Raw genomic sequence first — 237,155 nt, forward strand, 5'->3', positions numbered from 1 at the left:
TCTTACTCCTCCACCATCTTAACTCCTCCTCAAGTCAAGTCTCAGAGTATCTTATGAAAGAAATAATTAACCATGTTCACCAAAGCACCTGTTATGGGTTAGGTGCTACTCTTCAATGAGCCAGAAGTATATTGTGGGTCCCAATCCTCAGAAAACTGTTTAAAAATGTGGCATTGTGCAAAAAGCAATCCTAAGACTGGACGTCCACCAGTTCTAAGAGGTATACAACTTAGAGAAACCAAACCTCGAGAATACTGGCAGATAGACTTTACCATGATGCCAAAAGCAACAGGTAATTTTTTTTTAATTTGCTAGTAAATGTAGACACCTTTACAAGTTGGATTGAAGCTTTACCAGGCCATTCAAAGAAGGCCTCAGAAGTTGCCAAAACTCTTTTTTTAATTTTTTTTATTTTTTAACTTTTTAAATTTTATTATGTTAGGTGAGTCACCATACAATACATCATTAGTTTCTCATGTGGTGACCCAGAATCCATGGTTTTCCTATAAACATTCAGTGCTCCATGCAGTACGTGCCCTCCTTAATACCCATCACCAGGCTAGCCCCTCTCCCCTTCCCTCTCCCCTCTAAAACCCTGTTTGTCTCTCAGAGTCCATATTCTCTCATGGTTCATCTCTCCCTCTGATTCCCCCCTTCATTTTACCCTTCATTCTCCTAATGTCCTCCATGCTATTCCTTATGTTCCACAAATAAGTGAAACCATGTGATAATTGACTTTCTCTGCTTGACTTATTTCACTTAGCATATTCTCCTCCAGTCCCATCCATGTTGATGTAAAAGTTGGGTATTCATCCTTTCTGATGGCTGAGTAATATTCCATTGTATATATGGACCACATCTTCTTTATCCATTCATCTGTTGAAGGGCATCTTGGCTCTTTCCAGTTTGGCTATTGCAGACGTTGCTGCTATGAACATTGGGGTGCATATGGCCCTTCTTTTCACTACATCTTTGTCTTTGAGGTAAATAGCCAGGAGTGCAATTGCTGGGTCATAGGGTAGCTCTATTTTTAACTTTTTGAGGAAACTCCACAATGTTTTCCGAAGTGGCTGTACCAATGTGCATTCCTACCAACAGTGTAAGAGGGTTCCCCTTTCACCACAACCTCTCCAACATTTGTTGTTTCTTTCCCTGTCCAGTTTTGCTATTCTAACTGGCGTAAGGTGGTATCTCAATGTGGTTTTGATTTGAATTTCCCTGATGGTTAATGATGATGCACATTTTTGCATGTGTCTGTTAGCCATTTGTATGTCTTCTTCAGAGGAGTGTCTTTTCATATCTTCTGTCCATTTTGTGACTTGATTATTTGTTTTTTGGGTGTTGAGTTTGAGAAGGTCTTTATAGATCTTGGATACCAGCCCTTTATCTGCAGTGTCATTTGCAAATATCTTCTCCCATTCTGTGGGTTGCCTCTTTGTTTTGTTGACTGTTTCCTTTGCTGTGCAGAAGCTTTTGATCTTGATGAAGTCCCAAAAGTTCATTTTTACTTTTGTTTCACTAGCTTTTGGAGATGTATCTTGAAAGAAGTTGCTGTGGCCCATGTCAGAGAGGTTACTGCCTATGTTCTCCTCTAGGATTTTGATGGATTCATGTCTCACATTGAGGTCTTTCATCCATTTTGAGTTTATCTTTGTGTAGGGTGTTAGAGAATGGTCAAGTTTCATTCTTCTGCATGTGGCTGTCCAATTTTCCCAGCACCATTTATTGAAGAGATTGACTTTTTTCCATTGCATATTTTTCCTGCTTTGTCGAAGATTATTTGACCATAGAGTTGAGGGACAATATCTGCGTTCTCTATTCTGTTCCATTGGTCTATATGTCTGTTTTTGTGCCAGTACCATGCTGTTTTGGTGATCACAGCTTTGTAATACTGCTTTATCCCGGGGATAAATCCCACTTGGTTGTGGTGGGTGATCCTTTTAATGTATTGCTGGATCCTATTAGCTAGGATTTTGCTGAGGATTTTGGAACCCTATTCATCAGGGATATCGGTCTGAAATTCTCCTTTTTGTTGGGGTCTTTGCCTGGTTTGGGGATTAAGGTAATGCTGGCCTCACAGAATGAATTTGGAAGTTTTCCTTCTGTTTCTATTTTTTTGAAACAGCTTCAGTAGAATAGGTATTATTTCTTCTTTGAATGTTTGGTAGAATTCTCCAGGGAATCCATCTGGCCCTGGACTCTTTGTTTTTTGGGAGGTTTTTGATCACTGCTTCAACCTCGTTATTGGTTATTGGCCTATTCAGCTTGTCAATTTCTTCCTGTTTCAGGAAGATGATCTCCATCCCTTCACTTTCAGTCTGGATGTATCTTTAGGTTTAAAATGAGTCTCTGGTAGACAGCATATGGATGGGTCCTTTTTATCTAATCTGCAACCCTGTGCCATTTTATGGGAGCATTTAGGCCATTCACATTGAGAGTGATTATTGAAAGATACGAATTAATTGTCATCATGTTGCTTGTGAAGACCTTGTTTTTATAGATTGTCCCTGTAAATTTCTGTTGTATATCAATCACTCTCGGAGTCTTTCTCCTTTTATAGAACTGCCCTTAATATTTCTTGAAGGGCTGGCTTAGTGGTCACATATTCTTTCAGTTTCTGCCGGTCGTGGAAGCTCTGCATCTCTCCATCCATTCTAAATGACAGCCTTGCCAGATAAAGTATTCTTGGCTACACGTTCTTCTCATTTAGTACTCTGAATATGTCTTGCCAGCCCTTTCTGGCTTGCCAGGTCTCTGTGGATAGGTCTGACATTATTCTGATGTTCCTTCCTCTGTACGTAAGGAATCTCTTCCCCCTAACTGCCCTTAAGATGGTTTCCTTGGTTCTAAGATTTGCGAGTTTTACTATTACATGCTGGGGTGTTGGCCTGTTTTCCTTGATCTTGGGAGGGGTCCTCTCTGCCTCTAGGACACAAGTGTTTGTTTCATGCCCCAGATTAGGGAAGTTCTCAGCTACGATTTGCTCAGATACATCTTCTAGTCCTCTCTCTCTCTCCACTCCCTCCAGGATTCCAACAATTCTGACATTGGAATGCTTCATGGTGTCACTTATTTCTCTGTTTCTATTTTCATGGATTCTGAGTTGTCTTTCCCTGGCCTCCTCTTTTCCTTTTTTATGTATTAAATTGTCTTCCAGGTCACTAATTTGTTCTTCTGCCTCACTTACCCTAGCTGTTAGGTTATCTAGATTGGATTGGATCTCATTGATAGCATTTTAAGTTCTGCCAATTCAGCTTTCATTTCTGCCTTTAGAGACTCTATGTTGCCATTAATTGATTTCTCCATTCTAGCTATTGTCTTCACAATTGCTAGCCTGAATTCCATCTCCAACATCTTGGTTATATCTGCATTCATTTGTAAATCTGTAGCATAAGTCATAATCTCTGAGTCTTTCCTATTTTGGGGGTTTCTCCTCCTAGTCTTTCTGTTGAGGGGTGCTTGAGGGAATGTATAGAGTCCAAATTATTGACCATACCCCAAGCAAGATGCACCTGTTTTCTAGGGACCTTATGGTTGCTTTCCTCTTGTTCTCCCAGCCTGTCATCTGGCCGAGGGGCCTGCCACACTGTTACTCAGGCAATCCTGTTTGGGCAGAGTTGCCCTACCCCCACAGCTCAGTGGGAACCAGTTTTTTGGGGGCTTTTGTTCTGTGGCGGCTTTCCCTGGCAGCCCTCCATGTATCTTCCAAAAGAGCAGAAAAGTCCGTTTCCAACTCTTTGCCTCAGAGCAGAGAGATTGCAGTCTGTTCTTCAGTGAGCTCTCCAGGCCACACTGTCTCCGTTTCTGTCTGTGCTGCTATAAACTGCAGAGTCCTGGGTTGTGCGCCCCTCCACAGCCCTCCCAGTCCTGCCTCCAGGTCAGGGCACATCTCTGCGCTTTGTGTGTCTAAAACTGCCAGCTGCTCCCAGGTCGCACAGGTTTCCATCTGCTGCTCTGGGTTTCTGTCCCAAGGGCTGCCCTAAAGTCCTTTCCCAGCCACTACCAGTCTGCAAGTCTGTGCCCCATCCCCAGCGTGTGAGGGTGTCGCTCACTGGCAGTGTAGGATCCCCATGGCCAGGCTTCTTTCTGCTGCTCTTTATCCTCTGATATCTGCCCACAGAATCATGGCTCCCTGCTTTGTACCTCGAAACCAATGCCAGCAATATTCTGTTTGTAGAGATCCAGATCTATCTTCTTACATCTCAGGCTGATTTCGTGGGTGCTCAGAGTTGTCTGGTAGATATCCAGCTCAATTCCAGGGACCAGTTGGAATAGGGTCCCCTACTCCTCTGTCATTTTTTCCCCTCTCGCCAAAACTCTTTTAAGTGAACTTATTCCTAGATTTGGATTGCCACTAACAATTCAGAGGAACAATGAAACAGCATTTGCGGCAAAAGTTGCACAAGCAGTGGCAAATACCTTGCACTACAATGGAAATTGCACAATTCCTGGAGATTCCAACCACCTGGAAAAACAGACAAAGATATGCCAAGAAACCAACTTAACTTGGGAAAAAGCCTTGCTGGCTGCCCTGCTCTGAGTCAGAGTGGCCTCTAGAAGTAGGCTTGGTTTAAACTCCTATGAAATGTTATATGGAAGACCCTTTCTACACTTTTCTCATGACTTAGGAGTTCCTGGTGGGACTCATATTAGGGAATTGAATACTCTCAGGTATGCTTAATACATAAATTTGCTTCCAACAGGTTCATGTACCCCACAGATGTACCCATACACTGCCTGAATTCTGGAGACTTGGTGTTATTAAGACCTGGAAGAGCAAGCACTTGGAGGACCAACTCCAACCTCATTGGACAGGACCTTATGAGGTGCTATCAACCACCCATTCTTCAGTCAAACTAAAGGGAATTAAACTGCAGATTCATCACAGTTGAATTATAAAATTCCATAGGTTCTCTACACCCTATCAGCAAGGAGAACATGAAAAAGAACCTGCTTGGACTAGCAAGCTTCTGATGGACCTGAAACTACTATTTAGGAGAGCTGATCTAAATAAACCAATTGATAAGTACAACAAAATACTGGTTTACAACAATCTCCCCTCAGACTTTAGATGAAATGTGGTACAAGAACTAGTAAGAAAAGTATAAAAATCTTGCAAACTGGTACAGCCACTCAGGAAAACAGTATGGAGGTTCCTCAAAGAGTTAAAAAATACAACTAACCTATGACCCAGCAATTGCACTACTAGTATTTATCCAAAAGATACAAACATAGTAATTCTAAGGGGCATGTGCACCCCAATGTTTATAGCCACAAGTCCACAATAGCTAAAATATGGAAAGAGTCCAGATGTCCATTGACAGATGAATGGATAAAAAATATGTATACATACACACAATAGAATATTACTCAGCCATCAAAAGATGAAATCTTACCATTTGCAACGATGTGAATAGAAAATAGAGTATTAAAAAATAATTAAAAATTAAAAAAAGAAAATAGTATTATGCTAAGCACAATAAGTCAGAGAAAGACAAATACCATATGATTTCACTCATATATGGAATCTAAGAAATAAAACAGATGAACATAGGCAAAGGGAAGGAAAAATAAGGTAAAAATAGACAGGGAAGCAAAACATGAGACTCTTAACTTTAGGAAACAAACTGAGGATTGTTGGAGGGGAGGTGGATGGGGGGATGGGGTCATTGGGTGTTGGGCATTAAGGAGGGCATGATGTAATGAGTACTGGGTGTTATATGCAACTGATAAATCACTAAATTCTACCCCCGGAACTAATAATACACTATATGTTAACCAACTTGAATTTAAATTAAAAAAATTTAAAAAATAATCTTGGTAATGCAGAATGTTGTGTTTCAACCTGGAACTAAAGAATATGAGTACAGAAAGTCACCATTACTTTAACCCCAATCTTTGCCCCATTTCAACAGGAAGTAACTGGAGTAATCATTGTCCAAATTCCCTCAAGAATAAGAAATGATCGTAAGATACTAGGGGTTGAGCCTTGTAACCAAAATTTTAATAGGACTAATAAGCACCACTCCAGACTAATAAGCACAGCTGCAACTTTTTACCCAGACCTTTATCATTTGCCTTTAAGTTTCCCTAACTCTCCTCCTTTGGGGAGATGGATTTAAGGCTTACCTTCCTGTCTCCTTGTTAGGCTGCCTTTCGAATAAACCTTTTCTTTGCTGCATACTCAATGTCTCAGTGATTGTCTTTGTTGTGCATCAGGCTGAAGAACTTCAGTTATAAGTTGAATTCTGTTTTCTAACAGTTCTTTATGTCTTTTGACAAATTGGTCAGTTCTATCTACATGATCTGTATTGTTGACATTCAGTCTTCCTAACATTTCTTTTTATTTGTATTCTATAAGATTGGTAGGGATGTCCACTTGTAAAGCTTATTTTAATAACTTGTGTCATCTCTTTTTCTTAGCAAGACTAGATGTTTGTCAATTTTGTTGACCTTTTCAAAGAATCAACTTTAATTTTGTTGATTTTTTCTATATTGCTTTCTGTTACATATTTCATTTCTTTCCACCCCACTGTTATTTCCTTCCTTCAACTTACTTTATGATTAGTTTGCTCATCTATATTTCTAATTACCTAAGGTGGAAGGTTGGATTATTAACTTGAGACCTTTATATTTTAATATAAGTTCTCACAGCTATACATTTACCTACAGTATTTTAGATACATTTCATAAGTTTTCATATGATGTTTACAAACTATAAATATTCTAATAAATTACATTTTAGCTGCATCACAGTAATTTTGGTGCATTGAATTTTAATTTTAATTCATTTAAAATATTTTCTAATTTCCATTGTGCTTTATTCTTTGACTCATTCCTTATTTATGTGGGTCATTTAATTTTCACATATTTGTGAATATCCAAAATTTCTTTTACTTACTGATTTCTAACTTCATGCCAGTGTGATCAAGTAACATACTTTATATAATAAAATCATTTTAAATCTATTCAGGCTTGCTTTTTGTCTTACTATATGGTCCCTCTTGGAGATTGTTCCACATGCACTTGAAAAGATTGTGTATATTTTTTGTTGTTGCATGGAGTTTTCTGTAAATGCTTGTTAGGTCTAGTTGGTATAGTGTGTTGTCAAGTTTTTTAATTCCCTGTTTATCATCTGCCTAATCCATTATTAAAAGTGGAGTGGTATAGTATACCTCTATTATTGTTGAATTGTCTGTTTCTTCAATTCTGTTTTAGCTTCATGTATTTTGGAACTATGTTTTTAAGTGCCTATGTTTATATTTTTTTTAAATTCAATTTATTTAACATACAGTGTATTATTAGTTCCAGGGACAGAATTTAGTGATTCATCAGTTGCAATATAACACCCAAAGCTCATTACATCAAGTGCCCTCCTTAAAGCCTGTCATCCAATCACCGCTTCCCCCATCCACCTCCCCTCCAGCAACCCTCAGTTTGTTTCCTAGTGTTAAAAGTCTCTTGAGTTTTGCATCCATCTCTGCTTTCATCTTATTTTTCCTCCCTTCTCTTATGTTCATCTCTTTTGTTTCTTAATTCCACATGAGTGAAATATGGTATTGTCTTTCTCTGACTGACTTATTTTGCTGAGCATAATGTCCTCTGGTTGCATTCACACCATTGCAAATGGCAAGATTTCACTCTTTGATGGCTTGAGTAATATTCCATCGTATATATATATATGCCACCTCTTTTTTATCCATTCATCTGTCGATGGACATCTGAGCTCTTTCCATAGTTTAGCTATTGTGGACATTACTGCTATAAACATTGGGGTGCAAATGCCCCTTTGAGTCATTATTTTGTATCCTTTGGAAAAATGCCTAGTAGTGTAATTGCTAGATCATAAGGTTCTATTTTTAACTCTTTGAGGCACCTCCATACTGTTTTCCAGAATATCTGCACCAGTTTGCATTCCCACCAACAGTGTAAGAGGGTTCTCCTTTATCCACATCCTCACCAACATCTGTTGTTTCCTGAGTTGTTCATTTTACCCATTCTGACTAGTGTGAGGTGATACCTCACTGTGGTTTTGATTTGTATTTCCCTGATACCAGGTGATTCTGAGCATATTTTCATGTGTTTGTTAACCATTTTTACGTCTTCTTTGGAGAAATGTCTGTTCATTTCTTCTGCCTATTTCTTGGCTGGATTTTTCTGGTTTTTGGATGTTGAGTCTCACAAGTTCTTCATAGATTTTGGATACTACCCCTTTCTTTGATGTCATTTGCAAATATCTTCTCCCATTCCCTAGGTTGTCTTTTAGTTTTGTTGTTTCCTTTGCAGTGAAAAAGCTATTTATCCTGATAAGGACCCAGTCAGTAGTTCATTTTTGCTTTTCTTTCCCTTGCCTCTGGAAATGTGTCTAGGGAGTTGCTGCTGCAAGGTCAGAGAGGTTGCTGCCTGTGTACTCCTCTGGGATTTTGATGGATTCTTGTGTCACATTTAGGTCCTTCATCCATTTTGAAATTTTTGTGTGCATGGTGTAAGAAAGTGAGTGGTCCAGTTTAATTCTTCTGCCTGTGGCTGTCCAATTTTCCCAGCATCATTTTTTGAAGTGACTTTTTTCCTTTGGATATTTTTTCCTGATTTGTTGAGGATTAGTTGACCATAGAGTTGAGGGTCCATTTCTGGGTTCTCTATTCTGTTCCATTGATCCATGTGTCTGTTTTTGTGCCAGTACCATACTGTCTTGAAGATTACAGTTTTGTAATACAGCTTGAAGTCTGGAACTATGAGGCCTTTAGCTTTGGTTTTCTTTTTCAACATTGCATTGGTTATTCGGGGTCTTTTCTGGATCCATACAAATTTTAGAATTATTTGGTCCAGCTCTGTGAAAAGTACTGGTGGTATTTTGAAAGAGATTGCATCAAATGTGCAGATTGCTTTGGGTAGCGTAGATATTTTAACACTATTTGTTCTTCCAATCCATAAGCATGGAACGTTTTTCCATTTCTTTGTGTCTTCCTCAATTTCTTTCATAAGTGTTCTGTAGTTTCTAGAATATAGATCCTTTACCTCTGTTAGGTTTATTCCTAGGTATCTTATGGTTTTTGGTGCAATTGTAAACGGGACCAATTCCTTAATTTCTTTCTTCAGTCACATTATTAGTGTATAGAAATGCAACTGATTTCTGTGCATTGATTTTATATCCTGTCACATTGCTGAATTGCTGTATGAATTCTAGCAACTTTGGGGTGGATCTTTGGGGTTTTCTACATAGAGTATTATGTTGTCTGCAAAGAGTGAAAGTTTGACTTCTTCTTTGATAATTTGCATGCCTTTTATTGTTGTTGTTGTTGTTGTTGTCTGATTGCTGAGGCTAGGACTTCCAGTACTATGTTGAACAACAGTGGTGAGAGTGGACATGTTTCTCATATTCTTGTCTTTAGGAGAAAAGCTCTCAGTTTTCCCCATTGAGGATGATATTTGCTTTGGGTCTTTTGTATATGGCTTTATGATGTTAAGGTATGTTCCCACTATCCCTGTATGATGAAGGGTTTTTATCAAGAAAGGATGTTGTATTTTGTCAAATGCATTTTCCTCATCTATTGAGAGGTTCATATGGTTCACATCCTTTCTTTTAATAATGTGATATATTACATTGATTGATTTGCAGATGTTGACAAAAACCTGTAGCACAGGAATAAATCCCACTCAGTCATGGTGACTAATCCTCTTAATGTACTGTTGGATCCTATTAGCTAGTATCTTGGTATTTTGGCATGCATGTTCATCAGGGATATTGTTCTGTAATTCTCCTTTTTGGTTGGGTCTTTGTCTGGTTTTGGGATCAAGTAATGCTGGCCTCATACAATGACTTTGGAAGTTTTCCTTCCATTTCCATTTTTTTGGAAAAGTTTCAGATGAATAGTGTTAATTCTTCTTAAATGTGTGGTAGAATTCCACTTGGAACGCATCCAGCCCTGGACTCTTGTTTGTTGGGAGATTTTTTATTACTGATTCAATTTCCTTCCTGGTAATGGGTCTGTTCAAGTTTTCTATTTCTTCCTGGATCAGTTTTGGTAGTTTATATGATTCTAGGAATTTATACATTTTTTCTAGGTTGCATAATTTGTTGGCATATAATTGCTCATAACATTATCTTATAATTGTTTATATTTCATCAGTGTTGATTGTAGTCTCTCTCTTTCATTCATGATTTATTTATTTGGGTCATTTCTATTTTCTTCTTGATAAGTCTCTCTAGGGGTTTATCAATCTTATTAATTCTTTCAAAGAACCAACTCCTAGTTTCATTGATCTGTTCTACTGTTTTTTTTTATTTCTATATCATTGACTTCTTCTCCAATCTTTATTATTTCTCTTCTCTTCTTGGATTTAGGCTTTACTTGCAATTCTTTTACCAGGTCCTTTTGGTATAAGTTTGGTATAAGTTTAGGTTGTGTATTTGAGACTTTGCTTATTTCTTGAGGAAGGTCTGTTTGCTATATAGTTCCCTCTTAGGCCTGCCTTTGCTGCATCTGAAAAGTTTTGAACTGTCGTGTTTTCATTTTCATTTGCTTCCATGTATTTCTTCAAATGCTTTTTTAATTTCCTGGTTGACCCATTCATTCTTAAATAGGATGTTATTTAACCATGTATTTTTATTCCTTCCAAATTTTTTCTTCAGGTTGACTTCAAGTTTTATAGCATTGTGGTCTGAAAATATGCATGATATGATCTCATTCTTTTTGTACTGGTTGAGACCTGATTTGTGACCCAGTATGTGATCTATTCTAGAGAATGTGCCATATGCACTTGAAAAGAGTGTATATTCTGCTGTTTTAGGATGAAATGCTCTGACTATATCTGTGAAGTCCATCTGGTCCAGTGTGTCATTCAAAGCCCTTTTATCTTTGTTGATCTCCTGCTTAGATGATCCGTCCCTTGCTGTGAGTGGGGTCTTGAAGTTCCCTACTATTATTGTATGATTATCAGTGTGTTCCATTAACTCATTATTAATTGGTTTATATATTTGGGTGCTCCCAAGTTGGGGGAATAAATATTTACAATCGTTAGACCTTTGTGTTGGATAGATCATTTTATTATGACAGAATGTCCTTCTTCATCTTTTATTACAGTCTTTCATTTAAAATCTAGTTTGTCTCCTAGAGGACAACACAGGCAGCAACCTCTTCAACCTCAGCTGCAGCAACTTCTTCTTAGAAACATCGCCAAAGGCAAGGGAAGCAAGGGCAAAAATGAACTATTGGGACTTGATCAAGATAAAAAGCTTTTGCACAGCAAAGGAAACAGTCAACAAAATCAAAAGGCAACTGAGAGAATGGGAGAAGATATTTGCAAATGACATATCAGATAAAGGGCTAGTATCCAAAATCTATAAAGAACTTATCAAACTCAACACCCAAAGAAAAAATAATCCAAGCAAGAAATGGGCAGAAGACATGAACAGACATTTCTGCAAAGAAGACATCCAAATGGTCAACAGACACATGAAAAAGTGTTCAACATCACCTGGCATCAGAGAAATCCAAATCAAAACCTCAACGAGATACCACCTCACACCAGTTAGAATGGCTAAAATTAACAAGTCAGGAAATGACAGATGTTGACGAGGATGCAGAGAAAGGGGAACCCTCCTACACTGTTGGTGGGAATGAAAGCTGGTGCAGCCACTCTGGAAAACAGTATGGAGGTTCTTCAAAAAGTTGAAAATAGAGCTACCCTACAACCCAGCAATTGCACTACTGGGTATTTACCCCAAAGATATAAATGTAGTGATCCGAAGGGGTACATGCACCCCAATGTTTATAGCAATAATGTCCACAATAGTCCAACTGTGGAAAGAGCCAAGATGTCCATCAACAGATGAATGGATAAAGAAGATGTGGTATATATACAATGGAACATTATGCATCCATAAAAAAATGAAATCTTGCCATTTGCAATGACGTGGATGGAACCAGAGGGTATTATGCTAAGCAAAATAAGTTAATCCGAGAAAGACAAGTATCATATGATCTCACTGATATGAGGAATTCTTAATCTCAGGAAACAAACTGAGAGTTGCTGGAGTGGTGGGGGGTGGGAGGGATGGGGTGGCTGGGTGATAGACATTGGGGAGCGTATGTGTTATGGTAAGCACTGTGAATTGTGTAAGACTGATGAATCACAGACCTTTACCTCTGAAATAAATAATACATTATATGTTAAAAAAAAAAGAAGAAGAAGAAGAAGAAGATAGTAAGGAGCGAAAAATGAAGGGGGGGAAATCGGTGGGGGAGATGAGCCATGAGAGACTATGGACTTGGAGAAACAAACTGAGGGTTTTAGAGGGGAGTGGGGTGGGGGGATGGATTAACCCGGTGATGGGTATTAAGGAGGGCACATATTGAATGGAGCACTGGGTGTTGTATGCAAACAATGAATCATGGAACACTACATCAAAAACTAATGATGTAATGTATGGTGACTAACATAATAAAATAAAATTTAAAAATAAATAAAAATAAAAAATAAAATCATGTTTCTTTTTGACAGCATATTGGAGGTCATGTTTCTTTTATTCTGCAATTTTCTGCCTTTTAAATGTTTAATGCATTTAATGTAATTATTGATAAGGTAAGATTTACATCTGCCATTTTGTTTTTTGTATGGCATGTCTTTTTTTTTGTTTAATTAAAGACAATCTACATTTCTAAGTTTGTGTTAAATAGATATTATTTCCTAGTGTACTATTTTTAATTCCTTGTTCTCTTTACTATATTACTGTTTTGTTTGTTTTTTTACTCTACTTTAAAATTTTCTGGATGTGAGGGCAATCTGGCTGTGACATCTGTCACCCCAGTGATCGCCAGGGTTGATTCAACTGATCTGGTTGGCTAGGCAGGTGACCCTCTCCTCCCTCATTTGCTTCATGTGGATCCCTCCCAAAGATGCACACTCAGTCAAAGAGAACGACCTTCCCCAATAGAGAAGGACTATTTTTTGGTCAAGGTTATATAAGTAGATGCACTCCCCTGCTAGAACCTCCAAACAAGCTCTCAAGGTCCATTTATAGGAGAACATAGGGTAGTCAAGCTTCCAAGACACCAGACACATCCAAATGAGGTGCTGCATATAGCAGTCTGCCTTTCTTTCTTTTCTTTTTTTTCTTATTTGTTGCCCTGGTGATATTTAAAATCAACATCTTAATGTATAGCAATCTTTTTCCAACTAATGCCAATTTAATTTTAATTATATACAAAAACAATTGCCCCTATCTCTCATCACAGCTGCCTGTGCCATTTTGCTAATATTATTCTGCCTGTGCCATTTTGCTAATATTATTCTATAAATCTTAAACCTTTTATGCTATCAACATAGATATATATATTTTTTGCTTTATGCATTTTTCTTTTTAATCAAATAATAGGAAAAAAGAATTCTAAAACTACATTATAAATTTTTTTAATATTTGCAAAGTAGTTACCTTTACCAGAATTCTTTATTTCTTCATCTGGATTTGAGTTACTGTCTAGTGTACTCTTATTTCAACCTGAAGGACTCCCCCTAGTATTTCTTGTAGGGAAGTTCTGCTGCTGATAAAATGTCTCATTATTTATTTTGGAACCTATGAATTTCCTCTTTACTTTGAAGAATAAATTCACTGGATATTGAATTCTTGTCTAATAGTATCTTCATTTCAGCACTTTGAACATATCATCCCACTGCCTTTTAGCCTCCAAATTTTGTTTGTTTGTGTTTGTTTTGTACTTTTTAAAAATTTTGATTCCAGATCAGTTTTTTTTTTTTTTAATTCCAGGTCAGTTAACATACAGTCTTATATTACTTTCAGGTGTTTAAGATACTGATTCAACAATTCCATATATTACTCAGTACTCATCAAGATAAGTGTACTTTTAAACTTCTTCACTTATTTCACCCATGTCCCTACTTACCTCCCCTCTGGTAACCATCAGTTTGTTCCCTACAGTTAAGAGTCTGTTTCTTGGTTTGTCTTTTTTTTCCTTCATTCGTTTGTTTTGTTTCTTAAATTCCACATGTGAGTGAACTCATATGTTATTTATCTTGCTCTGACTGGCTTACTTCACTTAGCATTATACTCTCTAGATCCATCCATGTTGTTGCAAATGGTAAGATTTCATTCCTTTTTATGAGTGAATTTTATATTTATTTATTTATTTATTTATTTATATCACATAGATCACATCTTTATCCATTTACCCATTGATGGACACTTAGGATGCTTCCATAATTTGGCTATTGTAAATAATGCTGCAATAAACATAGGGGCACATATATCCCTTCAAATTAGTGTTTTTGTATTCTTAGGGTAAATACCCAGTAATGCAATTACTGGGTCATAAAGTAGTTCTATTTTTTACTTTTTGAGGAATGACCCTGTTTTCCAGAGTGACTACACCAGTTTTCATTCCCACCAACAGTGCAGGAGAGATCCTATTTCTCCACATCCTCTCCAACACTTGTTGTTTCTTGAGGTTTTGATTTTAGCCATTCTGACAGGTATGAGGTGATATCTCATTGTGGTTTTGATTTGCATTTCCCTGATAATGAGAGATGTTGAGCATCTTTTCATGTGTCTGTTGGCCATCTGTATGTCTTCTTTGGAAAAATGTCTGTTCATGATTTCTGCCCATTCTTAATTGGATTATTTTTGTGTTTTTTATTGTTCTTGAGTTTCATAAGTTGTTTATGTATTTTGGATATAACAGCAAAGTGCACACAACACACATAGGAGATACCACTGAAGCACCAGTTTCTGGTGAACATGGGACACTGCACTGCAGGGCACTATAGGACTTCTTCTTCATAAGACCATCACTTTCAAAAGCAGAGACATAGCTGACTTTTCTAACAGAGAGAAACAGACACAGAGAGTTAGGAAAAATGAGGAGACAGAGGAATATATCCCAAATGAAAGAATAGGACAAAATCACAGAAAGAGATTTAAGCAAAGTCAATATAAGTAATATGCCTGATACAGAATTTAAAGTAATGATCATAAAGATACTCACTGGACTTGAGTAAAGAGTGGAGGATATCAGTGAGACCCTTAACAAAAAGATTAAAAAATAACCAATCAGAGATGAAGAACACAATAAATGAAATTAAAAATAGATGGAATTCCACTAGATGGAATAAATACCAGGCTAGAAGAAGCAGAATAATGAAATAGTGACATGGGGTACAGAGTAATAGAAAGTAATCAAGCTGAGCAGGTGAGAGAAAAAATTATGGAAAATTAGGATAGTCTTAGGGAACTCAGAGACTCCATCAAGTGTAGTAACATTTGCATTACAGTGATCTCTTGTCTCCATACTTTTGATGAAATAGCTCTTAATCTTTTGAGGATACTCTGTACAAAATGAGTAATTTCTCCCTATTTTGAAGATTTTTCTTTGGCTTTGGCTTTTGACAATTTGATTGTGATGTATCAATCTCCAGTTTATTCTACCTGGAATTTGTTGATGTTTGTTTTAAAAGATTTATTCATTTATTTTAGAGAGAAAAAGAGAGAGAGCACAAGTGGGAGGCACAGAGGGAAAAAGAGAGATAATCTCAAGCAGACTCTGTGCTGATCATGGACCTTGACACACTAGTCTATTTCATAACCCTGAGATCACAACTTGAGCTGAAACCAAGAGTCAGGCACTTAACTGACTGTGCCACCCATGCACCCCAATTTGTTGACTTTTTTGAATGACTAGATTGTCATAAAATGTGGGAAGTTTTTTTTCCAATATTTATTCAAATATCCTTTCTGAATTTTCTTTCCTCTCCTTCTTTTATTACCATTAATCATATTTGGTACACCTTTATAAGCAGAGAATTATCTCCAGTTGGTGGCACTAGGGGAAGTCAGATTTGAAGCATGAGAAGAACTTGATGAACTATCACTGACTTGAGGATGGAAGAGGCCATCTAATGAGGAACATGGGCAATTTCTAAAAGGTGAGAAAAGTCCCCACATGACAACCACAAAAAAAATTGGTTATTTTCACCCTCTAACTACAAGAAACTGAACTTTCCTAATACCAGGCATGAACTTAGAAGATTTCAAGTGGAGACAAAGATGGCAGTAGAGTAGGAGAACCCTAGGTTTGCCTCATCCAACAAACACAACTATATAACTATCAAATCATCCTAAATACCCCAGAAATTGAACCGAAGAATGACAGAACAAAGTCCACAACTAAAGGGAGAGAAGAGGCCACTCCAAGAAGGAAGAAAGGCAGAGATGTGGTTCAGAGGAGAAACAGACTGTGTGTCCTGCAGAGGGGAGAGAGGTGTGGTCATGGATAAAGGTGAGAGAGAGAGAGAGCACACATGGGAGTGAACAAGGAGAGCATTTTCCCAAAGCCATTGGCTTGGAAGAAAAAAGGGGATGAATTTTGTGAGTTCTTGCAAGCAGGGGGACTTAAAATCTGGATTTTAAAGATCATCAGGCTTGAATGGAATGGAGCCATGAGGGCACTGCACTGCTCCTGGAGAGAAGGCAGGCAAACAACCTGGGGGAAGATAGTTTGAAAATAGTGATCTGAAGAGCACCTGGGGCATACAGTAGGGACAATATTCACTCTACTCAGTGCATTCCTGAGAGGCAGCTTGCACAGAGACACCACTCTGGGAACAAAGGAGCTGGCCAGAGCCAATTCCCTCCCATCACCATAAACACAGTCATCTGTGGGAAAAGCTCAGCACTGACCCTGGCTTCCTAACTTGCATACACCGAGCCCCACTTTCCAGCACTCTCATGGAACTGCCCTTCTCAGTAATACCTGCCTCAGTCCCAGCACATTAGTTCCTTCCCCCAAAAGACCAGCACAAATCCCTGCCCACACCACATCTCCCAACCAGAGTTCTACAGGGCCTCAGTTCCAGTGGAGGTGGTGACAGGTCTCATTTCACAAGTAGACCAGAGCATACCTACTTAAAACTAACATGTTCAGGGCAGGGACCAAACATTGCCCACAGCTGCTAAGGAGAGCCTGTGCAGATGACCGACCTGAAGGATACAGCAGCCAAAACACAACAGCAGAGCACACACAGCACACATTAGAAACACTCCCTGAAGTGCGAGGCCCTGGGCACTACATGACCTCCTCTTCATAAGGCTATTACTTTCAGGACCAGGAGACATAACTGGCCTTTCTAACACAGAGAAGAAGGCAGAGATTTAGACAAAATGCCAAGATGGAAGAATTTATCCCAAGTGAAAGAATAAGATAAGGACATGGCCAGAGATCTAAGCAAAACAGATATAAATAATGTGCCTGATGGAGAATTTAAAGCAACAATCAGAAGGATACTCACTGGATTTCAGAAAATAATGGAAGACATCAGTGAGACCCTTACCAGAAATAAAAGAGTTAAAAAAGAATCAATCAGAGATGAAGTGTGCAAAAAATGGAATTAGAAATGCATTTGATGCAATGAACAGCAGGCTAGAAGAAGCAGAGGAAAGAATTAGTGACCTAGAAGACAAAGTAATGGAAAGTAATGAAGCTGAACAAAAGAGAGAAAGAAGAATTATGTAACACAAGAATCTACATAGGGAACTCAGTGACTCCGGCAAACATAATAATATTAAGATTATAGGAGTCCCAGAAGAAACACAGAGAGATAGGGTGGCAGAACATTTATTTGAAGTTATAATAGCTGAAAACTTTCCTAATCTGGGGAAGGAAACAGACATCCAGATCCAGGAGGCAGAGAGAACTCCCATCAAAATCAACAAAAGCATGCCAATACCAAGACCTTTTGTAATTAAATTTGCAAAATAAAGTGATTAAAAAACCTCAAAAGCAGCAAGACAAAAAAAAGTTCTTAATTTACAAGGGAAAATTTATAATATGGCTAGCTGAAAATTTATCCACAGAAACTTGGCAATCCAGAAGATAGTGGCATGATATATTCAAAGTGCTGAATGGGAAAAATCTGTAGCCAAAAATACTCTATACAGCAAGGCTATCATTCAGAATAGAAGGAGAGATGAATAGTTTCCCAGACAAGCAAACACTAAAGGGGTTCATGACCACTAAACCAGCCCTGCAAGAAATATTAAAGGATACACTGTGAGTGCAAAGAAGAGACCAAAAGTGACAAAGATAAGAAAGGGTCAGAGAAAATCTCCAGAAAAAAATGACAAAACAAGTAATAAAATGAAAATAAATACATATATATCAACAATTATTTTGAATGTAAATGGAATAAATGCTCCAATCAAAAGATATAGGGTGGGGGTGCCTGGGTGACTCAGTCAGTTAAACATCTGAATCTTGGTTTCGGCTCAGGTCATGATCTCAGGGTTGTAAGATAGAGCCCTGCATCAGGGTCCATGATCAGTGGGGAGTTTGCTTGAGATTCTTTCCCTCTCCCTCCCCATCTCTCTCTCTCCCTCTGCCCCTCCCCCTGCTCACTCTCTCACTCTCTCTCTCTCAGATAAATAAATAAAATCTTTAAAAAAAGACAAAAGGTGTCAAAATGGATTTAAAAACAAGACCCATCTATATGCTATCTATAAGAGACTCATTTTAACCTAAAGACATCTGCAGATTGAAAGTAAGAAGATAGAAATTTACCATGCAATTGGGTGTCAAAACAAAGCTGAAGTAGCAATACTTATATCAGACAAACTAGACTTCAAAACAAACACTGTAACAAGAGATGATGAAGGACAATATATAATAAAAAAAGGGGGGGACAATCCAACAAGAAGATCTAACAATTGTAATTATTTTTGCACCCAACATGGAAACACCCACATATATAAAACAATAACAAACATAAAGGAACTAATTAATAATAATATAATAGTAGTAGATATTAACACCCCACTTACATCAATAGACAGATCATCTAAACAGAAAATCAACAAGGAAACAATGGATTTGACTAACACAGTGGGGCAGAAGGACTTAACAGATGGATTCAGAACATCCCATTCTAAAACAGCAGAATACACATTCTTTTCAAGTGTGCATGGAATATTCTCCAGATTAGATACATATTAGGTCATAAAATAGGCCTCAACAAATACAAAAAGACTAGAGTCATACCACGCTCCTTTTCTAACCACAACACTATGAAACTAGAAGTGAAACACCAGAAAAAAGCCTGGAATGACCACAAATACATGGAGGTTAAACAGCATTCTACTAAACAATGAATGGGTCAACCAGGAACTCAAAGAAGAATTTTTAAAAATACATGAAAACACAATGGTCCAAAACCTTTGGGATGCAGCAAAAGTGGTCCTAAGATGGAAGTATATAGCAATATAGGCCTACCTCAAGAAGCAAGAAATATCTCAACTAAACCAACCTTACACCTAAAGGAGCTAGAAAAAGAACAAATGAAGCCTAAAGCCAGCAGAAGGAAGGAAATAATAAAAATTAGAGCAGAAATATATGATATAGACAGTAGAAAACAATAGAACAAATCAATGGAACCAGGAGGTGGTTCTTTGAAAAAATTAATAAAATTGGTAAATCCCCATCTAGACTTATAAAAAAGAAATGAGAAAGGACACAAATAAATAAAATCACAAATGAGAGAGGAGAAATAACCAATGCCACAGAAATACTAATAAGAGATTATGAAAAACTATATGCCATGAAAGCGGACACCCTGGAAGAAATGGATAAATTCCTAGAAACATATAAACTGCCAAAAGTGAAACAGGAAGGAATAGAAAACTTGAACAGACCAAAAAACAAAAAACAAAACAAAAAACCACACACACACACACACACACACACACACACACACACACACACACAACACCAAACAAAAGTCCAGGGCTAGATGGCTTCACAGGTGAATTCTACCAAACACTGAAAGAGTTAATACCTAAATACCTACTACTCTCAAAAATAAAAATGGAAGGAAAACTTCCAAATTAATCCTAAGAGGCCAGCATTAACTTGACACCAAAACCAGATAAAGACTCCACTAAAAAAGAGAACTACAGGCCAATATCCCTGATGAAAACAGATGAAAAGATTAGAAATAAAATACTAGCAAATTGAATCCAATAATACATTTTTAAAAAGCATTCCCTGGGACCTAGAGGCAAGATGGTGGAGGAGTTGGGGACTCTGTTTCTTTTTTTTTTTTTTTTAAGATTTTATTTATTTATTTGACAGAGAGAGAGATAGTAAGAGCAGGAACACAAGCAGGGGGAGTGGGAGAGGGAGAAGCAGGCTTCCTGCCAAGCAGGGAGCCCAATGTGGGACTCGATCTCAGGACCCTGGGATCATAACCTGAGCCAAAGGCAGAAGGCAGATGCTTAACGACTGAGCCACCCAGGCGCCCAAGAGGGGACTCCGTTTCAACTGGTCCCCTGATTTTAGCTAAATATCTGCAAAGCCACTGAACACCCACAAAATCAGCCTGAGATAGAAGATTATACATCTGAATCTCCATGGGGGTAGAGGATCATCAGTCGCGAGGTACGAAAGACAGTTGGGATTGCTTGAACATATGTCAGAGGATAAATGAAGGGGGAGGGGACTGCCAGAAGCTAGCCTTTGGAAAGTAATACCCCAGTGCAAAAGCATCCTGCGCCTGGGGACCAGCGATAGCTTGGAGAGCGGTGGTCTGGGTGGGAAGGGACTGACAACAGCCTTCCAACAGAATACAGGGGCTTAAGGGGCAAACGCAGTGACCCAGCGGCCACAGCGTCACCACTGCAGCCACTCCCCACGCCCACAGCCACACCCACACCTGAGCAGGAAAGGACTCGGGGTGAACCAGGCAAGCCACTGCTGCCGCCCATGCCCAGGAAGACACGGCACAGACCTGGGCATGTGGACATGGGGCTGGAGGCGGCTGCTGCCAATGCCACTCCTGCTGCTGCCACCACGACTACCGACACCAGAGAGGCCTGGCTTGGAACTGTGCCCACAGACCCAGGGGTCAGCCACAGCTGCCACCAGGGCCTGGGCGGCCCAGACCAGAGAACCCTCTTACACTGATGGTGGGAACACAAGTTGGTAGAGCCACTTTGGAAAACAGTGTGGAGGTTTTTCAAAAAATTAAAAATAGAACTACCCTATGACCCAGCAATTGCACTCCTGGGTATTTACCCCAAAGACACAGATGTAGTGATCCGAAGGGACACCTGCACCCCAATGTTTATAGCAGCAATGTCCACAATAATCAAACAATGGAAAGAGCCCAGATGTCCATCGGCAGATGAATGGAAAAAGAAGATGTGAGATATATATATATATATATATATATATATATATATACATATATATATATATATATATATATAATGGAATATTACTCAGATATCAAAAAAATGAAATCTTGCTATTTGCAATGACATGGATTGAACTAGAGGGTATTATGCTAAGCAAAATAAGTCAATCAGAGAAAGATAATTATCATATGATGTCACTGATATGTGGAATTTACGAAACAAAACAGAGGATCATAGGGGAAGAGAGGAAAAAATAAAACAAAATGAAACCAGAGAGGGAGACAAACCATAAGAGACTCTTAATCAGAGGGTACAAACTGAGGGTCGCTGGAGGGGAGGGTGGTGGGGGGATGAGGTAACTGGGTGATAGACATTATGGAGGGCACATGATCCAATGAGCACTGATGAATCACTGACCTCTACTTCTGAAATCAATAATACATTGTATGTTAATTAATTGAATTTAAATTAGAAAAATAAATGAAAAAATTAAAAAAATAAAAGGGAGTCTAGGGAATGGGAGAAAATATTTACAAATGACATATCAGGTAAAGAGCTAATATCCAAAACCTATAAAGAAATTATTAAACTCAACACCCAAACAAACCAAAAAGTCCAGTCAAGAAATGAGCAGAAAACATGAACAGACATTTCCCTAAAGAAGACCTACAAATGGCTAACAGACACATTGAAAAATGATCAACATTACTCAGCATCAGGGAAATACAAATCAAAACCACAATGAGATACTACCTCACACTGGTCAGAAGGGCTAACATGAACAACTCAGGAAACTGCAGATGATGGCAAGGATGCAGAGAAAGAAGAACCCTCTTACCCTGTTGGTTTGGAATGCAAATTTATGCAGACATTCTGGAAAACAGTATAGAAGTGACTCAAAGTGTTAAAAATAGAACTACCGTATGAACCAGCAACTGCACTACTAAGTATTTATCCAAAGGATACAAACATAGTGATTTGAAGGGGAACAGGCACCCCAATGTTTATAGCAGCAATGTCCACAATTGCCAAAATAGGGAAAGAGCCCAGATGTCCACTGACAGATGAATGGATAAAGAAGAGGTGGTATATATATATATATATATATATATATATATATATATATATATATAGAGAGAGAGAGAGAGAGAGAGAGAGAGAGAGAGAGAGAGACAGACAGACAGACAGACAGACAGACAGACAGACAGAGAGAGAGAGTAATATTCCATTATATATAATAAAAGCCTGAAATCTTACCATTTGCAACAATGTAGATGGAACTAGAGTGTATTATGCTAGGCAAAATAGGTCAGTCAGAGAAAAATAAATACCATATGATCTCACTGATATGTGGAATTTAGGAAACAAAACAGATGAATGTAGGAGAAAGGAAGGAAAAATAAAATAAAAACAGAGAGGGCGACAAACCATAAGAGACTCTTAACTCTAGGAAACAAACTGAGGGCTGCTGGAGGGGAGGTGGGTGGGGGAATACGGTATTTGGGTGATGAGCATTATGGAGGGCACTTGTAATGAGTGCTGTGTGTTATAGACAACCGATGAACCACTAAATTCTACCCCTGAAACTAATAATACCCTCTATGTTAATTAAATTGAATTTAAATAAAACAATTTTTAAAGAAATAAAAGGTATTCAAATTGGCAAAGAAGAAGTCAAACTCTCTTCACAGATGACATGATACTTTATGTGGAAAATCCAAAAGATTCCACCCCCAGATTACTAGAACTCATACAGCAATTCAGTAATGTGGCAGGATACAAAATCAATGCACAGAAATCAGTTGCTTTCTTATACACTAACAATGCAACTGTAGAAAGAGAAATTAGAGAAACGATTCCATTTACAATAGCACCAAAAACCATAAGATACCTAGGAATAAACCTAACCAAAGAGGTAAAGGATCTATACTCTAGGAACTACAGAACACTCATGAAAGAAATTGAAGAAGACACAAAAAGATGGAAAAATATTCCATGCTCATGGATCGGAAGAATAAACATTGTTAAGATGTCTATGCTATCCAGAGCAATCTGTACCTTCAACGCCATCCTGATCAATATTCCAATGACATTTTTCAAAGTGCTGGAACAAACAATCCTAAAATTTGTATGGAATCAGAAAAGACCCCAAATCGCTAAGGAAATGTTGAAAAAGAAAAACAAAGCTGGGGGCATCAGGTTGCCTGATTTCAAGCTATATTACAAAGCAGTGATCACCAAGACAGCATGGTACTGGCACACAAAAAGACATATAGACCAAAGGAACAGAATAGGGAGCCCAGATATGGACCCTCAACTCTATGGTCAAACAATCTTTGACAAAGCAGGAAAAAATATGCAATGGAAAAAAGACAGTCTCTTCAATAAATGGTGCTGGGAAAATTGGACAGCTATCTACAAAAGAATGAAACTCGACTATTCTCTAACACCATACACAAAGATAAACTCAAAATGGATGAAAGACCTCAACATGAGACAGGAAACCTTCAAAAGCAGTAACCTCTTTGACATCAGCCACAGCAATTTCTTTCAAGATACATCTCCAAAGGCTAGTGAAACAAAAGCAAAAATGAACTTTTGGGACTTCATCAAGATAAAAAGCTTCTGCACAGCAAAGGAAACAGTCAACAAAACAAAGAAGCAACCCAAAGAATGGGAGAAGATATTTGCAAATGACACTATAGACAAAGGTCTGACTTCCAAGATCTATAAAGAACTTCTCAAACTCAACACCCAAAAAACAAATAATCAAGTCAAAAAAATGGGCAGAAGACATGAACAGACACTTCTCCGAAGAAGACATACAAATGGCTAACAGACACATGAAAAAATGTTTATCATCATTAGCCATCAGGGAAATTCAAATCAAAACCACATTGAGATACCCCCTTACACCAGTTAGAATGACAAAAATTGACAAGGCAAGAAACAATATATGTTGGAGAGGTTGTGGAGCAAGGGGAACCCTCTTACACTGTTGGTGGGAATTCACGTTGGTACAGCCACTTTGGAAAACAGTGTGGTGGTTCCTCAAAAAGTTAAAAACAGAGCTACCCTATGACCCAGCAATTGCACTCCTGGGTATTTACCTCACAGACACAGATGTAGTGAAATAAGGGCCATATGCACCCCAATGTTCATAGCAGCAATGTCCGCAATAGCCAAACCATGGAAAGAGCCGAGATGCCCTTCAACAGATGAGTGGATAAAGAAAATGTGGTCCATATATACAATGAAATATTACTCGGCCATCAGAAAAGATGAATACCCAACTTTTGCATCAACATGAATGGGACTGGAGGAAATTGTGCTAAGTGAAATAAATTAAGCAGAGAAAGTCAATTATCATCTGGTTTCACTTATTTATGGAACTTAAGGAATAGCATGGAGGACATTAGGAGAAGGAAGGGGAAAATGAAGGGGGGTAAATCGGAGGGGGAGAGGAACCATGAGAGACTATGGACTCTGAGAAACAAACTGAGGGTTTTAGAGGGAAGGGGTGAGGGGATGGGTTAGCCTGGTGATGGGTATTAAGGAGGGCACGTACTGCATGGAGCACTGGGTGTTATATGCAAAGAATGAGTCATGGATCACTATATCAAAAACTAATGATGTATTGTATGGTGACTAACATAATAAAATTAAATTTAAAAATTTTTTTAAAAAGAGTGTGAGATCTGAAGGGTGTTAAGTTCTTGAACCAGACTGCTTGAGTTCAGTGGGGCTCTGTTCTTACTAGCTAGGTAATTATCAGTTACTTCACCTCCCTGAGCCTCAGTTTCTTCATCTGTAACATGGGGATAATAGCACCTGTCTCATAAGGTCCTTATTGGGATGGGCTAAATTAATCTCTGTAAAGAACTCAATGAAAGGTCTGGTGCATAGTAATCACTCAGTCAACATTGATTGTTATTTCTTTGAACCAGGCACTGTGCAAATGTTTTTTCTGTAGATGATGTTTTTAAATTGTTACAATGACCTCAATGTTGTCTAAGGAAGCTGCCTGTTTGAGGCCATTCCCACTTGTGCTACAGTTGCTTCTGAGTTTTATTGGCCCCCTTTTATATTGAGGAAGCCAAGAGTCAGAGAGGTGGTTTTGCTCAAGGTGCCTTAGCTATATATGGATTATCTGATTCCAAAACCTGGCAAGTTCATTTTACTACTCCAGAGGAAGAAGAGAAAGAAAATAGGGGAAAGGCAGTGCTAAATGAAGGGGTTGGGTGACAGGGGACTACATTGGGTTTTATCTCTAGCAAAAGCCTGAGATACCTTTGGGGCCAATGGAGAGCCTGGCCAGCAGAAGGAGAAAAGGGTGGAGCTGAGCCATGAGGGAAGGGATAAATGCCAGGCCCTGACCCACAGCACCCACCCGTCGTTCGTTCGTCCTCAGTGCAGGGCAACAGGTAAGAGTTGCTTTCAGTGTGGGTGTGCCTTTCTGGTCTGAGGCCCACCTCAAGGCTGCACATTCTGACTCTCTGGCCTGACTAGATCTGACTTTGTTCCTTAGAATCTGTCTCTGTCATTTTCTCTCTTTCCCCCCCTTATATCTTTTCTGGCTTTTCCTGTTTTTGACTTTCCTTTGTCTTGCCCCCCCCCCCTTGTTTCCTCTCCCTTGTTAGTTTTTAGGATCTTTCACTTCACTTCATCTCTCTCTGACCTCTAGCTTTCTCCTATTTTTCCTTTGCCTGAGTTCTGTCTGCATATTCTTCTCTCAATCTTTTTTTTTCTCTTTCTTCTACCCTGCATCTCTCAGTCTGTCTTTCTGTCTCTCTATTCCTTTCCTTCTCTGTCTCCCAGAAAGCTGTCTTGGTATTTCTTCCAGTAATTCTCCATTCCTCCCTCACTTTGACTCTTTCTCTGCTCAGCTGATGGCAGAGCTCAGTAGGTCAGTGCCTAAGGGGCCAGAGGTAGGCAGAGAAAATTGAGGGAATGTGGGGATGATGGGAATGACGAATTAGGTAGAGAGATCTGAAGGACTTGAGAGTTGTTTAGTATAAATAAGGAGAGAAGGTGGAAGAGGAATTATGCATCATTAAAAGGGCCCTATGCTGAAAGTCAATAAGTTTATATTCTCACCCTAATTCACTGTAAGACCCCAGGCAAGTCATTCACTCTCTGAAAAAGAAAAGGGTAGGGTGCTTGTCCTATAATCTCTACAATCTCTTCTAATTTTGATTTTGTGGTCTTCTAAAATATTGTTTCTAAAAATTTCTGGTTCTATGATTCCAAGTATATAAAATTCTCTGAGTCTTTCATGATGGTGAGAGCATGCTAGGAGGGGAAGTAAGGCTTGATACATCCAATTCCTGAAGAAAAGTGATCACATCCCCTCCAGACCTAACTGATTCTTGCAAAGCAGGCCACAAAGGGGAGAGAGGGAACAAGGAACATGGCAATGAGTGGTTTCTAGCTCTCTGCTGGGGTAGTGTTGTGGTTGACCCTTCTGATCTCTGGGACTACAGATTGGCTGGTGACATGAAAGAGGATTTTAAGGTGCAGGGAACACCTTTGAGTAATGATCTGTCACTCGGCCTGAAATTTCACCATTATATCCAAAAGCATTGTTTTATGAAGATCCCTGGCAAAGATTACCACACAATGGGTGCATAAGTTGTTAAATGGAATGAATGAATGAATGAATGAATGAATGTTCACCAGTGCCTGAAATCCCATTTCAGTTAGAAATCTGTTTCTTTGGTAAAGGCATTTGTCACAGTCCAAAATCAAATGTCCCAGAAAGGGGACTGTTAGTGCAGCAGAAGGGATTAATGTCTGGAGTCAGGCTCTCAGTCAAGAAAATATGTAGTAATATTTGAATCATTGATCCATAGTGGTTAAGTTAGCAGGCTCTGAAGCCAGATTGCCTAGGTTTGAATCCTGCTTCTCTTACTTACTAGCTCTGTGGCCTGGATAGGTTACTTAATCTTGCGGGGGCGGGGGGAGCTCAGTTTCTTCAGGTTTGAAATAAAGTTGATAGTAATGTCTACCTCACAGGGTTGTTGAGAGAATCAAATAAGTCAATGCATGTGAAGCATTTACAAGTGTTTGACACAGTGAGTTCTCTGTGAGTGTTTGACTATTAGAACCAAATGAAATCTATTAAGTTATCTAGTCCAATGCCTGTGGAGAAACTGAGGCCCAGAGAAGGAAAGTACAGAGCCCAAGTTCACATAGTAAGTTGTAATAGGATAAGGACAAAAATCAGGATTGAGACAAGAATCAATTTTTAAGAACTAGTCTGGTGTACAGACAAGTGAAGGTACATTCCTTGTATGCACCTTCACTTTCTCTACATAGAAAATGTAGAAAATAAAAATAATAGCTAACATTGTTTTCAGTATTTACTCTAAGATAGGCACTCTTTTATATACTTGTATAGATTATTTTATTGAATCTTCACAACATGAAGTAGCTTGTCTTTACTATTATCTACATTTTACAGATACAAGATATAGAGAAGAGATACGACTTTTCTAAGGTCCCAGAGAGGTGGAGTCAGGATGCAAAAAGTCTGGCTCCAGAGACTGTGCTCTTAATACCCTAAATTGCTTAAAATACTTTCTTGATTCAATTTTACTCACTCCAATCCCACTACTATGGGTAGTGAGATGGAACGGAAACACTTGAAGGTAACTGGACTGCAAAATTATGGATCATAAAGGTGGGCAGGCAGAGTGGGGCTGGGAAAATTCAAGGAAAGGAGTATCAGAACAGAGAAATTGGAACTGAAGTTTGAAAGAACTTGATAATTTAACAAATTCCAAGAAGTAGTCTATATTTTTCCAGGTCCCTGGGAATATCATGGCCAAAAATCCCTTAGAGATGATGAGTATATTGAACTATACATGGGGTGGGAATAGGCCTTAATCTACCACGATCCCAAGGCAGGACTGGACTCTGCTTCCATTCTTGGGGGCTTTCCTTCCCATTACATATCCCAATGTTGTTGTCATTATTGTTGTCAGTGTTGATGTTGGGGAAGGGAGTTTGCAGGAGCCTGGAACCTGGCCATCTTCTTTGCCTGCCTTTCCCTGGATCATCCACCCATCCTTACCACATATTGCCAGAGTCAGCCCCGGCCAGATGCTCAGACATGATTTAAGAAAGGAGCTCTCCTTCTCTCCCACACCCTGGTCTCAGCTTAGGGAGTGGTCAGACCCCAATGGTGATAAATACTGGGAGCTTTATCTGTGGTCTGCAGACTCAGCCCTAAGTGCTTTGGCCTTTGCAGGCAGTCAGGGGAAGGGAAACTGATATCTCCACATATGATGTAGGCATTGGATCCAATTCATTACTTACCATATGAAGTAGGCATAAATACCTTACATCTGACAGCTGATGAAAGCTAAGACCCAGAGGGGGAAGTGGCTTTCCAAGAATATCCAACAGGTAGTTGGGAAGCCAAAATTGAAGTAAGGAAAGATAACATTTATTGAAAACTTACTATGTGCCAGGCATTGTCCTAAAGGCTTAACATGAGTTTCATTTAGTTTTTTAATACCCCTTGGCCTTTCCCAATTTCAGGGACCACACACCCTGCCCCACATACTGACCTATGCTCCTATGACAGCCTGTGAATGTTGGAGGGAGAATGCTCTTGGATGAACAAGGGGAAGAGATTGCTTTGTGAATTAGGGGGAGAGGTGTTGCTCTGTAAGAAATGAAGGAGATTGCCATATGAGGACAGTGCCATGAGCTCCTCCTGTTTACTTTTCCCTTAGAATATAAAGTCCTGTATACTAGAGGTGCTGCTAGATTCTACTCAGTAGCTCTCCTGGTGGTGCCAGGACCTTAGTCTTCCCACATTCCCCCATATCTCTTCTGTTGTCCTGTTCCATATTTTGTCTCACCCTCTGATGTTGGATCTCCAGTTTGCCCTTTTCCTTTTAATCTATTTCTCCTTCTTGTTCTTTGTCTTTCTCTTTGTATCTCTTAGCCCTCCCTCATCCCAAACCTCAACACACCTTAACCACCTCTCCATCTTAATCCTTTGATCCTGTCTCTATTCCCTTCTCTCTGTTGCTCAGTCTCTCTCTCAGCTCCCTCAGTAGGGTCGATCTCCTCCTACCCTAACTCTTCTGTATTGCTCTCCTCCACCCCCACTCTCTCTGGCAGCATTTATTCTTTATCTTTGTGCCTGACTGACTCTCTGCTCCTGCTGGATTCCCTCCTCTCCTGTGCTCAGTTTTCTGAGTCTTTGTATATTCCCGTATGCTCCTTGATCTCTCCTCATGTCCATTTTGTGTCCCTCTGTATGTCTCTGCCTCTACCTCTGCTCTGTCACTCAATCTCTCTCTCTCATCTAAGTCTCTTTCCTTGTCCTTTTGTATTCCCCATCATCCTTTTTTCCTGTTTTTCTGGATCAGTCTTCCTCTCCCTATTCATATCATGAACCTATCCCCTTTCCCTATGTTATTGATCTCTTTCTCTTCCACAATTTCTGTTCTTCTAACTTCACCACTACCACTGTACCTTTGTTCTCTCTCTTTCCTCCTTTTATTTTTCCCAGTTTCTCTTTTCTTCTGACTCTTTCCCTACCCTTCCTTTCTTTACTTTACTACAGTCCCTATTCATTCATTAATTTACTCCCAAATTCAACACATATTTATTGAATGCCTACTATGGATATCTGTTATCTCTTTTCTGATCTTCACTCTGTCCCTTCTCTGTCTTATCCTCTGCCTCTTTCATTAGTACATAGACTTGTTTCCCAGACCCCTTTGGTCTTGTTTTCATCCCCTCTAACTGTCTTTTTAAAAAATCCAGGAACAAGTTCAAAGGCAGCAAAATACCAGTCTGGTGGCACATAGCCGATATGACCTAGGGCCTGCCCTTTTGTCCTATTCCCTGAATCTACTTAAGCTGGATACCTGTGGCCTCAAGCTCCTTTTCCCTCTCTGGTTGGGCCTGCTCAGTAAACACTCTAAGCCAAGCCTCAGGAGCCCTGGCCAATGGCATCTGTCTGCATTAGCAGGCTGAATATTAACTTGACTGAGGTTGATATTCTTAGAAAGACTTTTTAGCCTTATCAAAGAGTTAGTGGGTTGTCAGCTCTCATCCTGCCACATACAATCACACTTCAGTAATCCTCACCATCACAGAAGGGATCAGTGGCAGAGTCTGAATCAGAATTTAGGCTTTCTGACCTTCAGTTAGAACTCTTTCCTTTACCCCATTGTCTAATGGTCATGGTCTCATTTCTTCCTCCCTGATGTGCTATTGGTACCTTTTGACATTGGGAAAATTTCATACCATGGAAGGACAATAAGGGCATCTCTGGAGAGGGCAGTGTGCATTGGGTGGGAAGCTAAAGCCAAAGGTTCAAACACAGGAATGACCCTTCGCTTTTGGCCAGGCCTTCATGATGGACTCTTATCTCTTCCACATCTTGTTCAGGACTTCGGGCTTAAAGATGGTAGCAGCAGCCATGTTGCTACAGTGCTGTCCAGTGCTTGCCCGGGGCCACATAGGCCTCCTGGGCAAGATGATTAAAACTCACCAGTTCCTGTTTGGTCCTGGACGCTGTCCTATACTGGCCACCTATGGACCAACCTGTTCTCAAATCCACCTTAAGGCAACCAAGGCTGGAGGAGGTAAGAAGTTTCTGGCAAATGGGGGAGAATGTCTGGGTCCTGGAGACAAAGTTTCAAGTCATACTGGCCATCATTGCCTAATAAATGAGAAGGTTCATGTGAAAGTGTCAAGGCTAAATGAGCTGGCCCCAAAACACACCTGGGTTCTGACTTCTGCCAATATCTCTCAAGAGTCTCACTCTCATGCCCCTCACACTCTATATACTCCAGTCATGCTGATACTACTTAAAATTGCCTGGATCAACTCTATTGTCTCAAGCTTCTGTGTCTTCGCTCCTGTCAAATGATCCTCACCCATACCCTTTACCAGAGTATCTCATACTTCTCATGTGACACTTAACTTGGGCATCATCTCCTCTGTGAAGCTTGTCTAAACCTCCAGCCTGTCCAATTCCAATTCTGGGTCATGTCCCCTCCCTCTTTTAGACTTCTATAGCCCATGTCCTCCCTCTCATCTCAGCACTGTTCATAATGTGTCTTCAGTGTATGCCATTTCTGCCAGCCTAGAAGCTCCCCTAGCACAGGGACCAGACTCATCCATTTCTGTATCTCTATCATAGCCTGAGATAGAGCTTTGGGATACAGTAGGTCTTAGTAATCATTGTTAAACTAAATTTATGGCTAAAAATGCACTGCCACTTATTCTCTTACTTTTGCATAGACTCTCCATCTTGGGCCAAGAGCCACTGTCCCTTTATGCTGTCAGAACTCCAGGATGGGAAGAGCAAGATTGTGCAGAAGGCAGCTCCAGAAGTCCAGGAGGATGTGAAGACTTTCAAGACAGGTTGGAGTCAAGTGCCACCTCATCCAGGCTCCACTCCTAATACTTGAATTCACTTCATTACAGTCCTGAGCTAGGCTAATTCTAGGTCAGCTAGTATACATCCCATAATGGGAAGTCCAGTCTTTCCCAAGGGGACCATGGTAGGCCAATAGCTTAGACAGTGCACTGAAATGTACCCTCCCCAACACACATACATGTATAGGCTCTTGAAACTTTAAGCCATTAGTCTAAGATGAGCCCTCTAGAGTTCTGCCTCCTCTCTCCCAAGTGGCTAAATGGATCCCAACAGTCTGGGCTCCCACATTTAAGCAATACCACATTAAAACAATCTGGATTTGCATGAAAAAGTAAGTGTTGAAAGCAAGTACATCTTTTAGAAGTGTATGAGCCCAAGGTCAACTCAACTGGTGCAAACTATTCAAGATAATCACACTTGAAATATGGCCACACTGTTGACATTTTTGATAAGCCTTTTAGGATATCATTAAAGGTAAAAATTTCAAAATTGAATTTTAATGATATTCGGAAAAGAAGAATAAAGTACACTGCCCTGCATATACCTCCCAAGTACAAGATTCAGGGTGGCTGCCCCAGTTACTTTACCCAAGGGAAAATCCTAATGGGAAAATGTAACATCTTATGGAAGGTGTCCTAACACATTAGTTTCCACTTGGGGAGAGGAGTAGGGGCTCACTTTGCAGAATACCTCTTCTCTCTTCAGGCTTCTCTACTTCATAAACTTCAGTTTTCATATTGTACTGAGTTTAAAGAAGACAGAACATGCTTTCTTTTTTTCTCCCCTCTCTTCATGGCCGATGAATCTCACGCTCTCTGTCAGACCTGCCCAGATCCCTGGCCTCAACCAGCCTGAGAAAGCCATTCTCCAATTCCCAGGAGCCAGAGCTAATTTCAGAGAAGGTCACACACCTGGTTCAGAACAACATGATTGGTGAGTTTGTTGAAGTGGAAATAAAGGGGGGTTAGAATGTGGAAAGAGTGCCGAAGGGGCTTCTGAAACAGTAAAGGAAATGGCAAAGAAGTACTTTGGAACCAAAGGGAGTCTAGGTTTAAATTTTATTGCTGGCACTTGCTGGATCAATGTGCTTTGGCAAGTATGTCACTTCCCTTTAATGAGATTTTAATTCTTGCCTCAACAGGTTATCATGAGGAAGAAATAAAATTAGATTTATGGAAGTGTTTCTAGCTGTTTTGAGGCCTCATTAAATACCAGGTTTATTCCTATTATTTCTTCTCCATGCTTCCCTCAAAAACTCAACCTTTACAGACAGCCTTTTCCCCTTTCTTTTATATGTTTATGTTCATTTTTCATAATGGAATTTGGCTTTTTTCTAATATAAAAGAAAGATGATTCATTGCAAAGTATTTTTCAACAGATATAGGAAAATATAAAGAAGGAAATTTAAATCACTCAGAGTTCCACCATCCACCATTAGCTTTTTATATTTTTTCCAGATATTTTTCTGTAACTAACCACACACACACACACACACACACACACACACACACACACACACACACACACCCTATGCTTCCCTCCACACACATGTTTTTATTAGAAATGTGATTTTATTCTACTGGTTTTGTTATCTTGCTTTATTTACCTAACAATATATCATGGGCATCATTTCATGTCCCTAAACCTAGAGATGCATAATAATTATTAATGGCTGAAGTTTGTTCTGTAGCATGGATGCAACATCATTCAGTTAATCAAGCATCTATAATTCAGGTTATTATTTTTCTTGCACTTTATTCTGGTTTATAGTGTATGTTGGCTTTATGTACAAATAAATGTACTCAAAGATAACATATAGTATTATCTTAGACCCAGTATGGATATACTAGAGATTATTTAGCTATCCCCCTATTGAGTTGCTTCCAACTTTTCCTATTACAAACAGTGGTGTAACAACTTTGAATGTACCTCTTCATGCACATAGGTCAGGTTTTGTTTTTTTTTTCTCTAGGATAGCATTAACAGGTGAAAATTCTTAGGGTGTAAGGTTGTGTACATTTTCAATATTAATAAATATTGTCAATTAGCATTCCAAAGTGGTGTACCAATTATCAAAGAGAGTATCCATATTCTCACACCCTCTCTAGCACTTGATATTAGCAAACTTTTAAATCTTTATCAATTATCGGTGAAAATTTCATTTTGCAGTTTGGTTTTTCCTTGATTAAGCATCTTCTTCTACATTTATTGAATTTTATGTTTACATTCTTTGCCCATTTTTCTACTGGGTTGAAAAGTTTTCATAGTAAGTTTTCAGAGGTGTTTTTTTTTTTTTTTTTTTGAGAGGGAGAACTGAGGGGCAGAAGGAGAGGGAGAATCTTAAGCAGGAGCCTGATTTGGTGCTCAATCTCACAACCCTGAGATCATGACCTGAGCCAAAATCAAGAGTCAGACACTTAACCGACTGAGCCACCCAGGCACCCCAATTCTTCAGAGTTTTTTTTTTTAAATAAGTTCTGGATATCAATCATTTTTTCTGTTAAACAATGCTGTAAATATTTCTCTAGGTATGCCAGTATTTGCATTTAAAAACTCTTGAAACATATTTCCAAACATCCCTGCAGCAAAGATGTTACCAGCTTACATCCCTACCACATAAGTTGTCATCTGCAACAATCATGATTTCCATCTCTTGTAAAGAGTTCTAGAGTTTAACAAGTCCTTTGGCATACATTATTTCAATTTATCCTGAAAACAGTATTGCTCCATTTTGCAGTAAATAGCAGTTTTAAAAGTAAACTCTAGGTCACTTACTTGTAGGTCACTTACTTGCTGCATAACCTTGGTCAAGTTACCTAACCTGTCTATGCCTCCATTTCCTCATCTGTAAAATGGAGATACTAATAATACTTTCCATAGGGCTATTGTGAGGAATACAAGAAATAACATTTATAAAGTTCCTAAGAGAAGGCATTACATGTAATAGGCACTTATTAAATATTGATTATAGTAATATAATTAAATATTAGCTGCTACTACTACTATAATTATAATACTATGTACCAAACATTAGTTAGGCTGTACAACATTCTGTTTGTCATCAAATGGTCACAAGTCTCCAAGAAGGTATTATTAGCCCCATTCTACAGATGAGGAAATTAAAACTAAGAGAATGGATTCATGACTTGCTCAATGTCACATAACTAGGAAGTGGCAGAGCAATAACTAGGAACCAAATGTGTTGATACTCTTTCCACTGAAACTACAAGTATTGATTTCAGCAAGAAGGCTACCACAATAACCTTAGAAAAAGAGAGGAGGCCTTGCCAGGGGTAGGAAGCCCGAGTGAATGTATGAATAATTTGCTGAGTGAATGAGCAAGTGAGAAAGCGAGGGGATGATTGAAAGAAATAGTGGAGAGTTATTGTGGCTCAGTAAGTTAATAACCGTTCAAATAAATGAATAAATGGAAAGAGAACTGGAGAACTCAAAATCAACAGCACGGATAAAATATGGACTACTCAGGAAGTGATTTAAAAATGAATTCTTTTCATCTCCATCTCTACTTCTGCAGGAAACCATGTTTTTGGTTATGACCAGTTTTTCAGGCATAAGATCATGGAGAAGAAACAGGACCACACCTACCGTGTGTTCAAGACCGTAAACCGCTGGGCTGATGCATACCCCTTTGCCCAACACTTCTCTGAGGCATCTATGGCCTCAAAGGATGTGTCTGTCTGGTGCAGTAATGACTACCTAGGCATGAGCCGGCACCCTCGGGTTTTGCAAGCTACACAGTGAGTAGTAAGATCTGGGGCATGAGCTGTGGGGACACATACAGAGAAGAATCAAAGCCACACATGGAAGGGAAAGGCAGAGCTGGGAGTGGAAACCTGAGTTCCACCTACCACAACTTTTGTCCATGGTCTTCCAGCATACCTAATCCTCAGATATGAACCATGTCAGTCAACAAACCATGATTTCCAAACTCTTGATTGTCCAGTTCTATGGAAAAGAGAGAAGACCAAGCAAGGTCCACTTTCCATGAGCTCTTACTCTGGTTACAGAATGAGTATTGCCAGAGATACTGTGTGACTTCCTCTAGAAGGTCTTCCAAGCTATTCAAATTCAACCTAGCTTCTCCCTCTATCCCTGAGTGCCATCAGCCTGAGGAGGACCCATGTATCCTCATTGTGTCCATCCTGCCCTCTGCTTGATTATATAGGACACAGCCCATATAGGATCACTAAGTCAACACTGATCTCCATCAGTGAAGAGAAACCTGTGTAGTTCCTCAGTGCCTGACAAGGGTTTTTCCCTCTCTGTGTTTTCCCTGTTTTCTCCTGGCCAGGGAGACCCTGCAGCGTCATGGAGCTGGAGCTGGTGGTACCCGCAACATTTCAGGTACCAGTAAGTTTCATGTGGAGCTGGAGCAGGAGCTGGCTGAACTGCACCAAAAAGATGCAGCCCTGCTCTTCTCTTCCTGTTTTGTGGCCAATGACTCTACTCTCTTCACCCTGGCAAAGATCCTGCCAGGTAAGCCTGGGGAGGAGTTCTGCTCAGGTTTGGTATCTTGAACTACAGAATGCAGTCTCACTGCCTTCAACACCTTTTCCCTCTATTCTGAGTTCACTTGCTCCCAACTGCCCTTCCTTCTTACCCACTTTATGTATCCTCAACACTGGATGACTATATCCCTCTCATTTATCCCCTTCTTCAGTTAGTCTGAAGAATACTAATGAGGAACATTGCCCAACTTCACAGAAGGGTAACACCATAAATTTATCATCCCCTCCCCCCAATTCACCTGGGCTCCTAACACCCATAAATAGTTCTTTTATGTCCCTATACTAGCTTTTTTCAATATTCTTCTTTTAAAACCTGTGACTGCCTCCTCTTTCACTCTTAGCAAATAACCTCACATCTCATATCACAAAGAAAACAGAAGCCACCAGACAGAAACTCTTTTAACTTAAAGCCATCAAACCTACAAACTTACCTGACTTTTCATCTAGGCTTCTTTCATTCTTTCCTTTTACAATTTGAAGACATAACTCTTCTGCCTAAAGCCAATCCCTTTATTGTATCCCATCTGGACCTGATCTTCCCAATCTCCCACTCTCTAGCTAATAATATCCTCAATTCATATGCCTGTTGTCATTCCATCACATCCCCAACCACAGATGAATATAACTCTCCACCTTCTTCATGTCAATCCTAGGTGCATATAATTATTCAGGTGGGAGCCATTAAAAATTCATGGTCCCCAAACTTTACCAGGTCCTCTATGCTGTCTAGCAATCCTGTTGCCAAGGTCAGCCTTCCAAATCTCCAGAGCAGTTTTGCAAACCTCCCAGTCTTCTCAGCCTTCCCACACTTCCACCTTACCCTCAACCACAGCAGATAATTTCACATCCTTCCTCACTGAAAACAGAAATCCTCAAGTAGCAATGTCCTCAACTCCTTGATACGAACTACCTATAAACTCACAAACATCCCCACATGTCCTCTCCTCACTTTTTCTCTCCTGTCACAATGAAAGAAGTGCCCTTTTTCTTGTTGACTAATCCTTTTGCTGGTGCTCTGTGTCTCATTCCCCTCTGCCTCCAAAGGAACCTTGATCTATCACTTCCTTCTCTCCTTCTTAGATCTTTAGCCTCTCCTCTTTAGACATGCTAGTCTCTTTCATGTAAAAAAAAAATGTCCTCTCATCACTCTCTAGCTACTGCCCTATCTCTCTCCTTCCTATAACAGACAAATTGAGAGAAGTCTCCACACTTGCTATCTACTTCCTTACTTCCTGTTGATTCTTCAGCACACTGTAAACATCCCCACTGTTTCTTGGAAACTTTTTCTGAGAGCACACATAACCCCAACCAAATCCAACCTCTTCAGGATTTTTTCAGTGAACATCCTCCTCAACCATTAGAATTAAACTTCTTTCCATTTCTACTGCCATCATCCTAGCCTAGACCAACATCATTTTTTAAGATTTTATTTATTTATTTGAGAGAGAGAGTGAGCAAGAGAGAGAACACAAGTGGGGAGGGGCAGAGGGAGAGGGAGAAGCAGACTCCCCAATGAGCAGGCAGCCTGATATGGGGCTCAATCCTGGGACTCCAGGATCATGAACTGCGCCGAAGGCAGACACTTAACCAACTGAGCCACAGAGGCACCTCCAACATCATTTTCTTGATTTCACTTTTGCCCTCCTATATTCTATTCTTCACAGCAGGGAGAATAATATTTTTTTAAATGCAAACCTATCTTTGTTACCCCCTGCCCAAAACCCTTTAATATATCCCCATTGCCCTTAGGGCCAAACCCAAACTTTTTATCATGGCTTCTAAAGCCCTCACTAATCTAGTTTCTATCTACTTCTTCAGCCTCATCTTTGATACCCCTCCTCTCACTCTTTCATTCAGTAATATATTCATTTGCTCACTTATAAATCAGTAATTTATCCATCCATTCATTCAGTAAATGTTTACTTAGCATCTACTATGTACTTAGACCTATACTGGGTACCAGAGACAGAAAGATAAAATATGTGATTCCTTTCAATTTTGTTGATTATTCCCTTCACGGTGCAAAAGATTTTATTTTGATGAAGTCCTAATAGTTTATTTTTGCTTTTGTTTCCCTTGCCTCAGGAGACATATCTAGTAAGAAGTTGCTATACCCAATGTCAAAGAGGTTACTATGTTCTCCTCTAGGATTTTTATGGCTTCAGGTCTCACATTTAGGTCTTTAATCCGTTTTGAATTTATTTTTGTGTATGGTGTAAGAAAATGTTTCAGTTCATTCTTTTGCATGTTGCTGTCCAGTTTTCCTAACACCATTTGTTGAAGAGTCTGTTTTTCACCCCCACTGGATATTATTTCCTGCTTTCTTAAAGATTAATTGACCATACAGTTGTGGGATCATTTCTGGGTGATTTCTGTTTTTCATCCCCATTGGATATTATTTCCTGCTTTCTTGAAGATTAATTGACCATACAGTTGTGGGATCTATTCTGTTCTATTGATCTATGTGTCTATTTTTGTGCCTGTACCATACTGTTTTGATCACTACAGCTTTGTAATCTAACTTGAGATCCAGAATTGTGATGCTTCCAGCTTTGCTTTTCTTTTTTCAAGGTTGCTTTGGCTATTCAAGGTCTTTGTGGTTCCATACACATTTGAGGATTGCTTGTTCTAGCTCTGTGAAAAATGCTGTTTATATTTTGATAGGGATTGCATTGAATGTGTAGGTTGCTTTGGGTAGTATAAACATCTTAACAATATTTGTTCTTCCAGTGCTTGGGCATAGAATGTCTTTCCATTTCTTTGTGTCATCTTCAATTTCTTTCATCAGTGTTTTATGGTTTTCAGAGTACAGGTCTTTCACCTTTTTGGTTAGGTTTATTCCTGGGTATCTTATTGTTTCTGGAACAATTATAAAATAGATTGATTCCTTAATTTCTCTTTCTGCTGCTTCTTATTAGTGTATAGAAATGCAACAGATTTCTGTACATTTATTTGTGTCCTGAGACTTTACTGAATTCCTTTATCAGTTCTAGCAATCTTTGAGTGGAGTTTTTGGGTTTTCTGTATAGAACATCATGTCATGGGCAAGTCATGGAAATTTCACTTCTTCCTTACTGATTTGGATTCCTTTTATTTCTTCTTCTTGTTTAGTTCCTGTGGCTAGGACTTCCAGTACTATGTTAATAACAGTGGTGAGAGTGGACATCCTTGTCTTGTTCCTGACCATACAGGAAAAGCTCTCAGTTTTTCCCCATTGAGGATGATATTGCCTGTGGGTTATTCATATATGGCCTTTATTACATTGAGATAGGTTCCCTCTAAACCTACTTTGTTGGTGGTTTTTATCATGAATGGATGTTGTACTTTCCCAAATGCTTTTTCTGCATCTATTGAAATGATCACTTGGTTCTTATCCTTTCTTTTATTAATGTGGTGTATCACATTGATTGATTTGCGAATACTGAACCACCCTTCCAAACCAGGAATAAATTCGACTTGATCATGGTGAATTATTTTTTTAAAATATATTGTCGGATTTGGTTTGCTGATATTTTATTGAGAATTTCCCCATCTATGTTCATCAGGGATATTGGCCTATAGTTCTCTTTTTTAGTGGAGTCTTTATCTGGTTTTGGTATCAGGGTAATGCTGCTCTCATTGAATGAATTTGAAAGTTTTCCTTCCTTTTCAATTTTTTGGAATAATTTGAGAAGAGTAAGTATTAACTCATCTTTAAATGTTTGGTAGAATTTGCCTATAAAGCCATCTGGCACTGGGCTTTTGTTTGTTGGGAGTTCTTTTATTACTGATTCAATTTCTTTGCTGGTTATTGGTCTGTTCAAGTTTTCTATTTCTTCCTGTTTCAGTGTTGGTAGTTTATGGTCAACAAAAGTAAAAGGCAATCTATGAAATGGAGAAGATATTTGCAAATGACATATCTGATAAAGGGTTAGTATCCAAAATATATAAAGAACTTATAAAACTCAACACCCAAAAACCTAATAATCCAATTTAAAAATGGGCAGAATACATAGACATTTTCCCAAAGAAGACATACAGATGGCCAACAGACACATAAAAAAGGTGCTCAACATCACTGATCATCAAGGAAATACAAATCAAAGCTACAAATAACATCTTTCATTAACATGTGTTTATAAACTTATGTGTAGAAGCAGATGGGACTAGCCATGTGTTTAACCCATTGAAACTACACTGTGTATAATGCATCTTTCAAGGAACATCTTTCACTAAGATCTAAGTGTTTGTAAAGGTATTTGTAGAAGCATATGGAAATAGCCATGTGTTTAACTCATTGGAACTACACTGTGTATAATGCATCCTTCAAAATAACATCTTGCATTAACAACAACAAAAATGTGTAATTCCTGTTCTCAAGAAACTCCCAGTCTACTTTCGTTCATGACAGGTCCTCTAGGAAGTCATGCCTGATTTCCTCAGTTAGAAGTGATAAGTGATAACTTACTCTAATGAAAGTCCACAATTCTTTGATGTCAGTGCAATTTTGGGGGAGCCAAGAATTGATTTCCTCCACCAACTTCCCACCTCCACCTGCTCTCTCATATTTGTTCAGTGAAAAGCCCTGCATTCCTCAGGCCCTAGAGAAAGGTCTTCCCCTCTGTAGATCTTACCTTCCTCACTTATAATAGTTAAGGAGCTGGACTCCATGTTCACTAAGGTTCTGTTCTGCTCTGACATGCCATGAGCATATGATTCAAATGGAAAATCTGTTAAGTATCCATCCTATAACTATAAGCAGAGGGATGCTACCTGGAAGAGGTGGGATTTCATCCAGACCAGGAAGAATCTATTATCAGGAACATTCCCTGGGATAAATTCCTTTCCAAGGCTTGATCTTATGTATTTTGGAGTAGGAACCTAGACCCTGTCCTCAAGAAACTCTAGAGCTTCTTGGGAATTTAAATTCCCTCCACCCCAAGATGGTGCCAGATCAGGCTTAGAAATGACTGAAGGGAAGGGTGTAGGGGTCAGAATTTCAGGGCAGGGGAGTTCTTTCAAGGGAGGAAGAGGTGTCACAAAGGCTTCCAGAGGAGAGGGAAGCAGACAGGGTCTTCAAAGGGAGGGACAGCTGGCTCTCTGCCCCTGTCAGTTCAGCCCTGAGGTTGAAGTGGAAATACTGGAACAGAAGCTTAAAGAATATGCATCTGGTTCTTCAGGGTGTGAGATTTACTCAGATGCAGGCAATCATGCTTCAATGATCCAAGGTATTCGCAACAGTGGAGCAGTCAAGTTTGTCTTCAGGCACAATGACCCTGACCACCTGAAGAAACTTCTAAAGGAGTCCAACCCTAGGACACCCAAAATTGTGGCCTTTGAGACTGTTCACTCCATGGATGGTATGTATATCATAAAAATCATGATAACAATGATAATAGCTGACATGTATAAAATTTGTTTATATGCCAAGCAAAATTATTAGTATATTACACATATTAATTCACTTAATCTTCACAATAATTCTATGAGGTCTTTGCTATTATTATTTATATACTATTATATATATATATATACTATATATATATACTATATATACTTTATATACTATATACTATATACTATATTATTATATAATATACTATTTCTATTTATTTTCATGAAGAAACAAACACAAACAAGTAACTTGCCCAAGGTCATACAGCCAGTAAATGCCAAAGGCAGCTATTATACTGATCTTACAGGTTAAGAAACTGAAGTTCAGAGGCAGCACCCAACTTGTTTTGGTTGGCTCAGTAAATTGGTGCCAAAGTATTTGTACCCTAGAACATATGATTCCAATTCCTTCACACAACACTCCCTCCATTACAAATGATGTGCAAATCATTCATTCTAGTGTCTGGTTTCTGCCATGAAAAATTTTACAAACCATTGCCTGGGAGATTCTTCCAGTATGAAGCATTGGAATCAAAACATGTTTTCAAATGAGAGAGACCTGGGTTTGAATCCTACCTCTGGCACTTACTTGCTCCTCTGATCTTGGGTAACTCTTCAACTCCCTGAGCTTCAATTTTCCCCAACATAAAGTAACTGGTTGTAAGAATTAGAGCCAATGGAAGACATTCCATTTATTATGATCTAAGTAAATATCATAATAGTGGAAACCATGTTGTGATTATTTTACTTCCTTACATTTACAAATGAATGTCTCCTTATTTTGTTGGTAGACACTACTTAAACTATCAATTCTAGGGCTAAATTTCTTCCATTGAAATGATGCTTGAGCCATCTCTCTCTTTGTCTTGAGCTCCACCTCCAGTGATTTTCTCCCCTCATGTTGTCCTGAGTTGCTCACATTCTTTAATCCTGGTTTGGAGCCCCTGTTTCACCTGAAGAACTTTATTCTGTATTCCAACTCTCTGCACCTCAGCATTTTTCAGATGGGGAATGACAGAAGGTATGAGTTCTTATATATGCAAAGTGGCTATAAAGTCTATATATGAGATTCACAGCCATATGAAGACCTTATAAACAATTATCAGCATAGAAGACATCTAGAATAACATAGGAGAATGGTAAATCTGTATGAAAAATGGTGAGGAGAAAACAGATTACTTCTAATTCTCTTTCATTTAATAGATTGAGACAGCCTGTGGGAGGCTTCCCTCAGGTAACAATATTGACAGAGATGAGAGAGAAATGCACTCCCAAAGAGACACAGAAAAGACAAAAAGAGGAATAAAGAAACTCAGAAAGAGAAACAAAGGTACAGGGAAAGAAAGTCCGAAGCAGAGAGTCACAGAGGTAGACAGAAAGGGACACAAACAGCGAGAAAGAGAAGTAATGGAGGGAGGGGAGGAAGGGAGGGAAGGGAAGAGAGAAAAAAGAGAGAGGGGAAGGAAAGAGGAGAGAGAAAAACAAAAGCAGAGACAGAAAAATGGAGACAGAAAGAACAATGGAAATGGCTATTAAAAAAAAAGAGAGATAGTGACAGAAATCCAGAAAGAAACAGGGAGGACCAGTGCAGTATAAAGATACTGACAAGGCTTCCAAACCTGCCTGAAGGGATGTTGGATCTGAAATCAGGACTGCATTAACCTGGAGCAAAAAGTTGCTCTTTTGAATTTATTAAAACAAAAGCATCATATGGGCTAGTGCCAACCCTAAGTGGAAATACACAAACTTGGGGTGGGGGAGCAAAGAGAGGCTGGAAAATGGCTTGAACAAGAAGACAGATATTGTCAGAAGTAAAAATAGGAAAACAGAGAGGCAAGCCTTGGTTACAAACTAGGGAAAACACACACACACACACACACACACACACACACACACACCTTTAGTGGGCACGAGGTGGAAGCAGTCAACACATTTAAGGTTTGAAATAGTCCCGAGTGTGCACACCCTCACCCTTCTCCAACTCTTAAGTAGTTATGGGTCACAAATTCCACACTGGAGATGGGGCTAGGGAGGGGTTGTAATCTCCTACCTCTATTTCTTGGCTTTTCTCAGGTGCCATCTGTCCTCTTGAGGAGTTGTGTGATGTGGCCCACCAGTATGGGGCTCTGACCTTCGTGGATGAGGTTCATGCTGTAGGACTATATGGGTCCCGGGGTGCTGGAATTGGGGAGCGTGATGGAATTATGTACAAGATTGACATTGTCTCTGGAACTCTTGGTGAGTGAGTGCCTTATATATAATCCAGAAAGGAGGCCCCTGCAAGACCCTTTCCTTCCCCCTCTCCAAAGCTGTAGAAGTTATTTGGGTAAAATTCATAGCCTCAGGCTATGGAACTCCTGGAGTCCCTCCTTCCACCCTTACCCCACTGCAGAGTTGCTGAGAAAGTCTGGGAGGGTTTTTTGAGAAGAACCCTAAAGCAGAGCCAAATAACCAGGTTCAAGTCAGTACATGGAGAGTTGTGGTTTTAAATTCCTCCCCCACTCCATCCCCAAGCTTCATCTTAGTTCAACTTTTGGGCCTAACCAGCTAAAGGTCCCCACCCAGCTACTGCCTATCTAGTCACTGCATGTGGCAGGCCTTGAAAGTCCTATCTCAAAGCAGCAGAATTATCAGCTGTCTGTCTTGTCATGGACAAGAGAGATAAGCAGAGGCCTGGAAAAAGGAGTCTGGAGCTCCAGCTTCTGGTGCACATCCTTGTGTTATTTGGACATGATCTGGTTCCTCTAAAGACTAATTATGGGCTCTGTGCATATCCTCCTCTTCCTCCTTGTTTCTAGGCAAGGCCTTTGGCTGTGTGGGTGGCTACATCGCCAGCACCCGTGACTTGGTGGACATGGTGCGCTCCTATGCTGCCGGCTTCATCTTTACCACTTCACTGCCTCCCATGGTGCTCTCTGGGGCTTTGGAATCTGTGCGGCTGCTCAAGGGAGAGGAGGGCCAAGCCCTGAGGCGAGCCCACCAGCGCAATGTCAAGCACATGCGCCAGCTACTAATGGACAGGAGCCTTCCTGTCATCCCCTGCCCCAGCCACATCATCCCCATCCGGGTAAGTGCCCCACCCTGACCAGTGCCCTACCCACTTATCTCTTCTGGGAGCCTTCCCACACCCAGCAAACCAACACGTGCTCCTCTTATCAATCCTTTACTATCCTGTTAACTACCCTCATTTCAAGCTATGTTACCCTTTTTGAAAAATTATCAGTCATTCTGGATTAGTCACCTCTTTTTGCATTAGCTATTATCTCATGATTATTAGACTGTCCTGACCCTTACAATATTGGGTACCCATGACCTATAATTTAGTATTTTTGTGAACTGTGGTTCACAAAATCAGTTTAGTATGTTATGACTAGTATTAAAAATTCTTAAAAAATGTTGGAGTACATCACACATGGAGAAGGTATCATTTTGTGAGAAATGTTTCAGTTCTATATATGTGTATATGCACACATATGTGTATGTAAAATATGATCATGATGTGAAACATATTTCTTAGTAAGAATTGAAGTTAAAAAAAAGTAAAGTCATAAAATAAAGTCAAAAACCATGGGAAAAAAGTGCTATTTTGGATTTCCAACCATGTTTGTTTACTGCCTTTAAAAATGAACTGCTACTTATTTTTTAAATAACATCTATTTGTGTGTGTCAGTATGTCATGGTGTTGTAAGGACATTTTTTTTGTGACTGTTTTATGGATGAGAAAGAAATAGTCACTGCTTGGGCTAAGCCAATATTCCTTTTTGGGGATAAGTGGGAAATATTGGGGAAATTGGGAAAGACTATTTTTGAAATATACTTTTTAAAAAAAATTAAGCCAATTACAGCACCCCAAAGGTAGCTTAGGGGGTTCATCTTCTTACCCAAAACCACCCCAAATTAACATACTATCTAGGTAAAACCAGTGTGCTTGCTCTGCAAACAGCTTCAAGACAAGGTACCTAGTACCACCTCAATCCCAATCCCTTCAAATTTAATTGCTGCCTCTGAGCAACTCCTTGATAGAAATTCTGGAGCTGCCACAAAGCCCCTTATGAAAAAAAAATCTGTCCCAAAATTCAATGATGTTCATTTGTCTGGTTCCCTCCACCTGCTTAATGGAACTAGTGATAGTGGGGCCAGGGTAGCAGATAATAACAGGCTTTTCTCCTGCGCCCAGGTGGGTGATGCAGCACTGAACAGCAAGATCTGTGATCTCCTGCTCTCCAAGCATGGTATCTATGTGCAGGCCATCAACTACCCAACTGTCCCCCGGGGTGAAGAGCTACTGCGCCTGGCACCCTCTCCCCACCACAGCCCTCAGATGATGGAAGACTTTGTGCGTAAGTCCTCAATACGGGTGTCTATATACTCTCTTTCCCTTCAGCCCCAGGACCTGAAGAAGTTGAGGGAATGAATGCCATTCAGTTTAAAAGTGTATCTCTAGAACATCTATTGTGTGCTAGACCCTATACTAGGGTAATAAATGGATGAGTCACAGTCCCTAGACTCATAGAGCTCCAGTTCAGGTGAGCCATAGAATGACTTTAAGAGGTGATCAAATTTCAACGAAGACAGTGCATCAGAGTTGTGGGAGCAGAGAGGAGAGGCCTGACCCAACATGCAGGATTCAAGACAGGCTTCCTAGTGGAGGTGACACCTGAGTTTTATAAGGTGAGTGGTATTGGACCAAGATAAGAAACAGAGTGTGGAAGTGGTATTCCTTGCAGAAGGAAGAGCATAAAGAAAGGCAAAGAGAATGGTGCAAAGCTGCTTGAGATACATCAAGAACAATAAGCAGGTGTTACTAAAATGTAGGGTAGTAGGAATGGAGTAGAAGAAGGGAGTGCCAATCTATGAGTCTACAAAGACAACATAAGACAGGGACTGGATTGAGAGGTTTATAGAGCTACTGAATAGCCTGAGTTTTATCCTGAATGATGCCAGTTCAGTCAATTCACCTAAAGTTTACTGGATTCCAATTGAATGCAGTTTTTAGCACAGGGCCTAGGATAGAGCAGATGTTCCTTCCAAGTCTGTTAGACAAAAGACATATAGGCAATTGACAGTCTGAAAAAGGAGACACACATAGACATAGACAGTTCTGGTCCAGTATGATGAGCTCCAGTGCTCTGGGAGCTGGAGGAAGAGTGATCACTTATGGCTAGAGAAAGTAGGAAGTGTGAAGTTAGGAAAGCTTTGTGGGTGAGGAAGTCCTTGTGCTGCACCTTCAAGTACATGTGGTATAGTACAAAGACATTCCAAAATAAGGAAATTCCATGAGCAAGGACCCAGAAATAGGAAAACAGAAGACATGCATTGGCAACAGTCATTCTGTTTGTCTGGAGCATAGGTAGTATGAGAGTTCAAGGAAGACAAGATAGGTAGGTGCCACTCATTCAAAAACATCAAATAATGCTAGCCAACATCTATTAAGTACTTAACATGCACCAAGCACTGTTCTAAACTCTTTGCATGTATTAACTCATCTAATACTCATGAGGCTGAGATGCTATTAGCATTTCCCTTTTATATATGTGGAAATTGAGGCACAAAAATATATAGTAACTGGTCCAAGGTCACACAGCTACTGGATTTGAACTGGGGAGTCTGTCTCTACCTCCACAGTCATAACCACAACTGCCTGAGCTGATGATCCACTCCTGAGCCCTTTGCTCAGTCCTCTAAGTTGCTTTGGGCTTTAATTATAGAGCCCTCAGTATTCTTGGTTCTTTGAGTGTCCATTTATGCTGAGCTTTTGCAGGAAAGAGATATGAGAGGCATTTACCATGACTCCACCAGTCCTTTAACCCAAGTCAGCCCAATCCTGCAGATGGTTTCCACTGTCTCTCAAATCTGTACTTTTTTCTATTGACAGTTTTTTGAATACATGTCAAAGTAATTTCTTCCTAATTTTCCTGCTTCTCTCTTGATCCCTTCTAATCTCTTGTCCAAACATCTGACAATATACTTCCCTTGCTTAAACATCTTCATGTTTCCTATTTGTCTGGACTAGAGCAGTGGCCTCCAATGTGAGGTATGCGAATGACCCATAGGGTGAGGGGAGTTATTAGAATTTTGTTTCCTTTTTTTATCTTAAAAGTAGGAAATTAGGCATTACTGATATTGATCTTTAACATTTAGACTAACGATGATACATGTATCTGTATATAAAAAACATACATAGATTGGAGGCATGTGCTAAAATGTTTATACCGATAGAATGTACATTTGGAGATCACTGGCCTGTAGAACAGTTGAAGCTCCCTGGCATGGCATTCAATGCCTTAAACATGGTGATCTCTATGCCCTCACCTCTTTTCCACATTCATTTTATTTTTCCAGCTACACTGAGTAACTTGTAATTCCCTCTTTTGCTCTACTTTCTTACCTTTGGTACTTTGCTAAAAATGCTCCCTTTTTATTGGAATGCCCTCCCTCACTCCTTCCACTGGCTTAGTTCCTTTATCTTCTATACTTAGTCATCCTTTCATTCATTCTTTCAACAAATATTTATTGAGTATCTACTGTTTGCTAGACACTGTTCTAGGTGCTGGGGATCCAGTAGTAAACAAAACAGACACAAAATCACTATCCTTCTGGAGCTTACATTCTAGTGGAAGGAGATAGTAAAAAAAATTTATAAAATAAGCAATGAATATAGCATGGTAGTTTTAAGTGTTATGGAAAAAATAGAGCAGGATAAGGGAATAGGAAGTGCTGGGATGGAGGGGCTGGTTTGGAGGAGGGTTGTAGCATTAAGTAGAGTATTAAGGGTAGAGATCATTGCAGTGACACTTGAGCAAAGCTATGAAGGAGGTGAAGGAGTTAGCTGGGCATATATCAAAGGGAAGGTCATCCTAGACAGAAGGAATAGACTAAGGCAGGTAAGTACCTATTACAGGAGTATTCTATATTTGAGGAACAATAAGGAGATGAATGTGGATGGAGTGGTGTAAGCAAGAGGCAAAGAGAAAACTGAATAGTGAGGGGAAATGTGAGGTCAGACTGAAGGATTTTGGCTTTAACTCTGAAATAGACAGTCTTTTGAGGGATTTGAGCAGAGGAGTGACATAGTTGACTCAGGTTTTAACAGAATTGGCCCAACTTCTATGTTGAGTATAGACTGAAGGGAGAATGAGTGGAAGTAGAGATCCATTTGGGGGCTACTATAATAATCCAAGTAAGAGGACAGTGACTCTGACCTGATGATGGCATTCGAGGTGATGAGAAGTGGTCTAAATTTTGAAGGTAAAGTCAATGATTACTTGCTGATAGATGGGATGTGTGGTAAGAGAGAAAGAGAAAAATAAAGGATGGCTCTAAAATTTTTGGACTGAACAACTAGAATTGCCATCAACTGAGAGATGGGTTAAGGCTGAAAGTAGAGTAGACTTGGTGGAAGGTAAGGAGATCAGTAGCTCAGCTGTGCTCATGTGAAATTAGAGATGCTGATTAGACATCCAGGTGGAGATACAGAAAGGCAGTTGGATATACAAGTCTAGAATTCAGAAGAGGGGTCTGGGCTGAGATGAAAAGCTCAGAATCAGCATATAAATGGTGTTTAAAGCCATGAGACTAAACAAGATCTCCCAGGGAGTAAGCATAAAAACAAAGTCAAGAACAGAGCCCGGGCACACAATTGAGGCATTTCCAACAATGGGGTCAGGTTCTCTCCTCTGGGTTCCCACCCACTCCAGGAACACCTCCCGCTCCAGACTCCCAGGTCACAAATGACACTGTATGGTTGCTGTCACTGTTATCTTCATTAGGCTCTTGATGACAGATTCACTTCTTGGGTCACAGCATGTCCTGTACTTAGGGAGTGGTCCAGGCCAGGCTAGTACCACTTTAAATTATGTTAAATGAGTGCTTCCCAATCATTTATACATTACAGCACCCATACACAAATGGTAATATTCATAGCACACAATGGAGCAAACAGGATTTACTTCTGGTTCCAAGATATCCTAGAGGTTTGAGGGGATCATTATCTTGGCACATCTGTATTGTGACACAGGGATTAAGAAGACCTAGTCTAACCAATTCTTTCCTTCCCCACCCCCTACCACCTTTTAGAGAAGCTGTTGGTAGCCTGGACTGAGGTGGAGCTGCCCCTCCAGGATGTGTCTATGGCTGCCTGCAATTTCTGTCATCGGCCTGTGCACTTTGAGCTCATGAGTGAGTGGGAACGTTCCTACTTTGGGAACATGGGGCCCCAGTATGTCACCACCTATGCCTGAGAAGCCAGCTGCCTCAAAGCCCCACCCCATCTGCACTTCACATGGGACTTAGCCTCTTCCTGACCTCTGCTTTGCTGTGTGCCTCTCACTGACTTCAGTCTGAAAATAAAGAACAAACTGCAGCATTTGTAGCCCTTCATTAGACAGGAAACTGCATTATATCTGACTCCTTCAGACAAGTGGCAGAGCCATGAGGAAACCATAGATCACTTGTTGGTCTGACCAACCCATTTTACTGATAGGGACACTGATCCAGAAAGAGGAAGATGGCAGCCAAAAACTACACAGTGAGTTGCATACAAAGAGCTGGGACACTTGGCAGGTTTATATGAAAATGGCTCCTTCCCAATGGTTTCAACAAAAATCCAGGGATTGACTCTTCACTGGTAGACCTGGAAACCCTATGCTCATGTAGCCCCTGAAGCCAGGAGATGGAATCAACCCTAACTGAACTGCCTGGAAGAGAAATAGTTCCCCACAATTCTGGAGGTGTTTTCCAGCACACAGAATTGATGTCCCCAATCAGTTATCCTCTCCTCTCCACAGTACCTTATAGAACAGGACCTACCAGCTCTATTTTCCAAGGTGGGAAAGAGACTTGGCTATATAGCAAGCAACTTTTTCAAGGAAATGCTCCCAGTCTTTCCAGGTCATAGCACACAGAAAACATTTGCACACCCAGGTGAACTAATAACATTACTTGCCTAAGAGGCACTCTCTCCTGACATTTGTGCTCTACCTGTCAACTCTAGGGCCTTTTCTTCCCACCCTATAACCTGGTCTGTGGCAGCTGTGGGACACCAGTTGGGAAGCACTGGTTTAAGGCTATGCAACCCACCTGAGCTTTCTACCACCACACCCACCTCCCTTGCTGAACTAACCTCAGCAGTGCAGGGAACCTTTACAACTCAACAGAGCACCTTTATGGTAGTACCACTCCTCCTGCCTCCCCCCTTCCTAGGAGTTCTATCATCAGGCTACAGGCAGCTGGCAAACCTAGTGTTGAGATAATGTCTCTGATTCAACTTCATGAAGCACATCCAAAATGTCTACATGACATCGTGTGCTCAAACAAAAACACAGACTTTATTTAGGCACAGATATATTTCTCAGCAAGAAAGAAAAGGGTTTAAAATCAACTTCCTGGGGCAACTGGTTCCTGTGCACTTCTGACAGGAAGATGGAAAGTGGAGTGGGGGAACTGGGTCACAGCATTAAGAAATAAGAAGCTCACCAATGAGGAGGTGCTAGGCAGGAAAAAGAGAGTCAGAGAGGCCTTAAAGGAGGAAGAGGAAAAGGAAACGTTCTTCAGGAAAGTGGAAGAGGAGGAAGGGTCCTTGGGGAAGAAAGAGGCAGCTTAGGAGGGAGCTGGCTTCAGATTATGTACAGGGTTGACCATGCCAGACATCTGTAGTTGGTTCAGCTGGGCCTGCTCCAGAGGAAGAAGTTGCAGCGGGAGGAAGGGTCAGTGGGAGGACCCTGGGGCCTAGCACACATATAGAAGTGGCGGCCCAGATTGGGTCCTGGCTTCTTCACAGTTCGCATTACACATGGCTCCCTGTGACCCCCACAGAGTGGCATGGGCAAGGGGCCCCCCAGCACAGACTTCCAAAAAGAAGTCCGTACCTCCTTCTCATCCTTGGCCTCTGAAGCACTGGCCTGCCCCTCCACCACTTTGGCCATCACCTCCTCTTCTAGAGTCTTTGGGGTCATGAGGGCACCCACACTAGGAAGCTCCAAGATAGGAGAAGCTTGGGGACGATTGGAGGATGGCTGGAAGTAGCTTGTCAGGTTTTTCTGGCCTCTGCTGGAGCCAGCCTGACTTGGCCGAGGCCTGGTTGAGCGCACACGGGCTTTGTTTTGGTGCATCTGTACCTGGGTTTGTTTGCTGAGTCGCAGCGCTGATTGCTTGCACACAGGATCTTGTTTGAGACAAACTAGGAAGCGACGGATCTTGAGCTGGGTGCCTGCAAACTCGGGGAGGAAGCGGGTGCACAGAGGTGGGCACTGTTTTGCTGGCACAGAGGACACACTCAAGACTGCACCCACGGGACAATGGTCAGAGCCCATCACCTCAGGCAGCCGGAAGGAGTCCTGGAAGGTATCTATTACCAGGGTCCGGTCCCCCAACACATAGTCAAGCCGGGAGCCATAATTCAGATGGCGGGCACCACTGACTGCTGACCAGCAGGTGAATGCCCCCTCCTGGTTTGGCTGGAAGCAGCGGTAGCTATCAATGAAGGGCCGTACATGGGACCCAGCCTGGCATCCCAGGTTACTGAGCAAGCCGTCCATCCACTTGCGCCCTGGGTCCTCTTCAAAGCATTCCTGGAGAAGGGGGACAGGGGTGAAGACAGAGGCAAAACTAGATGCCTAGACCTGGAAGAGACTTAAGACTAACTGCTTCATTTTTTCAGACAAGAAAATGTGATTGTTCCAAAAGAAACTACTACTCAGGGTCACACAGCCCAGAACTGGCAGAGCTGGGATTAAATGTCAAATCTGAAAGTGTGTCGTTTACTTAATCAAAGCAATTCTCAGAACTGCTCACCAAAATGATGGAAAGCAGGAAGTTAAAAGTGGTTACCTCTAGGAAGTAGGGCTGGGATTAGGAGTTAAGGAAACTGTTACCTTTTCATTTAAACCCTCTGGAACTATTTGACTTATTTTGTGTGTGTCAAAGGCCTCACAGACCATCTCCTCTCTCCCCCACAAACTCCTCAGCTGAGGAGCTCCAGAAATCCATACCTAAATACTTCCTTCGGCTCTGATCTCCAATTCATCTTCATCCATCCATCCAATCCACCTGGCCTACCCACTCATTCAATGAAAAAAATGTTCAAAGAACATTGATTATGTGCCAGGCATGATACTAGGGACAAAGTGGGAACCTGAGCTTGTCCAGGGGACCAATGAGGCTTCCTTTCAGGAAGTGATCTGGATCTGGAAAGTGAAGGCTGAGCAGGAGCAACGCAGGCAGAAGGTGTTATAAATTGACAGCGCAGCCTCTGTAATGGGCCCATGGAGAGGGGAAGCATGAACCCAAAAGACAAGGGGAGACCAGACTGGGGACCAGCAGACTGACAGGAGATAATTATCATAGTCCACGTAAACAAGAGATGATAATCACTAAGACTAGGGTAGAGCCAGAGGAGACAAATAAAAATTAAATTAAGAGATGATTTAGAACTAAAATCAACTAACCCACTGATTAGCTGAATGTGGGAAGTGGGGGTAGAGAGGAAGGACAATACTAACATAATTCCCAGGCTTCTGGATGGAGTAGCCAAGGGGATGATGGTGCCATTTAGGGAGATGAAGACTAGAAGAGCCAGTCTTTTGGGAAGTGGACATATTCTGCTATTTTGGAAAGACTGTGTTTGTCATGTGACCTGATACTATTAGTCTTTTCCTGGAAGGAAGACTGTAAGAAGTGCACTTGAGAGATCTAGGATAGTTCTGAACTAAGAAGAAAAGGCATAAAGTTATATGACACTATAGCAGGAAGCAGAAAGAACAGACTGAGTAAATGCCTTATGAGAAATAAGGTTGGAAGGACTGAAGGCTCGTATTTTGTAATGTCCATTCTCTTCCCTGTCACACCGCCACCACCATTCTTTCATTATCTCATTTCTGTTCATTTTCCCAACTGGGAGCCACATCTGTTTATGTGGCTCTTCTGCATACTAGTCCAAAGACTCTTCCTATAGCCCCTACTTTGAGCCAAGCCCAATGCTGAGCTGGACTATGCCAGCATAAGTTACTGATCACTCCCCTCATGAGGCAAGCTAAGGTGAAAACTGGCTTGTAGATTCTAAGGCAATGGTTCTCAAGCCTGACTGTACAAGAAAATCAGCCCGGGACCTTGTAAAACATACTGCTACCCTGGCCCCACACCCAACAGATTCTGATTTAATTGGTCTGGGGTGGCACCAAGGTATTAATTTCTTGTAAAAGTTCCTTGTTCTAATGTGCTGTCAGGGAATGATAACCACTGACCTAGAGGGACTCAAAGATGAAAGGTTCGTACAACAAAAAAAGACAGAGGGTACAGTGAGAAAAGTCAAAATGAAAATAACTTTTTGCAATGGACTGAGAGAAGACAACCTGGCTGCAGTGGACGGAGTGTGTAGGGGTACATGGAAATGGAGATTAAAAAGCCTTCCACACCAGGCCTAGATGTTTTCTTTGCATTGCAGATGTAACAGGAAGGTATTGAAAGTTCATGAGCAGGAAACAGTGTATTAGGGAAATGATCAAGGCAATGTGGAATTCAAGGACCTTGAAATCTGGCCCCCAAAGGACTTTCCCGCCCCATCTCCTGCCACTCACTTCCCTTCCCCTGTCAACCCCTACTAAGAATGGGACTTGCAGTTCACCATGCATACCAAGCAAATTCTCACCTTGCAGCCTTTGCTCAAGCTAGAATGCTTTGCTTCCCCCAGCCCCAAAGCTGTTTTACTCTTTTAAAATTCAACCATTTTCAGATGCCTCCCTAATGTCTACACTGGCTCAGGAATCCCATATCTCCAGGCTCCCCTAGACTCCTGGCCTGCCATCTCTTGCTTCAGCCCTGAAGATACCTTTCTGTAATTGGCTGGTTACAGGTCCATAGCCCCCTACCATGCTGAAACCTTTGAGGGGCCAAGAGCCAGAACTGACTAGTAACTGAGTCAGCACATGGCTCAGGACCAAGTCCAGGGCAAGAGAGTTATGTCTCCTGAATGAATGAACAATCCTCAGTGCTTTGAGAATAGTTATTTCAAACTAAGCTCTGCTTTTCCATGAAGGAAGCTACCCTTGGACCCAAAATCCAGCAGTGGCTGGCTGGCTAAAGAGAACCACAGTCAGAAGTGAGGAAAGGGGCCTAGAAGAGCCTTACCAGGTTGACTGCATCCCAGTGGTCAATGGGGCGGTGGGCTGTATTCAGGTCACCCAGAATGATCACATGGCTAAAAAACATGACATGGAATTATCAACTAGACATTCAAGAAAGGGAAGCAGTACTCCTGGCCCATTTACTTTCTTCTTGGCCCAAGAACTCAGATCAGCCCCTTCTCACACATTGAGGCCAAGGTGGGAGCCCACAGCAATGCATAGCAGCCTACCTCTCCAATCTTACCATAACCTTGCTACATTTTATGCCTGACCCACCCAATTCTGATCTCCAAAGATGACATCATTCCCTCTCTGACATGATTGTCTCACTGATCTTTACTTAATGGCATCTTTCCGGTCCTTCAAAGCTGAGCCCAGGTACTTCTTTTAGGAAGCATCCCTTGATTACTCTAACCCACCCTCACTTTCCTGTCCTTCCCTGGGGCAAGACTTTTCATTTGCTCCCAGGCACTTTACCTTCTTCTTCACCTCATTTCATCCTTAAGACTATTCTGTAAGGTAGGGATTCATACACTCACATAACAAGAGAAAATAAAAGCAGAGCTAGCCTCGGGACTCATAGTGAGTAAAAGGAGCCAGGATAGGTGCTTAGAGGTATCTGAGTACAAAACCCATATTTGTATCACTTTACCTGGTCCTCACAGCTCATACAGTGCAGAGCCCATTCAGGTAGGCATGCTAGTGACTCCAACTAGGCTATAAAGGAACTCAAAAGACAAAGATCCCACATCCCTTCCAATGGAGCTTGACACCTAAATGGGTTGGGCACCTAGAACAAGCTCAAGTACCACCCAGGCTTACAATACCTGCCAGCTGGGCGCCTGGGTGGCTCAGTTGGTTAAGCGACTGCCTTCAGCTCAGGTCATGATCCTGGAGTCCCGGGATCGAGTCCCACATCGGGCTCCCTGCTCAGCGGGGAGTCTGCTTCTCCCTCTGACCCTCTTCCCTCTCGTGCTCTCTATCTCTCAGTTTCTCTCAAATAAATAAATAAAATCTTTAAAAAAAAAAAAAAAAAACAATACCTGCCAGCTGCCAGAAGGGCTTCTGCTCGGATCTGCAGCAAGCGATAGAAGCGCATTTTAAAGGACAGCCGCTCAGGTTTCCCAGCATCCGCATGGGGGCAGTACACGTTGATTAGGGTCAAGGTCTTCTCTTTCCCTTCCCATGTGCTGAGGAGAAGAGACGCCCCCACACACCAAGAAAAAGTCATTTCCAAGCCTCCCTTCCCCCACACCATGTGGCTTCCACTTAATGGACTGCCTGTGGGACAGATGTGAAGAAGGCGGCAGAAAGACATGAACGTACTGGCATGCACAGGACTTGGGGACTGACTATAGGTAAGGCAGGGAGAGGGGCATCTAGGGTAACACCCAGGTAAACCAGGTGATGGTGCTGCCATTCATGACAGGACACCCAGAAAGAAAGCAACTTGGGGCAATGAGTTGCCAAGTTGCCTTTGAGGTGCCTGTGGTAATAAAAGAGCTGGACCTGCCAGCCAGTTCCCACTGTAGAGATGAGGAACTCAAAGCTCAGAGGGGAATATGATTTGCGCAAGGTCATACAGTGAGTAACGCAGCCATAACTAGAGTCCAAGAAAGGCAAACATGGGACATATTCCACAATGAATATGTTTGTAAGGTGAGCCTCAGAATCACCACACTAAGAGTAGAAGCAAAAATGCTCAGCGACAAGGGGATGTGGGCTATTACCGGATCTTGTGTTGTGTGAGGAGGGCCCGGCCCTCACTATCCAGAGCCCGAAGCTCCTCTTGGGTGAATTCATCCATGTTTCCATAGCAACCCACGTCCCCATTGTGAGTGGCAAGTAGGCCACTCAGGCCTTCTTCAGCAGCCATGGGGGTAGCGCTGTCCTTACAGAAGGTGGCTACACCTGGAGATAGACAGGATACTCTGAAAGGGCCTAGAAGCCAAAAGCCTATTGCACAGCTTCTTGCCCCCACATAGGTCATCTAAGTCATCTTCATCTAGTGTGGCTGCACTGACAACTCTCCCAACTCAAGGGCTATGGATGGGACCCGAGAGACTGAGGCAATTCTATTCACACCCTGGAGTCTCAGTTCCTTCATCTAAAAAAGCCAGAGGGGGCACCTGGACAGCTCAGTCAGTTAAACATCTGCCTTCAACTCAGGTCATGATCCCAGAGTCCTGGGATGGAGCCCCGCACTGGGCTCCCTGCTCAGTAGAAAGCCTGCTTCTCTCTCTCCCTCTGCTGCTCCCCCTGCTTGTGTTTTTTTTTTTCTCTCTCTCTTTCTGTCAAATAAATAACATCTTTAAAAAATTTAAAAAAATTCAAAAGCCACAGAACAGCAATAGCTAATAGTCTAAATGTTTTACATGGACACATGGTTAAGTGCTCAAAAAGTGTTAGCTATTATTATCACATGGACTAATTTGTTTAATCCTTATACAGGCATACCCCAATATATTGTGAGTTCTGTTCCAGAACACCACAAAAAAAAATATTGTAATAAAGCAAGCCAAATGAATATTTTGTTTTCCTAGTGCAGATAAGTTATATTGTTACTATACTGTAGCCTATAAAATGTGCAATAACTTTATGTCTAAAAAAACAATGTATATGCCTTAATTAAAAAATACTTTATTGCTGGAGGGGCGAAAAGATGGCAGAGGAGTATGGGACCCTATTCCAGCCAGTCCCCGGAACTGAGCTGGATATCTACCAGACCACTCTGAACACCCACAAAATCAGCCTGAGATGTAAGAAGATAGATCTGGATTTCTACAGATTATCCCAGGCGGTTGGTTTTGAGATACAAAGCAGGGAGCCATTATTCTGTGGGCAGATATCGGAGAATAAACAGAAGGGGGAGGGAGCCGTCAGGATCCTGCCTGCCAGTGAGCAATAGCCTCCCGCGCTGTGGACCAGGCACAGACTCGCAGACCAATAGCAGCAGGGAAAGGACTTTAGGGAAGCCCCCCAGACGGAAACCCGGAGCAGCAGGGCCAGAATCCATGAAATTAGAATCAGAGAAATAAGTGACACCATGAAACGTTCCAATGTCAGAATTATTGGAATCCCTGAGGGGGTGGAGAGAGAAAGGACTAGAAGATATATTTGAGCAAATCATAGCTGAGAACTTCCCTAATCTGGGGAATGAAACAAACATTCGTGTCCTAGAGGCAGAGAACACCCCTCCCAAGATCAAGGAAAACAGGCCAATGCCCCAGCATGTAATACTCAAACTCGTAAATCTTAGAACCAAGGAAACCATCTTAAGGGCAGTTAGGGCAAGAGATTCCTTAGGTACAGAGGGAGGAACATCAGAATAACGTCAGACCTATCCACAGAGACCTGGCAAGCCAGAAAGGGTAGCCAAGACATATTCAGGGTACTAAACGAGAAGAACATGCAGCCAAGAATACTTTATCTGGCAAGGCTGTCATTCATGGATGGAGAGATGCAGAGCTTCCAAGACTGACAGAAACTGAAAGAGTATGTGACCACTAAGCCAGCCCTGCAAGAAAGATTAAGGGGGGGTTCTATAAAAGGAGAAAGACTCCAAGAGTGATATACAACAGAAATTTACAGGGACAATCTATAAAAACAATGTCTTCATAGGTAACATGATGACAATTAATTCATATCTTTCAATAATCACTCTCAATATGAACAGCCTAAATGCTCCCATAAAACGACACAGGGTTGCAGCTTGGACAAAAAGACAGGACCCATCCATATGCTGTCTACCAGAGACTCATTTTGAACCTAAAGATACATCCAGACTGAAAGTGAAGGGATGGAGATCCATCTTCAATGCCAACGGACCTCAAAAGAAAGCTAGGGTAGAAATTCTTATAACAGACAAATTAGATCTTAAACTAAAGACTGTAGTTACAGACACAGAAGGACACTATATCATTCTTAAAGGGTCTATCCAACAAGAAGATCTAACAATTGTAAATATCTATGCACCCAACATGGGAGCAGCCATCTATATGAGCCAACTGTTCCCCAAAATAAAGAGTCATATTGGTAAGAATACGTTAATTCTAGGGGACCTCAATACTCCACTCTCAGCAATGGACAGATCATCTAAGCAGAAAATCAACAAAGAAACAAGAGCTTTGAATGATACACTGGACCAGATGGACCTCATAGATATATACAGAACATTCCACCCTAAAACAACAGAATACTCATTCTTCTCTAGCGCACACGGAACTTTCTCCAGAATAGACCACATACTGGGTCACAAATCAGGTCCCAACCGATACCAAAACATTGGGATTATTCCCTGCATATTCTCAGACCATAATGCTTTAAAACTGGAACTTAATCACAAGAAAAAATTTGAAAGAAATTCAAACACTTGGAAGCTAAAGACTACTCTGCTCAGGAATGTTTGGGTCAACCAGGAAATCAAAGAACTTAAACAATTCATGGAAACAGAGGAAAACAAAAACACATCAGTTCAAAACCTATGGGATACTGCAAAGGCGGTCCTAAGGGGGAAATAAATAGCCATTGAAGCCTCACTCAAAAAAACAAAAAAATCCCGAATTTACCAACTAACTCTACACCTTAAAGAACTAGAGAAAAAGCAACAAACAATGCCTAAGCCACCCATTAGAAGAGAAATAATAAGATTACAGCAGAGAGCATGAATTAGAAATCAGAAACACAGATCAGATCAAGGAAACTAGCAGCTGGTTCTTTGAAAGAATTAATAAGATCGATAAACCACTGGCCAGACTTATCCAAAAGAAAAAACAAAGGACCCAAATTAATAAAATGATGAATGAAAGGGGAGAGATCATGACTAACACCAAAGAAATAGAAACAATTATTAGAAATTATTATCAACAACTATATGCCAATAAACTGAGCAATCTGGATGAAATGGAGGCCTTCCTGGAAACCTATAAGCTGCCAAGACTGAAACAGGAAGAAACTGACAACCTGAATAGGCCAATAACCAGTAATGAGATAAACCTCCCAAAAAACAAAGAGTCCAGGGCCGGATGGATTCCCTGGGGAATTCTCCCAAACATTCAAAGAAGAAATAATTCCTATTCTCTTGAAGCTCTTTCAAAAAACAGAAACATAAGGAAAGCTTCCAGACTCATTCTATAAGGCCAGCATTACCTTAATCCCCAAACCAGGCAAAAAGACCCCATCAAAAAGAATTTCAGACTGATATCCCTAATAAATATGGATTCCAAAATATTCAACAAAATCCTAGCTAATAGGATCCAACAATACATCAAAAGGATCATCCACTGTGACCAAATGGGATTTATCCCCGAGATGCAAGGGTGGTTCAACATTCGCAAATCAATCAGTGTGATAGAACACATTAAGAAGAGGAGAGAGAAGAGCCATATGGTCCTCTCAATTGATGCAGAAAAAGCATTTGACAAAACACAGCATCCTTTCCTGATTAAAACTCCTCAGAGTATAGGGATAGAGGGAACATTCCTCAAGTTCATAAAATCCATCTATGAAAAACCCCAGCGAATATTATCCTCAATGCGGAAAAGCTGAGAGCCTTTCCCTTAAGATCAGGAACACGTCAAGGATGCCTACTCTCACCACTATTGTTCAACATATTACTAGTAGTCCTAGCAAGAGCAATCAGACAACAAAAAGAAATAAAAAGTATTCAAATGGGCAAAGAAGAAGTCAAACTCTCTCTTTTCACAGATGACATGATACTTTATGTGGAAAACCCAAAAGACACCACTCCCAAATTACTAGAACTCATACAGCAATTCAGTAATGTGGTAGGATACAAAATCAATGCACAGAAATCAGTTGCTTTCTTACACAATAACAATGCAACTGTAGAAAGCGGAATTAGAGAAACGATTCCATTTACAATAGCACAAAAAACCATAAGATAACTCGGAGTAAATCTAACCAAAGAGGTAAAGGATCTATACTCTAGGAACTACAGAACACTGATGAAAGAAATTGAAGAAGACACAAAAAGATCGAAAAACATTCCATGCTCATGGATCGGAAGAATAAACATTGTTAAAATGTCTATGCTACCCAGAGCAATCTATACCTTCAATGGCATCCCGATCAAAATTCCAAAGACATTTTTCAAAGTGCTGGAACAAACAATCCTAAAATTTGTATGGAATCAGAAAAGACCCCGAATCACCAAGGAAATGTTGAAAAAGAATAACAAAGCTGGGGGCATCAGGTTGCCTGATTTCAAGCTATATTACAAAGCAGTGAACACCAAGACAGCATGGTACTGGCACAAAAACAGACACATAGATCAATGGAACAGAATAGAGAGCCCAGATATGGACCCTCAACTCTATGGTCAAATAATCTTCGACAAAGCAGGAAAAAACATGTAATGGAAAAAAGACAGTCTCTTCAATAAATGGTGCTGGGAAAATTGGACAGCCACATGCAGAAGAATGAAACTCGACCATTCTCTAACACCATACACAAAGATAAGCTCAAAATGGATGAAAGACCTCAATGTGAGACAGGAATCCATCAAAATCCTAGAGGAGAACATAAGAAGTAACCTCTTTGATGTCAGCCACAGCAACTTCTTTCATGATATATCTCCAAAGCTAGTGAAACAAAAGCAAAAAATGAACTTTTGGGACTTCATCAAGGTAAAAAGTTTCTGCACAGCAAAGGAAACAGTCAACAAAACAAAGAAGCAACCCAAAGAATGGGAGAAGATATGTGCAAGTGACACTACAGATAAAGGGCTGGTATCCAAGGTCTACAAAGAACTTCCCAAATTCAACACCCAAAAAACAAATAATCAAGGCAAAATATGGGTAGAAGACATGAACAGACACTTCTCCGAAGAAGACGTACAAAGGCTAACAGACAGATGAAAAAGGTTCATCATCATTAGCCATGAGGGAAATTCAAATCAAAACCACACTGAGTTACCACCTTACACCAGTCAGAATGGCAAAAATGGACAAGGCAAGAAACCACAAATGTTGGAGAGGTTGTGGAGAAAAGAAAACCCTCTTACACTGTTGGTGGGAACGCACATTGGTACAGCCACCTTGGAAAACAGTGTGGAGATGCCTCAGAAAATTAAAAATAGAGCTACCCTATGACCCAGCAATTGCACTCCTGGGTATTTACCTCAAAGACACAGATATAATGAAAAGAAGGGCCATATGCACCCCAATGTTCATAGCAGCAATGTCTGCAATAGCCAAACTGTGGAAAGAGCCAAGATGCCCTTTAACAGATGAATGGATAAAGAAGATGTGGTCCATATATACAATAGAATATTAGTCAGCCATTAGAAAGGATGAATACCCAACTTTTACATCAACAGGGATGAGACTGGAAGAGATTATGCTAAGTGAAATAAGTCAAGCAGAGAAAGGCAATTATCATATGGTTTCTCTTATTTGTGGAACATAAGGAATAGCATGGAGGACATTAGAAGGAAGGGAAAAATGAAGGGGGAGAATCGGAGGGAGAGATGAACCATGAGAGACTATGGACTCTGAGAAAGAAACTGAGGGTTTTAGAGGGTAGGGGGGTGGGGGGATGGGTTAGCCCAGTAAGGGTATTAAGGATGGCATGTACTGCATGGAGCACCGGATGTTATACGAAAACAATGTATCATGGATCACTACATCAAAAACTAATGATGCATTGTATGGTGACTAACATAACATAATAAAATAAAATTTAAAAAAATACTTTATTGCTAAAAAAATGCTGTCATCTGAGCTTTTAGCGAGTTGCAAGCACTGATCACAGATCACCATAACAAATATAATGAAAAAGTTTGAAATATTGTAAAATTACCAAAAAGTGACAGAGACATGAAGTGAGCAAATATTGCTGGAAAAATGGTGCCAAGAGTTTTGCAACACAGGGTTGCCATAAAACCTTTTATTTATAAAATATGCAATATCTGCAAAACATAATAAAGTGAAGTGCTTTACATATATGTATATATAAAAATATATTTATATAGATATGTAAATTCATATATTTGTTATATATTTACATATAATATTTATATATAAACTTATATATATATTATATATATATACACATACAAACAAGGTATACCTGTACTAACCCTAGGAGTTAGGCATTATCTACATTTCTCAGCTGAGAAAGCTGAAGTATAAAGAGATTGACTAAATTGCCAGAGGGTACACAGCTAGGAAGTGAGGTAGGATTCAAACTCTGGCAGTCTGACTCCAGAGCTCATACAATTAACTACCACATGACTGACTGTGCTTCCAAAGTCAAACAGGATAATTTTACACATAAAAACTATCCTTCACGTAGCTTTATGTGACTTTAGCTCTGTGGACGAAAAGCCTGGGGCATCACAACATCAGACAGAGAAGATGCAATGGAAGTAAGCCAGAGCTGCTGCCCTCCTCATGACCCATGGTAACTTGCATTAGCTCAACCGCCAGAAGAATATGAAAAAGCAGAGCTACTAGGTTAAGGAAAAGTGCCAAGGTGACAGGCTTTCTGCTGACACCTGCAAGCAGAGGGACTCAGAGGTCATGCAGCAGAAGCAGAAAAAGGCAAAGGAGAAGGAGGAACCCAAGTAGCTTTGTGGCTTCGTGTCCAACCCTCTTGGCCTCCCCGTGTACCTGGAGCCAGCCCCACCATGCTCGCATTTTCTCCTGTAGTGCCCACAGATCCCAACACCAATGGCATTCCTTTTGCCCTGAGTCTGCAGATCCCTTTTGTGTTTCTTTCCCCTCAGGTAGCCTCTCTTCCTCTGGGCCATCCTGGGAGTGGGGTATTACTCCTTCCCAGTGTTTTTTATTCCTGTGGGGCTCAACCCAAAGTATTAAAAGCAGCTTTGTAATTTCAAAAAAAAATTAAAAATAAAAGCCTGAATTTCTTACTACCTTCTCATCAAATATTGGAAACTCTTTCACTCCTGACCTGCTTCCATCACTAATTTAAAGTCCCCAGAAAGCCCCATTTACCAGAATAGCCACTGCGGTTACGGCTGAAGCTGAAATAGGAGTTATAGCCCTCAATGATAGCCAGGGGCTCTGTCAGCACATCCCCTGCAAAAAAAAAAAAAAAAAAGATGTAAGATTGCGTCAGAGATAAAAGTAGGGCCCAGGACACACAAGAGTCTGGAATTAAAGTTGTAGGCTAATTCCTTGCACACATCAGAGCCAGAGTTGGGAGAAAAAATGAAGTATCTATGATTAGAGAAGGAGCTAGAATGGTGGGGACTAGAGAGGGAATTGATATCAGAATAAGAAGGGGGTAGGCTATGGAATGGGGGGAGGGAAATTAGGTGGGGGGAAGCTAGTGATTAAGTGAGCGGAGGGAGCTGGAGGTGGGAAATGGAATATGGGAGGGAGAAATGGGAATATGAGGTAGGAGAGGAAGGCAATTACAGGATCTGAACTGGGGATGGAGGAAAAAGTTGTTACAGGGTCTTAGAGGGGGGTGCAAGGGAGAGGGAAGGCATGGAGGGTGTTGAGCTAGGGTGGGAGAGAGAGGGAACTAGGGGATCTAACCTTGGCGTGGGACATGAGATAGAAATGGTAAGAGGTTCTGAGGCTGGGAAGGAGAAATGGGGGTAGAGCTCTAGGGGATCTGACAGGAGAACTGAGGATCTGAGATAGGTAAAAAGGAAGAAATCAGGGAGTCTGAGCTGGGGGCAAAGATGGGGTGGGAATTAAAGGATGTGATCTGGGGACAGGTAAGGGGACTTGGGGGGATCTAACTTGGGAGTTGGAGCTGGACAGTGTGTGAGGAGGAAATTTGGGGTACTGAGCTGGGGCAGGAGAATGAGTGGGAATTAGAGGATCTGTGCGAGGATGAAGGTTGCACAGGTGAGGGAATTAAAGTTCTGCTGAGGACAGGAGATGAAGTAGGAATTAAGATATCAAGCTGGAGTGAGAAATAGGGGTTGAGGGGTAGGGGATCAGGATTTTGAACTGGGTCTAAGAGGAAGACTCTACGGATAGAGATATGGTAAAATAAATGAAAATTAAGTAGGGGACAAAAGTTAGTGGGAAAGATAAAGTATGGTAGGGATCCTGGATTTTTGAGCGCTGACTGGTCACTTTGGTCTCCTGAAGGCAGACAATGTCGGCATCCAGCTTGTCCAAAATGCGCTCCACGGCCATGGCTGCACAGTTGCTGGGCTCCTCGTATATCATGCCTTGCAGGGGGCTCCGGATCCCATTGATGTTCCAGCTCAGCACGCGCAACATTTCGACCGCGAACTGCAACACCACACAATCCGCGCCCAACCTAGGAGACACAGGACGGCTGGACACCCCCAAACTGGCCAGATCCCGCCTTCCGCGCGCATTGGCGCATGCGTTCTCTTGCGCGCCACCAAGGTGTGGCGAAGGTGGGGCGGGGCTTCGATCCCCTCAGTTCTCATTGGCGGGAGGAGCGGAAGTTGATGGGGTGGTGCAGATGCCTAGGAGGAATGAACGACAAAGGAAGTCGTCCAATTAGGCTCCTCCTCCTTCCTCCTCCCGCCGCACACCAGCCCAAGCACCAGAGTCTGTCTGCCTTTCCGTGCTGGTCACAAGCTCCTGTGGTGCTTCCAATAACTTACAGATGGGACTTCGCCACTTTTTAAGCAGCGGAACCTTGAACGAAACCGCGCGGCAACCGAAGCCCCGCCCCCAGCGCGACTGACCTTAACCTCCAAGTGCGCCGCTGGCATCCTGGGAGTAATTGCTGTAACTGTGCTGGTGTGGGAGAGGGGAGGCTCGAAGGGAACCGCGCAGCTAGAGGGAGCAGTAAGAAGTGCTCTAGTGGAATTAGACTTAGAAGGCCCCTGGCCTTATAGGGCAAAGGGAGGGGAAGAGAGGAAGCTGTCTCAAGCCCACCCTATAACCATTATTTGTCCTGGGCCTTATAACATTCCTAAGGACATGGCCCAACACACACTTTTTCGTGGCTCCATTTCTCAAATGAGTAAAATCGAGGCCCAGGGAATTTAAGTGGGCTACCCTAGCTCCAGAACAACACTGTCTCCCAGTGTACCCCATGGCTCTTCCATACGCATTATTTGTTTCATTCTCTGGACAGCCCTGTAAGGGGTATTAAGGCTAAGTATGACAGAATGAGTGAATTCACCCCAGCCTCACGGGAAGTGGTAGAGCCAGGATTCAAAGCCTATCTTAATCAGCTCAAGGAATACTTTCCTGAATAAGTTTTTCCTAACACCCACACACTTCCCCAGTTAGGTCTTTTCCTCTGGGCCCCCACAGCACCCTCTGGTCCTTTCTGTCACATCACTTATCTCAGTGCACAGCTACCATTGATACCTGTTTTTGTCACACAACTACCAGTTGCTCTACCTACTTGAGGGCAATGACCATGTCTGATTTATCTTCTTAGCGCCATCCTCTAATCTAGGGCACAGTATATATTAGGAGTCAATATTTCCTAACTGAATAAACAAACACAGGGCAAATGCAAGAGCAACAGATTAGTGACTTGTCTTTGAGAACACAAAAATAGGAATAATAGACATTCCCAATGTCCACGGAAAAGCATGACTTTGCATTCTTAGGTTCCTCACCCCAAACTGCAGCATAATTTTCCCCCAGAATTCCATAGCCTTAGAGCCATCATCCTCAATGTCTGCAGAAAAGACCCAAAGAGCTGCTTTTCCTCCTAGAGGACTTAAAGATTACCTTCCAGTTGTTGCCATCAGGATAAATAGCTCTGCAATTAAAGTAAAAATGTTGGTGCTTTGAGCTTTTTCATGCTTTGGTGGTTATTGCCTCAGGATTGAGTCCCAGGAGTGGGATAACTAGGACAAAGGAAATTAACATTTTTATTGCTCTTGCTTCATATTGCCAAATCACTGTCCAGTAAGAGATCATGCCCATTCACACTGAAGACCAACCTGCAACTCAGACCCGAGGAAATCCAGATCTAGCCGTCTACATTGCTGGTTTTAATTTCCGCATTCTGCAGTTGCTTGTTAATATTAGTTCTGACCTTTGCGGCAAGGTGAACACATGGTTGACCTAATGCGAAAAGGCTCCGGATGGCTCAGGAACTTCCTTGACAACTAGCACAGCTGATATTTCAAGAGTGCCCACATGCCCCTCTTACCAAGGGTATTTCCACAGCCTTTTCAAGGAACCAACCAACGCCTCCAGACTCCCTCTTTGACGCCATCCCTGTACCTGCTTTGAAGGTCTAAATGCAAGAAAGCTGTGTGGTCGGATAATTAGTGATGGAAGAAAAAACCTCTAGGAGAACAGGTAGGTGAGACAGAAGGAAAAATAGATAGGGGTACACAAATCCAAATCCATTCTTTAGGCTCTCTGGAAAATTTTCTTTATATAGGGGTTACTTGAAGTGTGCCTTAAAGGGTATGGGAGAGTTGGGGGAAAGATGATATCTATATCTAATTATCTATCTACCTATCTGTCAACCATCCCCACCTGTCTTTGTGGGACACTGACCAAAAGGGCAGTTCCCTAGCACCTTTAGAAGTCTATCTTGATCTATTCCAGTTTTGAGTGAACTGGATGGTAGGGATTATATCTCGCACTTCTCCAATGGTGTATAAAGTGGGTCTGGTTTGCTGTGGCACTTTGAACAAGCTTTTCACCTTCTCTGGGCTTCAATAACCTCCTTACTAAAATGGAAATTGAAGTCTCTGGCCTATTTCCTATTTCCAGAGGGCTGTCTCAAGATGAAGAGGAGTAGGAGAACAGGAACCAAATTTCTGGAAATGTTTCAGGACTTCCATGCTCTGTCTGAGATTAGTGATCCTGTTTTTTTTTTCTGTAGCCTCCATGGGTAATACCACCCACAGGCCTCCAGCTGCTCTTCTCCCGGAGTGACTATGGGCTGTAGAGAGCCACTCCTAGGTAGGATGCAGTGAGCCTTGGGCCCCAGGCATGGGGCTGAATATAGTGGGGGGATAGTGAGCCAGTGGCTTTGAGCAGTGGCTACAAAGGAAGTGGTACCTAGGCTGCTGCCACAGAAAGCCTAATACTCACGTATCAGCACATAAACTATAAGCATGTGGCCAATCTCCCCTGTACATCCTTGTCCCCCACAAATGCATTTATACCCACACACTCCCAAGAATTACTAATAGAGATACCCCATTTGTGATTTTGTAACCCATGAGTATAGTCTTAATAATGCTTTTAATAGGATTCTTCTATGCACCCCATACTTTGGGAAGATGGTCAGGATCTGTGGGCCTCAGGAAGTCACACTGTGTGCTTTCTCTCCCTAGAGTTAACCCCATTTTAGAATTTGTGGTTCAGATCTTGGTCTTGAGTGAGTCTCTGATACTGAGTGAACTCTTTTTCTGCAACCTGTTAATTGGACTTTTTCGGGGTAGGGGACTTCATTCTTTTGTTTATTCTATTCTACCCCATTCAAGGTTGAGAAACTTCCTTGATACCACCTTGTATTTTCAGACCCAGTTAGTTTGCCCACCCAGTTCCCTGCATAGATCTCAGTTATAATATTTAACTTTCTGAATGGGGAATTATTTGTCTATATGTTCATCTCATCTAGGGCAGAGAGATAGATTGTACAAATACTCATTGAGCGAGTGTCTCCTCTTTGCCAGCACCTGAGCTGGACACTGGAAACATTCATCTCAGATAATTGAGGTCTAGTCCCCATCCTCAAGGAACTCACAGTCTAGTAGGGAAGTACACCAGTAAAAACTGGTGGATACTTGCTCAGATAAATGGAATCATATAGACAATATGAAAACTAAAGATAATGCCTATCCCAGGTTACAGGGAAAGTTTCCCAGAGGAGGCAACATTGAACCAGTTCTTGAAGAGTGAGTCAGATTTCATTGAGAATGGAAGGAAAGAGAAGGTATTTCAGGTAGAGCAAAGGTCCAGAGGTAAAAAAGTATATGTTATGTTTGGGGACTCATTGAGTCAGCCAGTGCAGTTTAAGCATGGGGGTCTAAAGAGAGACATGGCTAGAGAATTAGGTTGGGGCTTGATTTAGAACAGCCATTCTGAGACCTTTCCATAAAGCTTGTTTAGTTCTCCTGCTTCTAGGATCGAAGTTGGTAACAGAGGTAAACAAACAAAAAAACCCAGATAAACAACACACACATAACCACAAAAGCAAAATAAAACAAAACAACACAACAATAACAACAACAAACAACCAGCCAGCTAGTTCCAGTTCCAGGCAATTTTAACTTGGGTTTTCAAGCCTGGACCCCAGGTTTACCCTTTCAGACCTTGCCAATAGCCTGCTAGCCTCCTATCTCAGATTTCCTGCTGCTAAAATTATCTTTCTGCCTCTTGGCAGGGTCATGAGGACAAAACTATAAACATAGAAGTGGGTTCATGTGACTGGCTCAATTACCTTGGACAAGCTACTTCCCCTCCCTAGACCTTAGTTACCCTAAGAAACTAGTGAGAATGTTTGTAAGGAGCAACTAGGATATGGAGTATGTTGTTACTTTGTGGGCAATGGAAAACTTACATGTAAAGGGTTATTAAGATTATTAGCATTGCAAATCAAAGTGAGATATTACCTTAGATCTATCAGAATGGGTAAAATCAAAAACACAAGAAATAACAAGTGGCAAGGATGTGGGAGAAAAAAAGGAATCTTCATACACTGTTAGTGAGAATGCAAATTGATGGAACCTCTGTGAAAAACAGTATGGAGGTTCCTCAAAAAATTAAAAATAGAAATAGAAATACCATATGATCCAGCAATTCCACTACTGGGTATTTACCCAAAGAAAATTAAAATACTAACTCAAATAGATATATGCAGCCCTATGTTTATTGCAGCCTTATTTACAAAGCTAAGGTGCAGCCCAGGTGTCCATCAATAGTTGAATGGATCTGATACACACACACACACACACACACAATGGAATACTACTCAGGCATAAGAGGCATAAAAAGAAGGAGATCTTGCCATTTGCAATGACATGGATGGACCTAGAGAGTATTACGATAAGTGAAGTCAGAGAAAGACAAATATATGATTTCACTCATTTGTGGAATTTAAGAAGCAAACAAGAATAAAGACAACACACTCTTGAACAGGAGAACAAACTGGTGGTTGCAGGGTGGGGTTGATGAGGGGAGGGGTAGAATAGTTAGAGGGGATTAAGAGCACTTAAATCTAGATGAGTACTGAGAAACGCATAGAATTATTGAATTATACTGTACACCTGAAACTAATATAACACTGTGTTAATTATACTTCAATTAAAAAAGTAACAAAAATATACAAAATATGCAATATTGCAATGTCAGAAAAAGAAAAAAAAAACAACTCAGTAGCTAGCAAAGCCAATGCTGAGGAAAAAAAAAATATTAGCATTGGCAGAGTAATACTTATTAGGAGACTTATTAGGATTAAGAGAGTTGTATCTCTTCCAAAGTCTAGTTCTGAAACTCTAAAGGTTCTGAGATAATTTGGAATACCACATTCTTAAGTCAAGCTAAATTGATCAATTAACAGAAAAAAGCCTTGGACTGGGAAAAATCAGGTCCTCATTGTTCTGACTTGGGCACTTGTTTGCTACAGGACCTTAGGAAAATACTTCCCCTCTCTAGGCCTCCATTTTATTACCAGAGAAGATCAGATGAAATGATTTCTAGGGCCTTTGTATCACAAAACCAAAAAAGTAAAAGTAAATTTACCTTTCTAATTGATTGGCAGGAGCTCTTTATTATAAATGTTAACTCTTTGTTATATGTTATAAATTCCCCTTATTGTTTCTTGTATACCCATTACATTAGAAGTTTCAGATTAGCCAAAGAGGTGATTGATCATTTACTTCACAAAGGGAATAGGTGTTAACTAATGTATTTTGAACATTTCCCAGGTTGCTTTATGTGTATAAACATGTTGAGTTTTCAACAACTTTAAGTGGGTAGATACTCTTATCAGATGAAAAAACTGAGGCACTGTAAATTTAAGTTTTCTGCCCAGGATCTCATAATGGGGGAAGAGGTGGGATTCCACTCAGGTAGTATGGCTCCCCAAGCCCATTGCTGTTAACCACTGTGATTCACTGCCTCAGTAAATTCATTTAGATGGGCAGGCTCCAAAATGTATTGAAGGTTTGGATTGATTTATACACAACTAGAGGGAATCTAACCTTTGTATAGACTAGGATACTGAGAATAAACTTTTAGGGAACTTCTTAAAAGGCAAAGTGCAGCCAAGAACATTGGAGGAAAGGGATTAGAGATTTCTATACCCAAAAGCTTGTTCCTGTGTAGCCCAGTTCAATGGAAGAAAGTTGAGATTCCTTGTAGCCAATCATTGGAGGTTCATCAGGGGGTGGGAAGGTTGCAAAAGAATGAAGTAAGAGTACACTTGGACATATTCCAGGTATGCTGTGTCATTACATGAGCTCTTCCCCTCCAGGGGAAGGGGGGAAGGTAAAGTAGACACATCTGGGTGGGATGGCTCTGGCCTATGGACTTGTCCTACTTTGAGGTCATTGCTCCCTGCTCCCCACACTCAGCCTGCTGCAGCCTTCACCCTAAGCCTCCATCTCCTCAGCTTGGCATGAAGAACTGTAGTCAAGTTCTGGATCAGATCACGAGGCCCTTCTCCCTAGGACACCTAATGGCAGCTGGCAGCCATGTATGCAGTGCTTACTATCTCTCCCCACAGAAATGGCTACATTCACTTCTCTTCCCAAGGTGTCAGGTTTACTCTAATTTATTTAGCCTTGGCTGGGAAGAACATAAAGATGATCAGATGGTGCCCATCTCTCCCAAGAGTGACCCCAAGCAGCACATTTTAGGAGGGAGAGGCCCTGTGGTAGGAAAGGCAGCGGAATTCAGGGGAAGACAATGGTCGCAATAACATTTTGGGTGGGAGGAAACAGTGAGACAATGAGCCTTTCCACTTCCAGTTCTGGTTTTTGATTGCTAGCTCAAAACTGCATTTTTCAATAGGGATTTTGTTTGTGCTTGAGAACCTTGAATTCTGATGTGGATCTCTGTTTCTGGGTTAGAACTTGACATTCTACTTGGGCCCTTTTTTTTTTTTTATTATTTCAAAGCTGTGAAAGCGGCTGAGACCTGCCTCCATCACCTTTACCTTTTCCACCCCATACAGGATATAAGCACATGATCTTTGGTCTTTTATTTGCATGTTCTACTAGTCCTGTCTTCATTGGAGGGAAGTAACTGGCCAGACCTGGGCTGTCTTGCTGGCTGCCTTCCTTGCTGGGCTCCAACTTATCTCCTATGTACACAGCCCTTGGAGTTCAGAGGCCTCTGCTGACCTCTGCCCAACCTCTCCCTCTGCACCCAAGCCCCCACTGGTATATACAGGCAGAGGCAGGCAAGTCAGGCAAGGACTAGGAAAGAGGAGAGGGGGCTGGAGCCCAGTGCACCTCCCTGTCCCAACTCTGTCCACCTGCTGCTGTGGCCACATTAACAGAAGAGACAGCTAGTAAGACAGGAAGTGAGGCCCAGTACCTTGTGGACAGTGGTGTCATTAGCTGCAACACCTAAGATGTCTCGAGAGATGGGAGAGCTCACCCAAACCAGGTTGCAGAAGATCTGGATTCCACACAGCAGTGGCAGCAGCCGGCTACAGCGGAGGAGGGGCTGTAAGTGTGGTTTGCTTTCATGGGCTTCAAGGTGGTGGTGGTAGAGTGGGTGTAGAAGAAGAGCAAAGGACATGCCCCCCCCACATCTACCCCCAACCCAACCTGAAAGTTGGACTAGATAAGCAGCTGAATGAAGTAACTGTAGAACAACAAAAGGATAATGTCAGAAAAGATAGAGAAAGAGTAAGAGAAGGAGAGAGATGAAGGACAGAGAAAGAATGAGGATTAGGTAAAGACCATCTTAGAGGGATTTTTGACTAGGCACTTTTTTTCCTTTCTCATCCAGAACTTGTTTGAAATGCTTCTTGTTTGAAATTTGACATTGCTAGTTTGGAACTGTTCAGTGCTAGCCTAGAATGTTTCATTTTGGTGACCTCAATGAAGTGTCTGGAAATTGGTCCTGTCTGATAGTGCTTGGGTGAAATAAGGTAATGGTTCCTGGCATAATTTCTCAGGGAACAGGTGCTGGATACACAACAGTACCATGCCATTGGTCAGTTTTGCTCCTCCCTTTTCTCAAGCCTATTCTAATAAGTCTATACCTGTCTGAGTTGGGAAAGTCTGGGTGTCCTGTCTCCTGCATTGCCTTCTTGGCACACATGGACACTTTTGCTGCTCTGGGAATTTGAGAGAGAAAACAGCCTCTCAGGAACAGCCTGCTGTGTAATATTCACTTTGACAATTTAAGAAAACAGAGACAAAGGAGAAGCAAACAAAACTTGTAAATATTTTTTTTAAAACACTGAAGTATACCATTTCCCACAGATAACAGGGGACGGTTGTAGACCAAGGTGCTTCCAGCCCAAGGATTATGGCCTGAGGAGCCATGAGGTGGGCAGAGATAAGACAGCTGTGGACTGTGGGACCCAGACATTTTGAGGTCCAGCTGACCAAGCTCCCACTATGCTAATGCTAGAGGAGGTCCAGGCTCAGTGCTATTGTGAGGAGAGGTAGTTGCTTAGAGTATACAGGAAGATGTAGGATATTAAATATGTTATATAGTATGCAAGATGTAGGTGGAGGAAGAAGAGGGAGAGGCAGAAAAAAAACAGCCTCCTGTTCTCTTTCCTTCTCTCCACCAGCAGTTTCACTCACTCATCTAGAGATCTAGGAGCCTGGATGAGACTGAGAATTACATCCCACCGCCATCCAGTCAACCACTTTATTTCTTTCCAAGGGGCTGTTGGATTTAGTTGACAAGAGGCAAGCCAGTCTCTGCATATCTGGGTCCTCCAGAGTTAGGACCTTTATATTCCCGTGAACTCTGTCTTTCAGGTTGCAGAAATAATATACATAAATCACCTAATATAGTCTCTGTCACATAGAGAGTGCAAAACAAATATGTGCTCACTTTAGTTCTGAGCCTCTCTTTCCTTAGCTGCAAAACAGAACTAATAACTATTTCTCACACTGTGTTGTTGGGATGATTCAGTGATTCAGAGGTCTGGATCCAGACTGCCTAGGTTTCAATCCCAGCTCTGCCACCTCCTGCCCCTGTGACTTTGGGCACGTCTCTTTACCTCCCTGTGCTTCCGTTTCTTCATCTGTAAAAAGAAGTGAATAATAGTGTTGTCGTGAAGATTAGAAAATAAAATATATAAAATGCTTAGAATGTCTAGCTCATAGTAAGTGCTCCGTAAATGTTAGTTATTATTTAAACAAGAAGGTGGGTGTGTGGTCTTTCTGCCCATCATATCCTCAGCATCAAGCTCAGAACCTGGCACATAGCAGATGTTTAATGCTCTACTTCCACTCACTCTACCACTCACCATAGGCAAGCATGGGCTCTGTGTGTACAAGACAGTTGCTCATTAGTGATTGATTGAATTATGTCAGACCGCAGACACAGTAAACTTAATGTTTGCCAAATCCTGCCCTGGAAAATGTCTGCCTCACCTCCCTTGCTGGGGAGTCTATTTACCACTGAAAGATCTTAATCATCCTTTGCTTGGAGCATCCTCTCTAGACCTGCCTGATTCCAAAAGGGGCAGTGGGTGAGGAGATGAACACAATCAATGATGTTGTTCTGAGAATTAAATGCATTAACATGTGTAAAGTGCCTGAAAAGCTGTGTATGTCCATCTGGACTTGTTTTCTCATTCAATGTTATGTTTTGTGTGCCATCTATATTATTGTTGCATATAGTTATATTGTTTATTCTCCTTGCTGTGTAGTACTACATTTTGTGAATACCTCATGGTTTATCCATCTGTTTTTTTTTTTTAAGATTTTGTTTATTTATTTGAGAGAGAGCAAGTGCATGAGAGAGGGAGAGATCATGGGTAGGAGGGAGGGGCAGAGGGAGAAGCAGACACCCCACTGAGCAGGGAGTGTGATGCGGGACTCCATCCTAGATCCCTGGGGTTATGACCTGAGCTGAAGGCAGCCGCTTAGCTGACTGAGCCACCCAGGTGCCCCTTTCCATCTAACTGTTGATGCACATTTAGGTAGTTTCTAGTTTTTGGTTATGAACAGTACTGCAGTAAAATGTTTTGTCTGCATAAATTTTGGAATCAGCTTTTCAAGTTATACACACAGAATTCTGGGATTTTGATTGGAATTACATTCAATCTGTAGATCAATTTAAGGTCAAATTAAGATCAGTCTCTGTGACATTGAGTCTTCTGTAAACACAGTATGTCTCTCCATCTATTTAAAACATTTTCATGTTATTCAAGTGAAGTTTTATAATTTGAAGGGGCTTGCACATCATTATAAGAAATTCCTTTATTTCTTGTTGCTATTGTAAACAATACCTTTTTAGAAAATTACATTTTATACAGTTTATTGCTAATGTATATGAATATAATTGTAGTTTTTGTATATTGCATTTGTAACTAGAAAACCTGATAAACTTTCTTATTAATTTTGATAATTTATATGTAAATGACAATTTTCTTTTTTCACCTCCCATCTTTATATTTTTGTATCTCTTTTTCTTATATTACTGCACTCCTGGGACTTCTCATCTCCAACACAAACACACCGTTTTAACTACAGTGCTGAATAGAAATGTTAATAGTTTGCATTGTTATGTTGATCCTAATTTTAAAGGGAATGTTTTTAAAGTTTCACCATTGAGTAAATTTGCAGTAGTTTTTTGTAGATTTCATTTAATAGGTTAAAGAAGTTCCAGGTGCCTGGGTGGCTCAGTTGGTTAAGCTTCTGCCTTTGGCTCTGGTCAGGATCTCAGGGTCCTGGGATTGAGTCCCACATCAGGGCTCCGGGCTCGGTGGGGAGTCTGCTTCTCCCTTTCCCTCTGCCTGCCTCTTCCCTTGCTCTTTCTCAATCTGTCTCTCTCTCTGTCAAATAAGTAAATAAAATCTCAATCTAAAAAAAAATGAAAGTTCCAGTTTACTCTTAGTTTGCCAGTAGGATTTTTTTTAAGTGAGTAAACTTTGAAATTTATTAAATGTATTTTCTCTGTTTCTTGAGATGACATGTTAATTTTCTATTTTAATTTGTTAATGTGAATTATATTGATGTTGTTTCTTGTGTTGAACTAATCTCACAGTCCTAGGATAAATAAAAACTGCTGGATTTATTTCATTAATATTTTATTTAGGAATTTGGTATTTTGTTCATGAATGAGCTTGGTTTCTAATTTTACCATGGTTCTCATGTTTCTCTATTTGATTTTAGTGGCATAAAATGAAGTGGGAATGATTTCCTTTCATTCTGTTTTCTGACAGAGGTTATACAAGGTGGCACAACTTCCAAATAAAAACATCTGAGCCTACTATCTTCTTTGTAAGAAAATTTTTAACTGATACAATCTTTTAAATAGTTATGGAATCATTCCAGTTTGCTATTTCTACTTGTTAATATTGTTAAGTTATGGTTTTCTAGGAATTTTTCTATCTCAGATCACTTTTCAAATTTATTTCCTTGAAGTTCTTATATTTAGATTTTTAAATGTTGAATTTGCAGTTATGTCCTCTCTTTTGTTCTAATATTGTTTATTGGTATCTTCTCGTTTTCTTCTTGATCAGTCTTGCCAGAAGTTTGTCACTTTTATAAGTTTTTAAAAATAATCAACTTCTGGCTTTTTACATCTCTGTTATATCTTTGTTTCCTATTTAACTGTTTTTTCTTATTCTATTTCTTTCACTTTCTTTTGATTTTTCTTTTTAACTTCTGCTCATTACTTTTCAGACTTTCCTGTTTTTGAGTATAAGCATCCGATGCTATAATTTACCTACTAAATAGAGGTGATAAAAAAAAATAGGACTGATATTCCTCAGATGCATAATTGTATGGACATAAGGATTTTTTTAAATATTTCCAGATTATTTGGTAAATAATCACTGTTCCCAGCTTTCTTAGTTTCCCCACCACTTACTCCTTGCCCTGGGCACCTCAGCCCTTTACTCAGGACTGCCGGGACCTACTAATCTCCATTTAGCAACTAAAGGGTTAATGCCTGACACAGCAGGAGGTCTCCAGGAATTTGGTGCCTGTCAGTTGGCCAGCTTCTGTCTTGACAGATCAGTGCCCTTGCCATTTCCATTTTGATTACATTCTTGTCAGGGAATAAACTTCTTATGATTTCAGTTCTTTGAAACCTGTTTAAATTTGCTTTATGGACCAACAAAAGGTCACTTTTAGTAAACATTCCATAAGCACTTCAAAAAATACACATTTTATAGTTGGGTTTAGTGTAGTATATACTTCAATTAAGTCATGTTTGTTAATCTAGCTCAAATGTTCTACATTCTTCTGGGGTGTTGTCTACTTGTTGATATGAAAAATTTGTTACTGTCTCCTTGTAACTATGTCAATTTTGAAGCTTTGTAAATAACTATAAAAAATTTACAACTGTTATATCTTCCTGGTGAATTTAATACTTTATCAATGTGTAAGGAAATTATTTCTGGTAATTTAGTATCTTTGGCATTTTGCCCTAAAATAAAAAATTTTTTCTGATATTACATTACTTTTATTTAGCTTAATATTTGCTTGGTATAACTTTTCCTATGCTTTCTAAAAAATTGTTTTTGATAGAGATATAATTCACATACCGTGAAATAAACCATTTTAAAATATACAATTTAGTGGTTTTTATTATATTCACATGGTTGTATAGTATCACCAGTAATTCCAGAACATTTTCATCACCCTCAAGAGAGACCCTATACCCTTTAGAGTCATTCCAGATCCCCCTTCCCCTCAGCCCCTGGCAAACACTAATCTGTTTATTGTCTCTATAGATTTGCCTGTCCTGGACATTTCATACAAATGGAATCGTACAATATGTAGCCTTTTGTACCTGCCTGTTTTCATTGGGCAAAATGTTTGCAAGGCTAATCCATGTTGTAGCATGTGTAGGTACTTCTTTTTATAACTGAATGATATTCTACTGTATGGCTATACCACATTTGTTTATCTACTCATAAATTGATGGACATTTGGGCTGGTTCCACTTTTGGCGATTATGAATAATGCTGCCATGAACATTGTACAAGTTTTTGTGTGGACATGTTTTCATTTCTCTTGGATATATACCTAGGAGCAGAATTGCTGAGTCATCTGATAACTCAATCTATGATGCTTTGAGGAACTGTCAAACTGTTTTTCAAAGTGGCCAAACTGTTTTTCAAAGTTTTACATCCCCAAAAGCAACATATAAGGGTTTAATTTCTCTGTATCTTCACTAACACTTGTTATTGTCCATTTTTTATAATACCCATCTTAAGTGAATATGAAATGATATCTCATGATGCTCATTTGCATTTCACTAATGCCTATGATGTTGAACATCTTTTCATAAACTTATTGGCTATTTATATTCTTTGGAGAAATGTCTATTCAAATGCTTTGCCTATTTTTAAATTGGATTATTTGTCTTTTTAAAAATATTTATTTAGGGCGCCTGGGTGGCTCAGTTGGTTAAGCAGCTGCCTTCGGCTCAGGTCATGATCCTGGAGTCCTGGGATCAAGTCCTGCATCGGGCTCCCTGCTCGGCAGGGAGTCTGCTTCTCCCTCTGACCCTCTTCTCTCTCGTGCTATCTCTCATTCTCTCTCTCTCAAATAAATAAATAAAATCTTTAAAAAAAATAAAAATATTTATTTGAGAGAGAAAGTGAGTGGGTGGGAGGGGCAGAGGGAGAAAGAGAGAGAGAAACTTTAGCAGACTCTGCACTCAGTGCAGAGCCCAATGTGGGGCTCGATCTCACAACCCCGAGATCATGACCCTGAGATCATGATCTGAGCCGAAACCAAGGATCAGACACTTAACTGACTGTGCCACCCAGGTGCCCCAAGGGTTATTTGTCTTTTTGTTAAGGTTGATTTGTATGAGATCATATATTCCGAAAATTAGAGTCTTACCAGATATATGATTTGCAAATATTTATTCCCATTCTGAGCTGCTTTTTCACTTTCTTAATAGTATCTTCTGAAGCAAGAAAATAATAATAATAATTTTGATAATGTCTAATTATCTATTTCTTTTGTCATTTCTTGCTTGTGCTTTAAGTATCAGATCCCAGAAACCAGTGTCTAATCCAAAGTTATTTGTTTTTTTTTCAGTTTTTATTTAAATTCCAGTTAATTAACATATAGTGTCATATTAGTTTCAGATGTACAATATAGTATTCAACACTTCCATACCTCACCCTGTGCTCATCACAACAAGTGCACTTCTTAATCTCCATCACCTATTTCACCCATCCCTCTAGCCTCCTCCACTCTGGTAACCATCAGATTGTTCTCTATAATTAAGAATCTGCTTCTTGTTTTGTCTCTCTCTCATTGTTTTTTCTTTTGCTTGTTTTGTTATTTAAATTCCACATATGAATGAAATCATATGGTATTAGTCTTTCTGTGACTGACTTATTTTTCTTAGCAGTATATTCTTTAGTTCCATCCACATCATTGCAAATGGCAAGATTTTATTCATTTTTATGCCTGAGTAATATTCTCTTATAAATATATAACACATTTTTGTTATCCATTCATCAATCAATGGATAATTTTGTTGCTTTCATACCATGGGTATTGTAATAATGCTGCTATAAACATAGGAGTTTATGTATCCCTTTGAATTAGTGCTCTTGTATTCTTTGGTTAAATACCCACTAGCTCCATTGCTGGATCATAAGGTAGTTCCATGGTTAACTTTTTAAGGAATCTCCATACTGTTTCCACAGTGGCTGCACCAGTTTGCATTCCCACCAACAGTGCAAGAGGATTTCTTTTGCTTCACATCCTTTTGAACACATGATGTTTCTTGTGTTGTTGATTTTATCCATGCTGACAGGTGTGAGGTGATATATTATTGTAGTTTTGATTTGCATTTTCTGATGGTAATTGATGATGAACATCTTTTCATGTATCTCTTGGCCATGTTTGGTAGAATTCACCTGTGAAGCCATCTGGTCCTAGACTTTTGTTTGTTTGGAGTTTCCTAATTACTGATTCAATTTCTATGCTGGTTATTGTTCTGTTCAAGTTTTCTATTTCTTCCTGTTTCAGTTGTGGTAGTTTATATATTTCTAGGAACTTATCATTTCCTCTAGTTTGTCCAATTTTTGGCATATAGTTTTTTCATAATATTCTCTAATCATTATTTGTATTTCTGTGGTATTGGTTGTTAGTTCTCCTCTCTCATTTGTGAGTTTATTTGAACCCTTCCTCCTTTTTACTTGACAAGACTGGTTTATCACTTTTATTGATTTTTTTCAAAGAACCATCTCCTGGTTTCATTGATGTTTTCTTTTTTAAAAATTTTATATATCATTTATTTTTTTATTTAAATTCAATTAGCCAACTTAGTTGTTAGTTATAGATGTAGTGTTCAATAATTTATCAGTTTCATATAACAGCCAGTGCTCATCACATCACATGCCCTCCTTAATGCCCATCACCCAGTTACCCCATCCCCCCACTCACCTCCCCTCCAGCAACCCTCAGTTTGTTTCCTAGAGCTAAGAGTCTTTCATGGTTTTTCTCCCTCTCTGATGACTTCCCATTCAGTTTTCCCTCGCTTCTCCTATGATCCTCTGTGCTGTTTCTTATATTCCACATATGGATAAAACTATAAAATTGCCTTTTTCTGGTTGACTTAACTTTGCTCAGCATAGTACCCTCCAGTTCCACTCACATTGATGTAAATCATAAGTATTACTCCTTTCTGTGTCTTTGGGGTAAATACTCAGTAGTGCAATTGCTGAGTCATAGCTATTTTAAAATAAAATAAAAAATAAATAAAAAGCAAAAAAAAAGAATTACCATCTTCATAGCAAATTTTTTGTTTATTTATTCAATCACTTTACTTATAGATCAAATCAGATTTCTTTTTGAGTAAGTTTTGGAGTTTGTATCACTCTCATAATTTGTCCATTTCATCTAAATCATCTATTGTGGGTTGGTATAGAGCTGCTCATGGTATTCCGTTATAATTCTTTTTTTATTTCTGTAGGGTCAATAATAATAACCCCTCCTTCATTCCTGAATTTCTTAATTTGAGGGCTTTTTGTTGTTGCTGTTGTTAATCTAGTTAAAGGTTTGTTGTGTTTGTTAATCTTTTCAAAGAACCAACTTTTGGTTTTGTTGATTTTCTCTAATGCTTTCTTATTCTCTGTTTAATTATTATATTCTTCCTTCTGGTTCACATATTTTTGAATTTCCCAAAGTGCTCTCTGATATTAATTTCTAATTTCACACCCTTGTGATTAGAGAACATACTTTGTATGAATGGAATCCTTTTAAATTTACAGAAGCTTGTTTTATGGCTTAGAATATGATCTATCCTGGAGAATGTTCAATGTGTACTTAAGAAGAATGTGTATTCTGCTGTTTTGGGGTGAAATGTTTTAAAGATGTCTGTTAGGACTCATTTGTGCATAGTGTTGTGCAAGTCTTCTGTTTCTCTATTGATTTTATGTGCAGTTGTTCTATTCATTATTGAAAGTGGAGTATTAAAGTCTCTAGCATTTGTCATTGAATTTTCCCTTCAATTCTATCAGTTTTTGCTCCAACTATTTAGGGCTCTGTTCTTAAGGTTATATATTTATAATGATTATATATTCTTTAAGGATTGACCCTTTTGTCCTTATAAAGTGTCCTTACATATCTTTAGCAATGTTTTTAAACATCTACTTCATCTGACATTAGTATAGACACTCCAACTTCCTTCTGGTTGCAGTTTGTATGATTTTTTTTTACTTTCTTTTTTTTTTAATTTTATTATGTTATGTTAGTCACCATACAATACATCATTAGTTTTTGATGTGCTGAATCACGATCCATTGTTTTCGTATAACACCCAGTGCTCCATGCAGTACGTGCCCTCCTTATTACCCATCACCGGGCTAACCCATCCCCCCAACCCCCCTCCCCTCTAAAACCCTCCCCTCTGTTTTTTTCTCAGAGTCCATAGTCTCTCATGGTTCATCTCTCCCTCAGATTTCCACCCCCTTCATTTTTCCCTTCCTTCTGATGTCCTCCATGCTATTCCTTATGTTCCACAAATAAGTGAAACCATATGATAATTGACTTTCTCTGCTTGACTTACTTCACTTAGCATAATCTCCAGACCCATCCATGTTGATGTAAAAGTTGGGTATTCATCCTTTCTGATGGCTGAGTAATATTCCATTGTATATATGGACCACATCTTCTTTATCCATTCATCTGGTAAAGGGTATCTTGGCTCTTTCCACACTTTGGCTATTGCGAACATTGCTGCTATGCACATTGGGGTGCATATGGCCCTTCTTTTCACTGCATCTGTGACTTTGGGGTAAATGCCCAGGCGTGCAATTTCTGGGTCATAGGGTAGCTCTATTTTTAATTTTTTGAGGAAACTCCACACTGTTTTCCAAAGTGGTTGTACCAATGTGCATACCCACCAACAGTGTAAGAGGGTTCCCCTTTCTCCACAACCTCTCCAACATTTGTTGTTTCTTCCCTTGTCCTTTTTTGCCATTCTAACTGGTGTAAGGTGGTATCTCAATGTGGTTTTGATTTGAATTTCCCTGATGGCTAATGATGATGAACATTTTTTCATGTGTCTGTTAGCCATTTGTATGTCTTCTTCAGAGAAGTGTCTGTTATATCTTCTGCCCATTTAGTGACTTGATTATTTGTTTTTTGGGAGTTGAATTTGAGAAGTTCTTTATAGATCTTGGATACCAGCCCTTTATCTGTAGTGTCATTGCAAATATCTTCTCCCATTCTGTGGGTTGCCTCTTTGTTTTGTTGACTGTTTCCTTTGCTGTGCAGAAGTTTTGATCTTGATGAAGTCCCAAAAGTTCATTTCTGCTTTTGTTTCACTAGCTTTTGGAGATGTATCTTGAAAGAAGTCACTGTGGCCGATGTCAAAGAGGTTACTGCCTATGTTATCCTCTAGGATTTTGATGGATTCCTGTCTCACATTGAGGTCTTTCATCCATTTTGAGTTTATCTTTGTGTATGGTGTTAGAGAATGATCAAGTTTCATTCTTCTGCATGTGACTCTCCAATTTTCCTAGCACCATTTATGGAAGAGACTGTTTTTTTTCCATTTCATATTTTTTCCTGCTTTGTTGAAGATTATTTGACCATAGAGTTGAGGGTCCATATCTGTGCTCTCTATTCTGTTCCATTAGTCTATGTGTCTGTTTTTGTGCCAGTATCAGGCTGTCTGGGTGATCACAGCTTTGTACTCTAGCTTGAAATTGGGCAACGTGATGCCCCCAGTTTTCTTTTTCGTTTTCAACGTTTCCTTGGCAATTCAGTGTCTTTTCTGATTCCATACAAATTTTAGGATTGTTCCAGCACTTTGAAAAATGTCATTGGAATTTTGATCAGGATGGCATTGAAGGTATAGATTGCTCTGGGTAGCATAGACATCTTAACAATGTTCATTCTTCCAATCCATGAGCATGGAATGTTTTTCCAACTTTTTGTGTCTTCTTCAACTTCTTTCATGAGTGTTCTGTAGTTCCTAGAGTATAGATCCCTTACCTCTTTGGTTAGGTTTATTCTGAGGTATCTTATGCTTTTTGGTGCTATTATAAATGGAATCGTTTCTCTAATTTCTCTTTCTACAATTGCGTCGTTAGTGTATAAGAAAGCAACTGATTTCTGTGCATTGATTTTTCTACCCTGCCACATTACTAAATTGCTGTATGACTTCTAGTAATTTGGGGGTGGAGTCTTTTGGGTTTTCCACATAAAGTATCATGTCATATGCAAAAAGAGAGAGTTTGACTTCCCCTTTGCCAATTTGAATACCTTTTATTTCTTTTTGTTGTCTGATTGCTGTTGCCAGGACATCTAGTACTCTGTTGAACAATAATGGTGAGAGTGGGGATCCTTGACGTGTTCCTGTTCTTAAGGGAAAGGCTCTCAGCTTTTCCCCATTGAGGATGATATTCGCTCTGGGTTTTTCATAGATGGATTTTATGAACATGAGGAATGTTCCCTCTATCCCTATACTCTGAAGAGTTTTAATCAAGAAAGGATGCTGTATTTTGTCAAATGCTTTTTCTGCATCACTTGAGAGGACACTATGGCTCTTCTCTCTCCTGTTCTTAATGTGTTCTATCACATTGATTGATTTGCGAATGTTGAACCACCCTTGCATCCTGGGGATAAATCCCACTTGGTTGTGGTAGATGATCCTTTTTAATGTATCGTTGGATCCTATTAGCTAGGATTTTGTTGAGGATTTTGGAATCCATATTCATCAGGGATATTGGTCTGAAATTCTCCTTTTTGTTGGGGTTCTATGCCTCGTTTGGGCATTAAGGTAATGCTGGCCTCATAGAATGAGTTTGGAAGTTTCCCTTCTGTTTCTATTTTTTGAAACAGCTGCAGTAGAATAGGTGTTATTTCTTCTTTAAATGTTTGGTAGAATTTCCCTGGGAAGTCATCAGACCCTGGACTCCTGTTTTTTTGGGAGGTTTTTGATCACTGCTTCAATCTTGTTAGTGGTTATTGGCCTATTCAGGTTGTCAATTTCTTCCTGTTTCAGTCTTGGCAGCTTATAGGTTTCCAGGAAGGCCTCCATTTCATCCAGATTGCTCAGTTTCTTGACATATAGTTGTTCATAATAATTTCTAATAATTGTTTCTATTTCTTTGGTGTTAGTCGTGATCTCTCCCATTTCATTCATAATTTTATTAATTTGGGTCCTTTCTCTTTTCTTTTGGGAAAGTCTGGCCAGTGGTTTATCGATCTTATTAATTCTTTCAAAGAACCAGCTGCTAGTTTCCTTTGACTGATCTACTGCGTTTCTGGTTTCTAATTCATTGATCTCTGCTCTAATCTTAATTATTTCTCTTAAATGCATGGCTTAGGCATCATTTGCTGCTTTCTCTCTAGTTCTTTAAGGTGTAGAGTTAGTTGGTGAATTTGGGATTTTTCTATTTTTTTGAGCGAGGCTTAGATGGCTACGTATTTCCCCCTTAGGACCGCCTTTGCAGTATCCCATAGGTTTTGGACCGATGTGTTTTCGTTCTCATTATTTTCCATGAATTGTTTAAGTTCTTCTTCGATTTCCTGGTTGACCCAAACATTCTTGAGCAGAGGGGTCTTTAGCTTCCAAGTGTTTGAATTTCTTCCAAATTTTTTCTTGTGATTGAGTTCCAGTTTTAAAGCCTTGTGGTCTGAGAATATGCAGGGAATAATCTCAATCTTTTGGTATCAGTTGAGACCTGATTTGTGACCCAGTATGTGGTCTACTGTGGAGAAAGTTCCATGTGCACTCAAGAAGAATGAGTATTCTGTTGTTTTAGGGTGGAATGTTCTGTATATATCTATGAGGTCCATCTGGTCCAGTGTTATCATTCAAAGCTCTTGTTTCCTTGTTGATTTTCTGCTTAGATGATCTGTCCATTGCTGAGAGTGGAGTATTGAGGTCTCCTACCATTAACGTATTGTTATCAATATGACTCTTTATTTTGTTTAAAGGTAAGCTTATGTAGATGACTGCTCCCATGTTGGGGGCATAGATATTTACAATTGTTAGACCCTTTAAGAATGATAGAGTGTCCTTCTGTGTCTCTTAACTACAGACTTTGCTTTAAAATCTAATTTGTCTGATATAAAAATTGCTACCCCCACTTTCTTTTGAGGTCCGCTGGCATGGAAGGTGGATCTCCAGCCCTTCACTTTCAGTCTGGATGTATCTTTAGTTTCAGAATGAGTCTCTTGTAGACAGCATATGGATGGGTCCTGTCTTTTTATCCAATCTGCAACCCTGTGCCATTTTATGGGAGCAATTAGGCCATTCACATTGAGAGTGATTATTGAAAGATATGAATTAATTGTCATCATGTTGCCTGTGAAGATGTTGTTTTTATAGATTGTCGCTGTAAATTTCTGTTGTATGTTACTCTTGGGGTCTTTCTCCTTTTATGGAACCCCCCATTAATATTTCTTGCAGGGCCAGCTTAGTGGTTACTTATTCTTTCAATTTCTGCCGGCCTTGGAAGGTCTGCAACTCTCCATCCACTCTAAATGACAGCCTTGCTGGATAAAGTATGCTTGGCTGCATGTTCTTCTCATTTAGTACCCTGAATATGTCTTGCCAGGCCTTTCTGGCTTGCCAAGTCTCTGCGGATAGGTCTGACGTTATTCTGATGTTCCTCCCTCTGCATGTAAGGAATCTCTTCCCCCTAACTGCCCTTAAGATGGTTTCCTTGGTGCTAAGATTTGCAGGTTTTAGTATTACATGCCAGGGTGTTGGCCTGTTTTCCTTGATCTTTGGAGGGTTCCTCTCTGCCTCTATTACACGAATGTTTGTTTCATGCCCCAGATTAGGGAAGTTCTCAGCTACTATTTGCTCAAATACATCTTCTACTCCCCTCTCTTCTCCACTCCCTCCAGGATTCCAATTATTCTGACATTGGAATGCTTCATGGTGTCACTTATTTCTCTGATTCTATTTTCATGGATTCTAAGTTGTTTTTCCCTGGCCTCCTCTTTTCCCTTTTTATCTATTAAATTGTCTTCCAGGTCACTTATTCATTCTTCTGCCTCACTTACCCTAGCTGTTTGATTATCCAAATTAGATTGGATCTCATTGATAGCATTTTTAAGTTCTGCCAATTCAGCTTTCATTTCTGCCATTAGAGACTCTAAGTTGCCATTAATTGATTTCTCCATTCTAGCTATTGTCTTCACAATTGCTAGCCTGACTCCATCTCTGGCATCTTGGTTATATCTGCATCCATTTGTAAATCTGTAGCATAAGTCATAATCTCTGAGTCTTTCCTATTTTGGGGGTTCCTCCTCCCAGTCGTTCTGTTGAGGGGTGGTTGAGGGAATGTATAAAGTCCAAATTATTGACCAGAACCCAAGCAAGATGCGCCTGTTTTCTAGGGACCTGAGGGTTGCTGGCCTCTTGTTTTCCCGGCCTGTCTTCTGGGGGAGGGGCCTGCCACACTGTTACTCAGGCAACCCTGTTTGGGCGAAGTTGCCCTGCCCCCCTGTGGCAGGGGATGGGCTCAGTGGGAACCAGTTTTTAGGGCTTTTATTCTCTGGTGGCCTCCCCTGGTGGCTTTCTGTGTCTCCTCCGAGAGTCAGAGCAGAAGAGACCATTTCCAACCCTCTGCCTCAGAGCAGAGAGATCGCAGTCTGTTCTTCAGTGAGCTCTCCAGGCCACACTGTCTCTGTTTCTGTCTGTGCTGCTATAAACTGCAGTGTCCTGGGTTGTGTGCCCGTCTGCAGTGCTCCCAGTCCTGCCTCCAGGTCGGGGCACATCTCTGCCCTTTGTGCTTCTAAAACCGCCAGTGTCACCCAGTTCGCAAGCGTGACCCTGCTGCTCCGGGTTTCCATCCCAGGGGCTGCCCTAAAGTCCTTTCCCCACCACTACTGGTCTGTAAGTCTGTGCCCGGTCCCCAGCGTGTGAGGCTGTCACTCACTGTGGTGTAGGATCCCCACAGCCAGGCTCCCTCCCACTGCCGCTTATCCTCCGATATCTGCCTGCGGAATCATGGCTCCACACTTACTCCCTGAGATCAACCGCCTATGATATTCTGTTTGTAGAGATCCAGATCTCTCTTCTTACATATCAGCCTAATTTCGTGGGTGCTCAGAGTGGTCTGGTAGATATCCAGCTCAATTCCGGGGACCAGTTGGAATAGGGTCCCCTACTCCTCCGCCATCATTTCTCTCTCGTTTTTTTTTTTTTTTTAAGATTTATGTATTTATTTTAGAGAGAGCGAGAGCATGTGTGTTCAAGTGGGGAGAGGGGCAGAGGGCACGTGCCCTCTTTAATACCCATCACCGGGTACCCCATCCCCCAACCCCCCTCTCCTTTGAAACCCTCAGTTTGTTTCCTGGAGTCTATAGTCTCTCATGGTTTGTCTCCCCCTCTGATTTCCCCCCGCTTCAGTTTTCCCTTCCTTCCCCTAATGTCCTCTGTGCTATACCTTATATTCCACAAATAAGTGAAACCATATGAAAATTGTCTTTCTCTGCTGACTTACTTCACTTAGCATAATCCCCTCCACTTCCATCCATGTCGATGCAATGGTGGGTATTCACCCTTTCTGATGGCTGAGCAATATTCCATTGTATATATGAACCACATCTTCTTTATCTGTTCTTCTGTCAAAGGGCTTCTTGGCTCCTTCCACAGTTTGGCTATTGTGGACATTGCTGCTATGAACATTGGGGTGCATGTGCCCATTCTTTTTACTACATCTGTGTCTTTGGGGTAAATACCCAGTAGTGCAATTGCTGGGTCATAGGGTAGCTCTATTTTTAACTTTTTGAGGCACCTCCACACTGTTTTCCAAAGTGGCTGTACCAACTTGCATTCCCACCAACAGTGTAAGAGGGTTTTCCTTTCTCCACAACCTCTCTGACATTTGTTGTTTCCGGCCTTGTTAGTCTTTGCCATTCTAACTGGTGTGAGGCGGTTTTTCAATGGGGTTTTGATTTGAATTATCCTGATGGCTAATGGTGATGAACATTTTTTCATGTGTCTGTTAGCCATTTGTATGTCTTCTTTGGAGAAGTGTCTGTTCATGTCTTCTGTCCATTTTCTGACTGGATTATTTGTTTTTTGGGTGTTGATTTGAGAAGTTCTTTATAGATCTTGGATACTGGCCCTTTATTTGTAGTGTCATTTGCAAATATCTTCTCCCATTCTGTGGACTGCCTCTTTGTTTTGTTGACTGTTTCCTTTGCTGTGCAGAAGCTTTTTATCTTGATGAAGTCCCAAAAGTTCATTTTTGCTTTTGTTTCCCTTGTCTTTGGAGACGTGTCTTGAAAGAAGTTGCTGTGGCCAATGTCGAAGAGGTTACTGCCTGCATTCTCCTCTAGGATTTTGATGGATTCTTGCCTCACATTGAGGTCTCTAATCCATTTAGAGTTTATCTTTGTGTATGGTGTAAGAGAATGGTTGAGTTTCATTTTTCTGTATATAGCTCTTATCTGCCCCTTTCTTTGGTTCTTTCTGGTGATCTAGCTGGCCTATAGTTTAGCCTGTTGCTCTTAATTAAATGAACTTATTGTTTTTAAGCACACCCTTAGGCTTAAGCTTCTCTACACTCTGTTTTAAGTAAAGTCAGTTCCTTTGGGGAAAGTGTCAGAGCTTTCTTGTCTTTTGGATTGCCTCTCTCCATGGCAAACCCTCTGAGCCAGTGCTGTGAGTGTTGGGTTGGGCAGTTACCTTCAATCTTCTCCATTTGCTTATCCTGGTGTGAAACGCTTGGCATATGAACAATTTGAAGTGAGGGTGGTCAGGACCAAATATTCTAAACCTGTTGTACCCTGACGAGTAGCCTTCATTCCATGGGTGGGAATTAGGTAGATAGAAGGGAATCTTCAACCTCTTAGCCACACTTGCCATTGCAACTTGGAGCTGGAAAGGATGTGAAGTGCTGGCTGGCTGTTCCACTTAGTGAGGTAGCATATCATTTGATTGGATGATCTCCTTAAGGAGAAAAATGAGGCATGGATAGCTATGTATTTCCCCCTTAGGACCGCCTTTTTGGGGGGCTTTTGTTCTCTGGTGGCTTTCCCTGGCAGCTTTCAGTGTCTCTTCCATGAGTTAGAGCAGAAGAGACCATTTCCAACCCTCTGCCTCAGAGCAGAGAGCCCGCAGTCTGTTCTTCAGTGAGCTCTCCAGGCCACACTGTCTCCGTTTCTGTCTGTGCTGCTATAAACTGCAGCGGCCTGGGTTGTGCGCCCTTCCACAGCGCCCCCAGTCCTGCCTCCAGGTCGGGGCACATCTCTGCCCTTTTTGCTTCTAAAACCGCCAGCCGCTCCCAGTTCGCATGCGCGACCCCGCTGCTTCTGGTTTCCACATCGGGGGCTGCCCTAAAGTCCTTTCCCTGCCGCTACCGGTCTGCGAGTCTGTGTTCCATCCCCTGCGGGAGGCTGTCGCTCACCAGCAGTGTAGGATCCCCATGGACAGGCTCCCTCCCGTTGCCGTTTATCCTCTGATATTTCCCCCCGGAATCAGGGCTCCCCGCTTTGTACCTCAAAACCAACCGCCTGCGATATTCTGTTTGTAGAGATCCAGATCTTCTTACATCTCAGGCTGGTTTCGTGGATGCTCAGAGTGGTCTGGTAGTTATCCAGCTCAATTCCAGGGACCAGTTGAAATAGTGTCCCCTACTCCTCCGCCATCTTTCCTCAGTCTCTCTTTATGTCTTTTTCTATTCTGAATGACAGCCCTCCTGGATAAAGTATTCTTGTTGCATGTTTTTGTCATTTAGTTCCTTTAATATTTCATGCCAGTCTTTTCTGGCCTGCCAGGTGTCTGTGGACAGGTCTGCTGCCAGCCTTATGTTTCTATGTTTGTAGATTAAGGACCTCTTGTCCTGAGCTGCTTTAAGGATTTTTGTCTTTATGTCTGAAATTTGCAAGCTTCACTATAATATACTGAGGTGTTGACCTATTTTTGTTTATTTTGAGGGCTGTTCTCTGTGCCACCTGGATTTGAATGCCTGTTTCCTTCCTCAGATAAGGGAAGTTTTCACCTATAATTTGTTCAAATAAAGCTTCTGCCTCCCCCGCCGAGATCCCAATTATTCTAATATTATTTGACTTTATGGGATCACTGATCTCTTGAATTCTGCCCTCATGATCCAGTTGTTTTTTCTCTTTTTCCTAGCTTCCTTATTCTCCAGCATTTTGTCTTCTATATCACTGACACTCTCTTCTGTCTCATTTATCCTAGCTGTTAGAGCCTCCATTTTTTACTGTGTGTCCATAATAGCCTTTTAAATTTCAGCCCGATTGGATTTTAGTTCTTTTATTTCTCCAGTAAAGGATTCTCTAGTGTCTTCTATGCTTTTTTAAGCCCAGCTAGTATGTTTATAACCATTGTTTTGAATTCTAGTTTTGACATCTTACTTATATCCATATTGATTAAATCACTGGCAGTGAGTACTGTCCTGTTCTTTCTTTTTGGGTGAGTTTCTCCATCTCATCACTTTTTCCAGAAAAGAATACATGAAAGAGAGAAAAAATACAAAAATAGCAACAACAACAATGCTGAGAAATACAAACAAAATAAACCTGAAGAAAACAGAAAGAAACAAAAAAAACTCACTTATTTATATTTTTGTTTCCTCCACGAAAACAAGGTTGAGACAGCCTTTCTCAGCTGGGTGTTTTTTGTTTGTTTTTTAACCAACTGATAACGTCACTTTGTTGTGTCCTGACTTTAGGCAGACTCTGATTCAGCCTCCAACTTTGAGCCCAGAATTTTGTTTAGTATACCCTGTATATGCTGTCTCTTAAAGCCAACGTTCTAAGGCAGGAGTTTTTTAATCTAAAACTTGGTGGCTTGAAACAGCAAACATCTAGAAGAGAGGGAATGATGGCAGAGTAGGGGGACCCAAAGCTCACCTCATCCTACAGATAGAACTAGATAACACTCACAAAAGTGTAAATAACCCAGGAAATGACCCAAAGACTGGCAAAACAAACCCCATAACCAAAGGTAGAAAATAGGCCACATCGAAGAAGGTAGGAAAGGCAAAGACACTATTTGAGATTTAAATGGAATGTGGCTATTCTCAGGTGGGAGGGAGCTGGGAGCACAGTGAAGGGCCACAAACAGATGATTACACTGAGGTCTTCACATGGGGAAGACAAACACCCATAATATTTGGCTTTGGAAGTGAGATAAGCCAAATTTCATGAGTTCTTAAAGCCAGTGAGAATTAAAGCCTGGAATTTAAAAATCAGTAAGCTGGGCTCTGGAGGAGCCCTGAAGGCATTAGAAAACTGAGTCCTTGACCTTAAAGAGGCAGCACACCAAACAGCCTGAACAGATACAACATAGAACCAGTAGTTTAAAAAGTGCCTGCGGCACATGGGAGAGAGAAAAATTTACTCATCTCATAGCATGGCCTGGAGAGCCAGAGATCACAAGGAGACCCCTCCAAGAACAAAGGAGCTGGCAGGCACCATTTCCCTTCTCCACCCCGTCATAAATACATGGCCACCTGTGGAAAACAGTGCAGCACCAACACTCACTACTTGCTTGCACCAAGCCCCCCACCCCTTGTGCTTCAGCAGATCTGCCTTCCCCAGTCATGCTTGCACCACACCCAGTGCTGTGGGGCCCCTCCCTCAGAAGACCAATACAAACCTTGCCAGTACCATGTCTCCCAATCCACACCTTTTGTGGGGCCTTGGTCCTGGAAGCTGCAGAGAGCACTGCAAAAGACTGACATTTTAAGACATTCCTTCTTAAAAATGCACACCCTGGGGTGCCTTGGTGGCTCAGTCACTTAAGCGTCTGCCTTTGGCTTAGGTCATGATCCCAGGGTCCTGGGATTAAGCCCCGCATTGAGCTCCTGCTCAGTGGAGAGCCTGCTTCTCCCTCTGCCTCTGCCTGCTGCTCACCCACTTGTGCTCATTCTCCCTCTCTGTCAAATAAGTAAATAAAATATTTTTTAAAAAGCACACCCCACCTATGCATGCTTTGACGATCCCCTTAGACCTGCCCAATCCAGGCAGTGGTGGCTCCAGGTCTCTTAGCAACAAGACCAGCATGTACCTTGGTAAAATACACCCACCACTGCCAGGGACCAAACAATGCCCACAACAGGCAAAGAGAGTCATTGTAGACCAAAGGACTGAAGGGAAAAGCAGGAAGAATACAGCAGGGCACAGACAACATATAGAGGAGTCACTCCCTGATGTGCCATGTCCTTGGGGACATGGGACACTGCACTGCAGGACATTTCAGTACCTCTTCTTCATAACAACATTACCCTCAAGAACAGGAGATATAGCTGACTTTCCTAACAAAGAGAAACAGACAATGAGAGAAAAAATGAGAAGACTGAGAAATACGTCCCAAATGAAAGAACAAGAGCACAATACATCAAGAGACATAAGCAAAATGGATATAAGAAATATGCCTGATAGAGAATTTAAAGTAATGATATAAAGATACTCACTGAACTTGAGAAAAGGGAGAAGGACACCAGTGAGACCCTTAGCAAGGAGATAAAAAAGAACCAATCAGAGATAAAGAACACAATAAATGAAATTTAAAAATGCACCTTATAGAGTAAATAGCGGGCTGGAGGAAGCAGAAGAATGAATTAATGACCTGGAAGACAGGAATGGAATGTAACCAAGCTGAGCAAATGAGAGGTAAAAATCATGTAAATTGAGTCTTAGGATAATCAGTGATTCCATCAAATGTAATAATATTCAGATTATAGGGGTCCAAGAAGAAGTGAGAGAAAAGGGAGCAGAAAATTTATTTGAATAAAAAAAATAGCTGAAAGCTTCCCTAATCTGGGCAAGAAAACAGATATTCATATCCAAGAGCTCCAGAGATCCCCCCCCAAAAAAATCAGCTCACGGAGGTTCACAAGACACATAGCAATTACAATGGCAAAAATTAGTGATAAAGAAAAAATTAAGCTGTAAGAGAAAAGAAGACCATTACACACAAGGAAAAAACCCATAAGGCTATTTGTGGATTTTCAGCAGAAACTTCACATGGCAGAAGGGAATGGCATGATATATCCAAATTGCTGAATGGAGAAACTCTGAAGCCAAGAATACCCCATCCAACGAGGCTATCACTCTGAATAGAATGAGAGATAAAGAGTCTCTCAGACAAAACAAACAAAAACAAAATAACAATAACAACAGCAACAACAACAAAAACCCAAAGCAGTTCATGATCATTAAACCAGCCCTGCAAGAAATATTAAAGGGAACACTTCGAGTGGAAATGAAAGACCAAAAGTTACAGTATGAAGGTAAGAAACACAAAAAAACAATAAAAATGAATATTTCTGTAAAAAATAACATCAAAAAACTCATAAAAGTATGTAAAATATGACAACATATACCTAAAACATGAGTAGGAGAGTAAAGAATGAGTTCAAACTTAAATGACCATCAACTTAACACAAATTGCTATATGCAGAAGAGGTTATATACAAACCTAATGGTAACCACAAATCAAAAACCAGTATTACATATACAAAGAGTAAAGATAAAGAAATCCAAATATATCTCTAAAGAAAACCAGCAAACCATGAGAGAGAAATAGAAGGATCAGAGAAAACCTTCACAACCACAAAACAAGTAATAAAATGGCAATAAATATATAACTATCAACAATTACTTTGAATGTAATAGGGCTAAACGGTCCAAATAAAATACATAGGGTAAAAAGGTGGGTGAAAAAACAAGGCCCATCTATACTACCTACAGGAGACTTATTTTAGACTGAAAGACACCTGCTGATTGAAAATGAGAGAATGGAAAACTATCTATCATACAAATGGATGTCAAAAGAAAGCCAGAGTAGCAATACTTCTTTAGGATAAACTAGACTTTAAAACAAGTCTGTAACAAGAGACAAAGAAGGACACTATATCATAATAAAGGGGATAATCCAACAAGAAGATATAACAATTGTAAATATTTGTATACTCAACACAGGAGCACCCAAATACATAAAGCAGTTAATAACAAAAATAAAGGAATAGTTGATAATAATACATTAGTAGGGGACTTTAATACCCCACTAACATCAATGGACAGATAATCGAAACAGAAAATGAACAAGGAAACAATGACTTTGAATGATACACTGGAACACATGGATTTAACAGATATGTTCAGAACATTCCATCCTAAAACAGCAGAATACACATTCTTTTAAAGTACCCATGAAACAGTCTCCAGAATAGATCACATATTAGCCCACAAAACACAAACCCCAACAAATTAAAGAAGATCAAAATCATACCATGTATATTTTCTGACCAAAACACTATGAAACTAGAAGTCAACCACAAGAAAAAATCTGGAAAGAGCACAAATACATGGAAGATAAATAATATGCTACTAAACAATGTATGCATAAAATAAGAAATCAAAGAATAAATTTAAAAATACATGGTAACAAATGAAAATGAAAACACAATGGTCCAAAACCTTTGAGATGCAGCAAAAGCAGTCCTAAGAGAGAAGTATATAGCAATACAGGCCCACCTCAAGAAGCAAGAAAAATCTCAGTTAAAAAAAAATGAATCTTACACCTAAAGAAGCTAGAAAAAGAACAAAAAAAATAACCCAAAGCCAGCAGAAGGGAATAAATAATACAGATTAGAGCAGAAATAAATGATACACCAAATTAAAAAAAAAAGAAAACATCAATGAACCAGGAGGTGGTCCTTTGAAAATATCAATAAAGTTGATAAATCTCTTGCCAAACTTGTCAAGAAAAAAAGAGGAAGGATTCAAATAAATAAACTCACAAATGAGAGAGGAGAAATAACAACCAACACTACAGAAATATAAATAATCAGAATATTATGAATAAAACTATATGCCAAGAAACTGGACAACCTAGAAATATATAAACTACCACAACTGAAACAGGAAGAAATAGAAAACTTGAACAGATCAATAAACAGAAAAGAAATTGAATCAATAATCAAGAAGCTCCAAACAAACAAAAGTCCAGGACTAGCTGGCTTCACAGGCAAATTCTACCAAACATTTAAAGAAGAGTTAATGCCTGGTCTTTTCAAACTATTAGAAAAAATAGGAAAGGAACAAAAACTTCAAAATTCATTCTATGAGGCCAGCATTAGCCTGATAGCAAAACCAGATAAAGACTCCACTAAAAAAAGAGAACTACAGGCCAATATCCCTGATGAACATGGAGGCAGAAATAATAAAATACTAGCAAATGAATATAACAGTACATTAAAAGAATCACTTACCATGATCAAGTGGGATTCATTCATTGTTTGCAAGGGTGGTTCAGTATTTGCAAATTAATCAATGTGATACATCACAGCAATAAGAAAAAGAATATGAACCATATGATCAGGGCACCTGGGTGGCTCAAATGGTTAAGCATCTGCCTTCAGCTCAGGTCATGATCCCAGGGTTCTGGGATCGAGCCCCACATCAGGCTCCTGGCTCAGGGAGGAGCCTACTTCTCCCTCTTCCTCTGCCTCTCCCCCTGTTCATGCTCTCTCTCTGTATCTCTGTGTCTCAAATGAATAAATACAATCTTTAAAAAAGAAGAGAGAACCATATGATCATTTCAATAGATGCAGAAAAAATATTTGGCAAAGCACTACATCCATTCTTGATAAAAACCCTTAACAAAGTAGGTTTAGAGATATACCTCAACAAAATAAAGGCCGTATATGAAAAACCCACAGCTAACATCATCCTTAATAGGGAAAAACTGAGAGCTTTTCCCCTAACATCAGGAAGAAGAAAAGGATGTCTACTCTCACAGCTTTTATTCAACAAATGACTGGAAGTCCTAGCCACAGCAATCAGAAAACAACAACAACAACAAAAAGTAAAAGGCATCAAATTGATAAGGAAGAAGTAAAACTTTCATTTGCAGATGACATGATACTATACATTTAAAAAGCCAAAAGACTCCACCAAAAAAAATGCCAGAACCGATAAATAAATTCAGTAAAGTCACAGGATACAAAATCAATGTAAAGATATCTGTTGCATATCTATTCACCAATAATGAATCAGTCAAGAGAGAAATTAAGAAAACAAACACATTTACAACTGCATCCAAAATAATAAGATACCTAGGAATAAATCTAACCAAAGAGGTGAGAGACCTGTACTCCAAAAACTATAAAACAGTGACAAAAGAAACTGAAGATGATACAAAGAAATGGAAATTCCATGCTCATGGATTGGAAGGAAAATTAGTGTTAAAATATTTATACTACCCAAAGCAATCTACACAATTAATGCAATCCCTATCAAAATGCCAAAAGCACTTTTCACAAAACTATAACAAAAAAATCCTAAAACTTGTATGAAACCACAAAAGACCCTGAATAGCCAAAGCAACGTCAAAAAAGGAAAGCAAAGCTGGAAGCATCACAATTCCAGACTTCAAGTTTTATTACAAAGCTGTAGTAATAAAAAGAGTGTGGTACTGGCACAAAAGTAGACACAGATTAATGGAATTGAATAGAAAACCCAGAAATAAACACACAACTATATGGTCAATTAATCTTTGAACAAAACAGGGAGGAATATCCAAAGGGGAAAAAGACAGTCTCTTCAACAAATGCAGTGGGAAAACTGTACAGCAACATGCAAATGAAAGAAATTGGACTGTTTTTATACCATACACAAAAATAAATTCAAAATGGATGAAAGACCTAATTGTGAGACCTTAAACCATAAAAGTCCTAGAAGATGAAGTCCCAATAGTTCATTTATGCTTTTGTTTCCCTTGCCTCCAGCAGCGTGTCTAGTAAGAAGTTGCTGCAGCCGAGGTCAAAGAGGTTGCTGCCTGTGTTCTCCTCTAAGATTTGATGGTTTCCTGTCTCACATTTATCATTCATCCATTTTGAATTTATTTTTGTGTATGTTGTAAGAAAATGGTCCAGTTTTCATTAAAGCTCCTGCACAGTGAAGGAAACAATCAACAAAGCTAAAAGGTAGCCTACAGAATTGGAGAAGATATTTGCAAACAACATATCTGATAAAAGGTTGGTATCCAAAATCTACAAAGAACTTATCAAACTCAACACCCAAAAACTGAATAATCCGTTAAGAAATGGGTGAAAGACATGAATAGACACTTTTCCACAGAAGACATCCAGATGGCTAATAGACACTTGAAAAGATACTCAACATCACTCATTGTCAGGGAAATACAAATCAAAATCACAAGATACCGCCTCACATTTGTCAGAATGGCTAAAATTAACAACACAAGAAACAACAGGTGTTGGCGAGGATGCAGAGAAAGGGGAACCCTGCTGGTAGGAATGCAAACTGGTGCAGCCACTCTGGAAAACAGTATGGAGGGTCCTCAGAAAGTTAAAATTAGAACTATCCTATGATCCAGCAATTGCACTACTAGGTATTTACCCAAAGGATAAAAAAAAAACCCTGATTCCAAAGGGTATATGCACCCCAATATTTATAGCAGCATTATCAACAATAGCCAAACTATGGAGAGAGCCCAAATGTCCATCCAAGATGAATGGATAAAGAAGTTGTGCTCTCTCTCTCTCTCTCTCTCTCTCTCTATATATATATATATATATATATGGAATATTACTCAGCCATCAGAAAGGATGAAATCTTGCCATTTGCAATGATGTGGATGGATTAGAGTGTATTATGCTAAGTGGAATAAGTCATAGAAAGACAAATACTGTATGATTTCACTCATATGTGGAATTTAAGAAACAAAACAGATGAATATATGGGAAGGGGGAAAGAAGGAGGGAGGGAAATAAACCATAAGAGACTCATAATGTTAGAGAACAAACTGAGGGTTGAGGGAGGGAGGTGAGGGAGGGATGGACTAGATGGGTGATGTGCATTAAAGAGGACACTTGTTATGATGAGCACTGGGTGTTGTATATAAGTGATGAATCATTGAATTCTATTCCTGAAACCAATATTGCACTGTATGTTAACGAACTAAAATTTAAATTTAAATTACAAGAAAAAAATTTAAAGGAAAAAAATAAATCTACATTCTGAGCAACTTAAGGCAAGATCTGTGTATTACTCACTTCTGTACCCCCAGTGTCTCACTAGTGTTTGGGGCATGCTGGGCACTAAATAAATATGGGCTGATGTGTGAAATGAAGTTATTAGATATTATTCCATTTTCAACAATGGGAACTTCAGTGCTATATAAATGTGTGCTATAGATTTGAATAAAGATTTTGGAGATTTGGATGAAAAAAAAATCCTAGAAGAGATCACAAGCAGTAACTTTTTTGACATCAGCCCTGCACCTTCTTTCTAGATATGCCTCATGAGGCAAAGGAAACAAAAGCAAAAATAAACTATTGGGATTGCATCAAAATAAAAATTTCTGCACAGCAAACAAAACAATCAACAAAGCTAAAAGGCAACCTACAGAATGGGAGATCTTTGAAAATGACATATCCCATAAAGGGTTGGTATCCAAAATTTATAAAGAACTTATAAAACTCAACCCCCAAAACCAAATAATCCAAATAAAAAATGTGTAGAAGACATGAATAGATATTTTTCCAAAGAAGACATACAGATGGCCAACAGACACATGAAAGGATGCTAATCATCACTGATTATCAGGGAAAGGCAAATCAAAACTACAGTGAGATATCATCTCACCTGTCAGAATGGCTAAAATTAACAACACAAGAAACAACTGTTGGCAAGGAAGTTGAGAGAAAGGAACCCTCTTGCACTGTTGATGGGAATGCAAATGGGTGCATCCACTGTGGAAAACAGTATGGAGATTCCTCAAAAATTTAAAATTAGAACTACCCTATGATCCAGTAATCACACTACTAGATATTTACCCTAAAATACAAAAACACTAATTTGAAGGAATACATGCACCCCTATTTTTATAGCACCAATATTTATAATAGTAAAATTATGTAAGCAGCCCAAGTGTTTATTAGTAGATGAATGGATAAAAAGGTGTGGTATATATACAATGGAATGTTATTCAACCATAAAAATGAATGAGATCTTGCCCTTTGCCATAACATGGCTGGAGCTAGATTGCATAATGCTAAGTGAAATAAGTTAGTCAGAGAAAGACAAATACCTTATGATTTCACTCATATATGGAATTTAAGAATCAAAACAGATGAGCAAAGGCAAAAATGGAGAAACTGAGAAACAGACTCTTAACTATAGAGAACAAACTGATGGTTACAAGAGAGGTGGTGGGTGTGGGGATGAGTTAAATTGATGATGGGGATTAAAGAGTACACTTGTCACGATGAGCACCAGGCGATGTATGGAATTGTTGAATCACTATATTGTACACCTGAAACTAATATAACACTGTTAACTACAGTAGAATTAAAAACTTAATTAAAAAAACAGTAAACAACTATTATCTTTCAGTTTCTGTCTATCAAAGATTAGTGCACAGCTAAGCTGGGTCCTCTGGCTCAGGATCTCACAAGGCTACAATCAAACTATGGAGTGGGGCTGCACTCTTCTCAAAGGTGTACTGTGGGAGAATCCACTTCCATGTTTACTCCTATGGTTATTGGCAAGAGTCAGTTCCTCATATTCTATTGAAATGTTATTCATAGTTTTTTGTCCTCAATTTTTTTTACTGACTGCTGGCCAGAGACTACTCTTAGCTCCTTGCCACAAAGGCCTCTTCATAGGTCAGCTCACAATATGACAGATGCTTTCCATCAGAGCAAACCAGTAAGAAAACAAGACAGTGCCAACAAAATAGAGGCCAGAATCTTTTTTGATAAAATCTCAAAAGTGATAACCCATCATTTTTGCCCTATTTTATCAACTTTTTAAAAATAAGAGTCACTAGGGCGCCTGGGTGGCTCAGATGGTTAAGTGTCTGCCTTCGGCTCAGGTCATGATCCCAGGATCCTGGGATCGAGTCCTGCATCGGGCTCCCTGCTCCTTGGGAGCCTGCTTCTCCCTCTGCTTCTCTCTCTCTCTCTCCCTCTCTCTCTCCCTCTGTCTCTTATGAATAAATAAATAAAATATTTTAAAAAAGAATTTAAAAAAATAAGTCACTAGACTCAGCTCACACTCAAAGGAAAGTGACTACAAAATTGCATGAGTAACAAAGAGTAGAAATCATTAGAAACCATATTATATGCTGCTTATTGCACCCACTACATTGATTTCCATGGCCTACTGATGGGTTCTTGATCCACAGTTTGTAAAACGCTGCTCCAGACCACCATGGTAAACATGGGTTTTAGTGCTTGTTTATCTCGCAGATCTGTGTTTTTTTTTCTCATTTCTGACCTTTGGGGATTTCCATTTCTTTTGCACCACCTCGGCCATACTTAATTTGTTTTAAATCTAGTACTTCTAGGTGTTTTGTGCTGAGGACTCTACAAATCTATTTCAAAATATTGCCAGAGTAAAATTATTTACTATATGCTTTCTACCATATAGAACTTGAGTCAAATATTGTACTACTTAAAATTACCTGGAAGTTTGCAGAAGTGCTTGGGGAGAGTGTGACTGGCTGTCATGGGATCCTTTCCAAAGAACAAGATTTGGTGGTGGAAAAAAATAACAGTTTCACCATCTGAAGTGGCTAGATAGGTATGCAAAGAGTTCAGGAAGTGGATGGCTAAGTCAGTCCTGGGAATAAGATTTTTATTTGTTTAACTTTTTATTTTGAAATAATTTTAGATTAATAGAGTTCCTATATATCCTTCCTCTAACTTCTACTAATGTTATCATTTTACATAAACATAGTACATTTGTGAAAAGGAAAAATCAACACTGATAGTATTAACTAAACTACAGAATTTGGCTTTCTTTAACTTTTCCACGTTTTTTTTTTTTTATGTTCCAAGATCCAATCTAGTATACCACATTGGATTTATTGCCTTAGAATTCTTAAATCTGTGACAGTTTTTCAGTCTTTCCTTGTTTTTCATGACCTTGAAATTTTGGTCAGTGTTTTTTTTTTTTGTTTGTTTGTTTGTTTGTTTGTAGAATGACCCTCAATTTGGGATTGTTTAATATTTACTCATGTTTAGACTGGAGTTATGGGTTTTAGGAGGAATACCCTACAGGTAAAGGGCCCTTCTCATCATCATATCAGAGGCAACATAATATAAAAATGACATTATTGATGACATGATATACTTGAATTAGGTAGGGTCTGCCAGGTTACTATTTTTCCTTTCCATACTGTATTCTTGGGAAGTGACTCACTAAATCTAGCCCACACTCAAAAGAAGGGGAATCAAACACCACCTCCTGGAGGAAGAAACACTAAATAATTTGTAAAAATATATTAAAACCACCACAGCAATGTGGGGAAAATAATTTGAGGCTATGAAAATATTCAGATACTTCTTAAAGTTTCCCTCACCAATTTTGGCATTCATCAGTGGATTGTGCATGCTGCAATCATTGCAGTGGTGTTCTAATGGTGATTTTCTGTTTCCCTAATTCCTTCTACATTTATTATTTGAAATCCTACTATAAAGAAGATTTGTCTCTTCTCTACAATTTATATATTCAATTATTTATATATAAATGTATGGACTCCTTTATTATTTAGGTTATAACTCAATACTATACTTATTTATTTTCTTGCTCAACTTATTCCAGCATTGGCCATTAAGAGCTCTTTCAGGATAGCATTTGTGTCCTTTTCACATTCCCTCATCTCTGCCCCTCAAACTTAAAAAAAAAAAAAATTACTTATCTAACATACAGTGCAATATTGGTTTCTGGAGTAGAATTCAGTGATTCATCACTTACATACAACACCCAGTGCTCATCACAACTGCACTTCTTAATCCCCATCACCTATTTAACCTAACCCCCAACGAACTCCCCTCTGATAACCATCAGTTTGTTCTCTATAGTCAACAATCTCTTTCTTGGTTTGACTCTCTCTCTCTTTTTTCCCCTTTGCTCATTTGGTTTGTCCTTAAATTCCACATATGAATGAAATCATAAGGTATTTGTTTTTCTCTGACTGACATATTTCACTTAGCATAATACTCTTTAGCTCCATCCATATCTTTGCAAGTGGCAAGATTTCATTCTCTTTTATGGCTGAGTAACATTTCATTACATATATATGTAATGAAATATATATATATCACATCTTATTTATTTTTCATATATATTTCATTATATATATTTCATTTATATATCTATATCTATATATCACATCTTCTTTATCCATTCATCAGTCGATGGACACCTGGGCTGTTTCTATAAGTTGGCAATTGTAGATAATACTGCTATAAACATTGGGGTGCATGTATCCCTTTGAATTAGTATTTTTGTATATTTTGGCTAAATACCTAGTAGTGCAATTACCATACCATAGGATAGTTCTATTATTAAAATTTTGAGGACCCTCCATACTGTTTTCCACACCGTCTACCCCAGTTTGCATTCCCAACAACAGTGCAAGAGGTTCTATTTTCTCCACATCCTTGCCAACATATTTTGTTCTTGTGTTGATGTTGCCCATTCTGACAGGTGTAAGGTGAATCTCATTGTAGTTTTGATATGTATTTCCCTGATGATCAGTGATGTTGAGCATCTTCTCATGTGTCTATTGGCCATTTCTATTTCTTTGGGAAAATGTCTATTCATGTCTCCTGCTTATGTTTAATTAGATTATTACTTTTATGGATATTGAATTTTATAAGTTCTTTATATATTTGGATACTGATGCTTTATCAGGGAAGTTATTTGCAAATATTTTCTTACATTCCATAGGTTGCCTTTTAGTTTTCTTGATTGTTCCTTTGCTATATAGAGGCTTTGTATTTTGATATAATCCCAATAGTTTATTTTTGCTCTTGTTTCCCTTGCCACAGGAGACATAGATAGAAAGAAGTTGCTATGCCCAATGTCAAAGAGGTCACTGCTTGTGTTCTCCTCTAGGATTTTTGTGGTTTCAGATCTCACATTTAGGTCTTTCATCCATTTTGAATTTATTTTTGTGTATGGTGTAAGAAAGTAGTCCAGTTTCATTCTCTTGCAGGTTGGTGTCCAGTTTTCACAACACCATTTGTTGAGGAGACTTTTTCCCCTTGGATATTCTTTCCTGCTTTGCTGAAGATTAATTGACCCTACAGTTGTGGGTTCATTTCTGGGATTTCTATTCTGTTCCATTGATTTATGTGTCTGTTTTTGTGCCAGCACCATACTCTCTTGATCACTACAGCTTTGTAATAAAACTTGACATCAGGAATTGTGATCCCCCCAGCTTTGCTTTTCTTCTTCAAGTTTGCTTTGGCTATTTGAGGTCTTTTGTGGTTCCATACAAATTTTAGTTTTGTTTGTTCTAGTTCTGTGAAAAGTGCTGTTCGTACTTTTATACGGATTGCATTAAATGTGTAGATTGCTTCAAGTAGACATTTTAACAATATTTGTTCTTCCAATCCATGAGCATGAAATGTCTTTTCATTTCTTTGTGTCCTCTTCACACATTACTTTCATCAGTGTTTTGTAGTTTTTTTTTTAAAGATTTTATTTATTTATTTGAGAGAGAGAATGAGAGATAGAGAGCACGAGAGGGAAGAGGGTCAGAGGGAGAAGCAGACTCCCCGCTGAGCAGGAGGCCCGATGTGGGACTCGATCCCGGGACTCCAGGATCATGACCTGAGCCGAAGGCAGTTGCTTAACCAACTGAGCCACCCAGGCGCCCAGTGTTTTGTAGTTTTTAAGATACAGGTCCTTCAACTCTTTAGTTAGGTTTATTTGTAGGCATCTTAAAGTTTTGGTGCAACTGTAAATGGGATTGATTCCTTGATTTCTCCTTCTGCTACTTCATTATTGGTGGATAGAAATGCAACTGATTTCTTTTTTTTTTTTATTTTATTTTAGTAACTTATGTTAGTCACCATACATTACATCATTAGTTTTTGATGTAGTGATCTATGATTCATTGTTTTAATATAAAACCCAGTGCTCCATGCAGTATGTGCCCTCCTTAATACCCATCATCGGGCTAACCCATCCCCCACCCACTCCCCTCTAAAACCCTCAGTTTGTTTCTGAGAGTCCATAGTCTTTCATGGTTCATCTCCCCCTCCAATTTCCCCCCCTTCATTTTCCCTTCCTACTATCTTCTTCTTCTTCTTCTTTTTTTTTTTTTTTGACATATAATGTGTTATTTGTTTCAGAGGTACAGGTCTATGACTCATCAGTCTTACACAATTCACAGTGCTCACCATAGCACATACCCTCCCCAATGTACATCACCCAGCCACCCCATCCTTCCCACCCCCCACCACTCCAGCAACCTTCAGTTTGTTTCCTGAGATTAAGAGTCTCTTAAGTTTTGTCTCCCTCTCTGGTTTCACCTTGTTTCATTTTTTTCCTCCCTTCCCCTATGATCCTCCGTCTTGTTTTTCAAATTCCTCATATCAGTGAGATCATATGATATTTGTCTTTCTCTGATTGACTTATTTCGCTTAGCATAATACCCTCTAGTTCCATCTACGTCATTGCAAATGGCAAGATTTCATTTTTTGATGGCTGCATAATATTCCATTGTATATATACCACATCTTCCTTATCCATTCATCTGTTGATGGACATCTTGGCTCTTTTCATAGTTTGGCTATTGTGGACATTGCTGCTATAAACATCGGGGTGCACGTACCCCTTTGGATCACTACATTTGTATCTTTGGGGTAAATACCCAGTAGTGCAATTGCTGGGTCATAGGGTAGCTCTATTTTCAACATTTTGGGGAACCTCCATAATGTTTTCCAGAGTGGCTGCACCAGCTTGCATTCCCACCAACAGTGTAAGAGGGTTCCCCTCTCTCCACATCCTTGCCAACATCTGTTGTTTCCTGACTTGTTAATTTTAGTCATTATGACTGGTGTGAGGTGGTATCTCAGTGAGGTTTGATTTGGATTTCCCTGATGCCAAGTGATGTTGAACACTTTTTCATATGTCTGTTGGCGATTTGTATGTCTTCTTTGGAAAAATGTCTGTTAGTGTCATCTGTCCATTTCTTGATTGGATTATTTGTTCCTTGGGTGTTGAGTTTGAGAAGTTCTTTATAGATTTTGGATACTAACCCTTTATCTGATATGTCATTTGCAAATATCCTCTCCCATTCTGTCGGTTGTCTTTTGGTTTTGTTGACTGTTTCCTTTGCTGTGCAAAAACTTTTTATCTTGATGAAATCCCAATACTTTATTTTTGCCCTTGCTTCCCTTATGTTTGGCGATGTTTCTAGGAAGAAGTTGCTGCGGCTGAGGTCGAAGAGGTTGCTGCCTGTGTTTTCCTCTAGGATTTTGATGGATTCCTGTCTCACATTGAGGTCTTTCATCCACTTTGAGTCTATTTTTGTGTGTGGTGTAAGGAAATGGTCCAGTTTCATTCTTCTGCATGTGGCTGTCCAATTTTCCCAACACCATTTGTTGAAGAGACTTTTTTCCATGGGACATTCTTTCCTGCTTTGTCAAAGACTAGTTGACCATAGAGTTGAGGGTCCATTTCTGGGTTTTCTATTCTGTTCCATTGATCTACATGTCTGTTTTTGTGCCAGTACCATACTGTCTTGATGATTACAGCTTTGTAATAGAGTTTGAAGTCTGGAATTGTGATGCCACCAGCTTTGCTTTTCTTTTTTCACATTCCTCTGGCTATTCGGGGTCTTTTCTGGTTCCATACAAATTTTAGGATTATTTGTTCCATTTCTTTGAAAACAGTGGATGGTATTTTGATAGGGATTGCATTAAATGTGTAGACTGCTCTAGGTAGCATAGACATTTTCATGATATTTTTCTTCCATTCCATGAGCATGGAACATTTTTCCATTTCTTTGTGTCTTCCTCAATTTCTTTCATGAGTATTTTATAGTTTTCTGAGTACAGATCCTTTGCCTCTTTGGTTAGATTTATTCCTAGGGATCTTATGGTTTTGGGTGCAATGGTAAGTGGGATCAACTCCTTAATTTCTCTTTCTTCTATCTTGTTCTGTTGTATAGAAATACCACTGATTTCTGTGCATTGATTTTATATCCTGCCACTTTACTGAATTCTTGTATGAGTTCTAGCAGTTTTGGGGTGGAGTCTTTTGGGTTTTCCACAAAAAGTGTCATATCATCTGCAAAGAGTGAAAGTTGGACTTCTTCTTTGCTGATTCGGATGCCTTTTATTTCTTTTTGTTGTCTTATTGCTGTGGCTAGGACTTATAGTACTATGTTGAATAGCAGTGGTGATAGTGGACATCCCTGTTGTGTTCTTGACCTTAGGGGAAAGATCTCAGTTTTTCCCCACTGAGAATGATACTCGCTGTGGGTTTTTCATAGATGGGTTTTATGATACTGAAGTACGTACCCTCTATCCCTACACTCTGAAGAGTTTTGATCAAGAAAGGATGCTGTATATGTCAAATACTTTTTCTGCATCTATTGAGAGGATCATATGTTTCTTGTTCTTTCTTTTATTAATGTATTGTATCGTGTTGGTTAATTTGCAGATGTTGAACCAACCTTGCAGCCCAGGGATAAATCCCACTTGGTTGTGGTGAATAATCCTTTTAATGTACTGTTGGATCCTATTGGCTAGTATTTTGGTGAGAATTTTTGCATCTGTGTTCATCAGGGATATTGGTCTGTAATTCTCCTTTGTGATGGGGTCTTTTCTGGTTTGGGGATCAAGGTAATGCTAGCCTCATTAAATGAGTTTGGAAGTTTTCCTTCCATTTCTATATTTTGGAACATTTTCAGAAGAATAGGTATTAATTCTTCTTTAAATGTTTGTTAGATTTCCCCTGGGAAGCCATCTGGCCCTGGGCTCTTCTTTCTTGGGAGATCTTTGATTACTGCTTTCATTTCCTTAGTGGTTATGGGTCTGTTCAAGATTTTTATTTCTTTGTGGTTCAGTTTTGGTAGTTTATACATCTCTAAGAATGCATCCATTTCTTCCAGATTGTCTAATTTACTGGCATATAGTTACTCATAATATGTTCTTTTAATTGTTTGTATTTCTTTGGTGTTGGTTGTGATCTCTCCTCTTTCATTCATGATTTTATTTATTTGGGTCATTTCTCTTTTCTTTTTGATAAGTCTGGCCAGGGGTTTATAAATCTTAGTAATTGTTTAAAAGAAACGGCTAGTATCTTTGATCTGTTCTACTGTTCTTTTGGTTTCTATTTCATTGATTTCTGCTCTGATCTTTATTATTTCTCTTCTCCTGCTGAGTTTAGGCTTTAATTGGTGTTCTTTCTCCAGCTCCATTAGGTGTAGGGTTAGGTTGTGTATTTGAGACCTTTCTTGTTTCTGGAGAAAGGTTTGTATTGCTATATCCTTTCCTCTTAGGACCACCTTTGCTGTATCTCAAAGATTTGGAACAGTTGTGTTTTCATTTTCAGTTGTTTCCATGATTTTTTTTAATTTTTCTTAAATTTCCTGGTTGACCCATTCATTCTTTAGTAGAATGCTTTTTAGCCTCGATGTATTTGAGTTCTTTCTGACTTTCCTCTTGTGATTAAGTTCTACTTTCAAAGCACTGTGGTCCAAAAATATGCAGGGAATGATCCCAAACTTTTGGTACCAGTTGAGAGCTGATTTGTGACTAGGATGTGATCTATTCTGGAGAATGTTCCATGAGCACTAGAGAAGAATGTGTATTCCGTTGCTTTGGGTTGGAATGTTCTGAATAGATCTGTGAAGTCCATTTGGTCCAGTGTGTCATTTAAAGTCTTTATTTCCTTGTTGATCTTTTGCTTAGATTATCTGTCCATTTCAGTGAGGGGGTGTTAAAGTCTCCTACTATTATTGTATTGTTGTCGATGTGTTTCTTTGATTTTGTTATTAATTGGCTTATATAATTGGCTGCTCCCATGTTAGTGGCATAGATATTTACAATTGTTAGATCTTCTAGTTGGATAGACCCTTTGAGTAGGATATACTGTCCTTCCTCATCTCTTATTATAGTCTTTGATTTAAAATCTAATTTGTCTGATATAAGGATTGCCACCCAGCTTTCTTTTGATGTCCATTAGCATGGTAAATTGTTTTCCACCCCCTCACTTTCAATCTGGAGGTGACTTTGGGTCTGAAATGAATCTCTTACAGGCAGCATATCGACGGGTCTTGGGTTTTTTTTTTTTAATCCAATCTGATACCCTATGTCTTTTGATTGGGGCATTTAGCCCATTTTCATTCAGGGTAACTATTGAAATATATGAATTTAGTGCCATTGTATTGCCTGTAAGGTGACTGTTACTGTATTTTGTCTCTATTCCTTTCTTATCTATGTTACTTTTAGGCTCTCTTTGCTTAGAGGACCCCTTTCAATATTTCTTGTAGGGTTAGTTTGGTATTTGCAAATTCCTTTAGTTTTTGTTTGTCCTGGAATCTTTTTATCTCTCCTTTATTTTCAGTGACAGCCTAGGTGGATATAGTATTCTTGGCTGCATATTTTTCTCATTTAGTGCTCTGAAGATATCATGCCAGTCCTTTCTGGCCTGCCAGGTCTCTGTGGATAGGTCTGCTGATAATCTAATTCTTCTACCATTGTAGGTTACAGACCTCTTGTCCTGAGCTGCTTTCAGGATTTTTGCTTTGTCTCTGAGACTTATGAGTTTTACTATTAGATGTTGGGGTGTTGACCTATTTTTATTGATTTTGAGGGGGGTTTTCTGTGCCTCTTGCATTTTGATGCCTGTTTGTTTCCCTAAATTAGGGAAGTTTTCTGGTATAATTTGCTTCAACATAACTTCTGCCCCTCTCTTTCTTTCTTTCTTCTTCTGGGATCCCAATTTTTCTAATATTGTTTCATCTTATGGTATCATTTTTCTCTTGAAATCTCCCCTCGTGATCCAGTAGTTGTTTCTCTCTTTTTCTCAGCTTCTTTATTCTCCATCATTTGGTCTTCTATATCACTAATTCTTTCTTCCACCCCATTTATCCTAGCAGTTAGAGCCTCCATTTTTTATTGAACCTCATTAATAGCCTTTTGGATTTCGACTTGGTTAGATTTTAGTTCTTTTATTTCTCCAGAAAGGCATTCTCTAGTAACTTCCATGCTTTTTCAAGCCCAGCTAGTATCTTTATAATCGTGATTCTGACCTCTAGTTCTGCCATATTACTAATGTCTGTATTGATTAGGTCCCTGGCAGTTGGTATTGCCTCTTGCTCTTTTTTTGAGGTGAGTTTTTCCGTCTTGTCATTTTGTCCAGAGGAGAATAGATGAATGAGAGAACAAAATGCTAACAGGGTAACAACGACCCCAGAAAAATATACACTAAATAAGTCAGAAGAGACCCGAAACCAGGGGAAAAGAAAGGAAAGAAAGAAAGAAAAAAGAATATGATCAAATATGATCAGGCTGGTGAATAGATCAGTGCCACACACTAGGTTTTGGGCGTATTTTGGTCTGTTAGAAGACACTGCCCCCAAAATTTTAAAGAAAGAAGAACTTAAATATGTACAAAAATAAGGGTAAATATGATGAAGGGATGGAATATGACTCTAAAGATAAAAATTAAGAAGATGTGGTCCATATATACAATGCACTATTACTCAGCCATCAGAAAGGATGAATACCCAACTTTTACATCAACATGGATGGGACTGGAGGATTTTATGCTAAGTGAAATAAGTCAAGCAGAGAAAGTCAATTATCATATGGTTTCACTTATTTGTGGAATATAAGGAATAGCATGGAGGACATTAGTAGAAGGAAGGAAAAAATGAAGGGGGGGGAATTAGAGGGAGAGATGAACCATGAGAGACTATGGACACTGAGAAACAAACAGGGTTTTAGAGGGGGGGAGGGGGGATGGGTTAGCCTGGTGCTGGGTGTTAAAGAGGGCACGTACTGCATGGAGCACTGGTTGTTATACAAAAACAATGGATCATGTATCTCCACATCAAAAACTAATGATGTATTGTATGGTGACTAACATAACATAATAAAATTTTTAAAAAATTATAAATGATTTTATAAAAAGAATTGATAAGAACTTTGTTGAAAAAAGAAAGAAGAAAAATAAAAAAAAAAAAAAGGAGAGAATGTGATCAGGCAGGAGACTAGAACAAATCCATACACTAGAGATTTAGGGTGTACTTTGGTCTGTTAGAAGAAACTTTATCCCAAAATTTTGAAAAGAGAAAACTTAAGGTTAAGTATAATGAAGGGATAGAATATGACTCTAAAAATGAAAATTTAAAAAGATTTTAGAAAAATATTGATAAGATGGTTGAAAAAGGGAAAAAAATAAAGAAAATTTAAAAAATTAACTTTGAAAGACTAAAGAATCATGGGGAAAAAAGCCATGAATTCTGTGTGCTGAATTCCCCTAGTGCTGTAGCTTTGCAGTTCTCATTGATTGGGAAACAGTCTTGGCTGGATGGTCTTGCTGATCTTCTGAGGGAGGGGCTTGTTGCGGTGATTCTCAAATGTCTTTGCCCAAGTCGGAATTGCACCATCCTTGTCAGGGACCAGGCTAGGTAACCTGCTCAGGTTTGCTCTCGGTAGCTTTTGTTCCCTGAAAGCTTTCCATACAGCTTTGGAGGATGAGAATGAAAATGGCGGCCTCCCAGTCTCTGATCCCGAAGGAGCCAAGATCTCAGGGCCCCACTCTTCAGTGCACCCTCAGAGAAAAGCAGTCAATCACTCCTGTCTCCCCAGTCTCTGGCTGCACTCTGTGATCACCTGGCCTGTGACCAAGCATTTCTATCTCTGACACACAACCCCGTTTGGAGTCTCCAAACCCAACAGATTTCTGCAGTGCACTCCTGCACCACTCCTCCCAGGGGAGGAAGGAGAGTCTCCCCAGATCTGCTGCTTTTTGGGTCCCTGCTTGAAGAACAGTTGTCTGACTGTGCCGCGGATCAGTTTATGGCAACCCCGAGCTGAGAGCCCACTTCTCGGCTCATCTTTCTAGCCGGCTTCCCCGTTCTGATACCTGGGAGCTCTGCCACACTCAGCCCCCCCCCCAGTCTTTCTGTGACCCCGAGGGTCCTGAGACCACACTGTCCCAGTGAGAGTTCCACCTCCCGCTTAGCCACTGGAGCGACGTCCCTCAGCGGAACTGACTTTTAAAAGTTCCCATTTTTTTGCTCTGCTGCTCTGTCACTTGCTGGTAGCTGACTGAAGAAGGCTCCCTCCCCCTGCGGTCTATCTTCCCAAATATCACCTCATATTCACTTCTTTGCAAGTCCTAATTTCCAGAAAGTGGTCACTTTTTGTTTATAGAATTGCTGCTATTCTTTTCTTTGATCTCCTGTTGAGTTTGTAGGTGTTCATAATGGTCTGATACCTATCTAGCTGAATTCCTGGGACCGGACAAAATTTAGGTCTCCTACTCCTCCGCCATCTTGCTCTTCCCCATTGTGTTTGTTTTTATCTCTTTTTCATATTTGGGTGCTCCCATCTTGGATGCATAAATATTTACAACTGTTATATTTTCTTGTTGGATTGTCCCCATTTGAATATACAGTATCCTTTTTTGTCTCTTGTGACAGTCTTTGTTTTAAAATCTAGTTTGATATAATTTTTGCTCCTCTAGTTTTCTTTTAACATCCATTCGCATGGTAAATGCTTCTCCATCCCCCCAGCTTCAATCTGCACTTGTCTCAGTCTAACATGGGTCACTTGTGGGCAGCATATAGATCGGTCTTGCTTTTTAATCCATTGTATTATCCTTTGTCTTTTGATCAGAACATTTAGTCCATTTACATTCAAAGTAATTATTGATGTATATGTATTCCTTGCCATTTTATTACTTGTTTTGTGGTTGTTTCTGAAATTTTTCTCTGATCATTCTCTTTCCTTCTTTCTTTCTTTCATGGTTTGCTGGGTTTCCTTAGTGATACATTTAGATTTCTTTTTCTTTATTCTTTGCATACATATTAGTGGTTTTTGATTTGTGGTTACAATTAGGTTTGCATATAACATCTCCTGTATATAGCAGTCTATATCAAGCTGATGGTCATTTAAGTTTGAACTCATTCTTTACTCCTCTCCTTCCCATGTTTAAGATATGGTGTCATATTTTGCAAGCTTTTATTTTGTGAGTTCCTTTACTGGTTTTTTACTGAAGTATTAATTTTTATTGCTTTTGTGTTTCCTACTTTCATATTCTCATTTATAATCCTTCCTTTCCACTAAAAGTGTCCCCTTTAATATTTCTTGCAGGCTGGTTTAATGATCATGAACTTCTTCAGTTTTTATTTGTCTGAGAAACTTTTTTTTAAATTATGTTATGTTAGTTATCTGAGAAACTCTTTATCTCTCCTCCTATTCTGGATGATAGCCTTGCTGTATAGAGTATCTTGGCTGTAGATTTTTCCCATTCAGCAATTTGAATGTATCATTTCCCTCCCTCTGGCTTGCAAGGTTTCTGCTGAAATGTTCACTTACAGCCTTATGGGGTTTCCCTTGTATGTATCTTTTGATTTGCTGCCTGTAAAATTTTTCTTCATCACTAAATTTTGCCATTTTAATTACAATATGTCTTAGTGTGGATATGCTTTTATTTATTTTGTTGGAGCATCGCTGTGCCTCTTGGATCTGGATATCTGTTTCCTTCCTCAGATTAGGGAATTTTTTTGTTATTTTTGCAAGTAAATTTTCTGCCCACTATTTTCTCTCTTCTGAGATCCCTATAATATGAATGTTATTATGTTTGATGGAGTCTCTCAGTTCCCTAAACCTATTCTTATTTTGCACAATTCTTTTTTCTTTTGTTCAGCTTGATTACTTTTGGTTACTCTGTCTTCTAGATCACTAATTTGTTCTTTTGCTTTTTCCAGCCTGCTGTTCATTTTATCAAGTGTGTTTCTCATTTCATTTATTAAACCCTTTATCCCTGTTATGTTGTTCCTTATCTGTGTATTAAGGGACTCATTGATGCCTTCCAGTCTTTTCTCAAGTCCAGTGTGTATCTTTATGATCATTACTTTAAATTCTCTGTCAGGCATGTCACTTATATCCATTTTGCTTGGACCTCTGGTCATGGCCTTATCTAATTCTTTCATTTGGAATAAATTTGTCTGTTTTCTTATTTTGTGTAAGTCCTTATACATGTTCCTGTATGTGAGGAAAGGGGTCAGCTACTTCTCCTGTTCTTGAGGATAATGGCCTTATGAAGAAGAGGTCCTATAATACCCTGTAGTATAGTGTCCTCTATTACCCGTGGCCTAGTGCTTCAGGGCATGTCTTCAATTGGTTCTGCATGTGCTCTGCCACTGTATCATGGCTGCTTTATCCTTCGGGCTAGTCATCTGAAAAGGCTTTCTTCACCTGTTGTGGGTAATATTTGGTACCTGGTCTGAGTGTGGCAATTTTTAACTAGGTGTGTTCTGGTCTGCTTGTGCTTCCACCATTGCTGCCAGAACCAAGGCCCTGCAAAACTCTGGTTCGAGGGATGCAATGTGGGCAGGGGTTTGAGCTGGTCTTCTAGGGGAAGGGTCCTGCCACAATGGAACTGAGGCAAGCATGACTTGGAAGGGCAGTTCCACCAGAGTGTGTGTGGGGAGGGTCACAGTTTGGTATAAGCTAGTTTGGTTGCAAGTGTAGGCCTTGGCTGGGTCCCACAAGTGGTCCTGTTCTTAAACTGAGGGGTAGGGGAGAGAAATAGTGCCTGTCATTCCCTTTGTTCCCAGTGGGATCTTTCCCTGAATGCTACCACTCAGTGACACACTCCAAGATGAGCAAATAACCTCCCCATTTTGTGTCCCAGGCACTCTTCAGATTGCTGTTTTCAAGTTTTATGCCCGCAGACTGTTTGCCCTGCTTTCTCTCCAAGAGCATCCTTAATGCCCTCTGTGCTTTCCCAGAGCCAATCCTGCTGCCTTTAAATCTCCAGGCTTTAAGCCTTGGTGGTTGCAAGAACTCACAAAATTCAGCCTCTCTTACTTTCCAAGATAATTTCCATTGATGCTTGTCTTCCCTGTGTAAGCTCCACTGTGTGCTAGTCTGTCTCACCCTTTTCTGCAACTGCAGCTCCTTCCCCACCATGGTGACAATGATCTGGTTCTCTCCCAAAGTGTGTTTCCACACTTCTTACTGTCTTCGATGTGGAATCTTCTTTACCTTTAGTTGTGAAGTTTGTTCTGCCAGTCTTCAGGTTGGTTTTGGGATTATTAGGATGATTTGATAGTTATCTAGTTGTATATGTGGGACAAGGCAAGCCTAGAGTTTTCCTACTCCACCACCATCTTCCCAGATTTCTTTGTTTCTTTTTTATCTTTTTTTTTTTTGCTTTTTCCTCATCTGAGCATTTTTCATGATCCCATTTTATTGCTTGTGTTTACTTATCATTTATATATCTTCGTGCTTTTTATTTTTTATTTTTTTTACTTTTTTAGTGGTTCCCCTAGGGTTTACAATGTATGTTTTAAAATAATTTGGGTTCACCTTCAAATAACACTATATTACTTTACATGTAGAACAAATACCTTATAACAGAATATTCCCAGACTCTTCCTCCCTTTCCTTGTGTCAATGTTGTATTTATTTCATTTTGATATATGCTATGAACACCCAATACATTATTACTATTATTGCTTTAAACAGTCAGTTATCTTTTAGAACAATTGAGAATATGCAAAATAAAAGGTATATTTTGCCTTAATTTATTCCTTTTCCAATGCTCTTCTTTAATGATGTAGATCCAATTTTCTGACCTATATCAGATCTTTTCTACCTAAATATTGTTCTTTAATATTTCCTATAAGAAAGGTCTGCCTGTGATGAATTTCCTGGTTTTTTTTTGTTTGTTTTTTGTGGGGTTTTTTTGTATGAAATAAAAGTATTTATTTTGCCTTTATTTTTGAAGGAAATTTTTGCTGAATTTAGAATTCTGGATTGGCAGGGTTTGTGGAGCGTTTTTGTTGTTGTTGCTGTTGTTGTTTACTTTCAATATTTTAATTTTTTTATTCCACTATCTTTTTTGCTTATGTGGCTTCTTTTTTTTTTTTTTTTTTTTTTTTTGCTTATGTGGCTTCTGACAAGAAGTCCAGTATAATTCTCCTTGTTCTTCTGTAAGTAAGGTGTTCCTACTACCCCTTTTTCCTGGCCTCCTTCAGTATTTTATTTTTGCCTGATTTTCTGCAGTTTGAATTTACTATGTCTACGTGTGGTGTGCTTCTTTTTAAAATTTTATTTATCTTGCTCGGTATTCTCTGAGATACTTGAATCTGTGGTTTGGTATCAATAACTGAATTTTGGAAAATTTTGGCAGTGCTTTCTTCAAATTTCTTCTTTCCCATTATCTCCCTCTTATTCTGTTATTCTAATTACATATATATTACATTATATATATATATATTCTAATTACATATATATGTCTATATGTGATATTTCTATGTTACATATATATTACACTATTTGATACTTTCCCAAAGCTCTTGGATGTTTTGTTCTGGGTTGTTTTGTTTGGTTTGTTTGTTTTTTTACTATTTTTTCTCTCTGCATTTTAGGGTGTGTAATTTCTACTGATCTATCTTCAAGTTCATATATTTCTCAGCTATGTTAAGTTCACTTATGAGAACATTGAAGACATTCTTCAGATCAATTACTGTGTTTCTTCTCTTGCATTTACATTTGATTATTTCTTATACTTTCCATCCCCATACTGAAATTATCTGATCTTGCATGCTGTCTACCTTTTCAATAAAGCTTTTAACTTATCAATCATAACTATTTTAAATTCCTTGCCTGATAATTCCAACATGAATATCATAACTGAGTCTGATCCTAATGATTTGTCTCTTCAGACATTATTTTCTTGCCTTGATTCTTCCCTTTGGGCTGCTGTCTGGAGACAATGATCTTTTGCATCCTTTGAAGATGTAGTCTTCTATTATTTTACTTATTTTAGCCGATAGTAGGGAATGGGGGACTAATGACATTTCATGTTAGTCTGATTAAGTCTCCGTCTTAGGCAGGCTTCTCCTCAGTCTTGGAGGTGTGACCTTCCCATGTGTTCCTGACTCTACTTTAACTATAATGGTGCTCCTAGTGCATATTCCGATGCCTCCTGGGCTACGGCATTTTTCCATTTTCCTTCTCCAGCTGTGTTGAGTTTCCACCAGTGTTCTCACTTTCTTTTGCCCTTCCTTCTTCAGATTAAGGCTTACTTTCTTTAGGGGAGATGGAGTAGATTGGTCTCAGCAGAGTTTCAATAGTGTTGGCCATTCCTCTCTGTCAGCTGCACTTAATTTCCACCAGTGCTCTCAAACTACAGTTGCGTTCCCTTTCTCTATGAAGACTAAGGCTTTTGTTTCATAGAATACAAAGGGAGAATGGCCTCGGCACAATTTCAGCAATGGCTGCTATTCTGTTTTCCTCTCCAAGCCAGAACTACAGGACATCTTTTTCAGGATTCTTCTGTACTTGGTGGAATTCCTAGAGGATGCAAAACAGCCTATGTCTTCAGCCCCAGGGGCTTCACATTCTCATGCTAGCCCACAATGAACCTTTAGCAATTATTAAAAATTTTTAGCTGAATCTTCTTATGAGTTTATATGTTGTGCAGTAGTATCTATGAAAGATAAACAAATACCTGGGCCCTATTGCTCCCTGTCTCTATGGATTTGGGGTTAGCTGTTCACACTGTAATCTCAGTTTTCTGATGAATTTGGAAGTCAGTTTGAAAATTTCCAGGTTTTTGTTATTGTTGTCATTGTTATAATAGTAGGGAAGATGTTTTCCCAATTCAACATCTCTGAGCTGATACAAGAAGATGATGGGGACCTGGGGATAAGCCTTTGAGATTTTGTTTATTTTCCAGCATCAATACCCCAGTTTACCAATTCCCCCACAATGGTGATCATGGTGGGTTTACCAGCTCGAGGAAAGACCTACATCTCCACGAAGCTCACAAGATATCTCAACTGGATAGGAACACCAACTAAAGGTATGTCTCTGAAACCCTTTGTTCTATAGCCCCCTACCAGCCACTGGCTGAAGAGTAAGGTAGCCGGCTTCAGAATGCCTCAAAACATTATTACCAACCTTAGGATTACTACTAATACTATTACTACAACAACTACTACTACCACCACCACCACACCCTTAAAAGTTTTACAATTTCTTGAGCACATACTCTATGCCTAACTGTATTCTAGGTACTAGGTATAGGAAAACTAGTAAGATTAAATGTCTGTTCTTAAGGAGGGCATGTATTGCATGGAGAACTGGGTGTTATAAGAAAACAATGGATTGTGGATCACTACATCAAAAACTAATGATGTATTGTATGGTGACTAACATAACATAATAAAATAAAAATAAAATAAAATAAAATAATAATAAAAATATGTCTGTTCTCAAAGACCTCCAGTTTTGCAAGAACTTAACACAATCCTATGAGTAATATACTATTTTTATTACCATTATTATTATTTTATTACCATTATTATTATTATCACACCAATAATACTATTTTGATTAGCATTACCATTTATCCAAAACCTTAAGATTTTCTTCAAGCCTTAGGGTATGTAGAATGAAGCATATTGAAGCCACAGCCCAGAGGTTCCCACAGGGTCTTCACTAAAGCTGGGCACCTTCATTCACCTCATCCTATGGAGTTCAGAACATGTCCACTCTCTCCAAGCTTCTCCTTAGGTCTGAGCTTTTTTACTTCCCCTCCCCAGCTGGAAGTGGTCCTGCCTTTTTCCACCTCCAGAAGGGCCTCCTTCCCTGCCTCTCAACCTCCTCCTTCACTCACTGCTTCCAACTTTCCATTCTCCTCAGTGTGATCTCTTTTCTGCTTACTATCAGTTATTTAGTAATCACTCTCTCCTATTCCCCATTTGATTTCTCTACCCACCCCCACCCTGTATCTCCATTCCTATTTGATTGCTCTGTTCCCCCTAAGAGGACTGTGCTTCTCTGAGCTCCCATACCAACCCTCCCAACAGCCCCCTCTATGCCAACACTAATTACAGAGTGTGCTGTTGTAGTGTGTGTCTGGGTATCTCTCCCCAGGAGCTGTTCTGGGAACAGGGGACCAGGTCATATTCCTTTCCTTCTCTCAAGTATGGCCAGATTAAGACATTTAGAGGCTCCAAACAGTAAGAAATAGGGTCACTCCACATCATATACCATTCAGAATAAAAACAGTAATGGTAAGAAAATCTACCAGTGTTTTTTATTTATCCTTGATGACTATATTGATACTTTCAATGAATATCAACTTATCTAAAAATTTTATTGGGACCATGTTCTTCCTTTACTGGTACACTAAGTACTTAGACTCTCTCTTGTGAAATGGAGCACTGCTCCCCATTGCAGCAAACGGTTCTCCTTGGGCATTTATTTATTCAATCATTAATTATTCATTGAACAGATAGCTGTGTGAAAGCCCTTGTTGGATATTGGGCAAAGACAAGTAGGATAGGATGCCTATCCTCAAAGAACTAACATCTTTTCTTAAGTTCTAAAATGCCCATAAAAAAAGAAGCTAGTATTATCATCATTCTACGGTTGATTAAATTAATGCCCAAGAGGTGAAGTACCTCTAAAAGAACATGGCCACCGAGTGACACAACCAGGAAATGAGCCCACATCTGGTTGATTCCAAAGCCGACACTCACTGTGCCAGGTTTGCTACTTGGCTCTACTGATGGGGTAGAAAAAGTAATCCCACCTTGACCCTATGCTCATCTTTTCTCCATTATTTTTCTCTCTTTTCTCTTACCCATCTCAGCATCCTATCTTCCCCCTTCCCTCCCTTTCTTCAACTCTCCTTTTCTCTTTCTCCCATTTCTTCTTTTCCTTCATGCACTTTCTCTAATTCACTGGCAAAGGGTTTCCCAATGGTTTTTTATGTGCCAAAACCCATGCTAGGCATTGAAGACACAAAAATTAATGAGATTCACACACTGCCCTTGAAGAGTTTTCTATCTGGCTGGGATGCATACTAACACCTCATGGTCACTTAAGGAATCCTAGATCAGGGTACTGAGGGGACTCACAGAGGAAATCACCAACTGGAAGGCAGAGAAAGCTCCTAGATAGGGAATATTTGAGCTTGGTCTTGTGGGAGGAGTAGAACATTGGCAGAAGAGGAAAGAAGGAATAGTTCTTGTGGAGGACTGCAGCTCCAAGTAGCTTCTCTTGGGTGTTAGGAGAACATGGGATGGTCTCTGCCCTAATTCACATGCTTTCCATCTGCTCCAGTTCAGTCCATTCTCACAGAGCACAAAGCCTCAGAGTCATGTTTCAAAGCACAAAGCTTACCATACCTATAGCCTCCAAGGGTCTTCTTGATCTGCAGGTTTAAGCCCAAGCTTTTTAGCCTGTTGTTCAAGGCTCTCCACAATCCACCCCAGCCAGTCTCTCAGGCTTCAGTCACAGTGAATGACTCACCATCCCCTAAACGTATTCTGCCTTCTGCCAACGTCATACCTTTGCTTATGGTGTTCCTCTACCTGGAATGTCTTTGTTCCCCACTCCCATCCCCCATGCCTGTCTATAAAAGGCCTGCCTTCCTAAAAGGACTGGTTCAAATGCTGCTTTCTCCAAGAAATCATCTTAGATTACCCCAAGTGTAATTAATTTGTCCTTCCCCCTTATTCTTTCGAATGCCTGTCAGAGAACTCAACAAACTGTGTGGGAACTCTATATTTACTGGTTTACTGTCTGTCCTACTTGCTGGATTGTGAGCTCCTTGGGACCCCATCATGCATATCTCATCTATCTTTGAGACTTCAGAACATGGGTCCTGCTTTACAGAGTGTGCTTCAGAATGTATTTATTGAATGGATGAATGAAATATTGCATTAGCTTCTTATCCTCTTTCTCCTCCTTTCCTTACCTTCTCTCAGGTTTTTCACTGTTACTGATGAGAAAGTATGGCTTAGAGAGGGCAATAAATTTAGATTCTCTGTCATGATACAGGAAAATGTAGTAACATTGGACTAGGATTCAGGAGGCCCAGTCTAGTTCTGTTACCTACTGACTCACTAAGTTACCTGCTGACCTGTTTGATCCTTAGTGATTGATTTTACTCACTGGATCTCTTTCCTTATCTTTCCAATAGAGTAGAGCATTGAAGTGTTAGACTTTATGATAGAATAGAATAGCAGAAAACCCTCTAGCTTTGGGGCCAAACAGACCTGGTTTTTAATCCCAGCTTCCCACTTATTAACTATGAAAGTTACTTCCTATCTCTGAACTTCAATTTCTTCATTTGTAAAATGGGATTATAATTTCTATGTTGCAGTGTTGTCGTGAGGAATAAATGAGATGGTAGCCATAATTTGAAGCTTTATAAGCATATTCTATAGCTACAAATTATACCTCCTTCAATCTCTGAAATCCCTCCCAGCAATGACATATTTTTCTGCTAGAATCTTTCCAACCCCTTCACCAGGTCTCCCTGCTTTCAGTGTTTAATTTAGGCCAGTACCGACGAGAGGCAGTGAGCTACAAGAACTATGAATTTTTTCTTCCAGACAACATGGAGGCCCTACATATCAGGAAGTAAGTGTCTAATATTTTAGAGATCAGTGCTGCCCCTGGTTGAAGGAGGGCTTTGTTCAGATAATGGGGGTGTGGGGCAGAGTAATTTGGTTTAGCAAGAAGGTCTTCCAGACTCTCAAAGGATGGTTGGAAAAGCCCTTCCCCTAGCTTACCCAAAGTCTGTTTCTGGTCATAACCATCCCCTACTTAAGAATTTAGGAACTAATGGTCTCCTACTCCTTACAGGAGAGAGTGGAAAATTTAATAGTCTGGGCATTTAAGAGTCTCAGTAGCATGGCCCATTCCAGTCTCTCCAGTACGACTTATTCAATTTCAAGTTCTCTCTCCTCTACAAGACACCAAGCACTTCCAGGACAGATCCTAGGTCTCATTTATTGATCCATGCCCTTATAATAGAACCCAGCAAAGAGTAATCACTAAATAGATTTTTGCCAAATGCATAAATATATTGCCACCATCATACCTGTGCTTGTACTGTTACCCATTCCAGGAATGCCTTCTACTTCACACACTATATACTCAAACTCTACCTGGGTTTAAGGACCAGTTCCACTTGAGCTCTATCCCCTCAAAGGTTGTTTTTTAATATTATGTCTCTGTCATTAGTCCACTTTTCCTGGGTATGCCACTTTATGCCTGCCCCTAAAATGTGCACACAGAGCCACTTTCAACTGTGTGACTTGTGTAGATGTTTCATTGATGAATAATTTAATGTGAGATATCTGAGGGATGGTGCAAAAGACAATGGAGAAAAATAGAGAGGAACTCAACTTGGGGACAGGGATTGTGTTTCTTTCTCCATCTTTTTCAGGCAGTGTGCCCTGGCAGCCCTGAAGGATGTCCATGACTATCTCAGCCATGAGGAAGGTCATGTTGCAGTAAGGAAATTTGCATTTTCCTTCAAGTTTCTGACAGAATGAAGGACCCCTAATATGTATTGAGCTTTTACTATGTTCTACACACTATTCTAAGTACTTTGCACATATTAATTTAATTCCACCCTCTCCCATGAGACAGGCATTTTTGTTATACTCCATTTTATAGCCCAGAAAAATGGCACAGAGAAACTAAATAATTTCCCAACGTGGCACAGCATGTATGCAGCAAGGCCAAAACTAGAATTCAGGTTGCATAGGTCCAAAATCTACACTCTTAACCACTATGCTTTACCACTCCCCCCCCAAGAATTCAGTAAGACTTCAGTACACTTTAAGACTACAGTACAAACATTTTTGAGTTCAAGAGATTTACCCAAATATCTAGTCAATTTAATCTCATAGACTGTTGGGGTAAGATTTGTGAATTCTAAAAGGGGAAAAGATCCTCAAATGGTCCCACCTTAGGTGCTGAAGATAGGGAGTTGTTTCCTGTTCTTGAAGAGTTCCAAAGTGATAGGGAAGGAAGAGTCCTCAAGTAGGAATTGAGAAGATCCATTCTAGCTCTGCTCTGTTAGCAACCCTTGGTGGCCTTGGTTAAGGCAAACCTTTCCTCTAAGACTTGGCTGTTTTACCTATAAAATTACCCCAATAAAAATTTACAATTTTCCTCTTGTTTGTACCTACAGTCTGCTACATTTCTGGACTGACAACAAGGGCTCAATGAAAGCTTAAGAAATTGGAATAAATCAATTTCAAATTCTTCCTATTCTTCAAAACTCAGTCAAGTTCTATGTCACCCTGGAAGCCCTCCACTTAGCACAAGGATAGTCAAGGCATAGGTGTTCTCTCAAAACCAGATTCAGAGTAAACCAATCTCATCATTGGCCTCTAGGTTTTTGATGCCACCAACACTACCAGAGAACGACGGTCACTAATTCTGCAGTTTGCTAAGGAACATGGTTACAAGGTATAGTAACACTCCCACTCTTATCTAGAGCCTACTTATCTAGTACAAACCCCAAAGAAAGGCAAACCAGAGGATTCTAATCTGTCAAATCAACTACAAATCAGGCTCAACATTTTAATTTGGTTATATTACAGATCACAGTTAGAAGCAACAAAACAGAACAGGAAAGAGGTGCTATATTAGGCAATGGAAGATAATTGCTGACAGGCTGACACTGTGGGGGGTGGAAATGAGGAAGGAGAGAAGAGAACTACTACAAAAAGCATATATAAGAACTAAAAACCAGTAAAAACATAAAAAAATAATCCAGGGCCATTCAGTTTAGAGTCAATATGCCTCAATAAAGCTCAGAATCCTGAAAGTAGCACTGTATGAAATTATGTTGTCAGAGATGTCCCTAGGGATGATTCAGAGCCACTGAGAAGAGGTGAAGCTATGTTTGGCCCTACCAAATATAATTCCCTGCTGGAAATTTCTATTCTTTTTCTCTTATAGGTCTTTTTCATTGAGTCCATCTGTAATGACCCTGGCATTATTGCAGAAAACATCAGGGTGAGAAGCACCTTACCATTTCCTCCTTACTTTTCCTCAGGTTTGGATAACACCTAAAAAGACCTCTATGAGGCTATTAAAGGTGGTATTCTTCTCTGAGCTTCTCTTCCTACTTCCTGTAGGAAGTATTTCTTGACTACCCTGGCCTACAAAGCAGAGAAAGTCAATTATCATATGGTTTCACTTATTTGTGGAACATAAGGAATAGCATGGAGGACATTAGGAGAAGGAAGGGAAAAATGAAAGGGGGGAAATTGGAGAGGGAGATGAACCATGAGAGACTATGGACTCCGGGAAACAAACTGAGGGTTTTAGAGGGGTGGGGGTGGGGGATGGTTTAGCCTGGGAATGGGTATTAAGGAGGGCATGTATTGCATGGAGCACTGGGTGTTATACACAAACAATGAATCATGGAACACTACATCAAAAACCATGATGACTAACATAAACATAACATAACAAAAAATATATAAAATAAAATTCATATTTTCTGAAAAAAAGTCCTATGAAATTTAAAGAAGCCATAATATAGAGTCCTTAATATGCACTGGGCACCAAGCTTGACTCTTACTGATTTGTTACAACAAGGCTGCATGTTAAGAATCTTTCACTGTTGGAGAGAGGAGACAGAGATTCCAAGAGAAGAGTTTTCAAAGATTCGTACAACCAGAAAGAAGTTGAACTGGGAATGAACCTCAGGCTTGTATCAGAAATATAACTGTTCTTAGATTCTAGACACATGGGCTAGAACTGGATCGTCTGCCACATTTTATTGTTCCTTATGTCATGAAATTATTGGAGCTCAGGGACAGAAGAGACCTTATAGGTTACCTCCCTCAATCCTCCATCAGATACTTGAAATCTCAGCTAAATGTTTGTCTATATTTTCTTTTCATACCTCCAATGGAAAAAGGCTCATTGCTTTCATCAAATGCATTCAAATCAATCTAAAATTTGCCTCCCTGAAATTTTAACTGATTGGTCCTATTTATGCCTCTTAGGTCATAAAACATGTCCAATCCCTCTGTTCTTCCTCCACTCTTCCATCTGTCCATTTACTGATTCAACACAAATTGGATCTATACAACTGCACTGGGCCATTCTGTGTATTAGAGACTTAGAGGAGAGTCCTGCCCTTGAGCTCACAGTCTAGTGAGAGATACTGAGAGATACTGACAAGTTTATAGACATAACTCTGAGTCAGTGCTGAGATGAAGAAATAAAGGAGGCTTTAGGAGAACACTATTGAGTACCCAACCTTGCATGGGAAGGATAGATGTGTATCAGAGAAAACTTCTCAATAAGAGCAATAGCTGACCTGAATCTTGAAGAATGCATGGGAATTTAGCAGGTGAAGAATTGGCTATAAGGGAATAGTATATACTAAATATGATATCACCAGAGAACTATAGTAGTTTAAGTTGGCTAGGGCAAAGTGTGTGAAAGAATAGGAGTACAATGGGAGATGAGATGAAGAAATCATTTTGGACTCAATTATGACAAATGGGCCACCCGATAAAATAGTTCACACTGTGCCCTAAAACATATAAGGAAATGGTGAAGAGTTTTAAGCAGGGGAATTCCACGGTCAGATGTGCATGTTAAAAATATCTTTCTGGCTGCTAGTATGAGGAGTACATCAGAAGTAACAAGACTATAGACAAAAGTAATTAGTCACAAAGCTAGAGTAAGTGTCCAGGTGAAAGAGAATGGAAATCAATAGGAGGGATATTTAGAAGATAGAGTGGAGAAGATCTGGTGCCTGCTGAGAGATGAGGGATGAAGACGCATCTAGGATGACTCTCATATTCTTTTTAGGCTCAGGTAACTGGAAGATAGTGCCATTCATTGAGATGACAAATGTGGGTGGAGAAGCTAGACATTGCGGGATTAGGATACATCAACCTTTCAGAAATTTAAAGTCAACATGCCATGTTTCTCATTAAACACTCAATACATGTAAGCCATTATGACCCCTGGTCAAAATCTCCTGTTCCTTTTCTTCAACCACTTCTCACATCACAATTTCTGGTCCTCTTTTATTTTTTAAATTTTTTTATTTAAATTCAATTAATTAACATGTAGTGTAGTATTAGTTTCAGAGGTAGAGTTAGTGATTCATCAGTTACATATAACAACCATTGCTCATTACACCAAATGCCCTCCTTAATGCCCATCACCCAGTTAGCCCATCCCCCCATCCACCTCCCCTCCAGCAAAGATGTTTGTTTCCTATAGTTAAGAGTCTCTTATGGTTTGTCTCCCTCTCTGATTTCATCTTATTTTATTTTTCCCTGCCTTCCTCTATGATCCTCTGTTTTGTTTCTTAAATTCCACACATGAGTGAAATCGGGGCACCTGGGTGGTTCAGTCGGTTAAGCATCTGCCTTTGGCTCAGGTCATGATCCCAGAGTCCTGGAACTTTGTCCTGCATTGGGCTCCCTGCTTAGCAGGGAGTCTGCTTCTCCCTCTTCTTCTGCCCCTCCCCCTTACTCATTCTCTCTTTCTCTTTCCCTCTCTCTCAATCTCTCTCTCTCAAATAAATATTTTTTTTAAAAAAGAATAATTGCCTTTCTCTGATTGACTTATTTCTTACTCTTATTTCTTATGATTCAGCATAATACCCTCTATTTCTATTCATATTGTTGCAAATGGTAAGATTTCTTCTTTTTGATGGCTGAGTAATATATATATATATATATATATATACACACCATTGTATATATATACACACCACATCTTTTATTTTTTTATTTAAATTCAATTAGCCAACCCACATCTTCTTTTATTTTTTTAAAGATTTTATTTCTTTATTTGAAAGAGAGAGAGAGCACAAGTAGGCAGAGCGGCAGGCAGAGGGAGAGGGAGAAACAGGCTCTCTGCTGAGCAGGGACCCAGATGCGGAACTCGATCCCAGGACACTGAGATCATGACCTGAGCTGAAGGCAGACACTTAACCAACTGAGCCACCCAGACACCCCACCACGTCTTCTTTTAAGTGGTCTTCTTAAACACTGTGTGCTCTAGAACTGAGTACAATGTAACAGACCTTGTTTAATCATATAGAAATAAAGCATAAGGAGTCACACATTCCAAATTCACTTAAATTGACTGATTTGTAACTTGGCAAGACCCTTTGTCTAAGTCTCAATTTTTTTCATTTTTATGTTGAGGGATGTTGTATTCAATGATCGCTAAGGACACTTCCAAAGGTCACTGTTAGAGTCTCTGTCTCTCACAGTTCTTCTGTTCTCCCTTTTCCTAGCAAGTAAAACTTGGCAGCCCTGATTACACAGACTGTGACCGGGAAAAGGTTCTGGAAGACTTTCTAAAGAGAATTGAATGCTATGAGGTCAACTACCAACCCTTGGATGATGAACTGGACAGGTAAGAACCCAGAACCCTAAAATCCAAGACTGGATCTTTAACTCTATTTTGATGTCCTTTAGGACCTGGGAAAATATCCTCCCTCTCTGGGCCTCAGCTTCTCTATCTGTAAAATCATGGAGCTAGATTTGATGATTTGTCTTCAAGGACCCTCCAAGCTCTAAGTATCTGAGGGTAGTGATTCCTTGATATATAAAATGTCCATGAGAGTGTTAAAATAGTCCCTTCCTGACCAATATGGGCAGATCAAGACCCTGATCTCTAAGAACAAATGCTTCCCTTCTGTAGTTGTTGCTGTTATTTTTTTCAAAAACATTCCTCACACATGGATGACACTTCAGTTTCCAAACATGTTCACCTTCTTTGTTTCATTGAATCCCCTCAGCACCCCTATAAAGGAAGCCAAAATAGATCTTATGTTAATAAATTTTCAAGAAGAGGAAATTGAATCTTAGCTGAAACCACTTGCCAAGCTCCCAACACAAATCAAGGGGTAGAACTAGGATTTTAACCATATATTTTGTCTCCTACTCGTGTCTCTTTTCACAAACCCATGTACCTCTTCAATCAATAAGTATTTGGCCTCTTTGAGCTGTGGTGTACATAGGAGTACAAATAATGGCAAGAGAGGTGGTTTCTATCTGCAGATAGCTTCCATAATGCCTTAACATATGGGAAGACACATGAAAAATATGAAACTCTCATTCATAATACCAGCTAAAAATTGGAAACATGTTAGCTAGTAGTACAGGGAATATGTGAGTTTTAGACATAGGATATTCCCAGAAGCCTCAAAATGGGTTGTGATGAGAAGAGACTCTGGTCACCCAGACCCCTTGGGCCCCAAGTGAGAAGTATGAGGAGACCTCAAATAGTCATTAAAACCTTAAGAAGTTTAAGCAACATCCTTCCAGCTTTGCCCAACCAAAATCCTAAGAGGCAAGTATTGTTACTGCACTGCACCTTAAATGGAGAAACTGAGACCCAGAACAGGGCAGGGACTTACCTAAGGCCACATAATGAGTCAGTAGAACATTTATTCAAACCCTTATCTCAGACTTCCAGCCTAGTTCTCCCCCTCCCACATCCCTAAATCATAAAGAATTGTCACATGAGACTTAGACACTTGGTGCAAGGAGGAGGACCTTTATGGACAATTAATTGTAAAGATTATTCACTGTGCAAGGACAACCAGGTCAAGGGTACACTTGTTTTTCTCACCAAGGCATGTGTACTGGAGTGGGGATGTTTCTGCCCTCAGAAAAGTGTAACTTATTCAAATTTCCACAAATGCACCATATAGACTATCAGCATATGGTGAAAGAAGCTTGAAGAAGGGGAGCTAAAGTGAAAGAAGCATTGAGAAAGCCCCTAGTCTTCAGCCTAGACTCCTGCAGGTGCTCAGTTAAGTGTTTGATGAATCAGTTTGGGCCTAAAGATGACATATTCTGAAGGTTGGCTTTATTTAATCATTTTTATATCAACAGACATTTACAGTCCATGTGTCAGGGCCCAACCAAAGCTGTGCTCTAGGAATCTAAAGAGAGAAGGGCTGTCCCTGCTGTGATAGAATGCCCAGTTGGTTGGGGAAGCCAATGAATGTGCAGTTGATCAGAATTGTAGAAATGGTAAACCAAGTGGGCTAGAGAAACACAAAGGAGAAAACTCAGCCCAGCTTGGGAAAAGAGATTGGGAAGAGTAGGTTTACCCAGTATAGGTAGACTAGGCATGTGTTTGGGGTACCAGAAAGGTGGAATCTACCAAAAATAGGAATAAAACAATCTGGAAAGCTTTTACTATTTTAATTTTAAAACCAGCATCAATGTGGTCAAAATGGAAAAAAATCACAAAATTTCATGAGACTTCTTCATTTTATAATATAGTTTATAATTTTTATTTTAGATTACACATGGTAGAGATAGGCACTAGCTAATAATATTACTTTTGGTGGGAAGCACCTCTAAATGACTTCACATGATCCCGGGCTCAAAGAAGACTTCCTAGAGAGAGTGGACGTGCTGGCTCTTAAGGGATGGATGCATAGGAGCTCAGCTTTGGAAATCAGGCAAGGAATGCCTTTTCAAGCAAACAGAACAGCATGTAGTTAAATCTGAATAAAAGTAGGGGAGTTTAGAGAATATACCAGCAAAAGCACGAAGGCTAGATTGAAACAGAGAAATTATGGGCGTGGGTGTGGGTGTGGGACTGTGAGGTGAGGCCAAGCAGGGCCAGAATGTCAGACTAAGGTGAGGAATTTGAAAGTTCTCCTAGAGCTACCCAGGACCTAGCAGCAGGAACAGACAGTAATTAGGCAACAAGGCTACATCAGATATTTTCTACTGCTAGATTCTGAGAGTCCTAGACAAGATAGTTGGAGAGATTAACCTTAAACAAATCATTTCCTCTCTTTGTGCTTCAGTTTCCTCATCTATAAGACAAAGGTAATAATCCCTGATTCCTAGGTTGATTATAAGGATTCATGTATTTTAAGTCCCCACTCCCTGCCAGATGCACAAAAGAAAATGCTCAACAAGTGCAAGTGTCCTGTAGGAACTGTTGGACAAAGAGGACAGGGATGGGAATGATTAAGTATGGTACAGATAAAAAGGCCTTCTCTAGGAAGATCAGAGGAGAGGCTTTCTGAAACCAAACCCATCAACCACTGCTTTACATGCCTTGGGTTAGTGCAGCTAATTCTATTTACTTTGTTTTGCTACTGTGCATCCAGGGTTCCTGGTATGCCACCCCATTGGTGCAGCCTTCCCCACCTCTTCGCAGGGATCTCCTTGAACTCCCTATAGTTCAACAACTAAAGGACTCATGCCTGGTACAGCAGGGGCCTCAAAAGACTTACTCCATGGTTCTAGTCTTCTGATTAGTCAGTATTGCTCATTCCCAGCTCCTCTGCAGACAGGTTGTTGAATAGTTTGATTATCACTCTGTGTATAGTTATTAGTTCATGACTAGAGCACAGAATTGAGGGGATAAAAAAGGGGCTTGAAACAAGGACCACAAGATATCCGTGTTGTGGACCATCTCTGTATCCCCACATTCCAGTACTTGGCACACCTAAGAGTGAATGACTATTTATGGAAGGGGTATTGAGCATTGGTCATGTGTTTCCAAGTGTATGTTCTTGACTGACCTAAGAGCTCCCAAAGGGCAGATGCTGAGTCCCCATTTCAAATACAATGCTTAGAACAAAGAAGAGTGTGTTTGTTGACTGCATGACAGGGGAAAAAAAACCCAACCCCTTTCCCTTTCTGAGTGGGAAGAGATATACACACACAGACACAAGTGCGCACAGACAAAATCTGGTAGCTGCCTGTAGGGTGTCAAAGACAATATATCATAGCAGAGACTTAAAGAATAGAGGTGCAGAGCTCAGCTTGAAATTTAAAAGACTGAGTAGAGAATTCAGGAGCTGCCAGTAAGATGTGGAAGGCAGCCAGGGACACAAGATTACTGCTTTTCTCTGAGTGTGTCAAGAATGTGAACTATAAAGGACAGAACCCAGATCCCTGGAGTGTAAAAAGTGAATGTGAAAAGATAGCCTGGATCAAGCTGAAACTGAAGAAAGGAAACAGGGGGAGATGGTAGCAGGCAGTGAGCTCTTTAGGGGAGGCCAGGAGCCAAGTCTCTAGAGCAGGTACCCAGAATAGGGCAAGGCATGACATTTTGTTAGAGGAAAGGTAGGTGAAACCTGCATTGTACAAGAGGCTTGAAGGTGGGGTTTGTGGTTGGGGATTTGTCTTGGGATCAGCCTCTCTATCATCATCCCCTGAGCTGCCCTTGCTCCTGCTTGGGCTGGCCCAGCCACCTATCCTACATCAAGATCTTCGATGTGGGCACACGCTACATGGTGAACCGAGTGCAGGACCACATCCAGAGCCGCACAGTCTACTATCTCATGAACATCCACGTCACACCCCGCTCCATCTATCTGTGCCGGCATGGTGAGAGTGAACTCAACCTCAGAGGCCGCATCGGAGGTGACTCTGGTCTCTCAGCTCGGGGCAAGCAGGTAGGAAGGGCCCCATGCACTCTGAGACATTGGCTGAGCTGGCTCAGGTGGGCTGTGGGTGGGTGGTACAGCCACTGCCTGGGTCCTGAGGATGGGAGGACTCAGTGACAAGGTAAAAGCAGGTTCTGGTCATAACCGCTCTTCCACCCAATCAGCCACTCTGTCTTGATCCATCCTTGAGTGACTCCCATGTGTGCTAACAGCATCTGCACGTCTGTTAGCTTGGTCTTGATATTTCAGGCCTGCCCAGATCTGGCTGCTCCTCCAGCCCCATTACGGTGAGCACCCTTCACCCCTGCCTGACTGGTTCCCCTCCTCTCTTTCACAACTCTATGCCTTTGCTTGTGCAGTTTCCCCCACCTAGGCTGCTCTCCTTTGTCAGCTGGTGACCACCACATGAACATGCCCTGACAGCTGCCCTGAGGTGCCCCATCCTTGAATCTATTTTCTTCCTTACTCAGGGCTGATGCCACAGCCCCCACCCCAACTTCAGCCCATCCCACTGTCAACACTTGTCCCCCACCAGTTACTGCTCTTTTCCCGCCCTCCCCCCAACCCCCTTCCAGGGCCCATCTGCTGCTCCATGGTTTGGTCCAGGAAGCCCTCCCCTGTCCTCTCCTGCCCTCCCAGGCAGGTCACCGTGCCCTGGGCTCCATCTCTCCCAGTTCTGGCCCATCTCTGACTATGGCATGAGTCTCCTCTCTAGCCAAGCATAGTAACCTGCACATTACGGGTATAAAATAAAATAAAGGCACACATTTTCCTTAGTGTTTGGCCCTGTGCCTAAGCTTGTTAACACAGGTATTGTTCTTGCAGGGAGGATGGCTTGGGTAGAACAAATGGGAAATGAGGTGCAGGAGGGAGGAAGCACTCTCTTTTATTGGGCACCTGTGCACAGTCACAGCACCATCTGCTTCCACGTGTGTGGCCCCTTTCAATGTTCACAACAGCTCTGTGGGGTGGACATTACCATTAATGGTTTATGAAACCTGAGGAAGCTGAGGCCCAAGGAGGAGAAAAGAGCAGCCCCAGGTCATGCAGCCAGTAAAAAAGAGCCAGGATTGAAAACTAGGCTTTCCTGCCTGCCCCTCAACATCCCCCCACTGCAGAGGTGGTATTATCTTAGGCAAGGCACTGCAGTGGAAGGCCTGGTCCTCATGGCTCCCTTTCTGTTTCCTTCAGACTGGCAGGCTCCCCTTGAGGTGGACTCAGACCTTTGACTCCCACCTGTCTTACTCCTCAGAGCAGAGTAGAGGGTACTGGTGGCATCACACCTGCCCCATGGCACCACCTGCAGCCAGAGGTCTCTGGGTTGGGGCCAGGTATGGCCCTGCCTTATATAGCTCAATGCCCAGTTTAGACACATGGCTATCTCCACAATGCATACCGCCTTCGCACACAAACTTGTGCATGTACACATAAATGCCTGGCCTCAACCTTCATACTTATGGGCACAGTGCACCATGCAGTTTACAAAGCACTTTCCCATAGACTCTCACCCATAATCAATCACAGAGGCTGTCACCTATTGTATGTCAGGGAGCACTCCATGTGCTCCTCTTCCACTATCTAATGTAATGTTCATAGGACAAGTTTCAGTGAGCTAATGCTGTTCACATCTTATAGGCAGAAGATGTAAGGCCAGAGAGAAACTGGGATGTGTCCCAAGTCACACAAGGACCATATAAGGATGCTGGGAAGATTAACCCCTGTTGCCTGCTTCCCAGTCAAGGGCTCTTTCCATCAGAGCACACTGACTACTGACTCATAATCCATAATTAGAATGTGTATACACAATACTTATATTTGTACATACACATGTGTACATATAAATACATCTATACATTTGTGCCAATATTCCTCACATACCACCTGTGACTAATAACATGACTCTATGTGAAAGAAAAAATCACTTGCTCATTTAGCTCCCACAGCTGTTCATGGTTCCTCTCAGTGCTGTCATTCTTTCCCTTACTGGACTGGTTGTGTCTTGAGAACAGGACACCCTGATACCCAGCACATGACCACACGCACTCAATATATGTTTGAATGCCCTTAGAAGCTGGGTTCCAAGACTCCAACTCAAGCAAATAAGAATCCCCAGAGTCAAAAAGAAATGTCCCCCAAATCCCACACCCCCTACTTCTAGACCACACTCTGAGGACCCAAAACCCAGAATCCCCTAAAATTCTGGCTTGCTTACCATGCCTGTGTGGGTCTATCCCAGAGTCTGTCCACCTGGGCTAGTTTTTAGTGTTTACCCCTAGGCAAAAGGGTGGCCGAAGGGTCACTGTTTGTGGATCATGGGAATCAGCAGAAATAGGGTGTGGACAGAATTTGGTCATGTGACTAGGTTATCTGCAAACATGTACTCAAGGCACCTACAAGTGCAGGATGGAGGCAGAAATGGGAAGAGAAAGGAGGTTGACCAGGTAGAATGCCTCCATTTGTAGTCTTGTTCCAGGCTCCACAAATACGAGAGGTGGGCTATTTGAATGAATAACTGAGTAGGAGGTTTAATAAGCAAGTATCAACGAACACACACACACACACACATAAACACACTTACCCTTTTCTATTCCCTTGATCCTTGTCATATCCTTGTTCATAAATTGGAAACATTTAAATTCTACTCTTTCTTGTTCATCATCATTTCACCATTTATGGCAGATCTCACAGCTACTGTGTCTTCTTTCATCTCTCTCTTTCTTCCCTTTTCTCAACCTCTGCAACCCCACCCCCCAGTACGCCTATGCCCTGGCTAACTTCATTCAGTCCCAGGGCATCAGCTCCCTGAAGGTGTGGACCAGCCACATGAAGAGGACTATCCAGACAGCTGAGGCCCTGGGTGTTCCCTACGAGCAGTGGAAGGCCCTGAATGAAATTGATGCGGTGAGACAGAGGGGGATGGATTTCCTGGTGGCTGATGGGACTTGACTCTGGGCTTATCCCCTGGATTGCCTCTGCTTTGGCTCCTATGAAGAACACAATTAATTCAACAAATATTTCTCAACAACCAGCCATATACCATACACTGTTCTGTGTGCTGGGGAACCAGTGAAGGCCAGAATAGACATGTTCTCTGTCCTCATGGAGCCCAAAAGCAAGCCATAAATAAGACAGTGCATATCCTATGACAAAACGTTGTAAGAAGGGAAGTATAAGGGAGATGAGGTTGGAAAGGAAGGCAGCTCAAAGAGTTTTATAATTCATGTTGAGGCATTTGGGTGCTGCCCTAAAAATGGGAAGCCAGTGATGTGATCTAAGTTAAGAAGTGGCCTGAATGTGATTCACATTCTTAAAAAGAAGACAATACCGTATTATTTCACTCATATGCAGAATGTAATAAACAAAGAAAAAAGAAGAGATAAACAAAAAACAGACTCTTAAATAAACAAACTGGTGGTTGCCAGAAGGGAGGTGGGCAGGAGGATGAGTGAAATAGACACAGTGTATTAAGAGTACACTTATCTTGATGAGCACTGAAAAATAGAATTGTTAAATCATTATATTATACACCCAAAACTAATATAACAGTATATGTTAATGATACTTGATGAATATAAACAAACAAACAAACAAACAAACAAACAAACCATTCTGGTCATGTGTGGAAAATAGGTAGGAAGAGGGCCAGAATGAGTATGTAGATCAGTATGGGGATGGCTGCATTAATCCAGGCAAGAGGTGACAATGAACCAGAGTAGTGGCATTGGAAATAGAATGAAGAAGAAAGACCATCTGACCCTCATGACATAGCAATCTTGCTTCAGAGTCAGGTTTTCCATGTGCTCTTTGCGATGGCATTTTTTCCTCCCCATTGTCTCACCTGAGCTATAGGTAAGCTGACATTACGTAGCAGTCCACAGGTTATGATTGTTAGACCTAAAAGTAAAAGCTTTATCACAAGTATAGATAACTTGCATGTAGTTAGGTTAACTTGCTTGCCTAGTAGATATTATAAAGAAGTATATGTGTGTCTACACACATACACTTGTACTTAGCATACAGATGTACAGAGATATGCATATTTAGAAAAGGAATATACAATATTGTTCTACATATCACATATAGTTGCTATAAAATACATTCAAGCAAATATATAAACCTTCATCATAAGAGATCAGTCACTACTTTTTTCTGGCCCACATGTGGTGTAAACATTTATTGTATACCTACTTTGTTTCAGACTCTGGGGTGGTGCTGGAGAGAGAAATTGATCCTTGTCTTCATCGAATTTTCAGTCGAAACAGGATAGATAGAAAAAAAAACAAACAGAGGAATACAAAACAGTATGTGTGATATAGTCTCTCATAGGCTAGACCATGGATGCACAGATGTCCAGGCAGAGCATCTGAGCCAGCCAGGATCTGCCTGGAGGAAGTGATGCCTAGCTGAGAGTTACTTAACAGTGAGCCAGGTAGAGAGAATCAGGAATGGTATGTCAGGCAGAGAGCCACATAAACAAAGAAAGTAGTGTGTGTGTGTGTGTGTGTGTGTGTGTGTGTGTGTAACTACTAAGATTGTAGCAGTGGAGATGGGAAAGAAAAAGGAATAGATTTTTGAGAAATTTAACAGTTAGAATTACAGAAATTTGCTCTAGGGGAGGAGTAAGGAAGAAGTAATAATTTAGAATGATGCCTAAGTTTCTGGTTTATTTTCCATGATCAATAATATATTATTAATTAATTAATTATTAATATAATATTAATTTATTGTTATATTATATGTCATAATATATTTTATATAATGTTATATAATATAATATTAATTAATATATTAATATCAGTATATAATATATATATACTGATTGAGTCTTTAAAATGTGCCTTGTACATTCTGTGCTAGGCTCTTCTACATATATTATTTCTAATATTCAAAACGCTTTTGTGAGGTAGTTGTAATTCTCCTCATTTTTCAGATGAGGAAAATAAAATTCAAAGAGGTTAGGGTATTTGCCTTAAGTCAATATGAAGTCAGTGGTCATTACCACAGGCAACAGGCTCCCAGCATGCCTCAAAATGGAAAGTGAAAGCTAATCTGGAAGGATCTTGTGTATCCAGTAGAGTGCACTTTCTCCCATGGACAGTGTCAGTAGAGAAATTTGACACTGCAGAGCTGTTTTGTGGGCTATGGCAGGGGTGAACTTCACCCCTAAAGAAAGGCTGGTATATGATTCAAAAGACAACAACCAGAGCCTGTTGCTCCTTACAGGAAAGTCTAATTGAAATCCACACAATCAAAAAGGAAACCTTATAAACCCAACATTGCTTCCCACCCCCACTCCCAGCAGCCACCTCACTTCCGGGGATTTTTCAGTGAACTTGGGAAGCTCTCATGTACTCCTGAGGAACTCATTCTCTGAGCTCTGGATTCCTGCTTTGGGTGAGAAGACTATTTCACCAAGGCCCACTCTGAAACTGTTAGGAATTTATTAATTTTTGTCTTCTGAGATATCTGTGGATACCTGTTTCTTTATCTGCCAGAGGTCCTGGAGCATAGGTAGGAGCAGAGGGGATGGGAAATGCTATAAAATGGGAGAGTACTGCTATGTATGTGCACACATGTGTGTGCTTGCATACACAGTCATAGACACCCACCACAAATATGCTTATACTCACAGACATACACTTCACAGGCACATTGACCTTCTAGTCTGACATAGGATCCCTTTCAGATACATCTACCAATCTACACCTGCACCATGCATGCACACACATACACACTCACAGACAGACACACTTAGAGATACATATAGACACTCACCATAGACACACATGCAATCTTTGTATATACCTACATCACACGGACACAGATAGGCATACAATGGATGGAAATGTACAAAGTGCATGTGCATAACCTCAAGCATATTACCATAAATTCACATGACCTCAGGCATAAGCATACAGCTACTCACACATATACACCAGAGACATAATCAGAGACATACACACTCACAGAAACACATGCCACAGACACACTGAGACACATATGGAGAAACAGACCACAGAGACATTCATGTGGGCATATTCTCAAATGCTCAGACAACATGTACACACACACACTCGCCAAACACACTACAAATACTGAGACAAATACACAAATACAAGGCATATGTCTTTAAACATACCAGCATGATACACATATACACACAAACACAGTCTAAAATCCTCAAGCCCATATATTTATAAAATACATACTTAAATGCACAACGTACATCTACAAACCTATTGGGACAATCATAGAGAAACACCACACACGTACCCACCATATACTATAAACTCAAACTGAACACACTTGTACACATGTGCACACTCTCACATACACACACCTCATGCACACACACACACACGTACACACACTCAGACAATAGGCACAAACATAGAGCTGTCTTCACAGACAACCAGGTGCTTGTGTGCTGCTGTTCCATAATAACTGGACTCAGAACTATGGTAAAGGTTGTATGGATTTCACCTTGTGAATACTTTTGTCCCCAAATAATTTTTCTCAGGGTGTCTGTGAGGAGATGACCTATGAAGAAATCCAGGAACACTATCCTGAAGAATTTGCACTACGGGACCAAGATAAATATCGCTACCGCTATCCCAAGGGAGAGGTAAGGTTTGGAAGTATTGCCTGACTCCTAGAACTCCTCCCAGTATCTTCATTCCAACAGCCAAAATTCCATAGTTCCCTGGACAGCTTTAGAAGCAGAGTAAAGCATATTTTGTAGCAGCTCCCATCCCACAACGCACATGATAATCTGGCTCTTGGCTGTCTCTGCTTCACGGCTATTGACAAAAGATTCCTCTTTTATTAAAGCTAAAATAATTGCCTCCTTATTTCCCACCTGCTTTCAGAGGGGCTTCATCCTAGATTTTGTCTCTGGTATCCTTTCACTAAAGACACCTGAAGTAGTTTAACATACTCCTGTCATTTTATTGCCAAGCTGCCTAAAGATACAGTCTCTCTGGACAGTGGGTTAGAGTCCCAAGGGACAATGGCTAATAGTTAAACCAGATTCTTTGCCACCACATGAACCAGACCATCAGTTCCCTAATTCCCATATCAGGTGGATCCTCCTCACTTTCAACCCAGCAGCTTCATTTAGCCAATTCCACAACTTAAAGTATTTATTAGTCATATTCCATTTTTGATATACATTCCTGGGAACAATTATCAGAAAAGCAGGACACCAGGGAAGGTAAAACAATAGACATCCTGTGATACAAAGCAATTTCACACTTTCATCCTCATCCTCAGAAATGGCATTATAAAGTCAGTCTGAGTTTGCCTTTATTTTCCCTTATATATTTTGAGGCTATGTTATTACAGGCATACAAATTTAAAGCAATGATATCTTCTTAATGAATTGCATATTTTATTATGAATAATAATATTTCCCCTTATAATGTTTTTTGCCTGAAAGTGTATTTTATCTAATATTAATGTGTGTGTGTGTGCGTGTGTGTGTGTGTGTGTTTACTGGTTAGTATTTGCCTAGTTCATCTTTATTCACTTACTTTCAATTTCTCTGGGTATTTTTGTTTTATGTCTCTTGTAAACAGCATATAACTGCTTTTTTAGAAGACTTATTTATTTTATTTTAGAGATATAGAGATAGTGAGCAGGGGGAGGGGCAGAAGGAGAGGGAAAGAGAGGAAAAGAAGAAGACTCTCCACTGATCGTTGAGACAAACACAAGGCTCAATCCCATGAACCAGAGACCATGAACTGAGCCAAAATCAAGTCAAATGCAAAACTGACTGAGCCACCCAGGCGCCCCAGCTTTTGTTGTTTTTAATACAACCTGAAAATATGTCTTTTGAATGGTAATTCTGATACATTTACTTTTATTGTAATTACCGATTTAATTGAGCTTATTTCTATTCTTTTTTTTGAGATCTTTTTTTCCCCCTGAGCCTTTATGCTTAGTTTATATTTCTCTTTTTCTCCCTTCTTTAGATTTCTGCTCCTGAGTTTTTACACCTATATTTAAGTTATATAATATTTCATTCTTTTTTAATTTTTTTATTTAAATTCAATTTAATTAATATGTATCACATTATCAGTTTCAGAGGTAGAATTCAGTGATTCATCAGTTGCATACAACACCCAGTGCTCATTACTTCAAGTGACCTCTTAATGCCCATCACCCAGTTACCCCAGCCCCCTACCCACTTGCCCTCCAGCAGCCTTCAGTTTATTTCCTATAGTTAAGAGTCTCTTATGGTTTGCCTCCCTCTCTGTTTCCTCTTATTTTATTTTTCCTTCCCTTCCCCTATGTTCATCTGTTTTGTTTCTTTAATTCTACATATGAATTAAATAATATGGTATTTGTCATTCTTTGACTGACTTATTTTGCTCAGCATAATACCCTCTAGTTCCATCCACGTCATTGCAAATGGCAAGATTTCATTTTTTGGTGGCTGAGTAATAATCCATTGTATATACCATATCTTCTTTATCCATTCATCTGTTGAAGGATATCTGGGCTCTTTCCATATTTTGGCAACTGTGGACATTGCTGCTAGAAACATTGGGGTGCATGAGCCCCTTCGAATCACTATCTTTGTATCCTTTGGATAAATACCTCAGAGTGCAATTGCTGTGTCACAGGGTAACACTGTTTTTAACATTTTGAGGAACCTCCATACTGTTTTCCAGAGTGGCTAAACCAGTTTGCATTTCCATCAAAAGTGTAAGAGGACTCTCCTTCCTCCACATCCTCACCAGCATCTGTTGATTCCTCAGTTGTTAATTTTAGCCATTCTGACTGATGTGAGGTGGTATCTCATTGTGGGTTTGATTTGTTTACCTGATGGCTGTGAAGTGGGGCATTTTTTCATGTGTCTGTTAGCTGTTTCTAAGTCTTCTTTGGAGAAATGTCTGTTCATGTCTTCTGCCCATTTCTTGACTGGATTTTTTGGCTTTTGGGAAGTTGAGTTTGATAAGTTCTTTAGAGATTTTGGATATTAGCTCTTTATCTGATAAGACATTTGCCAATATCTTCTCTGAGTCCATAGGCTCCCTTTAGTTTTGTTGACTGTTTCTTTTGCTGTGCAAAATCTTTTCATCTTGATAAAATCCCAATAGTTCATTTTTGCTTTTGTTTCCTTTGCTTTGGAGACATGTTCTAGCGAGAAATTGCCATGGCCAAGGTCAAGGGGCTATCCAGTTTTTCCCAACACCATTTTTTGAAGAGACTGTCTTTTTTTCATTGGATATTCTTTCCTGCGTTATCAAAGATTAGTTAACCATAGAGTTGGGGGCCCATTTCTGGGGTCTCTCTTCTGTTCTATTGATCTATGTGTCTGTTTTTCTGCCAGTACCATACTGTCCTGATGATTACAGCTTTGTAATACAGCTTGAAGTCCAGAATAGTGATGCCACCAGCTTTGGTTTTGTTTTGCAACATTCCTTTGGCTATTCAGGGTCTTTTCTGGTTCCATACAAATTGCAGGATTGTTCCAGCTCTGTAAAAAATGCTGATGGTATTCTGATAGGTATTGCACTGAACGTGTAAGTTGCTTTGGGTAGCATAGACATTTTAACAATATTTGTTCTTCCAATCCATGAGTATGGATGTTTTTTCCATTTCTTTGTGTCTTCCTCAATTTCTTTCGTAAGTATTCTATTGTTTTCAGATTAAAGATATTTACTTCTTTGATTAGATTTATTCCAGGTGTCTTATTTTTTTGTTGCAATCATAATTGGAATCAATTCCCTGATTTCCCTTTCTGCAGCTTCATTGTTGGTGTATAGAAATGCAACTGACTTCTGTGCTTTGATTTTATATCCTACCACTTTGCTGAATTCCTGTATCAGTTCTAGCAATTTTTGGGAGGGGAGACTATTTTGGGTTTTCTACATAGAGTTTCATGCTGACTGCAAAAAGTGAAAGTTTAACTTCTTCTTTGCTGATTTGGATGCATTTTATTTCTTTTTGTTGGCTGATTGCTGAGGCTAGGACTTCCAGTACAATGTTGAAAAATAGTGATGAGAGTGGACATCCCTGCCTTGTTCCTGACCTTAGGAGAAAAGATCTGTTTTTCCCCATTGAGAATGATATTCGCTGTGGGATTTTCATATACAGCTTTTATGATATTGAGGTATGTTTCTTCTTTCCCTGCACTGCGGAGAGTTTTTGACAAGAAAGATGCTTTTTCTGCATCTATTGAGAGGATCATATGGTCCTTGTCCTTTCTTTTGTTAATGTGGTGTATCACATTGATTGATTTGCAGATGTTGAACCACACTTGAAGCCCAGAAATAAATCCCACCTGGTCGTGGTGAATAATCCATTTAATGTACTGTTAGATCCTATTAGCTGGTATCTTGATGAGAATTTTGGCATGCATGTTCATCATGGATATTTGTCTCTAATTCTCCTTTTGGTGGGGTCTTTGTCTTGTTTTGGGATCAAAGTAATCCTGGCATCATAGAACGAATTTGGAAGTTTTCCTTCTGTTTCTATTTTTTTAAAGAGCTTCAGAAGAATAGGTATTAATTCTTTAAATGTTTTGTAGAATTCCCTTGGGAAGCCATCTGGAGCTGGACTCTTGTTTTTTGGAATATTTTTGATTACTGCTTCAATTTCTTTGCTGGTTATGAGTTTGTTTAAATTTCCTATTTCTTCCTGGTTTCAGTTATGGTATTTTATATGTTTCTAGGAATGCAACCATTTCTTCCAAATTGCTTAATTTGTTGGCATATAGTTGCTCATAATATGTTCTTAAAATTGTCTGTATTTCTTTGGGGTTGGTTGTGATCTCTCATCTTTCATTTATGATTTTATTTATTTGGGTCCTTTCTCTTTTCTATTTGATAAGTCCGGCTAGATGTTTATCAATCTTATTAATTCTATCAAGGAACCAGCTCCTAGTTTCATTGATCTATTCTGTTTGGGTTTTTTTCTATTTCTCTATCACTGATTTCTGCTCTAATTTTATTAATTCTCATCTCCTGCTTGATTTAGGCTTTATTTGCTCTTCTTTTTCCAGCTCCACTAGGTGTAAAGCTAACTTCTTTCTTTGAGGCTTTTCTTGCTTCTTGAGAAAGGCATGTATTGATATGTAATTCCCCCTTCTGCCTGCGTTTGCTGCATTCCAAAGGTTTTATTTTTTATATATTTTTTAATTTAATTTAATTTTATTATGTTATATTAGTCACCATACAATATATCATTAGTTTTTGATGTAGTGATCCATGATTCATTGCTTTCATATAACACCCAGTTATCCATGCAGTACCTGCCCTCCTTAATTCCCATCACTGGGCTAACACATCCCTCCACCCCCTTCCCCTCTAAAACCCTCAGTTTGTTTCTCAGAGTCCACAGTCTCTCATGGTTCATCTCCCACTCCGATTCCCCCCCCCTCATTTTTCCTTTCCTTCTCCTAATGTCCTCCATGCTATTCCTTATGTTCCACAAATAAGTGAAACCATGTGATAATTGACTTTCTTTGCTTGACTTATTTCACTTAGTATAATCTCCTCCAGTTGCATCCCTGTTGATGTAAAAGTTGGCTATTCATCCTTTCTGTTGGCTGAGTAATATTCCATTGTATATATGGACCACACCTTCTTTATCCATTCATCTGTTGAAGGGTATCTTGGCTCTTTCCACAGTTTGGCTATTGTGGACATTGCTGCTATGAACATTGCAGTGCATATGGCCCTTCTTTTCACTACATCTGTGTCTTTGGGGTAAATACCCAGGAGTGCAATTGCTGTGTCATAGGGTAGCTCTATTTTTAACGTTTTGAGGAACCTCCACACTCTTTTCCAAAGTGGCTGTACCAACCTGCATTCCCACCAACAGTGTAAGAGGGTTCCCCTTTCTCCACAACCTCTCTAACATTTGTTGTTTCTTGCCTTGTCCATTTTTCTCATTCTAACTGGTGGAAGGGGGTATCTCAGTGTGGGTTTGATTTGAATTTCCCTGATGGCTAATGATGATGAACATTTTTTCATGTGTCTGTTTACCATTTGTATGTCTTCTTTGTAGAAGTGTCTGTTCATATCTTCTGCCCATTTTGTGACTTGATTATTTGTTTTATGGGTGTTGAGTTTGAGAAGTTCTTTATAGATCTTGGATACCAGCCCTTTATCTGTAGTGTCATTTGCAAATATCTTCTCCCATTCTGTGGGCTGTCTCTTTGTTTTGTTGACTGTTTCCTTTGCTGTGCAGAAGTTTTGATCTTGATGAAGTCAAAAAAGTTCATTTTTGCTTTTGTTTCACTAGCTTTTGGAGATGTATCTTGAAAGAAGTTTCTGTGGCCAATGTCAAGGAGGTTATTGCCTATGTTCTCCTCTAGGATTTTGATGGATTCCTGTCTCACATTGAGGTCTTTCATCCATTTTGAGTTTATCTTTGTGTATGGTGTTAGAGAATGGTTGAGTTTCATTCTTCTGCATGTGGCTGTCCAATTTTCCCAGCACCATTTATTGAAGAGACTGTCTTTTTCCCATTGCATGTTTTTTCCTGCTTTGTCGAAGATTATATGACCATAGAGTTGAGGGTCCATATCTGGGTTCTCTATTCTGTTCCATTGGTCTCTATGTCTGTTTGTGTGCCAGCACCATGCTGTCTTGGTGATCACAGCTTTGTAATATAGCTTGAAATCGGGCAATGTGATGCCCCAAACATTGTTTTTCTTTTTCAACATTTCCTTGGCAATTTGGGGTCTTTTCTGATTCCATACAAATTTTAGGATTGTTTGTTCCAGCACTTTGAAAAATGTCATTGGAATTTTGATCGGGATGGCATTGAAGGTATAGATTGCTCTGGGTAGTATAGACATTTTAACAATGTTTATTCTTCTGATCCATGAGCATGGAATGTTTTCCCATCTTTTTGTGTCTTCTTCAATTTCTTTCACGAGTGTTCTGTAGTTCCTAGAGTATGGATCCTTTATCTCTTTGGTTAGGTTTATTCCGAGTTATCTTATGGTTTTTGGTGCTATTGTAAATGGAATTGTTTCTCTAATTTCTCTTTCTATGGTTGCATTGTTAGTGTGTAAAAAAGCAACTGATTTCTGCACATTGATTTTGTATCCTGCCACATTACTGAATTGCTGTATGAGTTCTAGTAATTTGGGGGTGGAGTCTTTTGGGTTTTCCACATAAAGTATCATGTCATCTGCGAAAAGAGAGAGTTTGACATCTTCTTTGCCAATTTGAATACCTTTGTTTCTTTTTGTTGTCTGATTGCTGTTGCTAGGACTTCTAGTACTATGTTGAACAATAGTGGCGAGAGTGGGCATCCTTGATCTGTTCCTGATCTTAAGGGGAAGGTTCTCAGCTTTTCCGCATTGAGGATGATATTCACTGTGCGTTTTTCATGTATGCATTTTATGAACATGAAGAATGTTCCCTCTATCCCTATACTCTGAATAGTTTTAATCAGGAAAGGATGCTGTATTTTGTCAAATGATTTTTCTGCATCAATTGAGAGGACCATATGGATCTTTTCTCTCTTCTTATTAATGTGTTCCTTCACACTGATTAGTTTGCGAATATTGAACCACCCTTGCATCCCAGGGATAAATCCCACGTGGTCATTATGGATAATCCTTTTGATGTATTGTTGGATCCTATTAGCTAGGATTTTGTTGAGGATTTGGAATCCATATTCATGAGGTCTGAAATTCTCCTTTTTGATGGGGTTTTTGCCTGGCTTGGGGATTAAGGTAATGCTGGCCTCATAGAATGAGTCTGGAAGCTATCCTTCTGTTTCTATTATTTGAAACAGCTTCAGTAGAATATTTCTTCTGTATTATTTCTTCTTTGAATGTTTGGTGGAATTCCGTAGGGAATCCATCAGGTCCTGGACTCTTGATTTTTGGGAGGTTTTGGATCACTGCTTCAATCTCCTTACTGGTTATTGGGCCTATTCAGGTTGTCAGTTTCTTCCTGTTTCAGTCTTGGCAGTTTATAGGTTTCCAGGATAGCAACCATTATCCAGGTTGCTTAATTTATTGGCATAGAATTGTTGATAATAATTTCTAATAATTGTTTCTATTTCCTTGGTGTTAGTCGTGATCTTTCCCCTTTCACTCATCATTTTATTAATTTAGGTCCTTTCTCTTTTCTTTTGGATAAGTCTGGCCATTGGTTTATCGATCTTATTAATTCTTTCAAAGAAAGAGCTTCTAGTTTCCTTGATCTGATCTACTGTGTTTTCGGTTTCTAATTCATTGATCTCTGCTCTAATCTTAATTATTTCTCTTTTAATGCATGGCTTAGTCATCGTTTGTTGCTTTTTCTCTAGTTCTTTAAGGTGTAGAGTTAGTTGGTGAATTTGGGATTTTTCTGGGTTTTTTTTCAGTGAGGCTTGAATGGCTATGTATTTCCCCCTTAGGACCGCCTTTCAGTATTTCATAGGTTTTGGACTGATGTGTTTTGGTTCTCATTGGTTTCCATGAATTGTTTACGTTCTTTGATTTCCTGGTTGACCCAAACATTCCTGAGCAGAGTAGTCTTTAACTTCCAAGTATTTGAATTTCTTCCAAATATTTTCTTGTGATTGAGTTCCAGTTTTAAAGCACTGTGGTCTGAGAATATTCAGGGAATAATCTCATTCTTTTGCTATTGGTTGAGACCTGATTTGTGACCCAGTACGTGGTCTATTCTGGAGAAATTTCCATGTGCGCTCAAGAAGAATGAGTAATTCTGTTGTTTTAGGGTGGAATGTTCTGTATATATCTATGAGGTCCATCTGGTCCAGTGTATCATTTAAAGCTCTTGTTTGTTGATTTTCTGCTTAGATGATCTATTGCTGAGAGTGGAGTATTGAGGTCTCCTACAATTAACATATTATTATCAATATGACTATTTTGGGGAACAGTTGGTTTATGTAGTTGGCTGTTCCCATGTTGGGGGCATAGATATTTACAACTGTTAGATCTTCTTGTATTCTAGAAACTCTCATAGAAACTCTCAGACATTATGGCTTCTTCCCCTTTTCGCATAATCTCTGTTATCTCTTTCTGGAAATAAAACTGAATGTGTGTTAATCCTGTCCCTATCCTTTATGTTTCCTAACTTATTTTTGATGTCTTTTCTGCTTCCTGAGTAATTTCTTCAGCTCTATCTTCCAAATCACTATTTCTTAAGTTGTGTCTAATCTTCGTTTATTCAGTCCATTTCAATTTTAATAAATATATTTTTATTTTTAAAAATTCTATTATTTTTAAATCTGTATCATATATTTAATAGCATCTTATTTTTTCTCACACTTTTATCCCATCTTTTATTTCTTTATAAGTTTCAAACATATCTTCTTCTTATTTATTTTACATATATATATTTAAGTGGATCTTTTATCTTATGTTTTTAGGGTTCTCCTCTTATTGTTTCTGTTTATTTTCACTCATGATAGCTTATTTCCCATGCATATAATGTGAGCTTCAGTTTGAGAAAATTTATATGTAAGAATTGTGCACAGACTAAGTTGAGAGGATTCAGAGATAATTTCCATTTGCTTCTTCCATATACTTCTGGGAACTAATGACTTGAAATTGCTTTGCATTAAACTCCCATCTTACCATTTTCTAAAACACATGTGTATTGTAAGTCTGAACCACAAACCCACCTGAGAGTAGGCTTGTGGTTAATATATTATTATAGGAAGCTTTTCCTAATTTTTCCACTGAGTCAAGCAGAGGCAGATAAATGTTATCATTTCCTTTTGCCTGTAGATATATATTTTTTTCTAGTTTACACTTCTACTAATGATGTAGCCCTTTGAGTGTCTCAGATTTATGTGAAAATTTCAGTCCCAATTCTCCACCTTGTGAACACCTAAGGCCTTGTCCTCTGTCTCCATGAGGTTTTAAAATCTCAAGCCTCTCAGATACTGTGATTGGCAAATGCCCCCAGGGCAGTTGTGGCTTCTACATCCATTTACCTCTCTTTTTTCCCCAAGTTTTTCTTCATTTTGGAACCCTACATTCATGTTTTCCTTTATTTTGTTGAAAGATCAGCAATGCAAACATTTATTTTATCTAGTTTTCTGGGAATTTTATTTTTTAATGAGAAAAATACTATTTTTATTTATTTTTATTATGTTCAGTTAACCAACATATAATACATTAATTTTTGACATAGTGTTCAATGATTCATTAGTTGTGTATAACACCCAGTGCTCATCACAACACGTACCCTCCTTAATACCCATCACCCGATTACCCTATCCCCCACACCCTCCCCTCTGTAACCCTCAGTTTGTTTCCCCAAGTCCATTTGCATCGACATGGGTGGAACTGGAGGGGATTATGCTAAGTGAAACAAGGCAAGCAGAGAAAGACAATTATCATATGGTTTCACTCATACATGGAACATAAGGAATAGCATGGAGGACAACAAGGGAAGGGAGGGAAAACTGAAGGGGAAGAAATCTAGGAATTTTATATTGAGAAGTTTTATTATTATTGTTATTTGGTCCACTGTATTGAATGCTCCCATCTAGTAGATGAGAAACTAAGACCCTACAAAAGAAGTGAGTGGTCTAAGGTCATACTACTGGGTCAACTACTGAACTGGTGCCAGAACCAACTTTTCCTGATTCCTAGTCCTGAGTTCTTCTCTGGGCAAATCTCCTCATCTACCTTTTTTACCCAAATATTCTGTCATTTTTAGTCCTATGAGGATCTGGTTCAGCGTCTGGAGCCAGTTATAATGGAGCTAGAACGGCAGGAAAATGTACTGGTGATCTGCCATCAGGCTGTCATGCGCTGCCTCCTGGCCTACTTCCTGGATAAGAATTCAGGTACCACTCTCCTCTCTGTTCCTGGCATAGGGAACTGGATATGATTTGGGACCCTGACACCAGCAGTCTGTGGTTTATATCTTAGTGGTTAAGAGCACAGTATCTAGATTAAGAATGCTTGAGGTCAAATTCTTGCTCTGTCACATACTAGCTTTTGCAAATTTACTTTAGCCTCTCTGGGCTCAATTTCCTCATCTGTAAAATGGGGAGAACAATAATAAAGTTTAAATAAATTAAATATGTAAAGAGCTTAGAACAGTTCATGACACATAGTATGGGCTATATAAGTGTTAGCTGCTATTTTTAGTATTAGTATTATTCTGAGTTAATGTTTTCAAAGCCAACCCTAACAGTATGCATCAACCTGAAAAAGCTGAGACAGTATTTCTCTGAAACATGATGTCATCAGGTGGTAATGGGACCCTTCTGTTGCTTCATGATTCTGATTATAGGTTTCTGTCTTCGCTGTGGGGATTTCTCCCAAGATAGTGATATTTTCATTTTACTTTTTTAAATGATAATTTCTTTTTTAAAAGATATCTAGACACTGTAATTTACAAAGTATCTATACACTAACAACATATGCTGAACTGCAAACTAGGGCAGGGAGACTGGCAAGGAACTGTTATGTCACTCTTTGGTTTGACAGCCCATTTCTGATGTGGATGCTGAAATATTAGCATCTCCAGGATACTGTGAGGGTGTGTGAAGACCTTGCAAAGTTATACTTGAAAGTTATATTGTGCAATGTCCTACAGACTTGAATGTTCTCTACTATGCTAGTTGCCAAATAAACGGCACTTGTAATATGGAGTCATCCCAAACTGAAACCCAGGGAACTTGAGAACTTGACATTGATCAAGTCATTTCCTCTGCCTGGTCCTCAGTCTCCTCACTGGAAAAGGGGATGTGGTTTGGGGTTAGGGTTCTTGTGCTACTAGATTTCCGATAACTTCCAATCTCTACTGCTTGGTACTGTCTTTGGGACCATGAGGCAAGCAGCATAAGTAACCCTAACTGTGCAGATGAGGGGATGGAGGCTCTGAGAGGTGAAGTGACCTGCCCAAGGTCACGGGGCTCAGTGGGACAGGGAGGGGTGTCAACCTCAGGTGCTTTCCAGAGGACCCCCACCTCAGACATGCATAGAGTGGGAGAGGGGCACATGCACCTGTCATTGTCCCACTGCTTTACCCACTTCCTACTTTCTTTCATAAGCAGGCCACACCAGCTGTGCCCAGCAGCCCTGGGAGCTGGACCAGGCAGTGCTGGGTACATGCTCTTACCCCTATTACTCAGTGAGGAAACTTGAGGCCCAGAGAGATGCTGTGACTGGGAAAGCAGACCCACAGGACCTCAGAGCTGGGGCACCCTCAGAATACATCTATCTAGCCCAATTTCGTGCTGTGACAGGTGGGAACTCTGAGGGCCAGAGAGAGAAAAGGCTGGGCCAAGATCACTTGTCCAGGTGGTGGCAGAGCTAGGTCAGAGACCTCAGGCAAGTCACTTCCCTTTTCCGGGTCCATTTTGAAATGTGTGCCATGGGGAACAGTAGCCCCCGCAGAGTATCAGCAAGGATGGAATGAGATCTTGCACCCAGAGCACCGGGCCCCAGGGCCTGACAATGATGATGACAAAGACAAGGAGGAGCAGGATGGATGCCCAGGATACCACCAAACCTGATGTCTCAGGAGGCTGGAAGTGTGGTGGGAGCCTTGAAAGCCCAGGATGAGCCTTGGGGGCAGGGAAGCCATGAGGGGTTTGGATCTGGCCCAGTGAAGGGAGCTGGGAAGTGGTAAGGGCAGCCTGGCTGGGAGAGGGTGGCTATTGTTGGAGAGTGGTGAGGGATGGGGGTGTCGCTCCCATGACACTGTGAGCCCCTCCAAGGCAGTGGCTGGTGGCTGCAGTGGGCAGAGCATGCATTTAGCCTCAGAGGCTCTTAGGTTCAAGTCCCAATGCTGCCACTTCCTGACTGTGACATAGGACAAGTGTCTTTCCTCTCAGAGCCTTAGTGTCCTCACCCATGGAATGGGCCTGATCATCTCCTCCTCTCAAGGATGTCTAATAAATGAAAACCTAGGTTCATATAAGAAATGGTACATGCATATTCAAAACAACTTTATGAACAATAGTCAACAACTGGAAACAAGTGAATTGAGAAATGTTTGTCCATCAACAAGTGTGAGAGGAGTCAGAAAGCACAGGCCTGGGCTGGAGAGAAAACTGTGGGAGCTGCCAAGGTACATGTACACATTTCCAAGGGCCCTGGCACATAACAAGCTCTCAGAAAACACTTGCCAAGACACATTTGTGGGCCTTCATGCTAGAAGAACCTGTGGAAGACCTGAAACTGGGGGCAGGAGGGAGGTCTGCCTTAGTCTCATGTTTGCCCTGTGAGTGAGGAGATAAGCCACAGCCCAAATAATCAGCCTGTCTCTCCTGGGGAACTCAGAGTCTGTCCGCATTTCCCAGGGCCTTCCTTCCTCTCTGCTCTAGAGGCCACCTTTCTGCATTCTTCCTCACTGCCCACCCTGTTCTCAACACTGCTCACTGCAGAGTGTGTGTGGGGGTGTGTGACCCTGATGAAGATGACCATAAGGAAGAGTGTCTGGGGGCCTGGGGGGATGGCACCCTCCCCAGTACCTTGTCTCTGATGGCCGTTTTCTCCTCCTTTCCAGATGAGCTGCCATATCTCAAGTGTCCTTTGCACACAGTGCTTAAACTCACACCTGTGGCTTATGGTGAGTGCCCCCACCCTCATCTGAGGAAAGACACATAGAGAGCATAAGCATGCTTCCAGTGCATACCATTTGCCCAGCAGAGTCCTGGGGGAGGTTTCTTGGGTGGGTAATTGGATGTCCTGGTGAAGGAAGAATTGGCAATATTAGGGTGAGAACAGGGAAGAACTGGGATGGCCTCTAAATCCGGGGCCTGTCCTCAACTTTCTCTGGCTCTACCAAAGCACCAAACATGGAACACTAACCTGTAGAAGAGATCCCCAGAGGGGACCAGAGGAGTAAGTGTGGGTTGGGCCAGATTGAAGAAAGATCTCAAAGACCAGCCTGGTCAGTTTAGACTGTCTCTTGGGACATTGGTTTGCTATGAAATATTTATGAGCAGTGGAGAGAGAGACTCAAATATCTTCTGGGGTGTGAATAGGGAAGACAGTGCACTGAAGCCCAGAGTAAGTTGCAATCCACAGGGATGGAGCTAAGGGGGGCTTCCACAGGCATTGGGCCACCTCTGACAGCACCCAGTGATACCACTCTCCTTTTTCTTCAGGCTCTCAGAACCTCTTTGTGACCTTCCACACCTCTGTTGTTGCCATAATCATTTTGTCCTCTAAATAAACTTTACCTGGGACTGATTGCCCCAAGGCAATGGCCCCAGGACTCTTCCACCACTTCAGCACTGTTAAGTGCTGGTCCACAGGGCTCCATCACTATTATATAGATTAGATTCCTGTCTCACAGGGCACAAGAGTTGGGGGAGTCCCCAGAGATCATCTATTCTCATCTCCTTTCCATTCAAAGTTGAGCAACTGAGGCTCAGAGAACTCTGAGACTATTAGGGGCAACTGGGAGAACATCCCATTGGCTTCTCTTAGACCTGGTGTCTTCCCCATACAACACACAGCTGGTCTGCATTCCCCTCCCTACAGAGTAGTCACAATCTGCACACTGTGTGAAGCTCAGGGTATGGGTAGTGATGGGTGAGGGAGCGAATGACAACTCAGGGAAGATCTGTACATACCTTGGGGGCTTATGGATGGACTGGTTGTTCTTTTCTGAGGCTGCAAAGTGGAGTCCATCTACCTGAACGTGGAAGCCGTAAACACACATCGGGAGAAACCTGAGGTAGGTGAGGGACTCTGTGGCCTAAGCTGGCACATGCTGAAAGCACCCACCTGCACAGAAAGGCCACCCCAATCCCACAGAGCTTGTTTCATACCAAGGTAGAATAACCAGCACCCAGAAATGCTGGAACCGTGGCCCAGGCCTGAGGTGCCATAGAGATGCAGGGCTAGAGCAACACCTACTCCAAAGTCCTCTGGTTGAGATTCCCCAGGGGCTTGCCTGAGAAAAAGATCCAGGCCTGGCTGAAGGAGAGGAGCCTGGCAGTGAGAACAAGAGGCAGGAGAGGGGCTGGGTCTCCACAGTGCTGGCTCTTTCCTATTAATCCTGGGCTCTCTCCTCTCAGAATGTGGACATCACCCGAGAACCTGAGGAAGCTCTGGACACTGTCCCTGCCCACTACTGAGCCCTTTCCAAGAAATCAAACTGCCTTTGCTCTCACTGTCTCCCACTTTTAAGAGCTGCTATCCTTGCACTTCTCCTACCTTAAGACCCTGGACTTGGCCTACAGGTCTTGATTTCTAGCTACAACCAAGGAGCTGTCTAGCTGTGAATGAAACTTTCTTAATTGCTAAACACTTATCAATAAAGATTTTTCTTGCTGCCCACAAAAGGGAAGAGGAAGTCATTGTGAGTCTTCTCCCACAGGATCTTCTTAAGATCCCAACCTTGTGAAATTCTTCTGGTGCTGTGGGGTATGGAATGGATGAGGACTTCCTGAAGGGAAGGGTTCTGAGGTAGCACCTCTAAAAGTGAGGGAGGAGATTAAGTCTCTATGAGTACATATGGGCCTTGTTCCTTGGTGGGCAGCATGGCTGAGGACCTGACACTTTCATTCCTACACTCAGAAGAATCTGTACCTGGACCACAGTGTTCCTCTCTTCTCCAACTCCTGCTGCCATCCTGAGTGATTTCACTGTCCATACAAATTGTCCAAATAATACCCTGGCCTCCAAGTCCCCTGACCCCCTCAACTCTAGTGACCATTTCCCCCTCAGCCATCCACTCCATGGATCTTGGCATCATCTAGACATCCCGCCCCCAGTATGATTTCTTTTTTTTTTAATATTTCATTTATTTGACAGAGAGAGACACAGCGAGAGAGGGAACACAAGCAGGGGGAGTGGGAGAAGGAGAAGCAGGCTTCCCACTGAGCAGGGAGCCCAATGTGGGGCTCGATCCCAGGACCCTGAGATCATGACCTGAGCCGAAGGCAGACACTTAACGACTGAGCCACCCAGGTGCCCCTCCAGTATGATTTCTTAAATACAAGGATCCCACTATCTGACCACTGGCCCCAAGTCCTTACAACTCTGTCATCCACAGGATCCCTAGAAACATGCCTCCCACATAGTGGGCATGTGTGTAGTATTTCTTGAATGAACAATATTTGTCTTGTACTGCATCAAGAGTATAATCCTGTGATTCCTCCATTGTCTTCCAATCCACCAGTTCTCTTCCTCCTCATTGTTCTACCATCCCTAGCCAGATTAAACCTTATGTTCCATTTCTTCAGCCACACTCCATGCATCTAGGTATCAGCAACCCAGTGGTGAAGAGACAGACATTCATATACTCACTGCCTTGATTCCTTTGTTCTTCCATCATAGCCACCAGCAAGACCCAAACCTTGTATAATCTACATTACTTTTTTGGGAGGATCTACTGCTTGAAACAAACCTACGTTTATCTGCTTCCACAGCCACCCTTAAATCCTGTTCAGTCAGGGTCACCCTCTATTCCCCGGCACTCTATCCCATCCCACCTTCTCAGGCATGGGCTACTTCAGTCAATTCTTGACTATTCTATATCTATCTCCTGTCCTTTATTGGCTTTTACCCCCACACTCTCTGCAACATGCTCAGATCTCTCTCTCTCTTATCTCAAGAAAACCCTCCCTTGTTCCTGTGTCCACATCTAGTCCCACTTTATCTCTCCATTCTTATACAAATGTCTCAAAATGAATCTATATTTACTGTCCAGAACCCTCTCCCTCTGCCTTCTATTCTAGGCTTTCCCCCCCTATATCTTTGCTCTATCTATAATCCCCTTGCCTGCCATGCTCTCTCCAGGTCTCTATCCCACTGAAATCATACTTTCATTTTAGCCTAAAGCTGCAGCCCACCTTCTTTGAAGAGCTACACTGATCTCTAGTTCTTCTATGAACCTGTAATGTCACTCACAACAACCTAAGCACAATAAAAGACAGACAAAAACCTCCAATTCATCTTGCAAATTTAATGTAACTCTGATACCAAAATATGACAGCACACAAGAAGCAAACAACAAAGTAGGATCAGCAAGCAGATTTTTCATAGCGTGTCACCCTCAGCTAATTGATAATATCTGCTTATACTGCTGTGTGGACAAAAATTCCAAGGATGTACCTTGGCTCCTTGGGAAGAACTGCTGCAATTCATTAGCCGTATCTGTAAACCTGGGAAATACACCTGAAAACAAAACACCAAACACGAACACATTTTAGCACCAAATATACTGTTTTCTCATACTTCCTTCATTGTCCTCATCTTCCCACCCAAACCTCCCACTTTGGGGTTTCTTATAACATTTCTCAGCTCTTATATCCATTCCCATGGGCCATGGCTGTGGCAATGTTGTAATTACCTGAAACCTCACTAGCCATAGGAGAAGCTACAGGCACCAAGGCTGGTGGCTCCACCACCAAAGCCAGCACCATTTCTTGGTCCACCGCCAAAGCCAGCACCACTGCTTGGTCCACTGCTGAAGCCAGCACCTGTGCTTGGTCCACTGCCGAAGCCAATGATAGAACTGGGTCCACCATTGAAGCTGGTGCTGGTGCAGGGTTCGCCAATATAGCCAGTGCTGGTGTTGGAACCACTGCCAAAGCCAATGATGGTACTTAGTCCTCCGTTGAAGCCGTTATTAGGCCCAGCACCAAAGCCATCACTGATGCTGAGGCCACCACTAAAGCCAGCACTTGTATCAAGTGTGCTGTTAAAACCAGCATTGGTGCCCAGTCCATCACCAAAGCCATTGCTCGAGATCAGTCCACCACCAAAGCCAGCACTGGTGCTCAGTCCACTACCGAAGATAGCACTGGTCCCTGGTCCACTACCGAAGCCAGCACTGGTGCTCAGTCCACCACTAAATCCAGCACTGGTGCTTAACCCATTGCCAAAGATGAAACCAGTAGTCACACTGGATCCATCACCAAAACTAGCACTGGTAGCACCACTAAAGCAGGTGCTAGTGCTAGGATGGCCACCACAGCATAGGTTGGTGTTAGACACACTGCCAAAGCAGAGGCTAGTGCTGGGAAATCCACCAAAGCCAATGCTGGTACTAGGAGCAATGCCAAAGTCAGTAGTGGTGCTAAGTGCCCCACTAAAGTCAGCACTGGTGCTGAACACACCGCCAAAGCCAGAGATGGTGCTGGGTGCACTGCTGAAGCTGGCACTAGTGCTGGCAGCACTGTTAAAACCAGCACTGGTGTTGAGTGCACCACCAAAGCCAACACTGGTGCTGAATGCACCACCAAAGCTGGCACCAGTGCTGGGAGAGCCACCAAAGCAGATGCTGGTGCTTAGTGTACCACCAAAGTCAGCGCTGGTGCTAGAAGAGCCACCAAAGGAGACACTGGTGCTGAGTACTCCATCAAAACCAGTGGTGGTGCTAGGAGAGCTGCCAAAGCAGATACTGGTAGTAAGTGTGCCACCAAAGCTGGCACCAGAGTTGGGAGAGCCACCAAAGCAGACACTAGTGCTCAGTGTGCCACCAAATCCAGTGCTGGTGCTAAGTCCACCACTAAAAACTGTGCTGGTTCTGGGTATACTGCCAAAGCTGCTACTGGTAATGAGTGCACCACTGAAGCCAGCAGTGGTGCTGAGTGTGCCTCCAAAGCCAGAGCTGGCTCCACCACTGAAACTGGGACTGCTGCTGAGTGGGACACTGAAACTGGAGCTGACCCCACCACCAAAGCTGGCACTGTTACAAGATGTGCCACCAAAGCTAATGCAGGCTTCACTGTTGAAACTAGAGCTGGTGCTGGCTGCACCACTGAAGCTAATGCTGGCTGCACCACTGAAACTAGTGCTAGTGCTGGGTATGCCACTAAAGCAAATGCTGGCTGTACTGCTGAAGCTGGCACTGGTCCTGGATGTGCCACCAAAGCTAATGCCAGCTCTGCCACCAAAGCCACCACTGGGGCTGGGCGCACCACTGAAGCTAATACTAGCACTATCGCTGAAGGTAGCCCTGGTGCTAGCTCCTCTGCTGAAGTCGATGTTGGTGCTGGCTTCTGCATTTTCTTGGGCTCTGGTCTCAATTTCAAATGAAAATCTGTTCCAGGACTGAGCATCATCGCCTAACTCTTCCCTTGTTAGGCAGTCGATATCCATGTCATCCCAATTCCAGGGCCCAGCCACAGCTTCCTCTCCAATCCCCATTTGGGCTCTTGCCTCAGCCCTTGCCTCAGCCTCAGCTGCAGCCACAGCTGCAGCTTGGACTTCCATCTCCACTGCCTCCCGGTACTGAGCAGCCCAGTCCTTGGGGTCTTTCTTCTGTACCTGAAATGGGAATGATAATCAATATAAGGACAATAACACTTGTAATTATGCATTAGGTACACACTATGAGCTTCGTATAAAATCAATAGCCGTATTTTTTTTAAGATTTTATTTATTTATTTGACAGAGAGAGAAGAGACAGTGAGAGAGGGAACACAAGCAAGGGGAGCGGGAGAGGGAGAAGCAGGCTCCCCGCAGAGCAGGGAGCCCGATGTGGGGCTCAATCCCAGGACCCTGGGATCATGACCTGAGCCGAAGGCAGCTGCTTAACAACTGAGCCACCAGCACTCCAGCCGTATTTTTTTTTTTTTAATTCTTAGCTTTCTGGGGCTCTATCAGTCCTGAGATCCAATTTCAGCTCTGATAACTAAGGTGCTGTGTGACCTTGGACAAGTTACTTAACCTCACTGAGAAGATGGGAAATGAAAAGAAAGTATGTTATGGATTGGATGTTTGTGTCTCTCCCTCCAAATTCATATGTTAAAGCATCAGCCCCCAGTGTGACTATATTTGGAGACTGGGCCTTTATAGAAGTAGAGTTAAATGAGGTCATAACGGTGGGGCCCTGGTCCAATAAGATTAGTGTTTTTATAAGATGCTCTTTCTCAACCATGTGAGAACACAGCAAGAAGACATTCATATGCAAGCCAGAGGGAGAGGCTTCATCAGAAACTGACACTGCTGGACCTTGATCTCAGACTTCCAGCCTCCAGAACCATGAGAAAATAAATTTCTGTTGTTTAAGCCACCCAGTCTGTATTATTTTGTTAAGACAGTGCAAGCAGACTAACACAAATTATGAAAGAAAGAATGAAACAAAGTAAACTTTATGTTCGACAGCATTCTCAGACATCAGTGAAGTTCCATACACTTATATACTAACTGCAGGCTGCCCTGTACCTAACCATCCCTGCACACAGTGTGCCTCAGCTAGGGTACCCTTAATATGACAAGTCAGGGCAGCTCTCCTATTACCTTGCATGCAAACTTGAGGACTTTCATCTTGCTAGTCTCATGGTAGGAGCGCAAGCCCCAGAAGAACTCATATTCAGGTGGTCTGCTGTTAGGGACCCTCTTGTACTCCAGATACCTTAGAGAAAGGAAATGAAACTTGCTTCTAACCAAACAAATCTGTTGTGCAACCACTGGGCACCAGGTGGCAACTTCCTTCAAATACTAAACTCAGCTCCTGGAGAAGGATTTCTAAGACCTTCCTTCCCCAGACTCACTCCCAAACACAGTTCATGGTATTGGTCTCCAATATTGAGTCATTTCCCTTTGGACCTGTGCAAGGCAGTCGCTTGATGCTTCAGAGAAGGCATGTATAGGGCATGATGTCACAGGAAGGCCAAAGTATCTTGCCACCTGTGAGGAGTAAACCCAAGTTCCTATTGGGTGTGTTGTAAACAGAGGAGCCATTCTTCAGGCACCCTGCTCTGAGCACACCCCAAAGCAAGGGCCTTGTCTTTGGTCTAGCCCAGTCCTGGAACTGTCCACTCATGGGAATTGTGGACAGGATTCATTTCTAGGGCATAGGATACCCATACTACCTCTAAAGCTAGTGTAATAAAAGAGCTGTTTGAGCACTTTCTGAACCAGACCAGCACACTCGGAACACTTCAGGGCCAGACAAAGCCCCCAAACACCACTTACTTCTGCTTCACAAACTCGTCTGTGATGAGCTTCCTTACTTCCCCAAAGAGCGAGTGCCTCACCCTGACAATGGGAAAAATAACCCATAAGCAGAAATGAAAACTTCCCAGATGAGGGAAGAGGCATTTCTCAACATGGGAGAAACCTCTCTAGCACATGCAGCAGTCCCAGTGACGCCAGGAAAGTAGTAAACACATGGTCACTAGAAGCAGCAAGTTGAGGCCAGCTGGTTCTTTGTCAGGGATGCCCCTTAAGTTCTATCCTCTATCTCAGCTTAGAATGACATAGGGGTGGGAAGATGCAGAGAGTTCAGGACCATATCACCCATCCACCCAGGTCAGAGCCCTGGACCCTCTACCCAGTCCAGCACCCCCACCCACTCCACCAGACCACCAAGCTGATGCAGTCCTGGGGCCATCCTCTCTTTCCAAACGACAACATGGACAGCAAGCGCTGAGAGAGCCCAATCATACCCAGGGCGCAGCCCCAGCTTGTGCAGCACCTCCCAGATGACAGCTGCAAGGGGAGGCAAAAGGAGACAGGGACAGAAAATGAATATGTAGAATTCCAACTGTGCCACCCATTCAGCTGCATGCCCAGCCACTCACCCTCACTGGCCTTGTTGCCATTCATAAAAATGACAGAATCACCATGAGAAGACCTAGTTTGGGTGTGTCCTTGGTCCTAGGGGAATAACAAGGTAGAGAGAAGGTTTATGTCCAGCGGCCATCTGCAAAAAACACACCAGCCAGCTCACTAGGCTATCCTCTCCCAGATTCCTCAGACGTGACAGAATTCTGCCCAGTCTATGCTTCAAGCTCTATATGACCCTGAGCAAGGCTCTTAGACTCTTGAGTCTCAGTCTCCTATTGAGTAGAAGGGGAAAATCCAATCTTACCCCACCCCAGGTAGCCAAGAGGATGGAAGAATGCCTGTCAACCTGGGACAACCCAGGGACCCAGCCAATGTGAGTCCCTTCTTTCTCTCCCAGACCCCTCTGCCCCAAAAGAATTCTAGGCACAGCCCCAGTGGTGCTCTTGTCCTTCAAGCATCATGATTCACCCACACCAGGAAACCTTTCCTACAGAACCCCACTACCAAAGCCAGTAGGAGGAGACAACCAATGACAGGGCTGCTTTCCTGGGAAGCTTCTGGAGAAACAGAAAACCTGACAGGAGGATTGCACTGCTCCAGGCTTCTACACCCTTCAGTCAATCATAATCAAGCACCATTACCATGTGCAGGACTCCAACTATGTGCAGGAACTGGAACGGGGACTTTTTAGGTCCTGTCTTCCTGCCTCTCCAAGGAGATGTGGGGAGAGATGACAGGGATGGGGTAGTGCCAGAGACAGAAGTAGAGCCGCCCTCCCACCCCAGCCCTTTCCCAGCTTACGTTCCCAGTATGCCTGCGGAAGATTCCTGAGTGCTGATGAGAATATACAAGCTACTTTGCTTATGAATTTCCTTCAGATTGACTCGAAACATCTGCCAAGTAAAAGAATAGCCCGTGAGATCACAAAATTCAGCCTAGGCATCAGTGAGCTTCCTGAGAATCCCACAGTTCCCTGTGTAGCTGGAGTTTTAAGTGTATATGAGAAATCAGTGAGATAGTGCAGGTAAAGCACTTAGCTAAGTGGTCCCCACTACAGAAAACAGGTAAGAAATGTACTATTATCAGCATCACTTCTGTAATTAGTGGGGATTTAGGGAGATAGAGACTAGGGAATGAAAAGGAGAGGTGAGCATTTGAAATACATTACAGGACACATCCAGCATCAGACAGGACTAAGTTGGGAGGATTGAGTCTTAGCTGTGTTTTACCACTGATTTGCTGTATGACCCTGGGCTAGTCTATGTTCCTAGTTGGACCACTGTATGCCCAACTGCATAGTGATGGAGATGGATTAGTGAGTCTTTGTGGTCTATCCCAGAAGGTACATGTATGTCTTTGTTGATTCAAGGCTTCCCCATTGGGCCCATCCCCCAGGGCTGCCCCTTCACCTTCTCCAGATCGTAGCTTGCTTGTTCAATGATCTCTGGGAAATAGTCATCATATTCTTGGATGACATCCTTCAGCATGTCTGTAGGAAGGGTGAGGTGGGAGCAGCTGGGCTGAGCAGGGGCCACAGAGCTGCAGGACTTTGGCCAGCCTGTGGAGTCAGTGCAGTCTGAGTTCTGAACTGTGTTAATGGGAGATGCCAGCCATGGCAGAGTGTGAGGAGGGCAGGGGAGGACATATGAGAGAATGAAGAGGCTATAAAAGTAAATGGTTACTCCACGGCATGGGAGAGAGGGAAGTAGAGAGATTTCAGTGAGGAGGATTGTTATGACTCTACCTGAGCGCTTGATGGGGATCTTTGTCTGGTCCTTAACCAACAGGTATTTCACCAACTTATTTGCCTGGGAGAAGAGGAATACATGGGGAGATCTCAATATGTTTTTAGAAAACTTGGAAGAATGATAGAAAAGATGGGAGGTGAAAAAGAGAAGAGACTGGACAGCATTGGATTCTTACCCTTTCTTGCAAAATGGCCACGTCTCGGGGTGGCGGAGGCCTCCAGCCCCATGGAATCAACCTGTAATTACTGCCACCTCTCTCATCCCCATTCAGATGCTTTGACTACATCATTAGAAAGAAGGAAGGTCCAGAGTCACCAGGTGAAAGAGATGGCTCTGTTTCCTTACCCTACTTTCTCCTGAAAATTCCCCAAACCCTTCTTGTAGTGGCTCCTGACCTTACAATTGGCCACCCTAAGTCCTAGATTTGTCTTTCACTGTCTTCCAGCCAGGAGTTTCATTTCTGTATCAGGACAGAAGCAACCCAAGGGCAGGACCTGGAGTTCCTCCTCTTCTTTAGGCCACCACTAACTTTGCTAACTCTATCCCTTGGACAAGTCACTTCAGCTCTCTGGGACTCGGTTTCTCATCTGTAAAACTGGGATCTATGATCCCTGGATAGTAGGAGTTACTTTCAAAACATAAAGACACAACCTGTATGACTACCCAAGACCCTGGCACATGGTAACTACTATGTAAATAACAGTTGAATTATATCCAGGTTGTAGCTAAGTGTATGGGTGTATTATTTCCCCCGCCAATCTGTGAACTGTCAGGGAGCAGGAACTATATCACATTCTTCTCAGCATCTCTCACAGCCTATCCAAACACTGGGACTAGCTCAGGGTAAAAAGTCTCAGTAAACTTTTATAGAACAAATGAACAAACTAGGAGGATAGGAATGGAAAAGAAGTGAAAAGTTAAGGATGGTGATGTCAGAGATCTCACCTTTTGGTTCCTCTTGCCCCGGGTCCTGGTTGTAGGCTCCAGACTCAACTGGGCCAGGTAGTCATCTGCCAGGGCCTGGACAGCAGCAGCAACCTGAGTCTCAAGGGCACTTATGTTGGTCTTAAAGGTGGCCATCTTGGCCTGGGCCCCTTGGTCTACAATTTTAGTCTGGTTTTCAGCTGCCTAGGTCTTAGTGGCAGAGTTATGAACCCTGGACCCTCTCTTGACCTGAAGGGCAACTTCTAGGGCTTGGTTTGTAATCATTTGAGCAGCAAGTGGAGCCTCAGAGACCTCATAGGCAGATTTTGGGCCTTTTTTGGCAGCCTTCTTGCCTTTGAATTTTTTGGGCCAGTTAGCTACTGCTGAGACCTCAGTCTGCCTGCTAGCTCTCTCAGCATTTGGGGTCTCTAGGAGTTCAGTGTATTTATGACCTTAACAGTTGCCTTCTTGGCTTCAGAGGCTCTATTAGTTCTGATGCAGGCTGCTGTGGCATGGGTAGTGGCTGCCTCATTATTAATTTGGCCTTGGGTGGTAGCTGTGTGGGTAGTGGTTGGAGCCAATGAGATAGCAATAGCACTAGTTATGGCCTTATTGGCAGCCTTCTTAGCTTTAGAAACTTTCTTAGACTTAGTGGGGGCTATCAAGGCCTGGGAGTTAGCTGACCCACTGGTAACTGGAGCCTGGATAGCCTGCAGGATGTCTGGTAGGTTTAGGGCCTGCAAGGACGACTTGATCTGTGTAGTGACACTCTCTTTGCCAGTTGGATACTGGGAGGCTTGGGTTGCCTTAGCAGTAACTCTCTTTGTCTTATTGGCTTTCTTAGGCTGAGCAGTGACTGAAGAAGCCTGAGTATTGGCTGCTTCAGTGGTAGCTGAAGCCTGGTTGATCTGGGGGATGATAGGCAGGTTTAAAGCCTGCAAAGTTACTTTAGGCTTGTCAGTGGCAATCACATTGGCAGATGAGACTGTACGGGCAGCAGGTATGGCCCTAGTAATAGCCTTAATAGGGGCCTTCTTGGTCTTGCTTTTCTTAGGCTGGTTGGCAGCTGGAGGGTCCATGGCCAGAGGGTCCTTGGTTGCCGCCAAGAGGGTATGCATCAGCAAGACACTGTCCTCTTCTGTGATCTCAGTCTGTATATCTGGAGGAAAGTGAAGCCCCAGGCTCCCAGGGGGAAGCAGAGGGCCCTACACACTTAGGATTATGATCGGCTGAACCATTTGGCCTCCCTACAGCCCACCCTTTCCACAAAGGCCTCCCCTTCCTCTGAGCAGTGATTAAAGGGGAGGATAAGGGAAGAGGGAGGGAGCAGGAGCTAAAGTCAGGCAGGTTTTCCTCTCCCCCTCCTTCACCTTGCAAGGAAGGACAGGTTAGGCAGGAAATTCTTCAACTACAGAGTGGTAGGGGGCTCAAGATCAGTAAATGACCTCAGGACTGGGCAGATGGGCTGGTGAGAATGCAGAGAGGCCTCACCTGGAATGGGAGCATCCTATAACCGCAGTCATTTGTCCTATCCATTTTTCTGAAAGGTCGAGTAACTGCTGAGCCTGAGGGGAAGGGGCCTGAATTAGGGGAGAAGAAGAAGGAGAGGGAGACTCACCAGACCTCCCACTATCCTGAAAGAAGGGGGATCTCATCCAACTTTGGACCCCAAACGCTTCAACTATGGGGTTCTCATATCTAGAAACCCAAACCACCTATCCGAACCCTAGCCCCATTGCCTCCAAGAAACGGCAAGTCAGTTCTACAGCCCCGCCCCTTAAAACACACGCCCCCCACCCCCCACGCCTGTACTGCAACTTAATAGTGCGCATGCGTGCCAACTGGAGCACATGCGCTTTGGTGTACTGGACAGTCTGACCACCTCAATCTCACAGATACCCCATGCTCTCAGAGAAGCAGAACGTCTCAGTCCTAACGGCATCACATTTCCGTCCAGCCCTTCCCGCAACACGGCATCACATTTCCGTCCAGCCCTTCCCGCAACACCAGCCCGCTTCCTCTGCAGTACTGCTTTGCACCGCCCCTTCCCTAACACCGCCCACTTCTACTCTGCGGTACAAACATGCACCACCCCTTCCCGATATGCCCCCTCCCTCCTTTCTGCAGTACTTCTCCGCACCTCCCCTTTCCTTAATACGCCCGTTCCGTCCTCTCTGCAGTGTGTCCCTGCACTGCCCCTTCCCCCAAACCGCTCCCCCACTTCCACGTTTGCAAGTGACCGGTCCCACCCTTTCTGCGACATCGATACCCCACCCACAGATCCAATGGTATTAACGCTTTTGTGTATTCCTTGTTCCCGAATACTACCAGCTTCTGTCCCTTCCCTTTTCAAACCATAATCAACGAGGTCTTAGCCGTTCTTCGCTTCCGTCTGAGCCATTCTTGCTATTCAAAAGGGATTCTGCCCTTCATTTCTGGGTCCTGATCCCTACTTTCTGTGGCCCAAACCGGATCCTGTCCCCTTTCACCAGCCTACCGGAGTCCTGCCATAGCTTATCACCCTCCCGAACTGGGTTCTGCTCCTTTCTACTGCCTGAACGATTGTTTTATCTTCCCGCAGTCCGAACCGGGTCTGCATCCCTCCTTTCTGCGGCCCGAACAGAGTCCAGATGTTTCCATTATAAGGCCCAAAGGGGATTCTGTCCCCTCTATCTCCCGTACGAAGAGGGTCCAAGCACCTCTAAACCCGACCACATTAATGCAGTTAGCTTCTGAACCCGCAGCAGGTTTTCTTCACCTTAGGGTGTGTGGAGTCAAGCACACTGAAGCCATAGCTCAGAGGCTTCCACAGGGTCTTCACCAAAGCTGGGTACCTTAGCTCACCTCGTCCTCTGGAGTCCAGAAGGCGTCCGCTCTCTCCAAGCCTCTCCTTAGGTCTGAGCTTGTTGGCTTCCCCTCCCCAGCCGGAAGTGGTCCTGCCTTTTTCCACCTCCAGAGGGGTCTCCTTCCCTGCTTGTCAACCTCCTCCTTCACTCACTGCTTCCAACTTTCCATTCTCCTCAGTGTGGTCTCTTTTCTGCTTACTATCGGTTATTCAGTAATCGCTCTTTCCTAGTCCCATTTGATTTCTCTATCCCCCACCCTGTATCCCCATTCTTATTTGATGGCTCTGTTCCCCCCTAAGAGGACTGTGCTTCTCTGAGCTCCCACATCCCTTCCTACAGCCCCCTCTATGCCAACATTAATTACAGAGTGTGTTGTTGTAGTGTGTGTCTGGGTCTCTCTCCCCAGGAGCTGTTCTGGGGACAGGGGACCAGGTCATATTCCTTTCCCTCTCCCAAGTATGACCAGATTAAGACATTTAGAGGCTCTAAACAGTAAGAGATAGGGTGCCCCCCACATCATATACAATTCAGAATAAAAATAGTAAAGGTAAGAAAGGCTACCATTTTTTTTTATATCCCCGATGACTATATTGATGCTTTAAATGAATATCAACTTATCTGAAAAATTTTACTGGGACCATGTTCCTCCTTTCCTGGTACACTAAGCAAGTACTTAGACTCTCTCTTGTAAAATGGAGCACTACTCCCCAGTGCAGCAAACAGTTCTCCTAGAGCATTTATTTATTCACTCAATCCTTAATTATACATTGGGTATACAGCTATGTCAAGGCGCTCACTGGATATGGGCAAACAAAGACAAGTAAGATAGTATGCTTGTCCCTAAAGAAGTCAGATCTATTTTTTTCTAAATATTGTTTTAAATAGGTTACTTTTTAAGTTTTTATTTTAATTCCAGTTAGTTAACATACAGTGTGATATTAACTTCAGGTGTACAAATATGTGATTCAACACTTCCATACATCACCCTGTGCTCATCACAAGTGCACTCCTCAATCCCCATCACCTAATTTAACAGATCCCCCTACCAATCTACCCTATGGTAACCATAAGTTTGTTCTCTATAATTAAGTCTGTTTCTTGATTTCTCTCTCTTGCTCCTTCTCTTTTTTCCCTTTTTGTTTTGTTTCTTAAATACCACACATGACTGAAATCATATGATATTTGACTTTCTCTGATTGACTTAATATTGTTTAGCATTATACTCTCTAGATTCATCCATGTCATTGCAAATGACAAGATTTCATTTTGTATGGCTGAATAATATCCCATTGTATGTATCTACCACATCTTCTTTATCCATTCATCAAACCATTGACACTCTGCTCCCATATCCTCCCTATTATAAATAATGCTTCTATAAACATAAGGGTACATGTATCCCTTTGAATTAGTGGTTTTGTGTTCTTTGGGTAAATGCCCATTAGTACAATCGTTGGATGATAAGGTAGTTCTATTTTTAACCTTTTGAGGAACTTCCATTCTATTTTCCATAGTGGATGCACACCAATTTTTACTCCCACCAACAGTGCACTAGTGTTCCTTTTTCTCCACATCCTCGCCAACACCTGCTGTTTCTTGTGTTACAGGTTTTAGCCATTCTAACAGGTGTGAGGTGATAGCTCACTGTAGTTTTGATTTGCATTTCCCTGATAAGGGATGATGAGCATTTTTTCGGTGTGTTGGTCATCTATATGTCATCTTTGGAGAAATGTCTATTTCTGTTTTCTGCCCATTTTTTTAAATTGGATTATTTGGTGGTTTGGGGAGGTGTTGAGTTGTATACATTCCTTGTATATTTTGGATACCAACCCTTTATCGGATATGTAATTTGCAAATATCTTCTCCCATTATGAGGTTGCCTTTTAGTTTTGTTGATTGTTTCCTTCACTGTGTAGAAGCTTCTTATTTTGATGTAGTCCCATTAGTTTATTTTTGCTTTTTTTCCCCCCTTGCCTCTGGAAATATATCTAGTAAGAAGTTGCTATTGCGAATGTCAAAAAGTTATTGCCTGTGTTCTCTTTTACATTTTTTAAATGATTTCAGGTCTCACAGTTACGTCTTTAATCTATTTTGAATTTATTTTTGTGTATGATATAAGGAAGTGGTCCGGTTTCATTCTTTGCATGTTGCTGTCCAGTTTTCCCAACACCATTTGTTGAAGAGACTGTCTTTTTCTCATTGGATATTCTTTCCTGCTTTGTCTAAGATTAACTGACCATATAGCTGTGGGCTCATTTCTGGATTTTCTATTCTGCTCCAAGGATCTATGTGTCCGTTTTTGTGCCAGCACCATACTGTTTTGTTCACTACAGCTTTGTAATATAACTTGAAGTCTGGAATTGTGATGCCTCCAGCTTTGTTTTTCTTTTAAATGTTGCTTTGGCTATTCAGGGTCTTTTGTGGTTCTATACAAATTTTAGGATTGTTTGTTCTAGCTCTGTGAAAAATGCTGTTAGTATTTTGATAGGGATTGCATTAAATGTGTAGATTGCTTTGGATAGTATAGACATTTTAACAGTATTTGTTCTTCCAAGCCATGAGCATGGAATGTCGTTCCATTTATTTGTGTCTTCTTCAATTGCTGTCATCAGTACTTTATAGTTTCAGAGTTCAGGTCTTTCACCTCCTTGGTTAGGTTTATTCCTAGATGTCTTATTATTTTTGGAGCAATTTTTAATGGGATTGTTTCCTTTAATTTCTCTTTCTGTTGCTTCATTATTGGTATATAGAAATGTAACAAGTATGTCCACAATTATTTTGTATTCTGTGACTTTATTGAATTCATGTATCAGGTCTAGCAACTTTTTGATGGAATATTTCTGGTTTTCTCTATAGAGTATCATGTCACCTGTAAATAGTGCTTCTTCCTTGCCTGTTCATATGCCTTTTATTTCTTTTTATTGTCTGATTACTGTAGCTAAGACTTCCAGTATTATGTTAAATAGCAGTGGTGAGAGTGGACATCTCTGTCTTGTTCCTGACTGAAAAGGAAAAGCTCTCAGTTTTGTTTTGTTTTGTTTCCCCTTGAAGATGATATTAGCTCTTGGTTTCCATATAGGGCGTTTATTATGTTGAGGTATGTTTATTCTAAACTTACTTTGTTGAGGGTTGTTGTCATGAATGTGTGTTGTACTTTGTCAAATGTTTTTTCTGCATCTATTGAAATGATCATATGGTACTTATCCTTTTTTTATTAATGTGCTGTATCACACTGATTGATTTGTGAGTATTGAACCAACTTTGCAAGATATGAATGAATCCCACTTGATCATGATGAATGACTTTTTAATGTATTGCTGGATTCAATTTGCTAATATTTTATTTAGAATTTTTGCACATAAGTTCATCAGGAATATTGGCCTGTAGATCACCTTTTCAGTGGAGTCCTTATCTGGTTTTGATATCAGTGTAATGCTGGCCTTATAGAATGAATTTGGACATTTTCCTTCGTTTTCTATTTTTTGAATCATTTGAAAAGGATAGGTATTAAGTATTCTTTAAATGTTTCATAGAATTTGCCTGTAAATCCATCTGGCCCTGGACTTTTGTTTGTTGGGAGACATTTGCTTACTGATTCAATTTCTTTGCTGGTTATGGGTTTCTTCAAGTTTTCTAATTCTTCCTCTTTCAGTTTTGGTAATTTATATGTTTCTCAACATTTATCCATTTCTTACAGATTGTCCACTTTGTTGGCATAGAGTTTTCATAATATTGTCTTATAATTCTTTGTATTTTGTGCTGTTGCTTGTTATTTCTCCTCTGTTTTTTATCTTATTTATTTGGGTCCTTTCTTTTATCTTTTTGACAAGTCTGGCTAGAGGTTTATCAATTTTATTGATATTTTCAAAGAACCAGTTCCTGGGCTTATTGATCTGTTCTATTTATTTTTTTAATTTTTAGGTTCTATATCATCTATTTCTGCTCGAATCTTTATTACTTCCATCCATCTGCTGGCTTTATGCTTCACTTGTTCTTTTTTTACCTCCTTTAAGTGTAAGTTTTGGTGATTTATTTCTGATTTTTCTTGATTATTGAGGTAAGACTGTATTGCTATATATTTCCCTCTTTAGAATGCTTTTGCTGCAATCCAAACGTTTTGGACCTTCCTGTTTTCATTGTTATTTGTTTCCATGTATTTTTAAAATTGCTTTGATTTCCTGGTTGACCAATTTATTGTTTAGTAGCATGTTGTTTAACCTGATTGAGCTGGGTATCTACCAGACCACTCTGAGCATACATGAAATCAGCCTGAGATGTAAGAAGATCTGAATCTCTACAAACAGAATGTCGCAGGTGGTTGGTTTTCAGGTACTAAGAAGGGAGCCCTGATTCTGTGGGCAGATATCAGAGGATAAACGGCAGCAGGAGGGAGCTTGGCCGTGGGGATCCTACACCGCTGGTGAGTGCCAGCCTCGCTTGCTGGGGACAGGGCACAGACTCGCAGACTGGTAGCGGTGGGGAAAGGACGTTAGGGCAGAAACCCAAGGTGGTGGGGTCACACGTGTGAACTGGGGGTGGCTGGGGGTTTTAGAAGCACAAACCACAGAGACAGGCCCCAACCTGGAGGCAGGACTGGGAGCACTGCGGAGGGGCACACAACCCAGGACGTTGCAGTTTATAGCAGCACAGACAGAAACGGAGACAGTGTGGCTTGGAGAGCTCACTGAAGAACAGACTGTGATCTCTCTGCTCCCCCTGAGGCAGAGGGTTGGAAATGGTCTCTTCTGCTCTGACTCACAGAAGAGATGTGGAAAACCACTAAGGAAAGCCACCAGAGAACAAAAGCCCAAAAAAACTGATTCCCACTAAGCCCATCCCTGCCACAGGGGGGCAGGGCAACTCTGCCCAAAGAGGGTTGCCTGAATAACAGTGCAGCAGGCCCCTCCCCCAGAAGACAGGCTGGGAGAACAAGAGGCCAGCAACCATAAGGTTCCTAGAAAACAGGTGCATCTTGCTTGGGTTCTGGTCAATAATTAGGACTCTATACATTCCCTCAACCACCCCTCAACAGAATGACTAGGAGGAGGAACCCCCAAAATAGGAAAGACTCAGAGATTATGACTTATGCCGCAGATTTACAAATGGATGCAGATATAACCAAGATGTCGGAGATGGAATTCAGGGTAGCAATTGTGAAGACAATAGCTAGAATGGAGAAATCAATTAAGGATAACATAGAGTCTCTAAGGGCAGAAATGAAAGCTGAAGTGGCAGAACTTAAAAATGCTATCAATGAGATCCAATCCAATCTAAATAATCTAACAGCTAGGGTAAGCGAAGCAGAAGAACAAATTAGTGATCTAGAACACCAATTAATAGACAAGAAGGAAAAAGAGGAGGCCATGGAAAAACAACTCAAAATCCATGAAAATAGAATCAAAGAAATAAGTGACATCATGAAATGTTCCAATGTCAGAATAATTATTGGGATCCCTGAGGCGGTAGAGAGAGAGAGAGAATTTGAAGATATATTTGAGCAAATTGTAGCTGAGAACTTCCTTAATCTGGGGAATGAAATGAACATTCCTGTCTTAGAGGCAGAGAAGATCCCTCCCAAGATACAAGAAAACAGGACAACGCACTGGCATGTAATAATAAAACTTGGAAATCTTAGAACCAAGGAAACCATCTTAAAGGCAGCTAGGGGGAAGAGATTTCTTACCTACAGAGGGAAGAGTAGCATAATAACGTCAGACCTATCCACAGAGACCTGGCAAGCCAGAAAGGTCTGGCAAGACATATTCAGGGTACTAAATGAGAAGAACATGCAGCCAAGAATACTTTATCTGACAAGGCTGTCATTTAGAATGGATGAGAGATGCAGAGCTTCCAAGACCAGCAGAAACTGAAAGAAATGTGACCACTAAGATGGCCCAGCAAGAAATAGTAAGGGGGGGTCTTAAAAAGAGAAAGACCCCAAGAATGATATACAACAGAAATTTACAGAGACAATCTATAAAACAAGGTCTTCACAGACAACATGATGACAATTAATTCATATCTTTCAATAATCACTCTCAACATGAATGGCCTAAATACTCCCATAAAATGGCACAGGGTTGCAGATTGGATAAAAAGACAGGACCCATCCATATGCTGTCTACAAGAGAATCATTCTGAACCTGAAGATATATCCAGACTGAAAGTGAAGGGATGGCGATCCATCTTCCATGCCGACAGACCTCAAAAGAAAGCTGGGATAACAATTCTTATATCAGACATATTAGATTTTAAGCTAAAGTCTGTAGTTAGAGACACAGAAGGACACTCTATCATTTTAAAGGGTCTATCCAACAAGAAGATCTAATAATTGTAAATATCTATGCCCCCAACATGGGTGCAGCCATCTACATAAACCAACTGTTCACCAAAATGAAGAATCATATTGATAACAACAGAATACTCATTCTTCTTGAGTGCACATGGAACTTTCTCCAGAATAGGCCACATACTGGGTCACAAATCAGGTCTCAACCGATACCAAAAGATTGAGATTATTCCCTGCATATTCTCAGACCACAAGGCTTTAAAACTGGAACTCAGTCACAAGAAAAAATTTGGAAGAAATTCAAATACTTGGAAGCTAAAGACCACTCTGCTCAGGAATGCTTGGGTCAACCAGGAAATCCAAGAAGAACTTAAACAATTCATGGAAACCAATGAGACCAAAAACACATTGGTCCAAAACCTATGGGATACTGCAAAGGCGGTCTTAAGGGGGGAATATGTAGCCATCTAAGCCTCACTCAAAAAAAATAGAAAAATCCCAAATTCACCAACTAACTTTACACCTTAAAGAACTGGAGAAAAATCAACAAATGATGCAGAAGCAACACATTAGAAGAGAAAATTAAGATTAGAGCAGAGATCAATGAATTAGAAACCAGAAACACAATAGATCTGATCAACGAAACCAGAACCTGGTTCTTTGAATGAATTAATAAGATCGATCAACCACTGGCCAGACTTATCCAAAAGAAAAGAGAAAGACCTAAATTAATAAAATTATGAATGAAAGGGGAGAGAGCATGACTAACACCAAGGAAATAGAAACAATTATTCGATATGAGTATCAACAACTCTATGCCAATAAATGAAGCAATCTGGATGAAATGGATGCGTTCCTGGAAACCTATAAGCTACCTAGACTGAAACCGGAAGGAACTGACAAGCTGAATAGGCCAATAACCAGTAACAAGATTGAAGCAGTGATCAAAAACCTCCCAAAAAAACAAGAGTCCAGGACCTGATGGATTCCCTGGGGTATTCTACTAAACATTCAAGGAAGAAATAATACCTATTCTCCTGAAGCTGTTTCAAAAAGTAGAAACAGATGGAAAGCTTCCAGACACATTCTATGAGGCCAGCATTACCCAATCCTCAAACCAGACAAAGACCCCATTGAAAAGGAGAATTTCAGACCGCTATCCCTGATGAATACGGATTCCAAAATTCTCAACAAAAATTCTAGCTAATGATATCCAACAATACATTAAAAGGATCATCCACCATGACCAAGTGGCATTTATCCCCGGGATGCAAGTGTTGTTCAACATTCGCAAAACAATCAATATGATAGAACACATTAGTAAGAGGAGGGAGAAGAGCCATATGATCCTCTTAATTGATGCAGGAAAAGCATTTGACAAAATACAACATCCTTTCCTGATTAAAACTCTTCAGAGTATAGGGATAGAGGGAACATTCCTCAAGTTCATAAAATCCATCTATGAAAAACCCACAGAGAATATCATCCTCAGTGGGGAAAAGTTGAGAGCCTTTCCCTTAAGATGAGGAACACGTCAAGGATGCCCACTCTCGCCACTATTGTTCAACATAGTACTAGAAGTCCTAGCAACAGCAATCAGACAACAGGAACAAAATGTATTCAAATTGGCAAAGAAGTCCAACTCTCTCTTTTTGCAGATGACATGATACTTTTTGTGGAAAATCCAAAAGACTCCACCCCCAAATTACTAGAACTCATACAGCAATTCAGTAATGTGGCTGGACACAAAATTAATGCACAGAAATCAGTTGCTTTCTTATACACTAACAATGCAACTGTAGAAAGAGAAATTGGAGAAACAATTCCATTTACTATAGCACCAAAAACCACAAGATACCTTGGAATAAACCTAACAAAAGTGGTAAAGGATCTATACTCTAAGAACCATAAAACACTCATGAAAGAAATTGAAGAAGACACAAAAAGATGGAAAAAAATTCCATGCTCATGGATTGGAAGAACAAACATGGTTAAAATGTCTATGCTGCCCCGAGCAATCTGTACCTTCAACGCCATCCCGATCAAAATTCCAATGACATTTTTCAAAGTGCTGGAACAAACAATCCTAAAATTTGTATGGAATTAGAAAAGACCCTGAATCACCAAGGAAACTTTGAAAAAGAAAAACCTGGGGGCATCACATTGCCTGATTTCAAGCTATATTACAAAGCCTTGATCACCAAGACAGCCTGGTACTGGCACAAAAACAGCCATATAGACCAATGGAACAGAATAGATAGCCCAGATATGGACCCCTCAACTCTATGGTCAAATAACTTTCGAAAAAGCAAGAAAAAATATGAAATGGAAAAAAAGACAGTCTCTTCAATAAATGGTGCTTGGGAAATTGGACAGCTATATACAGAAAATGAAACTCGACCATTCTCTAACACTGTACACAAAGATAAATTCAAAATGGATGAAAGACCTCAATGTGAGACAGGAATCCATCAAAATCCTAGAGGAGAACGTAGGCAGTAACCTCTTTGACATGGGCCACAGCAACTCCTTTCAAGATACATCTCCAAAAGCTAGTGAAACAAAAGCAAAAATGAACTTTTGGGACTTCACCAAGATCAAACGCTTCTGCACAGCAAAGGAAACAGTCAACAAAACAAAGGGGCAACCCACAGAATGGGAGAAGATATTTGCAAATGACACTACAGATAAAGGGCTGGTACCCAAGATCTATAAAGAAGTTCTCAAACTCAACACCCAAAAAATAATCAAGTCACAAAATGGGCAGAAGACATAAACAGACCCTTCTCTGAAGAAGACATACAAATTGGCTAAGAGACACATGTAAAAATGTCCATCATCATTAGTCATCAGGGAAATTCAAATCAAAACCAAATTGAGATACCACCATACACCAGTTATGGCAAAAATTGACAAGGCAAGAAACAACAAATGTTGGAGAGGTTGTGGAGAAAGGGGAACCCTCTTACACTGTTGGTGGGAACGCAGGTTGGTACAGCCACTTTAGAAAACAGTGTGGAGGTGCCTCAAAATAATTAAAAATAAAGCTACCCTATGACCCAGCAATTGCACTCCTGGGCATTTACCACAAAGACACAGATGTAGTGAAAAGAAGGGCCATAATGTTCATAGCAGCAGTGTCCGCAATAGCCAAGCTGTGGAAAGAGCCAAGATGCCCTTCAACAGATGAATGGATAAAGAAGATGCGGTCCATATATACAATGGAATATTCCTCAGCCATCAAAAGGGATGAATACCCAACTTTTACATCAACATGGATGGGATTGGAGGAGATTATGCTAAGTGAAATAAGTCAAGCAGAGGAAGTCAATTATCATATGGTTTCACTTATTTGTGAACATAAGGAATAGCAGGGAGGACATTAGGAGAAGGAAGGGAAAAATGAAGGGGGGAGGAATCGGAGGGAGAGAAGAACCATGACAGACTATGGGCTCTAAGAAACAAACTGAGGGTTTCAGAGGGGAGGGGGGTGGAGGGATGGGTTAGCTGGTTGATGGGTATTAAGGAGGACACGTACTGCATGGAGCACTGGGTGTTATACGAAAACAATGAATCGTGGATCACTACCTCAAAAACCAGTGATGTATTGTATGGTGACTAACATAATAAAATAAAATTTTAAAAAATACAACAGATTTCTGCACATTGATTTTGTATCCTGCATCTTTGCTGAATTGATGTATGACTTCTAGCGATTTTTTTTTTTTGGTGAGATCTTTTAGGTTTTCTGCATAGAGTATCATGTCATCTGTAAATAGTTAAAGTTTGACTTCTTCCTTCCTGATTCGGATGACTTTTATTTCTTTTTGTTGTCTTATTGGTGAGACTAAGACTTTTAGTACTATGTTAAATAGTAATGGTGAGAGTGGACATCCCTTTTTACTGACTGTAGGGGAAAGGTTCTCAGTTTTCCCCCATTGAGGATGATATTAGCTGTGGGTCTTTCATATATAGTCTTTATGTTGTTGAGGTATGTTCCATTTATCCCTACTTTGTTGAGGGTTATTATCAAGAAAGAGTGCTATATTTTGTCAAATCCTTTTTTCTGCAACTATTGACAAGATCATATGATTCTTATCTTTTCTTTTATTAATGTGGTGTATCAATGTAGATTGATTTGTAAATATTGAACCAACCCGGCAGCCCAGGAATAAATCTGACTTGATCATGGTAAATAATTCTTTTAATATACTGTTCAATTCAATTTGCTGGTATGTCACTGAGAATTTTTGCATCCATGTTCATCAAGGATATTGGCCTGTAATTCTCCTTTTTAGTGGGGTCTTTGTCTGGTTTTGGAATTAAGGTAATGCTCTCCTCATATAATGAGCTTAGAAATTTCCCTTTCATTTATTGATCCAAAGATCAATGAAACCAAAAGGTGGTTCTTTGAAAAGATAAATAAATTTGATAAACGTTTAGCCAGACTCATTGAAAAAAAGGGAGAGAAATCAAAGAAATTAAATCAGTAAAGAAGGGGAAAAAATAACAATCAACACCACAGAAATACAAAAAATTATAAGAGAATATTATGAAAAAATTATATGCCAACAAATTAGATATTCTAGAAGAAATGGGTAAATTCCTGGAAACATGCAATCTTTCAAAACTGAATTAGGAAGAAATATAAAATTTAAATAGACCAATTACTAGTAATTATATTGAATCAGTAAACAAAAAATTCCCAACAAACAAAAGTCCAGGACCAGACAGCTTCAGGAAAATTCTACCAAATATTGAAAGAAACTGAAATTAATATAACATGGTATATTAACTATGCTAGAATTAAACTTTTTAAAAAAGTGCTTTAAAAAATAGAGTTAATAGCTATTATTTTCAAATTATTCCAAAAAATAGAAAAGTAAAGAAAATTTCCAAATTTAGTCTATGAGGCCAGCATTACCTTGATACCAAAACAGACAAATACATTACAGAAAAAGAAAAGAAAACTATAGCCCAATATCCCTTATGAAAACATATGCAAAGGGCCTTAAAATATTAGCAAACCAAATCCAATAATACATTCAAAAAAATATTCACCACTCATCATCAGGGAAATGGAAATCTAAACAACAATAAGATATCACCTCACACCTGTCAGAATGGCTAAAATAAAAAACATAAAGAGTAAGTGTTGGGAAGGATGTGGAGAAAAATGAACCCTCATGCACTATTGGTGGGAATGCAAACTGGGTCCATATAAAAGATAGAAACGACCACTTTCTTATACCATACACAAAAATACTAAAAATATATAATTAAAAATGGGTTAAAAACCTAAATGTAAGACCTGAAAGCATAAAACTCCTAAAAGTAAACATAGGCAGTAATTTTTCTGGACATTGCCCTTAGTGGCATATTCGTGGATATTTCTCATCAGGCAAGGGAAATGAACACAAAAATAAACTATTGATAGCACACCAAAAAAAAAAAAACTTCTGCACAGCAGAGGAAACCATCAACAAACAAAAAGGCAACCTACAGAACGGGAGAAGATATTTGCAAATAATATACCCAATAAGATGGTTAACATACAAAATGTATAAAGAACTTACATAATGACACCAAAAATGCAAATAATCCAACGAAAAAATAAGCAGAGGACCTTAATAGCTTTTCTTTTTCAGAGAAGACATACAGATGGCCCACAGACAAACGAAAAGATGCTCAACATCACTAATCATCAGGGAAATGCCAATCAAAGCCACAATGAGATACCACCTTATGCCAGTGAGAATGGCTTGTATCAAAAGACAAAAAAAATGACAAGTGTTGGAGGTTCCTTTTGAGATAGTGATGGAGGAAGACCCTGAACTCACTTCCTTCATGGAACACTCCAAATTACACCTATTGGGTAGAGAATTACTCCTGAAGAAGAACTGAGGGCTGACTGAATAGCTTCTGCACAACTAACAACAGAGAGAATGGCAAAAGAGAACAAGGGAGATGGAGACATAGTAACTATGGGAATCACCAACCCTGATACTGTGAACTGGGGAAAGGATAGTATTGAGGGACCAGGAGCAGATTCTTCTGTCCTTGGGCACAAAAAGAAAGCCACAGTTTAAAAGAGCAAGTAGTTTATAAAAGATCCAGCCCTAGAACACTGCCAAATTGGTGAGGAACTGCTGCAACTCTCTCTGAGTAAAAGGGATTGGTGAGTAACACAACTTGCTCTTGAAAGTGCAGACCAGAGTGAGGTCTGACACTATAGCTGGTTTTCTACTTCAGTGAACCCCAGATACCTAGTCCACACTGGACCTGAACATGCTGGGGCATAGAATAAAAAACTACAAATTAATTAACAATACTTCTGCCCAAGATGGTCTTGGCTCCAGTGGCCTGGCAAGGGAACCCCCTATGCTAAGCACCCTGGGACACCTAGCTTGCATCTACTCTAGCTTCAGCTGTCCTGCCAAAGTGCCCTCAGTGTAGAGAGTCCCAGGACACAAAGGCTTGCATCCACTTCAGCTTCAGCTCTCCTGCTGCACAGAGAGCCCAGGGACCCCTCAGCTTGCACCAACTTCAGGTTTATCAGTCATGCCAGGGTACTCCTGAGCAGAGAGCCTCAAGGAGACCCATGCCATGCTCATTTCAGCTTCAGCTATCCAACCAAAAATCTAAAGAATGGAGTGCCCGTGAAACCCAACCCATACCAGCCACAACTTCGGCCATGCAGAGAAAGTCATCAAAAACAGTCTACATAGAGGACAACCATACACAATACAATTCCTCCAAGTTTAGGAGAACTAGCTGTTCTTCCTAATCCATAAAAACACAGAGAAAATCAAGGACAATAGGGAGACAAAGGAACATGCTCCCAAAGAAAGAATAAGACAAAACTTCAGAAGAAACTAAATGAAATTCAGATAAGCAAACTGAAAAAAAGTTTAAAGTAATGATTGTGAATATGCTCACGACAATGGAGAGAAGAGTGGAAAAACTCAGTGAGACCTTCAATAAAGAAATAGAAAATATTAAAAAGGAACCAATCAGAGTTGAAGAATTCAATAACTGAATACACTACAGGGAATTAACAATATATTAGAGAGTACAGAAAGAAATATCAACTATCTGCAAGACAGAGTAATGGAAAGAACACAAGCTGAACAGCAAAAATAGGGGGAAAATCTAATAAATGAGGATAGCTTGTTGAATCACTATATTGTACACCTGAAACTAATATACTATATGCTAACTATACTGGAATTAAAATAAGAACTTAATTTAAAAATTAGGATAGCTTAAGGGGCCTCTTGGACAACATCAAGCAAAGGAATATTCTTATTATAGGGGTCCCAGAAGAAGAAGAAGAAGACAGAGAAAGGGGAACACTCAAGAAATTGATCTGAAGACTGAGAGAACAAATTGTACATCTAGAGGGAGAAAAATGGCCCCATCATGGAAGGTAGGAGCTGAGGAGAGTTGATTTGGGGGAGAAAAGAATTGCAGCTGCTTCAAAGGGGAGGGAGACATGATCACAGAGAAAGGAACAATAGGGAAAGAGGGAGAGAAAGACCGAAATTAGTGTGCCGGGGTTTGCACACAAAAAAATTCTTCCCCCAGGGCACCTGGGTGGCTCAGTCGTTAAGCATCTGCCTTCTGCTCAGGTCATGATCCCAGGGTCCTGGGATTGAGCCCCATATCGGGCTCCCTGCTCATCAGGAAGCTTGCTTCTCCCTCCCCGACTCCCCCTGCTTGTGTTCCTGCTCTCACTGTGTCTCTCTTCATCAAATAAATAAATAAAATCTTTAAAAAAATTCTTCCCCCAAACCTTTGACTGGACTACTGCAAGTTTATGAACAGCAGAGCTCAAAATCTTAAGTTTTAGAAGTCTGCACCATCCCTGGTGTCGTTCCTGGTGGGCTTAGTGGCGGTCCTGTGGGTAAGGAGAGCAGAGGCCTGGGAGAGGACAGGTTAGTCTGAGACTCCCCTGGGTCACTCCCCTTCTTCGAATGCATTTAGGATAAGTGGCATGGTCTCTCTAGGGACAAAAGAAGTGGTGGGTGCCAACATGCTGCCCTGTTCATTAGCATAGCAACAGAAACACCTGCGGAGGGCAGCAAACATTGGTACTGGCTTTTTGCAGTACTTTACCATACAATGCAAACCAGTGTGCAATTGTGTGACTGCTTTTCTGGGACAAACCGGCACAAGACACAGAGAATCAGTGCAGGTCCACGCTCTGCCAGGTCCATTAAATTTGGAGTTTTGAAACCCAACCATCTGCCTGAGATAAAACACAGGAGAACTATGCTGCCTGGCAGGAAGACAGCTCAGACACAGGGTGAAAACAGAGATCTGATGGAAGCCAGGGACACAAGAGAGATCCTTTTCTCTTCTATGATAGCTTCCTAAAGAGTGGAAGATGAGAACTGGCCACTCTGGGGAAGAGAGAGTAGGTCCATGCCACTTTCTCCCTCCTCATCAGCATAGACAAACTTCAGTAAAAAATGCAGAGCTCCCAGTGGAGGCTGAAGCCATTTACACCAAACCCCACTCCCCAACACATGCAGATGCATCCTTCCTAGGCAAGTCTGTGTGAGAAACACTGTAGCAGGCCCCTCCCTTAGGAGACCAGCACAAACCCCTCGCACACACAAGGTCTACTGATCATAGAACACTACAAATCTTTAGCTCTAGGGAAAATATAATCTAGCTTCTTTTAACAAGCAGACCAAAACAAACCTAGTTAAAACTCGAGATAAGGTGGTCAAGGTCCAAGAACTCCCCACTGCAGGCAGAGAAACTGCAGAGAACTGAGCTGAAAGAAGGAGCAGCTAAAACACAACAGCAGAGTGCACATTCTGAAACACTTCCTGAAGCACCAGGCCCAAGACAGTATAGGACCTCTTCTTATTATAGTCATTAATCTCATGAGCAGGAATATAACAGGCTTCCCTAACACACACACACACACACACACACACACACACACACACACACACACACACACACAACAGTGACCTAGGGGAAAAAATGACAAGAGGGAGGAATTCACACCAAAAGAAAGAACAGGAAGAGGAACTTCCAGGGAATTAATCAAAAGATATAAGTAAGATGCCTGAACCAGATTTTGAAACAACAATCAAAAAGATAATAGCTGGGCTTAAGAAAAGCACAGAAGACATTAGAGAATGCCTTACTGCAGAGATAAAGGAACTAAAACCTAGTCAGGCTGAAATTTAAAAAAATGATATAACCAAGTTGCAAAACTGACTGGATGCAAAGACAAGGATGGATTAAGCAAAGGAATCCATCAGTGACGTAGAAGATAAAATTATAGAAAATAATTAGGGTGAAAAGAAGGGAGAAGAAAAGTATTAGATCAGGAATGTAGACTTAAGGAACTCAGTTACTCTGTAAAGCATAATAACATTCATATCATAGCAGTCCCAGAAGAAGAGAGGGAAAATGGGGCAGAAGGTTTACTTAAGGAAATATTTGCTGAAAACTACTCTAATCTGGGGAAGGAAACAGACATCGAAACCCAAGAAGCACATAAAACTCCCATCAAATTCGACAAAAGCCAGCCAACAACAAGACATAATATAGTCAAATTCAAAAAATACACAGGAGGACACTTGGGCGGCTCAGCCAGTTAAGCAGCTGCCTTTGGCTCAGGTCATGATTCCAGGGTCCTGGGATGGAGCCCTGCATTGGGCTCCATGCTCAATGGGGAGCCTGCTCCTCCTTCTCCCTCTGCCTGTCCCTATCCCTGTTTTTGCACTTGTTCTCTCTCTCTCAAATACATACATACATACATACATACATACATACATACATACGTACGTACATGCACAAATACATAAATCTTTTAAAAATACACAGACAAGAAAGAATCCTGAAAGCAGCAAAGGGAAAAAATCCTTAACTTACAAGTGAAGACAGATCAGGCTCTCAGAATATCTATCCACAGAAACTTGGCAGGCCAGAAGATAAGGCAGGATTTATTCAACCTGCTAAATGGGAAAAATATGCAACCAAGAATTCTTTATCTAGCAAGGTTGTCATTCAGAATAGAAGGAAAGATAAAAAGATTCCCAGGGATGACTTTCCAAGATGTTAGAGGAATAGAAGACCTTAGTTTTGTCTGGTCCCAGGAGTTCAGCTAGGTAGCTATCAAATCATTCAGAACACCTGTGAACTCCATCTGAGATATAAGAAAGGAATTGCTGCAATTCTACAAATAGAAAAGTGACCACTTTTTGCAAGGTAGAAGGAGCAGAGAAATGAATCCAGGACGATATATCAGAAGATAAATGACGGGGGAGGAAGCCTCGGTAAGCAAATAGAGCATTGATATAAGTGATATAGCAACAGAGCAAAAAATCAGAACTTTTAGAAGTCTGCTCTGGTTGGGGACATCCTTACCTGAAAGGCACTCAGGTGGCGAAGTGGGGCAGAATCCTAGGTCGGACACTATGGTCTCAGGATCCCCAGGGACACAGAAAGAACAGGGGTGCCTGAGTGCAGCAGAGTTCCATCAGAACAGGGAAGCTGGCTGCAAACAGCAAACCCAGGAGTGGACTTTCAGATTGATGTTGCCATAAACCATGAACCACAGCACGGTCAGGTGACGCACTCTCCAAGAAGGGGACTAGGAAGCAGCAGAACCAGAGGAAGACCCCCCTCACTCCTCCAGGAGGAGTGACACAGGTGTGCACCACATGGGTCCATAAAGTTTGGAGACTGGAAACGGGTTTGCATAAGTGAGATAAAAACTCTTGGGCACAGGCTGGATGAGCACAGAGTGTGGACGGAGACCAGGGAGACAGGAGTGATTGGCTACTATTCCCTGATGGCTCACTGAGGAGTGGGGAGCACAAGATTTTGGCTCCATGACTGGAGATTGGGAGACCTTCATTTTCATTCTCATCCTCTAAAGTGGTGCAGAAAGACTTCAGGAAACAAAAGCCACATAAAGCAATCTGGAGCCACTTACTTTAGCCTGGAACCCTGGCAAGGGCAGTGCAATTCCGCCTGGGGCAAACACACCTGAGAATCAGTGCAACAGGCCCAAACCCAAAAGATCAGCAAGAACATCTGGCTAAGACCAAGTTTACTTATCACACAGAAGTTCAAAACTCCAGTGCTAGGGGAAAATAGTATACAGAATTCATGGGGTTTTTTCTCATGATTTTTCAGTCTTTCAATTTTAATTTTTTTATCTTTCCTTTCCAATCAATTTATTATTTTATCAACTCTTTATTTAAAGTCTTTTTTAATTTTCATTTTTATAGTTACATTCTATCCTTTCATTGTATTTAATTTTATTTTTTTTTTGTATATGTGATTTTTTCTTTTTTACAATTTTGGGATGCAGTTTCTTCTAATAAACAGAACAAAATGCACCCAGGATATAATGTATTGCTCTGTTCTATTCATGGGCTGTTTACATTCTTCCTTTTTTCTTTTAATTTTCATTTATACAGTTACATTCTAGCTTTCATTGGACTTAATTTTATTTTTTTACATATATAAGTTTTTCTTTCTTTACAATTTTGGGATCTAGTTTTCAAACAAACAAACAAACAAACCAAAGCACACACAGGATCCAGTGTATTGCTCTATTCTGTTCACCTGTCTGATTATATTCTCTTTTTTCTTTTTTTTAAATTTTTTTATTTACTTTTTTCCAATTTCGGATCTCTTCTGATTTGTTTGGTGTATATTTCTCTGGAGTCATTGTTGCCATTTTAGTATTTTGTTCTCTCATTCATCTAGTCTTCTCTGGACGGAATGACAAAATGTAAAAATTCACCTCAAAAAAGAGAACAAGAGGCAGTACTGACTGACAGGGACCTAATCATATGGATATAAGATGTCAGAACAGAAATTCAAAATAACGATTATAAAGATATCAGCTGGACTTGAAAAAAGCATGGAAGACACTAGAGAATCTCTTTCTGGAGAAAAAAAGAACTAAAATCTAATCAGGTCGAAATCAAAAAGGCTACTAATGAGTTTCAATAAAATTGGAGGCTCTTACTTGTTGGATAAATGAGGCAAAAGAGAGAATTAGTGCTATAGAAGAAAAACTGATGGAGAATAAAGAAGCCGATAAAAACACAGATAAACAACTACTGGATCACGAGGGGAAAATTCTAGAGATAAGTGATACCATAAAGTGAAACAATATTAGAATAATTGGGATCCCAGAAGAGGAGGAAAAAGAGGGGCAGAAGGTATATTGGAACAAATTATAGATGAGAACCTCCCTAATCTGGAGACGGAAATAGGCATTCAAGTCCAGAAGGCACAGAGAACTCCCCTCAAAATCGATAAAAATAGATCAACCCCCTGACATATAATAGTTAAGCTTGCAAATCTCAGAGACAAAGACAAAATCCTGAAAGCAGCTCAGGACAAGAGATCCTTAACCTAAAAGGGCAGAAATGTTAGACTGACAGCAGACCTATCCACAAAGACCTGGCAGGCAAGATAGGACTAGCATGATATATTCAGTGTGCTAAATGAGAAAAATACACAGCCAAGAACACTTTATCCAGCAAGGCTGTTATTCAAAATAGGAGAGATAAAAAAAACTTCCAGGACAAACAGAAACTAAAAGAATTTGTGATGACTAAACCAGCCCTGCAAGAAATATTAATGGAGAACCTATAAGCAAAGAGAGAGCCCAAAAGTAACATAGACCAGAAACAAAGACAATATACAGAAACAGGGACTTTACAGGTAATACAATGGCACTAAATTCATGTCTTTCAATAATTACTCTAAACGTAAATGGGATAAATGCTCCAGTCAAAAGACTCAGGGTATCATACTGGATAAAAAACAAGACCCATCAATATGCTGTCTGCAAGAAACTCAACTACCCTACAATCCCACAAATAGACGACTAAGTATTTACCCAAAGAATATAAAAATACAGATTTGAAGAAGTACATGCAGCCTATTATTTATAGCAGCACTATTAACAGTAGCCAATCTATGGAGAGAGCCCAAATATTCATAAACTGATGAATGGATAAAGAAGATGTGGTGTATATATGTGCAATGGAATATTAGTCAGCCATCAAGAAGAATGAAATTTTGCCATTTACAATGACATGGAAGGACCTAGAGTGTATTACGCTAAGCAAAATAAGTCAGTCAGAGAAAGACAAATACCATATGATTTCCCTTATATGTGGAATTTAAGAAACAAAACAGATGAACATAGGGGAAGGGAAGGAAAAAGAAAATAAGATGAAAATAGAGATGGAGGCAAACCATAAGGGCTACTTTTAACTATAGGGAACAAACAAAGTTGATCAAGGGGAGGTGAGAGGGTAAATGTGTGATGGGGATGATAGGCATTAAGGAGGGCACTTGATATAATGAGCACTGGGTTATAGTCAAAGGATGAAACACTAAATTCTCCCTCTGAAATGCATAATACAGTATCTCTTAACTAAATTGAATTCAAATTTTAAAAAAAAGACGCTTTCTAAAAAAAAAGAAAGAAAAATGCTATAGCTGAGATGCAAAAGAGACTAGATAAAATTAGTATGAGAACTAAAGAAAGAGAGAGAGGATACGTGATATACAAGATAAAATTATGGAAAATAACGAAGCTGAAAAAAAGAAGGAAAGAAAACTAGTAGACCATGAAGGTTGGCATGGGGAACTCAGAAATTCCATAAATTGAAATAATATCCATATCATAGGAGTCCCAGAAGAGCAGGAAAAAGGGGTAGAAGGTTTATTTGAACAAATTATACATAAGAAAGTCCCTAATCTAGGGAAGGAAACAAATATTCAAGTCCGAGAGGCACTGAGATATCCCCTCAAAATCAAGAAAAACAGGTCAACACCCCAACATACTACACTGAAACTTACAAAATACAAAGATAAAGAGAGAATCCTGAAAGAAGCTGAAGAGAAAAACTCCTTAAACTACAAGGGTAGACACATAAGGCTGGCAACAGACCTGTCCACAAGACATGACAGGAAAAACTGACTGTCATATTCAACACACTAAATGTGAAAAATATGCAGCCAAGAATACTTTATCCAGCAAGGCTGTCATTCAGAATGGAAGTTAGATAAATAGCTTACAGGACAAACAGAAACTAAAAGAATTTGTAATCATTAAACCAGCCTTGAAAGAAATAATCAAGGGGAATCTATAAGTGAAGAGAGAGCCCAAAAGTAACATAGAACACAAAGAAACAGAGGCAATCTAGAGAAACAGGCCCTTTACAGGTAATACAATGGCCCTAAATTCATATCCTTCAATAGTTACCCTGAAAGTAAATGGGCTGAATGCTCCATTCAAAAGAAACAGGGTATCAAATTGGATTAAAAAAAGTAAGACCTGTTTACAAGAGACTCATTTTAGACATAAAGACACCTCCAGAATGAAAGTGAGGGGGTGGAGAACGATTTATCATGTCAATTAACATCCAAAGAAAGCTGGGGTAGCAATCCTCATATCAAACAAATTAGATTTTAAACCAAAGACTGTAGTAAGGGATGAAGAGGGACACTTTATCATACTTGAAGGGTCTATCCAACAAGAATATCTAACAATAATAAATTTTTTTGCTCCTAACATGGGAGCAGCCAATTATATAAAGCAATTAATAACCAAATTAAAGAAATACATTGATAATAATACAATAATAGTATGAGACTTCAACATTCCACTCACAGCAATGGACAGATCATCTAAGCAGAAGATCAACAAGGAAACAAGGGTTTTGAATGACACACTGGACCAGATCGACTTCACAGATATATATAGAGCATTCCACATTACAACAATAGAATAAACATTGTTCAAGAGTGAACATGGAATATTCCCCAGAATAGATCACATACTGGGTCACAGTCAGGTCTCAACTGGTACCAAAAGATTTGGATTATTCCCTGAATATTTTCAGACCACACTGCTTTGAAACTGAGCTCAATCAAATAGGAAATTTGGAAGCAACTCAAACACTTTAATGTTAAAGAACATTCTACTAAAAAAGTGAAAGGGTCAACCAGAAAATTAAAGAACTTAAAAAATTCATGGAAACAAATAAAAATGAAAAGACAACTGTGTAAAACATTGGGATGCAGCAAAGGTTGTCTTAAAAGGAAAGGACATAACAATACAAGCCTAGCTCAAATAATTAGAAAAATCCCAAATACACAAATTAAACTTATACTTAAAAGACCTGGAGAAAGTACAGCAAATAAAGCCTAAACCAAACATGAGAAAAGAAATAATAAAGTTCAGAGCAGAAATAAATGAAATAGAAATGAGAAGAATAATAGAACAGATCAACGAAACTAGTAGCTGGTTCACTGGAAGAATTAATAGGATTGATAAACACCTAGCTAGACTTATCAAAAAGAAAAAAGAAAAGACCCAAATTAATAAAACTGTGAATGAAAGAGGAGAGATCATGACCAACACCAAGGAAAAAAAACTATTTGAAAAACATATTATGATCAAATATATGCCAACAAATTAGGCAATTTGGAAGAAATGGATGCATTCCTGGAAACTTCTAAATTACCAAAACTGAAACAGGAAGAAATAGAAAACTTGAGCACATCCATAACCAGCAAGGAAATTGAGGTAGTAATCAAAAATCTCCCACCAAATAAGAGTCAGGGCCAGACGGCTTCTCAGGGGAATTCCACGAAACATTGAAAGAACTATTACCTATTCTTCTGAAGCTGTTTCAAAAAAATAGAAATGGAAGGAAAACTTCCAAACTCCTGCTGAAGCCAACATTACTTTTATCCCAAAACCAGACAAAGACCCCACCAAAGAGGAGAATTACAGACCAATATCCCTGATGAACATGGATGCCAAAAAACTCACCAAATACTAGCCAATAAGATCCAACAGTATATTAAAAGGATTATTCACCACGACCAAGGGAGATTATTCCTAGGATGCAAGCGTGGTTCAACATTTGCAAAACCATCAATGTGATACACTACGTTAATAACAGAAAGGACAAGAGCCATATGATCCTCTCAACAGATGCAGAAAAATCATGTGACAAAAAAATAGCATCCTTTCTTGATTAAAAGTATCCACAGTGTAGAGAGAGGGAACATACCACAATATCATAAAAGCCATCTACAAAAAGCCCCCAACTAATATAATTCTCAATGGGGAATAACTGAGAACATTTCCCTTAAGGTCAGGAACATGACAGGGATGCCCACTCTCACCACTGTTGTTCACAATAGTACTAGAAGTCCTAGCCTCAGCAATGAGACAGCAAAAAGAAATAAAAGGCATTCAAATTGGCAAAAAAGAAGCGAAACTCTCACTCTTTGCAGATGACAGGATACTTTATGTGGAAAACCCAAAAGAACCCACCCCAAGGTTGCTAGATAACTCATTCAGCAAAGTGGCAGGATACAAAATCAATGCACAGAAATCAGTAGCATTTCTATACACTAACAATGTGACTGAAGAAAGAAAAATTAAATAATAGACCCCATTTACAATTGCACCCCAAACCAAAAGATTCCTAGGAATAAACCTAACCAAAGAGGTAAAGATCTGTACTCTGAAAACTACAGAACACATATGAAGGAAATTGAGGAAGACGCAAAGAGATGGAAAAATATTACATGCTCAGGGATTGGAAGAAAATCATTGTGAAAATGTCTATGCTGCCCAGAGCAATCTACACATTCCATGCAATCCCTATCAAAATACCATCGACATTTTTCACAGAGCTGGAACACACATCCTAAAATTTGTATAGAACCAGAAAAGACCCCAAAAAGTGGAAGGAATGTTGAAGAAGAAAACCAAACCTGGGGGCATCAAATTGCCTGACTTCAAGCTATATTACAAAGCTGTGATCATCAAGACAGCATGGCATTGGCAAAAAAAAAAGAAAGAAAGAAAGAAAGAAAGAAAGAAAGAAAGAAAGAAAGAAAGAAAGAAAGAAAGAAAGGAAGAAAGAAAGAAAGAAAGAAAGAAAGAAAGAAAGAAAGAAAGAAAGAAAGAAAGAAAGAAAGAAAGAAAGAAAGAAAGAAAGAAAGAAAGAAACATAAATAAATGAAACAGAATAGAGACCCCAGAAATAGACCTTCAACTCTATGGTCAATTTATCCTCAACAAAGCAGGAAAAATATCCAGTGGAAAAAAGACAGTCTTTTCAATAAATGGTGCTGAGAAAATTGGACAGCCACATGCAGAAGAACGAGATGGACCATTCTCTTACACTGTACACAAAGATAAACTCAAAATAGATGAAAGACCTAAATGTGAGAGAGAAATCCATCAAAATCCTAGAAGAGAACACAGGCAACAGCCTCTTCAACCTCAGGTGCAGCAAATTCTTCAAGATATGTCTCTAAAGGCAAGGAAAACAAAAGCAAAATTGAACTTTTGGGACTTCATCAAGATAAAAAGCTTCAGCACAGCAAAGGAAATAGTCAACAAAACTAAAAGGCAACCTAGGGAATGGGAGAAGATATTTACAAATGACATATCATATAAAGGGCTGGTATCCAAGATATATAAAAAATTGATCACTTCTACAAAGAAGACATACAAATGGCCAACAAATACATGAAAAACTGCTTCACATCATGTGTCATCAGGGAAATACAAATCAAAACCCCATTGAGATACCACCTTACACCAGTTAGAACGGCAAAAATGGACAAGGGAGGAAACATCAAATGTTGAGGATTTGGAGAAAGGGGAACCCTCTTATACTGTTCGTGGGAAGGCAAACTGGTACAACCATTCTAGAAAAAGTATGGAGTTTCCTCAAGAAGTTAAAAATAGGGACACCCTTTGACCCAGCAATTGCACTGCTGGGTATTTACCCCAAAGATGCAGTTGTAGTGAAAAGAATGGTCACCTGCACTCCAATGTTCATAGCAGCAACGTCCATAGTAGCCAAACTATGGAAGTAGCTGAGATGTCTTCAACAGATGAATGGATAAAGAAGATGTGGTTCATATATGCAATGGAATATTACTCAGCCATCAGAAGAAATGAATGCCTACTATTTATATCGACATGGAAGGAACTCAAGGGGAATATGCTAAGTGAAATACATCAAGCAGACAAAGACAATTATCATACGGTTTCACTCATATGTGGAATATAAGAAATAGTGCAAGGGATCATAGGGGAAGGGAGGGAAAGTTTAAAGGGAAGAAATCAGAGAGGTAGAAAAACAATAAGAGATGTTTGACTCTGGGAAACAAACTGAGCAATGTCAAAGGGGATATGGGTGGGGCGATGGGGTAATTGGGTGATGGGTATTAAAGAAGGCACATGATGTAATAAGCACTGGGTGTTATACACAACTAATGAATTAATGAACACTACATCAAAAAACAATGATGTACTATATGTTGGCGACTTGAATTTAAATTAAAAAAAGATATACCACTTCACAACTGTCAGAAAGGCTAAAATTAACAACATAGGAAACCTTAGATGTTGGAGAAGATGCAGAGAAAAGGGAGCCCTTTTACACTGTTGGTGGGAATGCAAACTGCTACAGTCACACTGGAAAACATTATGGAGGTTCTTGAAAAAGTTAAAAAGTAGAGGAAAAGGAAAAGATGGTGGAGGAGTAGGGGACCCTATTTCTACCAGTCCCCGGAATTGAGCTGGTTATCTACCAGACCACTCTGAACACCCATGAAATCAGCCTGAGATGTAAGAAGATAGATCTGGATCTCTACAAACACAATATTGCAGGTGGTTGGTTTTGAGGTATGAAGTAGGGAGCCATGATTCTGCGGGCAGATATCAGAGGATAAACAGAAGGGGAAAGGAGCTGCCATAAGCGTTGGGGCCAGGGAAGTGAAATAACACAGGTGTGCAAAAGCCTTCCACGCTGGGGACGAGGAACAGACTCACAGATCGGTAGTGATGGGGAAAGGACTTCAGGGCAGCCCCTCAGACTGAAACCAGGAGTGGTGGGGCCGTCCATGCAAACTGGGGGTGGCTGGCCATTTTAGAATTACAAAGAGCAGAGACATGCCCTGAACAAGAGGCGAGGACTGGGAGTGCTGCTGAGGGGCGCACAACTCAGGACACTGCAGTTTATAGCAGCACAGACAGAAACGGAGATAGTGTGGCCTGGAGAGCTCACTGAAGAATCAGACTACAATCTCTCTACTTTGAGGCAAAGGGTTGGAGAGTCTTCTGCTCTGACTTTCAGAATAGACTTGGAAAGCCACCAGGGAAAGCCGCCAGAGAACAAAAGCCCCAAAAACCCGGTTTTCTCTGAGCCCAAGCCCCCCCACAAGGGGCAGGGCAACTCTGCCCAAACAGGGTTACCTGAGTAACAGCTCGGCAGGCCCCTCCCCCAGAAGACATGCTGGGAGAACAAGAGGCCAACAACCGTAAGGTCCCTATAAAACAGGTGCATCTTGCTTGGGTTGTGGGCAATAATTTGGACTCTGTATATTCCCTCAACCTCCCCTCAACAGAATGACTAGGAGGAGGAACCCCCAAAATAGGAAAGACTCAGAGACTGTGACTTCTGCCACAGATTTACAAATGGATACAGATATAACCAAGATGTCGCAAATGGAATTCAGGGTAGCAGTTGTGAAGACAATAGCTAGAATGGAGAAATCGATTAATGGCAACATAGAGTCTCTAAGAGCAAAAAAGAAAGCTGAACTGGCAGGACTTAAAAATGCTATCAATGAGATCCGATCTAATATAGATAATCTAACAGCTAGTGTAAGTGAGGCAGAAAACTGAATTAGTGATCTAGAAGACCAATTGATAGAAAATAAGGAAAAAGAGGAGACCATGGAAAAACAACTCAAAATCCATGAAAATGTATTCAGAGGAATAAGTGACACCATGAAACGTTCCAATGTCAGAATTACTGGAATCGCTGAGGGGGTGCAGAGAAAGAGAAGACTAGAAAATATATTTGAGCAAATCATAGCTGAGAACTTCCTTAATCTGGGGAATGAGAAAACATTTGTGTCCTAGAGGCAGAGAGGACCCCTCCCAAGAACAAGGAAAACAGGCGAATGCCACAGCATGTAATAGTAAAACTTGCAAATCTTAGAACCAAAGAAACCATCTTAAGGGCAATTGGGGGAAAAGATTCCTTACATAGAGGGAGGTAAATCAGGATAATGTCAGACATATCAGCAGAGACCTTTCTGGCAAGCCAGAAAGGTCTGGCAAGACATATTCAGGGTACTAAATGAGAATAACATGCAGCCAAGAATACTTTATTTGGCAAGGCTGTCATTTAGAATGAATGGAGAGATGCAGAGCTTCCAAGACTGGCAAAAACTGAAAGAATATGTGATCACCAAGCCAGCCCTGCAAGGAATATTAAGGGGGGTTCTATAAAAGGAGAAAGACCCCAGAGTGGTATAGAACAGAAATTTACAGAGACAATCTATAGAAACAATGACTTCACAGGCAACCTGATGACAATAAATTCATATTTTAAATAATCACTCTCAACGTGAATGGCCTAAACACTCCCATAAAATAGCACAGGGTTGCAGATTGGATAAAAAGACAGGACCCATCCATATGCTGTCTACAAGAGACTCCTTTTGAACCAAAAGATACATCCAGACTGAACGTGAAGAAATAGAGATCCATCTTCCATGCCAGCGGACCTCAAAAGAAAGCTGGGGTAGCAATGCTTATATCAGACAAATTAGATTTTAAGCTAAAGTCTGTAGTTATATACATAGAAGGACACGATAACATTCATAAAGTGTCTCCCCTACAAGAAGATCTAACAATTGTATATATCTACAGCTGCAACATGAGTGCAGCCATCTACCTAAGCCAACTGTTCACCAAAATAAAGAGTCATATTGATAACATACATTAATTGTAGGAGACCTCAATATTGCACTCTTAGCAATAGCCAGATCATCTAAGCAGAAAATCAACAAAGAAACAAGAGCTTTGAATGACTCGCTGGACCAGAGAGACCTCATAGATAGGTACAGAACATTCCACCCTAAAACAACAGAATACTCATTCTTCTCTAGCACACACAGAACTGTCTCCAGAATAGACCACATACCGGGTCACAAATCAGGTTTCAACCAAAACCAAAAGATTGAGATTATTCCCTGTATATTCTCAGACCATAATGCTTTAAAATTGGAACTCAATCACAAGAAAAAAATTGGAAGAAATTCAGACACTTGGAAGCTAATGACAGCTCTTGTCAAGAATGTTTGTGTCAACCAAGAAATTAAACAATTCATGGAAACCAATGAGAACGAAAACATATCAGTCCAAAACCTATGGGATACTGCAAAGGCCGTCCTGAGGGGGAAATGCATAACCATCTAAGCCTCACTCAAATAAATAGAAAAATCCCAAATTCACCAACTAACTTACACTTTAAAGAACTGGAGAAAAAGCAACAAATGATGCCTAAGCCATGCATTAGTAGAGACATAATTAAGATTAAATAGAGATCAATGAATTAGAAACCAGAAACACAGTAGATCAGATCAAGGAAATTAGAAACTGGTTCTTTGAAAGAATTAATAAGATCGATAAACCACTGGCCAGACTTGTCCAAAAGAAAAGAGAAAGGACCCAAATTAATGAAATTATGAATGAAAGGTGAGAGATCACGACTTACACCAAGGAAATAGAAACAATTATTAAAAATTATTATCAACATCTGCGGGGGGAGGAGCAAGATGCTGGAGGAGTAGGAGACCTAAATTTCATCTGGTCCCAGGAATTCAGCTAGATAGGGATCAAACCATTCTGAACACATATGAACTCAATAGGAGATCGAATAAAAGAATAGTAGCAACTCTCTGAACAGAAAAGTGACAATTTCTGGAAGGTAGGACGTGCAGAGAAGTGAATCCGAGGTGATATTCGGGAAGATAGATGGCAGTGGGAGGGGGCCTCAGTCAACCACTACTGGCAAATGATAGAGCAGCAGAGCACAAAATCAGAAATTTTAGAAGTCTGCTCGGCTGAGGGATGTCGCTCCAGTGGCTAAGCGGGGGGTGGAACCCTCGCTGGGACAGTGTGGTCATGGGACCCTCGGAGTCACAGAAAGCCTGGGGGTGCCTCAGTGTGGCAGAGCTCCCAGGTATTGAAGCAGGGAAGCTGGCTGCAGAGAGAGAGACGAGGAGTGGGCCTTCGAGGTTGCCATAAACCATGATCCGAGGCACAGTCGGGCCACTGCTCCTCCAGCAGGGACCCAACAAGCAGCAGATCCAGGAAGAGTCCCCTTCCTCCCCCAGGAAGAGTGCTGCAGGAGCGCACTGCAGGAATCTGCTAGGTTTGGACACTCCAAACGGGGTCATGTGCCAGAGATAGAAATGCTAGGTCATAGGCCGGGTGAGCACGGAGTGAGGCAAGAGACCAGGGATATGGGAGTGATTGACTGCTTTTCTCTGGGGGCACAATGAAGAGTGGGGCCCCGAGCTCTTGGCTCCTACAGGTGGAGATTGGGAGGACGCCATTTACACTCTAAACCTCCAAGGATCTATGGAAAGCTTGCAGGGAACAAAACTCCCAAGAGCAAACCCAAAAAGATTATTTAGCCTGGCCCTGGCAATGGCGGGGCAATTCTACTTCCCACAAAAATATTTGAGAACCACTGCAATAGGCCCCTCCCCCAGAAGATCAGCAAGAACAGCCAACCAAGATCAAGTTTAGTGATCAATGAGAATGGAAGAACGCCAGTGCTAGGGGAATACAACACATAGAATTCACAGCTTTTTTCCCCCGGATTCTTTAGTCTTTCAAAGTAAATTTTTTAATTTTCTTTTTTTCTATTCCTTTTTTTATTTTTATTTTTCGCTTTTCCAACCAACATCTTATCAAACCCTTTTTTAAAAAATCTCTTCTATTTTCCATTTTGAGAATCATATTCTAACCCTTCATAGTAGTTAACCTAATTTTTGGTGTATATATATATATACATATATCTATACATATATATATAAGTTGCTCTCTCTTTAAAATTTTGTGATACAGATTCTTCTAACAGACGAAAAAAACCCTAAATGTCTAGTGTATGGCATTGTTCTAGTATAAAGCCTGATCATATTCTCTCCCTTTTTTTTAATGATCTTCTTTCTTTTTTCAACCAACTTCTTATCAATTCCTTTTATAAAATCTTTTATAATTTTCATCTTTATAGTCATATTCCATTCCTTCATCGTATCAACCCTTATTTTTGTACATATATAAGTTTTACTTTCTTTAAAATTTTTGGAGCCACGTTCTTCTAACAGACCAAAATACACCCAAAATCTAGTGTGTGGCACGGATCTATGCACCAGCCTGATCATATTTTATTATATTCTGTTTTTTTGTTTTGTTTTGTTTTTGTTTGTTTATCTTTTTCTTTTTCTTTCTTTTTTCTTTCTTTTCCTTTCTTTTCCCCTGGTTTCAGGTCTCTTCTGATTTGTTTAGTGTACATTTTTCTGGGATCATTGTTACCCTGTTAGCATTTTCTTCTCTCATTTATCTATTCTCCTCTGGACAAAATGACAAAACAGAAAAAAAATCACCTCACAAAAAAGGAGAAGCAGTACCGACTGCCTGGGACCTAATCAATGCGGACTTTAGTAAGATGTTGGAACTAGAGTTCAGAATGACGATTTTAAAGATACTAGCTGGGCTTTAAAGAAGCATAGAAGATAATAGAGAAACCCGTTCTGGAGATATAAAAGAACTAAAATCTAACGAAGTTGAAATCAAAAAGGCTATTAATGAGGTGCAATCAAAAATGGAGGCTCTAAATTCTAGGATAAATGAGGCAGAAGAGAGAATTAGTGATATAGAAGACCAAACGATGGAAAATAAAGAAGCTGAGAAAAAGAGAGAAAAACAACTACTGGACCACGAGGGCAGAATTCGAGAGATAAGTGATACCATAACAAGAAACAATATTAGAATAAGTGGGATCCCAGAAGAAGAGAGACAGGGGCAGAAGGTATATTGCAGCAAATTAGAGCACAGAACTTCCCTAATGTGGGGAAGGAAACAGACATCAAAATCCAGGAGGCACAGAGAACCCCACTCAAAATTAATAAAAATAGGTCAACACCCCAACATCTAATAATAAAACTTACAAGTCTCAGAGAAAAAATAAAATCCTGAAAGCAGCTCAGGTTAAGAGATCTGTAACCTACAATGGTAGAAATATTAGATTGGCAAAAGACCTATCCACAGAGACCTGGCAGGCCAGAAAAGACTGGCATGATATATTCAGAGCACTAAATGAGAAAAATATGCAGCCAAGAATACTATATCCAGCTAGGCTGTAATTGAAAATAGAAGGAGAGATAAAAAGCTTCCAGGACAAACAAACTCTAAAGGTATTTGCAAACACGAAACCAGCCCTACGAGAAATATTGAAAGGGGTCCTCTAAACAAAGAGAGAGCCTAAAAGTAACATAGACCAGAAAGGAACACAGACAATATACAGTAACAGTCACCTTACAGGCAATACAATGGCACTATTGTCATATCTTTCAATAGTTACCCTTAATGTAAATGGGCTGAATGCCCCAATCAAAGGAAACAAGGTATCAGATTGGATAAAAAAACAAGACCCATCAATATGCTGACTGCAAGAGACTCACTTTAGACCCAAAGACACCCCCAGATTGAAAGTGAGGGGGTGGAAAACTATTTACCATGCTAATGGACACCAAAAGAAAGCTGGGGTGGCAATCCTTATAACAGACAAATTAGATTTTAAATCAAAGACTATATTAAGAGATGAGGAAGGACACTATATCCTACTGAAACGGCCTATCCAACAAGAAGATCTAACAATGGTAAATATCCATGTCCCTAACATGAGAGCAGCCAATTATATAAGCCAATTAATAACAAAAGCAAAGAAACACATTGACAACAATACAATAACAGCGGGGGACTTTAACACCCCCCTGACTGAAACGGATAGATCATCTAAGCAAAAGATCAACAAGGAAATATAGATTTTAAATGACACACTGGACCAAATGGACTTCACAGATCTATTCAGAACATTCCATCCCAAAGCAACAGAGTACATATTCTTCTCTAGTGCCCATGGAACATTCTCCAGAATAGATCACATCCTAGGTCACAAATCAGGTCTCAACAGGTACCAAAAGACTGGGATCATTCCCTGCATATTTTCAGACCACAATGTTTTGAAACTAGAACTCAATCACAAGAGGAAAGTCGGAAAGAACTCAAATACATGGAGGCTAAAGAGCATCCTACTAAAGAATGAATGGGTCGACCAGGAAATTAAAGAAGAATTAAAAAATTTCATGGAAACAAATGAAAATGAAAACACAACTCTTCAAAATCTTTGGGATGCAGCAAAGACAGTCCTAAGAAGAAAGTATATAGCAATACAAGCCTTTCTCAAGAAACAGAAAAGGTCTCAAATACACAACCTAATGCTACACCTAAAGGAGCTGTAGAAAGAAAAGCAAATAAAGCCTAAACCCAGCAGGAGAAGAGAAATAATGAAGATCAGAGCAGAAATCAATGAAATAGAAACCAAAAGAACAGATCAACAAATCTAGGACCTGGCTCATTGAAAGGATTAATGATTGATAACCCCCTGGCCAGACTTATCAAAAAGAAAAGAGAAATTACCCAAATAAATAAAAACATGAATGAAAGAGGAGAGATTACAGCCAACACCAAAGAAATACAAACAATTACAAGAACATATTGTGAGCAGCTCTATGCCAGCAAATTAGATAATCTGGAAGAAAGGGATGCATTCCTAGAGATGTATAAACTACCAAAACCGAACCAGGAAGAAATAGAAAACCTGAACAGACATATAACCACTAAGGAAATTGAAGCGGTCATCAGAAATCTCCCAACAAACAAGAGCCCAGGGCCAGATGGCTTCCCAGGGGAATTCTACCAAACATTTAAAGAGGAAATAAACCTATTCTTCTGAAACTGTTCCAAAAAATAGAAATGGATGGAAAACTTCCAAACTCGTTTTATGAGGCCACCATTACCTTGATCCCAACACCAGACAAAGACCCCATCAAAAAGGAGAATTACAGACCAATATCCTTGATGAACATGGATGCAAAAATTCTCACCAAAATACTAGCCAATAGGATCCAACAGTACATTAAAAGGATTATTCACCATGACCAAGTGGGATTTATTCCTGGTTTGCAAGGTTGGTTCAACATCCTCAAATCAATCAATGTGATACAATACATTAATAAAAGAAAGAACAAGAACCATATGATCCCCTCGATAGATGCAGAAAAAGCACTTGACAACGTACAGCATCCTTTCTTGATCAAAACTCTTCAGAGTATAGGGATAGAGGGTACATACCTCAATATCATAAAACCATCTATGAAAAACACACAGTGAATATCATTCTCAATGGGGAAAAACTGAGAGCTTTCCCCCTAGGGTCAGTAACACAGCAAGGATGTCCACTATCACCACGGCTATTCAACAAACTATTAGAAGGCCTAGCCACAGCAATCAGACAACAAAAATAAATAAAAGGCATCCGAATTGGCAAAGAAGAAGTCAAACTCTCACTCTTTGCAGATGATATGACACTATATGTGGAAAACCCTAAAGACTCCACCCCAAAACTGCCAGAACTCATACAGGAATTCAGTAAAGTGGCAGGATATAAAAATGCACAGAAATCAGTGACATTCCTATACACCAACAACAAGACAGAAGAAAGAGAAATTAAGAAGTCGATTCCATTTACAATTGCACCCAAAACCGTAAGATACCTAGGACTAAATCTAACCAAAGAGACAAAGAATCTGTACTCAGAAAACTATAAAATATTCATGAAAGAAATTGAGAAAGACATAAAGAAATGGAAAAACGTTCCATGCTCATGGATTGGAAGAACAAATATCGTGAAGATGTCAATGCTACCTAGAGCAATCTACACATTTAATGCAATCCCTATCAACATACCATCCACTTTTTTCAAAGATATAGAACAAATAATCCTAAAATTTGTATGGAACCAGAGAAGACCCCGAATAGCCAGAGGAATGTTGAAAAAGAAAAGCAAAGCTGGCGGCATCACAATTCTGGACTTCCAGCTCTATTACAAAGCTGTCATCATCAAGACATTATGGTACTGGCACAAAAACAGACACAGAGATCAATGGAACAGAATAGAGAGGCCAGAAATGGACCCTCAACTCTATGGTCAACTCATTTTTGACAAAGCAAGAAAGAATGTCCAATGGAAAAAAGACAGTCTCTTCAACAAATGGTGTTGGGAAAATTGGATAGCCACATGCAGAAGAATGAAACTGGACCATTTCCTTACACCACACACAAAAATAGACTCAAAATGGTTGAAAGACCTAAATGTGAGGCAGGAGTCCATCAAAATCCTAAAAGAGAACACAGGCAGCAACCTCTTCGACCTCAGCCGCAGCAACTTCTTCCTAGAAACATCACCAAAGGCAAGGGAAGCAAGGGCAAAAATGAACTATTGGGATTTCATCAAGATAAAAACTTTTGCACAGCAAAAGAAACAGTCAACAAAACCAAAAGACAACTGACAGAATGGGGGAAGATATTTGCAAATGACATATCAGATAAAGGGTTAGTATCCAAAATTTATAAAGAACTTATTAAACTCAAAACCCAAAGAACAAATGATCCAATCAAGAAATGGGCAGAAGACATGAACAGATATTTTTCCAAAGAAGACATCCAAATGGCCAACAGACACATGAAAAAGGGCCCAACATCGCTTGGCATCAGGGAAATCCAAATCAAAACCTCAATGAGATACCACCTCACACCAGTCAGAACGGCTAAAATTAACAAGTCAGGAAACGACAGATGTTGGCGGGGATGTGGAGAAAGGGGAACCCTCCTACACTGTTGGTGGGAAGGGAGCTGGTGCAGCCACTCTGGAAAACAGTATGGAGGTTCCTCAAAAAGTTGAAAATAGAGCTTCCTTATGACCCACCAATTGCACTACTGGGTATTTACCACAAAGATTAAAATGTAGGGATCCGAAGGTGTACGTGCACCCCGATGTTTATCGCAGCAATGTCCATAATAGCCAAACTATGGAAAGAGCCAAGATGTCCATCGACAGATGAATGGATAAAGAAGATATGCTTCATCTATACGATGGAATATTACTCAGCTGACAGAAAGGTGAATACCCAACTTTTACATCGACATGGATGGGACTGGAGATTATGCTAAGTGAAACAAGTCAAGCAGAGAAAGTCAATTTTCATATGGTTTCACTTATTTGTGGAACATAAGGAATAGCATGGAAGGCATTAGAAGGAAGGGAAAAATGAAGTGGTGGAAATCAGAGGGGGAGTCCAACCATGAGAGTCTATGGACTTGGAGAAACAAACTGAGAGTTTTAGAGGAAGGGGATGGATTAGCCCGGTGATGGTATTAAGGAGGGCATATACTGCATGGAGCAATGGGTGTTATGTGAAAACAATAAATTGTGGATCACTACATCAAAAACTAATGATGTATCGTATGGTGACTAACATAACATAATAAAATAATATAAAATTTAAAAAAGAAACAAAAGAAATGAACAAATGGAAGAAAAAAGAGAGAGATGCAAACTAACAGACTTTTTACTATAGAGAACAACCTGATTGCTACACAACCTGTTTCCACATGGTAACTCCAAAAATAAACTATTGGGACTATAGCATGAGAAAATTTTCTGCAGAGCAAAGGAAACAACCAGCACAACTAAAAGACATCCTATTGAATGAGAGAAGATACTTGCAAATGATATACCCAATAGGGTTAGTATCCAAATATCTATGAACTTATAGAACTCAACAATGAAAAGAAATAAAAAACAAATGATCAAGTTAAAAAATGGGCAGAACAGATGAACAGACATTTCTCCAAAGAAGACATACAGATCTCCAACAGACACATGAAAAGATACTCAGCATCACTCATCATCAGGGAAATGCAAAGTAAAATCACAATGAGATATCACCTTAACCCCATCAGAATGGCTGAGATAAAAAACTCAAGAGAAAACAGTTGTTGGCAAGGATCCATAGAAATAATGACCCTCATGAACTCTTGTTGGGAATGCAAATGGGTACAGCTACTGTGAAAGAGAGTATGGATGTTCCTCACAAAATTAAAAGTAGAACCACCCTATGATCCAGTAATTGCACTACTGAGTATTTATCCCCCAAATACAAAAACACTAGTTCAAAGGGAAGCATGCACCCTTATGGTTATTGCAGCATTATTTACAATAGCCAAATTATGGAAGCAACCTAAGTATCCGTTGATAGATGCTTGGCTAAAGACGAAGTGGTAGTATACAAATGCAACAGACTATCATTCAGCCACAAAAAGGAATGAAATCTTGCCATTTGCTACAACCTGGATGGAGCTAGAGAGTATAATGCTAAATGAAATACATCAGAGAGAGATAAATACCATATGCTTTTACTCATATGTGTAATTTTTTTCATGCCTGATATTTATTTATTTATTTGTTTGTTTGTTTATTTATTATTTTATTTTTTAAAATTTTTTATTAACATATAATGTATTATTTGTTTCAGGGGTACATGTCTGTGATTCATCAGTCTTCCACAATTCACAGCGTTCACCATAGCACATACCCTCCCCTATGTCCATCACTCAGCTATCCCATCCCTCCCACCCCCCTCCACTCCAGCAACACTCATTTTGTTTCCTATGATTAAGAGTCTCTTATGGTTTGTCTCCCTCTCTGGTTTTGTCTTGTTTCATTTTTTCCTCTCTTCCCCTGTGAGTAATTTAAGAAACAAAACAAACAAAGGGAAAAAAAGAGACAGAGCAAAAGACCAGACTCAACTATAGACAACAAACTTGGAGTTAACAGAGTGTGAGTGGGTGGGTGTATGGGTGAAATAGGTGAAGGGGATTAAGAGGTATAAACTTCCAGGTATAAAATAAATAAGTCATGGAGATGAATGTTGCAGCATGGAAAATATAGTCAATAATATTGTAACTATGTTGTATAATGACTAATGGTGACTATACTGATCTCGGTGAGCACTGAGTAATGTAGAGAATTATTAAATCATTATGTTGTTCACCTGAAATGTAGCATTGTATGTCAACTATACCTCAATAATAAAATAGAAATAAAGAAAGGAAAAGAAATAGCATAGTTGTTGGAGACAGAAGTGCCTGGGATAATTTATGTCTCTTTCAGTTATTGATTGCATATACTTAGATCAGTTTACATTACATTGCCAAGTATCCTGTAAAAATGGGCATAAAATGACCAACTCCTTTGAATGACATAAAGCAAAATGAGATAATGACGGTAAAATCAATATATATAGGTACACACATGTATTTAGCATAAAGTTGTCAATAAATATTATTTATATTAATGATTTTGATTTTAATGATTCCATTCCAAACCTGTTTTAAATACAATATGCCTCTAATCAGAGGGAAAAGGAATTGCTCCCATTCACAATTACATCAAAAGCAACGAAAGACTTAAAAATAAATTAAACTAAGGAGGGGAAATATCTCCATACTGAAAACTAGAAGGAACTGATGAAAGTAATTGGAGAAGACCCAAATCAATGGAAAGGGATCTTGTGGTCATGGATCAGAAGGGTTAATATTGTTAAAAATGTCAATGCTACCATAAACCATCTATAGATTTGATGCACTCTCTATCAAGATTTCAATGCATTTTTTTACCGAAGTAGAAAAAGGCCCTCTAAAATTTATATAGAACCACAAAAGACCCCAAATAGCACTACCACCCCCCAAAGAAATCTTGAGAAAGGAGAACAAAGCCATAGATATCACACTTTCTGATTTCGAGTTATACTCTAAAGCTATCGTCATCAAAACGGTATGGTACTGGCATGACAATGGAGAAATAGACCAATGGAGCAGAATCAGGAGCCCATAAATAAACCCAAGCACATATGGTTAACTAATATTTGACAAGGGAGCCAAGCATACTTAGTGGAGAGAAGACAGTCTCTAAATGGTGCTGGGATAATTGAATAGTCACATGTAAAAGAATGGAACTGGACCCATATCTTACACCACGTACAAAAATCAACTCAAAATATATTAGACCTGAAGCCATGAAATTCCCATAAGGAAACAGGAACAAATCTCCTTGACATGGGTCTTGGTAATGGCTTTTTTGGATAGGACACCTAAAGCAGAAGCAACAAAACAAAAAATAAACGAGTTGGACTACATCAAACTAAAAATCTTTTGCACAGTGAAAGAAGCCTTCAACAAAGTGAAAAGACAACCTACAGAATGGGGAAAACATTTGCAAACCATATATCTAATAATGGGTTAATATCCAAAACATATGAAGAACTCATACAACTCAATAGCAAAATATCAAATAACCCAATTAAAAACTGAGCAAAGTATCTGAATAGACATTTCTCCAAAGAAGATCTATGAAAAGCCAACAGGTACATGAAAAGATGCCGTTAAGCATCATTTGTCATGAGGGAAGTGCAAATTGAAACCACAAAGAGATATCACCTCACAGCTATTAGAAGGGCCATCATCAAGAAGACAAGAGATAGCACAGGCCGGCATGTATGTGGAGAAAAAGGAACACTTGTTCACTGTTGGTGGGTTTGTAAATTGGTGCAGCCACCATGGAGAACATTATGGAGGATTTTCAAAAAATTAAAAATAGAACTACCATATGATCCAGCAATTTTGTGGATATTTATTTCTTAGAATGAATCCAAAGGTAATAAAAACATTAACTTGAGACTATATCGGCACCCCCATGTTCATATCAGCATTATTTACAATAGGTAAGATATGGAAAGTGCCTCTGATGGATGAATAGATAAAGGAGTTGTGATGCACACACACACAAACATATACATATATATACTCACACATATACCACACTATACATATGTCTATACCACATATATACATATATATGTATATACATATATACCACACTATATGTAACATGGACATACCACATTATATATTATACATTTGAATGTTATTCAGACATAAAAAGGAAAAAAAATCTTACCATTTGTGAAAACATAGATGGACCTTGAAAGGATTACGCGAAGTGAAATAATTCAGGGGCCCCTGGGTGGCTCTGTCGGTTAAGCGTCTGCTTTCGGCTCAGGTCGTGATCTCAGGGTCCTGGGATGGAGCCCCACACTGGGGTCCCTGCTGAGCAGGGAGTCTGCTTCTCTCTTCCTCTGCCCCTCCACCCCGCTTGTGTCCTCTCTCTCAAATAAATAAATAAAATCTTTAAAAGAAGTGTAATAATTCAAACAGAGACAGACAGATACTGTATGATCGCACTTGAATGTGGTATCTAAAAAAACAAAACCGTCATAGAAAAGGAGATCAGACTTGTGGTTACCAGAGGCAGAGGGTGCAGTGAAGGGGAATTGGAGGAAAGTGGTCAAAAGGTGCAAACTTCCAGTTATGATAAATAAGTACTACGATATAATGTACAACATGATGACTATAGCTAACACTGCTGTGTGATATATAGGAAAGTTGTTAAGAGAAGAAATCTTCTTTTAAAAAAATTTAATTCCATACACTTAACATACAGTGTTATAATAGTTTCAGGTGTACAATATAGTGAATCAACCCTTCCATACGTCACCCAGTGCTCATTGTGATAAATGTACTCTTTAATCCCTGCCTTCTATTTTACCCACCCTCCCCCCACCTCCTCTCTCACAACCACCAGTTTCTTCTCTATAGTTAAGAGTCTGTTTTTTGGCTTCTCTCTCTCTCTCTCTCTCTCTCTCTCTCTTTCTTTTATACTTTGTTCATTTGTTTTGTTTCTTTCTTTTTGTTACTTAAATTCAATTAGCCAAGGTATAGTACATCATTAGTTTTTGATATGATGTTCAATGGTTCATTAGTTGAATTTGTTTTGTTTCTTAAATCCCACATATGAGTAAAATCATATGGTATTTGCCTTTCTCTGATGGACTTATTTCACTTAACATTATACTCTCTAACTCCATCCACGTGTTGCAAATGGCAAGATTTCAATCTTTTTTAGGGCTGAATAATATTCCATTATATATGACTTCTTCTTTATCCATTCATCTATCAGTGGACACTTGGGCTGCTTCCACGATTTGCCTATTGTAAATAGTGCCGCAGTGAACATAGGGGTGCTTATACCTTTTCAAGTTAGCATTTTCATATCCTTCATGTAAATATCCAGTAGTAGATTTACTGGATCATATGGTACTTCTGTTTTTCCTTTTTTGAGGAACCTGCATACTGTTTTCCACAGTGGCTGTATCAGATTGCATTCCCACCAACAGTGTACGAGGGTTCCCATTTCTCTGCATCCTTGCCAACACTTGTTGTTTCTTGAGTTTTAGATTTTAGCCGTTCTAACAGATGTGAGGTGATAGCTCATTATAGTTTTGATTTTCATTTACCTGATGATGAGTGATGTGATTTTTTCATGCGTCTACTGGCCACCTGTATGTTTTCTTTGGAGAAATGTCTGTTCATGTGTTCTGCCCATTTCTTCAAATTTTTATTTTATTTTATTTTATTATGTTAGTCACCATACAATCCCTCGTTAGTTTTTTGATGTAGTGATCCACGATTCATTGTTTTCGTATAACACCCAGTGCTCCATGCAGTATTTGCCCTCCTTAATACCCATTTATTTTTTATTTTCATTACGCATATATATTATATACATTATATATATTATTGGATTATTTGTGTTTTTTGGGTGTTGAGTTTGATAAGTTCTTCATAGATTTCGGATACTAGCCCTTTATCTGATATGTCATTTGCAAATATCTTCTCCCATTCTGAAGACTGCCTTTTAGTTTTATTGATTGTTTCCTTTGCTGTGCAGAAGCTTTTTATTTTGATATGGTCCCAAAAGCTTATTTTTGCTTTTGTTTCCCTTGCCTCAAGAGACGTATCTAAAAAAATGCTTCTGTGGCTGAAGTTGGAGAAATTACTGCCTGTGCTCTCTTCCAGGGCTTCTGTGGTTTCAGGTCTCACATTTAGGTCCTTAATCCAAGAGAGTAAATCTTAAGACTTCCCACTACAAGGAGAATTTTTTTTCCTTTATTCCTTTCTTCTTTCTTTTCTTTTTATTGTATCTGTATGAGATGGACATTAGCTGAACTTACTGTGATAATCATTTCACAATACATATAGATCAAACAATCATGCTGTATGCCTTACATTTATATGGTGATGTTTGCCAGTTATTTCTCAATAAACCTGGAAAAAATAGAAACACACACACAAACACATACACACAAGTATAAACACGTCTGAGATTGTTGTATTCCTTTGGTTTCCAATACAGTTGGGGTTTTTAAAACCAATTTTGTCTGCTTTATGGTTACTTTATGAGGGGAGCATTTGCTGATCTTCTCATTAAGCCATAGCTGGAAGTCTCTCAGGATTATTTTAGTCACACTTTACAAAAGATTGAGAAGCTGTAATTGTCCATAGAAAGAACATCATTGCCATTTAACTTATTTGATATGGATGTGGATTGATTTATGGATTTTATATGGGGGGAGAGGCTAATATCGTTAACATCCCTTAAAGTCACCCTTTAGTCCCTTCAGTACCTGACACACACACAAATCTCTAGTTTTTGTTAGTTTGTTTGTTTGCAGTTGTCTGTGTTTGTAACCATCTTCTCTCAGGTCTTGGAATATCTCAGGGGCAGGGATCAGGTCTGAGTCCTCTTTAGTCCCTAACCTTGTCTAGCAATAACCTGGCATAGATAAATTTTCTATATATCTTAGATGAATAAGTCCTCCAACTGTTGAAGACAGGCCAACACCCATGGGAGGGATGACCCATTGATTTTACCCCCACAGTGTGGACTGTAATCAACATGACTCAACAAGAAAAAGGTTAAAAAAAAAAAAAAGCCTTGGAGAAGTTGGGAAGAATGGTTTACAGTTCTTTCTCTGCCATTAACCTGTGTGACCCCAGGCAATGTTTTTACCCCCTTTAGGCCCTAGCTACCCTAAGAAACAAGTGTTAGATGGGTAATTTTATTTATTTATTTATTTATTTATTTATTTATTGTTGTTGTTGTTGTTGTTGTTATGTAAATCACCATACTACATCATTAGTTTTTGATGTAGTGTTCCATGATTCATTGTTTGCATATAACACCCAGTGCTCCATTCAGTACGTGCCCCTTTTAATACCCATCACCAGGCTAACCCATCGCCCCACCCCCTCCCCTCTAGAACCCTCAGTTTGTTTCTGAGAGTCCATAGTCTCTCATGGTTCGTCTCCCGCTCCGATTTCCCCCCTTCATTTTTCCCTTCCTACTATCTTCTTCTCTTTTTTTTTTTAACATATAAACTATTATTTGTTTCAGAGGTACAGGTCTGTGATTCAACAGTATTACACAATTCACAGTGCTCACCACAGCACGTACCGTCCCCAGTGTCTATCACCCAGCCACCCTATCCCTCTCACCCCTCACCACTCCAGCAACACTCAGTTTGTTTCCTGCGATTAAGAACTCCTCACGTCAGTGAGATCATATGATACATGTCTTTCTCTGATTGACTTATTTCGCTCAGCATACTACCCTCCAGTTTCATCCACGTCATTGTGAATGGCAAGATTTCATTCCTTTTGATGGCTGCATAATATTCCATTGTGTATACACACACACACACACACACACACACACACACATACACACGCATATCACATCTTCTTTATCCGTTCGATGGACATCTTGGCTCTTTTCATAGTTTGGCTATTGTGGACATTGCTGCTATAAACATCGGGGTGCACGTACCCCTTTGGATCACTACATTTGTATCTTTGGGGTGAATACCCAGTAGTGCAATTGCTGGGTCATAGGGAAGCTCTATTTTCAACTTTTTGAGGAACCTCCATACTGTTTTCCAGAGCGGCTGCACCAGCTCGCTTCCCACCAACAGTGTAGGAGGGTTCCCCTTTCTCTGCATCCTCGCCAACATCTGTTGTTTGCTGACTTGTTAATTTTAGCCATTCTGACTGGTGTGAGGTGGTATCTCATTGAGGTTTTGATTTGGATTTCCCTGATGCCAAGCGATGTTGAGCACTTTTTCATGTGTGTTGGCCTAGATGGGCAATTTTTAAAGTTCCTTTAACCTCTGGCTTTCTAAGAGGAATGATAATAACATCGAATACCATTTATGTGTTAGGCATTGAGCCAGGTACTGTAAAGGTGTATATGTATGTATGTAAATACGTACATACATACATACATATTTTTTTATTTCAACCTCATAGCCCTGCAAAATATGACTAATTCTCTCCATTTTACTGAGACTTAGAGGGAAAAACTCAGTACCTTGAGGTTACGTGAAAAGGGAGAAGGAAATGGTGTGTGTGATCACATATCCTACTGGGTGACAATGGAGACCATTGCTGGGCCTCATTTGGTCTATACCATCCAGCCATTTGTACCATGTGTCTGTTTGCTGCTGGCCCCAGCATGGCCCTTAGCTCTAGCCCTGGAAATCCAGAGGCAATGGTGATGTTCAACCATCCTCTACACATGTGAATAGGTACTCAGACAGCCAGCAACCAGGTAGGGACCAGATGAAAAAGAAGAGGATTGAGAGTGGAGACTAGATGCAATGCTCTTTTCCTCTTCTTTTCCTCTCTGGTGTCTACCCATCCTCAAAGGCCCAGACCAAGTTTTATTCCCCTGGAAGCCTTCCCAATCTTTTTTTTTTTTTTTTTAAGTAGACTCCAAGCCCAGCATGGAACCTAATGCAAGGCTTGAACTCACAACCCTGAGATCAAGACCTGAGCTGAGAACAACAGTCAGATGCTTAACCAACTGAGCCACCCAGGTACCCCTGGAAGCCTTCACAGTCTTAAACCTTGTTCAAGAGTATTTGGTGCTATTTACCAAAGAGCTCCTGTGTGGGTGGAACACTCCAACCATCCTGGAAGGAGGACAGGGAGAACATATGCCTCCTCCTATCCCCTACATTTTTCTCCTAGTGTTGGTAGTTTACCATACTTGGGGAATGCTTATTGAACAACTGGTTGCAGAATAAGTGGTTCCATTGTAGAAGCCCTAGGTAGGGTGACAATAAGCCAGGTATAATGAGGACTTACCGCCATTTTTGGTTACTGACTCCTTTTCTGTGTTTGGTAATCCCCTGCCTTATAAAGCAGAGCCCACCTGCCACAACAGAAGCTGAAAAAGCCACCTCTTCACTTGCCTAGACTCCTTTACAGCTAAGGCTTGGGCACATGACTAGACTACAGTAATTAGATCAACTTATCCTAGACTTATAATCAGGGGTTAAGCTTAAGGAAGCAGGGGCTGCATGGAATCCATTGTGTTGGTGGGTGAATGCAGCTGCAGCGGCTACATCTGATTTCCAGAGGCAGTGGAAGAGTTGGTGAGGTGGGAACTGCAAATGATGGCATCAGTTTCCAGTGGCCGTCATGAGCAGTATCTCCTCTGGAAAAATTCTGAGGTGGGAGTCTGGGTATCATTCCTGGGTATGTTGCCTTTGCATCTGGTTTTCCTGCTCTCACAGACTCTGTGAACTATCTAAGAACTGTTTAACAAGTTTCTTTGTGCTTTAATCAGCCAGAGTTTATTTCTGTTGTTTATAGCTAAGAAACATTGGGGGTTCTAGTCCTGGCTCTGCCATTGACTTGCTTTGTCCTCCAAAGTAGGTCACACACACTCTCTTGGCCTCTGTCTTATCCTCTGCTAATAGTAGCATTGCTGAGTTGTAGATTCTACCCAACTTACATAGAAGATAGAGGGGACTGTGGCTGTTATGGCAGTAGCAGTCATTTGTTACTATGAAAAAACAGCTACCTGAAGATCACCTTCAGAGATCATCACTGTATTGTCATTTTGCACCATGGTTGCTAGGAAGCTCAAGCTTCTGGGCTGTGTTGAGTAGCTTTCCCCAGTATGGGTCTTCGGATATAATTACTACTCCATCATTGCTGGGCACTTATTCCTTTGACCTGGTCTGCAGTGTTTGTTATAGCCAAACCAGTTATTCTAATGTAGTGACATGCTTGGTGGTCTGTCCAGCGTTCATTTTACCCTTCACACAATGTGTAGCAGCCCTGTAGTTGGTTGAGGCTGACTCAATCTTTACATCCAAGAGTGGGCTCAGGTTTGGTTTAAGCCAGTTAACACAACCCTATATCCCAGGACACAATAACTGATTTGAAAGTGGGCATGTACGTGAGGTAGGGTGAAACTCAGGACTTCCCTTCAGTGTTTGTTGCTGCTGGCAGTCACCTTGTGGTTAAGGGAGCCAAGCTTAGGATAGAGTGACTGTGGAAGGCAGTGAAGAGATAGAAAGAAGTTGAATGTTACCTTGGTGATATCATTGAACAGCTGAACTGGTTCTGAAGCCCACCCTACTTTTGAATTTTTTTTCAGTTGCATGAGCCAGTAAGTCCCCTTTATTAAAATAGTTTGAGTTGGATTCTCTACTACTTGCAACCAAAATTATCCTAACAGAGATCTATGCATCAAATCTGAAGACTTTTGGAGAAAGAAGAGAGATTAATTAAAGAATAACTGTTTTTGAAGGCCTACAGACACCTTAAACTAATGTAGGCTCCCCACCAAAGCCTACTTCTTCTCCTAGGTTCCCCTGTCTTAGGAAATGGCTCCATCATTCACCCAGTCTCTGTATATCCAAGTGTTTGTGTGTCTTAAGGTCTATGTGTCTTAGCGTCTATGTACCACAATGTCTTTTGTATTTCAATTTCTCTTTAAGTCTATAAGTGAGTGCATTAGTGTCTCTGTGCCCCCGGTGTCTGTGTGTCACAATGCCAACATGTTGGTTGCGTATCTCAGTTCAGTGTTTCTGTGTGCCCTAGTGTTTTTGTACGAGCATCTGTGTGTCTCAATATCTGTGAAAAGAGTGTCTGTATGTCCCAGTGTCTGTATCCCCACATCTGTAAATTCCAGTGTCTATGTGTTCTCCTGTCCGTGCATGTCCCAATGACTGTAGGTTCCAGTGTCTGTGTCAATGTCTGTATGTTCCAGTGTTTGTGTGTTCCAAAGAAAGCATGTTGCAGTGTGTTTATGTGTTTCATTGTTTTGTGTGCTTTAGTGTCTGTACTCCAGTTTCTGTGTGTTTGGGTCAGAGTATCTTAATGTCTCTATGTTTCAGTAACGATGTCCCTGTGTCAGCATGGTGTAGTATATCTGAGTTTCAGTGTTTCTGTGTGCCTCAGAGACTATATCCCTGTGTCTGTATGTCCTAGTGTTTATGTGTCCCAGAATTTGTAGGTTTAAGTGTTTGCAATCAGTGTTTGTATATCCCATGGTCTATATGTTTTCTGGCATCTGTACCTCCCAGTTTCTGAGAACCCCAGCGTTTGTGTGTTCCATTACCTACGCATTGCAACGTCTGTGTGTGTCAGTGTCTGTATGTCCCAGTGGTCGTTTGTCTCTGTCTGTGCACCCTGTTTCCCTGTGCTTGAATGTCCCAGGGACTGTATTCTTCTGTGTCTCTAGATCCAAATGTCTATGTGTCTCAGGGGCTGTGTCCCGGTGTTTATGTCCCCCACGTATCTGTGTATTCCAGTGTTTTTGTATCCCAGTGTCTGTGAACCTCAATGTCTATAAATCCCAATTTCTTCCTCTTCCCTTAGCTGTGCATCAGTGTCTGTGTCAAAACGACTGTGCATCACAGTGTCTGTATATTTCCCAGTGTCTGCAGATGAGAGTTTCTCTGTACTCTAATGTCTGGGTGTCCCCAGTATTTGTTTATGTCCTAATGACTGTATGTCCTAGTGTCTGTGTGTCTTGGTATCTATGCATGTTCCAGTATCTGCATTCCTCAGTTTCTATATGTCCCACTTTGTGTAACTTGACCATTTGCATGTTACATGTGTCTATTAGTTTCAGTGTTTCTGTGTACTTCAGTGTCTGTAGCCCAGTGTCTATGTATCACAGTGTCTGTTTGACCCAGTGTCTATATGGCCCAGTTCTGTGTAGCCCCATGGCTGTATGTGTCACTGCCTGTGTAAGCCTCTATAAGTGTATGTCCCAGGGTGTGTCCCAGTTTCTGTGTGTCCCAATGCCACTGTACCTCAGTGTATGTATATTCCAGTGTTTGCTTGTTCCACTATTTGTGAGTCGAAGTGTCTGTGTGTCTCAGTGTTTTTGTCTGTCCTTGAGTCTGTGTGCCTCAATGCCTGCATCCTATCATCTGTGTGTCCCAGTATTGGCATGCTACTGTGTGTCTCTGAGTTTCCTCTTTTGTGTGCTTCAGTCTTCATACCCCAGTTTCCTTGTGTCTCAAAGGTGTGTGTATCCCAGTGTGTGTGTCCATCTCAGGTTCTATGTGTCCCTCTGTGCATCCCAGTGTCTGTATGTACCGATACTTGTGTGGCAGTGTCTTTTCCCATTGTCTCTGTGTGCCACCATCCCTGTGTGTTCTGACATCTATTCTAGTGTCTGTGTGTTTGTGTGTATACCTGTGTCTCTCTGTGTGTTAGTGGGTTCCCATGTTTCTTCATGGCTGTGTGTATCTTAATATTTATATGGGCAAGTGTCCAGCTGTGTTCCAGTGTCTGCATATTTCAGTTTCCCAAGGTTTCTGCATCCCAGTGTCCCTGTGCTCTGGTGTCTGTGATTTCCATTGTATGTTGTCGTCCAGTATCTGCATGTCCTTGACCCCCTGTGAAGTCTGTAAGTTTCTGTGTCCCATTCTTTATGCATCCCTGTGTTGTACATCCTATTAGTCTCTGTTTCAGTGTCTGTATATCACCATCTCTGAGTGTCCCTGAGTCTCTGCCTGTATTCTTCGGCTTCTATGTTCTTGTCTCTGTGTGTCCCTCATCACTGTGTTTTAGTGTCTGTGCATCCTTGTCCTTGAAGGTACTTGAGTTTCTGCATATCCAGAGCCTCTTCAATCTAGTGTCTGTGTCTTCCTGTCTCTGTGTGCCCATAGATCTCTGTGTCTCAGTGTCTGGGAATCCAACAATTCTCTGTGTTTGTGCATCCCTTCTTCTGTGCATCACTGAGTTCTGTGTATTCATGATTCTTTACATGACCCTGAATCTTTGCATGTTCCTGAGTCTTTATGTGTCCTTGAGTCATTGTGCATCCCTGAGTCTGCATGTCCCTAAATCGTTACATGTCCCTGAGTCTTAGCTTCTGAACTAGCATCTGTGTATCTCTGTATCTGGATGCCCATGAGCTTCTGTGTTCCAGTGCCAGTATCTCTATGTTTTTATCTGTGTGCATCCCCAAGTCCTTGCATACCCCTGAACCTCTGTGATCCACTGGAAGTGTGTCTCAGGGTCTCTGTATTCCTGTATCTGGGTGTCTCTGAGCCTCTGTGTTGCAGTGTCTGTGCTCATAAATCTGCATATGCCTCCTTTCATGTACCTTTTGTTGGTGAGTCTCTGAGTCTGTGTATCTCTGGGACTTTGTTCTCCATGTCTGTGATTTGGTATTTACTGTAATTCCCCATTTACCTTCCCCAGTTTTGGCCAATATCTCTGTATTTGTTTCTTGATGTTGCTGTGACAGTGTCTTAAGTTGTTTTGTGACTCAATCACTCTATTTCTTGGTTCCTGCCTCATGTTCTCTAGGTCCCCGTGGCTGTGTTCTTGTTTCTATGCATCTATTTTCCAGGGTGCCTCTCTGCATCTGTTTCTCTTACCTTCTTGTTCTGACCCTGCTTTTGTTTTGATCTGACTCACCATCTCTGTGTTCCTGTCTCACTCCTTGTGTCTGGTGTCTGATCAATGTCTTTTTTTTTTTTTAGTTTTTATTTAAATTCCAGTTTGTTAACATACCATGTAATATGACTTTCAGGTGTACAATATAGTGATTCAACACTTCCATACATCACTGGTGCTTATCACAACAAGTGCACTCCTTAATCCCCATCACCTATATCACCCACCCCCTCCCTTCTGGTAATCATCAGTTTGTGCTCTATAGTGAAGAGTCTGTTTCTTGATTTCCTTCTCTCTCTCTTTTTTTCTCCCATCTGTTCCTTTTTTGTTTGTTTGTTTCTTAAATTCCACATGAGTGAAATCATATACTATTTGTCTTTCTCTGACTGACTTATTTTGCTTAGCATAATGCTCGGTTGCTCCATCCACGTCGTTGCAAATGGCAAGATTTCACTTTTATGGCTGAGTAATATTCCAACATACATATACCACATCTTCTTTATCCACTCATCAGTCGATGGACACTTGGGCTGCTTCCATAAGTTGGCTATTGTAGATAATGCTGCTATAAACATTGGGGTGCATATATCCCTTCACATTAGTATTTTTAGATTCCTTGGGTAAATACCTAGTAGTGCACTTGATGGATTGTAGGGTAGTTACCCTTTTAACTTTTTGAGGAAACTCCATATTGTTTTTCAGAGTGGCTGCACCAGTTAGCCTTCCCACCGACAGTGTAAGAGGGTTCCCCTTTCTCTGTATCCTCACCACACCTGCTGTTTCCTGTGTTCTTAATTTTAACCATTCTGACAGGTGTGAGGTGGTAGCTCATTGGGGTTGTCCATTGCATTTCCCTGATGATGAGTGGTGTTGAGTATCTTTTCATGTGTCTGTTAGCCATCTGGATGTCTCCTTTGGGAAAATGTCTATTCATGTCTTCTGCCTATTTTTTTTTTAACTGGATCATTTGCTTTTTGGGTGTGGAGATTTATAAATTCTTCATAGATTTTAGATACTAACCCTTTATCAGATATGCCATTTGCGAATATCTTCTCCCATTCTGAAAGTTGCCTTTTAGTTTTGATGATTGTTTCCTTCACCGTGCAGAAGTGTTTTATCTTGGTGAGGTCCCAATAGTTTGTGCTTTTGTTTCCCTCGCCTCAGGAGTCATATCTAGTAAGAAGTTGCTATGGCCGATGTCAGGGAGGTTACTGCCTGTGTTCTCCTGTAAGATTTTGATGGATTTCTGTCTCACATTTAAGTCTTTCGTCCATCTTGTGTATGATGTAAGAGAGTGGTCCAGTTTCATTCTTTGGCATGTTGCTGTCCAGTTTTCCCAACACCATTTGTTGAAGAGACTGTCTTTTTCCCATTAGATATTATTTCCTACTTTGTTGAAGATTAGTTGACCATATACTTGTGCGTCCATTTCTGGTTTTTATTCAGTTCCATTCATCTATGTGTCTGTTTTTGGGCCAGTACCATACTTTCTTGATCACTACAGTTCTGTAACATAACTTGAAATCCACAATTGTGATGCTTCCAGCTTTGCTTTTCTTTTTCAAGATTGCTTTGGCTCTTTGGGGTCTTTTGTGGTTCCATACATATTTTAGGTAGTATAGACATTTTAACAATATGTGTTCTTCCAATCCATGAGCATGGGAAATCTTTTTTTATATTATTATGCTATGTTAATCACCACACATTACAACATTAGTTTTTTTTTTTTTTTGGTTTCTTTTTTTATTTAATTTTATTATGTTATGTTAGTCACCATACAATACATCATTAGTTTTTGATGTGGTGATCCATGATCCATTGTTTTCGTATAACACCCAGTGCTCCATGCAGTACGTGCCCTCCTCAACACCCATCACTGGTCCAAGCAATCCCCCCTTCCGTCTCCCCTCTAAAACCCTGTTTGTTTCTCAGAGTCCATAGTCTCTCATGGTTCATCTCTCCCTTTGATTTCCCTCCCTTCATTTTTCCCTTCCTTCTCCTAATGTCCTCCATGTTATTCCTTATGTTCCACAAATAAGTGAAACCATATGATAATTGACTTTCTCTGCTTGACTTATTTCACTTAGTATAATCTCCTCCAGTCCCATCCATGCTGATGTAAAAGGTGGGTATTCATCCTTTCTGATGGCTGAGTAATATTCCATTGTATATATGGACCACATCTTCTTTATCCATTCGACTGTTGAAGGGCATCTCGGCTCTTCCACAGTTTGGCTGTTGCAGACATTACTGCTATGAACATTGGGGTGCATATGGCCTTTATTTTCACTACATCTGTGTCTTTGGGGTAAATAGCCAGGAGTGCAATTGCTGGGTCATAGGGTAGCTCTATTTTTAAATTTTTGAGGAAACTCCACACTGTTTTCCAAAGTGGCTGTACCAACTTGCATTCCCACCAACAGTGTAAGAGGGTTCCCCTTTCTCCACAACCTCTCCAATATTTGTTGTTTCTTTCCCTGTCCATTTTTGCCATTCTAACTGGTGTAAGGCAGTATCTCAATATGGTTTTGATTTGAATTTCCCTGATGGCTAATGATGATGAACATTTTTTTCATGTGTCTGTTAGCCATTTGTATGTCTTCTTAGAGAAGTGTCTGTTCATGTCTTCTGCCCATTTTTTGACTTGATTATTTGTTTTTTGGGTGTTGAGTTCGAGAAGTTCTTTATAGATCTTGGATAGCGGCCCTTTATCTGTAGTGTCATTTGCAAATCTCTTCTCCCATTCTGTGGGTTTGCCTCTTGGTTTTGTTGACTGTTTCTTTTGCTGTGCAAAAGCTTCTGATCTTGATGAAGTCCCAAAAGTTCATTTTTGCTTGTTTCACTAGCTTTTGGAGATGTATCTTGAAAGAAGTTGCTGTGGCCGATGTCAAAGAGGTTACTGCCTCTGTTCTCCTCTAGGATTGTGATGGATTCCTGTCTCACACTGAGGTCTTTCATCCATTTTGAGTTTATCTTTGTGTATGGTGTTAGAGAATGGTCGAGTTTCATTCTTCTGCATGTGGCTGTCCAACTTTCCCAGCACCATTTATTGAAGAGAATGTCTTTTTTCCATTGCCTATTTTTACCTGCTCTGTCAAAGATTATTTGACCATAGAGTTGAGGGTCCATATCTGTATTCTCTATTCTGTTCCACTGGTCTATGTCTGTTTTTGTGCCAGGACCATGCTGTCTTGGTGATCACAGCTTTGTAATATAGCTCGAAATCCCGGCAACGTGATGCCCCCAGCTTTGTTTTTTGTTTTCAACATTTCCTTGGCAATTCGGGGTCCTTTCTGATTCCATACAAATTTTAGGATTGTTTGTTCTGGCACTGTGAAAACTGTCATTGGAATTTTGGTCGGGATGGTGCTGAAGGTATAGATTGCTCTGGGTAACATAGACATTTTAACAATGTTTATTCTTCCAATCCATGAGCATGGAATATTTTTCCATCTTTTTCTGTCTTCTTCAATTTCTTTCAAGAGTGTTCTGTAGTTCCTAGAGTATAGATCCTTTACCTCTTTGGTTAGGTTTAGTCCAAGGTATCTTATAGTTTTTGGTGCTATTATAAATGGAATCATTTCTCTAATTTCTCTTTCTACAGTTGCGTTGTTAGTGTATAAGAAAGCAACTGATTTCTGTGCATTGATTTTGTATCCTGCCACATTACTGAATTGCTGTATGAGTTCTAGTAATTTGGGGGTGGAGTCTTTTGGATTTTCCACATAAAGTATCATGTCGTCTACGAAAAGAGAGAGTTTGACTTCTTCTTTGCCAATTTGAATACCTTTTATTTCTTTTTGTTGTCTGATGGCTGTTGCTAGGACTTCTATTGTTCTATGTTGAACAATAGTGGCGAGAGTGGGCATCCTTGACGTGTTCCTGATCTTAAGGGAAAGGCTCTCAGCTTTTCCCCATTGAGAATGATATTTGCTGTGGGTTTTTCATAGATGGATTTTATGAACTTGAGGAATGTTCCCTCTATCCTTATACTCTGAAGAGTTTTAATCAGGAAAGGATGTTGTATTTTGTCAAATGCTTTTTCTGCATCAATTGAGAGGACCATATGGTTCTTCTCCCTCTTCTAATGTGTTCTATCACATTGATTGATTTGCGAATGTTGAACCACCCTTGCATCCCAGAGATGAATCAGACTTCGTCATGGTGGATGATCCTTTTAATGTATTGTTGGATCCTAATAGCTAGGATTTTTTGAGGATTTTGGAATCCATAGTCATCAGGGATATCGGTCTGAATTTCTCCTCTTTGATGGGGTCTTTGCCTGGTTTGGGGATTAAGGTAACGCTGGCCTCATAGAATGAGTCTGGAAGCCTTCTTTCTGTTTCTATTTTTTGAAACAGCTTCAGGAGAATAGGTATTATTTCTTCTTTGAATGTTTGGTAGAGTTCCCCAGGGAATCCGTCTGGCCCTGGACTCTTGTTTTTTGGGAGGTTTTTGATCACTGCTTCAATTTCCTTACTGGTTATTGGCCTATTCAGATTGTCCATTTCTTCCTGTTTCAGTCTTGGCAGCTTATAGGTTTCCAGGAAGGCATCCATGTCATCCAGATTGCTCAGTTTATTGGCATATAGTTGTTGATAATAATTTCTAATAATTGTTTCTATTTCTTTGGTGTTAGTCGTGATCTCTCCCCTTTCATTCATCATTTTATTAATTTGGGTCCTCTCTCTTTTCTTTTGGATAAGTCTGGCCAGTGGTTGATCGATCTTATTAATTCTTTCAAAGAACCAACTTCTAGATTCGTTGATCTGATCTACTGTGTTTCTGGTTTCTAATTCATTGTTCTCTGCTCTAATTTTAATTATTTCTCTTCTAATGCGTGGCTTAGGCATCATTTGTTGCTTTTTCTCTAGTTCTTTAAGGTGTAGAGTTAGTTGGTGAATTTGGGATTTTTCTATTTTTTTGAGTGAGGCTTGCATGGCTATGTATTTCCCCCTTAGGACTGGCTTTGCAGCATCCCATAGGTTTTGGACCAATGTGTTCTCGTTCTCATTGATTTCCATGAATTGTTTAAGTTCTTCTTTGATTTCCTGGTTGACCCAAACATTCTTGAGCAGAGTGGTCTTTAGCTTCCAAGTGTTTGAATTTCCGCCAATATTTTTCTTGTGATTGAGTTCCAGTTTTAAAGCATTGTGGTCTGAGAATATGCAGGGAATAATCTCAATCTTTTGGTATCGGTTGAGACCTGAGTTGTGACCGAGTATGTGGTCTATTCTGGAGAAAGTTCCATGTGCACTCATGAAGAATGAGTATTCTGTTGTTTTAGGGTGGAATATTCTGTATATATCTATGAGGTCCATCTGGTCCAGTGTTATTATTCAAAGCTCTTGTTTCCTTGTTGATTTTCTGCTTAGATGATCTGTCCATTGCTGAGAGTGGAGTATTGAGGTCTCCTACCATTAACGTATTGTTATCAATATGACTCTTTATTTTGTTTAAAGGTAAGCTTATGTAGATGACTGCTCCCATGTTGGGGGCATAGATATTTACAATTGTTAGAACTTCTTGTTGGATAGACCCTTTAAGAATGATAGAGTGTCCGTCTGTGTCTCTAATTACAGACTTTAGTTTAAAATCTAATTTGGCTGGTACAAACATTGCTACCCCAGTTTTCTTTTGAGGTCCGCTGGCATGGAAGATGGATCTCCAGCCCTTCACATTCAGTCTGGCTGTATCTTTAGGTTCAAAATGAGTCTCTTGTAGACAGCATATGGATGGGTCCTGTCTTTTTATCCAATCTGCAACCCTGTGCCATTCTATGAGAGCATTTAGGCCATTCACGTTGAGAGTGATTATTGAAAGATATGAATTAATTGCATCATGTTGCTTGTGAAGACATTGTTTTTATAGAATGTCCCTGTACATTTCTGTTGTATATCATTCTTGGGGTCTTTCTCCTTTTATAGAACTGCCCTTAATATTTCTTGCAGGGCCGGCTTAGTGGTCACATATTCTTTCAGTTTCTGCCGATCTTGGAAGCTCTGCATCTCTCCATCCATTCTAAATGGATGGCAGCCTTGCCGGATAAAGTATTCTTGGCTGCATGTTCTTCTCATTTAGTACCCTGAATATGTCTTGCCAGGTCTTTCTGGCTTGCCAGGTCTCTGTGGATAGGTCTGACGTTATTCTGATGTTCCTCCCTCTGGACGTAAGGAATCTTTTCCCCCTAACTGCCCTTAAGATGTTTTCCTTGGTTCTGTGATTTGCAAGTTTTGCTATTACATGCTGGGGTGTTGGCCTGTTTTTTTTTTTTTTTTATCTTGGGAGGGGTTCTCTCTGCCTCTAGGATGCGAATGTTTGTTTCATTCCCCAGATTAGGGAAGCTCTCAGCTATGATTTGTTCAAATACGTCTTCTAGTCCTCTCTCTCCACTCCCTCCAGGATTCCAATTATTCTGACATTGGAACGCTTCATGGTGTCACTTATTTCTCTGATTCTATTTTCCTGGATTCTGAGTTGTTTTCCCCTGGCCTCCTCTTTTCCCTTTTTATCTATTATATTGTCTTCCATGTCACTTATTTGTTCTCCTGCCTCACTTACCCTAGCTGTTAGATTATCTAGATTGTATTGGATCTCATTGATAGCATTTTTAAGTTCTGCCAATTCAGCTTTCATTTCTGCCCTTAGAGACTCTATGTTGCCATTAATTGATTTCTCCATTCTAGCCATTGTCTTCACAATTGCTAGCCTGAATTCCACCTCCGACATCTTGGTTATATCTGCATCCATATGTAAATCTGTGGCATAAGTCATAATCTCTGAGTCTTTTCTATTTTGGGGGTTCCTCCTCCTAGTCATTCCGTTGAGGGGTGGTTGAGGGAATGTATAGAGTCCAAATTATTGACCAGAACCCAAGCAAGATGCACCTGTTTTCTAGGGACCTTATGGTTGCTGTCCTCCTGTTTTCCCAGCCTGTCTTCTGGGGGTGGGGCCTGTCGTGCTGTTACTCAGGCAACCCTGTTTGGGTGGAGTTGCCCTGCCCCCCTGTGGCCGGGGATGGGCTCAGTGGGAATCAGTTTTTTGGGGCTTTTGTTCTCTGGCAGCTTTCCGTGGCGGCTTTCCACATCTCTTCCGCGAGTCAGAGCAGAAGAGACCATTTCCAACCCTCTGCCTCAGAGCAGAGAGATCGCAGTCTGTTGTTCAGAGAGCTCTCCAGGCCACACTGTCTCTGTTTCTGTCTGTGCTGCTATAAACTGCAGTGTCCTGGGTTGTGCACCCCTCTGCAGTGCTCCCAGTCCTGCCTCCAGGTCGGGGCACGTCTCTGCCCTTTGTGCGTCTAAAACTGCCAGCCACTCCCAGTTCGCACGCAGGACCCCGCCGCTCCGGGTTTCCATCAAGTCCTTTCCCCGCCACTACCGGTCTGCGAGTCTGTGCCCTTCCCCAGCGCGCGAGGCTGTCGCTCACTGGTGGTGTGGGATCCCCATGGCCAGGCTCCCTCCCGCTGCCCTTTATCCTCAGATATCTGCCTGCGGAATCACGGCTCCCCGCTTCGTACCTGGAAACCAACCCCCTGTGATATTCTGTTTGTAGAGATCCAGATGTTCTTACATTTCAGGCTGATTTCGTGGGTGCTCAGAGTGGTCTGGAAGATATCCAGCTCAATTCCAGGGACCAGTTGAAATAGGGTCCCCTGCTCCTCCGCCATCTTTTCTTCCCCCTCCCACAACATTAGTTTTTGATGTAGTGTTCCATGATTCATTGTTTGCATGGGAAGTCTTTCCATTTCTTTGTGTCCTCTTCAATTGCTGTCATCTGTTCTTTATAATTTTCAGAGTGCAGGTCTTTCACCTGTTCTGTTAGGCTTATTCCTAGGTATCTTATGCTTTTCGGTGCAATTGTAAATGGGGACAATTCCTTGATTTCTCTCTCTGCTGCTTCATTATTGGTGTATAGAACACAACAGATTTCCATTTGTGGATTTTTGTGTCCTGTGACTTTACTGAATTCATACATCAGTTCGAGCAATTGTTGGGGGGAGTCTTTTGGGTTTTTGATATAGAGTATCATGTCTTTTGCAAATATCGAGTTCTACCTCTTTCTTGACGATTTGGACGTCTTTTATTCCTTTTTGTTGTCCGATTGCTGTGGCTAGGACATCCAATACTATGTTATAAAACAGTGGTGAGAGTGGACATCCCTGTCTTGTTCCTGACTTCAAGACATCCCTGTCTTGTTCCTGAAGAAGAAAAGCTCTCAGGTTTTGCCCACTGAGGATGATATTAGCTGCGGGTTTTTCATATATGACCTTTAGTATGTTCAGGTATGTTCCCTCTACTCCACTGATGGTGTTTATCCTGAATGGATGTTCTACTTTATCAGATACTTTTTCTGCATCTACTGAGAGGACCATATGGTTCTTTTTTTTTCTTTAAATTTTTTTATTGTTATGTTAATCACCATACATTACATCATTAGTTTTTGATGTAGTGTTCCATGAGTCATTGTTTGTGCATAACACCCAGTGCTCCACGCAGAATGTGCCCTCTTTAATACCCATCACCAGGCTAACCCATCCCCCCACCCCCCTCCCCTCTAAAACCCTCAGTTTGTTTTTCAGAGTCCATCGTCTCTCATGGTTCGTCTCCCCCTCCGATTTCCCGCCTTCATTCTTCCCCTCCTGCTATCTTCTTTTTTATCTTTCTTAACATATATTGCATTATTTGTTTCAGAGGTACAGATCTGTGATTCAAGTCTTGCACAATTCACAGCGCTCACCATAGCACATAACCTCCCCAATGTCTATCATGCAGCCACCCCATCCCTCCCACCCCACCCCCACTCCAGCAACCCTCAGTTCCTTTCCTGAGATTAAGAATTCCTCTTATCAGTGAGGTCATATGATACATGTCTTTCTCTGATTGACTTACTTCACTCAGCATAACACTCTGCGGTTCCAGCCACATCGTTGCAAACGGCAAGATCTCATTCCTTTTGATGGCTGCATAATATTCCATTGTGTGTGTGTATATATATACACCACGTCTTCTTTATCCATTCATCTGTCGATGGACATCTTGGCTCTTTCCACAGTTTGGCTATTGTGGACATTCCTGCTATAAACATCGGGGTGCATGTACCCCTTCGGATCCCTACATTTGTGTCCTTGGGGTAAATACCCAGTAGTGCAATTGCTGGGTCGTATGGTAGCTCTATTTTCAACTGTTTGAGGAACCTCCATACTGTTTTCCAGAGTGGTTGCACCAGTTTGCATTCCCACCAACAGTGTAAGAGGGTTCCACTTTCTCTGCATCCCCGCCAACATCTGTCATTTCCTGACTTGTCAATTTTAGCCGTTCTGACTGGTGTGAGGTGGTATCTCATTGAGGTTTTGATTTGGATTTCCCTGATGCGGAGCGATGTTCAGCACTTTTTCATGTGTCTGCTGGCCATTTGGATGTCTTCTTTGGAAAAATGTCTGATCATGTCTTCTGCCCATTTCTTGATTGGATCCTTTGTTCTTTGGGTGTTGAGTCTGATAAGTTCTTTATAGATTTTGATTACTAGCCCTTTATCTGATATGTCATTTGCAAATATCTTCTCCCATTCTGTCGGTTGTCTTTTGGTTTTGTGGACTGTTTCTTTTGCTGTGCAAAAGCTTTTTATCTTGATGAAATCCCAATAGTTCATTTTTGCCCTTGCTTCCCTTGCCTTTCGCGATGTTTCTAGGAAGAAGTTGCTGCGGCTGAGGTCGAAGAGGTTGATGCCTGTGTTCTCCTTTAGGATTTTGATGGACTCTTGTCTCACATTTAGGGCTTTCAACCATTTTGAGTGTATTTTTGTGTGTGGTGTGAGGAAATGGTCCAGTTTCACTCTTCTGCATGTGGCTATACAATTTTCCCAACACCATTTGTTGACGAGACTGTCTTTTTTCCACTGGACATTCTTTCCTGCTTTGTCGAAGATGAGTTGACCATAGAGTTGAGGGTCCATTTATGGGCTCTCGATTCTGTTCCATTGATCTATGTGTCTGTTTTTGTGCCAGTACCATACTGTCTTGATGATGACAGCTTTGTAATAGAGCTGGAAGTCCGGAATTGTGATGCCGCCAGCTTTGCTTTTCTTTTTCAACATTCCTCTGGCTATTCGGGGTCTTTTCTGGTTTCGTACAAATTTTAGGATTATTTGTTCCATTTCTTTGAAAAAAGTGGATGGTATTTTGATGGGGATTGCATTGAATGTGTAGATTGCTCTAGGTAGCATTGACATCTTCACAACATTTGTTCTTCCAATCCATGAGCATGGAACGTTTTTCCATTTCTTTGTGTCTTCCTTAATTACTTTCATGAGTATTTTATAGTTTTCTGAGTACAGATCCTTTGCCTCTTCGGATAGATTTGTTCCTAGGTATCTTTTGGTTTTGGGTGCAATTGTAAATGGGATCGACTCCTTAATTTCTCTCCCCTCTGTCTTGTTGTTGGTGTGTAGGAATGCCACTGATTTCTGTGCATTGATTTTATATCCTGCCACATTACTGAATTCCTGTATGAGTTGTAGCAGTTTTGGGGTGGAGTCTTTTGGGTTTTCCACATAAAGTATCATATCATCTGCAAAGAGTGAGAGTTTGACTTCTTCTTTGCCAATTTGGATGCTTTTGGTTTCTTTTTGTTGTCTGATTGCTGTGGCTAGGACTTCTAATACTATGTTGAATAGCAGTGGTCATAGTGGACATCCCTGCCGCATTCCTGACCTTAGGGGGAAAGCTCTCAGATTTTCTCCATTTAGAATGATATTTGCTGTAGGTTTTTCATAGTTGGCTTTTATGATATTGAGGTATGTACCCTCTATCCCTATACTCTGAAGAGTTTTGATCAAGAAAGGATGCTGTACATTGTCAAATGCTTTTTCTGCATCTATTGAGAGGATCATATGATTCTTGTTCTTTCTTTTGTTAATGTATTGTATCACGTTGATTGATTTACAGATGTTGAACCAACCTTGCAGCCCAGGAATAAATCCCACTTGGTCGTGATGAATAATCCTTTTAATGTACTGTTGGATCCTATTGGCTAGTATTTTGGTGAGAATTTTTGCATCCATGTTCATCAAGGACATCGGTCTGTAATTCTCCTTTTTGATGGGGTCTTTGTCTGGTTTTGGGATCAAGGTAATGGTGGCCTCATAAAACGAGTTTGGAAGTTTTCCTTCCATTTCTATTTTTTGGAACAGTTTCAGAAGAATAGGTATTAATTCTTCTTTAAATGTTTGGTAGAATTCCCCTGGGAAGCCATCTGGCCCTGGGCTTTTGTTTGTTGGGAGATTTTTGATGACTGCTTCAATTTCCTTAGTGGTTATAGGTCTGTGCAGATTTTCTATTTCTTCCTGGTTCAGTTTTGGTAGTTTATACATCTCTAGGAATGCATCCATTTCTTCCAGATTATCTAATTTGCTGGCATAGAGTTGCTCATGATATGTTCTTATAATTGTTTGTATTTCTTTGGTGTTGGTTGTGATCTCTCCTCTTTCATTCATGATTTTGTTGATTTGGATCATTTCTCTTTTCTTTTTGATAAGTCCGGCCAGGGGTTTATCAATCCTGGTAATTCTTTCAAAGAACCCGCTCCTAGTTTTGTGGATCTGTTCTACTGTTCTTTTGGTTTCTAGTTCATTGATTTCTGGTCTGATCTTTATTATTTCTCTTCTCCTGCTGGGTTTAGGCTTTGTTTTTTCTCTAGCTCCTTTAGGTGTAGCGTTGGGTTGTGTATTTGAGACCTTTCTTGTTTCTTGAGAAAGGCTTGTATTGCTATACACTTTCCTCTTAGGACTGCCTTTGCTGCATCCCAAAGATTTTGAACAGTTGTGTTTTCATTTTCATTTGTATCCATGAAATTTTTTAATTCTTCTTTAATTTCCTGGCTGACCCATTCATTCTTTAGTAGGATGCTCTTTAGCCTCCATGTATTTGAGTTCTTTCCGACTTTCCTCTTGTGATTGAGTTCTAGTTTCAAAGCATTGTGGTCTGAAAATATGCAGGGAATGATCCCAATCTTTTGGTACCCGTTGAGACCTGATTTGTGTCCTAGGATGTGATCTATTCTGGAGAATGTTCCATGGGCACTAGAGAAGAATGTGTATTCTGTTGCTTTGGGATGGAATGTTCTGAATAGATCTGTGAAGTCCATTTGGTCCAGTGTGTCATTTAAAGTCTATATTTCCTTGTTGATCTTTTGCTTAGATGATCTGTCCATTTCAGTCAGGGGCGTGTTAAAGTCCCCCACTATTATTGTATTGTTGTCGATGTGTTTCTTTGCTTTTGTTATTAATTGGCTTATATAATTGGCTGCTCCCATGTTAGGGGCATAGATATTTACAATTGTTAGATCTTCTTGTTGGATAGGCCCTTTCAGTAGGATATAGTGTCCTTCCTCATCTCTTATTACAGCCTTTCGTTTAAAATCTAATTTATCTGATATAAGGATTGCCACCCCAGCTTTCTTTTGGTGTCCATTAGCATGGTAAATCGTTTTCCACCCCCTCACTTTCAATCTGGGGGTGTCTTTGGGTCTAAAATGAGTCTCTTGCAGTCAGCATATTGATGGGTCTTGTTTTTTAATCCAATCTGATAGCCTGTGTCTTTTGATTGGGGCATTCAGCCCATTTACATTCAGGGTAACTATTGAAAGATATGAATATAGTGCCATTGTATTGCCTGTAAGGTGACTGTTACTGTATATTGTCTGTGTTCCTTTCTGGTCTATGTTACTTTTAGGCTCTCTCTTTGCTTAGAGGACCCCTTTCAATATTTCTCGTAGGGCTGGTTTCGTGTTCGCAAATTCCTTTAGGTTTTGTTTGTCCTGGAAGCCTTTTATCTCTCCTTGTATTTTCAATGACAGCCTAGCTGGATATAGTATTCTTGGCTGCATATTTTTCTCATTTAGTGCTCTGAAGATATCATGCCAGTCCTTTCTGGCCTGCCAAGTCTCTGTGGATAGGTCTGTTGCCAATCTAATGTTTCTACCATTGTAGGTTACATATCTCTTCTCCCGAGCTGCTTTCAGGATTTTCTCTTTGTCTCTGAGACTTGTAAGTTTTACTATTAGATGTCGGGGTGTTGACCTATTTTTATTGATTTTGAGAGGGGTTCTCTGTGCCTCTTGGATTTTGATGCCCGTTTCCTTCCCCACATTAGGGAAGTTTTCTGCTCTAATTTGCTCCAATATACCTTCTGCCCCTCTCTCTCTTTCTTCTTCTTCTGGGATCCCAACTATTCTAATGTTGTTTTGTCTTATGGTATCGCTTATCTCTCGAATTCTGCCCTCGTGATCCAGTAGTTGTTTATCTCTCTTTTTCTCAGCTTCTTTATTTTCCATCATTTGGTCTTCTATATCACGGATTCTCTCTTCTGCCTCATTTATCCTAGCAGTTAGTGTCCCCATTTTTTATTGCACCTCATTAATAGCCTTTTTGATTTCAACTTGGTTAGATTTTAGTTCTTTTATTTCTCCAGAAAGGGTTTCTCTAATAACTTCCATGCTTTTTTCAAGCCCAGCTAGTATCTTTAAAATCATGATTCTGAACTCTAGGTCCGACATTGTACTAATGTCTGTATTGAGTAGGTCCCTGGCAGTCGGTACTACCTCTTGTTCTTTTTCTTGAGGTGATTTTTTTCCATATTGGCATTTTGTCCAGAGGAGAATAGATAAAAGAGATCAAAATGCTAACAGGGTAACAACATCCCCAGAAAATATACTCTAAACAAATCAGAAAAGACCTGAAACCAGGGGAAAAGAAAGGGAAAGAAAGAAAAAAGAAAAAAAAAGGAAAAAGATAAAAACAAACAAAACAAAACAAAACAAAACAAAAAAACCCAATATGATCAAATATGATCAGGCTGGTGCATAGATCAGTGCCACACACTAGATTTTGGGTGTATTTTGGTCTGTCAGAAGAAAGTGCCTCCCAAAATTTTAAAGAAAGAAAAACTTATATATGTACAAAAATAAGGGTTGATACGATGAAGGGGTGGAATATGACTGTAAAGATGGAAAATTATAAAAAATTTTATAAAAGGAATTGATAAGAAGTTGTTTGAAAAAAGAAAGAAGAGGATTTTTAAAAAAAGAAAAAAAAAGGGGGAGAGAATGTGATCAGGCAGGAGACTAGAACAAAGCCATACACTAGAGATTTAGTGTATATTTTGATCTGTTAGAAGAAACTGTATCTCAAAATTTTAAAGGGAGAACAACTTATATATATATATGTATATATATGTGTGTGTGTGTATATATATATACATATATATGCCAAAAACAAGGGAACTATGATGAAGGGATAGAATATGACTCTAAAAATGTTTTTTCAAAAAGGGATTGATAAGATGGTTGAAAAAGGGAAAAAGAAAAATTCAAAAAAGAAATTAAAAAAAATTAACTTTGAAAGACTAAAGAATCATGGTAAAAAAGCCATGAATTCTATGTGCTGTATTCCCCTAGCACTGGAGTTCTGCCGTTCTCATTGATCGGTAAACTTGGTCTTGGCTGGCTGTTCTTGCTGATCTTCTGGGGGAGGGGCCTGTTGTCGTGGTTCCCAAATGTCTTTGCCGGAGGCAGAATTACCCCACCCTTGCCTGGTCCGGGCTAGGTAATTTGCTTGGGTTTGCTCTCGGGAGCTTTTGTTCCCTGCATGCTTTCGGTACAGCTTTGGAGGATGAAAGTGAAAATGGCAGCCTCCCAATCTCTGCCCCGGAGGAGCCGAGAACTCGGGGCCCCACTCCTCAGTGCGCCCCCAGAGAAAAGCAGTCAATCACTCCCGTCTCCCCAGTCTCCGGCCACACTCCGTGCTCACCTGGCCTGTGACCGAGCATTTCTATCTCTGGCACCCGACTCGGTGTGGAGTCTCCAAACCCAGCAGATCCCTACAGGGTGCTCCCACGCCGCTCCTCCCAGGGGAGGAAAGGGAGTCTCCCCGGATCTGCTGCTTGTTGGGTCCCCGTTGGAGGAGCAGTGGCCTGACTGTGTCGCCGATCACAGTTTATGGCAACCCCAAGCTGACAGTCCGCGCCTGGCTCCGTCTCTGCAGCCAGCTTCCCCGCTCTGATACCTGAGAGCTCTGCCGCGCTCAGGCACCCCCGGTCTTTCTGTGACCCTGAGGGTCCTGAGACCGCACTGTCCCGTGAGGGTTCCACCCCCCGCTTAGCCACTGGAGCGACGTCCCTCAGCGGAGCTGACTTCTAAAAGTTCCGATTTTGTGCTCCGCTGCTCTATCACTTGCCAGAAGCGGCCGACGGAGACCCCCTCCCCCGCCATCTATCCTCCCGAATATCGCCTCGGATTCACTTCTCTGCACATCCTACCTTCCAGAAAGTGGTCGCTTTTCTGTTCAGAGTTGTTGCTAGTCTTTTCTTCGATCTCCTGTTGAGTTCGTAGGTGTTCAGAATGGTTTGATCCCTATCCAGCTGAATTCCCGAGACCAGACGAAATCCAGGTCTCCTATTCCTCTGCCATCTTGCTCCGCCCTCTCAGGACCATATGGTTCTTATCCTTTCCTTTTTTAATGTGGTGTATCACGTTGATTGATTTGCAAATATTGAGCCGTCCTTGCAGCCCAGGAATAAATCCCACTTGATCCCGGTGAATGAATCTTTTAATGTACCGTGGGATTGAATTTGCCAGTATTTTCTTTTTCTTATTTATTTATTTATTTATTTATTTACTTATGTTAATCACCATACATTACATCATTAGTTTTTGATGTAGTGTTCCATGATTCATTGTTTGCGTGTAACACCCAGTGCTCCATTCAGTACGTGCCCTCTTTAATACCCATCACCAGGCTAACCCATCCCCCACCCCCTCCCCTCTAGAACCCTCAGTTTGTTTCTCAGAGTCCATAGTCTCTCATGTTGCGTCTCCCCCTCCGATTTCTCCCCCTTCATTTTCCCCTTCCTAGTATCTTCTTTTTTTTTTTTTAACATATAATGTATTATTTGTTTCAGAGGTAGAGGTCTGTGAATTTGCTAGTATTTTCTTGAGAACTGTTTACATCCATGTTCATCAGGGTTATTGGCTTGTAGTTCTCTCTCTCTCTCTCTCTCTCTCTCTCTCTCTCTCTCTTTTGCTGGAGTCTTTGGTTTTGGAATTGGAGTAATGTTGACCTCATAGAATGTATTTGGAGGTTTTTCTTCCATTTTTATTTTTTGGAATAGTTGAAGAAGAATAGGTATTAACTCTTCTTTTCACGTTTAGTAGAATTCTCTTATGAAGCTCTCTGGCCCTGGACATTTGTTTGTTGGGAGATTTTTTTATTACTGATTCAATTTCTTTGCTGGTTATTGGCCTGTTCGAGTTTTCTATTTCTTCCAGTTTCAAGTTTGGTAGTTTATATATTTCTAGGAATTTATCCATTTCTTCCAGGTTGTCCAGTTTGTTGTCATATTGTTTTTCACAGTATCCTCTTATACTTGCTTATAATTCTGTGGTGTTGGTTTTCATTTCTCCTCTCTCATTTGTGATTTTATTTATTGGGGTCCTTTCTCCTTTCTTTTTTATGAGTCTAGGTAGGGGTTTACCAATTTTACTAATTTTTTCAAAGAACCATCTCCTGGTTGCATTGATCTCTTCTACTGTTTCTTTAGTTTCTACATCATTTATTTCTGCTCTAATCTTTATTATCTCCCTTCTTCTGCTGGTTTTAGGCTTCATTTGTTGTTCTTTCTCCAGCTCCTTTAGGTGTAAGGTTAGGTTGTTTATTTGAGATTTTTCTTGCTTCTTGAGGTAGGCCTGTATTGCTATATACTTCCCTCTTATGACCGCCTGTGCTGCATCCCAAAGGTTTTGAACTGTCCTGTTTTGATTTTCATTTGTTTCCATGCATTCTAAAAATTTCTTCTTTAATTTCCTGGTTAGCCCATTCACTGGTTAGGAGCATGCTGTTTAACCTCCACCTATTTGTGGTCTTTCCGAATGTTTTCTTCTGGTTGACTTCAAGTTTCATACTGTTGTGGTCAGAAAAGATGCATGGTAGGATCTTGATCATTTTGTACTTGTTGAGGCCTGATTCGTGACCCAATATGTGAGCGATTCTGGAGAACGTTCCATGTGCACTCCAAAAGAATGTGTATTCTGCTGTTGTGGGATGAAATGTCCTGAATATATCTGCTAAGTCCATCTGGTCCAGGGTGTCATTCAAAGCCATTCTTTCCTTGTTGATCTCTGCTTAGATGATCTGTCCATTGCTGTAAGGGTAGGGGTGTTAAAGTCCCCTACTATTATTGTATTATTATCAATGAGTTCCTTTATGTTTGTTATTAATTGTTTTATATATTTGGGTGCTCCCAAGTTGGGGGCATAAATATTTATAATTGTTAGATCTTCTTGATGGATAGTCTCCTTTGCTATGATGTAGCACACTTCTTCATCTCTTGTTACAGTCTTTGGTTTAAAATCTAGTTTGTCTGATATAAGTATTGCTACTCCGGCTTTCTTTGGATTTCCATTTGCATGATAAATATTTCTTCATCCCCTCACTTTCAATCTGAAGGTGTGATTTAGGTCTACAATGAGTCTCTGGTAGGCAGCACATAGATGGGTCTTGGGTTTCTATCCATTCTGACACTCTATGTCTTTCGATTGGAGCGTTTTGTCCATTTACATTCAGACTAATTATTCATACATATGTATTTGGTGCCTTTTTGTTGCTTGTTTTGTCATTGTTTCTGGACATTTTCTCTGTTCCTTTCTTGTCTTTGTCACTTTTGGTCTGCCCTTCCCACTCAAAGAGTCCCCTTTAATATTTCTGGCAGGGCTGCTTTAATGGTCACAATCTCCTTTAGTTTTTGTTTGTCTGGGAAACTCTTTAAACCTCCTTCTATTCTGAACGATAGCCTTGCTAGATAGAGAATTCTCAGCTGCAGATTTTTCCCATTCATCATGTTGAATATATCATACCACTCCCTCCCGGCCTGTCAAGTTTCTGCGGAGACACCTACTGCTAGCTGTATGGGTCTTCCCTTGTAGGTTAGGGATTTCTTTTGTCTTGCTGTTTTTTGGATTTTTTTCTTTATCACTGTATTTTGCAAACTTCACTACAATATTGTCTTGGTATTGGCCTGCTTTTGTGGACTTTGTTGGGAGTTCTCTGTGCCTCCCAGAACTGAATGTCTGTTTCCTTCCCCAGATTAGGGAAGTTTTCAGCTATTATTTCCTCAAATAAAACTTCTGCCTGCTTTTCTTTCTCTTCTTCTTCTGGGACTTCTATGATATGAATGTTACTACATTTGATGGAGTCACTGAGTTCCCTCAGTCTACTGTTGTGATCCAAAATTTGTCTTTCTCTCTTTTGTTCAGCTTTATTATTTTCCATAATTCTATCTTCTATATCACTTATTCATTCCTCTGTTTCTTCCATCCTTGTGGTCATTACATCCAGTCAGTTTTGAATCTCAGTTATTGCCTTTTTCATTTTGGTCTGATTGGTGTTTAGCCCTTTTATGTCTGCAGTAAGGGTCTCCCTGATGTCTTCCAAGCTTTTCTCAAGCCCAGCTAGTACCCTTATGATTGTTGCTTTAAGTTTTGGATCAGGTATATTACTTATATCTGCTTCGTTTAGATCCCTGGCCATGACCTTTTCTTGTTCTTTCTTTTGGGGTGAATTCCTCCATCTTGGCATTTTGTCTCAGTTTCTGTCTTCTTCTGCGTGTTAGAAAAGCCCACTATGTTTCCTGCTCCTGCAAGTAAGGGTTTTACAAAGAAGGGTTCATATAATGTCCAGGGCCTGGTGCTTCAGGAAGTGTCTCTGGTGTGTGCTGTGTGCCGTCTGATGCTGTGTTTTGGCTGCTCTATCCCTCAGGCCAGTGGTCTGCAGAGGTTCTCCTTGCCTACAGAGGGGAGCGTTTGGACCTTGGCCAGAATGTGGTGAGTTTTAACTAAGTGTGCTCTGGTCTGCTTGTTAAAAGGGACCTGATACTATTTCCCCTAGAACTGAACCTTTGCGGAACTCTGTGGTCAGTAGACATCCTGCGTGCAGGGGTTTCTGCTGGTCTTCTGGGGGAAGTGGCCCACCGAACTGGTCCTTAAGCACACTTGCCCAAGAACAGCAGTAGTACCAGCAGAGCAGAGGGAGGCAGGACTTGGTAGAAGCAGGTAAGGCAGCCTGTGTTGGCACTGTGTTGTTTACTGAAGTTAGTTTATGCTGACGGGTGAGACAGAAGTGGCGCCAGCCAGCTCCTTTGTCCCCGGAGACAGGAGTCTGGGAGCCCGTTTTTGCTGCTCTCAGGGAAGCACTTTCAGAGGAGCAAATGATCTCCCCTCATGCATCCCAGAATTTTTCAGATCGCTGTTTTCACACTTTCTGTCTCTGGGTTGCTTGCCTACCTGGAGCAGTGCAGCACACCTTGGGCTCTATCCGAGCCACACCTGCTGATTTTTAAAATTTCGAACTTCAGGGACCTGGTATGGCGGGGACCTGTGCTGGTCCTCTGGGGAAGGGTGTCGCAGTGCTGGGACTGATGCAGGTGTGACCCAGAAGGGAAGTCACGCCAGAGCACAGGGGCATGGGATTTGGAGCAAAGCAGGCTAAACAGCCAGTGTCTGGGTTTGCTGCCCTCAGTAAGTGTCTCTGCACCTATGCTGAAGGGCAGGGGAGGGAAGTGGCGCCTACCAGTTCTTTGTCCCCAGAGAGGCCATGCCATCTCTTGCAGATGTGCTCCAAAAAAGTACAAAGAGTCCCTCCCATGCACCTTAGATGATCCTCAGATCGCACAGTCTGTCCCGGGGTTGCTTGCCTGCCTCGTCTCCAGGAGTAGGACAGTGTCTTCAGGCCTCTACCCCAGCCAAGCTCAGGGACCTCTAGAACTCCAGTCTTTGTGTCCCGCTGGTTGCAAAAACTCACGAAAATCAACCCCTCTCGTTTTCCCAGCCAATGGCTTTGGAGAAGTGTTCTCTTTGTGTGTATCCCTGTGCACTCCAGTCTCTCTTGCCCTTCTCTGCAGCCAGGGCACCCTCCCCTCCGCAGCTCCCATGATCCCTTTCTCCCACAAACCACATCTCTGTATTTCCTACCTCCCTCAATGTGGCCTCTTCTCTCCCTCTAGTGGTGCAGTCTGTTCTATTAGTCCTCAGGTTGATTTCTTGGGTATTCAGAATGATTTGACAGTTATCTAGCTGTGTTCAAAGGATGAGGTAAGTCTAGGGTCCTCCTACTATGCTGCCATCGTAGCTCTCCCATCAATGTCTTAGAGTTTACAGGGAACAGGTCTTTTGCCTCTTCAGTTAGGTTTATTGCTAGGTATCTTACGGTTTTTCCTGCAAGTGTAAATGGGATTGATACCTTGATTTCTCTTTGTGCTCCTTCAATACTGGCGTATAGAAGTGCAACAAAGTTCTGTATGTTGATTTTGCATCCTGCAACTTTACTGAATTTGTGCATCCGTTCTAGCAATTTTTTGATGGAGTCTTTCAGGTTTTCTATATTGTATCATGTCATCTCAGGTTTTCCATATTGTATCATGTCATCTGCAAATAGTGAAAGTTGTATTTCCTCCATGCTGGTTTGGTTGCTTTTTATTTCTTTTCGTTGTCTGATTGCTGTGGCTAGGACTTCCAATACTATGTCAAATAACAGTGGTGAGAGTGGACATCCCTGTCTTGTTCCTGATTATAGAGGAGGAGCTCTCAGGTTTTGCCCATTGAGGATCACAGTGGCTGTGGGTTTTTTGTATTTGGCCTTTATTAGGTTATGTTCCCTCTACCCTAGTTGGTTGAGGGTTTTTATAATGAATGGATGTACTACTTTGTCAAATGCTTTCTCTGCATCTGTTGAGAGGATCATATGGTTCTTATCCTTTCTTTTATTAATGTGGTGTATGGCATTGATTGATTTGCAAGTATTGAAGCATGCTCGCAGCCCAGGAATAAGTCCCACTTGATCGTGGTGAAAGATTCTTTTAATGTATTGTTGGGTTAGGTTTGCCAGTATTTTCTTGAGAATTTTTGCATCCGTGTTCATCAGGGATATTGCCCTGTAGTTCTCTTTTTTGCTGGAATCTTTGTCTGGTTTTGGTATCAGGGTAGTGCTGACTTCATACAACGAATGAGGAAGTTTTCCTTCCTTTTCCGTTTTTTGGAATTGTTTGAGAAGAATAGGTATTAAGTCTTCTTTAAATCTTTGGTAGAATTCCCCTGTGAAGCCGTGTGGTCCTGGACTCTTGTTTGTTGGGAGACTTTTTATTATTGATTCAATTTATTTGCTGGTAATCAGTCTGTTCAAGTTTTCTGTTTCTTCCTGTTTCAGTTTTTGTAGATTATATGTTTCTAGGAATTTATCCATTTTTTTTCCCAGGTTGTTGGCATATTTTTTTTTTATAATATTCTCTTATAATTGTCCATATTTCTGTGGTGTTGGTTGTCATTTCTCCTCTCTCATTTGTGATTTTATTTATTGGGGTCCTTTCATCCTTTCTTTTTTATGTTTAGATAGGGGTTTACCAATTTTATTAATTTTTTCAAAGAACCAGCTCCTGGTTTCATTGACCTGTTCTATTGTTTTTTGTTTGTTTGTTTGTTTGTTGTTTTTAGGTTCTATGTCATTTATTTCTGCTCTACTCTTTATGATTTCCTTCCTTCGGCTGATTGTAGGCTTTGTTTGTTGTTATTTTTCTAGCTCCTTTAAGTGTAAGGTTAGGTTGTTTATTTCAGATTTTTCTTGCCTCTTAATGTAGGCCTGTATTGCTATATACTTCCCTCTTACAACTTTTGCTGCATCCCAAAGGATTTGCACCATTTTGTTTTCATTTTCATTTGTTTCCATGTATTTTCATATTTCTTTGATTTCCTGGTTGACCCTTTCACTCGTTAGTAGCACGTTGCTTAACCTCCATGTACTTGTGATCTCTCCAATTTTTTTTTTCCTTGTGGTTGACTTGTAGTTTCATAGTTTTGTGGTCAGAAAAGGTGCATGGTATGATCTCAATCTTTTTGTATTTGATGAGGCATGATTTGTGACCTAATATGTGATCTACTTTGGAGAATGTTCCATGTGCACATGAAAAGAATGTGTCTTCTGCTGTTTTAGGATGGAATGTTCTGAATATATCTCTAAAGTCCCTCTGGTCCAGTGTGTCATTCAAAGCTATTGTTTCCTTATTGATTCTCTGCTTAGATGGTCTGTCCGTTGCTGTAAGTGGGGTGTTAAAGTCCCTTACTATTATTGTATTATTGTCAATGAGGTCCTTCATGTTTGTTATTAATTGTTTTATTGGGGCTCCCATGTTGGGTGCACAGATATTTACAATTGTCCGATCTTCTTGCTGTATCGTCCCCTTTATTATGAATCGCGTCATTCTTCTCTTGCTGCAGTCTGGTTTAAAGTCTAGTTTGTCTGATACAAGAATCAGTATGCTGGCTTTCATTTGACATCCTTTTGTGTGAAAAAAAAGTTTCTCCATCCCCTCACTTTCAATCTGCAGCTGTCTTTAGGTCTGAAATGAGTCTCCTGTAGGAAGTATATAGATGAGACTCAGTTGTTGTTGTTGTTGTTGTTTATCCATTCTGACACCCTATGTCTTTTAACTGGAGCGTTTTGTCCATTTACGCTCAGAATAATTATTGCTGGGTATGTACTTATTGCCAATTTATTACTTGTTTTTGTCTTTTCTGGAGATTTTCTCTGATCCTTTCTTGTCATTATCCCTGTTCATCTCTCCTTTGCAAAGAGTCCTTTTAATATTTCTTCCAGGGCTGTTTTAGTGGTCATGAACTCCTTTAGTTTTTGTTTGTCCGGACAACTCTGTATCTTTCCTTCTATTCTGAGTGATAGCCTTGCTGTAGAGTATTCTTGGCTGCAGATTTTTCCATTCAGCACTTTGAATATATTATGCCACTCCCTTCTGGCTTGCCAAGTTTCTGTTGAGAAATCTCACCTAGCCTTATGTATCTTCCTTCATAGGTTAAGGACTTCTTTTGTCTTGCTGCTTTTAAGATTTTTAATTTATCGCTCTATTTTTCAAATATAATTACAATATGTCTTAGTGTTGGCCTGTTTTTGTTGATTTTGATGGGAGTTTTCTGTGCCTCCTGGTTCTGGATGGCTGTTTTCGCCCCCAGATTAGGGAAGTTTTTAGCTATTATTTTCTCAAATAAACCCCCTGTCCCCTTTTCTCTCACTCCTCTTCTGGGACTCTGGGACTCATATCCTATGATACGAATGTTATTATGTTGGATGTAGTCACTGAGTTCCCAAAGCCTTTCCTCATGATCCATAGTTTGGCTTTCTCTCTTTTGTTCAGCTTCTATCTTCTATATCACTCATTCATGCCTCTGCTCCTTCCATCCTTGTGGTTATTCCATCCAGCCGGGTTTGAATCTCAGTTATTGCCTTTTTCATTTCTGTCAGGTTGGCTTTTAACTCTTTTATCTCTGTGGTAAGGGCCTCCCTGAAATCTTCTACTCTTTCTCACGCCCAGGGAGTATTCTTATGATTGTTGGTTTAAATTCTCCATCACTCATGTTACTCATATCTGTTTTGCTTAGATCTCTGGCCATGACCTTATCTTATTCTTTCATTTGGGATGAATCCCTCCATGTGACATTTTGTCTAGGTCTCTGCCTTCGTCTGTGTGTGAGAATAGCCAGTTATGTTTCCTGCTCCTGAGAGCAATGGCTTTATGAAGAAGAGGTCATGTAGTGTCCAGGGCTTGGCACTTCAGGGAGTGTCTCTGGTGTGTGTCGTGTGCACTCTGTAGGAGTGTTTTGGTTGCTCTATCCTTCAGGGTAGTTGTCTGCAGAGGCTCTCTGCCTGCAGTGGGCAGTGTTTGGTCCTTTGCCAGAAAGTGGTGAGTTTTAAGTAGGTGTGCTCTAGTCTGCTTGTTAGATGAGACCTGAAAGTGCCTCCACTGGAACTGAAGCCCTGCAGAACTCTCTGGTTGGGAGATGTGGTGTGGGCATGGTTTTCTCCTGGTCTTCTGGCAAGGGGCCCTCTGCGCTGGGACTGGAGCAAGCTTGACTGAGAAGGGCAGTCCCATCGGAGCACAGGGGTGTGGGGCTTGGTGTAAGCAGGTTAGGCAGCCAGTGTGGGCGCTGTGTTGCTTGCTCCAGGTGGCTCCCTGTTTATGCTGTGGGTCAGGGGAGGGAAATAGTGCCAGTCAGCTTCTTTGTCCCCAGAGCAGCATCTCCACAAATACTGGCTCTCAGGGACACACTACGAGAAGAACAAATAAACTCTCCCACTGTGTGTCCCAGGTGATTTCAGATTGCTGTTTCCACACTGTCTGCCTTCAGGTCCTTTGCCTGCCTTCTCTCCGGGAGCAGCGCAGTGCCCTCCAAGTCTATTCCAGCCAAGCCCACTGACCTCTAAAACTCCAGCCTTTAAGCCCCCTTGGTTGCAAGAACTCGTGAAATTCAGCCACTCTTGTTTTTCAAGCCAATGGCTTTGGGGATGCATTCTCCTTGGGCATTCCCCTGTGTGCTCCTCATTCTTACCCTTCTCTGTGACCACAGCTCCCTCCCCTCTGCAGCACCCAGGATTCTTTTCTCCCCTAAGCCATGTCTCCCCACTTCCTTACCTTTTTCGATGTGGCCTCTTTTCTCCCTTTAGTTACAGAGTTTGTTCTGTCAGTCTTCTGGTCTATTTCTGGGGTATTTAGGATGATTTGATAATTATCTAGTTCTGGTTGTGTGACGAGGTGAGCATAGCATTCCCCTACACTGCTGCCATCTTTGTATTCTCCTACTCATGTCTTTTTATTTTTGAGCCACTCTCTGTGTCCCTGTGTCTGATTCACTGTCCCCAGCTCTTCATTTGTGGCCTATTTGTGTGTTTCTATTTCTGGGTACCCCCGGGTTTATTTTTATTCTGTGCCTTTGCCTCCCCGCCTCTCTAGATAGATTTCCTTGTCACTGTGTCTCTGCCCATTTGTTTATGTTCTGTGTGTCTCTGTTTCTATGTGTCTAGGTTTCTTTGTTCCTATCTTGATCCTCCCAGACATGTTCCTGTGTATCTGTTCCCATTTCTAGCTTGTATCCATATGGCTGTATTTGTGGGTTCACATCCCCATGTCTACTTATTCTAGGATCTCTCTCTCTCTCTGTCTCTCTCTTTCTCTCCCTCCCTTTCTAAATTCTTGTGTCCCTATGTCACAGTGTCTCCATTATATCTGGGCCTCCAGCTTGCCTGTCTTTATGTCTCTCTGTTACCTAGCCTAACCCCTGTGTCTTAGCTGGTGTTTGTCACAGTTTGGGTGTCTGCTTCCCCACGTTTTTGCCCCTGGATCTCTGAGTATATAAGTTTGTGCTCCAGTTCCACTCTTAGTGTGCTCCTCTGCGTGTGCCCATGTCCTTGGATCTTTGCTACCAAGTCTTGGTGTGTGCAGCATCTCTGTTTCTATGCTTTTGTAGATCTGTGGTCCTGTGTCTCTGTTTTCTCCTCTCATCCCCTATCCCGTGTCTGTAAGTCATCATGTCAGCATGTCTCTGTGCTTGTACTTCTTAGTCCTTGGTGTCTTGGACTATGGTGTTGACCTATGTCTCCCTGGTTACCTCTGTGTCCTTGTGTCTCTATGTATCACTGTGTTTCTTGTCTCCTCCGCTTCTGTGTCTGGGTCTTTGTGAATATCCCTCTCTGTCTGTCTGTCTGTCTCTCTCTCTCTCTCTCTCTCACTTGCTCACTTTCTCTCTTTTTAAGGTTTTATTTTTTTTAGTAGTTCAAACAAAATTTTATTTTTTTTCTTTTCGAATTTTTATTTAAATTCTAGTTAGTTAACATGCAGTGCAATATTGGTTTCAGGAATAGAATTCAGTGATTCATCACTTACATACAACACCCAGTATTATTTTTAAGTAATCTCTACATCCCAACATGGGGCTCGAACTCACAACCCCG

General features: G+C 40.5%; 4 protein-coding genes, 1 non-coding gene and 1 pseudogene across 23 annotated transcripts; 3 read left to right on the top strand and 3 right to left on the bottom strand.

The window, feature by feature from the left end:
• The first annotated feature begins 25,404 nt into the window (after positions 1 to 25,404).
• On the top strand, positions 25,405 to 50,018 carry ALAS2 (5'-aminolevulinate synthase 2). Of its 3 annotated transcripts, none has more exons than XM_027608461.1 (11): positions 25,405 to 25,623; positions 30,617 to 30,813; positions 31,475 to 31,597; positions 32,436 to 32,546; positions 35,149 to 35,371; positions 35,926 to 36,110; positions 41,302 to 41,481; positions 43,589 to 43,753; positions 44,314 to 44,582; positions 45,693 to 45,855; positions 49,592 to 50,018. In XM_027608461.1, exons 1-11 carry the CDS (start codon positions 25,562 to 25,564, stop codon positions 49,753 to 49,755), a joined length of 1,842 nt encoding a protein of 613 aa, XP_027464262.1. In that variant the 5' UTR covers positions 25,405 to 25,561; the 3' UTR covers positions 49,756 to 50,018. The 3 variants fall into 3 exon arrangements, with proteins under 3 accessions (XP_027464262.1, XP_027464264.1, XP_027464263.1); XM_027608463.1 differs by having other exon boundaries at positions 25,461 to 25,623; positions 43,589 to 43,682; positions 44,537 to 44,582; positions 49,592 to 49,905; XM_027608462.1 differs by lacking the exons at positions 25,405 to 25,623; positions 32,436 to 32,546 and having other exon boundaries at positions 30,633 to 30,813; positions 49,592 to 49,755.
• Positions 50,019 to 50,826: 808 nt separating this feature from the next.
• Positions 50,827 to 66,329, bottom strand: APEX2 (apurinic/apyrimidinic endodeoxyribonuclease 2). 3 transcript variants are annotated; one of them, XM_027608464.1, is made up of 7 exons: positions 65,303 to 65,331; positions 64,713 to 64,902; positions 63,612 to 63,695; positions 56,364 to 56,544; positions 55,677 to 55,823; positions 54,638 to 54,707; positions 50,827 to 52,083 (listed from the first exon to the last, which is right to left on the bottom strand). In XM_027608464.1, exons 1-7 carry the CDS (start codon positions 65,327 to 65,329, stop codon positions 51,175 to 51,177), a joined length of 1,608 nt encoding a protein of 535 aa, XP_027464265.1. In that variant the 5' UTR covers positions 65,330 to 65,331; the 3' UTR covers positions 50,827 to 51,174. The 3 variants fall into 3 exon arrangements, with proteins under 3 accessions (XP_027464265.1, XP_027464266.1, XP_027464267.1); XM_027608465.2 differs by lacking the exon at positions 65,303 to 65,331 and adding an exon at positions 66,309 to 66,329 and having other exon boundaries at positions 51,175 to 52,083; positions 64,706 to 65,077; XM_027608466.1 differs by having other exon boundaries at positions 51,175 to 52,083; positions 64,706 to 64,902; positions 65,303 to 65,334.
• Positions 63,048 to 63,224, top strand: LOC118356534 (annotated as a pseudogene).
• A 27-nt stretch (positions 66,330 to 66,356) lies between the features above and the next one.
• PFKFB1 (6-phosphofructo-2-kinase/fructose-2,6-biphosphatase 1) lies at positions 66,357 to 151,630 on the top strand. 15 transcript variants are annotated; one of them, XM_027608477.2, is made up of 15 exons: positions 66,357 to 66,887; positions 75,866 to 75,973; positions 116,885 to 117,010; positions 120,492 to 120,585; positions 121,367 to 121,463; positions 122,356 to 122,430; positions 122,926 to 122,982; positions 126,248 to 126,369; positions 130,156 to 130,393; positions 133,139 to 133,285; positions 136,905 to 137,009; positions 147,037 to 147,166; positions 149,842 to 149,904; positions 150,956 to 151,020; positions 151,364 to 151,630. In XM_027608477.2, exons 3-15 carry the CDS (start codon positions 116,917 to 116,919, stop codon positions 151,421 to 151,423), a joined length of 1,347 nt encoding a protein of 448 aa, XP_027464278.1. In that variant the 5' UTR covers positions 66,357 to 66,887; positions 75,866 to 75,973; positions 116,885 to 116,916; the 3' UTR covers positions 151,424 to 151,630. The 15 variants fall into 15 exon arrangements, with proteins under 15 accessions (XP_027464278.1, XP_027464279.1, XP_027464276.1 ...); XM_027608478.2 differs by having other exon boundaries at positions 75,916 to 75,973; XM_027608475.2 differs by lacking the exon at positions 75,866 to 75,973 and having other exon boundaries at positions 66,359 to 66,887.
• Positions 151,631 to 153,337: 1,707 nt separating this feature from the next.
• LOC113931488 (trophinin-like) lies at positions 153,338 to 163,448 on the bottom strand. The gene is given in 15 exon segments (XM_027609524.2): positions 153,338 to 153,467; positions 153,643 to 155,564; positions 156,540 to 156,654; positions 157,218 to 157,280; positions 157,691 to 157,733; positions 157,826 to 157,864; positions 157,867 to 157,901; positions 158,613 to 158,704; positions 159,221 to 159,369; positions 159,556 to 159,619; positions 159,735 to 159,839; positions 160,505 to 160,926; positions 160,929 to 161,688; positions 161,975 to 162,048; positions 163,328 to 163,448. Coding segments are annotated over 13 exon segments (3,843 nt in total). The 5' UTR covers positions 162,020 to 162,048; positions 163,328 to 163,448; the 3' UTR covers positions 153,338 to 153,467; positions 153,643 to 153,653.
• Positions 156,885 to 157,013, bottom strand: LOC113931682. Its single transcript, XR_003522834.1, has one exon. It is a non-coding gene; the product is annotated as a small nucleolar RNA SNORA11 (small nucleolar RNA).
• Positions 163,449 to 237,155: the final 73,707 nt, after the last annotated feature.

This window comes from Zalophus californianus, chromosome X (genome assembly GCF_009762305.2).
Source record: "Zalophus californianus isolate mZalCal1 chromosome X, mZalCal1.pri.v2, whole genome shotgun sequence".
NCBI classification, from domain to species: domain Eukaryota; kingdom Metazoa; phylum Chordata; class Mammalia; order Carnivora; family Otariidae; genus Zalophus; species Zalophus californianus.

Coding starts and splice junctions, on each gene's coding strand:
- ALAS2 (XM_027608461.1), top strand. CDS start 25,562: ATGCCAGGCCCTGACCCACAGCACCCACCCGTCGTTCGTTCGTCCTCA. Junction 25,624..30,616: donor TCCTCAGTGCAGGGCAACAG/GTAAGAGTTGCT, acceptor CATCTTGTTCAG/GACTTCGGGCTTAAAGATGG. Junction 45,856..49,591: donor GATGATGGAAGACTTTGTGC/GTAAGTCCTCAA, acceptor ACCACCTTTTAG/AGAAGCTGTTGGTAGCCTGG.
- APEX2 (XM_027608464.1), bottom strand. CDS start 65,329: ATGCCAGCGGCGCACTTGGAGGTTAAG. Junction 63,696..64,712: donor TCTGCCTTCAGGAGACCAAA/GTGACCAGTCAG, acceptor TTTTTTTTGCAG/GGGATGTGCTGACAGAGCCC. Junction 54,708..55,676: donor GCCCTTCTGGCAGCTGGCAG/GTATTGTTTTTT, acceptor CATGTTTTTTAG/CCATGTGATCATTCTGGGTG.
- PFKFB1 (XM_027608467.2), top strand. CDS start 72,127: ATGTCTCGAGAGATGGGAGAGCTCACCCAAACCAGGTTGCAGAAGATC. Junction 126,370..130,155: donor TTGGATGATGAACTGGACAG/GTAAGAACCCAG, acceptor TCATCCCCTGAG/CTGCCCTTGCTCCTGCTTGG. Junction 133,286..136,904: donor CCCTGAATGAAATTGATGCG/GTGAGACAGAGG, acceptor AATTTTTCTCAG/GGTGTCTGTGAGGAGATGAC.